At 42.2% G+C, this 247,401-nt stretch overlaps 4 protein-coding genes across 11 annotated transcripts; 2 read left to right on the forward strand and 2 right to left on the reverse strand.

Moving 5' to 3' along the window:
* Positions 1-32,223: 32,223 nt before the first annotated feature.
* On the reverse strand, positions 32,224-89,792 carry MREG (melanoregulin). Its single transcript, XM_074312900.2, has 5 exons — positions 89,304-89,792; positions 71,491-71,650; positions 35,221-35,311; positions 34,394-34,557; positions 32,224-33,851 (listed from the first exon to the last, which is right to left on the reverse strand). The coding sequence occupies exons 1-5, from the start codon at positions 89,396-89,398 to the stop codon at positions 33,717-33,719; spliced, it is 645 nt and encodes a 214-aa protein (XP_074169001.2). The 5' UTR covers positions 89,399-89,792; the 3' UTR covers positions 32,224-33,716.
* A 9,925-nt stretch (positions 89,793-99,717) lies between these two features.
* On the reverse strand, positions 99,718-121,948 carry PECR (peroxisomal trans-2-enoyl-CoA reductase). Its single transcript, XM_019727043.3, has 8 exons — positions 121,781-121,948; positions 118,467-118,600; positions 117,957-118,122; positions 112,946-113,027; positions 107,182-107,278; positions 105,242-105,352; positions 101,872-101,983; positions 99,718-100,351 (listed from the first exon to the last, which is right to left on the reverse strand). Exons 3-8 carry the CDS (start codon positions 118,042-118,044, stop codon positions 100,266-100,268), a joined length of 576 nt encoding a protein of 191 aa, XP_019582602.3. The 5' UTR covers positions 118,045-118,122; positions 118,467-118,600; positions 121,781-121,948; the 3' UTR covers positions 99,718-100,265.
* A 110-nt stretch (positions 121,949-122,058) lies between these two features.
* TMEM169 (transmembrane protein 169) lies at positions 122,059-135,336 on the forward strand. Of its 8 annotated transcripts, XM_074312921.2 has the most exons (5): positions 122,059-122,171; positions 122,640-122,766; positions 126,668-126,717; positions 130,134-130,529; positions 132,933-135,336. In XM_074312921.2, the coding sequence occupies exons 4-5, from the start codon at positions 130,259-130,261 to the stop codon at positions 133,553-133,555; spliced, it is 894 nt and encodes a 297-aa protein (XP_074169022.2). In that variant the 5' UTR covers positions 122,059-122,171; positions 122,640-122,766; positions 126,668-126,717; positions 130,134-130,258; the 3' UTR covers positions 133,556-135,336. The 8 variants fall into 8 exon arrangements, with proteins under 8 accessions (XP_074169022.2, XP_019582607.3, XP_019582603.3 ...); XM_019727048.3 differs by lacking the exon at positions 126,668-126,717; XM_019727046.3 differs by lacking the exon at positions 122,640-122,766 and having other exon boundaries at positions 122,073-122,171.
* Positions 135,337-136,381: 1,045 nt separating this feature from the next.
* XRCC5 (X-ray repair cross complementing 5) lies at positions 136,382-218,755 on the forward strand. The gene is made up of 21 exons (XM_019727052.3): positions 136,382-136,532; positions 140,221-140,334; positions 143,262-143,445; positions 144,844-144,892; positions 145,837-145,959; positions 148,876-149,067; positions 151,929-152,043; positions 153,173-153,311; positions 156,150-156,262; positions 159,414-159,476; positions 163,125-163,262; positions 164,136-164,226; positions 166,594-166,727; positions 174,303-174,499; positions 181,738-181,831; positions 183,288-183,357; positions 205,204-205,313; positions 206,981-207,077; positions 208,806-208,873; positions 217,658-217,732; positions 218,505-218,755. The coding sequence occupies exons 1-21, from the start codon at positions 136,512-136,514 to the stop codon at positions 218,517-218,519; spliced, it is 2,202 nt and encodes a 733-aa protein (XP_019582611.3). The 5' UTR covers positions 136,382-136,511; the 3' UTR covers positions 218,520-218,755.
* The last annotated feature ends 28,646 nt before the right edge of the window (positions 218,756-247,401 follow it).

The following is a 247,401-nucleotide window of genomic DNA, read 5'->3' on the forward strand; positions in this document are numbered from 1 at the left end:
TCATCAAGAGTAGGTTACCATTTATCTATTATATATCTATTTACCGTATACTTATTTTATCATTTATCTGTTTTATATCTGGCTTCTTGCCTGTGGACACCAGATAGCTTTGTGGTCCAATCTCAGCATAAAGTCATAGAAACAGCTGTCCATCAAAAAATATAATCCAAAACAATTCATATCACAACTAGGCCTCTCAAGAAAAAGCCAAACATGCGGAGTACATTCTTAATGAGCACCAAGGTGTCTTTAAAATCCCTTACTCCCAATCCTTGCCATTCTCAATATCTTCCACATACATGGGCGCTGCTTCCTGCAATCTTACTTTCTATCCTACTCTCGAAGCCAGACCAAAAACTCTCCACAATTTCCAGCCTGTCTGGCTTACCCACCATCCCTCGTCCCTTCTCCAGCTCGGTTCTCTATTATGTAGCTCAGCTTAGCCTCTCTGGCTTCACTGGTTGGTTTTTCTCTCCCCATGCCCCGAACAGGAAAGATCAGACATTGGTGCAACAAGTATGAACCCTTCTTCTTTACAAGGTAAGGAAAACGGAGAAAGAATAAATTCTCAGCGTGTCGTTTTTTCCTTGTTGCATTAAGGTCTCAGAAAAAAATAAATCACTTTTAAAAGGATGCCACTGATCCAGTCCCTTCTAAATGGAGTCTCTGAGAAAATTCTAACTGATAACCATTCTGCCTCTACCCATGAAGTGACAAGGGGTTCATTACTTCACAAAGCAATATGCATAATGTTTAACCAGCTTTCATTTGTGAAAATTCTTCCTTAGCCAGATTTTTGACAGGGTTTACGGTCTGGCCAAAGTTCCTTTGCTTAAAAATATTTCTCTCCAGAACTAGAAGAAGTGGCTCAAGATCTAAAGTTCCCAACGACTAATTAAGTAGAAACATATTCTCTAAAACAGGTAAGCCCTTCTGTCACTAACACCAGCCTCATTCTCTGAATTCATTTCTCAAACCTGCTAGCCTTGGTGATACCTTGAAATTTGGGGTTGGGAATAAAGAAGGAAAACATTCCAAAGAATGAGGCGACCCCCACCAAGGTGGAGGAGGACTGGAGCTCTGGGAAAGGACAAAGACAAGCGGTGTTAGAGACCCACTGCCCAAGCCCTCCACCCCCAGAAGAACCGGTTTTGAACCACCAGACAAAGCTTTGCTCCCATCTCACCTTTTCATGGGGTCTGCCCTGAACAACTCTGTTGAAATCTGCACCCATTCCTCATCCCTGGCCTGCACTCCACTTACGAAGCCCTGAGCTCTCACTGTTCGTCAGCACTGTGGTTCCAGACGTCCTTTTGGAGGGGAGTACTTCCTGGGGCCACATCCTCAGCACATGCTCCTGACCTGGCAAACCCACTAACTCTTCTCTTCTCTAACAAGCCCACCTGCCAGCGCCTCACCAGGTTCCAAGTGCCCCACCCATGCTATTCTCCCTGCTCTGCCTTCTGCTTCTAACTTCAACCTCTCCAGCCCTGCCCTACTGCTCACCTCTCACCTCCTTATGGGCAGCAGGCCCTTGTCCTGACCCAGCTCAGTCTGTGCACACAATCCAATACACTCTGGTGCCCCAAAGACTCTCCCCTCGAGTAGCCCTCGTCTTCTCTCACTTATCTGTAATTTCTCCTCATCAACGACACAGGTGTCCCCTGCCTCTGACAAACTTTAGCGACCTAACAATTTTACCCAGGGATGCCTTTCCTGCCTGACATGACAAAATCACACTGCTGAATCCTTTCATTCTCAGGGCTCTCAGAATGTTGTTAAATGAGTGAATGGATACATGAATGAATGGACAATTAAATGCTTTATAAGATCAGGGAGGACATGTGGCGAAACTACCGTACAGGTTTCCTTGGCGACATCCGTGTCCAACATTAACAAGTACAGCAGTGAATACGTTCTCAGGTCAATGCCCATCATGCATCTGTCCTTGGAGCTCTGTCTCACTCCAGGAACTATGGGCATTCATTGTTTTATCCAATCGGCATCCTTTCCATTTCTTCTGCTTTTCCTAGGATATTACCACTGTGACTAGGACATGGGCTGATGGTCCACTTGGGCCATCCAGGCCTCTCTCCTCTAGGGATTTGCATCTTGAGTTGAGTGACTCAAGAATGGAAATAATTGGAGCAAATTCCTCCAGAATCCTGCACCCTATACAGACTGGCCGACTGTCTAAGCGGCTTTGAGCCATAATGTGGGTTCTGGAGCCAAGTTGTCCAGGACTGAACATGGATCTACCATTTATCATCCACATGTCTTTGGATTACTTAAGGTTACTTAACTTCTCACCATCTCAGTTTCCTTTTCTGGATAAAAGTGATATGCAATGTCCATCAGGGGTCTTCTCAGGTTCAAATAAAGAGCCTGACTCAGAAGACAGCAATAGGGTTTGCATGTGGCATTAGTTTACTCAGAAACATATCAGACGTTCTTCTTCGGACAGGAGCCCTTACAATAATCCACACAGTAGAGTTCAAGTGCAAGAAGCCAACATCCGCATCAAGTGGGAATTGCTCCAACTTAAAAACCTCAGGACTCCCTCCCTGCTTTCCCCCTCCAAGAGGTAGCAGTGCTTGTAACAATTCCATAGACATAGTTTGCAGATTCCCACATAAGGACGTGCCAGTTGCGAGAGTCAGAGAAACCCAAAACGATAGCTTCCTAACACGTATTTATAGTTTGCCCTGCCTAGGAGCCATTAACCAATCAGAGGTCATTTCTACCATAAGCAAAGCTGCTTAGCATTATGAGTGACACATATCATTATATCTGGTGTCCAGAGTAACAGTTAGGCAGTGAACCAAAGGTCAGATTGTCATGTCACAGGGGAATTGGGTTTTATTAACCCTTTCACACACAGGATAATAATGGCACCCACCTTACCACATTCTGGTGAGGGTAAGATGAGCTAGTACATGCCAAGGGCTTAGCACAAGGGCAGGGACACAGTAAGCAGTCAATCAATGCTAGCTGCTGTTATTGTAGATTTCTAGACCTGCCTGTTTTCTCTCCTGTACAAGTTCTGATTATTCAGGCTTTTCTTCAATTCTTAGCTACCACTAATCCTTCCAGTAAGTTGAACATTTGATTATTTGATCCGGAGTAGCCACAGGAGAAGGATGGTGTCTGAACCAGGTCGTGTAACCTGACCTGACTCTCAGGCCCTTGCCTAAGTGCCAGATTTCCAAAACTACTACATGAGAGCCTGAAACTTCCAATGTCACCCTAGCCCAAAGTGACATGGAGCCTGAAACTGATGTGGCTTCCAGCCCAGAGCCTCAGGTGATTTTGTCAAGCATGAAAAAGAAAGAAGCCGTGTTCCTCTGCTTACCTTGCTCTGAGATCTTAGGTCTCTGTGTTTATTAGTGACTTGAGGGCAGAATGTTGTCAGAGAACAGAGGTCTCGAGAGTTGTCTCAGAGAAGGTAAGTTGTCATGGCTGCTCTTTAGGGACCAGGGAGTATAAAGTCAGGTAAAGAAGACCGGGATGCTTCTGCAGTATGGCCCTTGGCCAGAACACAGATCTCAGTCCAGGGAGGAGCGGGTTACAGTAAATCTGTCCCTAAAGGAGACACACCACAAATGACACACTCACTTCTTTCTCTCTCTCCTGCCATTCGGTAAATGGGAGTGATGGTATCAGCAGATCTGTGCCCCTCTGTTTCACTGAGGTAACTGACTGCTGTTGGAGCAGGATGACTCATCGGAAGGCTTTTCTCCTCCTGTCTCCTTTTTAGGGTCATGGTGTCTGGCTTTGTGAATTGATAATTCCTCCCCTTGTTCCAGCTTCCCCAAGTCCCTTCCTTCCAACACCCTGCATCACGTCTGGCTTCCACCTCCTGTTTCTGACACTCTGACTAAAACAAGACAGCAAGGCAGCTTTCCTTTCCTGGGGCTGGTTGGGTGATAGTAACAGGATTTCTTGCTAAAGTCAGTGTTCATGCCTGCTCTCTAGGTCTAAAGAATAGTGCCTGAAAAGCAACCTTCTTTAGAAAAAGTGAGAGGATAAATAGAGACAGAAAATCAGCAAGTGTCTTGATATAGGCCAAGTCTCCACTGCCATCTTCCCTTTCAGAAGAAAGTCAGAGAGGTGCAGCTCACCTATGCCTCTCACTGGGCTCAAACTTCTTTGTGCTGTTGTTCTTCCTGGTAGAGACTAGAACTTCCCAAGTGGCAGTCATTTTCTTCATATTGGACCCCTATCTGTACTATTAGTTGTCTATTTATTTCAAAATATTCCCATCCATTTTTTAAAGAAATTCCTAGTTACCTCTCCAAATTCAAAATACAGTCATAAATTTAACGTGTTATTATCTCCTTAACAAACACTACAAAACTCACAGTATGTCAGGCCCTCCTCCAAGTGATTTTCCAATGTGTGGGGGCAGAGCCCCAGAAAGAAGTTTCCAGGCTCTCGGCCTCACATAGACAGGTGCTGGCTCAGGTAGTAAATGGCCATCAACTGTGTTTGGATGGCCATCAGCTGTGGCTAGTTGGCCGTCAGCTGTAACCAGTGAGCCATTGGCCACTAATATAACTGCTGTGGCTACGCTAGCAGAGGAAAGATGGGGGCTAGCAAGAAGATGGCGGCTGGGCTGGCAAGCGTGGATGGCGGTTTGCAGACAGTGTGGATCCAGCCTCCAGTGAGAGTATAGTGCCGCCAGAGAGAATATAGTGGTATGACTCCCCTACCTATGGCTCCGTGGGTGTTCCTTTTTGGCCTCACCATATCCTGCGTTCTTGTATGGAGAGCGGGAGCAGAGACCCCGCAGGCCGCCCTGCACGACACATGGCACAGCGAGCAGGGTCCCCGGCACGACAAATGTTAGCTCGTTGAATCCTCACAACAAACCTATGAGTTAGGGTCTGCTGTTATCCCCATTTTACAAATTAGGAAATTGAGGCTTAGACTGACGAGGAAATCACACTGTGAGTAGTAGCATTGGGACTAGAATCCAGGTCTGATGGTTCCAGAACTTAAGTTTAACCTCAGTTAACCTAAAAACTATGGTATTCCGCCTTTTTAAACATAGATGAAAATAACCTATTAAAATGTTTTCATTTTAATTCATATACCGCCTAAAATCATCTCATGCACAAACAGTGGTACCCATCACTGTGAGAAATACACTTTCTTACCCACTGTGAGAAATACCAGCTGAGTGGAAAGAACTCTGGATTTAGGGAAGAGACTTCATTTCAATTCCTTTCCCACTACTTACGTGCTGTGTGGCCACATTTTCTGAACCACGTAAGCCTCAGTTTCCCCACCTGTTGACTGTGGGTAATAATCCCTACTTCTCTCACAGGTGGTGGTAGAGACTGAAGAATTCCTACCATCACAAGTGCTTCGAGAAATGTTATTGCCACAAGTCAACATCATCCCCTCCAATGATGAATAAATGTTTAAAATGAAGGAAACGCTGCCCCTACTTTTTCATTACAAGCAGCCCTTGCTGGTTGGAAAATCTTTCAAATAAAAAGTAGATCCTTATGTTCCTTTGTGCTATGCTATAGAGGTTGTTGCTGCTGCTGCCAATTCAAAATAAATTACTTCGTGAAGTAAAGTCTGTTTATGTTATTCCACTACCTGATGACTTCCTGTGTATAACATTCAAATGTAAGCATCTCTGCCAAAGGCCCATAAAGCCATTTCCCCCACACTTCACACTCAGCTGTGCTAAACATCTGCTTTTCTTGGCCACCTGAGTTGATGAGTTTTACTTTGCACCATGGTGAGGTCCAGGTGTCAAGCGAGGACCCAGACATTTTCATCCCTCACTGCGTCGAGAGGGGTCTGGGTTTATAGCCCCATTTCCCTACAAGAGCTGGTGGTGAGGAAACATTGCAGCTGGGCTTCATTACCCTCAATCAACGGCCATGACTTTTTTTTTTTTTTTTTTTTTGAGGTAGCAGGCAGGGCCTAAGGTTGCATTCTCGCATTTTCAGCCAGGTTGGAGCTGTGGCCATCTGGAAAGATGGATATGATTATAAACCTGAATGGGGGAACTTTGGTTTTTCTTTCTTTGGGAGCTCCTACAATCTAAAAGTCACTTGAGTCTTCACCCTGGGAGTAACATGTTTTCTAGACTGAGCTCGTGAGTGTGGACAAGGATTTGTTCTCTGTTCCTTTCGGCTCCTCTTCTTTATCGATGAGGAATAAGAATAAGCGATGTAATGCTTATGGGGTGTTTGGATGTTGTCGTGCGGGAGACCCTGCTTGCTGCGCCATTTGTCGTGCAGGGCGTCAGGCGGGGTCTCTGCTCCCGCTCCCCATACAAGAACGCAGGATATGGAGAGGCCAAAAAGGAACACCCACGGAGCCATAGGTAGGGGAGTCATACCACTATATTCTCTCTGGCGGCACTATACTCTCAATGGAGGCTGGATCCACACTGTCCGCAACCAGCCATCCTAACTGCAATCCACGCTTGCCAGCCCAGCCGCCATCTTCTTGCTAGCACCATTCTCTCTCCCTCTTCCTCTTTTCTTCTTCTCTCCTTCGTAGCCGCAGCAGTTATATTAGTGGCTAATGGCTCAATGGCTACAGCTGACGGCCAATCAGCCACAGCTGATGGCCATCTACTACCCGAGCCAGCACCCCTCCACGTGAGGCCGAGAGCCTGTAAACTACTTTCTGGGGCTCTGCCCCCACAGATGTCCTCACTGGAACAGTAATCTGTAATGAATTCGTGAAACCCTGATATCACAGAGGCCTTTGGGGGTGTCTCCTCCCTGATTCCCACAGTCCTTCATTGTTAAAGGATTTCTTTTGAAACTGGTGCCCATTTTTACCTTACAGAACACATCTCAGTATATCAGAGAATATCACCTGATCATTGTGAAAGGAGAGGCAAGAGAAATACAGAGGAAACATCTCCTAAATCCCACCTAAATCTCTGTGCCTCTGTCGGCCTAACCATAGCCTCCTACCGTGGAGAGAAAACTCTCTTCCTGAAACGATACAGGCCATATTTTGAAGACCAGAGCTCATTAAAGAAATGAGTCAATATGTTGCAGCTGCACCAATACACTGATCTCCCAGGTGCTGCCCTTCACAGCTTTTGTATTTAATAACACGTGGGCCTTCCTGGTTTGGTCACACCTCAAAGGGCGACAGTACAAATGGAGAATGGACCAAGAGAACAAGCTGGCACTCATTCCTGAAAGGAGATTTACATACAGGGTACTGTCTATCTGAACGCTTCCATATATTCGTATCCCGCCAGGAGTTTTCTAGGCCACTTCTACTGCCTGTCTGGTGAGAAAAGATCACTTTTTTTAATGGTCCTGGTTGACTATAAAAAAAAAGTATTTATTTAACTGCTTGGGATTTTCCCTTCAATCATCCCTTTATTGCAGGACTGTATCAAAAAGTGTGGGTGTGGTTTTTGTTTTGTTTTTAATTGGCTTCAAAATGTTACCTGTTCCTCCCGACATCTCCCAATGCCAGTCACTTTCCATATCGCCCACCCACCTGCTGGGCTATGGACCCACACATCTTCCTGTGCCTCCAACGTTCAGTCTCGAGATGGAGACCCACCATGATGTACTGGGGATTACTGTTCCAGGCATTGTGCCAGATGCATTCCCATGCACTATGCCACTGGATCCCCAAAGCACTGAGATAAGCGGAATGCCCCATTTCACAAGCAGGAAAACCCAGACAAGAAGAGGCCACGAACTTTGCAGTGGTCGATGCACACTTTACACCAGGGTCTTCTCCAATCCCTGCACGCTCTATATGAAATGAACGCCTTCAACTTCTCTTCCCTCTGTTCTCAGCTCTCTCGGTCGGCATCACTAATTACAGTTGACCCTTGAACAACCCAGGTTTGAACTGCGTGGGTCCACTTATCCACAAGTTTTGTTGTGTTTTTTCAATAGTCAGCCTTTCCTATTTGTGGGTTTCGCATCCACAGATTCAACTAAGCACTGGTCAAAAATAATATTTTCACATTCCCAACCACAGATTCCCAAACCGGGGATGGAAAATACCATTTTGGATCTATGGCTGGTTGAATCCAGGGATGTGAAGGGCCGACTGTAGAGTCAAAAGTTATACACAGATTTTCAATTCTGTGGGGGTCAGTGCCCCTAACTCTACTTTGTTCAAGGGTTGACTGTATTTACTCTCCTCTTTGCAACAAGTGTCCTCTCTCTTTTCTGTCCATGCTTGAAAGCGTTACTGCAGGACCCGTCTTCCTTGCATCTTGTGCTTTTTTCCTTTCCACTGACTCCCTCCTTCTCCTTTCCTCTCACAGCCAAATTCCTGAAAAGCGAACTACATTCTTCCTGTTGCTCAATTCCTATCCACTGCTCACTCCCTTGAAATTGCCCCAAAAGGGCAGTTTGGTTGTACTGATGGTCTTTTCCCTTATTTTACCATGTTCTGATTCCATCCAGACCTCAAGCATATAAGCACATGCTGATCTATATGCCAAGAGGAGATATATATCCAGAGACACATTTTTCTCTGCGAATTTTTCAAAGTACCTTACTAAATATTTTTCTAAGTCTTTTGTTTTCCTTTTAATTGTTAAACAATTCGAGCTACCTGAAAGTAAGAACTATGTCTTTTTGTTTTCAGTAGTGGGTCTTGGGACATGCGTGCAATCAAATTAAAATCAAATAAAAAATAGAACTTAAATCATTTCTACCAAATGGAACCAACTACACTAGTTCTCTAGCTATGGAAGCTCCCATAACTTCAGAGAACAGAAGAGTTATGTAGGAGACAACAATTTCTTTTTTGAAAGTGGGCTAATATTCCATAGAAGCCCCACTTTTCATAGATGGAAGAGAGATGGAAAGAAGAAATTGCTAGCTCTGTCAAATTGCTAGCTCTGTGTCAGGAGGAAGGTAAAGAAAAAAACACTTGGATGCATTGCTGCTATAAGTGTAAATTGATAACACGTTTTGTGGAGAAAGATTTATCAATATTTATCAAAATAAAAATGCATATACTCTGACCCACCAAATCTACTCTTTTAGAACTAAACCTACAGGTTTACTCATATCTATGCACAAAGAAATGTGTGTTGTAATATTCATTGCAGTATTTAAAAAATGAGGCAGCTCAATATCATATGAAATGATCTCCAAGATAAGATATGAAGAAAGCAAAATGCAGAACAATACGTATCATGCACTAATATTTATGGAGGTAGGACACACACATACATACTTGCATTTGAAAAGACTATAGACCTATAAACACCCACATACACATTCGGATTTGAAAAGCTTGTCTCTGGCAACTTATACCAGAAAATTATCTTAGCTGTTATCTTTGGGGAGAGAAATTAGGGACTGGGATGGGAAGGAAACTTACTTTCCCACTGCATTTTTATGTGCTCATTTGAAATTTTGCCTTGTGCAACTATCAAATTTAAAAAAATGTTTTTAAATGAAAAGAAATTTTTAAAAGCTTGGATTAACCTGGATTTCTTTATTCCCAATTAAGCGTAAAGGATTGCTATAATTTAAACATTTGTATTTTCCCAGTTAAAGTATGAAGAGTTGCTCTAAGATTTGGGAGACATGGGTAGGCCAACTCTGAATTGAGGTGGGATAGCCACCGGTCTAGGGTGAAAGAGGTTTTTCTGCTGCTTCCGCCTGATTTTGAGTTTCGCTGTTTTCAGAACTTTAAAGGGGTGTTTCTCTAAAGAAGGCACAAATTGTTTAATCCATACACAAGAGCCTGTCTCCTGAGTTCACATTCACACCTCTTAGGTTGTACAGTGGTCATCAGCTCTAACTGGGAGGGGTTTCGAGGGACAATCTCACCGCTCTGTGAAATAGTTTTCTGTCCTACAGGTTCTGGGTCTTGGAATGTGCGCAACAACATTCACCAGCCACAGTCCAGTCTGTTCCTTCTATGGCCTCTTCAGTCGGTAACACTAAGTCAATATTACTCCATCGTTTCAGCTATCCCGTCCAGCTCTCTATTCCAGATACTCAGTTGCAAGTTTATGGCACCACAGCAAGTCCAGACCTTCCATTTTTGACTCAGAATAGCTTTGCTATCTTCCCTCAGGATCCCCCCTAACCTGGCATCTTCTTAGCAATCAACTTCATATCCCAGGAAAGAAGGGGAAATTCCAGAGGCGGCGATCTCCAGGCCGTGTAGGAAGCACCCAGAAGACAGCCATTAACAGACATTCAGGGACTGTCGGCAGTTCTTGTCCTCGTAACAACAGCTATTGGAGAGGAAATTTTACAGCAGCCACTGTTGTCAAATGGAAATAAATTTTTAATAATACGAATAACAGCAGTGCATTGATACTTTGGCTTTTCTGCAACAGCCATCCAGGGATATCCCAGCCTTCAAGTTGTATCAGTTCAAACAAAGTTAATGTTTCCAACCCCCCCGGGTACCAGTCTAGCTCTTAATCTCTTGTACAAGCAGCAGAGGACTTGAGAAGCAATGACAGCTGAGGACCTGGCCTGTGCCAGGTAGCCTGTGAAGGAGCAAGCATGGAGGAAAGGAGTCCCTTCTCTCTGTCTCTGTTTTTCTCACAAGCCTTTCTTTCCCACTGTCCTGTAGGTGTAGTACATCCAAATACGTAATTCTCAAAAACCATAACTCACGCTTTCTCTGGGTGCCAAACAATCTTAGAATGCTAAGACACTTTCAATAATCCACTCTCGCGTCTTACTTCAGCTTCTGGCATTGATCAAGAAAAGGAGACCGCCTCATTTGCCCTCCTCACTCTTGTTCATGTGCTATCAAGACTCACTTATGGGATTAGAAAGATTTCCAAGCACACGACGTGAATTTATATCTTTACACACCTAATACACTGACTTCCTGAAGGCTCATGCAGTTGGAAAGAGAACATAATGCAAGTAAAATCTGAATTGATTTTAGCCTGATTTTTTTCCATGAAGCAGGGACTTATAAATCACGCTATGTGTCAAACTCTGCCCTTTTCCCCTGACTCAGTAATCACTCTTGGTAACTTGGGATATCTAAACTAGACATTTGTATCTACCATGGGCCCTGACTGGGTTATGTATTTAATTCAGCTGAGAATTTGGGGTGTTATGTTCTATTAATTCACAGATGACCTATTTTTAAATTAATGGTGCAGCACCAACTTCTTTTTGAGATGTTGGACTTGATAGAAATATAATACAGTAAGAAGTAATTCTCTGTTTTGGCTTAACCTTGTTATTGTCCTAACTATTCACATAAGAAAAAAAATCCTCAAATGCTCTCAGGTTTCACAGACATACTTTTGTCTGTATGTTTACTCAGAAGGAGATCAAGTCCATAGTTTCACTTCATATTTTAAATTAATAGCAAGAGGAAGATCCTAAACCAATCCAAAAACCCCAGCTCTTCTGAATTAAAGCTAAAATTATGAAAATTAGTTATAACCACAGATTATGTCTGGCTTTTAAACTATTTCTAATGCACAAACATAATTTAGCCACACTTTGTGTTAAAGAGAGTTTTAACGGCTTTAAAAGTAAGTTGTGTCCGCTGCCCTCTTTTACTTCCGACTAACTTGTTCAAGTTCTATGGCATTAAGACCTGGAGTTAACTACTATTATTCACACTGGATTTTCAAAAATTCAAGTATAAGAGAATGAAAGCTCTTGACCTATGTTTGCCTATTGGAGAAAGGGGGGAAAATGAGTAAGCAGACAGAGATTTGTGATTCAAAAGGATGGCTTGTGCTAAATTCCTCATAAAAAGGTAAATTCTCAAGGGTCACCTTTCAACCTCATGTCTGGAGTTTGACTTTGTACATTACTATTAATGGGAACCATGATTCCATGACTCAGAAATGCCAGGCCACTTCAGGAGCATTGCTTTCCCCAGCCAATATCTATGTCTCCATCTTTAAAAAGCATAGATTCCTTTCCTATTTTTACCACTCAACTTCAAATGTTCTCTTTTGGTCTGAGTTATGAAGTCAACAAAAACCAGTCAGAGCTGCCTTCAGATGTTGTATCTCTTTCCATCTTTGTGAGAATGCTCTGATGAAAGGGGAAACAGCATGTTCTCAGAACGCCATTGCTGTATAGGTTTTTTTAGCATCCTCCCCTCATAATGTCCCATTCACTTAGAAGGTTCTCCTCCCTCCCCACCCCATATCCAAGTCCTTCCCACCTTCAAATCATAGTATGGACTGTTCTAATGATACTTCTTCCCCTAATATCTAGCAGCGTCAACCCCACACGAGCACTCCAAGAATTGTGGAAGGACGACGCTATACTTTTCTGCTTTTAAAAGATCTCTAAGTTGTAACCTTTCAGGATTGTCATGTGCCCACAGGATGTAGCTCAAGGTAAGACAGAGGCTAAATAAGATAAAACTTAGGTTAATAACACGTGGTCTAAAGCTTAGTTGCAACTGTCATCTTTTGGAAGGTATATGCCCACCCCAACTACCTCTTTCTCACTCTTCCCCACCCATCTGAAATGCTACCACAGACGTTTCACCCTGGCTTCTTGAAGTTGTTTCAAGCAGAATTTATGGGTCAGTTTCTTTTCCTGAGGGTACAGTCTATTTCCCAATATAAAACATTACTATTGGACAATCAAACTTACATAGGTGTAGGAAAAATTGTAAAAGCCTTTGAAATAGAACAAAATGATTAGAAGTTGTCTTCAGTGAAAAACTAGGCATTGTCTAAATGTCATCTTCCTGGGTACTTGACTCCATGAGACCTTTTATGGACTTTGAGCTACTTTATTTACAACTCTGTAAATTGTAAATAACAGTAATGCAAATGCTTCTTGTCCAGAGATATGCAAATGAATTTTTCCCAGAAAATACCATTGATTTTCCTCCCCTGCTGTGGAATGAGCCCAGTTTTGCATATTTGTAAATCTATTGCTCTGTTATTGCTGGTTCTTTGAATTCTTTTTTGACCCAGTTGTAACATCTTACTACTTCCCTCATTAATTAATGATTTAAATAGTGTCGCTAACATGAGTTCATTTTATATCCGAGATTCATGATTATATTTTATCTTGAAAATTATCCTTTAACACAAGGAATGCAGAGGACAGTAAACACTGTTCTTTACTTTTCTTACGGAAGAATCGTTGGAGTTCACTTCTGGTAGGCATCGAAGAGCCCCTCCTCTCTGGTCTCTACCTGGTTCTCTTTCAGGTGCACCCCTAATGCCTGCTCAGTCTTTTTAGTCATTTACCCCCATGACAGGCTCTCAACCAGCCAGTTCCGTCTGAAGGGAAGAGAGAAGAATATTCTGATTCTTCTGTTTCCTCAGCATATTATAGTTATGGAAAAATAAGTGAACTTGTCTATTGCTAGTAACAGTGACTCATCAGACCATTTCTCCACTGTGTTATACTAATTCCAATTGTCAAAGATCCCCTCCAAGAAAGCAGGTGGAAAGGAAGGACCTAACACGCCATTCTGCCACTCTGTACTGCCTTCCTTTTCCTATTAAAATGGCCTGTTGCTAATTTCTCTTTCCAATGATAAGGATGGTTTCTCCTGATCCACAATCTTCTTTTATCCTGTTTCATGGCTCTCAACCAGTTCTGTGGAGCATTAATTGAGCATTTGCTACATGCTAGGCATTGTTCTATTTGCTGGAGATTCATAGAGCTCAAGGAGCTCACAGCGTTGAGATGATGGCTTCCAGGTAAATGAATAGTTAGAACACATTGTAGCCATGCAGCACTTAATAAGCCTGTACATTTTCAGAATGACTGTCATGTTGAAGATATCCAGTCTGTGCCTAAGTAACGCAACTAAAGTCTCAGTACAGCATTCAAACCTAGGGTCCTGGCCTCCTTTAGCCTTAAATTTGAACAAACCCAACCCTCTCCAGACAAAAAGAATCTATCTGAACACAAAATAGTAGAGATCAGTTATCTCAGATGGTTAGTTATCAAATTACTACTCACAACCCAGAAAATGTCAATGTTTAGTTGGCTTTCAAGATGACAATTCATGAAATATGGGGTTAAGGAAACTATTAATATCATCTTGAAGGGCTTTTAAGTGATTGGGACACTCTGCACTGAGACTCAACATCTGGTGGGGGGCAGTTCTGCTTTGGGGTGCCTTTCTAAAGTGAACGGGCAGTTTATTTCCTTGACCTCCAAGAGGCTTCCAGAGTTTGTCATGTTTTATGAGTAATTTTTAAAGCACATTTTAGACCTCCCTTCCTTTCCAACTGCTCAGGCTTCGCTAGGCTTTTCAACTTTCTATTTCATTAGAGTACAAACAACCCTACAAGCAGGCCTCCTGCTTCTTCCCTCAGGCTAGGCAGAATTATTCATACTCAGAGTCTAAAGAGGAACATCAGCATGAAGGAAAAACAGACCAAGGAGTGAAAACAAATTAGCAATCCAAACAGCCCTCTCCCTGCCTGTCAGGAGTAGGCCTTTGGTGTCTCCTCCCAGAGACTAGGGCTTTTTTGAGTCAAAGATTAAAGGATACATTTCAGGGCTCAGAGAACAGACACTCTGAAATGTATATCTACCCAAGGCAAGCAGGACAAATTCTGCATATGCAGAACGAGGGTGTGCCTTAAACCCTGCAGGAGTCTCCAAAGCCAGGTCAGCCTGACTGAATGTTTGGTATTCTGCACCCATCAGGCACAGGTCTAAAAGTGCATCTCATATTTTCCTTCATGCTCGGGTAGGAAAAAATGGAAAAAGGAGAAAAAGAAGCCCATGAAGCTCTCTGGGGGAGTGTAAAACCTTACCTTACCCAGTTATTCTCAACTGAGGGGTTTTTGCCCAACAAGGAAACATTTGGCAATGTCCAAAGATGCTTTTGATGGTCACAGCAGGGGGTGGGAGCGGCCACTGTCCTCGTGGGTAGACAACAAAGAGGATGCAGGTAATCACCCTACACAACAGCCCCCACAACAAAGAGTGACCTGGTCCATGTGTCAGTACTGAGGAGATGGAAAAGCCCTGCCTTAAAGAGGCTAAGAGGTGAACGGAGAATTTTTTTTTAAAATTTCTTCTCTCTCTTTCTATCTCTGTCTCTGTATCTCTCTCTCTCTCTGTCTCTCTCTCTCTGTCTCTCTCTCTCTGTCTCTCTCTCTCTGTCTCTCTCTCTCTCTCTCTCTCTCACACACACACACACACACACACACGCACACGCACGGTTGGCTTCATGCCTGTGAAACCTGAGCATAAGCAGATCCAAAGGGCCCCCCACTCAGAGGAGTCCCTGCACTTGACAATCCTCTACTGTTGCCATCTTGAAATTCTTAATAATTTTGAACAAGAGACCTGACATTTCATTTTACTCTGGGCCTGCAAATTGTGTAGCTAGTACTATGTGCAAACGCACGTGCACGGGAGACTCAGCCATTTACTGGAGCAGAACCATATGTTCACTGCACTCCCTTTCCAGCGCCAACATTCCACTTCATCACAACAGTGTGTACTCTTGTTCTGTTTTTAAAACCCCTTTTTGCGTTATGGCAAAGCTGAAGCTGGAAAATCGACCCCTGTCGTGGATTTCAAAGTACCTATGGATTGGCCTGTCCCCCGTCAAACTGTCTAGGAAATCCACAGAAGGCACCAAGGGCCAGGCAATGAACTGTGTGGCATAAACAGACGTTTTCTCAAGGACCCAGGAAAAAGGCGGTAGGGATGGTACAGGGTGTTTGTTTCCTGCAAGGGCAGTAGAGCTCTACTCCAATAACCCTTGAAGAGGTGACAAAAACAATCCAGGACAAGCATCTTAATACCTGGATTCAAATAAAATCAACTTTCACATCTATCCTCTTCCTGCAAGTCTATTGTGATGTCACGTTATCCATTGCTAACAAACCTATGAATATGCTTAAAATGCTCTATTAAAAGTCTCAATGAGGTAAGAGCCATCACTTTGCTTCTCATTAATCACTTTTAATCTACTTCCGTAGTCCATCAGCAACAATTTACTGAGCGATTATAAAGGGATGGAACACCCTATCCACAAACAATCTCATTCTCTTTTCCAAATGGGTTCTTCAAAATGCCCTATTTGTGGGATTATCTGTGGTGTTTATATGAACAAAAACACAAGAGCAACAACAAATTCAGTTTTTGAATACTGGGCCAATATGAGAAACCCTGCCGAAAAGGTCCAGGTTCCCTCGGTAGAGACCTACCAAATGTGTCTCTGCTGCCATCTTCTGATAAGCCATCCAGCACACACGTTTATTAGCGGCTACCACTTGGGAATCTCCCTGAGCACTTTAGAACTGCACTTGCAAAATAAATGGGCTTTGAAAAAAATATTAAAGCACCAGTCACAGTCGCTGCCACATTAGTAAACAGTTGAGGAAATCAATAACAATTTGCAAGTTTGCAGGTGATTTGACTTAAAACCGTATACACAGAGCAAAATTCAATGCCGTGGGCTGTGAGCAGGCAGCTTTGAGTGCAGTGGGACTCTTCAGGGACCTGTACAACAACCATGGAAAAGGCCGAGGGAGGGAGTCAACAGGATCTGATCAGAACATTTTGAGTTCTTTAAAGGTTTGTGTTTGTCTGCTCCTAGGACGGAGAACAGATCAAAGGCTGTGAGGCTGATTTTCCAGGTAAAGCAGAAATATGGTCAGTGTACCTTCTTAGGGATCATCTAAGACACACCTAGTTCTCTTTTCCCCTTTGTGCATGGCAACCCAGACTAGATTTGTAATAACAGTGATGATGGTGACTATGTAGATTTCACAAGGGCAAGGACTGGATTCCATTCGTTGCTGTATTCCTAGGACAAAAACAGTGGTCTCACAGTGCCCAAAAATATATACTCACCAAAGATATATTATTTCTTGGTGATATATCTTATGCCAAGTCCTTTCCAGTTCTTATCTCATTTCATCTTTATAATGTCCTATGAAGTATGTATTATTGTGCACGTATTATTGATAGAAAAAGTGATAGTAAGCAGAGTTGGTAATGGCCAGACTGAACAGAGAGAAAATCCATGTTATGTTACCAGTAGCCCCGGGAGAAGTGGCTGCATAATAATAATAAAATCAGTTATTGAGAAATTACTCTGTGTTGGCAGATGCTCAGCATTATCTTATTTACTCCTAACAACAGCTCAGTGAGAAAAATGCTACTGGATGTTGCCATTTTAAAGATAAGGGTCAGAAAGTTTAAGCCATTTGCTGGGATTCCCACCCAGGACTGCCTCACTGACTGCAGCTTCTCCTCCCCACATGCCTTGCCCCACATGCATACGTGGTGGGCTGCACGCCCGTCTTCGTCCAGAAAGTTCCCCCAGGAAAGGAACAAAAGTGTGAGCCAACTCCTACATGAAATGCCCACCAACTGACTAACTGCAAGATACTTCCTCTCAAAATAGTTAGCAGTGTGGATACAGAAAGAAAGAGACCTGAGATGATGATCTAATGATTCAGGTTGCTTGGTTTAGAGTAGAATGGAGTCTCCTCAATGCAATGACAAAGGTCAAAAGGTCAGCTAGAAGAAGAAAGCAGGAAACCATGGCAGCAACTTGGCGCTTCCACTTGGCTGTCCCATAAACACTGCAAATTTCACAAATTTAAACAAAACTTGGATAGCCACACAAAAATTTGTACACAAGTGTTCATAGCAGCATTATACATCATTGCCAAAATGAAAAAACAACCCAAGTGACTGATGAATGGGAAAATAAAATGTGATATATCCATACAATGGAATTTTATTCAACAATAAAAAAGTGAAATACTGGTACATGCTACAGTATGAATGAACTTTGAAAATATTATTCTAAGTGAAAGAAGTCAAACCCAAAAGGCTACATATTGTATGATTCCACTTATACTAAATGATCAGAATACATAAATCTCTAGTGACAGAAACTATATTAGTGGTTACCTAGAGTTTGGGATAGAGGAGCAGGGGCAGGTGTGAAGAAACGAATGACTGCTAAAGGGTACAGAGTTTCTTCTGGAGTAATGAAAATACTCTAAAATTGATTATGGTGATAGTTGCACAACTCTGTGAGTATGCTAAAATCCATTGAATTATACACTTTAAATGGGTAAATTGTACAATATATGAATTATACTTCAACAAAGCTGTCGTGAAAAAACCAATATTCTATATGTGTTTAGAAACAAAATGAATTCCTTAATTATTGAGGGGGAAAAATCTTGGTGCTCTATCAAAACTAATCCAGTCCCTTCTTCCAGTCTTCCTTATCTCAGCAAATGGTACCACACTCTTGCACAGCTAGAAAGCTATGAGTGATCCTTGATTTCTCCTTTTCCTGTACCACCTCCAAAATCAAAATCCATCAGCAACTACTGTCCATTACATCTCCAAAATATACCTCAAACTTTGCCCATTTGTCCTCATCCTCACCCCCTGTACCCTAATCCAAACCACCATCCTCTTTCACTTCTAACTGGTCTTGCTTCCACTCTTGTAATCCTCCAACCCATTCCCTATAAATTGCAAGAGTGGTTGTCTTAAAAGAATTCTGATCATGGCTCTCTCCCTGGTGCAAACTCCTTCAGTCTTTTTCCCATTGCAAAGACACAACATCCACTTTCCCTATGTCCTCAGCATTCCACCCCCTACGATGCTCTCGGGGCGCTGCTCCCTCTTCTGTCCTTCGTTTATGCCAAACATTTTATCACCTCCAGGCTTTTGCACTGCTGTTCCCTCCCACTGGAATAGTCTTCCTTCAAATATTTGCTTAATTGGCTGTCACTCGTCCTTTAGGTCTCAACTGAAATGTCCCCTCTCAGAGAAGATGCCCCTGACAGCTCTCCGAAGAGAGGTCTCATCCAGTTTCACTGTATCTCACCCCAGTGTTCATTTTTATAGTTGTTATTGCAATTTGTACTTACTTGTTTATTTGTCTACTCTTGTCTTTCCTATTAGAAACTAAGTTTAATGTTTTCTTTATAATATATTAATAATTAATATAAACATTTGTTTTTAATGAAATCCTGTAGAAATCCCTACATTGTGAGATTGAGTAGAGGGGGATCCAGCAAAAGAGACTGAACAGGAGCTACGTTCTGAAAACTTTCCCAGTTAAAAAAAATATATTAATGATCCTGGAAAAAGCAGGATTCTAGGATTCTAGTGAAACTATGGAGGACTTTACAATGATTTTTATATTTACCGAACTAAAACAATAACATGTAAAACAAATAGATTATCAGTAACATTTTATGGAACTTAAATTTATAATATTGGGTATGGTGTAATTAATTTCCGCACTTATTATCCCAGTTTGAATTCAACATTTTGTGATTTCCCTCACACATAATTCTAAAGAGATACTTGTAAATTTGTTCTGCTTTGTATGTAGAGCACATAAATTAAAGAGGCATTTTTCTTCTGAGTATGGTTCTCCATCCAAAAGTTGGATCGTTTTCTAAAACCAAATGTCTCGGAGTCGTTGAGTCACTTTTCCCAAGTTATGACTCAACGAGGCTAGTAATTCATGTATATTCTTCCAAAATTCTTACCATGGCAGAAAAAGAATACTGAGTATAATAGAATCAGTTGTTTGGAGATATCAGTGAAAAAGTTTGCTCATACTTCAATTAAATGAGAAGCAAGGAATACGTAATGGGGGAAACGGGTTCGTGGGGCAGATGTCCTGGAGAATTCAGATCTAAGACTGCCAAGTCCTTGTTTTTCATCCCTCCACCATGTTGAACTATGCTGGACTTTGCTGTCTCAAATTTCTGATTCAGGAATTCTGCAGGGAGGTCTAGAGATCTCTACAGTTGTAAGTCCAAAGGCATTCTGACATGAAGTCAAGGTTGGAAAACACTGCTTTAGGCGAGGTACTGCGAAGAGATCAGGTCACAGGGGCACAAAGATAGCCAGGATTTGGTGTTGTCCTAGAGGAAGGAGGTCTTCTCTGGGAGCAACGGTTGTGTAAGCATGTATTTCAATGCAATATGATAAATGCTCTGAGCACGTAGTCATGGAAGGATATATAGAGAGATGTCTCCAAGTCAGAGCCATAATTCTTCTGAAAGGACAGGGGGATTTTGAGTACTGAAATGGAGCAAGACTCTCGAACGTTATTTGTAATTTCTATGTTTTCAAGTAACTTTTAGTGATCTGCCTTTTGTGAGAAGTGCCCCTAACTACCCATCAACAGATCATAGAGAATCTTATATTGGTCTTAATTGGATCATGTTCCTTAAGCACTCTGTTTGCTAAAATAATAATAATAATAATAATAATAATAATAATAATAATAATAATGGCTAAAAGAACCTGAGAAGTTTTATAAAGCGGCATCTCAGCCCGCACCCTAGGTGAAGGGAAACCAGCTCGCCATGGTTGGTGTGAGGGGTTTTCTGGGGTTGATATAGGAAGGATTAGAGACTTTAATAAAAGCAAGGAGTAGTAGATAGTTTTGAAGGTGTAAGATGACTGATTATAAAGCATAAGAGTTAGCGCAGCTTGTCTGAAAATAATTTGTGTTCTCTGAATGTAGTGAGATGTCTAGGGAAATTCTTAGCAGGGTGCTTCCAGGTTGGAAATGCAAGCTGGAAAGAACCTTGTACTGTCTTTGACGTTGGCAACATCCTATTGTGTGCCAGTTTATAGCTTCCAAGCTATCGTAAATATATTTGTACATCGATTGAATTCCTTTGTAGAATAGGATGTCTAAATACACACACATTTACAACATACACAGCTATTATAAATCTAGCTATAACTAAATCTAACAATAAACTGTTCTATTTAGAAGATTCCTGCAAATGTATTTTAAAAGCTTTCAAACTGCATGTGTAGAGCTGGTCTTCAAAAGAGAATCGAGCTATTTCGATATGCACACAGATTTGGTAGAAATCAAACTGAAAAGTAGTGTCACAGAGGGGGCGGCTGGATGGCTCAGCTGCTTAGAGTACAAGCTGTGAACAACAGGGTTGCAAGTTCGACTCCCACACGGGCCAGTGAGCTGCACCCTCCAAACTAGACTGACGACCACAAACTGCCAGAGGGGAGGCCGGATGGTTCAGTTGGTTAGAGTGCGCGCTCTTAACAACAAGGTTGCTGGTTCAATTCCCACATGGAATGGTGGGCTGCACCCCTTACAGCTAAAGGTTGAAAACGGTGACTGGACTGGGAGCTGAGCTACACCCTCCACAATTAGATTGAAGGACAACAACTTGGAGTTGATGGGCCCTGGAGAAACAACACTGTTCCCTAATATACCCCAATTAAAAAATAATAATAATAATAAATGGTTAACAAAAAAAGGGAAGTAGTGTCATAGAAACACTTTTTGTAAAAAAAAAAAGAAAGAAAGAAAGAAAAATAATGGGTTTAAATCAGATGAAACCATCAATTAGCTGTATCGATTTGGGCAGTTGCTTAGTCTCTCTGATTCTCAATTTCACTCTATAAAATGAAGATGCTAAAACCTACCTAAGAAGAAGATTAAGTACATGATTATATAAAATTTGGTAATTTTTAAAGTGATGGGACAGATTCATGGAGTTCACTATGCTAATCTTTTTACTTTTCCGTTAAAACTTTTTCAAAGTAAAAAGCTTTGGGTTTTTGTTTGTTTGTTTTAAGTAAAAAAACAGTAATAGAGAGAAAACTACAGAGACAGTGAAAAAAAAAAATTGGAGGTTGTCAGGGGTTCAAGAAGAGGAAAGGCTGAACAGGTGAAGCACAGAGGAGCTTTAGGGCAGCGAAACTATTCTATATGACACTGTAATTGTGAATATATTCATTATACAAACCTACAGAATATACAACACTGTTATGTAAACTACGGGCTTTGGATAATGATGTGTCCGTGGAGGTTCCTTGATTGTAGTGAATGTACCACTCTGGTGGGGGCTGTTGATAATGGGGGAGGCTGTGCATGTGTCGGGGTAGGCAGTAACGGAAAAGCTCTGTACCTTCTGCTAAATTTTTCTGTGAACCTGAAACTCCTCTTAAAAATAGTTTGTAAAAGAAAAAGAAAAGAAAAAAAAAACCTAATGACACCAACAACTTGACCTATTGAGAAATAAAGGCAACCGTTAGGCATATATCATTATAATATTCAAATAAATGCCAAAGATGATAAAAACCTGGTATGCCTCAGAACTAGGGAAACAAGTAGGCCTGAGGGTAACTTGAGTCTTTTCCCAGGCAGAAACTCAGAGCTACAAAATGATTTTATTTACAAACCTCTCGTGGAAGTCAGTTGACCTTACTCCTTTAAGAAACATTCATGCCTCTTCACTTTCCATTTTTTGCCAATTGTCAAATGTTCTCTAGAAAAAGGCAATATCTGAAATTTATCTTTCACACACACACTCACACACACACACACACACACACACACACACACACACACACACACCTCTATATCAATCATTAAATGAGAGAAAAATTTAATAGACCTTGGTGTATATATTCTGGAAATCTTGACGCTAACAGACAGCAGAGTGAGTCAACAGTGGCATCTAGTGTTCAACTGGAGCTTTTCTGCAAAGCCCCAGCACAGAGAGGAGGGTCTTTGTGTTAAAGGTAAGATGCAAACCTGTTACATGCAACCAACCAATTGAGAGCACCGAAATGCACCCACCTGAGCGTTTGTGATGCTGCCTCCACAGATGTTCACAGGGAAAGGACACAGATTGTCCTGCCTTCCCACAGATGCAAGTGTCAATGCCCCCCAAATTCTGAAGGTTTACCAGAAAGAGACTTAATGGTCAGTGTCCCAAGGTCAATTTCCCAGGGGCAACATACCCCTAAGAGTCCCATGCTTCCTGCCTGCCCGCAAAATATTCCTAAAACTTTGGGCCTTGAAGTTTTCCCTGTAATTATCCACTTATCCACTAAGAAAACATAAATGAACATCTTCCAAACTCTTCAAACCAAAAGAGCCGCATCTTTATGATTGAAAGTCACTTATTTTTCTTGATTGTGAAATTGAAAGCATTACCTAAACAAGAAACTGACAGCTGCCTCTCACAGCTGAAATGTCTTGGGTATGGTTTAATCAGAAAACAAATAAAAAAAACTCTTCTCGGTCCCCTTCTGTCGTGCAGTGCGGCCTGCAGGGTCTCTGGTCCCGGTCCCCGCACAAGAACGCAGGCTATGGTGAGGCCAAAAACGAACACCCACAGAGCCATAGATAGGGGAGTCACGCCACTATGGTCTCACTGGCAGCATCCACCTCTCTGCAATCCGCTCTTGCTAGCTCAGCCACCATCTTCTTGCTAGCCCCCATTTTTTTTGCTAGCGTAGCCACGGCAGTTATATTAGTGGCCAATGGCTCACTGGTTACAGCTGACGGCCAACTAGCCACAGCTGATGGCCATCCAATCACAGTTGATGGCCATTTACTACCTGAGCCAGCACCTTTCCACGTGAGGCCAAGAGCCTGGAAACTCCTTTCTGGGGCTTTGTCCCCACACCTTCACTTGGTCAAAACAGGCATGAGCACTTGGTAAGCTCTAGGTGACAAATGCATGGTGTCATGCGGGAGACCCTGCTCGCTGCGCCATTTGTCGTGGAGGGCGTCAGGCGGGGTCTCTGCTCCCACTCCCCACACAAGAATGCAGGATATGGTGAGGCCGAAAAGGGACACCCACGGAGCCATTGGTAGGGGAGTCATACCACTATGGTCTCACTGGAGTCTGGGCCCACCGGACGCGTGACCTGCTGTCCCCTTTTCGCCAACCGACCGACCGACGACTCTCTTCCACTCTCTCAACTCTGTTCCTCTCTCTCGGCTCTCCTCTTCCGCTCTCCTCGGCCTTCCTCTTCCACTCTCCTTGGCCCTCCGTAGTTGCAGCAGTTATACCAGCGGCCAATTGGCTAACCGGCCACAGCCGACGGCCAATCAGCCACAGCCAATGGCCATTCACCACCAGAGCCAGCACCCCTTCACATGAGGCCGAGAGCCTGTAAACTACTCTCTGGGGCTCTGTCCCCACACATGGTCATCCCTACTTGATATTTACTGATTAGCGTTCACACTAAGTAATTTCTACAAGACAGGATTTCCTCTCAATACCACGTCTTAGCCATTCTCGGCCTCAGCGCTACTGACATTTTGGATAATTCTTTGCTGTGGGGTCTGTTGGGTGCATTGTAGCATGTTTAGCAGCACCCTTGGCCTCTGTCCACTAGATGTCAATAGCATGGGACCCCCAACCCCATTAGGAGAACCAAAAGATGTCTCCAGACATGGCCAAATGTCCCCTGGGGGACAAAATTGCCCTCCTCTCTATGAAGAGCCACTGCTTTATATGAATTAAGTATGTAATTCTTGCAAAAATCCCTATGAACTAGATCATCTTTCTTCTATTTTACAGGTGAGGAAACAAAGATTGGGTCAAGTCCCCAATTTTACACAACTGAACTCAGTTGAGAGCCCAGGAATCCACCTCCAGGGGCACACTCTCAACCACTCTGCTACACGCTCCTCTAAATGTTTATCCCACTGCTGCCCGGGATCTACAGCCCCTCAGAAGAGCTAGGAACTTCCCTGCCACTGCCACAGCCTTGTGTGGACCTGCTGCCTCTCCCAGAGGCCTGTGCAGTGAAATTTGAAAAACAAAAAAAGAAGACGAAAGTTAAATCAGATCCCTTTCAGGTCTGCCCTTGTGCGTGAAACCAGGCCATGTCCGCTTACAGGTTACTATAAAGTTTCAAGAGCAATCACAACACAAAATTTCTCTACTTTAATCTCACCTTACTAGGGAATTCCACCCTCCAACATTTAAGTTTCTTCCAAAATCTTCAGGGATCCTGATTCACTCTGGGACCACAGCTGGAGCCACCACAATCGGAATCTTAGCGGGTGGTGTGTCTGTGGATTGCTTTCCCAGCAGTAACTCATCCAAACGTCCTAACAAGCATTTCACCCATTTTGCTATAGAGGAAACTGAGGACTAAAGCAGTTAAGTAACTTGCCTGAAGTTATTCACCTAGTTAGTGACAAAGCTGACATCTCAATGTCAAAGCCTGTGCTTTTAACCACTAAGATAAACTGTCCCCTTGGCCGCCCACCGTGTCACCAGTGTTTGTGGTTCAACTGTAGCTCCCCAGGCCTGAAGCAGCAACCAACATGCTCAGACTACGGCTATTGATGTACAAAGCATCACATTGCACAGACAGCTTATTCTCAGGCCGCTGTCAATGTCACTGGTGCTAAGATGACAAGCATCTCCCAGTGTTCCCTGAGGGGCCCAGGAAACAGCTTGCTCAGTCTTTTCCTCTTCTTTTTGTGTCTCCTCACTTTAAAAGTCAGGTGTGAGCACACGATGACAACGGAGAAGGAAAAACGTCAGTGACAAACAGAGCTCAACTCAGAGTGCTTCTCCTCCATCACTGATCCTTTGTTCTTGAACAAAACTCTGCCTCTTGACTCTCTCCTCCCTCAGGATACAGGCTTTTCTCCTTCATTGTCTCAGCCAATATTTACTTAATCTCCTCCATACGCCAGCCACGCCACCAGGCACTGGGAATAGAATAATGAGTAAAGATAGATGCGGTGCCTGCCTGCTTCATGGAGCTTGCAGTTTATGGAATAGACAACCATTAATCTAATAAGCACATAAACGGATTTAAGATGATGGCTGTGTTAAGAGCCACGGAGAAAAAGGGCATGATGCTATGAGATAGCGTATATAGGAGGGAGCGGGGCCTACGCCAGTCTGCAAAGTTGGGGAACGTTTTGTTGATGAACTTGTATGGAACTGAAACATGAAGATCTGAAGAATGGATAGGAGGTAAGAGCCAAAACCAGCTAAGAGGGAGATGCCACGCAGGGCGCTGGAGGGCGTTCCGAATAAGGAGCACCCTGTGCGCAGGCCGCGAGGTGGGAGGAAGGAGCAAAGCCTGTGTACACGGCAGGAGGCCGTTGTAGCCGGCTTGCAGAATGAGTCTGAAGACACAAGCAAAGGCCCAAAACTGCAGAATCTCATGGGCATGTTTAGGATTTGGGACTTTTCCCTAAGAATATTGCTTTAAGCAGGAGGGGACATGAGCCTATTTGCACTTTTAGGAGATCACTTTGCTATGAAAGAGTAGACAGGAGAAGAAGGAAGAGACGCATGAACCTATGTGCAGAATATAAATACATGGCTGGCGGCAGCTCCTCTGAAGCAGAGGCTGCTGGTTGCCTACCCGGTAGCCTTACTCCTCCTGTTCTTGCTAACTAACTCACAGGGTTGTGCTTTTGTTCACGGTGGTTATGTGCCCAGTTAAATCTACTCACTTTCTCGGGCTCCCTTGTATTCACAGCTGGCCCAGTGAGCCAGTTCTGGACAATATTTTCTAAGTAGAATTCCTGTTTGTGACAGGCACAGCTAGCTTGCCCTTCGTTCCTTTGCCCTACACCTTCTCCTTCCCTGAACGTAGATGCTAAGTCTGGAGGTAGCAGCCGTCTTGGAGCCATGAGGATAAAAATCAAGTTGAGGATGAGAAGCAGGAAGCAAGCCACAGGCTACACAGTTGGTGCACGGACTGTCCACTCCCAGACTTCCTGTGGCATAAGACAGGTAAGACCTACGTGCAGGGTTCCTTGCTACTCACAGCTGAGTCCAATCCTTACGTCACCCACGAATCCCTCAGCCATCCTCAGACATGCCTCAATTTTAGAGTGAACGTAACATCCGGTCTTTCTCCAAATGTGCTCCAGAGATCACCTGCATCACAATCTCCTCACGTGGGAGGAGTCGGAACTGCAGATCCTCTCAGCCAGGTGGTCAAGGGTAACATCATCACCATCAGTCCTGATGATATACGCACCCTGGGTATGACGTGGTGAACATGGCCCTCACCTCGGGGGTCTTCCTCCCAGTCTAATCACAAGACAATTATCAGACAAATCCCAACTGAGGAACATTTTACAAAACACTTGCCCAGAACTCCTCAAAAACAAGGCAAGTTTGAGAAACTGTCATGGCCAAGAGGAGCCTTAGACATGACAACTAAATGTAATGTGGGATCCTGGAACAGAAAGGGGGCATTAGGTATAAACGAAGGACATTAGAATAAGTATGGACTTTAGGTAATAATAATGTATCAATATTGGTTCCCTAGAGGTGGTAAATGGATCATACACATGTAAGATGTGAATGACACAGGAAACTGGAAGTGGGGTACATGGAATTTTCTGTACTATCTTCCCGATTTTTCTGTAAGTCTAAAACTGTTCTAAAATTAAAGGTCTGTTAGAATGAATATTGCAGTCACCATGCCAGTCCTACAGAAGCATCTGTCTTAAGTAGGACCCAGATACCTACATAGCTAACAACACTCTCAAGTGTCAAAACTAGTTCAGGCCTAATCTGGGCTTCCAGCAACACTTGAAAGGCAAGACCCTTTGGGCCGCCTGCTCAGTGGCCACAAGGAAAGATGCAGACCCTTCAACAGAGAGGGCTGTTCAGGATCTAAGAGTGAATGTTCAGCCTCTAGAACAAAACAGGCAATTCCTTTGTCAGATGTATTTTATTGGCATCAAACGCCTTTGGATAAAAATTGCTAGTTTAATGTTTTGCCCCCAAATTGGATTTGAACTTTTGCAATAATGATGTTAAACATCTGGACTGAATATTTGCACTTCTGTCATGAGTAAAGTGAAATATTTGGTGTTTTTTTAACTTCTTGGCTCCCACTTTTACCACAATATCTCTTGGAGTAAAAGAGTAACAAAACCAGTATTTATAAAGATTTGTCCATGGCTCTATAGTAATTTTTCATCAGGCTTGAAAGATCAAACTAATTATTTTCTGTAATGGAATTCAGACATGAATATACAGAAATACAGCCATCCATTAGCTACATTCAGCTATATCAGGACCAAATTCTATTGCAAAATGCAGCAACACATGCAGCTCCAGAAGAAGGCAGCATGGTGAAATGGGAAAAAAATTAAACTAGAGATCCAAGGTCCAGATAGTAGGCTGCTCGCTTGTGTGACTTTGGAAAGGTAACTGGAACTCAATTTCCACATTAACAAAATGAGTGGTTTGGAATAGATGACTTGTAAGTCCCTCTGAGCTCTGGAATTTTGAGTACAGAACCTCAAAGCCAGGAGCTGGTCTTGCTCTTAATATCACAGTAGTAAGGCTTGTGTTTGTAAACTCAAAATAATTCATAACTAATAATTCGATAACTAATCATAAAATGTGAGTATAAAACTTCAGCAGTCGTAATCCTTGAGAATCGTATTCACAAAATGAATTAGAGAGACACAACTGGTATCAAAGACTATTTAAAGATGGCTTTCAATCCATTTTGCCTCTATGACGGTAGCTGCCATGTGAGACAGTGAGAGACCCAAGGATGAAAGCTGACAACTCGTACAGAAAAGAAAAACCCCATAAAGCAGACGTTTTAAACATGAAGCAGGTGTTGGTGTTTATACCTGGCTGCTGCATAGATTGTCACTGTTAAAATTTCAAAGTAGAAGTTCTCCACATAGACAAAGGGCAAAGGAAGCAAACAGACAAGTCACAAAAGAAAAAGTTGTAAACAAGCATATGAAATAATGTTCATCCTAATAAACAGATGAGGTGCCTTTTTTATTCTTTGCCAATGTTTTTCCCCAGTACGTATCCCAATGATGACAGAGATATGGTGAAACTATACCTTCATACATCACTGCTAGCGAGAGCATAAACGGGCACAAACCTTCTGGAAAACATCTGATGACGTACATAAAGTATGATTTAAATATTCATGTCCTTTGATTCTGTCATCCCACCAAGAACACAGGACAAAGCAATATGCATGAAGACGTTCATTGCAGAGGAAAATTGAAAACAACCTCTAAATGTCCAAAACTAGATGAAAGGTTGTAAAATGTGTTCCATCTACTCAATTTAATATTATGCAGCTTTGTAAAAATGATGCACTCGAGGCCACTAACTGACAGAAAATGTTTATGACCTGTGAAATGTGGTAAACTGTCCGTTCATGTATATATGTATCTTTGGCTTACACGACGGTTTTCAATTTTTCATTTAGTAACCAACATTTTAAAATTGATACAACTTATATAAAATTCATGTTTGTTTGGCTCTTGTCAAAAAATTAGAATAATTGGCCAGACAGCCCTTTTGCATAACAACAATTGATAGTTTGGAGCTGTGTAGTAATTGTTCCCTTTAGGGCAAGGAATACATAACGCCCTTTAATCCGCAGGCCCTACTCAGTGACCCTTGGAGATATTTGAGTTCATGACCCCTGGCCTAAATTTAATAATCAGGATATACTATTGTACATAAAAATTTCAAATATAGACACAAAAAAGAAATGAAATCTCCCAAAATGTTATGAATGGTTGTATTAGAGTTCTAGTATCATGGATGGTTTTCTTCTTCTATTTTAAAATGTTCTGCGTGACTTTTATGTTTTAAAAATGGGTTAGAAATGGACCTAAGTAAATGTGACCTTTCAATAGCTGTCCAGTCTTTTAGTAAACATCAGTGATTTCCAGCAATGAGAAAATAAAGGTGAAAGCCATACGTCTCCTCTCCTATAATCTTGCAACCAGGTGCTACACTACAATGAGTGAGTCTTAGACCAAATTCTTCTAAACAAATAACACTGATTTGCCAGGGATGGCTCGTGTTTCCTGTAATCTCAGAGAAGCCCCCCCCCCCGCCCCCTTTCTTTCCTCAGCACTAACAATATTGAAATAAAAATTTGGGAGAAACTTGAATGAAAGTTTCATTTTTAGGCAGACACAACAGTATTTCCACAACAAAATCGGACAACACCGTGTCAGAGCTATGAATCAGGCAAATGGGGCTCAAAGCCTTGAGCACTGCTGGGTTTAACAGGTTTTTAACACCTCCTTCCTGCAAAGATGATGGAGGCCAGACAGTCTTTCTAGCTGAGCATTTACATTGACTAGTACTCATTTCACAAATGGAAAATCATTCCTCACACCCTTCAATATCCATCTTTGGAAAGTGGATTCCTGATTAGGATACTTCAAATCCTGTATGTTTGTAAGATATATGGTGAAGTTTACTTACCCATTGCATACTACGAATGCTGAAAAAAAGGTTCAAGTAAATTGCTACTTAAAAACTACAGCTGTTGGTTTTCAAAAGATCTGGGCTTTATCTAGCTATTATGTCAGAATTTCATTTTGTATTTATAATACGGTTCTTTCTAAATTTAATCTCACCAAATACTTAGAATACAGATGCGTAGCAAAATCTGCTAAACCCCATTTGGTTAGTAAATGATCAAAAGATGAGACTAAAGATAAGACCTGGTTCCCTGACTCAGTTCTTCAATACCTGGTCTTCTAAACCCGTATCTTAAAGGACTTCCAAGTTGATCAATTGAGATGCCAAGTGTCCTTTAGTAGTGTGTCAAAACAGGATAGGGAATAATACTCTGGAAGCAAATAATAGCACTTCTGGAAACAATGTAAACAGGAAGTTCAAAGTGGCTGGTCACTTTCGCTCTGTACCTGGTAGTGATTTGGAAATTGAATATAACTCTTCTCAATGCAACTTACTCAAATATAAACATATTTTTTTGTGATATCAGTAACAGAAAGAGATCAGAGGAAATGCATAAATGCATTAATCCCATGGAAAAGAAGCCACATTTGTGCCATCTAGTTTTCACAGGGCCCAGAGTGGTGAATTAAATGGAATTATGATCAGGACCAACACTCCTTTAGGTCTTGAAGGTTAGCACTGATCTCTGCCATCTCCCGGGCATGCAATACTGATTTTGGTTTACTATCTCGGTCAGGGGTGGCGGAGTTTCAGAGGCTTAACCCACAGGCCAAGAAATGAATGAGGGCTCTGCCAAGTCCCAAATATGTTCAGCCCAGTAATTTATTCTGGAAGTAGAAAGATGATCACTGGGTGGGTCCGTGGACTCAGTGGACCTACTGTGAGTTGCTCCTGGGATGGGACTCCATTTATTACCTGCATCCCATAGGCCCCATTCTAAAAGGCACATTAGAGTGATACTCTTGTCCCTGAGTATCAATTCCAACGTGGACCGTGTGTTCCATGGCCTCAGTTTGTGTACACTCCCTTCCCCACGTTTTACAAGTAAATCGCCATAGGTGCCTTTGAGGAAGGGCTAGGGGAGTCATTGCCAAGGGTGCTGCAAAGCTCTCCTTCTTAGGGAGCCAGGCTTTCCTTCAGTCAGTAGTTTCTGTGTCTGGAAAGCAGCCAAGGTCTGGGACTTAGCAAGAGATCACAACTTGCTAGGGTGGCTGTGCCCTGCCTATCTCCTGATCATCCCTCCATCCTTGAGATCATCTGATGATACCGCTTGAGCAATACTCTTATTGGCTACCCATCTATTTTGCCCCCAGTGGTGCCATGTGCTATTAGCCATCTCCAAATCTCTGCAGGCACCCCTCAGACCTATCCACTCATTATGATAATTGTGCCCACTTTTCTTCTGACAGTGAAACTGGGCCCCTGTTCTTCTATCACTGTTGTTATCAGGGAGCCCACTTCTGGCCTACAGGGCTACCACTGAGTTTCTCAGTGATGCTGTTGCCCCCTCACCAATGCATTCCTTGTCACTTTGGCTTGTGTGTTCATCGTGCCTTCCTGGGTGCCCCCTTGAAGAAAACATAAATACTTTATTGTTTGCTGCAATAATATCCATTCATAGAAAATCAGGTGTTTGATCAGCTAATTAGAGGGTTTTTCCTGGGTGTACATTAAAATAAATGTTAATATAAAAATGTCCTTCCATCTACCACCTAAAATCACCCTGCATACATAGAAGAACCTTTGAGAAGTACTACAATAGGGAGACATTTAGAAAATAGGGAAACCCTCCCGCCACCTGCACATCTGTGGGTGCTGGTCCGACTGGGCACCTTGTGGCTTCTGAAGTGGTCACTACAGTCACCCTCGAGCCTTTCTCATGTGTCCACTGGACTTGAGCAAAGATCTACCCCTTGACTGGCTGTACAATGAGGGGAGGTCCTTAACCTCATCTGTTTCTCAGTATCTTTACCTTTTCATTTAAAGGGATTATGGGAAGAGTATCTGTTCCTTCTTATTTCTTGTAAATAGAACACATATCCAACTGAAAAGTAACTACAGAAACCTTTTAATTCCTTGAAAGGAAAGTTTCCTGGATAATTCCATGTGTTTTTATAATCAGAGAGACAACCTTAACCTTACTCATTCATTACCAAAACTAAAGACTGTGGTTGCAATTTATTCTCCATAGACGCAAACAATCTCATCTATTTTGACATCAAAAAGGCAGAAAGACAAAACAGAGATGAAAACAACATGACTTTCTAGTTTTTAAATGTATTTTATTGTTTGTTTCTTATTGTTTGTTTCACTGTGTGTATGTTTATCTTGCAAGAACCCACCGAAGTGAGGGAAAATATTTGCAGGCTATTTTTAAACAACATGAGAGAGATTAAGCACTAAATATGAAAAAATAAGACTTTTAGCTTACTTGTTCTACTAGAAAGAATTTTCCTGAAACATACCACTTAAATTGGTCTGCAACACATTAATAAGTGAAGAACATGTATCTCCTGTAACAAATAACTTAAACAGTGTATACACTACCAAAATTGCTAGTCAGGATATGGCAATTTTCAAGCCACAGTCCCCTGGGACAGACAAAAAACAAGTTACTTTTTAACCTGAAGTCAGAAGAGCAAGATCTGCAAAAGTAACAATATTGCCATTGTTCTCAGCAATCTACTGATGAGTCCTATAAATTCTGAAAGTCTTTTCAATAAAATGAACCAGGATTTCTTGGCAAGCTCCTTGCCTAAGGGGCAAGTAACTTCTGAAGCTCGATTTCTCAATCTGTGGATAGATTCAAGCTGTATTGGCAGCACTGCTCCATTTTGAAAATCATCTTCAGAATGAAAGTCCAGCAATGACCTTCTTCAATGCCTGCTGAGCTGCAAGTCTGCACTAGAGGTCCCTGGGCAGGTGCAACTCTTAACAGATAAGCCGGAAACAGATTAAAGAGAAGAGGTCAAACACTTCTGTTTACAGATGCTATCCTGGATAAAATATCAAGAGTTTTGGACTAGAAATGGACAATAAGCACAATGGAGGTAATTGGATATCACTAATGCTGAGAAGTTAAGATGCCTGAAGACAGAGCCTTTTATATGCAGCTGCAGGAAGTTCTGCTTGGGACCATTCTCTTGGGAACTTATGTCTGAGCAGCACTCCTAGACGTTTCTATTATCTAATACATGTGTATTTCTGAATAACCATAACTGACACTCAAAAATGATGCCTCTGACACCCTCTGAGGTTCTGTGGGTTCTTTCCAATTAAAGCAAGTCACATAGTGCCTGGTATTATTTTGGCATTAGCCTATATTATATAACAATTATTTAAAAATTGGTAATCCACGTGGGGCTCAATGAGAGCTCTTGCTATTAATCTTATTGTTTCATTAACTAGAATGTCCCACTCTCTCAATAGGATTAATCATTCGGGCTTTCTTACAGTACAACCAAAACCAAAACAAGGGCAATGGATGCTTGGAATCTAATCATCCATGATGAACTAGCCCATTGACCAACTCACTGATGCAAGATCATCAGGGTGTTTTAATGCAACCTGCACGTCTCACAGAGCAAAGTACTTGTACAGCCCAGATAGCCAAATCCTCAGATTTTTGCAGGATTCAGAATCATTTTTCATTAGGTCCTCTGCTTATTCACTCTCATCTGCATGCATCTGTCCAACTTTGGTTGGCTGCTGAGTTCCAGTGGAAGAATTCCAATTCTGCCTTCTAGCCTCGCTTCTAGGGACTTGGAAATGGAAGGTAGTGCAGTTCTTTCTGGCCATCTGCCAGGCATGGTCCCCCCGGCTTCTTGGGGTAGGTTTGACGGGCAATTTTAAAGAACTCTTCTGCAGCATCAAGAGCGATGAGACGGTCCTGCCAAAAAAAAAAATTAAAAATAAAAGTGTTGTCAAGATGGGAACCATGCCATGTCGATGGGAAAACCAATCTAACAACAGTAAAAACCCACCCTAGAAACAATAACAAGTAAACAGGTATTAAATTTTTCTCAGATTTCGAGACACACCTCACTCCTTTACTTACATCATCCAAGAAACATTCCACCACTCTTAAGAGTCCCCTCAAATCCTTTTTCAACCTAGGTTATATAAACCATATTTGTCACATCTCTGACCTACAAATGGTTCCAAAATCAGAACTGGCTGAAAAATACAGATTCTTGAGCCACAGCCCAAGCCTCAATAGGTCTGAGCACAATCCAGAAATCTGAATTTTAAAGCCCTCCAGGTGATTCTGATGCTGCTGGCTATGGAAACCCAGAGTCTGAGATGCCAGTACCATCTGCCACCTCCCATTGTGGTGCTGCTGGCGGTGTTAGAATGATGAGTGTATAGAACAACAGAAAAGCAAACATTTAAAGCAAAATCAGGGCAGATGAAAAAAATGCATCCGCTTACCACAACAAAGAGGTATCTCTCTGAGAGCTCCCAACTTGTTGGGAAAATAGTGGTCTCTTCAGCCAGTTTTAATAATATCTCCCGAGCTCCTCTTGTGTTTTTAGAATCACTGATGGTGCTGAGTTTCGTCACTGACAACAAAGAGTCTGCTTCCTTTTGAAATCCTAAAGTGAAAAAACAAAAAAAATGTACCTGTCATGTAAAGTAGTCACAGGAAATGATCACCCTGCAGGACAGTAAGAGACCCAAATGTTGACTCTGAACCAACACCAGAAAACGGAAGTCAAAGACACCACGTGCTGCTTCCCAGCTTGGTGTGACGGGTGGGGTCTTTTATTAAAATCATTTGACGTTTCTTCTTGTTTAATTTCCTTTGTTAACTTTTTTCCTCAGAGGTAAGCCTCACATACTGACCGACTGACGCTTGCTGCATTTATTCTGGTTTGAGAACCTCCTCCCTCTCCCCCCTCTTCACCTCCTGCCCAGAATTCCCACCTGCCTTTGCAGTTTGGGAGCCGCAAAGGGGTCACTTCCAGGTCCCTACTTCTCCAAGCCCTGATTCCAGTGCCATGTAGTACTCAATACTGAGGACAGATGGAGTAACACATGGCAAAATGTATCCTCAAGACACGGGCTGGTGATAACAGAAGCATCAGATGTTTATGCTGAAGGAGATACAAGGAGGACAGGCTGGGGAAATAATCAGCACACAGCAGCCTGACGTAGTCAATTTCTGACATTCCTTTGATAAAAACCATGGTGAAAAAGTGAAGATGAACGATCACAACGGCTTATTTTCACCATTTCATAATCACTTTCAGACTCACCTAAATCTTCTAAAATGCGCTTCCATCTATTTCTCACTTCCCTTCGAATGTGTCGTAAGGTGTAGATATCATAGTTGAGTTTTTGCCACTCCTGTAGGAAAATAAAAATTCAGTTTTATATTTACCCTTCGGCCTAAACCTTTCCCCAAACTTAAGCTGTTTAAACATGTGGTTCTCCTCTCCACTAATTTTCAAAGCATATCTAAAAGAAGAAGAGACGAGTGAGATGGGCTTGATAAGAATACATCGGCCACCATTTCTGGAGAATCTGCTGTGTAGCAGGAGATATGATACATTACATAAATTATCCTAATTAAACTCTTCACACGATCTAGTCTTTCAACTTCAGTGATCTCATCTGTAAAGCAGGGATAACAACAGTGAATGTTCCACCTAAGATTGTTATACAGATTAAGGGTATATAAAAGCACAATGCCTGCCCACAGTGAGCACCAATAAAATCCATGAATCTGTAAAGCCATTTTACAGATAAAGAAACTGAGGCCCAAAGAGGTTAACTGGCTAATCCAATATCATCCAGCTAATAGGTACCAGAATTGGTATTTGGATCCAGGTCTGACTGAAAAGTTCATGAGGAAAATTACACAAAGAATGGATGTCTTCCTTTTATCAGGATAAAGTAGACCCAGGAATCCCAAGTTTCTTGATTCCCAGCCAATGTTCCCTTTATTGTATCTCAGCGTCGCTCTCTTTCATTTAAATTCCCATGATAAGATGGATCTTTCAAGACATCAGCTGAACTATTATAAGGTTATCATTCTGAAAACTTCAATCTTATGGGTAGTAAACAAACATGTTGGCCCCAGAACAAAACTTGAATATTTCAGGAGCATTACTGAGCTCCGTTACTGAGCTAAAGCATTCCTTTAAAATGTCATGAAAATTTGTTTTTAAGGAGCTTTATCTATATACAAGAGTCATTTTATGAGGTATACTTTTTCCTCTTCACAAAAACATGAAGCACACAATGACCCTAAAGCACAGCTTAACAGAACACCACTCTAAATGTTCACCGTAAGACTCAAGTTATATGTTATTTTGACATTTTCTTTTAACTGAAAATGTTTCAATGATACCATTATTTTCCTACCAAGTTCCTTTCAAGGTTTGCCTTGCTCATTGATAATCAACTGTCATGACTGGTTAAGAGAAATCAATTTATCAGCCATTCACAAATCTTTGTAGATACCACTTTGAAAAAGAAAAGCTAGCAAAATAAAGTGTTGTAGTTTGTTTATGTTTGTTTGTTTTTTAAGGACGGTGCAGCTCACAGAGGCCCATGAGGGGATGGAACCTGCAACCTTGGTGTTATTAGCACCACACTCTAACCAACAGAGCTAACCGGCCACCCCGTGTGCGTGTGTGTGTGTGTGTGTGTGTTGTTTTTTTTTTTTTACAACTGCATTTTAGGTCTGTATCTGAGGATGTACCATCAGAAGTTCATGGATTTCAGCTATTTTCTAGAAGTCAGGAAGTGGTGAAGCTGAGAACTCTTTCATGGTCCTCTTTTTTTTTTTTTTTTTTTTAACCAAAGGCATGTACACACATGTGTACATGAGAGGGTGTGGTGATTAGGCTATAATCTGTGGCCCAAGAAGAGAGCAAAGTTAACTGAGTCATCTCAGAAATACACAATCCTGACTCATCATTAACATCATGTTAAAGTATGCGGGTTTAATGCCCCGGAGACTGTCTACGTCATGGGGAAAAAGTCAAGTATTGTCATTTTTCTTGGATGGGACTTATTGTACTAAATGGGCCATTCACCAGATAGCATCTTGTAAAAGAGCATGGGTCCTGCAGCCAGACTGCCTGGGTTTGGATCCCAGCTCCATTATTTATTAACATCTGACTCGGCACAGTCAGAACCTCACTTATCTCATGGTCTCATGAGCAATCGGGGATAATACTACTACCAACCTCATACACTTACTGAGAGGATCCAATGAGTTCATGCAAACCCTGCCAATGGAGTTTGGTGGACATTCTCCTCCAAACAGCGTAGACAGAATTAAGAAACAATCCTCCAAGATTCGGCATGGTCTCTATTCTAAGGATTGAGGATATTATACTCGGCACGATGCAGCTCTCCTATGTGAGGACCCCCCAGAAGAACAATTTGTCTGCTCTTGGCATCAGGTATTTACTTTTCCCGAACATTGCTTTATTTTTCTGGACATTGTGAATTTTGTAAGAGATTAGTTTCCATGCTTACCTAAAAATGTAGTCATTTCAGGAAAACTTTAGAGGTATTTTTGACTCATCAAAAAGTTGGACTATTTTTATGTCCTTATTCATGTTTGTTCTTTCTTATCTTCTAGTTTGTGCTATCTCACTGTATTTTCATGTACATTGCATGAAGTCCTTTTTGATAAAAAGAAGACTATAAATAAATAAAACATTTCACAGAGCAGTGCTGTGCTTATTCTCCATGACACTGACCCTACTCCTTGCTGGACTAAATGAAAAGTGATCAGACTCAATCATACCTGATTAGAGAGACCCACCTAAGAGTTGGCTTCACAAGCTCACACAACCTTCAATTTTGTAACAAACCACTAGGTGGCTTCATTAACTTGTGATTAAGGTCTCTGCAATTTTTCTTTCTGTTCCCTAAACTAAGTGGAGCCAAATCTCTATTTTTCAACTCATTTATCATGGTGTGATCCAGGATTCAGACATTTTTTTTTTTTAACCTTTCTCTTCCAGCTGTCCATCTATCAGTTATTTTGCTATTTCTAAATACCAACACAGGAATATTATACAAATTCATTCAGTGTCAGTGTCTGTGACTCTGAGAAAGTGTTTCATGGAGAAGCAACAATATGACATTTTAAAATCTGCTAAGGATAGATCCAGCCTCAATGCACTGACTGTTGCACATGATAGATAATTGTTCAGATTAGTGGACTGAAACTATGCATTGCCTATCTCTATATTATTACTGTCTTCTTTTGATAGAATAGTCACAGGTTATCATATGAAAGTATCTCGAAGCTTCGTGCAAAATTTAAAGCTCTAAAGCCAGTAGAAAGTAGGGTAGGGTTTTTACTTAAGAATTGAGTTTTGATAAAGTAAATGGTTAGAGGAGAATTTGAATTCCTCTTTAACACCTGACCCCAAAGAACAGAACCTAAATGCGACAAATGAAAAATGGTGATGTACAAACTCTTACCCACAACTACAGAAACTAATTCACCTATTCTCTGGTACTAGAGAAAAACAAGCCCTGTAATAACCTTCAATTTTTAAACTGTAACAATTTGTTTTTAGACAAACAATTTGAAAATAATAATTAAAGATTAAATAGCCTTTACCAGTGAGTTGAAACTCAAATCTACTAGACCTCAAAAGTGAACGTTTTGTTTTCTAAAATAATCTTTTGTTTTTCTTCATAATTTCTGAAATAACACATTGTGGCCAATGTGCTGCTGTGGCCAAAACTTTAACAATGAGTAAATTATCGGAGGTGTAATAAAAGAAATAGTGCAGAATTAATTTCATAAGATACCTGGGAACCAGGTCAAACTGAAAGCCATGTGATTGAAAATGAATCACACAAGAGGCATATAGCTAAATTCTTGAGGTTTTTCTCCTCTCCAGTTGTTACCCAAATCAGATTGGGGCCACTAGATAACAAGGTTGAGGCAACAACATGAAAGGCAGAACAAAACTCAATCTCCTGCAGCCATCATTAGCTAGCTCTCCTCTAGCTTCAGATCCCTTGAGCTGGCCTTGAACTTGAGTTCTGAGTTAAGCTCCTCAGATCATTTTCTCACACACAAAATTAAAACATTTTATTCTTACCTATACTACTACATTATTGTGAGGTTGTAGATTAATGGGACACTTAAATAAAAGTACTACTTATTTCTTGTTAAAACGTGATTTATAGATTTCCAGTCAAGGTGGCAGAGTAGGTAAACACTGTGCTCACCTTTTCTCAGGATCATATCAATTACAACGTAACTACAGAATAACCATCCCTGAGAATCCCTGAAGTCTAGGTGAACCAAAGCCTTACAACTACCGACATACAGAAGAAGCCACCTCGAGACTGGCAAGAGGGTAAAAGATGTAGAACGGGCTGGTTCCACATCTGCATGTGACCATTAAAAATCGGGAGGAATATCTGGGCTGCGGAGGTCCCCCCCCCACCCAGAGGAGCGAGAGGTCCCAGCCCACACCAGGCTCCCCAGCCCAGGGTTCCAGTGCTGGGGAGAGAAGTCCCCATAACTTTTGGATGTGAAAACAAACGCAGATTGTGGCTGAGTGAGACAAGGGTGGCTGCAGGCCCAGCGCTGCTCTTGGAGGGCCCGTGTACGAACTTCCTCATTGATAGACTCACTCACTCTGAGCTCTAGTGCTGGGCAACAGCTCGAAAGGCACAGGGACATACAGGGAGAAACTGAGTTCTCCGGCTTCAGAGTGAGAGCTGGAGGGGCAGCTTTCTCCTGGATGGAAGAGATGGCTGAAGCCATTGTTTCTTTGTTGAGCCCTCGCCTTCCCTGTGTGTAGGCACAGGCAGATGCCCTATCTGAGAATCCATCAAACTGGCTGTCACCTTTCGTCTGCCCTACCCTAGTGGTTCTCAGAGACCCTACCCCACCCAACTTTCGGGCACACCCCAGACGCTTCCAGTGGCTCACCCATACAACCTGTCTTAGCTCATGCTGCAGACTTTCATAAAATCTATCACAGGTTCACAAAACCCAAACAAGCAGTATACGGCTTTGGCATGTGCCGTACCTCTGGCTGAGCAGCCCTAGGCCCAGCACTAGTTACAGCTGGCCTCAGTTCACACATTGGATCTCAAGGTATCTCCAAGCCCAGTGCAGGTGCCAGCCATCTGCAGATTGCTTTGTAACTCCTGTCGGGTGGCTTCAGGCAGGGCACAGACTGCAGCTAAATGTGCCCTGCAGCAGGTCCCCTCCCAGAAGGCCCAGGACTGGCATGCCTGGTGGCCAGCTTCAGACCAAGCCAGAGCATCACCCAGCCACCTCCAAAGATGACACACTGAAAGGGCAGAGTGGGCAGGCATCAAAGCCCCACTAAAGTGAACCCTGCTCTGTAGGGTCAGCCCCTACATGACAGCTCCTCCACTATAGTCATGGCCAGTCCTCAAAATCAATCAGCCTGAGGGTCAATCCCTTCCACTGACATACAAACAGAAAGCAAGGCTCAACTACAACAGGAGGACACACAGAACCCACACAAGGGACACTGCTGGAGTACATGGCTCTGGTGACCAGGGAGACTGCGCCACTGGGTCCCACAGGACACCTACTATATAAGGCCACTCTACTAAGACTGGGAGGCATAGCAGTCCTACCTAGTACATAGAAACAAACACAGGGAGGAAGCCAAAATGGGGAGACAAAGAAATATGTCCCAAATAAAAGAAAAGAACAAAGCTCCAGAGAAAGAACTAAACAAAATGGAAATAAGCAATCTACCAGACACGGAGTTCCAAACACTGGTCAGAGATAGGAAAGAGATAGGAAACATAAAAATGGAGATAAAAAACGTAAAATAGAACCAGTCAGAAATAAAAATACAATAACTGAAATGAAGAATACATTAGAGGAAATAAACGGCAGATCAGGTGAAGCACAGGATTGAATCAGCAATTTAAAAGATAAGATAGTAGAAAACACCAAATCAGAACAGCGAACAGAAAAACAAATCCAAAAAAATAAGGATAGTTTAAGGGGCCTCTGGGACGACAGCAAGCATAACTACATTCGCATCACAGTGGTACCAGAACGAGAAGAGAAAGAGCAAGGAATTGAAAACCTATTTGAAAAAATAATGATTGAAAGCTTCCCTAATCTGATGAAGGAAATAGACATCAAAGCCCAGGAAGTGGAGAGTCCCAAACAAGATGAACACAAATAGGCCCACACCAAGACACATCATAATTAAAATGCCAAAGATTAAAGACAAAGAAAGAATATTAAAAGCAGCAAGAGAAAAGCAGTTAGTTATCTACATAAGACTATCAGCTGATTTCTCAACAGAAACTTTGCAGGCTAGAAGGGATTGGCAGGAAATATTCAAAGTGATGAAAAGCAAGGACCTACAACCAAGATTACTCTACCCAGCTTTGCTATGTAGAATCGAAGGACAGGTAAAGAGCTTCCCAGACAAGAAAAAGCTAAAGGAGTTCATCACCACCAAACCAGTATAACAAGGAATCTTAGAGGGACTTCTTTAAGACAAAGAAAAAAGAAAAGATAAAAAAATATGAATAAAATGGTAATGACTACATATCTATCAACAATTACTATAAATGTAAATGAATTAAATGCTCCAATCAAAAAATAGGGTCAGGGTGGCCAGATGGCTCAGTTGTTAGAGCACAAGCTCTAAACAACAGGGTTGCTGGTTCTATTCCCACATGGGCCAGTGAGCTACGCCCTCCACAACTAGATTGAAGACAACTACTGCTGAGCTGCCGCTGAGCTTCCGGAGGAGGGGTGGCCAGATGGCTCACTTGGTTAGAGCGTGAGCTCTCAACAAGGTTGCTGGTTCAATCATGGTGGACTGCGCCCTCTGCTACTATAGATTGAAAACGGCAACTGGACTTGAAGCTGAGCTGTGCCCTCCACAACTAGATTGAGGACGAAGACTTGAAGCTGATGGGCCCTGGAAAAACACACTGTTCCCCAATATTCCCCAATTAAAAAAAAAAAATTTGAGCTTTAAAAAAAAAATAGGGTGGCTGAATGGATAACAAGACTCCTACACCTGCTGCCTACAAGGGAGATTCACTTCATACAGAAAGGCACACACAGACTGAAAGTAAAGGGATGAAAAAAAAGATATTTCATGAAAATGGAAAAAAAAAAAGCTGAGATAGCAATACTTATACCAGAGAAAACAGACTTTAAAACAAAGGCTATAACATGAAACAAAGAAGGGCCCAGTAATCCCACTTCTGGGTACTTATCTGAAAAAAACCCAAAATGCTACTTCGAGGGGACGAAGGCATCCATATGTTCACTGCAGCATTGTTTACAATAGCCAAGATGTGGAAGCAGCCTGGGATGGATAAATGGATAAAGACTGGTGGTACATACATACAATGGAATATTGCTCAGCAATGGATGGAAATAGGTTTGTGACATCTGCAGAGGCATGAATGGACCTGGAGGGTATTGTGCTGAGTGGCGTATGTCAGACAGAGAAAGACAGATACAATGTGATTTCGCTTATATGTGGAATCTAAAGAACAAAATAAACAAACAAAACAGAAACAAACTCACAGATACAGAGAACATTTTGATAGTTGCCATCTGAGAGAAAGGTTGGGAGTGAGTGAAAAAAGGGAAGGGATTAGGAGTTCATATTGGGTGTTACACCGTAGTCAGGGGGATGTAGGGTATAGCATAAGGAATATAGTCAATAATATGGTAATAGCGATGTATAGTGCCAGGTGGGTACTAGGCTAGTCAGGAGGATCACTTCTTAAATTATACAAATGTGTAAGCACTGTGCTATACACCTGAAATTAATATAAAATAATACTGAATGTCAAAATAAATAAAGTATAAAAAATAAAAATATATTAAAAAGGTGATTTACACAATTAAGGAAATGACTTTAACAACAGGTCATGTAACCATCTTACACTCTTAGGAACAACTTCAAAAGACACCAATTTATTTTTAATTATAAAAATAATATAATCACATAGAAATAAAAATTCGTCAGGAAAACTGAAGGGTATAAAATGAAAACTGAAATTTTTCTTTCCTGTCCTTTTCTTCTTATTTCTCACTTTCGGACACTTTCTTCTTCCCCCTTCCTTCTCCTCTTCCTCCTCTGGTAACTTATACTATACTTCCAATTCCTCCCATATTAATTTTAAACTTTCTTTGTACTTTCTGCTATATACAGAGTAATTTAGCTCTTCCTCTTCTCTCTCCTCTTTCTCTCTCTCTCTCTCTCTCTCTCTCTCTCTCTCTCTCTCTCTCTCTTTTGCTCTCTCTCGCTCTCTCTGTCTCTGTCTCTCGCTCTCCCCCTCTCACTGCAAGGGAGAAAAAGTGGAGAAACAGATTATCAGTAGTATTCACAATCTATCCCTTAGAGATGGCACCTTGCTGCCCCAAACTAAAGCTGGGTTTTGGTAGCAAGGAAGAAAGAAGGGATACGGACACTTGGGGCAGCTAATATGTCTGCAACTAATATGTCTGCTACAATATTTGATGTTTGCTTCCCTAACATCTATATTCCCCTTCTCCCATCAATCTGTCAACTACACTCAGACTTACATTCTCAGCTCTAAGAGTGTATAATGATTGGTTTAAGCCAAAAAATTCAACTTTGGCTGTATATTAGAATCATCATGGAGCATTTTAAAATACCAGTACACTGGATCCACTTCCCAGACAAATGAAATCAGAATCCTTTGAAGGGGTACCAGGTTTGAAACCCAATAACTTAAGCCTATAAGCATATTCCATTGGCTCAGGGATGGGCATATAACCCAACTCAAGCCATGGAGATGCAAGAAAATCCACGGGGCTTCTGGGAGCAATCAGAAGTGGTCTCTCTTCTACTGGACATCACGATATGAGGATAGAAAATTCTAGAACTGCTCTCATCACTTACTACCCTTAGAAGAGCCACCCTAAGGAAGAAGTCAACACTGAGAGGACAATTATGAAAGCATTACAGAGAAATAGAGCCTGAGGTCATACTGGGCCTTAGGATCAAATCTCACCTGAAGTCAATCCTACTTCTGGAACTCTATTATCTAAGCCCATTCCATTTAGTTTTTGACAACTAGAGTTCTTTTTCTGGTCCTTGCATCTGAAAGATTCATGTTACAACACCTACTCATTTGGTACATAAACAAAAAGGAAAACATAATACTGCACAAAATATCAGTCTTATATTTTCTTACCTCTAACGCCTGGGGAAAATGTTCAGCATATAGACCTATTAAGCTGGGGATGGATACGGCTTACAGAGAATGCAGTATTAATGGCTCTGCCTGGGCCCAATCTTTCTGTCCCAAGAGAGCCTTAGGCAATGACACAGACATTGTATCCAGGAATTACCTTATGTTGCCTCCCCTGAATTCCGTCCATCGGAACAGAGCTTCTCACTCTCACAAGACTGTTGTTATAATATGGGAGAGAAGGTGGCTTCTATCTAATTGGCTCATTTCTTCTAAAGATCCAGGGGAAAGGGGCCTAACTATCATTGGCTTAACCACTCATAGCCCTTATTTATAAAAATATGTTGAATCCATCTGGCTGGATCTAATGATCCGTTCAAAGTTAACTCTTGACTCAATAACTTCGAGCCAAAATCTATTCACCATCTGAAACCCAAGCATTAGGATGACCTTCCTATCTTATGTCTTTCTCGAATGGTGAAAAATCATCTTCAGAGGAGGATGCTCATACATAGGCTGAAATCTGCTTCATCTTCTTCATGCCATAGCCCAAGACCATATCATCACAAACTGAACTTTAAGAAATGGTCCTTAGTATATTTGATCTGCATAAAAACCCAGCCAAGAAGGTCTTTCCCAAATTTTACATGAAGTTATGTAACTTTCCCCAGGCTCACCTGTCAGTAGCTGTCAAGCCAGAATTCAACTCTAAGTGCGTCTAATTCCAAAGCCACATACGCTTTAAAAAAAAAAAAAAAAAAAAGGAACCAGAAAAGAATGACTACTTATTTTTGCTTCCCCAACCCAGATTCTTTTTTCTTATGCATTTATTGTTTGCTTATTTAATAAGTTAGGTCATACGTTCATATAATTCACAATTCAAAAAGTAGTAAAGTCTCTGTCTCCCAGCCACCAGTCTCCTCTCTACAAGAAATAAATGTTGTCAATTTCTCATGTACCCTTCCATTTTTCCCCATGAATGCTAACACACTATATCCTGTACTTTTCATTTAATAATTTAGCGATCATTCTGTATCAGAATATAAGGTTCCAAATCCTTCTTTAGCTTGACTTTTTGACCATCTGGTATAGACAGAAACAGAACTATAATAAACATATATATTTGTTTTATAGAAAATAGTCCCCTAAGAAATTACAATATTTTCCTAAATGTGCTTGAAAACTAGAAAATGCCTTAAAACTTTTTGCTTCCTAGTCTTTCTTTCTCACACCACAATCAAAATGCACTATCTACATCCCTTTGGAAATTTCCACTTCCACTCAGCACTGACATTAAAAGAAGACACCATACAACTGTGGCTATAACAATACTACATTACAAAAATTAAACACCTAAATCAGGGAATTATAAAGTGAATAGTAGCCAAATATTTTTACTTGAAAGTGATAGTTCCTTAGTAAAATGAATTCTTTGAACATTGTAACTGTTATTTCTTTCAGCTTTCACCAATTCATATCATATTATGCTACCTTCTACTTAAAATGAAGAGAGATTCTCTAAAAGACAGAAAAGTCATACTGACTGCTTCTCCAATTTAGTTGTGTTGTATCTGGTTTATAGTGGAAAATATTGGATAAGTATGAGAAAGACATGTCATATATGGGGGTCAGGGGTACCTGGATTTTAACAAGTCTCTAACAGATTCTCCTATGTTTGCTTTTCACAGAGAAATTTGAGATGGACAATGCCGACTAGGGTAGTTTTGCAAGACTGCAGAGTACTCAAAACGGTTGCTGTCAGTCTGGAAAAAAGGTATTTGGTAATGCACAACAGGGCTCAGTGTCAGGAACTCCCCATCATTTTTATCAGTGACTGTGGAGTCAAAAGTCACAAAAGTAGGGGGACAGCAGGTTAGCTCAGTTGGTTAGAGCGTGGTGCTCTTAACAACAAAGTTGCCGGTTCGATCCCCACATGGGCCACGGTGAGCTGCGCCCTCCACAACTAAATTGAAACAACTATTTGGAGCTGAGGGGTCCTGGAAAAACACACTTAAAATACATTTTTTAAAGTTTAAAAAAATAAACAAATAAATAAAGTTGAGGTATTTCTTCTCTAAAAAAAAATGTCACAAAAGTAGGAGGGATAGTAGAGAACATCAAAATTTGAAATATACAACAAATAAGACCTAAAAAATAAAATCTACAGGTCAAAATTTATTATGAATAGATCAAAATCCGACTCTTAGGTTGAAAACAATTAACTCAGCCAAAGTACCAGATCCAGGGACCTGCTGACACAGCACTTCACGTGAAACACAGGTTAGTCTTAGTGGAAGCCACGAGAAAGAAGATCAATATTCGAAGGAACTTTCTATTCTGAATGAAGTCTTCAGATGAGGGTAAACGGGATCAAACAGATGGTGATGAAAGGAGAACTGACTCTGGGTGGTGAACACACAATGTGAGATATAGATGACGTATTATAGAAATGTACACTTGAAACCTATATAATTTTACTAACCATTGTCACCCCAAAACACTTTAATTAAAAGAAAAAAAAAGAATGAAGTCTTTGTAAGATAATGAGTCTTCCAGCACTGCAACTCTAAATTATAATTTCTATATTTTATACAGAAATATACTATATAACTGCTAGAAATAGAATTTCTATAGGCTCTTTCAACATATTTTCCTGTATCACTGAGAAAATCCAAAAAGGACTTAAAGGCACTTACATACAAAAAAGGACATAGATAGATAGATAGATAGATAGATAGATAGATAGATAGATAGATAGATAGATAGATAGATATAGACAGATGAGAATATTTACATAAGAGCCCTTACTACTTCCCAGATACTACTCCAAGCTCTTTACATGTATTTGCTCAGTTAATTCTCACAATATGACATGTTACTCTACAAGATGGATATTATTATAACATCTTAAGAATGAGGAAACGGGGGCTCAGAGAGGTGAAGTAACTTGCCCAAGGATGAACACCCCACAGTGAGAAGTTGGGATTTCAAACCCAGGCAGTCTGGTTGTAGGGTCAATGCACTAACCACTATCCAAACCACCTCTTAAAACAGGAAGATGGGGGTGGGTGAGCAAGGTGGGAAGGGAGGAAAGGAAGTAGAGCAAAAGGACGTGAAAGAGCAGTTGATTAGAGAAGAGACCAACCTGAAACCACAGCAGCTGTGTCTGAGGAGGAATTAAGAAAACACAATTGAAATCTTGGGAGAAACCAGAACTTTTCGAGGGGTACAGTAGTCCCAGACTCGAGCCAAAAATATTGCAGAACCCAAGAACACCCTCAAGGGTCGACTCACTGAATCGCCAGGCTCCAGTCCTTCATTTGGGGACTTCAGTTCTGCCCCCCACCCCACCCCAAAGCAGGTCAAAGCACCTCAACCCCCTCCCACTTTTCCTGTCCCTTTCCTCCCCCACACTCCCTTCTTTCCAGCTCCTGGCCACTTCATCTCTGAGGAGTGAGACAAAGGCAAAACCATTGCCCTCAAGACGCAGGAGTGGTGGATGGTGAGGGGTGGCAGAAGCTACAAAGGTCTCCGATTCTGAGAACCGAAGAGAAAAGGTCAATATCTTGGACTGGTTTGTGCTTGTGTGCAACAGAGGGATCTATGAAACTCCTCCATGCTTTCCTGAAACAATGCTTCAGGCTTTGGGGCCGAGAAAAGCCCCAGGTTTCTTAGACTTACCTACGTACTTCCTCTGCTCCTCCCCCTGGGTGTCCCCCCCCTCACTTCAAAAGGAAACCAGCCACCTTATCTTTCTTTCCTTGGAAAAGTCCCTGGAGAGCTCGCAGCCCTTGTCTCCCAGGTTTGCAAGATTACAGGGTTACAAGAATGCCTCCTTTAGAACCCCAGCCGAGTTCACGTGACAGACCACAGTTTCACTGGTTCACATGATGGCCTTCCTCCTCCCAGAGATAATCGGCCAGCACCTTTGAACAAACACCCACAAGCTGGACCTTCAGATGCCAAATCCAAGAGAAAAAGGATTTTCCAAGGAAGTAGCACACTCTTCTTCAGAGGGCAGCTGGTTTCACTGACGCCAGCAGCCATAAAGCCCTTCCCTTAATCCTACGCCCTCAAGCTCCACTCCATTCTCCGTCCCTCCCTTCACCGCCAAATTGCTTAAAAGAGGAGCTTCAACTTGCTGTTCTCACTTCCTCTTCATCCCCTTTCTCACCAGCCCCTGGCAATCAGCCTTTTTCAGATCCGCTACCCATGGAAAGTACTAAGGTGCTTTCCCCCACCTTCCTCCTGCCACTAGTGTCCGAATAGGGGTGTCTCATAGTCCTTTCCTAAGGCCCTCACCTTTTCTAAAGCATTAAATCCTGAAGGCCATCCCCTTCTTAACGTGCCTCTCCTGTTTCTGTGGAAAAGGGAAAAAGGAATGAGCATCTATTACAGACCTGCTCGGTACAGCAGGCAGGGACACCTCCAACACCCGGTGAGCGGCTGATGGAATCCCTGCGCTGTGGAAGGAAGGGCCGGTATCTTGCCTAGGGTTATTCAGCAGCAGGTCTGAGATTTGGGATCTGCTGCCTCCAAGTGCACCCTCCAGAGGATCTCCCTCACTCCCCTCCCTCCCTTCCCTTTGCAGGTTCCTTTTCTTCCTTTGCCTCTTCTTTTCATACCTTTCCCATGGCTCGGTCTTGGGTCTTCTCATCATCATCTCCCTGGATAATTTCCCGTCATGCCTCAACTTCTATTGTCCCGCCAACTCTCCTTCTTTTGCCCTGACCCCAAGCCCAAGCTCCAGGTTCGATTTCCCCCTTTCTGCTGGGTGTCTCCATGTGAATGGACTGCTGGCCGGGCTATTCAGCAGAGTCTGACTTGCCCACCCACCTCCACCAAGACAATATCTTCCCTCTTACGCTCCCAACTTGGTTATCTGCTGCTCACGCCTCTTCAATCCCATCTTCTGAATCCAAATCAGTCACCTCATCCTGTTGGTTCTCCCTCTGTCACAAAATGCCCTTCTTTTCTATCCCCACTGCCTCGGCCTTAATTGGCCTGAAGAGCTGCCATACTGGTCCCTCTGCTTCCAGAAGCTATGGTTTCCAATCTTCTCCCAACCAGGTATTTTCCTAAAGGTGAGACTGGGTCATTTCCCTCCCCGGAAATCTTCAGTGGTTCCGCACCACCTACTGAGGGAAATTTCAGTCCCTGCACAGGCTCCCCATGAGCTGACTTTCCAGTCTAGTTCCGACAGTGTCCTCGGCTCAGTGTGCTCCTGCCCCATGGGACCACCAGTCTATTCCCAAGTGTACCTTGAACCTGTGTGCCTTCGGGCATGTTCTCTCATGTCCTCATTCCACTGCTACCTAAATCCTATTCACTCTTCAAAGCTCAAATGGCACCACCTTGAGAAGCCTTCCCCTTTCCTACCAGTCGAAACTCACGGCTGCTTCTTTTCAAATCTCTCCGCCCCTTTATGAAAATTGCTGTAGAGTCATTGACTGTATAGGTACTGTTGTATAGGTATTTGCGACACGTCCTTCACTACGAGATTGCAGGCTCCAAATACAAGAAGCTGACCCGTTCAGGTCTTACACAGTCCCCTGTATACAAGAGGTGCTCCGAACCCAAAGGAAGGTGACGATTCCCACCAAGGCCACATGCTGTTGGTGACCAAGCGCCAATGCTGAGTCTAGGAAGCAGCACCAAATCTTATCAGAAAAAGTCATCTGGGCTCTAGTCTATGTGTATTCTGAACAAGGCAGGTTTGTATATTCAACATATTTTGATTCCCGTCTTTTTGGGCAACAGAATAAATGAAAGAAAGATGAAATGAAAGAAAACAATCCATTCACCTCTTCTATTCTGTGCCTGATCAAGCATTTGCTATTTGAGAAGTACTTTTCACACACACCTCTGTACATGGTAACAACACCAAAGCTGCACTGTGTGGCGGACCCTGTCCCAGACTCTGGATGTATTTTATTCGATTTGCCAGAAAATCTGATGAGATGGGATTATGGATCCCTTTCCAGAGACATATCAAGGGAGGCTCCAGGAGGTTAAACAACTCAGCTGAGATCTCACTGCTATTTAGTGGGGAACCTAGAATTTAAACTCAAGTCTTTCCGACTCCAAAACCCATGCTCCTCCCAGCACCCTCAGCGGCACTCAGTGAGGCCCAAATTTAGTCCACTACACTGTCTTTCCCTGTTACCCGCATGGAAACTGGGACACAAAGAGAGAAATGGAACATAACGTGCAGGGACTTTCATGCTAAAAGAGGCGTCTGGCACAGCCACGCAGGTGCAGAAGACAGACAGGCCCTCATCTTTCCCCCATCCACACACCCCTCACTGCCCGGCAGGGGACACAGGGCACTGAATGCAACCAGATCCTAGGGCAGGCTGGGGACACTGCTGGGAAGGGAGGCAAGAGTCCATTATGCAGAGGAAGCTAAGAGCGTCCTTTACACACAGCTGGTTCTGGTCGGTGTCAAGGCCACCTCCCCAGGAGGCGCATCCTCTTTCAGGGCTATAAAAGCCTATTATCTCCATCCACCAGACACGGTGTGCAAGTGGGAAAGACAGGATTATGTGTCACTGTTCCTAGACAGCTGGTCCACTCAGTGCCCTCTGCTTCCACCTTGGCCCAGACGGCACAGGATGAAATGACAGAGCAGAGAAATTCAGTGTATTAGAGGATAGATAACAGACTAGAGGAACCTCGGAGGAGGCAGTGGTAGGGAGTGGAGATCCAGGAGGGGCCAGTGCCCAGGGACCTGGCATTTAGGTCCCGGGGGGCTCCAGGACTTGAAGGGCCCCCCAACACCTCCCAACAAGGGTTGACTTTATTCCTTCAGCCCAGACCTCTCATCACTCTGGAGCACTCACTCCCAGAAAGGTCTATCTGTTGGAAACTGGGGCCTACGGAAATGAGGGGCATTTTGAGGGGCATAGCTCAAACTCTGATGTAGCTCGCTCTCTCCTAGCTTCATCAGATCCATCAATTCCGGAAGGTAAGAACAAGTCTTTGGGTTACAGATTTGCCTCTGGGTCTCCTCCCTACTGCCTGACCTTCCAGAACTATCGACTTGCCCTTTCTCTGAATCCCAGGGGAAGCTGGGCCTCAATGGGGTTAGCCTGCAGTGCTGACCACTAGGCCCTGAGTCCCCACCCCAGATGCTCTGATACATAAATGATAATAAACTGAAACTTTTCGAAGGTCTGGCAGCTTGGGCAGTTTCATTCTGCATACTACACAGAGCCTCTAACCCCAAATATCATCCTGGAGTTCTGCTTGGAGCTCTTTGGAAAGGCATATCCTTACCTGGTGGCTAATGTAGTCCCACTGCCCCTAGCAATACTCATGTGTTCTGACCTAGAACTAGAGCAAGAATTTGACCTAGAACAAATCAAATGCACATGCCAAGTCAGGCTTTTCCAGCTCTCCCAGTTTATTTTTATTCCATAGCTCTGCTGGAGTTCTGGAAACAGACTGCTTTGCAGCCAGGGGCCCCTGACCTAATTCTTTATCTGGTTTTAACCAGATTAAGCCAAGGGGATAGCTCACAGCTCCTTCTGGGGAACTGTGTCAACAAAGCCATGGACCGGGGCTGCTAGGCAATGAGATTTCAAGTCAGTTTTGTCTAATTTGGGGCGGCAGAGGGGTTCCGGCCCACATATGGCTTTAGGAGAAGGGCCAAATTCAGGATGTGATTTGGCCACTGCTGCCAGTGGGAAGAATGTGACATTGTTATTCCTAGTCAACTAGTTGGAACCGCCCCAGATTTCTGCAGCTCCAGTCACTGCAGGGAGGGACAATTAGTTGCTGTCAATGAAAGCAAGGATAAGACAACGAAATTCTCATATGTGGAGAGAAAAGGGGAACTTGACTTTCTGGCAAGGTAGAAATAACCAGTTCATTCAATGAGTTTTAAGTATGTACCGTCCCGTCGAGGAAGGCTGCTGCTGCTTCTAGATTTAATGATGGATTGTATGACTTATCATGAAGACATCTCAAAGATCTGGCTATCCCTCCACATCCAGCCCTGCGCTGGCCAATGCAGCGGCCACTGGCCTCCCAGGGCTACTGTGCACTCGGAGTGTGGCTAGTCCAAATCGAGAAGTGTTATAAATGTAAAATGCACACTGAATTTGGAATACTTAGTACCAAAAAAAAGGCAAAATATCTCATTAAGGCCATTTATATGGATTACATATTGAAATGATAACATTTTGGACATACTTGGTTAAATATTTCACTTTTTTTTTTTACTTTTTCAATGTGGCTACTAGAAAATATAAAAATATTTAATGTGGCTTGCATTTTAGTTTTTTTTTTTTGGATGGTGCTGATATAGATACTACTATAGCTAATGGTTTATTAGGTTGGTGCAAAAGTAATTGCGGTTTCTGCAATTACTTTTAACCTTTTAAACTACAATTATTTTTGCACCAACCTAATAATTTCAAAGTGTGGCAAAAGTTGCAAAGGGACGCCTCTTTAGCCAAATCTCACCAGCAAACACTCTCGTGTGGATCCTTAAGGGTTCCAGGTCTTTCCAGGTGATAGCATGATAGTGTTTATGTCAGGGTAGGGTTATATATAGGTGATTTTTTTCTTCTACACTAACCAAATTTTCCGCAATGGTCGTGTATGTCTTTTACAATCAGAACAAAAACTTTAAAATTCCTAAGAAGTATTATTTTTTAGCTTCCTTTGTTCATGTGTCTAGTGTCTAATTACCTCTAAAATAGAAAAGTCTATTTGCGGGCATGATTGTAATTTGAATTTATTTAGAAAAGTCTTTACCATTTTCTGGATAACAACACACAGACCTTAGCTCACCTGATTTCAGTGAATTCTGTTAAACTGAAAATACTGTTGATAAATTTGCAAGTTCCTGTGTGTGTCCTGGTACTTAACTGAAAATACTGTGGCTTCTGAGGGGCATTTACTCTGTTTGGATTCCAGGATCTCTGCCCGCTTCAAAGAGGAGGCTGAGCAAGGGAACAGGGAAGAAGGAGTCCCAGTAGAGCTGAGAAGGAATCCCCCAGTTTGGGGGGGTTAGGGGGGGTGGGGGGACTTTCATCAGAGCCAGTCAGAGGCACAAGGGAGAGACAGGAAAGAGAAAAATTAAGAGTTATGATTTTCTTTTATAAACGAACAACCTCCCAAATCTGAAAGTGTTCCATTTTTCTTTAAACCCAAATATTTCTTATTGTAGAGATAATCCTTTTTGTAATCACTCCACATGCAAACCTTATCACCAGGGACCCTACTTATAATTGCTCTTCCTTTATTTGAAAGCTGTCAAATTGTTTATCTCTGCCTGACACTGAATAACCCCAGTCCTTTTCATCTTCATCCCCCAGGAGGAAGGAGTTAAAGCAGCTGGCCCTGTGTGTGTGTGTGTGTGTGGTGGGGGGGAAGGGGGGGCGTAAGTCCCCAGGAAAAAGGAAAGAAGGCAGGTGACCATATCTAATTTCCTTATCAACCTAACCTCCTGGTAACTAGAGGGATGATATTTGCTAGGAGGAAGAAATCTTATCTACAGAATGCCCTTAGCAGGCTGTCTCAGGCCAAAGAATTACACACAAGGCACCCTACATCTTCAGGGGATGGTTCCCTGGAGAATGTCCCTATACTACAAAATAATGGGGAGGTATACGGTGGAGCTGTTCAAAATATAAAAGCTTTCCACTGTATGAGATAATCCAATGAACCTCACTTAGGCTCATCTAAGTGCATGTTCTGTGGGGGAAGGGGGCCCTAGGGACACATTCTCAATGTCCCCGACCTCTGCCTGCTTCATCTGAGCCTCTCGATTGCCTATGTCTTTGAAAGTATTAGTAAAGCTTGATACTGGGTAAGATCTATGATCCATGTGAACCTGCTTTGACAATCTGTGTTTTGCTTACCCCACTTCTCCCCCATCATTTGATTCCAACTTTCTAATTTTTCCATATTTTCATTGTTCACTGTAGACCGTCTCTAAATTATCTATATCCTTTTTAAGACATAGAGCTGCAAACTAAACCACTTCCCTCATCACACCAAGCACATCCCCAGCATATGACACCCCTGTGAACACAACCCAAAGAGACACTGAACCTTCCACAAGACATACAAGATGCTTGCCTATGTCACCTGTCCATGACAACAGAGTTCCTTTAACAGCTTGGAGTTATCATTTAAATTGAATCCTTGTAAAACATTTTTCCTTACAATTCCAGTATCTCACTTACTGTCCAGTTTCACTCCACCACTATCTCCAGCTGAGCCTTCCAGATGCTACCTCCCCAACTCAAGTGTTTGGGGGTTGCTCTAACAAAGCCTCAAGCATGATGTAATGGCACACAGCCTCAAGGAAAAACAATCTCTTGAACAGAAGCAGTCCTGTAATTGCCTGGTCACTCACTGGTTAACACATTGTTTATAATGTCTCCAGTTTTTACTGGCTATTATGGATACATGGATGACCCTTTGCCAAGCCAAGGCAGAATTCAGCAGCCATTTCTAGTTTTTAAGACCTTTGCCTCATCATCGGTCATCTGCCTGGTTCCTTATCAACATGGGAGGCTTTCATTAATTTAAACAAAACCCCTAACACAATTTCTGTGCATTTAAAACCCAGAATGTAAAAGGAAAACAGTAGTGTAGTACTAATCTGTGGTACATTTAACATGTTTGGGAATTACAGTGGTTTTTTTTTTATTTGTTTTTTTGACTAGTCTCACATAATAGACAATTGTAGTCATTTTTAGAAGAAAAAAACTCGTAAGTAAATGGAAAATGTTTTGTATCCATAACTGAAAAGGCTAGAAGAGTCTCTCAGTTTCTAAGAATCTCTTTTTCCAGAGGATCATCGCACAGTGGGCACAGGAAGCCCTCCTCAAAGGGATTGGTGATGTGTCTTTTTTGCCTGAAAAATTAAATCCACGCAATCATTTGAGCCAAGTCTACTGAGCACCAAACCAAAGGCAAAGCTCAGATGGCCTCAAGCCAGATAGTAAATATTTTAGGGTTTATAGGACACCAGGTCTCTGTCACAACTACTCAGCTTTGTCACTGTAGCACAAAAGCAGCCAAAGACAGTACGTAAAATATTGGGCGTGTCTGTGTCCAAGTAACACTGGATTTGCCCTGTGGGACATAGTTTGTCTAGAATGAGAAGGGAAACGTGGCATGGAGGAATCAAATCTACCTGCTTTACTCTCAGAAACGTCCCCAACCCTCGTTCCAGGCATAGTGCATGCATCTCATTCAAAGGGCACGAATGAAGTTTAGCTCATTCAGACGCAGATGGCCAGGAGTACCACACCTAATGTTTCTTGGGTTAAAAGCCCATCACTGCACCATAATTCACAGGCTTTTAAATATGGGGACTTTTGAGATATGTCCTCCATACCTCCCTGTCAGATGAAAAAGGCCCAGAGAGATGGAGTGGCCTGCCAAGACCACACAGCAAATTAGCAGTAGAGTCAGGAGACAGTAGTAGTGTTAGGCCTGAACCCTAGGAATCCGTCCTGCTGTGCCACACCCCTCCTAGTGTTCTATGAAATAAACAAACACTTGCTTTACTTTTTGACACCCATTGCCAGAGCCCCTGGTAACAGAGAGAAGTAGATGAGCTTTCAAATTTGTTTCTGCAAGGAGACTCATTTTTCCAAATGATAACCCACACAGAACCCCAACATAAAATATATGTGAAAGGGTGCCTAATCTTACTCTGCCTGGTCCCACACAAAGCTTGTGGGGCACCTCAAAGGGATCATAAGGACCCAGGAAACCAAGTAGCTGAAATGTGATCTTATTCCTCATCTGCTATCCTCTCAGTACCTCTTGTTTCTAGCACTCTCCCTCCACTACTTTTTAGTCCTGCCCCAATGCCCGGAGCCAACCACTGCAGGGCCCCTCTCTCCCAACCTTCCCCTCCATATCCTACAATCAAAACTTAGCAGTCCTGGGTCCCATTCTTTTGAAAAACTAATTGGTCCTGACCTATTCATGACGGGTAAATTAATTTTTTGCAAAGATACAATTAATTTGTCTCTGATAAGAATCAATGTATTATTGCTCCCAGATATCAAACTTGAGTTTTAAAGGGGTTTTAGTAGCTCAACACAGTGTGTCTGAAATTACGTTGGGTGGCTTTTCCAAACATGCCTACGGGGCTGCCTGAAATGGGGAAATCTGGGCTGTTACCCCTACTTCGGCCAGAGAAGTTTCAATTTTATCAGTTTCCTGGTAGGTTTCATTGGTGGGCGGGGGTAAGAGTTCCATAGATAACAGAAAAAAAGTTTAAAAACCACAGACATATGCCAAAGCGTTGACTTGTGGTCAAGATCTCCATCATGCTGCCAAAACCAGAAGCTATTTTAAGGGTGTCAAGACCTGTGAAGCATCTGAGATTTGACTCTTTTTATAAGCTAACAAGATCCCCTGCCAGTTTGCTGGGGGCTGGCGGAAAAACACAAGACTCCTGCTGGGTCAGAGACAAAGGACCCAGCAACAGCAGCTCTGAATTTTTTATGCCAGTTCTAGGAGCCCAGATTCCAACACAGTAAGAGGGAGAGGGCTGAATGATACCTGCATGTACAGTAGGCAGCATTACCGGACAGGAACCCTGAACTTAGGGAGCCTGACTCTTTTATAATGGGCAATAGGCCTGCCTGCCCTTGGTTCCAGAGGGAGAACAATGTATGTCTCCTGAGGATTTCACTGGGCAAACGTCCTTGGAAAAGACAGTCCAGAACGGAGGGCCGACAGTGCTTCTGCTCACCACGTGCCCAGAGATCAAGGAGAATTATCTCTCAATGGGCAGGAAGGGCCAGACCTGCTTAGGACTCCCAAGGAATGTGAGCATCTCACACTGGGAGGAACAGGGGCCAGAGGGAAAGAACAAATCTTGCGACGAGACAAACAAGCATTTTCCACGTGTTTAGTTTGAAAGCACACCCTGTCCCTCTTAGAACAAAATTCAGAATCCTCACCATGGCCTCCCGGGCCTTCCTGGTCTGGTTCTTGCTAGTTTTCCCAGTGTCACACAGTACAGCTCTTTCCCTTGCTCCCTCTGCTGTATGCATACTGGCCTTCTCGCTGCTCCTGGCACATATCACGTGCATTCCCACCTCAACGTCTTTACAGCTGCTGTTCCCTCTGCCTGGAATGTCTTTCACAAGGCTCACGCCCTTGCACCATTCAGATCTCCGCTCCCCGCCCTGAGTCACTTTCTGTTCCCTCTTATTGTCCTATTTTTCTTCAAAGTGCTTACCACAACCTCTATCGTCTTAATTTGCTGTCATTCTCCCCTCAAGGGTAAGCTCTCTGAGGGCAGACCCTTTGTTCATTGCTATGCCCACAGGTCTAACCTGACCAGCAAATGAAACAAATACGTTTAATCCTATCAATGACATGCCTACCACTATGGGTTGAATTGAATTGTGTGCCCCCAAATTTCATATGTTGAAGTCCTAATCCCCAGCACCTCAGAAAGTGACTTTATTGGAAGACAGGGTCTTTACAGAGGTAATCAAACTAAAGTGAGGTTATTAGGGTGGGCCCTAATCCACTATGACTGGTGTCCCCTAAGAAGGGGACATTTGCCATGAGAAGCAAGGCATCAGCTGCCATAACTGGTTAAAAACACAGTGTAGAGTCAATCGCTATCCAAGCCTGGAGGCAGGACTCAATAGAAAATCCTCACGCTGACGAACATTTGAGATCTTGCTCCTCAGCATATGTGGTCAGTTGGGCCCAAATAAATTCTTATTAAAGAAAAAAAAAAAGAAAATCATCACTCTGAAGCATTTCAGGATGTGCTCTCTCTAGCTGCTACATACCCAAAGCTGCTCTCTATTCCGCAAATGTCACTTAAAAGCAGGCAAGAGATAAATACTAGTCATGGGTTCAAATGTTAAGGTGAGGACTGAGGCGTCAGTGAATTGCTCTGTTTTCAAACACTCAGCAAGCAAAAGCCCAGGAACCTGTGAGCCTGAGCCACTTCCTCTTCATGACCAGATCTCAGCCTGTGTCTGCTGAAACATTCCCACAGAGACAAGCACAGGCAGAGGTAAAAATATTCTAGCAAGCAAACGGAAGAAAAGGATGGATGAAACTAGCAAAGGGCTGCTTGCTTCCCTTCCTGGTTGCTTTACACAGCCCTGCTCTCGACTTTCTGTGGCTGGAAGAAGAGTCCAAGGATTGAAAGCGGGAGAAACAAGAGAGGAAGAAAAGACCTTTCAAAACTAGGGCAGAGGAACAGGTGGAACAAGCGGCATGAACAGCAGCCAGTGTTTCCACATCAGCAGGGATCTGCCAGCTAGAGGGAGATCATTTCTCAAATGCTCCTGCCTTACCTAACCCTAGTCAGATGGGAGAAACATCAGGCACCCCGTTAATTGTCCACAATCTTGGGCCATTCAATGCTGCCTGCCGGCTCAGGCCAGGGTTCAGCCCTTTAAATAATTCAGCCCTAGGGCCCCACAAAATCCTTTGGGACAAGAAACGGTCTGGTTCATCCAGTGCCTTGGCCTCCACCCTCAGGGTCCTCATGCAGGACCCTGTCCCTATCCTAGGAATACTGGATCTGAAGCTCCTGGCAGTGTTTCCAAGGTCATGAGGCTGCTCCATTCCCAATTCAGGAAATACCAAAACCGCAAAAAGCAACAACAAACAAACACTGAGCTGAGCTGGTCTCTCTGCTCAGAAAACCTCTTTCTCATATTTTACCAATTATAACGAATTTGGGTTCACAAGTTCCTCCTTCAAACCATTCACCCTCTTCAGTGAATTCCTCTGGTTTTCTCCTAATACCTGCTTTTTAATTTCCAGTTGAGCTTTGCCTGTGCAGTGTAAATGGACGTTTAATTGGGTGGAAAGATGGATGAAGAAAGGTTAGGGATGAAACAGGTAGGGAGAGCTAGGCTCGGTGAGGAGCCAGCCGAAGTGGGTGCAGGTAGAGGGTAACATGAGAAGAACCCTGGAAGGGTCCTCCAAGGTTAAGAGCAGGGCCCAGCCAGGCAGAGAAGGGTTCTGCATGGGAAGGCTGCCCGTCCTGCTGGTCAGGGCACATCCTTGCGTAGCTTAGTCATACTCCACAGTCCACTTCGTCCCAGCACACCACCCATTCCCTCCAGACTTCTGCCTGGAGATGCAAAGGGGTAATGACAAGAATATGTCCTGTCGTTACTCCCCATTAGAACAAATACGGGAACCTCACTGACTTTCGACAGATAACAGTATATGCAGTATTAGACGACGGAGAGCATTTTAAAACTTATTCTTGCAGATTGCCAAGGTTGGCCTGAAAAAACAGACACCCTGGCCAGTCCTGGCTGGTCTGATGGTCTCTCTCTCTTCTTACAAGCTGTTGCCATTCCCATGTACTAGCTTTTCTCAGAGTCCCCCAAATTTTAAGTGATTACTGGGAAAGAGACGGGGAAACTGGATAGAAGATCCCAAGCCCCGAATCATGTCCTATGTTTAACAAGAAAATTAACTGCAGTGGCTTTTATTGCCACCACTTGTATTTGATTGTAAACTCACCAAGGCTGGCAAAAAAAAACAAAAAGGGAAAATTTAAAAAGTAAGCTCAAACTGACTGAAGTGCACGCAGATGTACAACTGAACAAAAAATATTTTGGCTGCGCTATGAGAGGCCAACTCCTGCTCTGCTCCTCTCTCATGACTTGCCCAATCTCTGGGCCTGGTTAACCAGCAGGAGTGCCTGGATCTTCCGGTTCTTGGTTGAAAAACGTGATTCCACAGCCAGAACTGACAACCAGCAAAATTAATGGGTGAATTTTGACTCACGTCTGTTGAAATTCTCTCCAAGTTAAGTGCTTTAACAACTAAGGCCTCAGCGACGTGGTAAAGGGGCTGGGTGTGATTTTACATCACCTAAACTGTAGTTAAACATGACAAGTGTGTCTAAGGGGCGTACCCAGTCTGTATTCATGAGCCACGTGGCCTGCCACTTGGATTGCAAAACCGTCACACGGCACAGCTCACTCCTGCACTGTAAATAACATGCTCACGTGTCAACAATCATGTATAAACAGGTCGCTGGGGACAAGGCATCGCAATCAAGAGGTGGTTTCATAACAAGAAAACTACAGTGTACTTCTTTCCAGAATACTTTGGGGATCTTAAGTCTGAGAGGGGAGAGGCAGCAGGTCTGGGCCCCCCCATCAGAATGGAGTGGGTACAACCATTTCCCCCAGGTGTTCAATCAGAACCAGAAAGCGAGCTAAGCTGTTCTTATGGACCACGCCTCATCAGCCTTCCCAAGATGCCCCAGCTGAACACATCTGCTTCATGAAATCCCAGGACACCAGCATCCAGGGCTCTCAGGGGCCTTGTGCAATTAAGAGCCATTTGCCATTATTCCAAGACGAGCAAGACCAACCAAAGGAAGGGGCGGGACAGGAATGGTTGAGAGGGTGGGGGAGGTGAAGAAGCAAACAAATACAGCTCTGTTCATTACCATATGAATTCCCAGGCAGTCGGAGGGGAAGCGAGCTCCAGAGAAAGAGCCTGATTTATCAGAAGACTCTTACAACTTTGAAAAGATAAATACCAGCTGACTGCTTCACTCACATTGTGCATCAGTCCATTTTGGCAGGATTCCTCAAAGCTTGCTCCAGCTCCTCCTAAACTAACTCTCATTCACTCTCTCCCCCACCCCTTCTCCAGCAAACGCACAGTGAAACAAAGTGGGACAGTTTAGAAAGACTCAGAGAAACCACCACCAACAGAGTGTGCTACGAAATAACGGGGAGAGAATTTTATTTTGTATGCAGTATATGTATATGAAGTAATACATGCATACGATCTAAAATTGATTTCAAACAAAAGACCATGAAGTGAAAGGAAAGAAAAACCTCCCTCTCTCCACCCACTCACTCTCTTCTAACTCCCCAGCAGTCACCAGAGCTAACAAGCTCATAGGTAACCTTCCAAAAATGTTATAGCTATATATTAGCACACATATGCTTTTATACAACTGGGATCTCTTTTACACAAATGGGATATTATATATACCCACTTAGCAACAAATCATAACTATCTTTCCAAGTCAGTACCTATAAATGCTACCTCATTATTTTTAAGCTGTATAGCATCCATTAGTATAGCTATTTATAATATATTTAACCGGTGCTTCCATTGGATATTTTTATTTCCAGATTTTAACTTTACAAAACAATAACATATCTTTGTGCGAATATCCATAGGTTGGACTGCCAACAGCAACGCTTTGGGTGAGTTGATTTCGTTTAGATTCCATACTTAGGCTACTACTCCACCTTTAAAAGAATTTCAAACTGGTGAATGGAGCTAAAATGACTGTTGAGGAAGCACAAGAGCTGTTTTGATCACAAGGGGTACGATTCTGGGGCAACCACTTCCCGTGGGCTCACTTGTGTCTCAGGCAAGAGAAAAATGTAGATCTTTACTGAATGCTGGCACAGTCCCTTCAGGCACAGAGTCCTCAAAACTCAATTGCCTTGTCGGTTTCTGTGCCCTTGGTCCCGCTTTATGTATTAAATTATAAATCAAGAAAATGAAGGAGCCTTCAATTGGAGACGTGTAGCTTCTATGGGCACAGAGATGACATCATTATTTGATTGGGAAAATACTGTCAAGAGGTCTCATGGGAGATGATGAGATAGCAGGACTTGCTGAGTCTTGGCAATGCATTAAGTTCTATTTACAATAATCTGTGTGTTTCACTCTGACTGCAGTGTCTAGAAATCCCTATCTTCTATTCTTAATCTGCTGTCTCTGTTTGGGTGTCTGCCTAGCCGCTTCATTAAACTGAGTCTTTATTTGAAACACCACCTTTGCGCTCAGCCCCAGATTTACCCACTGTTACATTATTCTGGATTTCCCCTGACTATACAATCTGCTGCCTGCCCTCCCAAATCCCTGCCCAAGACTACTGTTCACCCGGGGATGATGTTTAGAAATCTCTATATACCACCATCAAGGGGCCGGGTGTCCTAAGCAAATAACAGAAAAAACTTGATACTGGAGATGAAAGCACCAGGTGATCACATCTGGGAGACAATGGGAGTAGCATAATAGATGTAAAATACTTAGAGCAGCACCTGGTATACAGTAAGTGCTCCATAAATGTCAGCCGCCATCGTTCTCGTCTGATTCCTTTCCACCAAGCCAGCCACCTTCTATTCTGGTCACTGGCTTCCCTTACAGATTCTAGCATAGGGGAGAGACATCACTGACACCCACCCAGTGTGTGGCCCACCAAGTGGTTACATGCATTTGGGTTTATATGGCAGTCTCTTGTGAATTCGCTTAGTGTCAGTAAAATTCCCTATGATGGTTAACCGTTCTGTGTCAACTTGGCTGGGCCACAGTGCCCAGATATTTAGTCAAACATTATTCCGGGTGTTTCTGTGAAGGTGTTTGTGAATGAGGTTCATGTTTAAATTGGTACACTCCATGTAAAGCATATCACCCTCCATAATGTGTCTGGACATTAATTAATCACTTGAAGGCTTTCGTGGAACCAAGACTGACCTCAGAGCAAGAAGGAACTATGCCAGCACACTGCCTTTGGACTTGAACAGCAATTCTTTCCTGACTCTCCATCTCCAGCCTGCCAGCCTCCTCCATCAGATTTTAGATTCACCAAGCTTCCACCATTGTGTGAGCCAATTCCTGAAAATAAATATCTCTCGATAGATGATGAGAGAGAGAGAGATAGATAGATAGATAGATAGATAGATAGATAGATAGATAGATGATAGATAGATCCTGTTAGTTCTGTTTCTCTGAGAACCCTAATATACCTCCCAAGTTCAAATAGCTCTAGGTCCCCTGAGAAAATCAAGTTCAGAGATGAGCATAGCTGATTACCAGATCTTGGGCAGAAGTGACACCACCCATGGTATTGGGAGTCTGTGAGCTTTGCATGAACAGCCAACCAGCCTCCCTCAGGGACACACCCATCATGTTGACCTAAGAATATCTGTGAAACTAGAAGTGGGTCCTTACTATGGTGAAAGTAGAAATTCTAACTTAATGGCAATACAAACTATTTAGTTCTCATATGAGTTGAAAGGTGGGGTATCTAGGAAAAACAAAAAAGAATTTCCTATGTTGTTGACACTAAATTAACATCAAGACTAAAAAATATTAGCCTTTTGGGTGTTCAAAGAACTGACAACACCTTAATTTCAAATCAAACCTACCTGACTTAACATTAGATATATCAATTACTAATAAAATGTACCAATTAACACACACATCTGGCAGAATCTGAACTTTTGTTATAACAAAGTTTCAAATAAATAAGAATATATTTGAATAACCTAGATACCTTTGAAAAAACAATTACACATTGAAGTTTACTTAAGAGAGAAATAAGTTGGACATCTTTTCTATGAAGTTCTATGCCTAAAAGCTTATCTTACCACCTGATTGTTACAATTCACATTTAAAGTAAAGGACAAAGAAAATCATTCAGCTATCTGGCCTAAATCCTCAGACCCTGTAGCTTTCCGTCTCCACTCCACAGTCAAGTGCATTGAACCCTGAGTCAGAAGCCCATTTCTGTTTGAACTCTATAAAGTCACTTCACCTCTTTGTGTGTGTGTGTGTGTGTGTGTGTGTGTGTGTGTGTGTGTGTGTGTGTTTCTCTTTAACAAATAGTTCACCTACATCAACAGACTACTGTGAGAAGCCAGGTAATGCATGTAGGAGGCAACGTGACTGTACGACAGCAGGCATCTCTGATAATCTCCTCTGTTCTAGGAAAAACCAAAGCCAACACTGAGGTAGGTTATTGGAGGCTTAACTTGGTATCAATCCATAGTGTTTCAAATTTGTAAGCATTAAACTGTAATTTTAAAAAATTACAACGTTTGAAGCAGCTTTACGGTTTCAGTTTCTTCTCAGGCCCAACGGAACTATGCAAGTTCTAAAAAAATGAATGGACAGATACCGTTCCTATCAGCAAATCATCCTGCCCACATGCTTGCCAATAAATATGTACCTTCCTTCTGGAAATTTCTACCATCACAAGCACAAAAACTCAGGAAGCTCTGAGGTGCAGCAATCTGTGTGACAGTGACGTTCTAGATACGGAGAAAGTTGGCCGGCTTTCTGCCCTTCTCCCACAGGCACTGCATTTTCCTGGAGGGCCCCAACTTGTTATCCATCCTCTCTATTTCACTGACCCATCAGTACTCTCAAGGTACATTATCTACTGGTTTTCATGTATCTTTCTGGGGCCAATGAGGACAGAGTAAAAGGAAGAGGCCTGGCCATTTCACTCTAGTATATGGATGCCCAGAAAAAGAGCAGAATCCAGGTACAAAAAGCCCAGTTTTCCATCCTCTCCACTTGCCTTCCATGGCCAAGCAGCTCAGAGGGAGGCTTTGCCAGACATCAGCCTCTCCCAGGTTTACGTCCCTAGTGCTGATATTCAATGGTGGTGACTGGCCCACAGTCCCAACTGTATGGACTTTACGTAGATGCGAAAATTGATCAATTTGGATCCGTTGCTGTTTTACTGACCAATTTGGAGGTTAAGAAAGATGATCTTAATAACAAATGTTGGTGAGGATGTGGAGAAATCAGAATCCTGTGCATGGTTGGCAGGAATGTAAAATGGTGCAGCCACTGTGGAAAACGGTATGGAGTTTCCTCAAAAAATTAAACCGAAGTACTATATGATCCAGCAATTCCACTCCTGAGTATTCCACTCAAAAGAGTTGAAAGCAGACTCAAACAAACTTTTGTACACCCATCTTCATCGCAATATTACTCACATGAGCCCAAAGTGGAAAGCCACCCAAGTCCATCGATGGATGAATACATAAAAAATATGCCACTTATACACACAATGGAATATTCTTCAGCTTTAAAAGGGAAGGACACTCTGCCACATGCTACAACATGGATGAAGTCTGAGGATGTTATGCTAAGTGAAGTAAGCCAGTCACAAAATAATAAAATTGTACGATTCCACTAATAGGAAGTACCTAAATTAGTCAAATTCATAAGTAGAAATGGTGGTTACCATGGGCTGGGGGCGGGGGTAATGGGAAGTTGTTGTTTAATGGGTAAGTTTTATTTTGGGAAGATGAAAAGGTCCTGGAGATGGGTGGTGGTCACCGCTGCCCAACAATGTGACTGTACTTAATGTCACTAAACTGACACTTTAAAATGGTTAAAATGGCAGCATTTATGTTATACATATTACACCACGATTTAAAAACAGAAAGGTGATCACACATCCCAGCTTGTCTAGGGCAGTCCCAATTTATATCTTCGGCCTGGCACTCTTGGTATTAGCACTCCCCTTTCCTCTTAGTTAAGACCTTGTGGCTGTGTCGCAAACTGAACAATAAATAGTATGACAGTCCTACGGGGAAATAACTATTCAGTGTCATCAGCTAGAACATGGCAGCGGTATGACTCTCATCTCCAAATCTGTCTAATCCAAAGCCCACGTTTTTCGCCACCTCACATCCTACTGCATGAACATCTAATGATTTCCCCCAGCCCACCTCAAGTTCTCCAATATTTACTGCCTCAACTCGATTTACACAGATAGAGCTCTGATGTGCTACCTACGTAGTAAGAAACACTGATTACGTTAATACCAATATCCAGAATGTTGTCTGGTGTGGCACAATGGATGTTCATACCCAGAGCAGTGTTTGAGATGTCAAAAATGCCTAGCGCAACAGCATCTGAAGCACATTACGTGCAGTGCCCAACACAGATTGACACGAAACAAACACCAAAGCCACTCTGTGATTCAGCTGGCACAGGGTGAGTAACCGTCGACAAATCCACAGACCAGAGTGGCCACTTGAGGCAGAAAGTCAGCATCCATTTCGTAACTTTCTCTTTGACTAAAAAGAGTCCACTGAGGCTTTTTCTAAGCTCACTAGAGAGATTGGGGCAGTGTTTCCAGTCATACAGGCTTCCAAGTCATACAGACCGAACTACGATCCCCATCTCCCACTCATTTCATCCAACACCTTGTACAGACGCCTGAAAGCCTCTACTGTTATATGTCAAAAACGCCTCCTTCATACGGTTACTGTGAGGATTCACTATTTGTCTGAAAACATGCAGCACGCTGCTTACCACACAGCCTAATAATAAATATGGTTACCTAAAACAGAGGATAAGATCATTTGATTCTCAGATCCTAATAAGTAAGTGTTTTTATTCTCTCCCCGTCTAACCCAAAACAGTCATTAGCAAAGTAAAATAAAGAATGGCTGCATTCAACAGTCCAGATCATCTGGACCCCAGAGAAAAAGGCCTCGGGAGGGACCCAGAATTATCTAGAGAACTGCTTCACTTTTCCACTGTTATTTTGCTCCTTCAAGCTTGGTGTAAAACTTGCAGTCCTATCTCCTGCGGTAGCCAGTGTTTGCTCCTTTGTAGAGAAACCAGAGCAGGCCCCGTCCAGGGCGTGGAAACCCACAACAGGGTAATGCAGAGCCAAATGGCAACCTCTTGTCTCCAAGTGCTTCGGAATTATGTGGCTGGTACATGATCAATTCAACCCTCTCTCCCACTTCATCACTTCCTCCAACCGAACATTCCAGTCGGTTGTTTTACCCCTTCTTGCAGTATTAGGTATATGACAGGCTAAGTGTATAATCCAGACACTGCAAACAACCCCTGGGAAGGTCTGTTGCTATTTTAAACTTTTTATTGGAACTATTTATAATGCTCGACGACACTCTGCAAGCAGGGAGTCCTGACACTCAGGAAAGCAAACTGTACAACAGGAACAGTCTATGATTTTGCCTCCATAGTTTTAAAAAACAGTAACACTTGGCTGTTCCCCAGGGTTCAGCAGAGTATGGTTTTCACAGGCTCACTCCAGCCACACAAGCATGTGGTATTCATGTCACATTGCTCAGTGGCAGGGAAGCAGGCACTGATCATGAGAAGTACATACATTGCTGAGCATGTAATGATTTAATAATTTTAAACGTAAACACAGAATTGCTATCACTGCTATGCCAAATAAACATCACCCATTCTGAACCAAAATGGTGCTTTCATGTGTTTATGAGAATGACTTTTTAGCATTTATTTTCTTACCCAAAAATGTAAGTCTTTTTTACCAGAGTCAAAATGTTGATGTCATACATGTACAGGCTCCTAAAGGAACTATTAGTGAACCATCAAGAAGGGACACCACATAACATAGGTCAGAGAACATTAAACAAAGTAAAGAAGGGATGGAAAAGGAGCAAGATGAAACATCTTGGCGAATAAAACAGAAGCCTGGGGTAGGAGTCACAACCAGCTGCAATCACCGTGGAAAAGCATAACTTGGGAAAGGTGTATTACGTTCCAAACACGAACACTTCCTGAAACACGATCCTCAAGCAAACATAGCTCTCGTTACCCTGAGGTGAGAATGCCTTTCCTATGACTGGCATCAACTAGTCACAGAAATAGGCTTTGGACAGATAGGCTCATGCGTTTTGAAATCTACACTGGATCACAGACCATATCTGTTCCTCTTTCATAATTTCATACATGCTGCTCATGATATATTATGTCTCTGGATTCAGAAAGCCCAGATTCAAATCCTGACTCTACATTGTCAACTGTGTGGCCTAGACAAATAGCTTCAAATAGGAATAATAATAGTACCTATCTCACTGAGTTATGAAGAAGACGTAGTAAATATATGTTAAGTGATCAAACAGTGCCTGGCACTATTTTCATTATTATTAAGATCTTGGAGGATGGGCCAGCCCGGTGGCTCAGGTGGTTGGAGCACCATAGTCCTAATGCCGAGGTCAACGTGGGCTGCCACAGGGCTGCTGTGTGCTGTCACGGGCTGCTGTGCTGCTGTGTGCTGTCACGGGCTGCTGTGCTGCTGTGGGCTACCGAACGCTGCTATGAGCGGCCAGTGGCCAGCATGAGTGGTCGGCAGCGGGTGAGAGCTGCTGTGAGATGCTGTGAGCAGCCAACCGACCCTGGTGACCGACTGCCTCAGCCGGGGGGGAGCGCAAGGCTCATAATACCAGCATGGGTCAGGGAGCTGTGACCTACACAACCAGACTGAGAAACAACGGCTTGAACCAGAGTGGTGGGGGGAGGCAGAAGACGGGGGGGAAAAAAAGATCTTGGAGGTATGATTAAAATTATTGATACAAATAAATAACTAAGGTGCAGTGATATCTCATTAACTATTATCACGCTCCCTACAACAGGGTGTGTTATGTGAAGTACAACTAGTTTAATAAGAATGAACGAAAGGATAATGATTTAGTGCCATGATTTTGAGGTCGTTTACTACTGCTTAGTCAAACATAAAGTATTTTACATCATTCAAAGACAAGAGTAATAACTTTTCCACTACTTGGAGGTCTGCAAATGCATGATTTCTTCTGCTAAAAGTCTGTTTTCCATTAGTTTCCAAAGGCTTGCATAAATGAAAAGTGAATTCTATTAGATTTAAATAATGTTCCTCTTTACATTTTCTGACACTGCAAGTTCCTTTAAGCTTGTGCTTTTGCTTCATTATTCGCTCTCCTGTATGTCTTCTTTTTTGATTTTTTTTTTTCAATTCGGTGAAAACACCGCAAATTTAGCCTTACCTATTTGTAGCCCTTCCTCCACCAGCTTCAGATTCAATAAGGAAATATAAGTAGTACACACACAGTTTTGAAATTATTTTTCATTTTTCAGAGAACTCTGAATATGGTGGGTCCTGGGTCTTTCATGCTATTGCTACTCAACGAAAAAACATAACTTGCTTAAGCTTCTAAACAGAATCACGCAAAAATATCGTGGGTTCCTTGTTCCTTTAGTAGGCAGAATCTGTTTTTCTTTCAAAACTAAAATCCTGTTGTATTAAAATGTGTACCAATTCCATCCTGTATGGAAAAGAAAATAAGTAATACTAGCAGATATGGAACTTGTTCAAATTTAAAACACCCCTCACTAGCTTCCTACTTGCACCTTCTAAATTAATGGTGAATTCACTTTGCAATCACACTGGACAAAATAACAATAGTAAGTAGTAGTAATCCTAGTTGTAAATGTTCCTATAGACCAGTAGCCCATAAACATATTTTGTGGAGCTGACACATTTTTTTTAATGTGAGTTATCACTTAAAAATCTGGACACTTTATATGTAAATTTGAATTTTCAGTTTCTCTTAAAAATCAAAAGTTCTGGCACTTCCTAAACCACATTCTCCGCATGGCAAACAGTTATCTGGAGCTTGGCAGCTGCTTCCCTTAAACACAGTATGAGCATCCAGTGCCACTCAGTTCTGTACCCCAAAGTGCTTTTCCTGGGTTCCTCTCAGGAAGCACTGTGACAATTCCATCTTAAATGCACATGCTCTTTGGTCCAGCCTGAAAAAACTATGGAAAGGCATACAAGTATACACAGATATCCACTGCAGCACTGCTTCTGATAGCAAAAATCTTGAATCAACTTAACCATCAATAGGGACTGGTTAAATGATGGTAAATCCATCCAAGAGAATACAGTCGGCCCCCAAAAGTAATAAGGTAAATCTAAGCATGTTGAAATGAAAAATTGTCCAAAACATATTATTAAGTAGGAAGAAAGCTAGGTGCAGAACAGTACACAATGAATAGATCTATTAATATGCGCTTTTATATTCATTTCACATTTGGGGAAGAAATATAAGAAACCTTTTTCAACCATATGCATATATTATATATATTATACTACATATATTAATACGTATAATACAATTACATATAAAATATGTACATATTTTATATATAACATATATATGCTGTGTGTGTATATGTATATATACATATATGTTTATTTATACTTAAAAAAAGAAAGCACCATGAACAGAGATATTTAAAATTATTTCATGTATTATTATCATGACATCTATCTAATTATTTATTTGACTGTCTATGTTGGTTACAGAGTTCCTTTAAAGGTAAGCTTGATTTCATTTCTTAGGCAAGGAGAAGGAAAAAACCTTCTGGATGAACCTTAACACGGGTCCAAGAATAGCACAGAAATGACACAACAGACCACTTTGGAAGCTGTGTCTATTCAGAGAGCTTTGCAGCTCATGTTGCCTCCTCTACAGTCTTTTCAAAAGTGAAGACAAATATGGCAGAGAAGCTGGAGCTCCTCCGGAGAGAACTGCAGGGCTCAGCTCCAAATACCCCCTTCAAGCCCCTTTCACATTTGCATGGGGCCCTGGAGAGAGAGGGAGAGAGAGAGAGAGAGAGAGAGAGAGAGAGAGAGAGAGAGAGAGAGAGAGACTATGTATTATTGCCCTATTGCTGTTACTGCTTTAGGCAGAACGGAGAAAGAGGAGGAAAAAAAGAGAAGCAGTTCTGTTCTCACCAGCAGAAACCCTACTGGGTCAGCCCAGTGCAGCAGGGTAAGGATTGGCTCTTCCCTTTAATGAAAGGGAAAACAAGGTCACGTATTCCTGTCCATGTGCTCAGGAAGGACAGCCAGCGTGGCTGTTGCTGACGGGAACAGGCTTTCTGATGTGCTTCAAGTGTTACCAGTCAAGGAGGGGATTGTGCTGGGGACTTGGGACGCCAGGGATAGTGCAGACCAGGGCACTAGAGGAGTGCTATGGCCCTGAGTTAAACCCTGTGAGGGTTATCTAGCAGAAACTGACCCTATCAGAACTCCACACACACGGAAGGGCACTGAGCAACAGTTCATGTTATATTGTAATATACGTGGTACTATAATACTACCTTTGAAATAAAGGAGAAAATAAAACATGACCCCCTTTGTTGTTTTCTCTTTACTTATTAAGTCCTCTCCTTTTCATATTCTAGCATCCAATACCAATAACTTTGGATTAAGAGTCCAAGAAGAGTGGTTTCAAGCCTTATCACAAAAATCATCTCGAATATGGCAGATACGCTGCTGTCTGATCAATATGGACAATTTAAGAAGCTATAAACAGAAGAAAAGAAAAAAACTAATTCATGCCCCACTAATTCAGAATTAGTGATAATACAAAGTACCCTCCAACCTTCAGTCTGAATCTTCTAACCATGGCTTGCTAAACAACTGGAAAGGTTCGAGAGGGACTGGTTAAGCCATTTAAGATGGTAAACTACTTTCATGATCTTCCACAGCACCGCCTTGCTGTTTCTGTATTATTGAAATCTGGATCATTAAGGTAATAATGAGAAATCAGTCGTATCTGTTTACCAAGCAGGTCCACCAAGACCAGCTATAATTAGCCGCTATATGCTGTTAAAATACATGCCCTTCATTTCAAACATCTCATCCTTCATTCTTTTCTTTAATTCAGGCTTGTCTTCTCAGTCACTGCTGTATTTACTGGACATTATCACCTGCACACGGCAAGCTCTCAAAAGGTGCTTACCTCTGAATCTTTGGCCTGCTGATTACGAACGACTATCAAATTGTACAGGATTCTGTCGTCATCCGCCTCTGTATGGGACACATCGTGAGGCACACTCCACAGATTCTTTTCATCATCCCTCGCCAGAGTTGCTCCAAATGAAGAATATGGATTGCTGTCACTATGGTATAAAAAGGGGGACATAAGCATTTTAGAATATATGTAATTATATGTTATATAATTAAAGTAAAATGTGTTATGTAATACATTATATATATGTATATATATATACATATACATATATATCAAAAAGATCTGAACTGTCTTTAATAACTAAGCATACCACAACAGAACAATTAAAAAGTCACTTTAAAAACAGCGGAGAACAGACATAACCAGACACCTGGGCAGAGGTAATTTTATTACTACTTTAAACATGAAATTTAGCACTCAGTACCCTGGCAGCTAAACCCAAAAAAGGAAATTCAATGGGGAATAGAACACTCGTGTGAGTAAAAGACAAAAACAATCGCCATGAAGAGATGAACTTTTTACTGGCTCTGAATTCAAGGTAGCACGGTACATTCAGAGTGCAATGGTATGCAATAGCTACTGAATTCCTGACAACAAGAAAGTTGATAAATATGCATATCTAAATACTTCCAATGAATAATGGGGGATGTTGAGTAAGAATTTCAGCAGCCCCATTTTGTACGTTGGTTTTCTGAGTTTCCCTTTCTAAGGCAGTCCCCATGTTTGGACCTATGGAGATGGGAGACACAGCGTCACACCTAGTTCATGCTTGTGTACACAGCTTAGTTAACGTCTGTGGGACCGGACAGGTAGGGTCATGCTGAGGCTATTCCCTTCGTCTAATAATATGTATGAAGCACCAACTCCATGTTAATCACAAGGCCCAATAAAACTGTGAGCAACGCAGACATGGTCCCTGTTCTTGGACCTCACCAGAGTCTAGGGAGGGAAACACATCAATGAATTATCACATGACTGTATCATTAGAAAAGGTGGTAAGTGTTACAAAGGGGGAGTTCTGGGAGCCGTGAGAGCTCATGGGGTAGGCATCAGGTAGCACTGTGAAGAAGGGGTGCTTGAGCTTGACACGGAAAGACAAGAACAGAATTTCAGGCAAAGGAAACAACACATTCAAAGGCCCTGGGGTGGGAGGAAGCAAGGTGTCTACGCATTAGAAGAAAGGGGATATTGGCCAGAGAGTGAAAGAGAAGCTAGAGAGGTAGCTGGGGTCAGATCCACATGGCTTTGCAGGCCATGTTTTCTAACATTGTTTAGAAATGTGGTCTTCACTCCTAACAGCAAAGAAAGATGCAGAAGGGTTTTAAGCAAGACTGTGATGTGACATGAACAGTATGACTCCTTTAAAGATCTCTCTGGTAAAGTGTGGCAAATGCTTGAGAGAAGTCAAGTGGATTTGGGGATTCATTAAGACGCAACTGAGGTAACTCAGGGGAGACATGGTCGGTATCAGGATTAGAATGATGGTGTGGAGATGAAGAAAGTACTCTATTCAAAAATGTGAAGAAGATAGAAGCTCTCTGGCTTTGCACCTGGATGGTGAGTAATGCCATTCTCTTAGACAACTAGAATGCCCTATGCCCATGGGGTGGCAAATACACCTGCAGGTGTGACAAGAGGAATGGCAAATGAGAACAGACAGAAAACGCCCAGATAAACAGAAGGCACCTGGGAAGGAGACTCAGTAAATGCCACATGGGTCGAAGGCGTGAAAACTGGGGGAAAAGAGGGGATAGGATCTTAGAACCCAGGTCAGCAAGGGCATTGGACATGGTCTACCTGAATCGGGCAGGCGGCTGAGAGACTGGAGGCTGAACAGTGCTCCTTAAATTTCTCCAACTGCAGTTCAGAAGTATAGGGTCTGGGACGTGATGGGGGATCAGAGCTACGAGGAAAAGAGCAACGTACAGGGAACCAGACACAGCTCATCCATCAGTTCTCAGAAGCCTCCTGTTCTCACAAGGCTGCCTGACCCCACCAAAGCTGAAACGGAGCCCCATAGCAGGTTCTTCTTAAGAATGATGAGCCAGCGACAGGTGAGGCAAATGATGCTTTGGTGCCCTGCCCTTTTGGGCTTTAATGAGCAGGTCAAATTCATTCATTCATTCATTCAGTTGTTGATTTAACAAACACAGAACGGATGCCTATTGTAGACTGGGTGCTGGGCTGGGTGCTTTGGGGACTTGAAAATAAAATAGGACACTGTGGGGACAGAGCCAGGAGTGCAGTTTCCAGGCTCTCGCCCTCACGCGGAAAGGTTCTCACTCAGGTAGTAAATGGCCATCAACTGTGATTGGATGGCCATCAACTGTGTCTAGTTGGCCGTCAGCTGTAAGCAGTGAGCCATTGGCCACTAATATAACTGCCATGGCTATGCTAGCAGGGAAATGGGGGCTAGCGAAGAGATGGTGGCTGAGCTAGCAAGAGCGGATTGCAGCTAGCAAGTGGGGTGGATTGGTTGGTTGGCAGAGAGGTGGACAGTGGGTTGTGGACAGTGTGGCTCCGGCTTCCCGTGTCTCCAATACAGCCGCCAGCAAGACTGTAGTGGCATGACTCCCCTATCTATGGCTCCGTGGGTGTTCCTTTTTGGCCTCACCATATCCTGCGTTCTTATGTCGGGGAGCAGGACCAGAGACCCCGCATGCCACCCTGCATGACAGACACTGTCCCTGCCCTTAGACTATAATGCAATACGATAAGTGAAAAACATGTTTAATGTATAAACACAAGGTCATAGGAGCAGAGAAGAAGGTGTGACGAATTGTGTGTGATGAGAAGAAAGCTCAAGAAAGGTTTCATGGAGGTGACAACGTCTAACCCAGACCTGAGCAGTATATAGATTTTCACCAGGAAGAGAAGCAAGAGGCAAGGTATTCCTGGCAGAGGCAACAGCACAGGTGCAGCATATCGAGGCTTCAAGCGCCCTCAGGGGTGGGGGGTTCCAAGTAATCCTGCCTGGCTATAGCACACTGTGTACGGAGGGAGGGAAATGCAGGGACATGAAGAAGAAACGGCGATTTGGGGTGAGATGAGGATCGTGCCGGTGTTCAGGCTTTATTCTACACACTGTGACGAGTTACCAAGAGGATTTTGTGCTTTGTCAGCTCTGGATTTTAGAGAAATAACTGCGACAAGAAGGAACAAGAGGATGCTTAGGAGGCTGCCACAAGAGGGCAGGTGTTGTTTTCACGCCGGCCTTTGAGGTCCCAGTGTCAGGGGTCCAGGGCCACTGTAGGGGAGGAGTGGGACAGAAAATGGGTAGGACCCCCTAGCAGAGAAGGAAAGGAGCCCACAAACCAACCACAAGAACAGCTGTTCTAGTTACATCTTATTGGTTAGAGTTACATGGAAGATTTCTTTGGGGCGTAGGAAACGTGGAGTTTTATTGCTATTTAAATAAATACATATGTAACACCGAACATTTGGAAATACTGGTTCGGGTGAAAGTGAACAAGGGTGTGGGCTGAGCTAACAGAAGTGGGAATGAAAATGAGAGGGCGATTCCACCTGCATCTGAGAGGGGGTGTGGCAGCCCTGTTACTGGCAGCACATAGGCATGAGGAGAGGCGTCAAAGTTGACATGTGAGGGGGTGTTTTTAACTGGGACATCACGTTGGAAACCACAGCTAATCTGTGAGCCTGAAGGACATTCAGAGAGGAGTCAGGATATAGCTCTTAGGAGCGAGGGCAGGGCCACAGATCCAGACTTGGGAGAAATGCACATGCATTTCTGTCACCCAGGAAGCCGTGGGATCACAGGGGAAGTGAGGAAAGAGTTTGGGGGAAGAGCTGGACTGAAGGAGCAGGGGTGGAAGGGAGCCGGAGGGAGCAGGTGAGAGCCAGGAAGAGAGGATGCTGGGACAATGAGGAATGGACGCGGATGGACGTCAATCACGCAAAGGGCAATGATTCCACTTCTTTTTGTCTAAATAGACTTTGCAGCCGATGATAAACCACCACTACATAATACAGGGCTTTTCACGAGGGCTTCTACATTCCATCCCTCCTGTTACACAACCACCTGTGGTCGGAAGGGTGGGTGACCCTGTCCCACTTTGCAGAGAAGGACAAGACTCTGCAGTTGCTTGACTTCTCCCAGGCCAGGCAGCCATCTGTCATAAGACAGCACAAGTTCCTGATGGAAGGTCTCCAAGCAGCCATGTGCCGTAAGACTGGATAACCAAATGCTGTGATGGGATGCACCGACCAACGGAGTGGCTCAGATAACGACTACACATGTGAGGAGCAAACCTGTACAAACCTGGGGCTTCTCCTCCAGGCCCCGGGGGCACAGCTTTCACCAGGAGCTGTGACCACAGCTGCTGCCACCAAAAGACATGCACCTCTCGGGCAACGAAACCCCGGTACTTTCCTGAAGCCAGTCTTTTGTTTTTCCCCAAATCTGTGTCACTCGTGCAAGTCTTGTCTCTTCAACAAATTGGTAAGTTCCTCTAAGGCAGGAATTGTAGCCAATATTTTCTTGATGCCTCACATCACCCGCCAGGGTCAGGCTCAGAGTAGTTACTTTAAAAGTATTTTGTTGAATGCAGCCAACTACCCTGGGACCCCAGTCTGCTAGAGAAATTCCCAGACATAACTCATAGCTACCACTTTTTAAAAATTCCCCTAAAGCAGGAGGTTTAGAAATTAGCCACTATTTACCTGAATCATCAGTCATAACATTTGACCATGAATAATCTGGCCACTTTTTGTTTAATAACCCACTACTCTTTTGTGTGTTTTGAGAAGATTATGACCGCTGCCTCCCTGGCCAGTCCCCCTACCCGCTCACAACCAAACTCTCTCTCTCTCTCTCTCTCTCTCTTTCTCTCTCTCTCTCTCTCTCTCTCTCTCTCTTTCTCTCTCTCTCTCTCTCTCTCTCACACACAGGAAGATGCACTACTCCAGCCAATGGAAAACACTAGCCACTCTTCCTGACTCTACAAACCTGCCTGAAGCTCCATAGGCGATCACCAGCCGCCTGTGCAGAAGAGCTCAGGTCTCAGACAGGTGCCGTCTCCTGTCCTCCCACATCTAGCCCTGCCCTAATTAGGGGCTGCGTTCCCCTGGCATCCCATGAGCCTCGGACTCTGCCTAGTCACTGACACCCAGGGGACAGTATAAACAGGGAAGAAAACCGTGCATTTCCGCCTCTGGGTGAGCAAGGACTGTCCCCAGTGCTGTTTGCCAGGACCTCCTGCCTCCTCGTAAGCACGGGCCTGGCCCGCTCATCTCTGCAATGCAGCCCCCTCCTCTCAGCTCTGTTGCCTCCCTCAACCTGGACCTCATTCCCGCCAAGGTCTTCTTATTCATTCGAGTTACAAGTCAGGTTTACCTGAGGCATTGGAAAAGTGGGTTCCTATCGCTAAATCAATCATTAAATTAATAATTTAATCAAAATCCCGGTCAAGATGAAGGTGAATGAAGGTGAGAGCTCATGCGTAGGACCTCGCAGAGCCGACCTGGCTCCCCAGATCCTGGGTTCTATGCTCTGGCACGCCATGTCCCTGCTCCTTAAACCCTACACCACCACACAGCCAAGGCAGCCATCCACTAGCTCTAAAACTTTAAACCCTTAGGGTGGAGAGACCAGAACAAAGAAAAGCCTAAAGCAAAAACTGGAGAAGCAGCATGGGCCCCTCTGTGCACATGAGATGGTGGAGGACTCTGGAGCCTACAGGAAGCAATTTCAGTGCAAAGGCCCTGAGGTCTGGCAGAGACGCCCAAGAAGGAGAGAAGGAGGCGAGGAAGGGTGTGGAATCAGGAGCTTCACTTTCTCTCCCTCCCCCATATAATGATTTCTAAAATGTGCTGAAGAAAGTAAGAGAGGCTGTTTTGTCCCTGGCCACCGTCTGCTGATGATAAATATTTTATTAACCTCAGGCATTTGAGAGGTGGCTCTGAAGTTACATTGGAAGCACAAGCTGCTTTTCACTCCCAAAAGGGAAGGATGAGACAGGTCTCAGATTCCTCCCTCGCCCCCTCGCCCCCATCCCACCTGGAGGCACAAGACCAAATTGCTGGGGAGTCTTGTGTTCAGTACAGTCTAGAGCTAAAGGAAGACACAAACCCTGGACTCGCTGCCTGGCGGCTGCTCCTCAGCATGAAAGTTGCTTCCAAGAGTTTCCCTGAGTCCTCACTGCCAACAAGGACGTGTGTACAAGAGTTGAGAAAGCCCCACCAAACACCCTGCACACAAGGCCGGCTGCTGGCACCATCGGCTCAGGTGGCTTTACTGCTCTCCCCACAGACAGGCTGTGTGTCAGTGACCACTGGTTTAAGACTGACGCTCTGAAACAGTGAAGAGATAAAATCTCCAGTACACAGCAACCAAAGCAAAAAAAAAAAAAAAACCACCTCAAAAGGCTGTCTGGTGCCGCCCCCTCATCACCTAAGGCCTACTTCCTCTGATTCCCCACTAGGAACTAGCCTGCCGACTGGGGCCCTGGCTTCCAGACCTTTCCCTTCTTCCCTTTATGGAAACCTGGTGAAGGAGCAGATGAATCTAAGATCCTTACCCTCTCCTTCTTTTCGTCCCTCCCTCCCTTCCTTCTTTCCTCCTTCATTGCTTCCAAGATAGACACTGAGGCTCCCTTCTCTTACCTAGTTAATCCAATGTTTACCATTATTTAACCACAAGTTTAAACACTGTCCCATGGATTCTGGAGCTTTTCTCAGCTCAGCCGCCGAGGCTCACGGCTTCCTTTAGCAGCAGTGGCCTGGCCACCCTCAGCCTGCAAGAAAGAAGATACCAGATACCACTTTCTGGCACTGCTGTCCCCCCCCCCCCCGCCATGGCTGAAACAGAGCCTGTGTGATCAGGCACCATATGTTGCTGTAAGTGCTTTTGAGGATGGTCCTGACGGGAGCCCTGTGAAGTGGGCAGGGGAAGCATTATTAGTATTTCTTCCGCTGGGGGTCAGGAAGGTTAGACCCAGTCCTAGGTCTGCTCTCTGCTTCCACTCACTCCTGGTCACTACATCTGATCTCCCGGCTTTCAATTCCATCCACATGAGGAAGATTCCTAAACCTGTACCTGTATCCCCACCTCAGACCTCTCTCTGGAATCCCAGACTCCTATGTCTGCCTGCCTTCTTCCCACCTCCACGTGGACGTGTAACAGACAGCTCAAGGTCAGGGCGGTCGGACCCCAGCACCTGATCTTCCCACATGCAGTCTCCCCACTCAGACGACAGGACGGGAACCCCACCCTTCAGATTGCTCAAGCCCAAACCCTTCAAGTCATACTGGCTCGCTCATCCCCTAGATCTAATCCATCAGAAAACCCAAGGGGATCTACATTCAAAACATGCCCACCTCTGCCATTACCACCAGAGCCAGGGCACCTGTGTCTCGCACGAGAATTCCTGCAACCGTTGTTTTTTCACTGATCTACCTCTTTCTGCCATGACCTCCACCAATTCTATTCTTAACACAACAGTCAAAGTGACCCTTTTAATATGTATATTAGATCATGTCACCCCTCAAAAACCTTCCAGGGGCTCCCAGTTGACTTAGAGTAGAAGCCAAAGTCCTATCATGGTCCCAGGTGACACCCAATGCAACACCCCAGCCACTCTGGCCTCTCAGCTGTTCCCTGAACCCACCAGTGACACTCCCATCTCAGGTCCTCACACTGGCTGATTCTTCTACCTGTGATGTTTTCCCCCAAGTATCTACATGCCTCACTCCCTCCCTTCCTTCAAATCTTTGTTTAAACATCAGCTCCTCTGGGTGAAAGAGGTGAAGGGATTAAGAAGTACAAATTGGTAGTTACAAAATAGTCATGGGGGTGTAAAAAGTACAGCATAGGGAATATAGTCTACAATGTGGCAACACCTATGTATAGCTCCAGGTGGGCACTAGACCAATCAGGGGATCACTACATAAATGACATACATGTCTAAACACTCTGTTGTACACCTGAAACTAATATAATATTGAAAACCAAAAAGAATGAGGTCCTCAATGAGACCCACCTTGACTAATGTACTTAAAATCGTAAACACGCTCCCCTGCCCCTGCTCTGCCTTTGTGTTCTACACATTTACATGTCTTCTGATTTACTTCTTACATTTACTGTTTTGTGCCACCCCACCCCCCGCCCCAAACTAGAATAAAAGCCCCACAAGGACAGGATCTGTATCTGTTTGGCTCAGTGATGCACCTCAAGCTTGGAACAGGACCTGGCACTTAGTAGATGCTCAATAAACATTTGCTACATGAATGAACTGTTGCTTCCCCTGTTCACAGAAATGAGGCGCAATCGCTGTCTCCCGACTCACAGACAAATTCTTCACATTTGAGCTGTTTACATTGATGAAGGTGGGGCTGGCTCTCAGTCTCGTGGGAGGAAGCAGACAATAAGTACATATTTCACATCACGTAACACGCAGGCTCTGTAGGAGTCCAGGGTGAACACGGCACAGGGTGAGGGAGTAGGAATGCTGTTTTAAGGAGGGAAGAACTTTCTGGCAAAATGACTTTGACCAGAGACCTGAATAAAGTGAGGGAGTTACCCACACAGGTAAGGGGAGGAAGAACATTCTAAGCAGGGAGGGCAGAAAGTGCCAAGGCCCTGAGACAGACGTATGCTTGGTGTATCTGAGGACCCAGGAGGAGGCGAGTATGGTGGAAGGATGAACAATTTCACCTTTTGTACTGACTTTAAAATCTAAACCATGCAGAATCGCCCCAAACTGGAAAGGACCCAAAAGTCAACCAACAGTGAAAGGAGTGAGCAACATGAAATGTACTATAAAGCAGTGAGAACCACAAACTAAGCTACACACAGCAACTTGGATGGATGTCACAAAGTGGAGATCCCATTTATGTCAAGTGTCAAAGCAGGCAAAACTGAAGTACATATTTAAGGTGCCTACATAGGTGGGAAAGCTATAAAGAAAAGCAAGGAAACGTCTGTCACGATGGTCTAGATACAATCAGAGGTGGGGCATGTGGGGCTGGCCACAGCTATCTCTTGCCCTGGGTGGTGACTACAGGAGTATTCACTCCATGAATGTTGTTTATACTGTACAAATTTTTGTGCGTTTTTAGTCTCTGATATCACATGTACTATCACCCATTTTTTAAAGGCAAGGGGAAAAAAAAAATAAGTACAAAGCAATGCAGAAAACTCTTATCACATGCCAGGCAGTACAGAAGTTCATGAGATACATACTGTCTCGTCAAAAGTATTTCCTAAAAAAAAAGTACACAAGAATAGAGTGCACAGTGTATAACTGGCACAAAACGAACATGTATTTACCAGACTGAAGAGGACCTCAAACGCCAACAGAATAAACTGTTTTACCCAACATTTACACAGAATTTACTTTTCAAACCAAAGTATAGTGATAAGATCACTTTAAGATAGCTAGAGAATAAAAAGGTCTCCGGAAACCTAGATCACATGATGTGTAAGACATTTCATCATGGGAACTTCCAATTTTACCAAGACTGACTAATTCAAGTCACAAAAGGGGGAAAGGGATGCTGTGGGTTGCCTAGGAAGACACCTTTAAAAGTCACCCTTATATGAATTTTGAGTGGCTGACGTCTTGGGAAAGCACTTAGCCTGCACTCACTGCACCTGAAGCCATCCTGGGAACAGCACCCATGCCCTCTCCTCTCTCTCCCCTGTCCTTCAAGAAGGTTAAAGTGCAAGCCTCAGAATGGATTCTTCAGGAGCCAGGAGCTCCTTCCTGCAGCAGGAACCCTCTGTGCCTCTGTAGTCACTTCCTGTGAATCACTGTCCAGCCCAGGCCTGCAGGCTTTGTAAACGGCAGGCTCTGCAGGAGGGTAGGGGTGAGTTGTGTCAGCTCAGGGAACCCAGCAGCATTATCGTGGGAAAAGAGGCAGGCTATCTGAGCCCTGGTCTGAGTGAGCTCACTGACACAAACACATGAGCCAACATTTTTTTAAAGCCCTTCCAAGGGCAGAAGACCATTTGATCTGCTCAGAGGTCATGTGAGTCCACACTGTGAAATGAAAATCTCTACACATATAAAAGATGATTCTAGGGTTGGTGGTGATTCTCTTTGAAGCGTCTTAAACCCACCACCCTTCTTCCCCACTGGCACCTGGTTTCACCAGCCACAATACAGACAAGGGGTCTAGTATTTCTCAACCCCAGGCTGTGACAATTCAGGACAAGTCTCATACGGCAAACACAATTTCCAGCACACACCACATAAGCAGCTAGTTGCACACCTCCCTGCATACAGGGGGTCACTGCTGTTTCCATGGTTCTGGAAGAGAAGAGAAGAGGACTCGAGCCCAACTCAGCCACCTGTCTTCTTGTGCTACTGAAGCTCTTGTGCCTCCGTTTTCTTCCTCTGTCAAGACGGAATAGAGACCTAACTACAGTCTACCCTCATTATTCCCAGATTCTGTATCTGCAAATTCACTCACTTACTAAAATTTATCTGTTATCCTGAAATGAATACCCGTGGTACTTTTGCAGTGTTTGAAGCCCAAGCTCCCCACTAAGGTCCGATGGTGTCTTCCTGTATCAGCTTTCACACTCTAATCAAGAATCCTTTTCGTGCTCTGTTTAGTGCCCCATTTTTTGCATTTCTGTGCTTTTTTGTTGGTGATTTCGCTGTTTAGAACGGCCCCAGGCATAGTGCTGAAGTGCTAAAATATGTGTGTTAGATAAGCTTCATTCAAGGCATGAGTTATAGTGCTGTTGGCCTCCAGTGCAATGTTAACGAATCAACAATATATATTAAATAAGGAGTCTTTAAGGGGAAACACACATAAAACACAGTATGTATTGATCAGTTGGCAAATCGATGGCAGGACTCTAACTCTGCATTTTCCCCTTGGAGCAATGAATGGTTCGATATTCTTTCATTCAGTATGTTCGGTGACTAACAGAACATAATCACTGTGAGTAACAAGAATCGACTGTGCGTGGTATGGTTATGGCGAGGATTTCATTCATAGATGTAATGCACTTCGGACAGTGCCTAGCACACCATTCACACGAAGTACAACGTTACAAAGGCTCAGGAGAGATGGGGCAAGGAAGGCGTATGTCACAGCTCCGGTCTCTCACCCTCTCCTGCAACGTCAGAAACGGTATGGCTCAAACGGAACCATTTCTTTATGGATCAGGAAAATTCAATTCTAGTGCCCACACCCATAAGCCCCTGTCAATTCCTTCTCAGAACGGCCACCCCGCTTTGTGGGCATGAAACAACCATCAAGAGCACCGAGGTTGTATGTTATTTTTCCCCCATAGGAATTCCAGACACTGGAGAAAAACAAAACATGGACGTCTGTTCATTGTTCCCTGCCCGTAGATATGTGGGGAAACTGTTATCATGAATGGAAGGCGCAGGTGAGCCCTGAAAAGAGCTGGGAGCAAGACAAATTGGGAAGCTCATTACAGGGTTCACTGAGGCGGCTTAAGCGAGAGCCACAAACAAAAAACTCAACCATGATTGGTAATTCTCTCTCCCTTCTTTTGCTTTTGAACAACTGGGCAGCGGTGGTGCTTATCGGTTATTAACAGCCAATAAAGATAAGAGAGTGAGAATTCTATTTCCCTGAAGAAGATCAAAGGAACCTTTGTGAAGGACGCTTCAGAGTATGACATTTACACTGTACTCCTTTCATATTCCATTTTAGACTCTTCTGGGCTTGATGTCTGTATTGGATGTCATATGGCAGTAGACTCGGTAGTGCCAGGGGACACGGGCATCTCTGCTTAAAGGTGACTGACTGCAGCTGTGCCTCCTGAGTCATATTTTCCAGAACCACAACTCATGCTCAGGAGGATTTCTATATGGCACTAACATGCTTGTTATCACTAATGCAAGACGTCATGCTCTAAAAGTGGAAGAGAAACCAATGCTTTGAGCGCAACCATTTTCCCAAAAAGGTACCCTGCCGTGGGTTGAACAAGTGTTCCCTAAAAAGACAGGTCCAAGTCCTAACACCCGGTTCCTGGGAACGTGACTTTATTTGGAAATAGGGGCTTTGCAGATGAAATTAAGTTAAGGATCTTGAGAGGAAATCATCCTGAGTTTAAGGCAGCCCCCAAATCCAATGACTGGTGTCCTTATAAGAGATCGGAGGGATGTGTGAGACACAGAGGAGGAGAGACACATGAACGAAGACAGGGGCAAAGATTGGAGTCGTGCTTCCGCAGCAGGAACCACCGGAAGCTGGAGTCAGCAAGGAAGGGTTCTCCCTAGAGTCTTCGGAGGGAGCAGGGCCCTGCCGACACCTTGATTTCAGACTTCTGGCTTCCAGAACTGTGAGAGAATAAATTTCTACCATTTTAAGCTACCAAATTTATGGTGATTGGTTGCGGCAGTCCTAGGAAGCTAATAATATTTTAATTATTAGCGTTTCTTTTAATTAGTAACATGAAATCTTGAACCAAAAAGTCATTCACTATTCTACAGACAAATGATTCATGATCTTGCCATTCCAAAATAATCCATTTGCCTTGTTATCCTGTCCTCACTGCATATTGGGTTTTGGTTGTTGTTTTGATCACTATTTACTTTATAAATATAGTCGGTGCAGGGAAGAATGGCAGGCAGAACCCCAAACCTTATATTGATGATTGACAGACGAATCTTATATGACTCAGTCCTAAAATTGGGGTGAAGGTGAGAAACAGGGAGATCGAACAAAACCCTTGGCTTTCTTTGGGGCTGAAGCCCGGTGTTAATTAAGGTCAGCATAAATGTCCTTACTCCAGGCCCAGACCTGTTCTTAAATTGCCTGGCGTTAGAAACGACTACTCAACTATTCGCTGGTGAAGCAGCTCTGGACGGCGACAGAGCTGGACAAATGGTCATGATTCACATCTCCTGGGACTCCGGGTTCCTTCCCAGTACTGCAGACAGCCTCACTGCCCCTATATTCCATGTCAAACAGAATTTCAGCTGACACAAGCCACAGAAAGGGGGCCATCCATGTCCAGAATGGAACAACCCTTCAATGTCGCGCGTTGAAGTCTCATCTTCCCCATTTTACAGAAGAAACGAAGGTTCCAGGAAGTTAAAAGAGACTCCCCAAAATCCCACAGCTGGTTAAGAGCTGGGGCAAGGACTCAGGTCTCCTAACTCCCCTTGGGCTTAGTTTACAGGGCCAAGTTGCTTCCACATCTAGGCAGGAGAATTATACTAAGGAAGGACACAGAAGAAGGAAAGGAGAAAGGGGACAAAATGGACAGGAGCTAAGACTAGTGATCTCCATCAGCTTCTAGTGCACAAATATCGTAAGTTACTTTTGGAAAATATTTGCTAGTTTTCTGAATTTTCTACAAAATCAAAATCAAGGCTTGGACTTTGACAAACATGGGTTCAAATTCTGACTTATCCATTGTGACTCTGAATTAATTATTTAAACCCTAAGCCCTGGGTTCCCCCTTTATAAAATGGACACACTACCCATCTCATTTGGTCATAGTGACAATTAAATGACAGAATGTGTGTAAAGAAATTTCACTTATGGAATAGCCTACATGCAGTATGCACCATTTATTTAAAGTTAAGAATGCTAGGCACAGATTCAATTCACAGGTCACCTTTGGAGGTGGGAGGAGGACACAGCGATGGAGGGGTACATGGAGGGGCTTCAACGTTACTGTTAAAGTTTCCATAAGGTGGGTGCTGGGTATATGGGTGTTTGCTCTATTATTCTTCACAACGTTTTGTTTTAAATACATTTTTTAAAAATCTGCACATAGAAAGAAATTAATAAATGGACAGCTATTGTCATCATTTTTATTAACGAAAAAGTATTTATTCACTTCTTACTCCACATTGAGCACTGTGCTGGGCTCAACAGGGGATGGTAAAGTGAGTAAGACTTAGTCCCTCCAATCTAGATTAGAACCTCCAATCTGGCAGGGGTTGCACCACCCACCTATACCTGTATTAGCAGGCAGAATGTGGTAAGTGGCCTCGGGTAAAAAGAAAGAGACACCATAACTGCTTGAGGAGACTTTCTAAGGCTTCATCACAAAGGCGGCAACTGCAATGGGCCTTAAAAACTGAGTGGAACCTTAAGAAGTAGAGAAAACAAAATGATGTCTAGCTAACAATTAGCAAAAACAGCAGGAGGGAAACCAGAAGCATGATTAGACAGATCTCAGACAGAGACTAGAGAATGCAAAATCAGAGAAGCCAGGGGACGAGGAAATGTGAAAGAAGGCAGGTATTCCATGTACACTGAGAAAAGAACATCAGATTTCTCTAAGCGATGGTCAGGTATCATATATGGGACAGAAACCACATTTTATGGTGAGTAGGCAGTCACGGAGGTGGGGAGCAGGGTATAGTTGGCCACTTTTAAAGATATTTGTGCCAGACACAAAGGAAAGCAAAGGATGGTAATTGGAGGGCATGGCACAAAATCAGGGTGAATTTTTTTAGTCAGGGCAGGCCTCAGCATATTTCTAAAGAAAGGGGAGGAGAAAGAACTATTGGGACACAGAGACAAATACCAATGCAAACAGATGACGGACAGGCATTCCCTTTCACACGTACCAGGTTCCAGAAAGAGCAAAAGGAGCAAGGTCAAAAACATAAGTGGCATTGTCAGAATGGCAAACAAGTGGGACTAAGAGTTGTTTTTCCTGATCTAACAAGAGACCCTGGTGCGTTTTGGAAAATGACTGGAGATGACCATGCACACAAATGACAAATGCCATCCCCTGACCAGACCTTTTCCAGGCACTGTTACCTTGGGATATGAAATAAAACTTGGAAGCCATTGTTTTAGGATAGAGCAAAGGATTTTTAATTGGGGGGAAGAAGGAGGGGTGTCTGTACAAAACCTTTTTTTTAGTTGAAAATAATAATATGATGACATGAAGAATAAAGTTCTCAATAAAATAAAAATTAAGGCCATCTGCCCACATGATTTCACCACATCAACATTTCAAACCAGCCACTCTGGAAAACATTCTGGCAGTTCCTCAAAAAGTTAAACGTGAAATTACTACCGTGTTTCCCCGAAAATAAGACCGGGTCTTATATTAAGTTTTGCTCCAAAAGATGCTATAGGGTTTATGTTCAGGGGATGTCATCCTGAAACACCATGCTAGGGCTTATTTTCCAGTTAAGTCTTATTTTCGGGGAAACACGGTATATATGATTCAGCAATTTCACTTCTAGGTATATAATCAAAGAATCAAAAACATACGTCCGCACAAAAACTTGTACACAAATGTTCATAGCAGCATTATTTATAAGACTCAAAAAGTGGAAACTACGAAACTACCCAAATGTCCATCAATTGATGAACGGCTAAATAAAGTGTAATATATCCGACAATGGAATATTATGCCAATATAAAAAGGCGTGAAGTGCTGATAATACACACCACATGATGAAACTTCACATCATTATGCTGTAAGAAGCCAGATGCAACAGGCTCCATATTACATGATTTTATTCATACAAAATGTCCAGAACAGGCTAATCTTATAGATTAGACAGAAAGTAGATTAGAGGTTGTCTTGGGGAGGAGGCAAGGGACAGGGAGGGGAGGGAGGCAAGTAACTGCTAATGGGTATGATTTCTTTTTTGGAGTGATGAAAATGTTCTGAATTAGATAGTGGCAATAATTGCACAACTTTGGTAGTATACTAAAAGCACTGAACTTCACAATTTAAAAATTTTTTAAAGGAACCAAAAAACAACAACAAATATATATATATATATATATATATATATATATATATATATCAAACTAGACCTTGCGATGACTTGGGTAGGAAAGAACACGCAAGCATCCATACACACGCGTATTCTCACTGCTCCACACATTCATTAAGAAGCTCCTGTCCCCAAATATTGTTATATAAAACGATGCCAGAATGACTATACTACAAAAGACCAGTCCACTCATATTCACATGCTATGCAGAAGAATAACAATGATCATTAATAATAACTAAACTTTATTGACTGTTTACTATGTGTCAGACACTCTACTAAGCACTGTTCATGGATTAGCTCACTTCGTTTCTCACTGCAACCCTTTCAGGTACATACTATTATGATCCTCATTTTACAGGTGAGGAAATTAAGGCACAAATAAATTTCATAATTTGTGCCAGGTCACCCAGTCAGGATTTAACCCCAGGCAATCTGATTCATGAGCACTATGCTATTCTGCCCCAGATGACTCTGGTTCCTTAAAATCACTTGCAAAATGCAATGACTTTCAGTGTAAACCAAGACAGGAGAGGGGGTGAAGAGTTTAAAGCAACCAAAACTAATTCAAACAGCAATCCTGGACAGAAAATTAGAAAGATCCAAAGCTCGGAGGATTAACCAAGCTGAAGGCTGCATTTCATGTTACTATAAATACTGACAAATTGAGAGTGCAGCCCAAGTATGAAATTCTAGATTTGACCCACTACATTTAAGACTAGGGGTACATTACTGGGTTTCTCCCTGCCCACAGTAATCTAATAATCTAAGTGGGATTACCATCACAAGTACAAACAAAAACATTGTGTATTGTGTATATGACTGTTTCGATATATAAAACAACATGACATGTATGTTTACACACATGGGTGCTCACTAAACTGTGAGGGGCAGATGGTAAATTCTAAAAAGACCTAAGTCATAGGAGAGAGAGATAAATGAGGGCAAAGTAATCAAAGGAGACTACTTTGAGGGGGGCTTTGAGAACTAGTGTTTAGGAAGGGGCAGGAAGGTTAAAGGGCACTACTTCAGGAAAGTTTGAGGGAGTAAGAAGGTTGGATTGTTCCTAGAGCAGCAAAGATGCCTGTCTCATTAAATCAAGGAGTGTACAGTGTTTAATGTAATGAGAAGTAAGAATGGACAGGCAGGGAGGGGTTATGTAAGATCTCAAAAGTCAAGGGGAGTATTTGGACTTGATGGAGTAAGAAAAGGTAAATCGTGCTTTAAAAATAATAGTTGTGAAAGCTTTATCACATTAGTTGCACACTTCATAAGAAAGAAACACTGGCTTCAATACAGCTGCTTACCCAATCCTGAATTCTACCATGTATGTGTGTATATATATATGTATGTATATACGTATATATACACATACATGGTGGAATTCCTAACTTCATTTCAAATATTCTGTTTCTTTCGTATCTACCTGCAAGGCATGACCTGGTGAAAACTTAATTCAGCAGAGTTAAAATATAATTGCTTCAGATCGCAGCCCTGAACAAAACTGTTTAATGGTGCCTTCACAAAGCCACTTCCCACATTGCTAATGGGCTTTAAATTTCCACACACTCCATAGTTTAACCTGTAAAGAATCAATCAACATCCTAGTGAATAGGCTGCCCTTGAGAAAACACGCATTTTTCAATGTGAAAAATATTTCCTTGTGCTCAGTCACTGAAATTGTCTTCTTTTGATAATAAAATTGAATGACTTTTTTTTTTTTTCTGGATGAAACAGAAACTCACAAATGCTTACTGCACTGAAATAAACCTATCAAATACATAGTCAATCACAGTTGTATTTCGTCGGAGCCCTATGAGAACTTCTCTCCCCACTTCCCCGCCCGGCAACTGCACCCGAATTCTTGGCACTTTCCACAGGCATCACCTGGGTCTCTGGTCCCTCCGAGGATCTGTGCTTTCGGACAAAAGTCTTACCCAAGCAACAGGATACCCTGTAAGGGACCAAGGGGCTTAGTTCGTTCCTCGGTGGGATCTTCAAGTAAGCCAACTCAGACAGGCACGCAGGTATCCCCACTCCGCGGCGCCGGGCTGCGGCCAGGTAACCCCAGATCCCGGCCAGCACACGCACCCACCTGACCAGCGGCTCCTTCTCGAGCCCGGCGGGCTCCTCCAGGCACATGCACGGGCAACAGCAGCACAAGGTCCTCAGCCAGTCCCTCAGCCCCATAGAGACCGCGCTGCCCCGCCTGCGCCGGGACACTCCGAGAAAGCCGCGGCGCCGAGCGAGCGCAGCTGGGGCGCGGCCGCGGGGCCGGCGTCCAGGTGCGGGGACAGTTGCGGGCCGGGCGTCGCGGGCCGGTCCGTGCGCATCACGCCGTGGCCGGTGACGCGGCCAAGGCCGGAGGCGTCTCCACGGCCCAGGGTTTGTGGATCCGCGCGCTTTCCTCCACTTGGGTTTTGTTTGCGCCGCGTGTTTTGTTGGGGCTTTTTTTTTTTTTCTTTCTTTTAATTCCCCGGGCGCAAATTGGGGCGCATGCGTCCCGGAGGCGCTCCGCTGCTGCCCTCTAAGGAGGAAGCGGGGACTCCAGCCAGACGGCAAAAGCCGAGGGCCCGCCGCGCACTCCCGACTGAAGAAGGAAGGAGGGGGAAAGCCTTGGAGTCACAGAGCACGTCACAGAGCACGAGCTTGGGCTGATTCTATTCATACGTTTTATTGGCTTCACTCCCCGAGGGAATGAAAGGTCCTCCTTCCCACCCGCTTGTCTTCAAAGCAGAGTTTATGGCATTTTTAACAAATCAGCCCCACACGCAAAGTAAAAGTTAGCCAAAAGGGTATGGACTGACCCATCATAGAGGTGGGTTTTTTAAAGTACTACATTCACAATGATTTTTCAAAATTGTTTTCCGGCCTCCCAGTCCTTGAATAACCCCCTCAAGGAAGGCAGCCCCTATCATTACTTTCCTGCGATTTTCCAGAGCTATTTGTGTATGTATTTATGTGTATGTATGTATGTATTTATTTATGCTTGTACAACTTGTAGATATAGGTACACAAATCCCCCTCCTTTTTTCACCCAAGCAGTGGCGTTCTCCCCACATTTCTGCCCCTGGCTTGTTTCACTCATTACATCACGGAGACTGTTCCACAGCAGTACATATGTATATCTTCTTCCATCACGTTAACAGTTGCATATTATGCGGCCATGTGGATGCTATTTAAGTTAATTCCGCCCTTTTGTTATTAAAATAATGCTACAATGAACATCCTTGAACTCTGTGTTTGTACATGTATGTCTATTGAGTAAATGTTTGGCAGTTGAATTGCTGAGTAAGATGCCTTTAAAAATTTTGATGGCTCTTGCCAAATTACCCTTCAAAGAGGTAATTCCAGTTTACACTGTGACCAGCAACACATAAAAGTATCTATTTTCCTATGTCCCCAGAACCAATGCAAAGTACCATCTAATTTTCATCCAATCTGGATTACTCAACAAATACTGACCATCTGTTATGTGCCAGGCATGTGCTAGGTGCTGGGGATACAGCAGTGAACAACAACAACGTTTGCTTCTGCTCTCTTCACACAAACATTGTAGAATGTTTTGTCAAGACGGTGAAGTAGGTAAACGCTGTGCCCACCTTCTCTCATGGCCACATCAAAATTACAGCTAAACTACAAAACAACCATTATTGAGAATCGCCTGAAGTCTTGCTTAGCTGAAGCCCTACAACTGAGGACATACAAAGGAAGCCACCTCAAGACTGGTAAGAGGGGCAGAGACATGGAATGGCCTGGTCCACAACCGTGTGTAACCACTAAAAATCAGGAGAGATATTTTGGCTGTGGAGGATCCCCCTGAGGAGTGGCTTGTGGGTGCAGAAGGGTGGCTGCACTCCCAGGTGCTCCTCTGGAGGACCCCCACATGGACTTACTTGCTTACAGACTCACTCACTCTGAGCTCCAGCCCTGGGGCAGCAGCTCAGAAGATGAAAGGGACTTTCAAGGAGAAACTGAGTTGTCTGATTCTAGTGTGACGGTTGGAGGGACAGCTTTCTTCCGGACAGAGGAGTTGGTGGAAGCCATTGTTTCTTTGTTGAGCCTTCCCCCTTCCCAGTGTGCAGACATAGGCAGCCACCATACCTGAATCTCCATCAACCTAGCTAACACTGTTCATTTGCCCCATCATGGTAATTCTGAGACCCTGCCCCACCCAACTTTTGGGCACATCCAAGCCACTTGCAGTGGCTTTTTCATACAAACTGCCTACCTTGGATCATGCTGCAGTATTTCCTAAAGTCTCTCAAAGGTTCACAAAACCTAAACAAGCAGCATCTGGCTTCAGCATGTCCTGTACCTCTGGGTGGGCAGCCCTAAGCCCAGCATTAGCAATACCCAACTTAGGTTCAAGGATTGGCCTCTCAAGGCACCTCCAAGCATAGCACAGGCTGCAGCCATCTGAGGAGCTGAAGCATCACCCAAGAACGCTTCCAAGAACGACACACCCAAAGGGCAGTCTGGGCAGGCACCAGAGTCCTGCTAAAGTGAATCCTGCTCCATAGCATCAGCCCCTCCACAATTGCTCCTTCACTGTAGGAACGGCCAGCCCTCACAACCAATCAGCCTGAAGGTCAATTCCTCCCACTAACATGCAAACAGCAACCAAGGCTCAACTATAACAGGAGGACACACACAACTCACATAAAGGACACATTTAGAGCACATGGCTCTGGTAATCAGGGAGACTGCACCACTGAGCCCCACTGCACACCTACTACATAAGGCCACTCTACTAAGATTGGGAGACATAGCAGCCCTACCTAATACATAGAAACAAACCATTTTGGAGGCAGCCAAAATGGGGAGACAAAGACACATGTCCCAAACAAAAGAACAGAACAAAGTTCCAGAAAAAGAACTAAACAAAATGGAGATGAGCAATCTACCAGACACAGAGTTCCAAACACTGGTTATAAGGATGCTCATTGCTCTCAGGGAGAACTTCAACAAAGAGACAGAAAACATAAAAATGGAGATAGAAAACATAAAAAAGAACTAATCAGAAATAAAGAATACAATAACTGAAATGAAGACTACATGATAGGGAATCAATAGTAGATTAGGTGAAGCTAAGGATCGAATCAGTGATTTAGAAGATAAGATAGCAGAAAACACCTTAGCAGAACAGCAAAACGAAAAAAAAAAAATGAGTACACTTTAAGGGGCCTCTGAGACAATATCAAGCATACCAACATTCACATCATAGGAATACCAGAAGGAGAAGAAAGAGAGCAAGGAATTGAAGACCTATTTGAAGAAATAATGATGGAAAACTTCCCTAACCTGGCTAAAGAAATGGAGATTCAGGCCCAGGAAGCGCAGAGAGTCCCAAACAGGCCCACACCAAGATACATCAGAATTAAAATTGTGATAGCGTGGTACATTGTCAAATGGTTGCTGGACTTACCATGGTGATCACTTCTTTAAGTATTTAAATGTTGAATAACTATGGTGTGCACCTGAAACTATTAAAATATTGCCTATTAGCTATATTTTAATAAAAATCCTTAAAAAAACAACACAATATAAGTACAGAATTACACTCTTCACAGTTCATTACACCATGTGTTCCCTCACAGGGAAATAATTTAATGCAATTTACTCCCAACTGTTTTCCTCATGCTGACCTGTTTATTAAAGTAACTGATTTCTATTAAAAAAAAAAAAAATGTAGTCAGGGAGTTTGACAAACCAAACAAGCACATTAGTGTGTTAGAAAGTAATGGGTACTGTGAAGAGAAGTATCACAGGGAAGGGGATAAGAAGTGCCAGGGAGGTGTGTCTGTGTTTGTGAGTGTGTGAGTGTGTGTGTGTGTGTGTGTGTGTGTGTGTGTGTGTGTGTAGGGCTGGTTCGAGGGGCCTGCAGTTTTCAATGAAGTGGTCAGGGAAGGCCTCCTGATATATAAAGACTTGAAGCATGAGCAAGCTAGCCCTGATATTAGGGGAAAGAGCATTTCAGGGAGAGTGAAAACTATGTGCCAAACCCCAGAGGAAAGAGAATGAAGTATGCCTGAGAAACAGCATTGATTCCAGGGGCCCTAGAGACAAGTGGGCCAGAAGGAAGAGTAATAGCAGATGATGGAATGTGGGATCTTGTAAGACCTTGTAAGGACTCTGGATTTTGCTCCATGTGAACTGAGCAAAATTTTGGAGGCTTTTGAGTAGAGGGAATAATATGGTCTACCTAGGTGGCAATAAGATCCATCGGCTGCTATCTTGAGAAGAATCTGGGTACAGAGGGCTGTTTTAGGGAGATGCAAATGGAGGCCACTGTAATAATCCAGGGGGGAAATGACAGGGGTTTGGATTAGGGAAATAGCAGTAGAGATGGTGAGAAATGGTGGGACTCTGGATGGAATTTGAAGGTACAGCCAACAAGATTTGCTAAGGGGTTGGAAGAAGGTATATATATATATACACACAGGTATATAGAAGAAGGTATATATATGCACACACATATACACAGAAAGAAAAAAGGAGTGGCTCCAAACTTTTGAGTTTACAAATTGTGAAGGTTAAATTCCCATTGACTGAGACAGAGAAGACTGTAGGAGGAGCAGTTTTGGAGGGGTGAGGAAGAAGAGCAAGAGTTTATTTTCAGAAGTGTCAATTCTCATGGGTGGTGTATTAATTTTTAAAGTGTGTCACTACACCTAAGTTTGTCCTGTCCTGGCTCCATTCAGAGGCTGAAGGAATTAACAAGTACATATTCATTAAGAGGCTGGCTATTGAGGGATGCAGAAGAATAAGAGAAGGTCCCTGACAACTCCGACTTAGATATGGCCCCACCATGAAAAGTTAACAGGATGTGACAGAGTACCAGCTGTCACCAGGCTGCACAGGGCTATGGTATCAAGCCCAGCACCATGTTACTTAGCACTTGCAACTGTGCCAGGATGGAGGCTGAGTGTTGTGCTTGACAGCAAACTCTCTACTGGCTGCAAAATCCACTAGATAGAATGCACTATTCTGAAATGGGATCTTGAATTTGAGTCAATCCACCTGGGTTCAGGTAGGAAGTGGATAGAGGCAGCTGCCAAAACGAACTCAGCCAGCAAGAAGATGAAATGTGGGGTCTGACAGCTACTTTCAACTATTGGAGTTGGAGTTGTTGAGAATAGAGAAATCAGAGAAGGCATTGAGCTCCTGGAAATTATAGGTGCTCTGTCCCTTACTAACTTTGCTCTTAAACAGGTCACTTAATTTTTCTGAACCTCAGTTTTCTAATCTGTGAAATGGAGATGATGAGCCCAGCCTGACTGATTAGACACAGCTGAGACTCCAATGAGAATGCTTGAAAACCATAAAGCACGATAGAAATACCAGAAGTTAGCGCTACTGATTAAATCCAAATAATATGGGCCTGTTGGGTAAATGCCAGTTCCAATGCTACTTGGTTTGCATAAGACAATATGCACATGTGTACCTCAGCAGTGTGTGAGCATCTTGTATGTGGTTTGTTTCAGATGGGATATTTCTAGAAAGCCCTCAGACCACGTGTACTCAACAAACTTGATCAGGAGGTTAATGCCCTGCTACTAAGGATCATGTGGAGTGTTTGCTTGCTCTAACAATTATTGATAATTTTTTTAATTAATTTTCTCTTAAAATTTTTAAATGAGACATTCCTTTAACAAATTGAAATATTGTAAAGTTCCCTCTGACTACAATCTACAGTCCTCTCCCCTTCTTACTCTCCCTAGGGTAACCATTATTATCAGTATGGTACAAACTTTTTTTCTGGACATACATACACATATGTGCCCCTGTAATGAATATATACCGTATTTCCCCGAAAATAAGACTGGGTCTTATACCATATTTCCCCCAAAATAAGACCGGGTCTTGTATTAAATTTTGCTCCAAAAGATGCATTAAGGCATATTTTCAGGGGATGTCTTACTGTTTCATGTACAACCATCTACATTTATTCAAATACAGTCATGTCATCTTCTTCTGAAACATCATCATAGCATACTAAATGCGTCCGTCTGGCTGACGATCTTAACAGGGGGCAGGTCTTATTTTCAGGGAAACATGATAGTATCATTGTGTGTGTCATTTTTTGGGTAGTGGGTTTTGTTTTAATATAAAAGGTACCCACTAATCTATCTGCAAGCTTTGTTCACTTAATACAGTTAATACGAGTATGTCTTGGAGATCTAGTCTTATTAGTACACATAATACCACCTTGTTCTTTTTAACTAATGTGAATATTCTATTTCTTAGTTTTCTAAGGATAATTATATGTGTTTTCATAGTGCTCATCTTCCCAGAAGTTGAATACCTTCATGATTTCCCTGTTTTGTTTGTTTGTTTGTTTGTTTGTTTGTTGTAAATTGGACCTTTGATAATAACACCACCACCAACCCTTCCAGGTTCAGCTTCTAGACAGCTAAGACCACATTTTGGCAACCTCATTTCCTGTTTCAGACATCATTTTCAGGAGAGCAGTGAGCTACCCTTTTTTTTTAGAGTGATGCTGGATTGTTCCTACTGCCTGAGTTGACGCCAACACACCCAACACAGGCAGCAACATCTGACATTTACCAAGCGCCCCTGGGCACCTGACGTAGGCAGTCCCCTGGGGTGACGAGTGACTCACAGTGACCATCAGCGGTTTGTTTTCAAGGCAGAACTGCTGGTCTATATTTTCTGATTTTTCCATAGCAGGGAAAACTCCAGAGTCTGCTTTGAAAACAGCTACTATAGTTTGAAGTCCTCCTTCTGAATGAATTTACTTCTGAGAGCTGAAGAAAAAAGGCATATGCAGGGTGGGAAAAACTGGAAAATCAAAATACTTAAGCTCCAACACCACATCATCAGTGCATTCTACAGAAAAGCTATGCTTGCAGCAACATAGCCCAAGCTGGTGTCATTCCGTTATTCATTCAACAAATATTTATTGAGCCAGGTACTGGAGATACAGTGGTGAACTAGAAGGTGGGTCCCATTCATAAAGATGGGGACTTTGTTTTGTTCTTTGCAATATCCCCAGCACCTAGAATAATGCAGACCATAGTAGGGACTCACTAGATAAAAGAATATCACAACATCCAGAACAGTGCAGGCACATAGTAGGTACTTAACAAATGTGAATTAAATGTCTGGAAACAGAAAAAGAAATTGTTTAGTTAACCAAAATTTGCATAAAAACTTATGTTTAATTTCTGAAGTCTATTTATGAGCTTCCCAAACCCAGTAGAGACAGACCTAAAGAGCTCTGTCTTCTTTAGCAAAAACAGACATCTTCGGAAACAAGCCAGTACCCCAAACCAACCTTAGCATCATCACTCACACCAAAGGACACAAGATGGACAGCCAACATGCCTTCTATCTCTGGAGAAGTCACATTAGGGAATGGAATGATTGGATGTCACTAAGGTAAAAGCCAGCGAAGGGTTCCCATTGGGTTTTTTGTTTCTGCCTCTGCAGTATGCCCCACCTCTCCTGTTGGTGACAGCACTTTGTTTTTCTTTGAGGAGCAACCCCCTCCAGTCCCATGGGTTGGGTATGACAAATGTACATACTCCGTCCCTCAACCTCTAACTCCCAACCAATGAGGGGAGGGCATGTGACCAAGATGGGCCAATCAGACACCCTTCCTGAAATTTGCATCTTAAGGGCAAGGACTCAAAGATGAAAAATGAGTGGAGTTGAGACATGAATTATTTTAGGAACAGCATCTTGAAGAGAACATCCAACAGCAGATGCTATTTAGATGCCTGGAGCTTTCCTCTTCCTGTGTTTTCCAAAATCTAGTTGTTCTAGCCGTTTAGTTTTCCCATGATTTTTTTGATTACTCCATAACTTGTCAATATTTTTTTTTAACCAGGCTCGGGGTCTGTTGCTTTCAGAACTAAAACCATACAGCCCTACTGAGGGATGTTAGGAGGCAAGAAAATGGTAATTGTGACGAGAGAGAATTATGAAAAAACAGTTCTCTTTTAGGCCAGGTATAATTCAAAGACTGATTTAGTCAGGTGAGATTTTTATTTTTATTTCTCCGCTTGGCTTCTCTTCTCTGAAGAGAAATAAATAATATGCCATCTGAGAATCCTTTAGACATATCACTCTGCAGTTTCCCATAATGCAAAATACATTCTAAATTTCCAAAGTATTTTTATTTGGTGCAGTCTGCTGGTCAATTTCACTTCCATCTCTCCCTCACCTCTAATGTATAGTCTGAGAAAACCTTAATAATCAATCTTGCTCATTCTTCAGTTTCAAGCAACAACCATCTATGCTTTCCTCAAAATTTAGTACAGAGTCTTTGTTAAACAACTTATTATTTAGGAGTAAGTCTAACCTTTCAAAAGGATGCCCTTGGAGAGAATAAAAACACGAGGTAAGCTAGAAGAGGGATAAAGCATGTTAAGAGGTTCTTCAAGAAAACTTGATTCTTACAGTCCCGCCATAAGGGAATCTAACCCTGTTGCATCAACTTTATATAACACCCTTTTGTCTAGATTTTTGTGACCTTTATCCTCTGGGCATTAATCAACAACCAATTGTGAATGACAAAAACATCAGCCTAACTGGTTTAAGTATAAAAAAGAAATTTACTGTCTCAAGTAACTGAAAAATTTAAAAGTCATGCTAGCCTCAGATGTAATTGGATCCAGGCACTCAAAAGATACAATAAGAGCTGCTCTCTGCTATAGATGGAATGCTTGTGTATTCCCCAAATTCATATGTTGAAATCGAATCCCCAAGGTGATGGAATTTGAAGATGAGGCCTTTGGGCGCTGATAATGTCATGAGGATGGAGCCCTCATGAGTGGGATTAGTGCCCTTATAAAAGAGGCCCCCGAGAGCTCCCTCCGGCTTCCACCGTGAGAGAGCACAGCAAGAACACAGCTGTCTGTGAACCAGGAAGCAGGTTCTCCCCAGACACTGAATCTGCCAGAGACTTGAGCTTGGACCACCCAGCCTCCAAAACTGAAAAATAAATTTTTGTCATTTATAAGCCACCCATCTATGGTATTTCTGTGATAGTAGCCCAAAAGGACTTAAGAACTCTCTTTTCCTCTCTGGGTTCTGCGTTGGTGACACTTTTCAAGCACCTAGTAGCCCAGGATTTCACCATCTTTTCGGCTGGGATTATCAGCAGAAAGAGAACAGTTCCTTTCCAGTCAGTCAATCAATAGGCTGGGACCCGGCTTTGCTTGGCCTGAAACGGAACCAACTGCTCTTTCAGAGGGAGGGGACACACCTACTGAGCAGGCTGGAGTCTCACATCCACCCTTGCAGTACTCAAATAAGGAGGAAAGAGGGGACAGGAAAGTAAGCCAATTAGACTAAGGGTAGGAGAAAGTCCTAAAGAAAATCAGCTAGAGCCATGAAAAAAAGGAATGGATGCTGGCAAGGCAAAAACGACACATGTCCACTACACTCAGTCATGGCAGCTGCTGGTGCACTGGCTCAGACATGGTCCTGAGTGTCCTGGGAGCGCCTGCTAGCTGGAATGGACAGAAAGGGCTCCACAGAAAAGAGCCAGCCCGTGGTTCCATCGGGTCCAATGCCCAGCAACTCAGACGACAGGAGCTTTCTGCAAGAGGGACTTCAGAATCCCACTGCATCCCCTAAAAACATCCAGATACTACATTGATGAGCTCAGCAACACATACTCCGAAAACCAAAGAGAAAGAAGTTATTTCACTGGATGTGAACGAACTCTCCAGTGAGGCTGCTGGCACAGGCCGAGTTTCTCCGAGGTTGATCCTAAACACCAGCATCAAAATTCTTAAGGATGCTTATTGGAACTCCAGATTCCTAGACCCTAAGTGAGAGCTACTGAATTGTAAACTCTGGGGGCAGAGCCCCGGAATCTGCCGTTTTATCAGGTTCCCAAGCAGGGCTGGGACTAGGGTGGGGCTAATGAGGGGCTTAGCGCGCAGCATTTAAAGACATGCTCACTCCTGGGGCAGAACCTACCCTTACACAATCCTGAGAGTGAGCACGTCCTTAAATGCTACTCCCCAGGCCCCTCACCTCCCTCACCCTCATCTGGTCTTGCTCCAGAGGCTTGAGAATTCTGAGGCAGTGTTTCGGGCTGAACTGTGTCCCCTCCAAAATGTGAACATTGAAGGCCTAACTCCCAGGACCTCAGAATGTGACTGTATTTGAAGATAGGGCCTTTAAAGAGGTAATTAAGATTAAATGAGGTCATTAATGCAACATGACCGGCCTCTTCATAAGAGGAGGAGATTAGGCCACTGACACAGAGGGAAGACCAAAAGAGAAGCCAAAAAGAGAGGCCTCAGAATGAAATCAACCCTGCTGACAGCTTGGTCTCAGACTTCTAGTCTCTAGAACTATGAGAAAAGAAATTTCTGTTGCTTAAGCCACCAAGTGTGTGGTATTTGTGATGACAGCTCCAGCAAATTAATGCACACACCAAGTTTGAGAACAAAAGGAAAAACAACATGGGGAAAAGGGAATACTTTGGATAAGAAATCAAGACACAAATCAAGGACTGTAAAAAATATATTATATATAACTTTATTTTCCTTTTGAATTAAGAGAGTTCATACAAATTTGACTGCCTGAACAAAGCAAACCACATACCAATAATTATCCATAGGGCTTTATTGATCCAAAAGTACTTTCCAGGTAAAATGATTCACTGTATAACTCTGGATGCCAGAATCATAATGATGCCACAATTGAGATTTATTGCCCACCTTTACAATTAAATAGTAAAATCTTTTGGGAGATCATGATACTTGGTTATTAATTTGAAATTATTTCACTTTTCAAATATCTTTCTTAGAAATAAAAAGTATAATCATAAAGTATGTTAATTTCCATTCCTAAATTTTTTTAAAAAAACACAAGCTAAAGGTCATTGGTTGGGACTTAAAAATGCATGTATTTCAAGAATAGATTTTGCATAGTCAAAACTGATAACATTAAAAAAGCACAAGATGATTTTTCCACATAAAGTATAAGCTTCTATAAAGTATACAAGACTGAAGGCATTCTCAAGACTGAAGGCATTTGGGGACACAGGACACCGCCTTCTTTCCTTAGGTTAGAGTTTGGCTTCACACTTTAAGGAGTCTTTCATCTTTTTGACAACAGTAAGGTCCCCTGTTCCCTTGGGCCAGTTGTCATGATCTGTTAAGTAAGTGGAAAACCTCACGTCACATGCAAGTCTATTAACCTCAGAAGTCCTTCTAGTTTCCACCAATCCCTCTTGTTATTTTCCCTGGTTCACCCCTTTTCTCAAAAAGAGAAAAGCAATTACTAGGACAAATGGCATAGGTTTTGAGAAAATCCTGGATTTGAATCCCAGCTCTGCCACTTACTAGCTTTTCTGAATTTGGAGAACCTACTCCTTTTGAACCTTGGTTTTCTCATCTATTCAAGGGGATAACCGTATCTATCTTTTAAAGTTGTGAGAATTTAAATTTAAATGTGACACTCTATGCACAGTGTTTGGCATACTGTAGATATTCAATAAATATTAATTCCTTAATTATACTGATGATTTTAAAACAACATGCTTACTTTGTACCGGGCACATCTAGTTGCCTCCCCAGCATCCAATCCCTCATTTCCTCTTTCCAATAGGCTGTTTGCACCTAGGATTCCATGAAGCTCTGGGTAAGCGACCCCATTTAGACCACTGACTGATGATTGGCTGATCTAAGTCGATCAGTGCACTCCATTCCTCTGGTTATTGGTTGAGCATGGACATTTGCATAAGCTGGTCCAAAGCAGAGTGGGTCTCAGAATTTTGTTAGAAATGCTGAAAGAAAGTCATCCCCCTCCCCCACTACCGCCTCCCTCTCTGTCCAGCTGGATGTGAACAAAGAAGCATAGCTTTAGGAGCGGCAGGTAGCCATCCTGCAACCAGGAGAGTCAGTCTTAAGACAAAGCCAACATCATAGAAGTGAAAACAGAGGTAAAAGAAAAATGAGTCTTTGATGAGATCATGGAGCTGCTGAGTCAAGTCTCACCTGCTTTTCAGTTATGGGGGGGCAACAAATTCCTTTATGCCTTAAGCCAATTTGAGGTGCATCTGAAAGCATCCTATCTGACCCAGGGCTTCAAATGTGCATTATCTAATTTAATGCTCCCAACAGATTACCAAATAAATACTATAAGTGCCCCCCTTGATAGACAGGAAAACGGAGGTTTGCAGAAATTAATTTTCCCAAGATCATACAGCTAATCAGGGTATAGCCAGCTTTCCATCCGAGGCATGCTCACTCCAAGGCTGACAATCTTAAAGAAAACACTAGAACGCAAGGCTGAATGTTCCCACTCACAATTTCAGAGAGTATATTCTTAAAAAATAAATGTGGCTGCTTTCCCTAAAAACTCAAAAAATGTTTTTGTACTGATAAAAATAGTGCTAGAAATACAAAAGAAAATCATTTCACTGGAGGACGGGAGAAGCAGTCATCTAGGGTTTCTTTCCCTTAATAAAGTTCTATAGTAAAGATATTTCAGTATTTTCTGTGACTAGGAACATTTCCTTTAAAAATCATATCATGAATATAAACATTTTGCACATTTTGATGTTCTATTAAGAGAAAACCCTTATCTTTTAAGTAACTACTTAAGACATTTTGAAAATGTGAACATTAAAAGGCATAAAGTTAGTGACTACTCATTTCTTCACAGCTCACCTGGTATGTCATACATGTGACTATACAGAGATTGGCCACCATCCACATCCACTAACTGTCCGGTGATAAAGGAAGCTGCTGGACACAGCAAGAAGCATACCAAGGGGGAGACCTGGAAATGGAAGCACACACATACATACAGAAAAGTAGACACACCCCAGTTTGGGCTGCTTCCAATTTCTGCGTAAACACCTCTCCGCGCACATGACTACAATGTGAATCGTCCAGTGTGCTGCACCATAATCTGACAGCACATAGACAACTGCCTTTTTCTATTTGAGCATCATGACAATCAGACAAGAGATTAAGGTGAAGACAACGTGCTTAGTTTATGCTAAACACTGTCAAAGGATGGGGCCACCACCCAGTATTATTGTATACAGAATGAAGGAATCTTTATGTATCTCTTCCCCCCAAATGAGGGGATGCTGCATTGCTCAGCTCCTAATACAGTATTTGCCCACAGACTAGGCACCATTAAATAATATTGAACTTAATTGAAGCTATCTGCTAGGTAAAAAACATATAAATATTCAATGCTTGCTTTAACTTTTGGAGTTCAACATGGAGCTAAACTGAACTAATAAAATTCTGATAATTTAAAGACTTAACAAAGGTCATGGTTTCTTGGGTGAGAGAGTTGTAGTTTGGCTGGATTTGGAAAGGAGCTTATTGGAGTGAATCTTCCTAACTGGTTAACTTTCAGAATTGAAGGTAGTTTTCATCAATTAGTTAGGTAACAAAACAAGTTCACCTGGTATGATGATTGTCTCATATCTAGGTATGATGGTTGTCTCAAGGAAAAGGACGAGTGGTTGAGTTGCAATCTGAACTAGACACTTTTTCCATGAAATACCATATTTTTTAGTTGAAAGACTGACTAACAAAGTACAGTTATTCATACTTGAATATTGGGCATTTTTCAAAAATGAACACAGTGAGACTGGCACTTCAAAGGAAACATGTGACAGTATTTGTTGTCAATGATAACATTTGAACTTTCAAGTGAAAATTAGAATTTTGGAAAACTTGCACTTGTCACTATGAGTTTGACAATTTTCTATTACTTTAAGATTTTTATGAAGAGATGGGTGGTGATGTTAACTAGTGTAATCTTTTGGTATTTTACATCAACACTTAGAATTGTGTGTCAACGTCTAGAAGATCTGAAAAACTCAGTGAACCAATATTTTCCAAAAGACCAATGCCTGATGTTACAAAATCATCTATGGGTGAAAGACCCAGAAAAAGTGCAAGAAAAACCAATGGATTTTAATGTAACAGGGTACAAAAATTCCACTGACATGGTTCCAGGTTCCACACTGCAACTAATCTTTAAAAAATTGCTACTTGTTGACTATTAATGAAGAAATAGCTACAATAATCTGAAAAGGCTATTAAAATGCTCCTCCCTTTCTAACTGTATATCTGCATGAAGCTAGATTTTCTTCATATGCTTAACCAAAACTACATATTGCAACGGATTGAATGAAGCAGCAAATATGAACATCCAGCTGTATTCCATTAAGCCATACATTAAAGACATTTGTAAAAATGTAAAACAAATGTAAAAAATTGTTTTCTTTCATTTTTGAAAAATGTAGCGATTTTTCACCAAAAATATTACTTATTTTAACACATAATGCATATATTGCTATTATTTTAAATAAATTGATAAATATTTCTCAAATTTCACAATTTCAATTTCTAATACATTAAATATAGATATTATTCACATACACAAAAGGAGTGTTCTGTCCAAAATAAAAATTTAATCCTATAATTCCGTTGATTAAAATCCTTTAAAACTCCTCTTAGTTTTCAGAATAAATATCTAAATATCTTGCTTAAAATGGCTCATCAAATGTTTAATTTAACATTTAATAAATCATTTTCATAAAATTTAATTTGCAAATCCGTTTCAGTTCAAGAATTCCATTTCTAGAAAGTTATTCCCTCACACAAGAGTACATGACTATGTTCAAGGATGTTCACTGTAGAATTACTGCAATATCAAAAAATATAAATAGGGGGTGGCCAGTTAGCTCAGTTGGTTAGAGTGTGGTTCTAATAACACCAAGGTTGCTGGTTCGAGCCCCACATGGGCCGTGAGCTGTACCCTCCTCAAAAAAAAAAAATTATATATATATATATATTCTAAATGTGCAACAACAGGGTATATTAAATATATTATGGCACATCCATAGCAAGTTGCAGAAAACTTGCTACTTTTTCTTATTTTTGTAAGAAAAAGTCGATAAATATAGATATTTTTGTAGGTGCATAATAAATTTCTAGAAAGATATACATCAAACTGATAATAAAAGCTAGTTCTAGGAATTAGAACACATTTGCTTCAAGAGTTTTATGGTTTTCATATTTAGCACTTTAGTATATCTGAAAATTATTTTGTATGTAATATGAGATAGGGGGTCTAATTTATTTCTAGATGAACAGCCAATTGCTGCGGATTTTGCTGAATGGTCTCATCTTTCCTTACAATCTGACATGCTTCTTGTATCCTATAAACTCCCATATATACATAGTACTGATACAAGAGTCCATTCTATTGCACTTATTTTAATCTATTCCAGCACCAGATGTAAATAAGTACAGCTTTACAGTATGTTTTGATATCAGGAAGGTCAAATCCCCCCCATTATTCTCATTCAACACATTTTTGGCTGTTTTTACATAAATATTTTTCTAGACAAACTTTAGAATGAATGTGTTAAATTTCAAAAATATATTAAATTTATACATTAGTGAAACTTGATTTTAATAAAATCGATTCTCTCCATTGAGGAATTTGACATGCCTGTATTCTGGTCTTTTTTTTTTTTTCTGTTCTTCAGTAATAAATTTTTTTTCATTTAGAGCTAAGTTTACTCCAGGTGGTATTTTAGTTTTTATTACTGTGGAAAAGATATCCTTTTCTAAAATTACATTTTAAGACTGATAAGCTAACATTTAAGAAAGCTACTGATTTTTACATCCTTCAATCTGGCCACCCTATGGAAATCGTGTGTGGAACTCCAGAGAGTCATAATCGTGTGACTTACTTAGGGTCCTGTGTACCAACGTGTGTCATGTGATAAAATAACGGAGCTGAAAAGTGAAATGAAACAATAAATACAAGCTGCTCTTAAATCACACTGCACCCACTCCTGAATCAAGACTGCCGTGAGTATTCAAAGCACAACCAGGGTATTTGCCAAGGGCCAGAAAGCCCAAGGAAATGGTTGGTGGCAATGGGAGCAATCACCACCTCTGCGAGCCAACCACTCTATGTAAAGAGGACAAAATAATGTCATCAATTTCCAAAGTATAAAACAAAGTAATTCTAATAAATGTTAGAAATATATATTACCTCCTCAGGAACTCCAAGTCTTTTAGCTGGGATTCTCTGACAGCTCTTTGCAAATAATTCTTCTGCCAAATGACCATAGTTGTCAAAAGCAGTCTGGGAATAAATGACTCCCTATGTTTAAAAATAAAACAGGACCAAAACAAAGCACACAAAATTAAAATTTAATCATAAAGACATCAAGGCAATCTATCAACCGATACCCAAAATTAAGTGGTTTCAGTTTAATAGAAAAGTTCACATTTCTAATATTAATTTTTCTCAATATTGTCAAAGAAATATAGTCAACCACTATTACAAATGGATTATCTGAATGCTCATTTTGTGACCTCCACTTCCTTCAGAACCAGCCAAGCCCTAGATTTTTTTCGTAAAAGACTTGGTTTCTGAAAGCATAAATATACGAATACATCCGTGAGGCACTTAACTGGGAACAATGGGACAGGAGTCTATTTTATCTTCCACTAGGCTTCTTTGTTGTACAACACAGGACTGGACTATGATTATGTGAGACTTAGAAAATGCAGTATTTTCAGGGCTTGTCAACTACAGGGAAATCACAAATAAAACATTTGAATCCAACATAAATAAACGAAAATTGTTCCCTGGCTTTCAAGGGTTTATAAAGCCAAGAAAATGACTCAAAAACTGTAACACAGGATACAGCTATTTTAATTCGCTCAAAACTACAGGACGTTATGGGGAGGAGGAGAGGAAACAGGATGCATGGAAGTAAGATGAGGAAATTTGTCGGGATGACTTACTCCAAATGATACTGGGATGATATATGGGTTTCTAATTAAACAATCTTCTAGAAGTATAATGGTTCAGACATTAAACCTAAAAACGTCTCAGGAGGACAAATATAACTTAGTAATTGCTTATAACACAAACATACCACTAAAGTTTTCAAGAAAGGCACTTTGGGAGGCCAGTATTCCAAGGTATCAACATTAAGAATGGAACTACATTTCATTTATCCTATAAATACCTGAGTGTAACAGGGGCATGGTAATGTCAGCTATGAAGGACTGAAGAGAAATGAAGTTTCTGGCTAGGAACCTGCAATTTGTTAGAGATGAGACTTTCTACTAATATCAACAAGTCAGTTTATGCTTCGTTCCCACTGAATAGCATGGATAACAATAGCTATACATTACACAGACGGATCTATAGATGATATCCACAGATGTTATAGAATTTCAGATCAAGGGATGATTACTATCTAAGCAATGAGCAGGAAACATCACTGAGAAGTGGATTTGAGCTGAGTTTTGCAGGATGAGTGAGATGTTTCATTTACTGTCTCTCAGTACATGGCCAATATGCAATATTCAAGAAAGCTCAAGCTGTATCTTACTTCACACAAAAATGATAGTTTTTGAAGTTAATCATATTGTGATTTTTCCCCCCATCACTTACATTATGTTTCAGAGAATTTTTCTCTTGACTTTTAATTGATCTTTGACTAGGAGTTAGGAGTTCCTTCCTATAACTTTGACTTTAAGTTTCTCTCTCTCCTAATACAGAAAGGATTACTGTCATGCCAAGAAATAACAAACAAAATGATCCAGAAAAATGCATTCTTTAAAGCAGTGGTTCTCAACATTCACTGTGCATTTGAATTTCCTGGGTGGCTTTTAAAAAGACTGATGTCTGGATTATGTAGTTTGGATTCAAGATTATACATCACTATTTTTTAAACATCTGATAATTCTCTAAGATACAACCTGGATTGAGAATCATTGCCTTAATTTTTAACCTTCTTGACAATCCAATCAAAGAATATTTATAAATCAAAGGCTACTTCCTTCTGATTTTAGCTATTTTTAAAAGCCAATCTTTTGTAGTACACACATATATTAAAAATACCTCTGTTAAAAACACAAAATAAGCAGAAGAGCACAATTTGTCAACAGCTTTCAGATAGAACGTTTACGTACAGGGGCGACACAGTTGATCCGTACTCCACTGCTGGCCCATTCCAAAGCTAAGGTTTTGGTGAGGTTGTAAACACCTTCTCTGGCAGCGCCACTATGCCTTTAAAAGACAAAATATAAACATTATAACCAGAGTGACTTGTCAGAGCCCTACAACCACAAAATATCAACATTATAATCCCAATGACTTGTCAGAGCCCCACAATCACATTCCTGTCATGAGGTTGTCTTTTTGAGTCTCTGGACAATGGGAAAGAAGTAGGCCCTTCCGTAGTAAAGCCAAACCACAGCGACCTGATGGTCACACAGATCTCACATTGTGTAATCCCCCAGCTCACATCAGTGTAAGAGAACTCTTGTGAAGAACTTTTCTCTTATGGAGGAAAACAAACCAATTGGTCATTTCGAGGGTTACAAGGGTGGTTGTTTTTTAAATCAATTTTAGCTAATAAGGGATAGGAAATTCATACATCAGGCTAGAAACAGTTTCTATACAGTTTCTAGACGTACCAACATTTAAATAAATTTTAATATATTTCCAGACAAGAGGTTGAAAATAGGTAGGTCTGCATCCGTGTGGGGGTCTACAGAAGGTACAGATACGCTATGGCTTAGACTTTCTAACGACAAGATCCTCAGAACCAAGTATGTAAGATCTGAGGGTGTACCTGCTTCTCACCAGAGAGTACCTCCTTGAGCCCAACCTCCCTGAAGAAAACGCAGGTCAGTTCCAGTGTCAGCTGCGGCAGTCCTGCTGGGACCCCAGGCAGAAGCCACTGCTCCATCTCTTGGAATTACCTGAGTGACGCCATCACCGTCAAATGTGGCCACAATTCTGTTGCTTCGGCACCCAAAAGTCCTAGTGGATCTACAGGACAGATTCCCTTGCCCTGTCTGTCACCACCAGTGCTAGGAGGGGCCTTTCTGGAGCGACACTCAACTGAGAAGGATGACAGAAAGACGACCAAGCTCCTCTATACCACTAGGAGCAAGAAGCAGAGGCAGGAACTGACATGCTTATGTAGGACGTACAATGACATCCTGGCCCTTTCCTGAGAGGAGGACCTAGAGGTGTGTGCCCACTTGCACTCAGCATGACGACCAGGGCAACCGCAGGAGGTCCTGCCTCTCCAGAGAGGGCGCCACAGTTACACAGAGCCCCTGAAGAAGCCAGTGGCAGTCAATCAGAAACCAGGAACCACCCAAGACAGACAACCACTAGAACTGAGAGAGAGGTAGAAAAACAGAGACAGAAATTACTCTCTGAATTTGAGCACCTGAACCAGTTTGTAGACCATGAGCTCGAGGCAGGGGAAGGGTAGCAGAGAATGCCACCCCAAAATATGGCTATAGAAGTTTAGGACATTTCACCCCAAATAGGCCACTTTGACATGTCGATTATTTTGAGCTGTTGGTACTTGAGAAACAGCCAATGCAGGGAAAGGCTTTCCCTGAACTCCCCTTTTCTGCCAGAAGACAGATCCTCCAAAAGGAACTCCATTGTCATAAATCCTCTGCCCCAAGAGTTTCACCAACTATGAAAGATTAATTCTTGTCACAGGAGAGGAAACTAAAAGTCGACACCATTCCCAAACTTTGTCACAAACTCTCATATCTCCCATCTCTTCTTCCAAGGGCCCACTCATCTTTCCATCCACTCTCTTCTACAAGGCCTACATCTCCCCTCCCCTTTCCTTATTAAGATGGTATTTAAGTCTGATTTCTAAGCTACCCCAGGGAATTACTCATGTTCCCTGGGTATCTCCCATGTATCCCATGAATAAACTTCTGCTTGTTTTCCTCTTGTTAACCTGTCTTTTAGTTCAGGGGTCTCAGCTAAGAACTCAGAAGGTAGAGGGAAAATTCTTTTTCCTCCTCTACACAGTTCTCTCAAGGTTTGCCGGAGAAAAGGGACGTTTCGTAGAAACTCAATGCAAATATAACAGCATTTTCAGACTACATTGTCACACTCAAAGATCCACGAAAGGAGGCAGAGAAGAGTGTGATGTCAAGAGCACCGGCAACAGGTGTGAAAGCTTGAAAGCCCCAGCTCGCTATGCCTTGACGTCTTCCTCCTTCATAGTATTCAGCTCTGCAGGAAATTGAAAGAAGTGACTCTGGATCCCAAATCAGCACATCCTAAACTGCTTGTCTCTGGGATTTAAAAAAAAGTCTGTAACCTTTATGAAGAAAAAGCAGAGTTCATCTGAATCCAAAGAGATTTACAGCGTCTCCAGTCGTCCTGGGTTCTGAAGGATTGACTCTGGCTGGCACAGATGGATGAGAAACCTGAGGGGGCCATGGAGGGTTCACAAAGACTTCATTCTCACGAAGGCAAAGGGACCCTGTCAGAGGGTGGAATGGTGACGATGGAAGCTGTGGAATGACAACCATGTTGAATGAGGTACTGTTCCACTTATTTTCCTTCGACAGGAAAAGCCCAGAGGGACTGGCATTTATCTGGACTATGATCCAGATATGGGTAAGATTTCATCTTACTCTTTGAATGACAGGTCTCACATTCACTCATTTACTGATAAACTTTCTGAAGTACTGACGTGATTTACTATCAGATGTGATTTAAAACCTCTTACAATCTGTGCAAGAACAGATTATGAAAGATAAACTGCCCGTAGGGTTGTCACGTTGCTTCGTTGTCTTCGTGTAAGTTATAAACAGGAGGCAGAATCATGTGCGACTCTCAGTGAATTCAGCACTAACAAAATTTTAAAATGCTCCTACAACTTATACACATAAATGAAATCATATGGTATGTGCTCTTTTCTTCTTCTTTTAAAAAAAATATATATTTTTGGGGGGGGGTAATATTGGGGGACAGTGTGTTTTTCCAGAGCCCATCAGCTCCGAGTTGTTGTCCTCCAATCTAGTTGTGGAGTGTGCAGCTCAGCTCCAAGTCCAGTCGCTGTGTTTTTTTTCAATCTTAGTTGCAGGGGGCACAGCCCACCATCCCATGTGGGAATTGAACCGGCAACCTTGATGTTGAGCGCTCACATACTAACCAACTGAGCCATTCAGCCGCCCCTCCGGAAGCTCAGAGGCAAGTCGTTGTCTTCAATCTAGTTGGGGAGGGCGCAGCTCACTGGCCCATGTGGGAATCGAACTGGCAACCTGTTGTTCAGAGCTTGAGCTCTAACCAACTGAGCCATCCAGCCACCGTGGTATATGCTCTTTTCCATCTGGCTTCTTTCACTCACAACAATTATGAGATTCATCCATGTTGTTGCATGAATCAATAGTTCATTCCTTTTTATTTCTGACTACTATTCCATTATATAGATACATTACAAATGTTTATTCATTCATCCATTCATGGGCATTTGGGCCACAAAAAATTATCTGTCCATGGGACATGTGAGGTGCTTTTTGGCTCACCTCTTCCCCTTGTAATTGCTGACAATGACTCAAAAGATCAGCAGGTCAGTCTAAACTCCCTGCATAGACTGTAATGGAAAATAGACTAGCCTTAGATGAAATTAAGAAAAAAATGATCAAAACCCCCATAGAAAAATGTGCCGAGATAGTAATATAGTTCAACCACATACAAAAAGAAAGAAAAAAAGATATCCAGATAGTCCTTCAACAAATGAAAAGATGCTCCACTGTGAATACCACTTCTTGCCCCTCAGAGTTGTCCAGAAATTGAAATACCCATATTGGGTAAGGCTGTGGGGAACTAGCACTCTCATACATTGCAGGTAGCAGTGTAAAATGGAAAGAAATTTGGAAACCTAACGGTATGCATTTACCCTTCACTCAGCAACCCAACTTTCAGGATGTACCCTGAAGATATTCCTCAACAAATATGAAACAGATATTTACAATGTTATTCATTGCAGACTTATTTGTAATACCGTGTTTCCCCGAAAATAAGACCGGGTCTTATATTAAGTTTTGCTCCACAATACGCGTTAGGGCATATGTTCAGGGGATGTCTTCCTGAAAAATCATGCTAGGGATTATTTTCCAGTCAGGTTTTATTTTCGGGGAAACACAACAGCAAAATGTGAAAACAATACAAATTTCTTTTAAATTTGAGACAATGTACTCATATTCATTTGAAACAATGAATTTGAAAAGAAATCCAAAGTCCATAGCGGTATACCAAAAAATTTAACATGATGAAGGGATAGTTGTAGTAGAAGTCTTTTAATGGAAGAATATCAGCTAATAAATAGAGAATTCTGAAATTTAAAAAAATCAACATTTTCTCACCCTCAATGTAATAAAGATCAACAATGTTTGCTAAAATCATCATGGCAAAGAGAATATTCACAGAGTGGCAAAATATCACCCTACGGATTATAGATTACTTAATCATTACACAGGAATTAAGATCACGATTTTAATTAGTTAACAGGTGATTTCTGGGATGAGAGGGTATAGAGGATTTGACTTTCTACCTTATACAGCTTTATATATATATATAAACTAGCATGCATTGTTGTTATTACACTAAGGTAGGTCCATTTCATTAAAATCAAGATTCTATGTTGGAAAATAAAAATAAAACTTTTTTAAATTTAAAAAATGAAAGGAATCAGAACTTATAAAAGATACTAAAGAAATGAGCAAAAATAATCTTTTTAAACTAGACTTTTTAAACTGCTAAACATATGGTTTTCAAGTAGCTCCCTGGCATATTATTTTTCTACCTGGTCTACTTGGATGAACTTTTAGACTGTTACCAAAGAATCTATCGATCCAGCAGCAAGGTACATTAGTTCACTGATTTCTTTTCTTAAAAAAAAAAAAAAAAGTTTGCTTGTAAAAATTTATCAAAATCAGAATAAGAGTCAAGCATGTCAGACTTCATTATGGAGTAACAATTTAGCAGTTCTGCCTAAAATTTAGTAGGTATATTCATGATAGTCAAATCTAAATTAACATAGGTTAGTTTCATTTCCACACCTTAACAAAAAAGATGTCTCCAAACAATGATGTAACATTGGACTAGAACCCTGGATTAGGGTTCTCAGATAAAATACAGACCATTCAGCTAAATTTTCATTTTAGATCATGAAAACAAATTTACCATAAGAATGTCCCATGCAATATTTGGGACATATTTGTAATAAAAAAAAATTATTAAATGGGGCATCCTGTTTGTTTGTTTTCTTTTCTTGGTAAATATGGCAACGATAATATGAATGGGAATGTTTTAGAAGTACATTTTTAAAGTTCAAATAAAAGGAAGTGGTAAATATTGAGATCACAACTTATTAAAGGATTAATGATCTAGATTTAAGGCATTTCCCCTATCCTACTCCCCGTATTCAGAAGACAAAACCCAAAGACAATTGTTAAAATCAAAAGCAAAGGGAGACAAGCCTTGAAAGTTCCCCAGCAGGAAAAAAAAAAAAAAGTTATTCATGCAAACAAAGCTTAACTTAGCTTATTTTGCAAGGCTAACTTAACCTGGGTCATCTATTGCTATGCCCCTTGAAATTATAGGCAAACTTAAACTGTTTTCCCAGGTGTATGAGGTAACCACAGAAAAATTGAATACTGTAAACAATAACTGTGCAGAATAAATAGTCACTTCAATCTCACTATGTAAACTGCTTTATAACAATATAGTACTCCCGAGCCTCATTCCATGTTTTGGCTTAAGTGCTCCCGGTTTGCAAATTGTCTTTTTGGTATGTGCACAATAAAATTGTACTCAATACTACTTCAGTGATTTCCTGGTTTTACTGGCTATTTCTGAACCTTTGATACATAGGGAAAAATGTATTAAAATGCTTACGCAGCTCCTGGAAATCCATTTTTAGTACTCATAATGATATTGACAATAGATCCTCCATGCTCTTTCATCCAGGAGTTGTAAACTGCAGGAAAGAAACAAATGAAAATCATACTAAAGTGTCTTGACCCTATTTGATATATTTTAAATTTTAATTTTTGTTTCTTCTTACAAAAAGCCTGATTGAGGTATAATTTACATACTGTAAAATTCATCCACTTTGTGTACATTTTATTGATTTTTAATAAATATACAGAATTGTGCAACCATCATCACAATCCAGTTTTAGAACATTTCCATCACCTCAAAAAAGGCACCTTTGTGCCTATTTGCCGCCTAACCTATCCCACAGCAAACACTCATTTACTTTCTATTTATTTGCCTCTTTTGAACATTTCACATATGTAGATGAAATCCCACAATATGTGGTCTTTTATGCATGGCTTCTTAGAATGTTTGTGAGGTTTATCCATGTTGTAACACTTATCAATAGTTACTTTGTATTGCTAAATAGTATTCCATGTATGGATATGCCACATTTTATTTATTCATTCACCAGCTGATGAACATTTAGATTGTTTCCATTTTTGAGTGATTATGAACATAAGTCTTTATATAGAAACAAGTTTTTACTTCTCTTGGGTAGATACCTACGGTTGGTATACAGGGTTATATGGTAACTCGGTTTAGCTTTTTAGGAAACTGCCAAACTGTTGTCCAACGTGTCTCCACAGTTTTACATTCCTACCAGAAATGCATGAGGATTCCAGTTTCTCCACACTATTATTGTCTGACTTTTTGATTATAGCCATTCTAGTGGGTGTGAAATGGTATCTCACTGAAGTTTTGATTTGCATATCCTTAATGACAAATGAAAGGTGCTGAACATCTTCTGATATGCTTATTAGGCATTCACATATCTTCTTTGGTGAAATATCTATTAAAATCTTTTGCCAATTCTTTCATTGGGTTGTTTTCTTATTATTGAATTATATAAGTTCTTTGTATATTCTGGATATAACACCTTTTTCACATATGTGATCTGGGAATTTTTTCTCCCAGTCGTGACTTATCTTCTCATTTTCTTAATGATGTCTTTTGAAGCACAAATGTGTCTAATTTTCAGTCTAGTTTATCAATTTTACATTTTATGGATGGTATTGTTGGTGGTATATCTTAGGACTTTGCCTAACCTAAAGTCAAAAAGGTTTTCTCCTTTGTTTGCTTCTAAAAGTTTTATAATTTTATTTTGTGCATTTAGGTCCATGATCCATTTCGGACTTTTGGTTAACTTTTACTTATGGTGTGAGGTAAGGGTCATTTTGCAAGTGGATATTCAACTGTCCTAGTCCATTTGTTGAAAAAACTATCATTTCCCCATAGAATTGCGTTAGTACCTTTGACAGAAATCAATTGACCATAAATATAAGGGTTTATTTCTGGACTCTGAATTCTGTTCCTTTATCTATACATCTATCCTTATGCCTGTACCACAGTGTTTTCAAACCAAGAAGTAGCTTTGAAATCAAGAAGTATAAATCCTCCAACTTTCTTCTTTTGTAAAACTGTTTTGGATATCCTGGGTCCTTTGCATGTCCATATATATTGTAGGACCAGCTTGTCAATTTTTGCAAAAAATTGATAGGGATTGCATTGAACCTACAGATCAATTTGGGAAGAAATGCCATTTTAATAACATTGAGTCTTCCAATTCATAAGCATAGACTGTCTTTCCATTTATTTAGATCTTCTTTCATTTCTCTCAATAACGTTTTGTAGTTTTTAGCATATAAGTCTTACACTTCTTTGTTAATTTCATTCTTAAATATTTTATCATTTTTGAAGCCCAATTTGACATATAGGCATCCATTCTATTCATACAAATGAAGACAAGGCTAGAGATATACCTCAGGACTCTCTTCAACAGAAATCTAATTTTTAGAATGTAAAGACCAGAAAACAATTCAATACTATTAGAAAATTAAGCAAAAATAAATATGCTTTCCTGTGAGTTTTTACCAATTCTTAACATATGACAGTAAAAAAAAAAAAAAAAAGGAGTAAAACCACTAGAAAAGAAGACATGAAATATTAAATCTAAGATAACTTTTTCACATTGCTAAAGTTGCAATGTCTTCCAATTGGTGGCAGCTTGCAATTACAAATAGTACTGTTTTTACTTTGTCAACAATATATAAAATAATGATGCATTTCACAATTGACTATACATTGACTCAATGAAATACGGTAGTTATTTTTAGACAACATCATTGTATATCTAGAAACCCGAAATACTAATTTGACATACTATTAAATAAAGCCACAAATCATTAGATAAAGCTACAAGATCAATTTGAAAAAATAATTCGTCTATAAACCAACAATAATCCAGTTTGGTAAATTATTGGGTGGGGAAAAAGCCCATTCAAAAGAGCAATAACCATAAAAAATATCTAGGTGTAACCTTTATAAAAAATATGAGATCTCCATGACAAAAACCACGAAACTTTGCCAAAAGATAAAAGAAAAATTCATTAATGAAAAGACATGTCATCATGGAAAGACAATATTTGAACATGTTAATTATTTCCAAAGTATTAAAAAGTTTAACACAATTCCAATCAAACTCCCAAGAATTTTTGAGGGAGAAACTTGAATATCAAATTCATCTGAAAGAATAAATGGTTATAAATCGCCAAGAAATGTGTGGAAATGAAATCAAATAAAGCAGTGTGTGCCACGTCAAATATTTTAAAAATTTGTAAAATGATTTGACCCTAGCAGAAGAAAGGAGAATAAGTTTATTTAAATTACCTTAGATAATCTGCTTCTGCTTAAATACTACCATACATTTTACAGTGCAATTATCTTTGTGTTTCTCCCTTAACACTTTCCAGGGCTATTATGGCGATACTTCTTCAAGATATTTGGGATAGTCATCAGATGCCAGTCACAAGTCCAGGTTGTTGTTACCTGGGCTTCTGAGTGGCTATAAATCAGAGGTTCCCATAACCATAACCTCCCTCCTTGGATTCCACTAATGTGCTACAGCGGCTCACAGAACTCAGGAAACCAGTTTACTCACTAGATTACCAGTGTATTACAAAGAATATGAAAGGCTATGAATCAATAGCCAGATGAAGAGATACATAGGACAAAGTCCTAAGCAAAGGAGCTTGTCCTCACAGAGTTTGGGGCCCAGCACTGCGGCATGTGAAGTGTTATGGTTCATCAACCTGGAAGCTCTCTGAACCCTATCCTTTTGGGTTTTTATGGATGTTCCATTACATTGGCATGACTGATTAAAGTATTGGTCATTGGTGACTGATGCAACTTCCAGTCCCTCCCACCTCCCCAGAAATCAGGGGGCGGGACTGAAAGTTCCAACCTTCTACTATTCATAGTTGGTTCCCTGGCAACCAGCATCACCGCCATCTTTAAGGGATTTCCAAAAGTCACTTTATTAACATAAATTCAGTTGTGGTTGATAAGGGTTTATTATGAATAACCAGACACCCATTTCACCTTTATGGCTCTGAAGTGATTTCAAGAACTAAGGACAAGAGACCAAATATAACAAAAGATGCTCCCATTGCTTTCACTGCTCAGGAAATTCCAAGGGTTTGGGGAGCTGTGAGCCAGGAACCGTGGATAGAAGGTGTATTTACAAATCACAACATCACAGTCCCTCACGATTATGGAACAACCATAACATCGCTAGACTATCTACCTAGACTTTTTATGTGAAGGATAAATAAACTATTGGGGAGGAGGGAGTAACTTCCCTCTACCTTCCTAGATTCTTCCAGCTGGTCTAATAAAATCTACATGAGAACGATTAAGAAGAGAAAATAAGCAATTTGAATGATATACATGGGTATGGGAACCCCACATACATGAGCGAGTCAGAGACCCCACATATGTGAGAGGTTATGAGAAAAAGTTAACAAGAGGTATATATGGCACTCTGAGCTACGGAAGAGGTAAGGGGCCTTGGGGCTTCAGAGGGGAGGAAAGTCACTGAAGGAAAAGAAGGGTATATGCATATGATCAGCACTTAGATGTTTGCCCTGCCCTATAGACAGGGCATAAAAAGGAATCTCTGGTAATAACTCTGATTATGGCTAAAGCCCCCAATTTAGATTCTTCTAGGTAGGTAAGGAAGGGGTAGATGCTTCCCCTGAACTTGCAAGGTCTTGATTGCCTTCAGCTCAAAATAATCCACATGCCAAAGTAGCACATCTTAGGGACACTGTTCTCAACCCCTTCATTATCTTATTTAAACTGTTGTGTATTTTTTCTGGGTCTCTACACTGGCGCAGCCAATCCTGTATCACAACGAATACAGAGCTTTATATTGCTAGTTAAACTAAAATGAAGCTCGGGAATGTCTGCAAGAGCTTTGACTTAGACATACTAAGAATATAAAGCCTAACTCATGTTGGGCTAAAGATCCTTTGGGTCAGAATTATACTCATTCTACATTTTGCATCATGAAAATGTCTTGGACAGTTTGAAAGGAAACCCTTGTGTTACCCAACCTCAGGGGTTTAATGTTTCCACATTATGTGAAACATAACCTTTAATCCAAAAACTATTTGTACATCCTAATTAGTAGTTAGAAAAAACGTGGACTCTGGTATTCTCCCGAAAGACTTGACTGAATTAATTAACAGGCCCCTGTAACAGATTTAATAGATTCATTTCTTAAAAACAAAGTAAGCGGGTGAGTTTAATTTCATGAAAAACTTTGTAGCTATACCTGTGTACAGATCCTTAATCATTGTCTCATGTTAAATTCCTAGAAATAAAATCATAAGATCAAAAGATATATTTTATGAATATTGCCAAGCTACCATCCAGAAATGTAGCGATTTACATTCCTATGTTGTATGTGAGTAAATCAGTAAATGTTGACGTCATGGAGCTTCTGAGCCCCTAACAACTTCTTTTTCAGGATTCTCTATGATCATTAAACACACACCCTGACTTCTGAGGTGACTGATCAACTTGCCTGCTTTGCACATGTAGAAGGTGCCTGAGAGGTTGGTTTCAATCACAGCATGCCATCCCTTTGAAGTGATATGCTCAGCAGGAGACATGTACTGGCCTCCTCCATTGTTTACCAAGAAATTGATCTTCCCATAAATATCTAGGGTGGATTTAATCAAATTATTCACCTAAAGAAAGACATCAAAAGCAAACTGGTTAATAACCTAATCTGCTCCTTGGACCGATGGCTAGCTCTGGGATAATAGAGTTTACAATCTCTCACTGTCCATGGCAACTCTAGGTACCACAGCAACCCCAGATTATAAAGCTAAATTTGTAATTTTGCTTCCCTTCCTCTCCTTCTCCTGAGGTGACTTAATCAACCATTAGACTACTCTCTTTCACAGGGTATGCTTCTCATGAACCTCATCTGAGACAGCTACCATAGGAAAACCTGCAGCACAGTCCGATTTAGGAACGACTACTACAAATTAAAATGAATGAATAAGTGATACAGATATATTTGCATTACCTCCTCTTCTTTACGGATATTGCATTGTATGGGAGTGACTTGAGACTGGATGGTGGCAGGCAGGCTGGCCTTCAGTTCTTCGGCAGCAGATTTCAATCTATCAAATTTACGGGAGGCAATGACCACATTACAGCCTGAAGAGAAAACAGCCAAGTAAGTAATTTGCTTTCACTGGTTAGCCAAATTCCACAAATAATAATGTTTAGCACATATTGCCTGTGTTCTAGTAAAAAGAGATGAATTATGATTCCTGCTTTTGGTCAAGATGGAGGAAATAGGAACTGTTTCTTTTGGGGGGAGGGTCAGGGGTTGTAATGCAAATGCCTGACTTAACCTCTGATTGCCTCGGCATCCACTTCATAGATGGCTATCTTCAGTAAACACAGTGCCACACAGGAGAGATAAAGAGCCAGGTCACCTCCACCTACTGAGGCTCCTCTGTTCTAGAGATCTTGGTCGATTTTTCGATAACTGACCATTTGCGCTACTTGTTTTTTCGCTTCCTCTGCTTTAAATTCACACTCCTATATGTTAAACTCACCAATAAAGCGTGAGTCTGTCAAACTTTAGGCCCTCACCCTCTACCCCAATAAACGCAGAACCCCAGGCCCCATGTTCTCTCTCTACCCCTGTCCTCACTTTGTGGCCCCAAGTGTGCTATGTAATTTCCAGGTCCTGTAAGCAATAAACCCCTTTTTTTTTTCTTCAAAGTTTCCTGATGGTTATTCCTGAAGAACATCTTGAAATCATAGTAAGAACCACAAAGGCCGGTCCAACCTCAATATTGGTTATTGATGGGCTGAGACCATAACAAGCCTAGTCACCAGAGCAAGAGAAAGTACTGTCTTGCCTCACAATTCCCACTTTCATTTTAACCATCGTCCCTAACTTCTGCTATAGGCAAAGAAAGAGAGTGATTAACGCAAGCACAAAGAAAAGAGACTGACTTGAATTCAACTTGAATGACCTTAGGTATTCCCTGATGGAATCAGGACTCCCAGTCTAACAGCACCTGTCCAACAAAGAGGGCTTCAATCCTGTTCACTAGATCCTACTCTCATGAGGGCTTTTAGCATCCTCTCAGAAAAAAGAACAATCAAGATCATTTGGATATGTAAGACAACACAATGATCAGCATGTTTAAAAGCATGTCTGAAAATTCAACTTGTAATTCGCACCAAAAAATAGTTGACTTTTCCCTGGTAACAGAATTGGCTAACATTTTATTTCATTGTATTTGCCCAACTTGAGTGTCTATAATAATTTTCAGAAAGTAGCCATTAATTCTGGCATAAAAAAGAAAGGTTAGAAAGTCATAGTAAAAATTATTTGTATATTATTTTGCTGAAGGAAATCCATTTCTAATACAACTTCACTACATATGTGGGTTTTTCTAAGTATATGAAATATTTTTAGAGAGGCACTCCACCTCTTTCATTGCAATCTCAAAGGGATCCATGGCTTCCAAAAGATTAGAAGACACTGTCCTAATGTTTCATTCTATCCTAATAAAAATAGTCTGCCACTGCGCCCCGGTTCTGACACGCAGTGCTTGGGCAGTGCAAACTTACCAAATTGGAAGAAAGTTCAAATGTATGAAAACCCACAAAGGGTTGTGCAAGGTTGAACCAGAATCCAACAAATCTGTATGAAGCCTAGTCTCTGACCTTCACATAAAATGATAACTGATTCTATTTTTCTCATGGATTTTCCAGAAAGGGCACAGAGTTTGGTGTTGAGTGGAGTGGGCAATAAAGGTGATGACGCTATACCAGGGCCAGATTAAGAAATGCTAATTTTCCTTTTTTTTTCTCATTAAAAAAGACATGTATTTTCATTGTTTTCAACATACTTTTTTTTTTTTTTTTTTTTAGTTCATACTATGTGTCTGGCATTAGAAATACAGTCGTAAACAAAGGCAACTTACATGTTCACACAAAAAATTGAAAAATGAAGACAACTTAACCCCTTATAATTCAAATCATTTCCGGAAAAGGTAGTTGCTGTTAACAATGCTATAAACTTCCAGTCTTTTTCTGCATATATACTGTAGTTTTCATCAATAATCATATTAGAATGCTATATTTTTTTAGAATCCTACTTTTTTCAATTATAAGGTATGTATTTGTCTACATAGTCTTCAGTAGCAAGATGTTTAAATAGCAACATAATATTTCATTGCTATTGATTTAACTATTTTCCTTATAATGAATATTTAGTTTATTTCAAACGCTTCACTACTCAATACTATCTTTGTCTACATATCTGTGCTTGTCTCTAATTACCTCCTTAAAATAAATTACTGAGATAAGAATTACGAGGTCATGGAGCATGAATATTTTTAACATTTTGGATTCCTTTTTTTCAAATTGCCCTCTAGAAAGCTTGGAATCATTTACATCCTTGCCTGCCTTCTCTCATTCCCTCATGAATACTTTCATTTTCTTAATGTTTTAAAATTTTGTTATAAAAACCATGGCATCTTATTATTGTTTTATTTTGCATTTTATTGCCAATAAAGTTGATTATTTTCTCATATGCTTATTGCCTATTTTTAATTCTTCATGTGTTATGCTTTGTCCATATCATTAAAGCCCATTTTTCTATCAGTGTGTTAGATCTTTTCCTTATTTGTTTGTTAGAGCTCTTTATATAATACATCTGTTGTATATTGCAAATGTTTTTCTTCATGTGCCTTTAAAATACCCTTTTATTGTTTTTTAATTCAATGACAATATACATCTTCATATGGGTACATTTTATCTATTTTCCCCTTCGTGGTTTCTTTCCTTGTTTCTGTGCTTACAAAGTCCTCCTTTCACTCAAGTTACGGTAAATATTATAAGTGATGAAAGAAGATTATATGATGGGAGCCTCTAATGTGTTACAAGCTTTACCGGTTAAATGAAGTCTTCCCATGTTTCCTAAACACTCATTAGGCCATCTATAGAAGGGTAATTCCATATGGTTAATTCCATAGCATGTTTCCACAGGTCTCCTTATTCCCGGGGCACTAATACCCTGTTTCCCCGAAAATAAGACCTAGCCGGACAGTCAGCTCTAATGCATCCTGCTAGGTCATATTTTCGGGGAAATAGGGTAGTGGTTCATCACCCAACACTTCTCCACAATTTTTTGGAACTCGCCTCTCTCCCTCGCGGTTTCAATCTCGCCCACATCCACACTTCCGCAGCTCCAGACTCTCCCAGCCTCGCGTAGTGCTGCTCCGTGGCTCCCAACCCCAGGTAATGCCAGCTTGTGTCCCTACGGACCTCTAGTTCTGGGTCCCCTGGCCCAGGGGCCTGCTCACGTACCCAAATGCAGGAGTTCGCTCACAATGGCCTTTCCGATGCCCGTGCCCCCGCCCGTGACGATGGCCACTTGATTCTGTAGCAAGCCCGCGGTCAAGCAGCTCTTGCCCTTGGCTCAAGAGTTCATGGTTGTCAGCGTCTGGCTGCCTGCAGAGCAGAGCAACTTCCGTCAACATGAGTCCCGGGGATCTTCGCGGTGGGCAAGCCTCGGAGCCCACGTGGCCGCCGGGCCCCGCCCCCGGCCCCCGTCCGCCCCGCCCCCGGGCCCGTCCGCCCCGCCCCCCGGCTCCGCCCGCCGCCGCAGCTCCGCAGCCTCCAAGCGAAAGACTGCTCCCCGGCGGCGGGTTCCTGACGGTCCGCGTTCTCTGCCAGCCTCTGTCCCTGGCACGTGTAGGTGAGATTCCTCGTTCGCTCGTTTTTTTGTTTTTCTGTGTTTTTGTTTTTTTTTTTAATTTCGATGCCATGGGGGCGTTTGCAGTGGGTGACAAAAGGGAAGCAGACAAAAAGTGGGAGTGTGCTCTGTTTTGAAAAATTCAATCCTCAGTGCTATAGCTCTGACGGTTAATTACAATTAAATCTCCAGGGCATCTGGGCAAAGAGACTGCAGCGTGGGAGCCTTGCTGCGCGCGTCCGCGTCCGACGATGCTCTGGCCCTAGCTGCTGTGTGCTGCTGGCTGGGAAGGGAAGGGGCTGGCTTAGCTGGGGGACAAATGCGGCTTCCAGATCCTTGGGTCCTCCGGAAGGGACTCCAGGGATGGGCATGAGGGCGGACGAGGGTACCGTTGCCGTTATCCATAGAAGCGAGATAATAAATGATTTAGAAAATAAACCCCAGCTCATTTCCGCCTCATCTCCCTCTCAGGAATGAAGGGAAGAAGCAACCTTTACCAGATTCGAGATCTGATCCATTTCAGCCAACCTGCATAAATCGATGAGTCCAAAAAAGGATCTTTCCTTGACCGGCACATGCTTCCTGCAAGAATGCATTTGTAGGTGTCTGTTTAGAAGTTATCCTCAATGCAGGGGAGAGATCCTGCTGAGGATGGGGGACATTTCTCATCCGTGTTTGGGTGCCCAGTAACAGTGATGTATTACTCAGATTCTCCTTTTTGTTCATCTTGCGTCGTGCTGTCAAACCAGAGTGAGATCACACCAGGACTGGCTTGGTGAGACTGCCTAAGAACTTTGCAGATGGAGGGGATGGGTCAGGTGCTGTGGTCTCAACAATCCTGGCAGAATGCTATTTCTAAGTCTGTTGTCGAGTATTGTATTTTTCCGTGCTGGGCATTCAAATAATGTAAAAGCAAACAAATGCCGTCATCTTTTGGTTGGGCCCACCACCTAGTTATTCACCAAACAAATTGGAAATGGGTCTGGTTGAGAGTAGAATCAGACATTTTCTTGCCTGTTCACCCATCCCCTGTCTTTCTTTGAACTTCTTTAAGAAATATTGCCCCTCCGTCTTTGCTGCTGACAGATTCGCATCTGTACTCATTAAAAAGGGAAGAAATCTCTTCCTCTTCCCATTTGCTAGTTTATTTAGGCACCACTTACTTTTATTACTAAGTCAGTTATGTAGTTATGACCAAATTTTTAAAAATTACACCATTACCAAAGAAGTAAATTTATATAGGAAAGTTCAAAGTATCATTGCAGAAAAAATGTAATTCCTGATGCTTTGATCCCAATGACAAAATATGTTTTTCAGCAGGAAGGGAGGTATTGACTCAGTTCTGAGGGATTTCTAATTCCAAAAAAATTCCAGGTTTTCTTTCTTGGGAGGAATGAACACTTTAACTTTCTTTTAAAGATAATTTATGAAAGATAAAACTGAATGTGGTCTGTGACTGGTTGGGCCTGTGGATTCACAGAGCTCTACCAGGGCAGATCAGCGTGTGTCTGGCTGTCCCACAGCCTCTGCGTGGTGGCTAAGTGGACTGAGAGAGGTACTCTGTGGTCCTCCAGTGAAAAAGTGACTGGACTGGCTTTAAGCCAATTCTGACTGCTGAGGATGACAAGGAGCCATTCCTCAGCAGCAAGGAAATTGCAGCATGAGCAATCAGAAAAGCCATTCTTCACAGTCCAGAGAGAACCTATAATTAAGAGGAAAGATGGGGTCTCTTTGAGAGGTCTTTTGTTAAAGATAAAGAGGCAAGTCCTCTTTGCCTCTGCCTCTGACCTCAGTCAGGGTTTAAAAGTCTGCTCACCCCATAAAGCCTGGAGGAGGCACTGCAGTACTTCTGTCTCTTGGCAGCTCTTTGTTTCCAGATTTAAACTCTCCTCCGGGCAACCAGTCCATGCTGCACTGACTGCTTCTGTGGCTGAATCAAATGCTGCTCTTCCCTGCACTCTACATCATTGTCCCCTTTGTCCTGGCGAAAAAGGCATCGTCATGGCCATGATCCATCCACGCTCCCATCCTGTCATACCCCATTAGCACCAACATTCTTCATCTTCTGAGATACTCTTGCTACTCACCCATCTTCCCACCCCTCCCCCACCCTTTCTGCCTGGTGACTTCATTTCTCCCCTCTGCAAAGCAGCTGCTGGCTCAGATTGACAGGGGCCTGTGGGAGTCTCAACATCCAGAGTCACAGAATCGTGGTGCCGAAGGAATGTCAATGAGGCATGTCTTCTCACCCCAGCTTGAAGTAAGAGCAGTCCTGAGCCAGCTTACATAAATAAGACCCGTAACCAGTTCACAATGGTCAGCCGATATTTATTGAGCACCTGCCATGTGCCAGGTCCTGTTCTAGGCATGGGGGATACAGTACAGTGGACAAAACATTTAGGTGTCCCCGCCTTTGTAGAGTTTATATTCTGGCATGTATATATGTTGGGAGTAGGAGTGGCAGGCAGAAAGGGTATGTGTGCCATGAGAGGTAAGATAATAAGCAAAGAAAACATCAGATAGTGAAGATCAGATCTTACAATAAGGAGATGCTCAAGCTCCTCGCAACCAGCTACCCTCGCTGCAACTGCCGGGAGCTATTTCCTCTGCAGATAGTCAGGTCTTCCCTCGGTGATGAACCTGCCTCAGTGGAAGAGCCTATCAGAACCAGGCAGGTTGGCAAATGACGAGAGAAATGCTGCTCACGGGACCATGAAGGAACAGGCTGCAGCCTGACTGTGCTCACAGCCAATTCACAGCAACTGGCTGGAGGCTGAGAGTTTTCAGTTGCTGTTCCATCATCGTTCCAATCACTTGCCAACAGTCTGAGCCAAATTCCCTTTCATTTTTACACTGGTGAGACTGTCTCCCTGAGAGGGGCTAATGGTAATTTTCAGTGGTAAAATGATAAGCATTTTATTTCCTAATTGGCTTACCATGTTTCCCAGAAAATAAGACCTAGCTGGACAATCAGCTCTAATGCGTCTTTTGGAGCAAAAATTAATATAAGACCTGGTCTTGTTTTATCTAGGAAAAATGTCTAAGAGATACATTGTGAGTAGTACGTTTATTTCCCATTGTGGGTATTACTGGGTTCAAGGAACCGATTTTCCCAATTTCCCGACCAACTTTTCTCGGGATTTGGGAACGGGAAAGCAAAAAAAATTCTCGAGAATGGGCAGGAATTCCCGCCCAGAAACCCTAACTATAATATAAGACTGGGTCTTATATTAATTTTTGCTCCAAAAGATGCATTAGAGCTGATGGTTTGGCTAGGTCTTATTTTCAGGGGAAAAAGGTAGTACATCTAATGGTGGTAAATCAAGATGCCATTGGGAGAGTCTGGCCACTCCAGACAGGTAATATATGGCCCTTTGGGTGACAGATACACGAATTAGAAAAGAACTAAAAGAATAGCAGGACTGGAACAAGACACAGTTCACTGGAGTAGTGATGATTGAAATTGATGATTCTCCACCCTCCCAGCACAGTTCAGGTTCTTGGAAGAGGGAGATGTGTCCATATAGGAAAAGGTGCAAAAAGTCGATTGTTCTTAAACCAATGGAGCAGGCCACCCTGATTTGGAAGCTGTATAATCTGGAGGTGGCACAGGCAGCCCAGGTGTGTTTTGTTTTGGTTGGTTGTCCACTTGAGAGTTTATTTAAATTAGGACTAATTGCAACAATTAAAATCAGGAACTTTCACATGGAATTTCAGACAACCCATACCAAACGGGCTTGCATTTCTCTATGAAAGCAGTTGGCTGAACAGAGTTGGTGTGGTAAGTGGAAGAGAGGGGAGCAGTAACTTCCTAGTTCAGATGAGACCTGAGCTCTTGTTTACCATAGCCCCCACACTCCTTATTGCATCCAGATGCTAAGGTTTGGTGTCCTTGATACTTAGTAGCTCTTTTTCAGCCATACTTCATCCATGTATTTACTTGTGTCTCTGCAATGAACATAAGGTCAGAGGCTTCAAGGCTTCCTGGCTTCTTTATCCACCAAGTTCACTGTTCTGCTGAGTATCTGGATAGGTTTGGAGAAGGCACTGGAACAGGTCTGCTCCAGTGACCACCTGGGAGCAGAGAATTATGAGTAAACTCCAGCGAAATCATGGCTGATGGTGAGAGGTCTGTGAACCAGCAGTGAACCACCACTGTGGAGATGGGGGTGGGGGTTAGTGACTGAGTGACTGATTGGATAGGAACTGACCAGCAGGGACTAGTGACCAGACTTCCTGCTAATGACACAGCCCTACAATGGCACTATAGCTGGGTAGGTATACTCACTTTGTGGTGTTCTAAGTCTTTGGGTTTTTACTGAATGCCCAAGACATGTTTTCTGTTTGGTTGGTTGGTTGACTGGTTGGCTGGTTGGTTTTTTAAATAAAACTCCCTTTTGGGAGAGCACAGAATAGTCTCTAAGTCTGCCCAGGCTGCTATAACAAAAATACCATGTACTGGGTGGCTTAAATAACAAACTTTTTTTTTTTTCTCACAGTCTGCAGGCTGGAAATTCCAAGGTCAAAATGCAGGAAAATCCAGTGTCTGGTGAGAGCCTGGTTAATAGACATCTTCCTGGGTGGCATCTTTCTGTGACCTTACAGGGCATAAAGAGAAAGAAAGCTCTCTGGGGTCCCTCTCATAAGGACATTAATCTCATTAGTGAATTCTGCACCTTCATAATCTAATCCCAAAGACCCCACCTCTTACTATGATCACATTAGGGGTTAAAATTTCAACATATGAGTTTTGGAGAGTCACAAATATTCAGTCCTTAACAGTATCATATAGAATATTGAACTTTCCAGTGAGTTTCTTGTGAGGCATGAGCCAGCACCCACGTTATTCTTTGTACTGGACAGCTGAGTTTCAGAATTCCTGGCTCACTCAGGAGAATCAAAACTGCTTAAGCCACCCATTATCAGGGATGATGCCATTTTATGCTCTATCTCTGAAGCGCATATCAAGATCTGCTTATCCCCCAAAGCTGATGTGTCATAAATGAGCTTATTAAGCACAAAGGAGCTTATCAGTGTCTCTTTATTAAACTTTTCTTCGGATTCAGTCTTTGACAAAATCAGCCTAACCCTTAATTGCTACCACTGCACCCCCTCCCCCCCCAAATCATTAATACAGTCACTTAAAAATATTTCATTAGCACAAATTGGTAACTATAATATTGCCATGGGGATACGAAAGACAGATTGGGGAATATAATCAATAATGTTGTAAAGATTTTGTAGGGTATCTGATGGACACTTGTCTTATTAGGGAGACCACCTCAGGGAAGATGCCTGATCACTGCACTGTACACCTGAAGCTGAAGTTGAACAATAATGAATGTCAACTACAAATATATAGATAGATAGATAGATAGATAGATAGATAGATAGATAGATAGATAGATAGATATAGATAGATAGATATAGATATATATATATTCACAGGGTGTGGAGTACAACATAGGAATAGAATCAGTGGAATTGTAACAGCTATATATGATGTCAGAGGGGTAGTAGATTGGGGGAGGGGGTTATCACTTTGTAAGTGGTATAAATGTCTATTACATTTTGTACACCTGAAACTAATAAAATATATATATATATATATATATATATATTTTTTTTTTTTTTTTTTTTTTTTTTTTAATTGACCCCTTACTTGTTTGTCTTCTTGTACGGTACCACTTTGTAGAGCTTATAGTCCAGTAGAGGAGATAGACAATAACAAATAAAATTTAATAACAAATATTGATAAGTCTTATACAGGAAATAAGCTGTTAAAATAACAAATAAAATTTAATTACAAATATTGATAAGTCTTATACAGGAAATAAGCTGTTATGATAAAGAATTATGAAAGGCAGGGAAGGGAGATTGTTTTAGGTTTAGTGTCAGGAAGGCCTTAGAGGAGGTGGTATTTGAGCTGAGACGTGGGGGATACAAAGGCCATGGCCATGGGAGGGGGTGGGGCTTGAGCAGCATACCAGCCAAGGCAGACAGCATTTAAGAAGGCTTCACGTGGGAAAGCATTTGGTGCTCTTGAGAAACACATACGCAGCCAGCATGATTGGAGCATAGGAAGTATACATGAGGATGGTGGTATAACATAGGATGGCAGGATGAGGAGAGGCCAGCTCATGCCGGTTTTTCAGCCACATAAAAAGTTTGGATTTCATTGTTTTAACTGTAGGAAGTCACTGGAGGGTTTTAAGCAGAAAATGGCATATTTTTATTAATGTTTTCCAAATATCTTTTTAAACTGCTTAGTGGAGAATTGATTGCAAGACAGCAAGAGTAGAAGCCAGAAGATAAGGAGCATTTTTCAGAACCATGGCCTCTTAGACCAGAGTGGTTCCAGTGGAGATGGGAAAAGTGGTGAATAAATTCAAGAACTATACGGAAAGTTTCCTTCAAGAATGGCTTAAAACCAGTTATTTTAAGCATGAATTCTAGAGTCTGAGCATGTTCTTTGTAACCTGTTTTTGCCCCTAAGATGACTGAAAACCCTGAGTTAATGGTTTATTGAGGTTACACTGCACAGCATCATATCCATTGATAACCTGTGGACTGGGCATGAGGTGGAAGATGGGTGACGCCTAATTACCAGATAAAAGAGCAAAGTCCTGTCTCTTCTCTTAATTCTATAAAGTATTGCAAACTGGGGTGTTCTTTGTACCCTCTTTCTTATGGAAGCTAAAAGGAAAGAGAAATGTTCAGAACCTGTTTCTAGGGTAAAATACTATCAGCATAATACAGTGTACAAAAAGGGGGGGTAATTAAGCCTTCCTCTCTTAATGGTTCATATCTTATTTTTTTAAAGTTTTTTATAGGGGAATATTGGGGAACAGTGTGTTTCTCCAGGTCCCATCAGCTACAAGTCATTGTCCTTCAATCTTGTTGTGGAGGGTGCAGCTCAGCTCCAAGTCCAGTCTCTTTAGTTGCAGGGGGCGCAGCCCACCATCCCGTGAGGGAATTCAACTGGCAACCTGGTTGTTGAGCTCGTGCTCTAACCAACTGAGCCATCCGGCCTCCCCTCTAGAAGCTCAGCGGCAGCTCGATGTCTTCAATCTAGTTGTGGAGGGTGCAGCTAACTGGCTTATGTGGGAATCAAACTGGCAACCCTGTGGTTCAGAGCTTGCGCTCTAATCAACTGAGCCATCCGGCCGCCCTCGTATCTTATTTTTGAATAAGCATTTTCCCTTCTGTTCTGTCCTGTCAGGTGAACAAGTGCACACTAAGTGTCTGTTACTTGTCCAGTCCTGGGGGTCTTCCCACTGGCAGTGAGGAAGTGTAAGAGCGTTCCCGATTTCCAAAATTTGATAATCCTCTCCTCTCTTCCCATATGTCTGTACCTGGAGGACAAAAAGAGGAGAAAGAGTGTTAAGAGTGAAAAGTGTGCAGCCTCTCCACTGGTCTCCCAGCATGTGAGAACTTTCTGGGATCTTGGGCCAACATGAAATCAGGAGACAGGTGTTCTTTAGAGAACACTAGGATAGACGTGGTTGGGAAAGCTATGCCATGGTTAGGTGGCTCACTGAAAGTTGCATTTATCCATTTGAATATAGTGGTAACGTATGACTCGATAGCCAGAAGCCTGGAGAACTGGTCCCAGCCATCTGAATCTTCATCCATGGTGGGAGTAAGAATGGTTCTTAAACCCCATCTGTATCTGTAAGGCTTCCTCATCCAATTTCCTTATACTCGGCATGTCCCCAGCTAGGCTGATGGTTTTGCATAATATAATATGTTTGTATACATGACACAAATATTATTGCAACACATAAAAATTTTATTCACAACAATCCCTTCTTGTAAAAGTATTGCTGCAGTACTCCAAAATAAAGTGTCATGAGAAATAAAGGGAGATGAAGACTTCTGCCAAGTTGAAGATCATTTCCCAAACCCCTTTCCATATCGCCCTATCCCCTCCCTGTTGATGGCTTTGCTTTCCTATCTTTCAAGTTGAACTCATCGTTGGGACATCTTGGCATAGCTCCATCCAGGAAGAAGCTCTGCGATGTATGGACTGTAAATTTGCTCAAACAAATCGGACTCTTCACAAGGAATAGCTAGACGTGAGGGCTAGGATGGAAGAGCCGGCACCAGTGGAAGGCCAGGGCCAGCTCCCAAGCCCCTACCCGGGCTCTCTGAGGAAGGCTGTGGCTGCTGCCCTGGCTCTGGATGGGGAATCCACAATGGGTCGCAGGAAAAAGAAGAAGAAGGAGTCCCGTCCGGAATCTGTCATCATCTACCGGTCAGAGAATGAGAAAGTGGATGAGGAGCCTGGGGAATCAGAAGGTGGAGACCAGCCTAAAGAGGAGGAAGGAGACGATTTCCTAGACTATCCTGCCGATGGTGGTAAGTCTCTGGGCCCCTTGCTTTAATCAATGGGAAGGAAACCAAATGAAGATCCTCCAGAAGACAGACAGGCATTTGCTCATTGACCTATTTCTTCTTATTGATACATTTCTTCTCACACTGTTGCAGTCTTCATTCAATGAATTGGCAGTATTTATTTAGCATTTATTATGTTCTCTTCTAGGTGATATGGAGGAGATCTCCGCCCTTTTGGAGCTCCTAGTGTAATGGAAGAGACCAATTTATACTCAAAAATTAGTAATACAATTTTATACAAGCATACTGTGCTAATCATTTAATATACATAAGATAAAGAAACAATAGTTGACTTTCATAATGATTAAGAAAACGCAAATTATAAAAACAAGTTATAGTATTCCTTCACATTTAGGATGGCCAAAAATTGGGTAAAATATAACATTAATGTGAGGAAATGAAGGTATGCTCATATACCTCAAGTGGAAGTAGAATCTGCTTTACCACTTTGTAGGGAAATTTGTCCATATTGACTAAATTCAGAATTCAAAATATGCACACCCTATGTCCTAGAAATTCTCGTTATTTATCCCATGAAACTTTTGCCCACGTGCATAAGGAGACATGTATAAGAATGTTTGCTGCTGCTAATGAAGCTGTGGAGTATCTGTAGCAAGAGATGGATGAGGTAAATCTCTGTGTGGATCGACCGATCTATAAGACATATGCCCACAGTGCACAAGCAGCATCCCTGCGCTCAGAAGGTCAGGGGAAGACAGGCAGTGAAAAAGTCAGCAAATGAGAGAGAATTTCAGGTAGTGGTTAGAGTTCCCAAGACTATAAACCACGGTGATGGGAAGATGAGTAACTGGTGAAGGGTACGGGGGAGAGAAGCATGACTGTGCAAGGCCTCTCTGAGGAGGGGACCTTTAAGCTGATCCAAATGACATGAAGGAGCCAGCCATGAAAAGATCTTGGGCGGAGCTTTGACATGAGGGAGGGCAGCAAAGACCCTATGGGGGAAGCGCCATTGCCTGTTTCTGGAATGGAGTTATTTCTGTTAGGGCGTGTAGAGAACAAGGGATGGTGAGAGGAGGTCAGAAAGATAGGCAGGGGCCGAATCATTTGGGGGCCTTGCCGGTCATAGTAAACAGTTTGGGATTTGTTGTAAGAGCAAGGGGAAGTCAATGGAAGACTTTTAAGCAAAGGAGAGACATCATCTTATTTATATATTTAAACAGTCACTCTGGCTTCTCTGTAAAGAATGAATTAGGAGGGGTAAGAGTGGAAGCTGATGAGAAACTGCTGTCTCAATGCAGCCACAGTAGAACTAAGTAGAAGCCGGGACTGGGGTGATAGCAGTAGAGATAGCTGGAGAAGAGGGGCTGGATTCAGAGTGTAATCTGGACCTTGCTGATGGCTTGGAGGTAGGGAGTGAGGAAAGAGGAGTCAAGAGTGATTCCTGGGGTTTTGACAGAACAGAGAGGATAGATGGTGGCGTCATTTGCTGAGATGATGGAGACTGTGAAACCATTAGGTTCTGGGGGAACAGTATACCCTTCTATCTGGACAAAGTCCCTGCCACTATCCTGGGCCCTGCTCTTTGGGTGGCTCCATTCTATCCCTCTTTCAGCCAAGGGGCAAGCAGTCCAACGGCACAGGGAACATGCCAACTTAAAGCCTGTACTCTCCCCATCCCCTCCACTTCTAGACTACATTTTATATACCAAGAACCAGAGACTTCCCTGTTTTAGTATCTCCAACCTTACTTGTACTTACTTGTAGAGTGTCCAAAGGATGGCTGTTAGTGTGGTGGTGGTGGTATGCATGGTATATATGTGGATGTATGTACATGGTGTGGTGTGTGTGTGTGTGTGTGTGTGTGTGTGTACAGAGCTTGGATACAAAGGCTGGGACATCCATAGTCAAGTGAGGGGACCCCCCCCCCAGGGAAACAGAGAGATAGGAATGAGAAGGGAAGGGGTCTGGGCTGCCCAGAAGTAAAATATGCACATAATACAATCTTCATCCACAGTAGCTGATACTCATTAGCAATATTTTCACAACACTTGTAAACTAAAAATAAGATCACAAAGTGGTGTTTGTAGTATAGTTCTCCACACTCCTCCATATCACAGAGATTGTGACAAGATTGAGGCCCAGAAAGTAGAGCGAGAATGTGAAAAACAAGTTTAACCTGCTTCATAATTTTACCAGTGTGGATTGAGAGTTCAGTGTGGGAATAAGGATACCAGTGGTCACCCTTCTAAGGGATACCTGTTGAGTCCATCATTGAATCACTGACTTTGGTACCATGCTAGATGCTATAAAAGTAGACATTCATCATCAGCCCCAGCCTCGGGAAACAACACTGTGATGAAATACCCACTCCGTTGATCTTGACTTCACCTCTTTGATGCACTGCAGGTATGTGGAACATGCCTTTGGACAGCCGCTATGTCACATTAACGGGGACCATCACACGAGGGAAGAAAAAGGGTCAGATGGTGGACATCCATGTCACATTGACAGAGAAGGAGCTTCAGGAGCTGACCAAGCCTAAAGAGTCGTTGAAGGAAACAGCACCTGAAGGCAGAAAGGCCTGCCAGATGGCGGCGGACCAGGGGCCCCATGTGGTCCTCTGGACACTGGTCTGCCTACCTGTGGTTTTTCTCCTGTCTTTCATTGTCTCTTTTTACTATGGCACTATCACCTGGTACAACATTTTCCTCGTGTACAATGAGGAAAGGACCTTCTGGCACAAGATCTCATGTTGCCCCTGCCTCATTCTCTTCTATCCAGTACTCATCATGACCATGGCCTCTTCCCTGGGCCTCTATGCTGCTGTGGTCCAGCTCTCGTGGTCTTGGGGAGCATGGTGGCAAGCTGCCCGGGACATGGAGAAAGGCTTCTGTGGCTGGCTCTGCAGCAAGCTAGGTCTGGAGGACTGTTCTCCCTATAGTATTGTGGAGTTGCTTGAATCTGACACTATTTCAGGCAATCTCTCCAACAAGGACCCCACCCAGGAAGTAGAAACTTCCACTGTCTGATCTCCCAGCACCTTGCTTCCTTCTCTGGTTCCAGTAGTCTGTATATCATTCAATTTCAGAAGATTCTTTCTTGAAATTATCCCCTCCCCTTCACAGTTCTGGAAAATTCTAGCCCATGTTGATCTGCCCTACCATCTTAATGGTTCCAGGAGGGCAGCGAACAGAAAAGCAATTTATGTGAAAGCAGTTCATCCAATGCACAGACTTCTTCATTCCCTGCCCTAAAATGACAATTTATCTTGGATAGGGAGCTCAGCTATGTGTCAGTTCAGGAGCTTAAAGATTTTACTGTTGCCTGGAACCCAGGGAAGTATGTGATTAAATGTGACAGGGAGAATAAGGAGGCTCTGAAGAGACCAAGTCCACCAGTAGATAGGGATGGAGTGAAACATTAATGAAGAAGTGCTACCAAAGTGGAGCAGAATGTAAAGATTTGTGTGTATCACTTAGAGTTTTATTTAGCTGCATATAATTAACATCCCAAAATAGAAGTTTCTTTCTTTCTTGTATAGAAGAAATCTGAAGGCAGACCGTCAGGGGACACAATGGAGTCATCAGATCTAGACTTCTTTTATTCCCCTACCATTAGTGAGATGTGGTCCTCAACACCCCAGAGCTGACTACATCTGCAGCCATCACATCCATTTTTCTGGCAGAATAGAGGAAGGGGCAAAGAAGAGAATGTTCACCCTGGTCAAGGAAGTCCCACTCAAATACTCTTATATCTCATCAGCCAGACTTTAGTCACATGACCTCATAAACAAAAGAGGCTGGGAAATGTAGTATTTTGACTGGGCAGTTATATGCTAGGCTAAATATTGGGATTGTGTTAATTTAAAAGAAAAGGGAAGAATGTCTATTTTGGTAGGCAAGTAAAAATCTCAGTAATTATTTAAATACATTCAGATTCTAAACTGCTAATATAGATTTATTTATTTATTTATGCCTGAGTCTTACAGAGATTTTATATATAGATACTAGCTATATATACTATGTATATGTTATACATAGATATTATTATAGTAACTCATGTACCTTGCAATTAAATGCCTGTAGTGTCATGTGGTTTCAGGGTTTTTTAGAAAGGAAGAGTAAACAGTTGAGTACAACTATGTGATAGTAGCATAACTTTTATCTTAGTAGTGAAAGTGGGACTGGATGGTGGTATTTAGTCTACTCTACAGATTAGACTGTGAAGGAGGGATTGCATCTGTCAAACTATCCACCCCAACCTCAACAGGGATTGGTAGCCCTAAGCATGAAGAAGACAGAGTTGGCTCAAAACCTCACTCAGAGCCTTACTCACTCAAACCTTTCTGGAATTTAACAACAAACAATTTTGGCTGTGCTGACACACTTGTGTCTTCCTGACCACCAGGGAGAGTAAACCAGATGAATCCAGAGTAATAGGCTCTGAACTTTTTTTTTTTAAATTCATTCCTGAGGGTTATTTCCAATTTTTTAAAAAATTGAATCCTAACAGGTCAAGCAGATTTTGGGGGCTTGGGTCCTTATAAGACTAGCTGGTGCTCATTTCTTATTCATGTCACAGGAAATTGTTGAAAGAAATGCTCTCTCAGAGACCAGGGACATTTGCCTAACGTATGGTGCTGAACTCCTCCTTCAGAAGAACCCCACCCTTTGAAAAAATAACTTATTCATTTGACCAAAACAAAACTCTGCCCAACATTTTTGAAGATAATCCTGGTGCTGTTTGGTGCTTTTGCAGAGACATAAACAACTGAAATGTAAACAAAAAAATAAAATCGAATTAACATTTGTTCATTTTGTCTTTGAGTTTCTCCCCAACTGCTTTGAATGCTACAGTTTTCAGAAAGAGGGTAATTGTGCTGGCCGTCCTATCGATGTATATTGATCTTAATCTGGATCCTTATGTCTTGACTCTTTCCATGTACCACTTATTTATGGAGATTCCATTTGGGTGGTATAGAAAATAGCTGTTTCTGCACAAGGTTCAGCTTGGGCAGGCCTCTTTTAAAGGGGTAGGGGCTGAAGCCTAGGAAGTTTCCAATGAAAGGGGGTGGTGAGCATGTCGGGCACTGTGATGGATAGCGGCCACTTCTGGAACAACTCCTTAGGTTTGTCTTTTTTTAAAAAATAAATTTTATTGGGGCATGTGGGGGAACAGTGTGTTTCTCCAGGGCCCATCAGCTCCAAATTGTTGTCCTTCAATCTAGTAGTGGAGGGTGCAGCTCAGGTCCAAGTCCAATCGCCATTTTCAATCTTTAGTTGCAGGGGGCACGGCCCACCATCCCGTGTGGGAGTTGAACCCGCAACCCTGTTGTTCAGAGCTCGCGCTCTAACCAACTGAGCCATCGGACTGGCCCTAGATTTGTCTTCTGATTTAACCTCCCCTCCTCCCTTCCAAGCTAGTGACACTCCAAACGATTGGGAGATCCTTAGCAGATGCTATTTCAGCCTTGACCTCTGCACATCCCATTTCCTTTGCAAAGAATGCCTTTCCCACTTTTGAGTGCCTGAAAAACTGTTCCTTCAGGAGTTGGTTCCAAAGTCATTGCATCTGTGAAGTCTTTCATTCTCTCCCATTTTAGAAGAAACAGACTTGCAGAGAAGTGAAGTGACTTTCTGGATTCATACACTCAAGGAACTCTAACGCTACAAGTCTAACACAAAACGCTCTAGATGTTATTCTCAATGACAGAAAACGGAAGTAAATCTTTCAGAGAAGTCGTTTGTACTTATCCAGTTCTAGAGACTTGGACAGCTCAGATACAACAAGCTCCTCCGCACCACTGCGGACCGCCGGGAACCTGCGCATGCTCAGAGCGTCGGCGCACAGTTTCCCCGCCCCTTCCAGGTTCCGCGGGAAGCGGCTCTTCCTACCTCGCTCCGGCACGGAGTGCGCCGGAACTGAGTTGCGGCGCTGCAGGTTCCCGCCCGGAAGAGGCGACCAAGGCGCCTACGGATTGGCAGCATGGCGCGGTCAGGGAATAAGGTAGAGAGAGCCAGGAACTTGGACCTTGCTCCTGTCGGGGATGGAGAGGGTGGTTCTGAAGCGGGAATCATGGGATCAGGGCGGTGCGGAGGAGTGAGGAAAGAGGAGCTCGTGGGCCATGAGCTGGATCAGTAGGGCCGGCACTGAGGGATGCGCTGTGAGAAAAGCGGGATTTGTAGTTCTAAAATCTGAATTCGAGCCTCTCCTGTTCCCCATCCTCTCACTTTCTCTCCACTCCCTCCTCATCCCACCTCTACCCCGTCAGCCTTCCCTCTTTACCCCTCAATCCCAGTCCACCCTCTAACCACACCTCCTCCATTACTTCTGAGCCTGGGTTTTTAAAAATCTATTAGAATGGAAGTTAGCCATGGTAAGCACCTACCCAGACTTAGGAAACTTCAAAGAGGGTCTGTGAGTAAAATAACTTGAAATGTAGAGCATCGTATTGTTACCTCCATAATAATTAATGTTTGCATTTACTGAAAGCTTACGCTGTGTGAGGCACAGATCTAAGCGTTTTATTCCTATCTCTTTTACTCTTCACACCGAGCCTATGAAGTGAAAACTATTATCCTCAGTTTACAGGTGAAAATGAAAATGAGGCATGAAAAATGTGATTAGCCCAAGGTCACCCGGTCCCTAGGTGAAACTCGCATTTGAACCCAGGCTGTCTGGTTTCAGGGCCCTGGAGAATTTCTGGGAATCTGTGACTCTCAGTGCCCCAGGGTCATAACAGATATTACAATGAATTTTTTTAAATGATGTCTTCAATATAGGTGGAGAGTAGCATTTGTCTGGAAGGGTCACTAGAGGGAGGTATGTTCCAGCGAGTTGTTCATCCATCCATCCATCCAAAGGCTAAGGCCCTTTACTAGGCAGCTGATACACAGATAAACAAGATAGGAGTTTGAGCACCTGATCCCTCGCCCCCTCAATTCCCCGCTGATTAAAATGATTAAGAGCATACGCTGTCACTCACCTCCCTTGTACCTCCTCTTTAAAGCTGCTGTAAATTTTGCAGCTCTAATGGAGCAGCTGTTTATGGCAAGTGGCCTTGCAGCAACATTCTAACAACCCGGGTTGCTTTGGTGTATAAATGAACTGTGTTGCAATGCTGCCCACTCTCTCTTTCCTGGTTTTCTTACTGCTATCAGAAAGGAACTCGAAGTTTTACATAGACCATTCTGCTTCCATACAAGAAGTTCTATATTGTGCCCTTTTGTGCCATTTTTTGGCACCCTTTGGTGCCATTTTTTTTTTTGGATACCTGATTCCTAGCAAAAGACCTTTAGTCCTGAGTTTCCTGGTTTAAAAGTAGCTTTTATGAATGTGTATTAAAGAAACACAGCAACATATTTTGGGACTTAAATTTTTTAAAGATTTTTATGCTCAAGGCATTGAAACTATGGTATATAAGTTTTATTGTGCTCAGAGGAATTTTGTAGGTTATTACCACCTTTTCTCCAAACATGCTACCTTTATTCCAGAAATCTCTTAATGTTATTACATTATATTCAGTTCTTTATAAACTAGGGAAAAACTTAGTCTTTCTTTTCTATGTGTTGTCTGAGGTATAACCAAATTTAGAAATCATCTGTAACTTCCCTGATAGGAGCTCGTCTAGGTTTTTCAAACATTTTTAGGGTCAGGAGGTCACTGCTTTAGAATACTGCGGTTCTTTTACTGATCACTTCTAAATATTTTTTTTTCCTCCTTATATGTAGTCAAACCAATCTCCTGTAACTTCTGTCTGTTGATCCTATTGTCTCTCTCACAGACAAATCTTTTTATAATACAGCTGTCAAATATTTGGGAGGAACTATCATGTTCCCCTAAATCTTCTCATTTGGCTCAAATTTTTTCAAACTGTTCTTCACATCACATGTTCTCCACGCCTTTCTCCAACCTCATTTCATTTTCAGTTGCAATAATCTTTCTCATGAGATGTGATGCTCAGAACTGCTCAGTTTGTCAAATGTGGTCTGATCAGTGCAAAGCACAGGTGAGATTGTAAGTGTCGAATGTCAATTCTGGAAAAGACCTTAGAGCTCATCTAGTCCAACAACTGCTTCCTGCCTTCATGAATTACGAGTGAGGTGAAGTGACATTCCAAGGACTTAGAGCTAATTGGTAATAAAGATAAGACTGGATTTCAAGTCTCCAGATTGCTAATCTAGTCTTTTTTTCACCATAAGCACTTTCTTTTTCTTACTTGAATTCAATAAGCTGTTGATACAACCTAAAATATTTTGGAGGATGGAATGAGATAGGTGTGGGGAACGTAGAAGTGCTGTAGCCATGCCGTACTGGTGACTCAGAGTCCACTCTGAAATTATTGCTGTTTGTTCAGGTCTCCTCCAACTCATATTCAGTTCAATTTTGGGTGCTAAATAGAGAATTTTACATGTATCCCTTTTAGTTTATGTTTCCCCTATTTCCTTAGTCCCCCTTGCTATCTCATGACTAGGTGTCTGTATGTGGTTCCTTCTATCTGTAACTCCCTTTGTTCACATGACTGACTCCTACTCATTCTTTAAGATTCACCCAAGTATCATCTAGGAAGCCCTTTCTGCCTCTATATCCTGCCTCCAGTTTTGAGTAAACGCCCCTCTTGTGTGTTCTTTTAGTGCCCACTGCATACCTCTGTCATGGAACATTGTGCTGGTCTTATTTGTTTATGTGTCTTTATCCCTTACTAGTATAGATTTAGTGTCTTAGTCTTCATTTTTTAGTCTCCAAATTGTTGGGTGTATCATTTTAGCATATATAGGTTGTGGTAGTCACCTATTGCTACAAAAATGCTTTATAAAAAAACTACACCCCAAATCACTGGCTTACAACAAAAGCATCTATTCTTATGCTTGTGGGTCAGCAGATCAACTGCATTCATCTGATGTATTTTGAGCTTACCTGAGTTACTTAGCTCTAGCTTGCAGGTTGTTTTCAAATCTACTCTTCCCACGGATTTATTCTTGCGCTCAGGCCAAAGGAGCAGCAGCTACTTGGAGCATGCGCCTGTCCTAGCAGATACTTTCTAGCTTTTTAGAAAATATTAGGGCTATTTAAAGTTTTTCCATAGTGACAAATTTTCTTATATATAGGGTTTCCAGGCGGGAATTCCCGCCTGGAATTCTTTTCACTTTCCTGTTCCCGAATCCCAAGAAAATTTGGTCAGGAAAATTGGCTCTTTGAACCCAGTAATACCCACAGTGGGAAATAAATGTACTATTCACAATGTATCTCTTAGACATTTTTCCTATTTATCGCTAGCTTTTCCGGGTGGGAATTCCCGCCCATTCTCAGGAATTTTTTTCGCTTTCCCGTTCTGGAATCCCAAGAAAAGTTGGTTGGAAAATCAGGAAAATCAGCTCCTTGAAACCAGGTGGTTGGTAGTATTGGCTTTCACTTTATGGAAACGATTCATTGTGGAGAACAGAAAACAGTTTACGTCTCGGGAGTCGGGAATGGGAAAGTGAAAAAAGTTCCTGAGAACGGGCAGAAATTCCAGCCTGGAAACCCTACTTACATATATTCTCTAAGTAGAACACTTCCCTTCCCTTTATTGTGCATCCCTTAAATATCAGTACAGGTTCTATGGGTGAAATAAGCAAAGGGCATATATCTTTTTTCTTTTTTTTAGTGATTATTATTAACATTTCTCAAATTCTCTTTGGGACTGTGTTTCCAGGCAGCTGTTGTGCTGTGTATGGATGTGGGCTTTGCCATGAGTAACTCCTTTCCTGGTGAAGAATCCCCATTTGAATTAGCAAAGAAGGTGATGACCATGTTTGTACAGCGACAGGTGAGTTTCAGATTGAACTTGACCTTGTAACTCATTTTCACTGCTTGTTGCCTCCACTTGGTAATGCAAGATACCAGCCCCAGTGTTTTGGGGAATCTGAGTGTTCTTGTATATACTCCCATGTAATTCCAACTGCCACTAGAGCCTGATATTTTTTTCTCTCTTGTTTTTGGCCCCTCCACTGGGTATTACGTTTTTCATCAGAACCAAGAGGCAATGTAAAGTCATATTTAAAGGTACAGCCTCTAGAGCCAGCTGGCCTGGGTTTGAATCTTTGCTCTGCCAAGATCAGAACCTCGTGATCTTGAACAAGCCCTTCAAGTATGTTGTGCCTATTCCAGTTACCTTTTGCTGGTAATATACTATCCCCAAACTTAGTGTCTGAAATAACATTTTAAAGAAATCTTTTCTCATGGTTCTACGGGATAACTGAGTGACTCAGTTGTGTGTTTCTCGTTGAGGCCTCTTGTGCAGGTGCGCTCAGCTGGTGAGTGAGTCATCTGAAAGCCACAGGGCCAGATGTCCTAGATGACGCACTCCCGTGGCTGGCAGTTACGCCTTCTGGTGGCTGTGCACTCAGTTGGGACAGCCCGTCAGAACCCTTACGCGGGGTTTCTCCGTGTAGCATGGGATGCTCACAGTGTAGTAGCTGGTTCTAAGAAGGATGTCCAAAGAGACCTGCCTGTGTGGCTCTTTGTGACGTAGCAGAAAGTCATTTCCGCTGCTTTCTATTAGTCAAGCAAGTCACTAAGGCCAGCTCAGTCAGAGAGAGAAGGGGGTGAAATATACTTAGGTTGATTTCTGCCCCTTCTACCTCGTAGGACTGCTAAGTCCATGCAGTTCTGTTTCATACCTGGGCACTGCTGCTGCTGGACGTCTCTGCTGTTTCTTCTGGGTGTTGCTCTTCCCGCTGGGCACTACTACCTCCCGCCTGTCGTCCTAGGTTTTAACTGGTTCTGATGACCTGGAGTCTTTAATGTGTCAAAGAAGAAAACATCTCTAAACCCACTCTTGGTTAGAGTATTTGTATTGGTTATTTTCAAGTAGTGCTGCTGTGCCCTGTGCCCCAATGTAGTGTGCGTGTGTGTGTGTATACAGAGGGTGCCAAAAAAATGTATACACATTTTAAAAAAGGAAAACTGTATTAAAATTGTAATACTCAATATATACTGTTAACAAAAGATGAATACAAGTCACATTTGACTTCTGCAATTACAAGTCACATTTGACTTCTCCTCAAAGTGGTTACCATCAGTGTCTCGACAATTCTGATTACGGTGAACTACTGCTTGAACAACGGTGACCAAAGTGTCCACTTGTATACGTTTTTTGGCACCCCCAGTGTTCATATATGTGTGTGTGTGTGTGTGTGTGTGTGTGTGTGTGTATGCATATAAGTATTTTAAAGGAAGTGGTGCTTTCAATTTTTTCCTTTTGCTTCTGCCCCCCTTCATGGAAGGCTGGGTGACAAAGCCTGCTGCCAGTCTCACGCAGCACTCAAAATTTCCTTCCCTCTCCTGAGTGAGGTTTTTGTTGTTGAGCATGATTACCTTGACTTAAGATGGGATCTGGTCAAGGAGACAGGATTCTAGCTTACCTGCCCCACTGGGGTACTGGACATGTTTGAACACCAGCAGCTGGGACTTTTTCTCCATGTACATCTAGGGATTGTAGCTGGAGTTGTTAAGAGACTGGGGAATATGACAGACCAAACAAAAAGGAAGAATGAGCGACTTCTATCCTCTCCCCATGCAGCATTCTCCCCATTGATGTAAAAGGTTTAATAAGTAGGTGGGAACAGGATTGCCTGTTGTGTCCGATACTATTTTTGTTTGATTATGAAATGTTTCATAAAAGGCAAATGCAGAGAATAATAGAATGGGAAGCTATTTCCCCATTTTCTAGCAATATGCAATCCTAAAGTTTTGCCATATTTGCTTTTTTTTTATTATTAAATTTATTGGGGTGACAATTGTTAGTAAAATTACATAGATTTCAGGTGTACAATTGCCATATTTGTTTGATTTCTTTTTTTTTCCTTAGAAAATTACTATAAATGTGAAACCCCTTATGCATCCCTTTGCAGTCGTCTTCTTTTCTATTTTTTCCCTCCTTTCCTCAAAACTTGCAGTTATTACCATGCATGTTATATACTTTTGGACATAAGTATATTCATAAATAATATTTAGCATTGTATGAAGCTCTCAAAAGTGTATGTAATGTTATTATATGGTACATGTAATTTTGCAGCTTACTTTTTCTCAGTCTTATGTTTTTAAGATTTATTCCTGTTGATAAACATTGCACAAATTTATTCATTTTTTACTGGGTGGTAATAGTCCATTGTATAAATATTTTGCAGTGTTTTTTTGCATTCTCCTATTGATGGATAGTTCGTTTGTTTTCAGCTTTACCCTGTTGTAAACAATGCTGAAGTGAACTTGCTTGTTCGTTGTCTCCTTGTGTACATGTACAAGAACTTCTCTGTGGTATATACATACCTATAAGTGAAATTACAGGGCTGTAGGATATGAATCGGCAAATTTTTTTATGTGGAAAATTTAAACCTTGGATAGTCATTCCAGAAAGACAGATTAAAATCTTTTCAAATTGTCCCTAAGTAGTTTTCATTGAGAATTAGAGTCTGATTTGGCTAGAATTTCTTCTAGAGCAGTTACCACCCTCCCATTCATTCCCCCACCCTAAATTGTGCTGAAATGAAGGGCGGGACCCATCTATAGTCAATGAAAAAGTCTGCTTAGAACCTAAGAATTGTTATAGTTCCGAGGCCCATCTAGCCCAATGTTCTATTGTTGACAATGGCCCCAGGGACCTGCCATAGGGAGGTATGGTTGTCTTGCTCCCTGGGTAACTAATGGCTTCCTGGTGGTACTATATGGTTTTAACCTTTTGCCATTCTTCTCTAGGTGTTTGCTGAGAGCAAGGATGAAATTGCACTAGTGCTTTTCGGTACAGATGGCACTAAGAATGCCCTTGCTCACGAGGATCAGTATCAGAACATCACAGTGCACAGACACCTGATGCTCCCAGATTTTGACCTGCTGGAGGACATTGAAAGCAGAATCCAACCAGGTTCTCAACAAGCTGACTGTATCCTTTTTCAGCCAGAGAAGACTCAAGAAATTTCTTCTAATCTGGGGAATCATAATCTAGTTTGGTGTGGTTCTCTTAAGAGTCACAGCTTTGACCGTATGGACATTTGTTGCTCTGAGGTCATGGTGGTGATGTGTGTTAGGATTCAGTGGGAAATTAATCAGGTTGGATTGGATGCCTGGATTCCAGACCCCCCAGAATCTTGCCCCTTCTTTGCACTAGTGAAATCGAAAGGTTGTGAGGCATCGGAAGGGGGCGATAACAAGGAGTACATGCCTGTATTGATAATGTGCAGAGCACTGGTGGTGGTGATGGTTAGAAATGCTTAGACACAGGGAGGATATTCCTACAAGGGTATATATGTCATGCAGGGTCTCTGGTCCCACTTCCCACATAAGAACGCAGGATATGGCGAGGCCAAAAAGGAACACCCACGGAGCCATGGGTAGGGGGTTCACACCACTATAGTCTCACTGGCGGCTGGGTTGGAGACACAGGAAGCAAGAGCCACACAATCCTCAATGCTCCGTCCGCTTCTCTGCCAACCAACGTAGCCACGGCAGTTACATCAGTAGCCAATGGCTAACTGGTTGCAGCTTATGGCCAACTAGTTACAGCTGACGGCCATCTACTACCCGAGCGAGCTCCTTTCCACATGAGGCCGAGAGCCTGGAAACTGCTCTCTGGGACTCTGTCCCCACAGTATAACATTAGCATTCTCCATGCTTTCCTGGATGGAGGTTAATTTTGTGCCCCACATCAGAGTGATATTCATTCAGACTGTGAGATTTCCAGTTTCTTCTATAGGTGCCCAGATTTTAAGGGTTTACTCTTATTTTTCCAGTCAGTAGTGCCATCTCTGATCACTGGGAGGTCCTGCTGTGCTGAGAGTAACTTACAAATGCCATATAATACGACTCCATGTTTAAGAATGGACCTGATCACAAAAAAACGGGTTCTAGTTAGTGTAAAATGGCATCATAATTTTTGGTTAAATGAGTGAAATATGTTAGATTACCTTTGGTTTATTTTACTTTTCCTGGTTATGTTTCAGGATGTACACTTTGATATATAGCATATGTGTATATACCGGGGGTGTCAAAAAAAATGTATACACATGGCTTGTATTTATCTTTTATTATCGGTATACATTGAGTATTACAATTTTAATACAGTTTTTTCCTTTCTTAAAATGTGTATACATTTTTTTGGTACCCTCTGTATGTTAGTGAAATAAATTTGGGAAGAAGGGCCATTGGGCAAATACTTTTCAATAATCACACAGTCAGCCCAGTGTCCACAATTTCCAGCACTGTGGACGTCATTGGGGAAAAATTGCACGTTCTTGGGATAAAGGGAATGTTTGGTGGTATCTTCTGCCCTTAACTAGCTGAGTCCTGGACGCACTCGTCGTGTGCATGGATGTGATTCAACAAGAAACTATGTAAGTTTCTCAGCTGAGGAGAGTTGGAAATGAGTCTTTCTGCAAAAATTATATGGGTTGATGTATTCAGTGCACTGTGTGATTCATTGTTAATTAAACAGCGTGTTTATGCGGCTAAACATTTCACAGAATTCAATGGTTCAGTTCATCCTCTTTTTTTAAAAGTTTAAAAAGAGGAAAGGATATACTTGCTGGGAATTTCTCTGGGAGAAATAAATGTTTGGCTTATTTCAGGTTCCTTTCTATTTGACATGAGCTAATTACCAGGAATTAAAAAAAAATACTAAGTGGTATAATCCATATGTCATTGAAATTAGATGCATAGTAATTCTGGCCAGCTTACTAATTCATTACTTATTTAATTATCAGCCTTTAAAATGTGTGTCTCGGAAAACACACATGAATGCATCCCTTAACTGTTAGGAAAAAACTTTGCACTAAAATTTCAGGCGTAAATTTGTATTGCTATTTCTTAATCTCTCTAAATCATTTGCAAAAATCCTGCCACTAGCCCTGTGAGTGGGATCAGACCAGCGTGTTTGGAAAGTGACCCCTCGCAAGGCTGACGTTGTAGTACACTGGGAGAGTTCCCTGTTTACATCCTGCCCATGCAGATGCTGGAAAGGGGTCCTTGTTGATGAGAATGGCCACATCTTAACTGAAGTTGGAGTTAGGAAATCGGGACATAATATTTCTGCACCTTTTTTGTAATGCTTAGAAATTTCTCCTAAGATGTTAAAAGTCTGTTATAATCGGGTGATTATGTGTTTGGTAGGAACGTAACTGAGCATCAATAACACATGGACTTCTAGGGGGTAATCACATTTGTGAACTGTATTGAGATTCATCTGTGAGCCTCTTTCTGCTTAGAGAACAGGTGCACTTGACTTTGTAGGAAATAATTTAGGAGAATGATTTCTTAATGTGCTGACTCTCTCTTTTAGAGGAAAGAAGTTTGAGAAGAGGCATATTGAAGTATTCACTGACCTCAGCAGCCCATTCAGCAAAGATCAGCTGGATGCTATAATTCATAACTTGAGGAAATCCAGTATCACCCTGCAATTCTTGTAAGACCCTACGAATAATGTTTGTAAACAAATTCTGTGTCTCAGAATGCAGTGAGTGGGGCCCCTTTACAGAGCACTTGTTCTGAGGAATCTTTGCTCTGCTCGGAGTCGGAATCTGTCAGGTGACTGACCTCAGCAAATATTCACCGATTACTCTCTCTGTTCCAGGAACTTCTGATTTTTTGGTGATAAAGGGATGAAAGTCATGCTGAAACCCAGGAATTTAGCTCAGTAGCAGACTGTTCACTGTGCTTAGGCTCAAAGAATTGAGGAATTAGAGGAATCTTTTGAGGACATTCAGTTCATCTCCTGCCCACACAGAGGGCTTTACCCAAACAGTGACCAGATTGTCAGTGTCTTTTCTGAAACAGCGCTAGAGAACTGTGTCTTACAGTGGATGTTTTTAGGGTAAAGAGGAATGTCAGCTAAGAATCATTTCAAACACATGTAATGCTTATTTTTAACTCTTTTTCAGATCTACAGAATATGCACACATATATAAAATGTAATTTGCTTATGTGTATTTAGAAACGAGGTATACGAACTTGGGGTGGGGGCAATAATAGTATATTTCACAGTTTGTTGAGGAGAGAGTCCCTCCCCCAGTAACTTCATTTTCCCCTCCAGGCATTTCCTTTCTTTATCTTAGGTCCCTAACAGAAAGTTCTTTCCACTACACTAATCCTTCCTGCTGTGTCTGAAACCTATTTTTTCTTGTCCTATTTTTGGTGAAAGCAGAGTGGTAGTATAGGATGTTAAATTATTAGGCTTCTGGGGACACTTACTTTTCAGACTGAGAGCTATACTGAGAAGCCTCCAGTTCAGAGTGGTAAGCCTTTGGCTTCAAAATGCCTGCCATGGGGAATTAAGCACTTCTCTTGCATGTATGTACCTCTCAGAACTGCTGAGGGGCATCTCCTTTCTGTAGAACTGTAGAAAAATTGTTCAGAGTAACCCATCATACTGATACTTAAGATGGTACTTCAGAGAAATTAAGTGCTTTTAAAGTGACACTTCTCTCCTTATTGAGTTGAGGTTTTTCTTAGCACTTCATAAGCCCAGCTCAGCTTCTGCTCCCTGTTCATAATCTCAGAATGTCTTTACGTGGCTGAAACATACTGCACTTCATCAATGTCACTGGAAAGGGCTACTATTTTTCCGTCTGAGTAATATGGTAAAGCGTTCCCTCTTGGAAACATAGCCTTGTCTTCTACTTGCTCCTTATGTGCCCAGTTGTAGTTTTTCTTGGGTAATGTGCTTCCTTCCTGTGCCACAAACCTCCAGCATACAAAGTAGAGTTTTGGTTTTATTGTTTGGTGTATCCTGTGTTTGGTTGGTTGTTCTAGGTGAACTGAAAAAATACCAGTAGGTCAGAGAAGTACCGTGTTCAGAACAGGCCTGTTCCTTGGACCTAGTTTTCAGTTTCTACTACTGAGTAAGTTTATTTCTGGTTTAATGCAGGGTGGAAGGAACTGTTATTATAACTTGTTTTTTCAGGCTCACTTCCTGACTCTTCATTTTCATATCATTCTTCCTTTCTTCCTGGTGAATGTTAAGGAAACAGCAGTGAGCTGGTGCAAACCCTCTGTGCCACACCCTGCTCCTCGGAAGCTCTTTATCTGATGGGTGATACAGGACATGCAAATCCGTCCCACTAAGTATATGTAGAAAAAATGAAACTAGGAAGCCCTATTTTAATTATAGCAAACAAAATGACAAATCATCTTAAAAATAGCCATCCACATATGGGTGACCCACAGGTAATGTGAGTGAACTGAAAAGATTGCTGAATTCAGTTTCCGTTTCCAAGGGCAAAGTAAGGTCATACGCGACGTGGGAAGCATGTTGCCCTTACAATCAGGTGACTGAGTCTTGGCTTCATTACTTAGGAGCCGTATGTCTTAGGCCCAATTATTTTGTCTCTGTAGCTTTAGTTTCTTTTTAGAATATAAAGGTAGAAATCTCTATTCACCAAATAAGTAAGGATGAAATAAGATTGTTTACATGGTTTGTAAAGTGCCGTACAGAGTATTATCATAAAATATGGTTGGTTTATTGTTCAGTTTGTATATTGATGATTGAGTATTCCCAGGATTGGTAATCCCCATCTGGTTTTAGTTTCATTTCAGTGAAACAACTGGAGTGAAACATAAAAACAAAATGGGTTTTACTTGTTTCTAGGAATTACCAGATTTGTGTATAGTAATAATGATAACATTTTTGAGTTTTAAGTATTTTATACAAATTCTCTAATCTTTATAACTTTGAAGGATATTAATGGGCAGTTATTTATGTATTTTTGTCTGCCTAGAATATCACCCAGCCTTTTTCTAGGAAGCATTTCTTCCTAAACTTGAACCTCATGGCTTGAAGGAGGGCTGACATCTTCTAGATCTGGACCCCAGGCTACCCTTTATTCCTGGTGTTTTTGAATTTGAGATTAGAGGTTTAAACACTGAGTCTGTCTTTGGTAGTGAAGTTGGGCCATGTGAGCTTGAATGTGTTCCGAGACAATGTGGAGGAAGTCAGTCCAAGAGAGTGAAGCCAGCATAAAGACTAATGACTAAATACGAAGGGAAAGAGCGAGAGGGTCAGGTAATCTGTATGGTGTTTGAGACACTGGGTGTGGTCATCCCTAGGCCAGGTGCGACCCTGCCCTTTGCATTATTTGGTTATGTAAGCCAATGAATTTCCCTTTTTTACCAAATCAAAGAGGCTTCAATTACTTGAAACCCATAGAATATTGACTAAGGTAGATAAGTACCATTTGACAGATGAGAAATTTAAAGCTCAGGGAGGTTGGCGAACATGCCCATTTTCTCATTGCTAGTGAGTGATAGTCACAGGATTGGAACCCAGTTTCTTACTTGGCTTCAGACCTTGTCTTCTTAACTACTGCTGATCTTTCTCTGATAGTTTGCCTTTCCCAATTGGCAAGGAAGATGGAACTGGGGACGGAGGTGATGGCAACTTGCGCTCAGACCACCATGGACCTTCCTTTCCTTTGAAAGAAATTACTGAGCAGCAAAAAGAAGGTATTCGGATGGTGAAAAGGGTGATGATGGCTTTAGAAGGTGAAGATGGGCTGGATGAAATTTATTCTTTCAGGTAGGAAGTGAAAACCTTGATTACGATTTTCAATTGTACCCTTTTGAACAGAGGGCTTCCTAATGGTTTTCTTTTTCTGGGCCACTATTAAATTAGCAGTTATTCTTTAATAAATACTCTGATTTTCATTAAAGAAATGGTACACTAGCCCCTAATCTCTTTTTTTAGATTTGTGTGGCTAGCACAAGATTTCTTGTTTATTTCCAGGACTGTGTCAGTGAAGTTTGGAAATACAAAGATACCACAAAATATTTAGCAAGTAAAATGTAAAAGATGAGGTAGTAGATTTCTCCTTTATGCCAGGCTTGGGGCACATCTCTTGGGTCCTTCCTTTTCATGTACCTACAAAAAAAAAATTTCCTAATTATAAAAACTGGCAGATCTGAGATATGCAATATCCCCTTATCCTCTGATTTAGGTTTATATACTGTAATACAGTAATTAAAAAAAACAAAACAACTTTTGGTCATAGAATGATTTGGTCAGGCAAAACAAACCAAAAAAAACACCCCAAATGTAAAGAATTTACAATCTTGTTAATATTTCGTGTGGGTTTTATAAAGGCAAAATGATTTATGAAATATAAATCCTTGAAGTACCATATAACAATGAAGCAAACTGCTTTTTTCACCATCCAGTTAGAGATTGTCACCTTTTTTCATGTTATTCGTGGTTGGAATTGGACATACACTTACTTTAGAGCAAAGAACCTGAGAGGAGTTGGAAGCACTTAGAACAATATGTGTTTGAAGGGCCTGATTGGGTAAAGGTGGAAACAGTACTTTACCATGCAGTATGGCTGGTGTAGTTTCAAGTTCTCTGGCATAATCACACCTGATGTTTGCAAATTAATTCCAGTTTATCAATAAATATACAAAAATACACGCGTTTTAAGTGAAGTTCTTAGTTGAAGTAAAGGTTCAACAATTGGGATTTTTTTCAGTAGCTACATTGTATATCTGCTCTAATTTCTTTTCTCCACCGCAATTATAAAATATTTCTGGTGAACTATAATTGACAAGCAATACATTCTGATTTTCTAAACACGAGACACCCTTGAAAAATTACAGGTAAATGGGAATTTTGGAAATTGAATTGTAATTTCACAAGGGGTTGGCAAAGAAATCAAAGGAATCCTGTGAAGTGACATTTCTTGTCATAATCGTGTGTTACTACTGTAATGTGTTCAGATATATGTTCCTAAGTTATTTCTCTTTCAAATTTGGACAGTTTGTTCTAATGTGAGAATACATGTCTTAAGCTAATGTATTCACCATCCTATCATAAAGAAAAATTATAGGCCAATACAAATTACTGTTAAAAACATTAATTTTTCTGTAGCATAGCAAGGAGGGAAATTGTTGACTACGTAGTGTGCCAGCAGTTTGAAGCTACTTTGGTTTTAGGTCTGCCAGGAAGGTGTGGACCAGAACTTTGTCATCCAGTATAGTACCCATTATCCACATGTGGCTATTTAAGTTTGAATTCATTAAAATTAAAAATTTAGTCCCTCAGTCACACTATTTCCAGTGCTCAATAGCCTATTGGACAGGGCACAGTTAGAAATAGAACATTTCCATCATCGCAGAAAGTTGTGCCGGACAGCTCTGAACTAGACTTTTCCCCATCTCTGAGATCTTAGGATGATAACTTGACTTCTACATGGGGAGCTTCACATCTACTTCAAAGCTGTTGTTCCCAAATGTTACCTATTAGATGCTGGCCTTTAGAACTTCCCCTGAAATATGCGTAGAATTCAGATCTCGTGATGGTTTTAGACATGACTCATACTTGGACTGGCAGTGTCCTGAGACAGATTAGACCTGGTTCAGACCCACTCAGTCCCCAACACATCCAAAGCCAAGGTCTATCATAACTTTGGAAGTAGGGCGTCAGATAGAATATCTGCTACGCATTGTAAATTATTTCAGAAAATTGGAGTCTTTTGATGCTTCTTTGTCTGTAACTCTGGATAACGTCACATAATTCTCCTTACCTCTTTCTAGATAGGTTTTTCATCTGTATCAAGGGGATCGATCAGTCATAGTCTGGACTGTATACTTTGAATGTGTTTGGTCATTAATTCCTTTGTTTTTTGTTTTAGTGTCTACAACAGCTTTCAGATATCTCTGGTAATCTTTTCTGTTGTGTTTGATTTAGGGGCCAGATAAAAATAGAACTGATCTTGGTTTATGTTCAAATAATGTAACACTTTACATTGTGTTTGCCACCCTCCCCAAGTCTCCCTCTCCATCCCCAGTAAGAAACCTAGAGTTCTCTGTTTTACCTCAAGACTGAAATGTGGATTGCTGTTACTTTATCCCTTGGGAGGTCTTTATTTAACTCGCTCCATTATGGGCATGTACAGATGCCTTTTATTTAAGAGAATTGGAATTAAAAAAGAATTGTAGAGTTGTGAGCAGTGACGTTATAGGCTGGTGCCCACCCTGTGATATCCTAGACAGGGGTTCTTAGCGTGGTTTTCAGGGAGCTGGTGAACCTTCTATATTGTGTGCAAACTGATTTATGAGTGTGTTTTCATCATATCTTCAAAATGTTCTTGGTCCTGAAAAAAAAAAGTAAAGAACAACTGGCCGATTTGAAAGAGCGGATTGAATAAGGGAAGATAGATGTTCGTTTTCACCTGTCAGTAAAGTCATTCAACTCCTTCCTCTTTGGCCAACTCATTTGTGTCCTGGCTCTCTCCCAGCTCGTGATTGTCACATCCCTGCCTTCCCCTGCTGTTCCTCTCTGTCTGATCAACAGCAGTGCGTTTCTCATTCTAGAAAACTAAGCGCATCATCCAGCACAAGTTAACATTTTAAAATTGTTGCTTTCATTATATATTTTTCTTTATTAAGTGAGAGTCTGAGACAACTGTGTGTCTTTAAGAAAATTGAGAAATCTTCCATGGCCTGGTCCTGTCAGCTGACCATTGGTTCCAATTTGTCTATAAGGATTGTGGCTTATAAATCGGTAAGTGGTAGGTACACGTTTTTTAAAGAAATGTTACCTGGCAGACTAATATGCTTACATAAGGAACTGACAACTCATGTGTGGGCTATTTAGTACCAGGATTACTGCTTTTGTAACTGCTTTCCCTGTTTATTTCATCTCTATTTAGCTTTTATGAAAAAGGCATGCTAGGTAGGAGAGGAAGTTGTACGAATTGCCTCTAATGGAACTTGAGTCCCTCCTCTTTCTTTCTCTCCATTGATAATTGATTGTTAATCATGAGTTCCAGGCCTTTCTCTCTTTTTAAAGAAGGAAAATGGAATGCATCAAGCTGGGTCATTGTAGTATCCTCGCAGAAATATAGGATATACGCCAACAGAATTAAGAAGTTCAGAGTTTTGAAAACTCAGTTACACCTAATTCTGTTATTAAAGGTACCTAGGAAGTATGAAAAAGTATTGACTTGTTACTATGAGATTGCCTTTTGTAAAACATGTACATTTATACATAATAGCACACTTTGAAAAGTGAGTTGCTTTTGGTAATAATTTGTTGAAATTCCAGTTTGAGTACAAGTCTCTGATCCATGCTTCCACATGACCCTCCTTACCTTTTTTATTTAAATATACAAAACTAATATATAAAAACATTTAAACATACAAAGCATGTGTTTATATATTCAAATATTTTTTGTACATTCAAGGACTTAGTTCCAGTACACACTCCACACCTGTGAAATCTTTGCAGGTATATCTTTATTTTGGTTTCTGTCAAGGCCTACAATAGTGTCGCTAAGAATTGAGAGTACAGTTTCCTCCCATCTTTCTATCTTTTTTTTTCTCAAATTTTCTTACTGATTTCTGAGTACTGATAGAGTCTACTCTCCCTTTCTTTCTTGGAAAACAGAAAGTGTTTGAGTATATACAAATATTCATATTTACCTGTGGGTTACCCTGGGGGGGGATGAAATGTTGAAAGAGTTATAAAATGAACTAAAATTTCCACAATAGGCAAGAGCAAACAAAACAATGTTGAGTAATTATTTTGTGTGTTTTTTTCTGTAAAGCAGAGAATATATTATATTTTCACCTTTGTCGACTGGAATCCTAGCTTTCTATATTTTCTCTTTATTTTTTCTTTTGGAAACAAGATTCAACAGGGGACAGCTAAAAAGTCTTGGACAGTTGTGGATGCAAGAACCTTAAAAAAAGAAGACATACGAAAAGAAACCATTTATTGCTTGAATGATGATGATGAAACTGAAGTTCCAAAAGAAGATACTATTCAAGGTGTGCCAATGAGTGGGTCCGCTTTTGCCTAAACGAGATTGTCTTCAAGGTGATCAGAGGCAGGCTGAGATTTATTATTTGTTTACAGATATTTCTCAGTTCTAGAGATGTAACGCTTTGAAGGGAGTATGAGACACTGGTTTCTTTAGCTCATCTGTTGGGTCTCAGGCAGGATGGTTCCCAGGACTGCGTTTGGGTCCATCTCGCTGAGTTTTAAATGTCTCAAGTGACAGGACTAATACTTGACTTGCTTTAAAGTTTGATATTTACTAGCTAGGAAAATGCTTATGTTAGTGTGGCTGAAACAAGTTTTTCAAAATGTATTCTATTTTATTTTTGACATCCATGGTAATTATTTTCTTGAGTGCCAATTTTAGATTTTATATCCTGATGGATGTGCTCCCTTAAGGTAATTTAGGGGATAAGAAAAATGATTTGTGTTTGTTTTATTGCTTTATGTTCACTAGGATCTTTAAAGTTGTACCCATTTGACCTGTATGGTGTGTCTAGATGGCATCTCTATCCAGGGGGCTTAGAAACTAGCTGAGAGCATCTGAATGTTCAAGGGCTAAACTTATAAGGTACTAAATGATAGTGAAGATAGAAACCAGGGTCTTTATATAAATTTATTTCCAAACTGTACTTATTGCTACCCAGTATAGTTTTAGTTTGCAAGTCTTAAAATAAATGCCTTTCATCTGTGACACAGTATTTTGCAGGGTTTGTGGGTATTTGTATGTGTTGTAGAGGCAGTGGGGGGAAATGATTAAGGTGGTGGTGGTGGTGGTGGTGGTTAGAGTTTCTTTCTCCTGATGGATTATGTATAGAAAGTAATCAGTACGTACCCTACGATCTCTATTAATTTTTTAATTCAATTCAGTGGTCTAATGCAGTTAAGAACATGAATTTTTAAGTTAGACCTGGTTTAGACTCATGTCCTTATCACTTGCTAACCACTTGATCCTAGTATAATGACCCACCCATAGCAGGAAGGGTGGCATGATGAAAGACAAAAGACCAGGAAAGTAGAAGGCCTTCTCAGTGATATAAGGTCGTTGGGATGGTGCAGTGGGCATATACAGATTGGTACTGGAGGGTAGTAGCTAACAGATACCCTGTGTTTTGTTCTGTAATCTTCACAACAGCCTAATGAAGGAAGCACTCTTGTTGTTTTCATTTTATACATAAGGGAACTGAGGCCGAAACGTACTCATTAGTGTATTCAAAGTCACACAGCTGACTAGCAGAGCTTCAGCCCAGGTCTGTCGTACTAAGAAGGGCTTTGAATGACAGGCTGAAGAGTTTATCCTTAATTTTGAGAACAGCATGGAGCCAGAATGTCATTGGAACTGTGTTTTAGGAAGATTAATGTGACAGCTAGATGTAGGGTGGGTTGGAAGGAGAAGACACTACAGATAAGCGTACCAATTCTTTTGGTTGCAAACAAAGAAAGGGCTTTGGTTATCTTAGGCAAAAGGGAAATTTATTGGTGGAGCAATGGAGAGGGAAAAGTTAAAAATTGTCTGAGTTCAAAGAGCATAGACGTGTAGCTTTTCTGTCTTAATCTTTTTTGCAGTTATCCACATACTCCCTTTGCCTGTCCTCCACTCTCTGCCCTGTAATATGTAGAGTTCTCTTTCTTAGACAGAGGGACTAGTATGTGTGGGCAAAGGAATATGGTTATATGTTGTCTGTTCTACACTTCTTGCTATGTACAAAAGTTAGTTGTTGATTTGCCCTTTAAGTAGATGAACCAAAAAACACAAGACTGTTTTAATGAGAATTTTCAAGTTACCATTAAACAATTCAAGTAAGAAGATGTCTGATGCCAGAGACAAGTGAGAAAAAACATTTGGTTTAGATACCACTCTTAATCATATGCCATACATTTCCCTGTTTGTTTTTTGTGGGAAATTTTATAAAAGACATATATAAAAGTACAGTTGTTGTTTTTCTTTAATTAAATACACGACATCAACAGATTGACAGGGACAAATAAACACTGAGTCACAGACTGTGCCCTCAAACACGTTTCTTTGTCTCCTGGAGTAAAGGTGTATGTGCTTTTCCTTTCCTTTTACCCAAAGCCAGAGTCCTTAGATTTTGATGATCCTTCTCCCAACAAAACATATTAGACTATATACTGCAATAGCATGACCTTCTGTAGAGCAGAAGCCCTGGAACAGGTTTGGAGTTTGTTTTTAAGAAGCCAAGAGCCTATATTTGTATGAGTAACCCAAGTAATGAAAAAGAACAAAAATAGACAATGCAATCCCAGAAATAAAATTAATTAAATGCAGAAAAATATCCAACTTATCAACTGAATGTTTCTAAATAGAAGAGTTCTGGCTTCTTCCGTTGGGCATTTGTATATCTCCAGCATGCATTTTTGAGAACATTTTTTGTTCTGAAAATTTCCTATGGGCATTTTTTCCTCTGTGGGTCTCCAGGATTCTGAATAAATGTGTTCTTGTTATGTTTACAAATCACGATTGTGCTTTAGTCAACTGTGGTTTATTTTTGGAGGGTATCTAGTACGTTACATTTGCTACATTCTTTTTTCTAGGCTGGATAATCATTAAGGTAACTAGATTGCAGAATATGTACTTAAAAAACATAATTAGATTTTAATTGACTCTATATTGTACATGTTGTTTATTGACTCTATATGCTGCTTTCCCCCCTGGATCACAAGGGGCAGAAATTTGATTCCAGGGAGTAGTATGTGAGGCTTGATCTGGAGTGTGCCTGTATCGTTCACGTAGGCGGGTGGCTGATTTCAACTCGTAGAAAATGAGCCCTTGTGCACTTAACAGATTCTCTGCTCTTGTCCTCCAGGGTTCCGCTATGGGAGTGATATCATTCCTTTCTCTAAAGTGGATGAGGAACAAATGAAATATAAATCGGAGGGGAAGTGCTTCTCTGTTTTGGGATTTTGTAGATCTTCTCAGGTACAGCACTTACTCTACTAATTGTAAACAAAACAAGTGAGCTTTTCCTTGTTATTATTTGAGATGGTGTGATTTTGATCGGTCCTTTTATTTGTAATACATGTTTATTTCACTTTCAGTTTTCCCAAAATGTAGTCTGGGAGTTAGTGTCTCTGCCTTTGAGAAAAACCAAGATGTAGAGAAGTCAGCATGAATCAGAAGAATAGATTCAATTGAAAGTCTCATCTTAGTTTCGCTGTCAGTCGTAGCTCATAGTAGCCTTAAAGAAACAGTATCTAGTTGTTTGCTATGATATTGCTTTTCCTAAACTGTTATGTATAATGGAGTGTTTTCTAGGAAATGAAGGTCTAGCTGGGTGTTGAATGACTATAGACCTCTTAAAATATCATTGATTTATGCCAGTTGCTCTTCATCTCAATGCCTAACAAAGATGTCTAAGATGTGAAACTTGTCCTTAAGTCATATATTTTTTAGACACCAATGCAGAGATACATGAAATGACACAATGGGAAATGCAGTAATTCACTGAAGGCTGTGGGATACCATGTTCTATCCTAGAAAGGGTTACTAAAGATTCCTGGGGATCTTAGATGAAATTGTTCTTGAGGTAGGCAACCAAAAAGAATGTATAAGTATAAAATGTATCTTTTCAGGCTCTATAGGAATGAAAAGATTTTTTTTTTCAGTCTAGATTAACTCAATTGAGAATTATAATAAAAATAATTATTACCCAGTATACTGGATTTAAACTTCCTCTTGTTGCTCAAGCACATAGTCCCTGTGTAATTCAGTGTTAGAATAATTCAGTGAGGTTAAGGAGCATGATTTTTATGATATGCCCAAACTGTTACATACATTGTTAAGACTCATAAGCTGAAAATTAGGAGGATTTACTTAAAGTTGATGTGATTTTAATAGTGAGAAAAAATACTTATTGGAAGTTGAATCTAATAATTTTCTAACAAATTACACTGAATATGCTTTTCTTTAAAATTACTCACTTTGGGGAGGTATATAAACTTAAACCTTATGGTTATCAATGGCAATGCTTATGAGTCTTTTTCAGTGAAGTAGAACCTTTATTCAGACCTGTTTGTAGAAACTGGCCTATTGGGAAATGGGTCTTCCTAATTCCAGACAGGCAGAAAAGACCTATCCTATACACTTACACATCTGTAAGTAAAAGTCAGGACTCAAAAAATTTAAATCACCTGTGCCAGGGTGGTAGCAGAGCCTAGTTAGTTGAATGACAAAGCAAAAAAAGAGTGAACTGAACAAAAAATACATTTTCCGTTTTTAAAGATTTTTATTAACTTAAAATTAACGTTTAAGTCATGAAGTATTTTCTAAAGCAACTTTTTGTTTTTAGCTCTAAATTATTTGTATCTCAAGTACAGTCTCAGACAGGCACAATAAATATAATCACAATAGCTACCATCTGTTGAGTGATTATAATATTTCAGTCAATATACTAAGCATTTTATATAAATTCCTGTTTAATTCTTATTACGACCCTTTTAGGTAGGTGCCATGATACGTACTTTATACATTAGGAAATTGAGCTTCAGAGCTGTGAAGTAACTGGCCAAAGGTCACCTCGCTAGAAGGTGGTAGAGATGGGCTTTGAAGCAGGTCTCTCTGACTCCATAGCCAGTGCCATCAGTAATCTGCCTTCCAGATGGGCACCCTCATTTCTGAATAGTCTAATTTTACATACCTGCTTTCATGTATTATCTTAACAAATGTATACACACTTCATAAGAGAAAGATCTTTTCCATATCAACTAGATAAATTATAAGCATGCACCTACTAACAGACCAGTAATTATCTTTAAATTAATAAGATCACATATTTTTCTAAAGTCCCTTTAAGTGAGGGAAACTAACATTTCTGGATTGAATTGATGTGAAACTTTTCATTATATAAAATAGGTTTTTTGGTTTGGGGTATGTTTTTCCTTTTTAGAATTGTGAATTACTCTTTTAAATTTTCAAGAGTCCCTTCAATTTGTCTTCCTCCAAGCTGTCAGTATTCTGGGTATCTAATTATATGATGGATAAGAATTTAGCCAGAACTTCTCCCAAATGGCTGTCTGTCTTTTGAAAAGTCATTTAGGTGCCTTAGCTCTTTTTTAATCAATCAAGAACTATTACAGATTTTAATACCCTGTTTCCCCCAAAATAAGACCTAGCCGGGCAATCAGCTCTAATGTGCCTTTTGGAGCAAAAATTAATACAAGACCCACTATTATATATTATATTATATTATATTATATTATACTATACTATACTATACTATACTATACTATACTATACTATACTATACTATACTGGGTCTTATATTAATATTTGCTCCAAAAGGCGCATTAGAGCTGATTTTCCGGCTGGGTCTTATTTTCAGGGAAACACGGTAGGAGGGCAAATAAATCTACATAAATGTAGCAAACTAAAAATGTAGGATCATTCCCATATTTCTTCAAATAATGGTTTCAAATGAGGAATGGAAGTGGAGGTGGAGGGTGTTTGAATTATGTAGGCTTCACCCCCACACCTTTGAGACTTCATCTTCCTGAGCTGTGAAAGTGCTCATAATTTCTCAGCTTTGGAGGTGGGAGGGCACTGTCCTCCTGCAAAAGCAGTTCCCCAGATGTGCTCTGTTTTTCTGTCACTCCAGACTTATTCTCACTGTTATCTCTGCTCAGGACTCTTGTGCCCAGACTCGTCATCAGTTCATGCACATCCTTTAAGTCCTACCTTAGGTGTCACCATGTACAGAAGCCTTTCCTGACCCCACAAGTCCCAGCTAGATGCCATCCTGATGTGCCCTTGTAGCACCAAGCTGTAATTCTGTCCTGTAGCTCTGTGTGGTAGTACTGCCTTGTGCTCAATTCATATTTATCTGTCTAAGCTCCTCGGGACAATACTATATCCTGTTCGCTTTTGTGTTACAGTACACAGAACAATGTTTGACGCATACTAGGTGCTCAGATATTTATTGTGTTGAATTGAACCTCAAGTAATAAGTTGTTTCTAAGGCCTGTGAATGTTTTTCAGTAAGAACATTTTGAATAAGATTTCTTAGTAACGTGGAGCATTATGGTTTTATGTTACTTATTTTGGATCGACACCAATTTTTTTCTCACTCTTGTAGATCCACAGGAAATATTATATGGGAAATCAAGTTCTAAAGGTCTTTGCAGCAAAAGATGATGAGGTGAGTTGACAGTGGGTCTTTGAGGTAGTGCCACAGAATTGAATTGTCATTTTAAGGGAGTCGTTTCGGACATTTGTAGTTTTAAAGGACATTAATTCTTGCAACAGCAGTGGGAAAATTCACTGACCTTTATCTCTATAAATGGAGAAATGATAAATGAATTTGTCATAGCATGAGCACAAGGCCTGAGGATATAGTCCTGCAAATTGGAGATCAGGTGAGTATTAAAAGCAAAAACATTTGGCAAGTGCATTTAGTGTGGGAATCTCATGGTCAAATGTTCAGGAGGGTTGGGTCAGTTTGACCTTTTCATTTTCATAAATACTGAACATTTGGTGCTGGCTTAAGCATCCTGGAGATGAACTTCACTGGTTTACTGGGCCACTTCCGTCATTCAGAAATGTGTCTTTTCCCCCTTCCCTCTCTCTTGGCACTCTTCTCACCTCCCCAAGAGATTCTGTTTTCAGGCTGATTTCTGCCTGGGTAACCACCCATGATTATTGCATCCTACACTCAAACCTGCCCACTCAGTAAATATTTTGTGCGTAGCCTCCAAGTTAGAGCTTGTAATTTCCTTGGAGATGTGGATCTGAGCTGGAAGATTCCAATCTAGTGCCTTTTTAAGACTATTTAATCAAGTTTCCAAATTCTGGAAGTATTTTTATTTGAAATTAGTAATCTGTATGTAGAAGGCTTGTTTGGGTTGAGAGAAGGGTGATGGTTAAGTGGTCTAGTGCCGTTGTTTCCTCACTTCTGAAGATGGCTGGCTGCAGGTCCAGTGCATGATGTGCCATTATTCTATCAGAACAGCTAAAATTAGAAGAAGATGCTTGGCTTCCACTCAGTACTGAGCAGATTCATTAGAGCACAGTGGGTATATGTGAATCCTTAAATTTGAGAAGACTGGTTCGTGGATTTCTCCTGGATCAAATCCTGCTGGGGAACGTGCAGTTCTGGTATATAAGGTGTTAACACACCTTAACTTCATTTTTAACTTTTGCTGAAGTCTTACCTCCTGCTTACTGTCCCTTTACACAAAGAAAATCCTGATCACTTCATGTGTTTGCTGTGTATGCAGTGAAGACTGTCATATCACAAAGCTGTGTTGAGGCATCTGTGGTTCTTTGACTTGCCAGCTGAGTGCAGCCTTGTGACTTGCATGACTCAAATCGAGCCTCATACAGACCCTATAGATCACAGGGTCACTTTGAATTCATTCAAGAAAAAGAAATTCTTTTACTAATGGGAAAGGGCTACCTTTTGGTGTCAGTTCTTGACATCATAGTCAAAGAATAATATTAACTCGTTGGAGCTTATGAGGTAAGCAGGAGAGTAAGGAAACTATGTCACATGAGGACTTCCAGTAAAAGATTGCATGGAGAAGACTTGTGTAGGTAGGCAGGGGAGTAGGAGGGGCAGACACAATAGCCCCCTTCATACATTTAGAGGATTATCATATGAACAGAAATTAACTGTGCTTCCTACCAGAGGGTAAATAGGGACCAACTGGTGGCAGTTTTGTTCAAGATGAAAAATTACGTTGTCAACAGGTTTATCATCCAAATGGATTGGTTCCTTGTGAAGTGGTCAGATCCCCATTTCTGTAGGTTTCCAAGTAGAGTCTTTATTACCACCAGTCAGATGTGGAGGAGGGAATTCCTTCATCATGTGGATTGTTAAACTATGTGAATACTATTGTTTTTAACTCAAATATTCTGTGATTCTGTGAATAATTTCTTTTTAAAAATATGTTTTCTCTGGTCATTAGCATATAATTTTTTTGTGTGTGTAGAGAATCTACACTTTTATTTGCTGATTTGCACTGTGTGTGGAAGAGAAGGGGAGAAGAGAAAGGAAAGGAAATGGAGCATTAGTTGAGTTTCCCACAGGTGCAGTATTGTGTTGTAATGTAGCAGTCATTCAAGACCCCATCCTTCCTTACTTTCAATATCCCAAATGGCTCTAGCAAAGACATCCAAATAAAAACTTGCAAAATTGGAAGTAATCTCTTCCTCAGACTCCCATTGTACTTATCTGGTCTCTCTTTCGGGACATGTTATAATATATGCATTCTGTATTTGATGCATACCTCATGTCTACTAGTACAGAATGTATTAGCTCAGTGAGATCAGGGACTTATCTTTGTTTTCTTATAGGGCCTAAGAGAGTGCCTAGCAAAGAGTAGGCACTAAGTAAATATTCTTTGAATTGAAAAGATAGTGACTCTATTGTGAAATCTGTAGAGGATTTTCTGGCATGGTATTGAGGTCATAGGTTTTTAGTGGAGGAAATGGGAGTATACATGGATAACTTTGATAAAGGTTATCTAAAATACTGAGAAAAGTACAAAGTGGCGAGTTACGGAGGGAGAGAGAGTTGACTAAAGCAAATCTCAAATGGAGAGGGTATCAATTTACTGAGCCTTGAGAATGGGTTAGAAGCTAGAGAGCCAGAGATTTGGAGAGGGCATTGGAGCTAGATAGAAAAGATGTGAATGAAAAGCTGCAGAGGTGGGAAAGGACAAAACTTGCCCAGAAGTAATGATCGGCTCATGAGGATTGTATGGAAGGGCGTCACATGATCAGCTCTGTGAACAGAGGAGGAGGCAGTTTTGAGAGAGAACAGATGGATTTGAGAGATGGCGTGGAAGTAGAATGGGTAGAGTTTGGGGAACACTTGAAGGTAAGGGATGAGGAAGGTGGCATTATCAGAGACTTTGGGCTCTTCTTTGGTTGACTGGGACAGTGGTGTTAATGGAAGTAAGGGGTAGAGGTGGAGAATGGGGGAAAGACAGGAAGTTTCGTTTTCATTATGAACAGCTTGAGCTACCTAAGGTATAACCAGGTAAGACACCTGCCAGCTCGTCCGCAATGTAAGTCGAGATCTTAGGAGAGTTTTAAAGCTGAATATACAGATTTTTGATTCATCAACTCATGAGACCGGATAAAATAATCTCCAACTAGAGTTTTAGAGTAAGAGGAGAAGGGAAAGGTCAAGAGCAGAATTTCAAGATTAGTTGGGAGAAGAGCGAGGGGAGAAGTGGCCACAAAGTATAATAATCGGGAGAGTGGTGTCTCTGCAGCGAAAGGAGAAAGTGTGGAGAAAAGGGACGGTCATGTGCTACGGAGAGGTCACCCTCAGAGCACGGGAGCCCATGATTTAGCAGTTAGGAGTCCATGGGCGACTCCCGATGAGAATTTCAATAAGGAAGTGGGGTCACTAGTGGATTAGACTGAAGAATAAGTGTTCTCAGCAGTGAAAAAAGCAAGACAATTATTTCATGAAATTTAGAGGTGAAAGGAAGGAAAGATACTGATTGTAATTTATGGGGAGAGAGAGACAAAGAAAGATTTTGTTTAGGAAGGCTGAGACCTGAGTTTATTTAGAGGGTGAGGGTATGCATTTGGAGGAGAGGGAAGATCGAAGCGGTAAGAAAAAGAACTTAGATAATGAAGTTCCAGAAGAGGTGTAGTAAATGTGATTAAATGCAAATATGGCCTGGAAGTTGGTGTGTGTGGGAGGGGGAGAAGGCACTTAAAAAAAGATCTGAAACAGGTAGAAAGTGGATAATAATTTTAGGAGTATTTGGTCCCGTGTTGAACACTGTCCCATGTTGGCACGTGTTAACGCATGCATCTTTCTTACTAGGCAGCAGCAGTTGCCCTTTCCTCCCTGATTCATGCTTTGGATGAATTAGACATGGTGGCCATAGTTCGATATGCTTATAACAAAAACACGAATCCTCAAGTTGGCGTGGCTTTTCCTTATATCAAGGACACCTATGAGGTAAAATCCACAAGTCTTTTATTATGTTAATTCGTTTTTCCTTCAGTTTCTTTATTCTAAACTGTGCTTCTCAACTGTTAATGTGCATGGGAACTACTTGGGGGGAGCTTGTTAAAATGAAGCTTCTGAGTCTGGAAGTCTGGGATGGGGCCTGAGATTCTGCATTTCTCACAAACTCCCAAATGATGCCGATGCTGCTGGCCTGTGGACCACGCTTTCAGTTGCAATGAAAGAACATAATATACGTATGTAAAGGAGCTTTTTATTAAGGCAAATCAGTGCAGGTTAATCACGGCCTCTGTTTGCCCAATCCACTGACCTCCTCTTGGTTCTCATCCTTCTTCATGTGTCAGAACCTAGTGGGAAGAGAGAGGACCTCTATTTTCACAACCACCTTTGTTTACTGTAGATAAATGTTGAGGATGTGATTTTGTTGTGATCCTTGTGAAACTCAGTTTAGTTAGGGCTCTCCTATTTAAAATGCAGGTCTATATTCCTTCCCATTTCCTGTTTCTCAAAAAACTTACTGTGGCAGAACTGGGAGAGAGACAGCAAATGTCTTGATTTGCATGTCTACTTTCCAATCACCTTGACTCTTCTCATTCGTAGTAGTTAGTGGTCATGCATTTTGTAGGTGTTCTCTGATAGTCTTTCTCTGAGGCATTTCTTTTATGTTTAATATTCTTTGTACTGTTTGCAGTTATGTACAGCTAATAATGGAAATCAAAACATTTTACTTTCCGTGTACCAGCGTTGAGCCATCTGATTTTTGAAATAACTTTTGTTGTGACACTTTCACAGCATTTGGGACCAGTTTTATATGTTTCCATTAATTTAGTTGTTTTTACTTTTACCTCCTTTCTTTCTCATTAGTGTTTAGTGTATGTGCAGCTGCCTTTCATGGAAGACTTGCGGCAATACATGTTTCCATCCTTGAAAAATAATAAGAAATTCATTCCCACAGGTGAGTTTATTTCCATTTTGCTCACTAATTGGCTCTAACCACAGACTGTTCTTGGGAAATCACCTGTCTGCAGTCAGTGGCTGGGGCCAGGATTTCACAGGGTGGAATTAGTTAGATCCGAATTACTTCCATGCACAATGATTATAAAGGTCTTGCGTCTTTCTGGTAGTAGGGATAGGTTTTCTGTGAACTCTTCGAGCACTCTCTCTAGGTTCCCCCTCAGACTTAGGGCTTGTACCTGGGGAGAAGCTTGCTAGCAGTGGATGGACTTTCTCTAGTTGTGAGCAGAACGTTTGTCCTTTGCTGAAGTGAATTGACATGGAGTGTGAAGCCTGTGACTCGAGTGCGTCCTACATCAAATGCATTGTAATTGAAAAGTGACAGTGCTGGAAATTACCTTTTCTGCCTGCCCCTGCTTTGTAGTTTACAGTAATAGTCCAAGTCTCATTGTTCCATTTGTAGGAGTTACTAGGTTGGTGCAAAAGTAATTGCATTTTTTGCAATTATTGTTAATCTATTAAACCGCAGTTACTTTTGCACTAACCTAATACTTCAAGATCGATGAGAAAAGGCCTTTATTCAGCATTTGGCTGCAAATGTCAAGGTATTACACAGAATGATTCTCACACACACAGATCCTGTCTTCTCTAGAGCTCCCAGTTTCACACAGTTGTAAGAAAATAGAAGAGTGGGCCAAATATAGACAACATACCATAAAGAACACACCAGGATGAGCAGGTGTTTTAGTTTACAAGTTTAAATCTGTGTCAGTGTAGGACTAGGGAATTGTGAGCTGAGTCTCAGAACTGGCTTCTCTCTGTATGTTTCTTTGGTTAAACCATTTGGGAGCAGTGTGCAGTGGAAAAGCCAAGAATCAAATGGCCCCTAGGGCTTGTATGTTTACCTTCTTCTAGGAATGAGTCCCTCTGCATCACGGTGGAGCCAGGTATGCACTTCAACATACAGAAGCTGCCAGCGTGCTCTGGAGTCTAACTCTCCCTCTTGCTAATTCCAAACTTTAAATGAGTAGAACATTTAAAAGAGAACTCTGTTCAGAAATTATAGACATATGTCATTCACTCAGGATCTGAAGCATTCAATAGCTCTTGATCTGTTGATCTGTTTTCCTGGGAGTGAATGTATTTTTGTTTGCATTTTCTCCATTGGGAAATGATTCATTAAAACTATTTGGCGTAGTCTGCAAGTCAACGTTTAGGGGTGTGCAATGCCTGAGTGATCTGGCCTGATACCAGCTTGTAGTGGCAAATGGAAACCGCAGGTACCACCTCCTACTAGTGCCAGGTGGATCCTACAACAGTCAGCTTAAGGTGGCGATGGTTGTGCCAGTGCCCAAAACCTCCCCTGAAAAAGCCAAAAATGGGATCGAAGCGTCTCATGATAAACACCTGTACACTCTTTCATCTTGTAGTAGCTGTACAAAAGGGGTATTTTAGAAGGTGAAGAAGAGAAGCATAATCAACTATTTTAGGAACCGCTTCTTCTTTCCTATCTTTTGCCTACTGACTGTGAATGACCCAGAAATAGTGCTTCAGCTTTTAACAGCTGAACTGCTGTATGAGTCAGCAGAATGAAAGGTGCGCGTGGTAGTTTACGGGGAAGCCTTTGGGGGACAAAGGTTTTCATCCACATTGCTTTGAGCTATGTAATTTCTACTGACTTGGTAGGGTCTTATCAAGGAGCACTTGCTTTCCGTTAGGTGTTAGGAGAGACAAAGACCAGGAAGTCACGTTTCTGCTCTCAGCGATCTTTAGAGTGAAGTAGGGTAAGACATGTACGCAGGTCTGCATATGTGCAGACTGCCAGGAGCTCATTCTGAGTCAAGGAGAGTGTGAAGGAATCGACTCACTCTGGTCCAGTGATGTCTTCCTATTACGTTGGTATACTCTGATACAAATGATGTTAAATCCTTATAAAGTTAATGCTTCATGACCAAAGAGGATTTCCTTTTCTTTTTTAAAATGTTTTTCTCATTTAGCTATTTACTAATTTTTTGAATATTAATTCATTGAATACTGAATATTTTGAATTGCCATATACAAGTTGGGTTTTGTGTGGCTGTGGTACATTCCTCTGGAACAAATTCTTTTGCTTTTGATACGATACTCCATTGTCAAAAGTTCACTAAATGGTAGAGCTGGAAAGGACCTAAGAGACCAACTACTCTAAATAACTCTTTGCAAATGAGAAAACAGACTCAGGTAAATGATTTGCATAAGTACAGAATATTTTGGGTAGAACCAGGATGTATAACCTGCCAATATTGCTATGGATGGAAAGCATTTGTTTTAAGGGAAAATAATGTAGGTAGTCATTTTTGTTCCCTGCTCTTTGTTTATCCTGTTTCAGAGGCACAGTTGAGTGCTGTTGATGCTTTGATTGACTCCATGAGCTTGGTAAAAGAAGATGAAGAAGAGGGCAGGATTGAAGACTTGTTCCCAAACACCAAAATCCCAAACCCTCAATTTCAGCGATTATTTCAGGTGAGACAGGAGAGATTAACCCATCTGTTTGTTTTTAAATGAGCGTGAACTGAGTGAAAAGTTAGGGTAATTGGCAGTCCCAAACAAATGTTTCGGTCCTCTGAGGGCCTCAGTAACTCTGTTTAATGGAAGAATAACACTTTCTACTTCCCACTATAAAAAGAAAGATACTCTGAGCTTTTAGAAAGAAAGTAAAGCTAGATAATGCTTTTAAATTTTTTTCTGGAGAAAGACTTTTGGTTTTATTAAAAAACAAAAGGGCTTAGTAAAAAGCAGATTCTTTGATGCTTTTTCCAGGTTTTCTGCTCTATTTTATGTGAATCAGACTTGTCTTTGTTTTTTATATCCAAATGGTAGAATTTTTATGAACTGTATAGTAATCACTGTTAGGGAGGAAGTGTTCCAGTGCCACATTTGTCAAAAATTTCATAATTCAAGGTAGCATAGAGGCCATATAAAGAGGTTATAGTATAAAGTTATTATACAGTAACTAAAATACAGGAAAATATAAATTATGGATTTCTGAATCTTGGGCCAAAGGAATTGGAATGTGGATATTGGATTAAGGGAAACAGGATTGTTGACTTATATTGAGGAAGGGGAGGAATAGACCAGGGTTGAAGGGGAAGGAATGTTCCAGTCCTGGATTAAATTGTTGATAGCAGGACACAGGCTTCTCTGAACCCCTAAAAGCTGAAAAAAATCACAAACAGCTTTTTCAGGCAGAGGTTTCCCCACAGAGGATTGGAGGGCCTATTCCTGTGGAGGGTGGGGGCTGTTTGATGGAGAGACCATGGATTGTCTCTTCTGACTCACTTCTCAGAGCATCTTTAACTAACTCAAGTCCATAGTAGGGCCTATTGTAATTTTGAGCGATCTTCTACATAAGAGAAATTGCCTGCTTTTTTTTGTTTGTTTAAATCTTTTTTTTTTTTATTGGGGAATAGTGTGTACTTCCAAGGACTTTTTTCCAAGTCAAGTTGTTGTCCTTTCAATCTTAGTTGTGGAGGGTTCTGTTCAGCTTCAAGTTGTTGTTCTTTCAGTCTTAGTTGTGGAGGGCGCAGCTCAGCTCCAGGTCCAGTTGCCGTTGCTAGTTGCAGGGGGCACAGCCCACCATCCCTTGCGGGAGTCGAACTGGCAACCTTGTGGTTGAGAGGACGCACTCCAACCGTGCCATCCAGGAGCTCAGCGGCAACTCAGCTTAAGGAGCCGTGTTCAATTTTAGTTGCAGGGGGCACTGCCCACCACCATCCCTTGCGGTAGTCGAGGAATTGAACTGGCAACCTTGTGGTTGAGAGCCCACGCTCCAACCAACTGAGCCATCTGGGAGCTCAGCGGCAGCTCAGCTCAAGGTGCTGTGTTCAATCTTAGTTGCAAGGGGCGGAGCCCACCATCCCTTGCAGGACTTGAGGAATTGAACTGGCAACCTTGTGGTTGAGAGCCCACTGGCCCATGTGGGAATCGAACCGGCAGCCTTCGGAATTAGGAGCATGGAGCTCTAACCGCCTGAGCCACCGGGCCAGCCCGCCTGCTTTTTTTAATGCTTATAATTCCTTTAAGTAGTGAAAAAAAATTTTTTGTTCTAAAATTAGAAATATGAAGTTTAATATGTAAAGGTCTGACTCAGTGAATACTTTAGTATTCTAAGTGTAACCAAGTCTAAATTACTTGTATAAAATCCTTTGGTGTTTTTGACAAGTGGTCTTCAAGACCCAAAGATCTTGCCATTTGTAGGGAAGGGAAGAGCAGGCTAGTTGGTGTGGAAAGCTTGCAGAAACAGGTTGCTATTGATAGGTAGGTTGGTAAAGGAACATGCATGGTCAGGCAAGTTAGGAAAGTTTAAGAAAGTCTGTTTTATTAAGAGAAAGTCTGTCAGACAGAGCAAAGATGGCTACAGCCCAGGCTGCACACCTGTAGGAGACTTGCAGCCCCAAGGGAGGAGGTGAGGAGGGTTTTGTAGGGGTTGTGCTGACAGGGGAGTATTGTTTGAACAGAAAATGCTGACTGCGTGTAAGCCTGTCGCTGTTTTGTGGTGTTTTCTGTTATCGCAAGTGTCGTGCAGGTTGGCCTGCAGGGTCTCTGGTCTCACTCCCCACATAAGAACGCAGGACATGGTGAGGCCAAAAAGGAACACCCACGGAGCCATAGATGGGGAGTCATACCACTATATTCTCACTGGCGGCTGGGTTGGAGACACAGGAAGCAGGAGCCACACTTTCCGCAACCTGCTGTCCACTTCTCTCTGCCAACCCACCTCACTTGCTAGATGCAATCCGCCGTGCTAACTGCAATCGCGCTTGCCAGCACCATCTTCTTGCTAGCCCCCACTTGCTGCTAGCGTAGCCACAGCAGTTATATTAGTGGCCAGTGGCTCACTGGTTACAGCTGACAGCCAACTAGTCACAGCTGATGGCCATCCAATCACAGTTGATGGCCATTTACTACCTGAGCCAGCACCTTTTCACGTGAGGCCGAGAGCCTGGAAACTGCTCTCTGGGGCTCTGTCCCCACAGCAAGTTTGGCTCTGTCTGCAGGTGCAGGCCAACAGACATTTTGTCGTTTTCTTACAAACGTGGCTCTGTCTGTAAGTTCAGGTCTCTGAGACCTAACATTCAGAGATCTAACATTAAGTCAAGGTCTCTAACATTCAGAGACCTAACAACTATGGTGAAAAGTCAAACTTCTAATACATGGCAGATATGCTCACGATGGTTTCTGTTTATCTCCAGGAAGTGTTTCTTGGATTAAGGAGTAGATACAAGAACACAGGCAATGTTATCTTTCAGCGCTATAAGAACTGGAAACTTTGATTTTTACAATTTATCAACTTTGTTTTCTTTTGTGGGATAGAGTTTTTAATATGGCTTATCTGTATAAAGAAGTGTCATCGCTAGGGCATTTATAAATTGAATTCACTGTTTTTAAAACAAATATTTATTGAGCCCTGTGCTAAAGATACTAGAAGCTCGCTACTTGAAAGGACCCCTCCAGAGGAATGACGGGAGTAGAGATATAAAACCAATAGATACAACAGTGGTGGTTACAAAATACTGTGGGAATAAGAAGAATGAGAGATTCTTGTAATTTAGTGACTTAGGAATGTGTCAGTGAAGAAAAAAGGGGATTCATGATGTGACAAGGGCATGCCAGGAAAAAGAAGTAGCATATGCACAAGCCTGGAAACATGAGGAAGTGTGATATATTAACGGATCCACAAATAGTTTCATGAGGCTGGAGAATTGGCTGTATGGGAAAATGATAGGGAAAGTGGCAGAGTAGGTAAGTAGCATTTTGATTTTATCCTTTAGGCAGTGGGTAATCACAAAAGGATTTTGTCAGCAAGTGGGTGACGTGATTTTTAAAAAAGAGCTGATGGAGCATAGGGGATGGGCTTGAGACCAGTTAGGTAACCTCCAGTGGCCCGTATGAAGGCTTGAATTAAAGCAGTGACAGAGATAGTAGAGAGGAGAAAATTTAGAAGGGAGAGTAGTTGTGACTTAAGGGATTAGATGGTAGTTGATGAGAAATAAGAAGAATTGAAGTAACAAGATCCTAGCTTGGCTGACTGGAAGGATGGTGGCACCATTAATTGTGATGAGGCATATAGAATGAACAGACTGAAAAGGTAATTCATTTTTTTTTTTGGCAAGTGTTAAATTTGAGGTACCTATTGGCTATCCCAGTATAGACACTCAGGGCAAAGTTGGAAATCAGAGCCTAGAAGAGCATTCAGGACTAAATGTATAGATTTGAGAGCCCTCCTCAAATAGGTGGAAACAAAAGTGAATGAGGTCACCTGGGAGAGTATGTCGAGTGAGAAGAAGAGAGAACAAAGTCCTAAATATCAACATGTGAGTGGACAATTAGGGATAGACATAAAAAGAAATGCTTTAAAAACAACAATAACAACAAAACATTCCAGTCTCCACCCTGCAAAAAAAGTCAGAGAGATAGAAAGAACTAGGAGAAACTGGTGCCTATTGAGGCACAGGAAGACAAGAGTGTCCAGAAGAATCACAAATCAGACGTTGCACGTTGGTGAGAGAGGAGCATGGCAAAGGGCCCTTAGGGTTTGTAGTTACGTCTGAGGACTTTGAAGGCCCAGCAGCGGAGGAATTGGGGCGGAGACAGGTTCAGTGCTAGAGGAGAAACAGGAAGGGGAAGACAGAAGAGGACTGAGTAAGCTATAGGAGGACGTGGAACTCAGGAAGACTTTCTTTTTAGGTGAAATATTTATAACAGGGTAAATGAGCTGGGAGTAGGGGAAAGAGAGAGAGATTAATAATTTGTTGGCAGAAGGTTAATTTATTTCTAATTTTGGAAAGAAATGCTGAAAAGTCGATCTTTTGTCAGTGTATAGTTAAAACTGCCTTTAGATAATTGATACAGTGTTGCTAAAATCAACATACTACTAACTTAATATGTTAGCCATGTGACTTGCAGTTTTTTTCTCTAGTCTCTCAAATTGTAAAAATCACATTGAAGAATCATAATTGCTTAAAAGAGAAATAAGTAGATTGAAGTCTGACCTTCAGCTTCTGAGCCACTAAAAAGTGTCACTTTATCATAACATTTTAATAAATGAATTGGGATGTTTTGATTGAATTAATTTTATAAGTATTCCACCTGACCTTTAAGAAAATATGAGAGGTTGATGCTTTAGATCAGGGGCGTCCAAACTTTTTTCAACGTTTTTCACCAAGGGCCATATGCGGTAAAAGACACAGCCGGGCCACTCACTCGAGGTGAAGTACGTATTGCCTCACCTGGTTTATTTAAGTAAACTAAATACATTTTTGGAATTTGCTGCTGGCCAATAAAAAATGGATTGCGGGCCGCGGTTTGGACACCCCTGCTTTAGAGCATCCCTTGTAGGTCCTCTGTGTCTGACTTGTGGATGATGACACTGTTTGAAAGAATTGCTGTTCTTTAACAACAGTATGAACACTGCTAGAGTTCATACTGAAAACCTGGAATGTTTTTCAGTGGGGAGCCTGGGTAGGGTATTTGTCCATGGTTTGTTCTAGTTCTTTTCCAAAAAAAAGTCAATTGAATGTCAAATAGACACTTCCAGAATGTGAAAGGTAGTCTGTGTTGAGTGTTTGCTTACTGCTTACATCGTTAGGGCTTTCTAAGCTGTTTTAGGTATTTTAACAACCTGAGGGAGAGCGCCGTGAATTAAAAATTATGCAGAGGAAGGTGGGAGGTAGATTCACAGGGCTTGGGATCATTTTGGTTTCCCATTTTGCTTCACGTTAAACAGGCCTGATGTTATTGATGCTCCTGGGAAAGTCAAATCATTAGAAAAGAGGAAAACAGGAGTCCAACTGACTGTGCTATGGAGAAGGAAGACTTGTGGTTGGTGTATTGAAACGGAGCAGCACACAAAATTTCTAGAAGACATGAGTACTTAATTCCTACCTCAGGAGTTGCTGAATTAGTGAAATATAGACTCTCGGATGTTATTTCCTATTTAAGCCTAAGTATCTTTTATTTCTTAGAATGGAGACTTCTGGCTTATATTTCTGTACAGGGTAGGAAAACAGTCCACGGGGTGGTATAAATCGTATATCTTATGTTAGGAAACAGTATTTTGAAATTACTGGAGCCATATAGCTCTCTGGTTTTTCTTCAAAATTACTAATGTATAAGTTGTTTAAAGGTGGGAATAGTAAGAGCCCTGTTCTCCAACCTGATTGGTCGGCCTGTAAAGGAACGCACATGGTCAGGCAAGTTAAAGTTTTTATTGTAAGAGAGAAAAGTATATCGGACTGAGCAAAGACGGCTACGGTCCGGGCTGCACACCTAAATGAGACTTGCTGCCCCGAGGGAGGGGGTGAGGAGGGCTTTATAGGGGCTGTGCTGACAGGGGAGCATTGTTTGAACAGAAAATGCTGACTGCCTGTAAACCTGTCGCTGTTTTGTGGTGTTTTCTGTTATCACAAGTTTGGGTCTGTCAGCAGGTGTCGGCCAACATACATTTTGTCGTTTTCTTGCAGACATGACTCTGTCTGTAAGTCAAGGTCTCTGAGACCTAACATACAGAGACCTAACATTAAGTCAAGGTCTGTAATATTCAGAGACCTAACACAACCTACTCTTGGAATTAATTCTCTAGCAATCATAGGAAACATCAGTGAAGCGATAGTTTAATTTTTTCTCTTTCTTAATGGTATCTCGCCTTTTTGCTTGCCTTCCTATACTCCTCGTAGAGTATTTATTTTTCTGGGCAGCAACCAGTCGTGCCAGGGCCTGGCTTAGTGGACTGAAAGCAGTACGGGTGATTGAATGGAAGTGGCTTTCCACTCGTAAAGCAATGGAGAACCTGCCCTGGCCTTGACCTTGGCCCCACTCTTGGTGTTACTTCCTGACACCTCTGTCAACAGCCAAAGAGTCCTGAGAAAGCGCACTTTATTCCTTCAACCAGTATCTGTTAGGTGCACATTATGTGCCAGACACTATTTTCAGTACTTGGAATTCCACAGTGAACAAGACAAACAGGATCTCTACTTTCCAGGCGGAAGGTTAGGGAATAAACAAATAAACTGAAAAATTGATAAGGTAATTTTAGATAATAAATTCTGTGAGGAATATAAAACAAGGTTAGTTATAGAGAATAACTGCATGGTAGGAAGGGGAGGAGGGACTCTTTCATATAATGTCAGGAAAAGCCCCTCTGAGGAGATGATCACTGAGCAGAAACAGAATGATGAAAAGGGGCCAGCTCTGTTGAGATCTTGGGGCAGGCAGAAAAGGCAGAGGGAGCAGTAAGTACAGGACTCCAAAGCTGGAATGGGCTTGGATAAGAGTGAAACAGGAAGAGCCTGTGTGGCTGGGTTATGGTGAGTAAGGAGGGTGGCAGGTGACGTGCTAAGGGAGGCATGCGGGGGCTACATGATGTGTGACTTTAGGACGTGGTCAGGAGCTTGTTTTCAGCTGACTAGTTAGGGGAGACCAGTTAGAAGGTGAGGGTGGGAGCCCACGTGAGAGGTGATGGGACCTGGACAAGAGTGGTAGTCGTGGAGATGAGCAGAAACGAATGGGCTGGTGGAGAATGGCCTACACCCGCACTCCATGGAGGTTCGGGCCAGACCAGTATTCTCAGGTGTCCCAAAGATGTCTTCCTGGGACCCACTGAGCATGGGCAGCTCCCCCACACATTGTTTTCTAAGACTAAGCAAAGGAGAAAGCAGAGTGTAGTGAAGGGAGATAAAGGATTATAACCCAAAAGTTATAATCCCACATTGTCAGAGGCTCTCGGAATTGTGTGTCTTCGGGAACCTTGTGTATTCTCCAAGTAGTGAAGTATCAGCCTCTTTTTACAAGATGAGACTCCTTTCCAGGAGGGCTTCAGCGGGCAGTGCTGCCAGGCTTGGGTCTGTCTCCTAGTTGGTTTGGGCATTATGCACGTCCTGCTAACCATGGTGCTTCTGGGCCGTCTCTCTGTTCTCACTTATCTGTGGTCGGACTCAGAGCCCCCAAACGAAACATGGAGGATCCCTGATCAGAAACGTAGAATGAAGCCGTCTGTGATGTCCAGATCTGTGTTTTAAAATCCTTGTTCCTTTTCCACAGTGTCTGCTGTGCAGAGCTTTACATCCCCAGAAGCCTCTGCCCGCAATTCAGCAGCATATTTTGAATATGTTGGATCCCCCCACTGAGGTGACAGCGAGATGTCAGATTCCTCTCTCTAAAATAAAGACCCTTTTCCCTCTGACTGAAGCCATCAAGAAAAAGGATCAAGTGACTGCTCAGGACATTTTCCAAGACAAGTAAGTACTCAATGTAGTTGCATTTGACCTTGGAGTACATAAGGCTGGTGCTCGTCATGGACTGGGGCTCTGGAATTAAGGATTATACATGGGTGTGTGGAATCACAAAGGCGGGAGGAAGAAACCTGTTGATATTTGACCCTGGCGTTGAAAATACTGGTTTCTCATATTTGTCCATCGCAGGTGTAGTTTATCCTTGCTATTCACTCGGGATTTTGAGCTACCTTCTGGGTTTTTTTGAGCAAATTCTTGGTGAATTATATATGGAGTAGGCCAAACAGTTTTTAATATCTAAGACTAAATTTTACCATTTTTAAAATTGGCTTCTGGGCATGAGAGGAGGAGGTGAAATTTTTAGGTTTTAGGTTGGGAGGTTAGGTGTCAGGAAAATAGTGGTATTTTTGGAGAAAAAGTCAGGAAGAATTAAAAACCTGGCCCTTCGGTTAAGCTATTACTATTCAGTGATGTACTGGTTATACCATCAGTGAGGTATTTGTACTTTAAAGATTACAGAATGCTTTTCATATAATCTTTAAATCAAGCTTTCAGGTAGCTATTTTTTCCCCTCATCAGATTCTTTTCAAAATCTGTATCCATTTCCATTCAAAGCAAAGCAAAAACAAACCATAAGAAGTTGCATTTGGTTATCCAGAATCATTTGAGTGTATAACATTGATTTTACCAGGGTTAGGTTTGGTTATTGGTGACTTCTCCCCCCAAATCAAAATGATCTATTCATTGTTTTAGGTTCATTCTGAGATCCAGGTTTAGACAACAATTTTTTTCTTTGATTTCCTTTTTACAACTGTATCTTTATGGACGTTTGTTATTTATAAATGCCCCATTGCAAGAGTATTGAGTAATTTCTAGAAATCTTCACAGGGTTCTGTACGTTTTTACATTTAGTGAATTATCTTCAACGTTGAATACAAAGCTTTGTGCTTTCTGTGGCTCTTTAGAGGTCAATACCCTTTGTCAGAACAGGGGGGGAAAAATATCATGGGGTTGATGGATTCTATCCTGTGCATTCCTAACACATCCTGCAGTTTTATATTTCTCTTTAGGCTCCCATGCCTTCTACGTAGGAAGACTGTCCCTAAAAATCCACTTTCCTTCTACTATCCTCATCCACCTATATCCTCTGGATTGGTATTTTGAACAGTTCAATACAATTCTGAGTCCCTTTCTTCCCAGGACAGCCTGGCTTTAGTCTCGCTGCAGTCATCTGGCTATTCTTTCTGTGTATTAAAGCTCCAGTTCATGATTTTGATTATCTACTTTTGTGGGAAAGAAAGGGTCGTTTTCCCCTCTTCCAGTTGATTAAAATGTAAATTAGCTGGTTAAAAAAAACCCCACATAGACCCAGAAGGCTTTTGTTCTGTGGCTTGATCCCTGCTATGCTTATACCTTCAGCTCTAATCCTACTACTCACTCTTTTCAGGAAGCTGAGGGTGCTGGCTGTACTTTGTTCTTTGCTCCCATCATGGTTTGCGACAGCAGAGTGATCTGCCTAGAGCCTGAGAACGATCTCACTCACACACACCTACGTGTACTCCTATTCACTGCCCTTTCTTCAGAACTCTTAAAACTTCAGAAAGTTTTTAGGAACTGCAAACATGATGCATTTAACGTATATTTATTAAGTACCTCCTGTATTCAAGAAGAGTGACTCAGTCCCTTCTGCAAGGTTCTTAAAGCCCTTCATTTTTATAATGCTCCAGTCAGCTTTAGAGGTACTCTCCATAAGGAGAAAAAAGTTGCTAACAACTAGCTATGTTTGTTGTGTATATTCAGCATCCCTGTGTCAAGGGTACATGTTTCTAGTATAAGGGTGAGGGGTTAAGATTGGGGAGTGGGAAAATGTCTGTTCAGGAACTGTCAGAGGCCAAGACAAGAGCCCTGAGCTGGGGTCACTAGTTTTCATTTCAGCTTTGTCAATCTTGATCTGATTTTGCTTAAATAAATTTACCTTGATGAGAGTTTCTCCATCTAAAAACATCCTCCATCTAAAAACATCCTCATCTCAAGAGGTATTGTAACAATGAAATCACAGATATTAAATAAAGCACTTTGAACTATTTGGAGGGAAGGCAGTAGTCAAAACCCAAAGCAATAATAATGTCATTATTAATGAAAACATTGACCACTTGAGATCTACTATTCCTGCTGAACCTGTTGAATCCCTAGTGTTAGAAGTGATTTCTTCATTTCAAGAGGGTAAAAGCAGCATCTGACATTGTAGTCCAATATTAGTACTAAATATTACCCTTCTATAAAATCATTGCTTCCTTTAATGTTGCTGGACACTGTTGAAATGAAAATGTCATCTCATCTCTCGAACAGGGAACTTGCCTGAGAATTAGGACATCTGAGGTCTCATCCTGCTTGTGCAACTATCTCTTAGGTGATCTTGATTATTTCTTTTTTTTTTTTTTGTCTCTATCCAGATAGCCTAAAGTTTTCTACTTTTTCAAGTCCCCTAGGGCTCCCTGCCACTTACTTTCAGTAGCCAGTTCCATGTGAATTGGTTCCCTTGCTCTGCAGTGCGACCTTAGGTGGCAGTGGCTTATCCTCCTTAAGCCTCAATTTCCTCATGGGCAAATTGGGATAATAGGAATATCTGTCTCCTAGAGTTGTCATGAGCGTTAATTGAGTAATATATGCCGTTCACTGTCTTATCCCTAGATCCCAGCACAGTGCCTCCCACACAATATGAATACAGAGTGTGAGGAAATAAATGATTTACAAAATCCTAATCATGATCCTGGCACATTTGCGGTGACTATGATGGTGATGATGATTTTATAGAGAAAACAGAGACCAATAGGTGGGAACTCCTCAGTTTTTTGGCCCGTCTTATCTAAAAACGTATCTATTGCTTCTACCTTTACTTCTTCTTTCCTGTCTCAGTGAAAGAGGTTACCTCATGCTGTCCCAAGTTAATCCTTTCACCTATGTCCTGAGATGCCGTCTTCTGTCTCATCTGGTACCTTAGTCCACTAATAAGTTTTTCCTTCTTTCTGTATTTTCAGCTTCCCCCTCTGTACCAGCTCCTTTCCCTCCACACATAAACATTTTATTTCCTTTCCTCTACAACAAAATAATCCCCTCACTTCCTCCCTCTGATGACTGCCTGTCATCTTCTTTCCTTCCATAAGCCAGGCTGATTGGAAGAAGAGCTACACTGTTTCTTTTCCCAGCACTTGTGAGCGTGGCTTGTGCCCCCATTGCTTCCCTGGAACGGGTCTTCCAAAAGACACTAACTGCTGAGCTTACTTCAGCTTGGCAGTCCTTTTCCTTCTTGACCTCTTTGTGGCACTTGACATTGTGAATTCATTGCCTCTTTAAAACTCATGTATTTCCTTAACTTCAGCTTCTCCAGGATTTTCCATCTAAACCACTGATAGCTCCTTGTCAGAGTCCTCTCGGGGCTGCTTTTCTTTCCCCACCAACCTTGACTGTTAACGTTCTATAGGACTCTTCCTCCGAAAGAGCTGACATTGATTGGACACGGCTACCCATGTGCTGAGTGCTTTATTCACATGTATTACCTGTTTGGGTCTTCATGACCATTCTGGGAAGTAGCTTCTTTTATTAGCCCATCTCAAAGCTGAGGACACAGAGGCTTAGAGAAGATAAGAAACTTGCCCAAGATCATATATAGCTGGTTACATGTTGCAGTAAGGATTTAAATGCAGGCAATCTGACTCCAAAGCTTCTGCTCTCAGCCATGATGCCATATTGCCTGAGAAATGCATGTTCTAAGACCTTTTATTATTTCACATTACAACTCTCCAAAAACTGCTAAGTATCTGTGCATCTAACGTATTTCCATCCTATCCATTGGCAATCTTCAGTGTCTGTTCAGTATGTCCAGAAAGGACTTCATCATCTGTCTCCTTCCAAGCTCCTTTCCAACCCTCTTCGTGCTGTTATTCTCTGTTTCAGCGAATGACACCTGCTTTTCTAGAGAGCCATCATTTCTCTTTACTTTCCATATCTGATTGGTTTACCAAGTTGTATTAGATTTACCTCAAATCTACTCCTTTTGCTTCAGGTTAATATAGTAGCAAATAGCATTGATCTTGGAGTCAGATAAATTTGGATCAAACCCCAAGCATTTCCTTTTAATAGTGGTTAAAATTGGCAAGTTGCTCTGTGCCAAGTGGCGATAACAAATACCTGCCTTCCAGAGGCTGTGTAGGAGAGTGGTTGAGAGTTCAGGGTTAATTGTGGACCCCTTACTAACTGTGTGCTTTAGACAAGGTCAGGCCCTTTTGAACCTTGGCTTGCTCATTTGTAAAAGGACAGTAATAATAACTAACTCATAGGGTTGCTGTGAAGGTTAACTGAGATACTTAAAATAAGTATGTTTAGCAGAGTGACTAGCACCTGGTAAGCTTTAAAAAACAGTTAACTCTTATTAGCACTGCCCAATGCCATTACTTTTATGTGGGCCTCCATTTATCCTGCTTCACTGAGATGACCCTGATTTTGTCATTCTAGTCGTATACCTTTCCAGTCCATTCTGCATTCTGTTACCGGAATGATTTTTTAAGAAACAAATCTGATCACATCACTCCCTTGCTAAAATTCTTTAAGGCAGTGATTCTGTGTGTGTGTGTGTGTGAGAGAGAGAGAGACAGAGAGACAGAGAGAGAGAGAGAGAGAGAGAGAGAGAGAGACCAAACCTTTTGATAATCTGGGGGTTCACACATTCCTTGGTGCTGTCCTCGGACCCCTGATTAAAAACCTTTGTTTTAATGGCTTTCCATTACCTTCAGCTTAAAATCGAACTTACACAGGTGAGAAAAGGCAGATAAGTATTTTTCTGTAATCCAGTTATCTAGAGAACCACTTCCTTTCGTCACAGTTTCTAGGCTATAATACAGATATTTTCTGTCCTTATCTCTCAGTACTTACCAGCCAGTACCTCAGGCCTCAACCCAGAATAGCAGCTTGCTATCTTCTCTCAAGGATATGCTGCTTACCACAATATTTTGTTAATTGTTTATATATTTACCTTCTTTATTTGAACTTCTTAAAGGTGTTGATTGTATATTAATTTTTGTATATTTAGAGTCTACAGCCTAGCTTAATGGCTGACACATGGTATTAGGTAAATGTTTGGCTAAATAAATGAGTTACAAAATTTGTACCTATTTATGAAAGAAAATGAGAAAAGGTGAAAGAACAACAAATTATCCATGGTCCTGACGTCCAAAAGCATCAATTCTTGACATTTGTATGTGTGCTGTGACTTTGCGTGGATAGTTTCTACCTTCCAGGGCTCAGCTCCTCCATAGATAATTTGGGGAGGAGAGTCATTGTCCTTTCCCCCTTCAAATAGACAGTATGAGTTTAATATATGTAGGATTCCTAATCGTGCTGTTAATGATTCAATCTTGAGATTATTAACCATATTAAATTTTCACTACTTTCTGCTTATTCCTGGGCCTGCCTTTACCTGCCCAGTTCTGGGGAATTGGTATATATATCTTCTTATTTTTCCTTCCCTAGACTCTTACAATGGAGGATTTAAGAAATTCTTTATGTGACACAACCCTGTATTCTCATAGAACTTAGCATAGTGCTTTGTATGTTTAATGCTTCTTAATACCACTATATAAGTTAATTTGTAATTTTGGAAGAGAATACATGAGTAATTGATATACTCATTGTACTTAACATCACAGTGTTTTCTTAAGGAGCAAACTGAAGATCAGAGAGAACAGTAACTTATACGACTCTAAACTCTAGATATACTAAAATTAATACAAAATCAATACCTTCAAGAAGGTGTGAGATTCCAGGGCTAGTGAGTGGCAAAACTGAGGCTAGAATCCATGTCATGTCTTTTGTCTCCAAATCTTTATCAGCACCATGTTGTCTGTCTCTTGGGGACAACTGGCAAAGGTTGAAATGGTTCTGATTTTTTGAATGAACTCAAATTCTGATGGAATTTCATGCTTGGATTTGTGCATTTTTCCTCCATTTTTGCCATCAAGGCTTCATGCATTTATTATTCTATTTGAAGGGAAAAGGTCAGGCTGACTCAACCCTTTTAATGTTTCCTGGTCCCCATCCTCTGTCTTCTACTTTTCTTTGCTTCTCAAAGGGAAAAAAACAAGTGGTGAATGGGAAAGATGTCAAGTAATAAGACTTTTTATTCATGTTTTGTACGGCTCTAATGATTACTTCAGTCCTTTCATCTAGCTGTAAGGACATTCATTATTGAAATATCATTGAATAAGCCAGTTTATGCCTTGTTTTTCTTTGCTTTATTTTTAGGATAACCTCCTCTTTATGCTTCACTGTTTGAAGGTTGGGCTTTTTGAACAAAAGCATCACATTTAGAAATACTAGATCCTAGAAACTAATTTCCCTTCTCATTCAGCCCTTCTTGACAGCTGCTTTTGCCCCAGATTGATTATTTGGGAGAAGAATCTTCCTATCTCTATGTTCAGCAGCTTAAGGGAGATTATGGTCAGAGTGTTTGCATTTGATGTTCTTCTTCTGTGCAATTAACTTGACCTCCTCTTGACTTTAAGGCAGGCTGTTAAAGCCAGACTATTACTTGAGGCAAGATGTTTGATACACTTCCTGCGAGTCATCTTTCCCTTCCTACACAGATGCTATTGGACTCTGTTAGCATATTGCCCAAAACAAAATTAAGTTTATAAAAGAACAAATTAAATGTTTTCTTTTGAAAGTGGATTTTTATAGTTTGAGACTTCTCTAAGAGCAAGCTTTTGCATATTTAATCATGGTTTGTCTGGTAGGTTTTGGGAGCTGTAAGTGGAAGCTCTCACATACATGATGGAGAGGATGGGTTATTAGATGCAAAGGTGTTCTATATACATGGAAAAGCTAATAGCTATCAATTCGGAGACAGAAACTAGCAAATAGTATCTGAAGGGTGAATGGGTTTCTTACCGAAATGTTCATTTTCCATTTCCTATGCTTGCAGTTTCATCTTTTGAGAGGGCTTTATGATGCAACTACTAATTATAATTTCTGTGCTGCTGTGAAACAAAGCCAGGGCTGCTGCAGTGAGGCTGTCAGGAGCTGGGCTGGCAAAGGGAGGCAGCCTGTTTGTAAAGGAGGACTAAGTGCGGCTATTTATTTTCGACACTTGAAAAATAAAATTGTACTTTTCACATTAGCAGTTCTGGGACTTGTATTGTTTCTTCTGTTTTAAGCAGGGGGCGGGGGGGAACCATTTATTTCTTTTCCAGCCATGAAGAAGGACCCACCTCTAAAAAACTGAAGACTGAGGAAGAGGGAGCTCACTTCAGCCTCTCCAGCCTGGCTGAAGGCCGGGTCACCAGGGTAAGCAGAACTCCCTACTGTGCTCTCCCCGTGTCGGGAAGGTTGAGGCTCAGGGAGATTGCATCAATTTTTGTTAGTCCTTTAAAATGTCACTTGCTCTGTATATAAGCCATACAGGCTCTTCCCACACTTCTTCCTTTAAGTAATTTTCAGTGAATTACCTATAGAATTATCTTTATGTATATAGTACACAGAGCACAGCATAATACGTAGAGCATGGAACAGCTCAGTGGTAGCACTTTCTGTGGAGATTTTGTCGGCTTCATTTTGCTGCTTTCTATTTAATCAAGTTGATAGGATAAGTGGGGTTGATGATATGAGTCAATCTCCAAGTTTATAAAATTTAAGAGTAAAACTCTATTTCTTTTGTAATATACAACTTCAGAACAGGTTTCACAAGTTCCGATTTCCTCAAACCAAGTGTCCTTTAACACTCGAGATCTTTCTTTAATGGGAAGGTTTTTGGAACTTGAACATATTGCTTTATTTTAAGCGGCATTATTTTGAATCAGTGGATCTTAAAAATTGTTCCTTACTAGCTAGCCAAATATACTAGGAAAGATGATTAGCCCTGGGGCCTACTTTTTCTCTACCTCAGAAAGAAATGCTCTCAGAAAAACTGAATGTCAAGAATGAGTTGGCTTTATTTCAGTGGTTTTAGTGAAGGAAAAATAATTATTTGTTCTGACAGCTATACCAGAGTAAACTGGAAACTTGAGTACATTTTGTGCCCAAGTTTACCGGCCATAATAGAACCCCACTGTCCTCTCCCCTATGAACTGAATGATACTTACTTAGTCCCTATCAAGGCAGGACAGGAAGAATAAAGACATAGTATGATCAGGAAGGGCCATGTAGTTGGCAGAGATTTTCATCTTTGAAACTTGCCCACCTTGCACTGCAGTAAACCTTGATATATATCTGCTTTTATTTTGGGGGGACATGTTCAGTTTGGGCGTGTTTATATATTCTACCAAAACTTCAATGCCAAAGGCTCAGCAGCAGTCCCCCCCAGAAAGGGCAGTTCAGTGCATCAAGCATCGGGCTGTTGTTTCTCATGTCATCTTAGTGGGACAAATATATTTTGAACGGACCCCACACTGCAGAATCTTCCCCTTCCTAATGGGTTGGGTGTCAGGATGCACAAGCCGTCTGCCACATAAAGGCTTCAAGCTGGCCTGGCTGGTGGCTTGGTAATATTCTGACCCCTCTGGAAAGAAGTCACTTTGTATAAAGGGAGATAAGTGAAAGTGCAGACACGGGCTGTTTGGCTCCAGGAATCGGCTGGCTTATAACAGAGCCCTGGAGATGAAAATGACCACAAAGGGACCTTCACGTTGTCTGTGGTTTTATTTTATAAGAGCACACTTCCTACATTAAGCCATCTTATCTTGCCTGGGGTGCAGCCAATAACGAGAGGTGATCTGCAGGTTTATTGTCTGTGGGTGTATTCCAGGTTGGAAGTGTGAATCCTGCTGAAAACTTCCGCACTCTAGTGAGGCAGAAGACCGCCAGCTTTGAGGAAGGTGAGTGACACGCCGTCGGCTCTGCATTTCAGGGGAGATCCTTAATTAGGTTAGTAGGTTTAGGTCTAGATTAAGAAGTGTGGCCTTTTGTTACAGTGCTGCAGAGAGCGGTGTATCTTTGTGTTCTCCCATGTTAGTGAGTTCACTGAGACAACGAACGTCATGAGCATATGAGGATAAACCCAGCACAGGTCTGCCCAAAGGAAAAATAATTTGTAGGTCTCCCTGGTAATAAAACTGTAGGCCAGGACCTCGGAGCTTTTAGTTCCACGTCTCTGAAGTTCTTTGGGTTACTGTGAGTGAGCTTGGAAGAAAACTTTTTTGTGTTGTGTCTTCCTGTTTTCTGAGACTCATAATTCTTCTTCTACTCCTGAGGGTTTGAGCCCCTTTACAGTGGTCCCAGAAAGACCTGGCGGCTGCCCCAGATTTGATCCTTCTGAAATTGACCATGTCCTCACAGTTTTCTTATCAGATATCACCAAGAATCCGTTTAGGCTTGGGCTAATATTACAACAGCTTCCAGGGACGGATAGAGGGTCTTGAACTAATATTCATACACTCAGTTGTGTTCAGGTTCCTGTTCATTTACCCTTTAAAGAATGGCAACTGGTGCTTGCAGTCCTGCGGCTTCGTGTATCCAACCGTCCTCCTTGTTGCTGGCCAGGGTCAGGCCTGTGCGAGCTGCCTGTGTGTTTATGTTAATGTGTGTGCAGAACTGTCCGCTTCCAACTTCTTGGCACTTTATGGGGAGAAATGGCTCCTGCATGCCTAGAGCACGACACCTTTTTAGTTGAATTCTCTGTAGTGCCTGGCATGGGTCTAGGGCACCTTACCACTTAGAGTCTCAGAATCCTAGCACGATGCCTGGACCTGCTCTGCCGTTAACCAGCTGAGCCTGAGAGAGAGCATGGAATCTACCAGGTCCTGTGCACTCTTTTAGGCAGGGTGTGAATATTTTGCTTTCAGATCAGAGAAGAGTTTTTTTGCCCTGTTAAGAACTGCCATATTCTTAGCAGGAAAGCTTTTGAGTTTTAACACAAAACTACATCTGAATAGAAGAAGGAAATGTAAAAGTGACAGCTTTCTGGAAGGATTGGTGGAAACAGTACTTCAGAATTTCTCTTCTTCATGTATTGCATTGATCAGAGGAGATTTGCCCAGCATTGCACTATGCTGCTGTCTGTTTGGCTACATACTCTGTGTGTTGGGAAGGGGGCAGAAACATGCTGTGACAAGTCAGTGAACGCTATGGTCTAGCATGATGATTGTGTTTTGGAAGAAAGATTACGGCCATCTTAGGTTTTGCTAATATGTTGTAAGTTACTTCGGCCAAAGTCAAGGGTCCTCCCTTTGGAAGTGATTGGCCTCTATGGCTGGTGTCAGCATGGTCTCTTCAGGGCCTAAGTAAGTCCAACATCGTCACCATTATAAAGGTAGCTAGTTAGTTGGTGTCCACTATGTTCAGGTCGTTGTACTAGCACTTTGCTGTATTCTTGGTCTCAGTTACCCCGCACAGCAATCCTGCAGCACATGAGCAAGTAGAGAAATGTTAGAGCCTTAACAGCTGGTGGCAGAATGCTCTGAAAAAGAGAATTGTTTTAATTGGGAAAATACTTTGATATGTGCTTGGGTAGAGACGGCGTCTCTGTCCCCAGACTTGGTTGTTAACCAGTGCTGGGTTCAGAGCAGCGGGGAGTTACAGTGTCATAGAGGCAGATAAACCAGAGCCAGTCAGGAGAGGAGAGGATGGGATGAAGAGAAAAGGCATAGAAGGGAGAGGGAGAGGAAGTGAATGCGTTTATGGAAGGGCACAGCATTCTATAATATGTTCCCAACTCATGACTGCAAATGTTCAGTGTCAGTAAAACTGGAATGCGTGGTTTTATAGTGCTGCGTATGAGGAAACTGGTGAAGTGGCAGTGCTTTGGGTCTTGAATTACATCAGGCAGAGCGGAGAAAGCACCTGAGAGCACAGGAGGCAGAGTCTGAAGAGATCGAGAGTAAATTCCGGAGAATTTGCTCCTATCTTAGGAAAACCTAATGTTTCCCCTAGGCCATAGAATTGGGGATTTGAAGCAGTCCTGTGAAAATAACAAGGGCAGTGATCCCTAGATGGCATATAGGTTACAAAGAGGTATTATCATCTCCACTTTACAGGTGGAAAAACTGTGAAACTGGAAGAGATAAACTTCCCCAGAAATCACACAGGGGTTCAAATCTATTTCTCTTTCAAATACTAGATTTTTTTCACTCAACCTTACTGTTTCTCCTAACCCTAATGCCCTCCTTTCCTACATTTTTGTTTGTTTGTTTATTTAAATACTAATAAGGTCACGAATTTTAAACCTTGTACTTATAGACGGTACTTTTGATGAGTAGACCATCCTTTTATGTTGGATGGGACTGAGTCCTGGTATATTGCTAGTGTTGTGATGGCAAATGTCCCTCTGTACCTCCATCTAGAACTTGGTCAGTGAAACGACTGGGTCGCTTTCCAGTGACCTCACCAAAGCAGACTTTCTGCTGAGCTGTGGGAAAATGGGACTACCTGCTTCTTAGCAACTAGTTCTGTTTCATGGTCCTAACTTGGCTTCCTTTCTTATTTCAAGCTTCAGAAATTCTGTTTCTCATTACTTTTCCTGCCTCTGTTCTGCTGCCTGGGTATCTCTTTCCAAGGCCCTTTGTGAGCCAAGACTCACTTCCCCTGCAAGTGCAAAGTACTCTGCTCTTGAAGCTGCCTCCCTGGTACTGATCTTTATCTCTCCTGGAGATCTCTGCCTAGGGCAAGGGAGGGAGAAGCCCTTCTCTTTTCTCGTCACATCTACTTTTTAAAATTCACTTGCCAAAAGCATGATCTGTAATAGATAGCTGGTAAGATTGTTTTACCCCTAGGTAAAACTTGGCCCTTTCACCTTTTTTTTTTTTTTTTTTTTTTTTTAATTTATTGAGGTGACAATTGTTAGTAAAATTACATAGATTTCAGGTGTACAATTCTGTATTACATCATCTATAAATCCCATTGTGTGTTCATCACCCAGAGTCAGTTCTCCTTCCATCACCATATATTCGATCCCCCTTTGCTATAAACTGAAAGAGGGTTGTAATTTCTTCTGTCTGGTGTAATACTGTAGTCATACTGAGAGTATTGTGATCCTGTCCTCTTGACATCAGCAGTCTACAGTGGGCAGCTACACATTTTCTTCTGGTTTTTGGTATGAGGGATATTTCTTGTCCTGTGCTTATTGGCATAGAGGAGGTAATACCGAACCAGGAATGTGTTCTTTCTGGCTGTCGATGCCTCTCTAAGCTGTCTTTGATTCTCAGGTGCTCTTTTTCTGGCCCCTTTCCTCCTCCTTTCCTACCCACCCCACCAGTCTGTCACTACAGTTTCACAATAGAAAAATTCCTGACCACGTCTATGTACATAATAATCATCTCACAAATGTGAACGTGTTGGTTCCCTTACACAGTATTCATAAGTGCATGCGTGCCATCATTGTGATGTGTGTTAGCTGTAGGTGTAGGCTATTGGAAGAACCTGAGTCCAGAGTTCTCAGACACCCCTAAATCGAGGTTACCCACTTATGTGAACACCCCCCTCCGCCACCTGTTCAGCAGGGCTTCTAAGGGGGAACATATGGATTTTGAATTCCTCGTCCCTTCCCTGCTTTTGCTTAGGAAGCGTGCTAAAGTGGTCAAAAACTGGACGGCAAATTGGAGAAGGAAAAGCCACATGACTTCAATCCTCCAAATGCTTCCTACATGATTGAGATATGTCTGAATTTATAGGTTCCCACCGAGTCTGAGATACTAGTACATAAAGTAACTTAAATGTAGTTAAGATGATTTCCCACTGATTGTTGCAAATGTGTGGAAACACTGCCTCAAACTCCATCCCGCCGTCTTGGCCTCTTGTGGCTTCAGCTTCTTCATTGGTGCCTACATTTCAGTACATGGCACAGCACTACCCTGAAGTTTACATTTTAATGTAATAAAACTCATCAAGCATATAATTTAAGTGAAATCATTGAAATGAAGGCAAAAAGAAATAATAAAAAAGATATGACATAGAAACCAAAGACCATCATACAGAACCACTTTAAAAGTGTTTTCAGTTTTCAGCAATTCTCCCTAAAATGTTTCCGTTTTTGTTCAGCTTCTAACATCCTTTCAAGAGTCTGTCAATCTGGGGATCAGATTATGTCCAATTATAGGATATGGCTCTGTCATGCAGGGTCTCAGCTCCTGCTCCCTGCATAAGAACGCAGAATATGGTGAGGCCAAAAAGGAACACCCACGGAGCCATAGTTGGGGAGTCATACCACTATATTCTTGATGGTGGCTGGTTATGACACAGAAGCAAACTTCTGCCAGCACCCCAACGAGGGGTCTTCCTGCACCCCAGTCTCGCTGGTGGCCAGGCGAGACACAGGAAGTAGGAGCCACATGATCCGCAATCCGCCGTCCGCTTCTCTGCCAACCCTACTTGCTAGCCGCAATCCGCCCTTGCTAGCTTAGCCGCAGCAGTTATATTAGTGGCTAAAGGCTAACCGGTAACAGCTGATGGCCAACTAGTCACAGCTGATGGACATCTGCTACCCGAGCCAGCACCTTTCCACGTGAGGCCAAGAGCCTGGAAACTGCTCTCTGGGACTCTTTCCCTACAGGCTTTTATAAAATGTAGCCTGGCTATCTGTTAAGAAAAAAAGCCAACTGGTAGCATAAAAATAAAACCCTGTTTGCTGTAGTTATGTTCTCAGCACTAAGACTTTTCCTAAGACTGTTAGAGGAAATCTATGTGTGATACCCCACGACGTTCCTGTTTTCTCCCAGTGGTTTTCTTATCCCAGGTGGTAAAGGTGCTTGCCTTAAACTTGTGTATTTTGTCTCTTTTTATGTGAAACATGGATATTTTCCCCTCTGGCTGAAAATGTGGAACTCACATGAAGGTTTTATCCATGTCCGAACAACTAGAAAAGCAGAGTTTGTTCAAGCCTTCATTTAACACAGTGACCAGTTGGCTTGCGTAGGTGACCCGTGCTAGCAGGACAACAACAACGCAGGCGTCCACGGTTGGCTCTGATGGCAAAATGAATGGGTGCTTCAGAGAAAGGGTACGTTATCCCGCTTGCTGTTGGAGTTCACCCTTGCAGTGAGTGCTAAGGAGAGATTTGTGAGGCAGAGAGTGGTTGAAGTACTTCACCGTGGCAATTTCTCTTACTTACGGCTCTTTCTCTCTACCTCCTGTGAATTCTGCAACTCGTCCATGCATGGGAGGCCATCGTCATCCAGGGCATCTCACTCTGTTCTCTTGGAGTCGGGCTGCCTTCAAGATTGCTTCTTAAGCGCATCTGGTTGAAAAAGGAAACTTATTTCAGATTGTGCTGATGTGCGCACTGCTTTAATCAATGACTTACAGAGACTCTTTGTGGCAGGCAACAGAAGCTCTTAACCAATTAAGACGTTTAAGAAAGGATGTTTGGCTTTTGTTAAAATAGTCACTAATCAGCTGAAATGTGTGAAGCGCAGCCCAGAAACAGCTTGGAGTCCCACTTACATGCAATAAAAGTGTTTTGGTCCTCCCCTTTCAAATTGCAAGCCCAAGGCAAAAAATATGCTGACACAGAAAGAAGTGGCAAGTATAATTTGATATGGTTAATCCTGTCTGTTATACATGTCTACATAAAATTCTGAAAAATGGGGTGCTTGTTTTCTTTGGCCAGAAAAGGGAAGGGACTTTGGGTCAGATACAGAACACAGTTTAGCAGAGCTTGAGAATATTATCAGCACAGATGTTTTTGGACATCAGAGAAAAGTTAACTTTTTATTTTTATTTTATGTTTTGTGGTTCCTTATGGGCAGCTGGAGAAAAATCTTTAGTTACTAGTTACGATTAAAGGCCCTGCTGTGAATGGAATTGTCCAGGCCTTACCCGCAAATTCATATGTTAAGGCCCTAACCTGTAGTATTGGTATGTGGAGGTGCGGTCTTTCGGAGAACATTAGGTTTAAATGAGGTCGTGAGGGTGGGGTCCTCATCTTGGGATTAGTGCCCTTTGAGGAAGAGACACCAGAGTTTGAGCTCTGGCTTCCTTCTCTCCTTTCCCTTTCTCTCTCCTTTTTCTCTCTGCCATTTGAGAATACAGTAAGAAGGTGACTTTAAGCAAAGAAGAGAGCCCTCACCAAGAGTGCTAGACTCCAGAACTGTGACAAAATAAATCTCTGCTGTTACACCACCTAGTCCATGGTATTTTGTGATGGCAGCCTGAGCTGACTAATACAGGCCCATTTCCATTTCCGTTGTGAGATTAAACTGCTAAAATCCTGTGGTTTATCTCTTTCTGTCTTTCGTGGTAATGAGATGCAACCGTAACAAACTCAAGATAGTCACTGTTGGCCAAGAGAGACAGGAGCTGTATCTCAGAAGAGAACTACCTTTTGATAATTCCACTGCCCTTGGAATTTAGTAATGTTTCCTTAGGGCATTGATGATAAGATTTGCTATCTGAGCTTTAGCAGTTATTCTGAAGTAGAAACATCAAGTGTCTCCCTTCTGTCCGTGGTAAATCTCCACAGATCTCTTAGCTAAATTGCACTTATTTATTGCCAATTTTTCAGTTTATTGAAATATAATTTTCTACTAACAAATGGATTCATTCTAAGTGCAATTCATTGAACTTTTGTAAATTTATAGAGTTGTACAGTCATCATCACAATCCAGATAACGAATTTCTCCCTCACCCCCCAAAAGTTCCCAATGACCATTTGTAGTCACTTCTTTTTTCCCAGCACCACCTCAAACAACCACTTTCTATTTCCATAGATTTGCCTTTTCTGGAAATTTCACTATAAATAGAGTCACTCAATAGTCAGTCTTTTGCACCTGGCTTTTTCACTTAGCATAATGTTTTTGAAACTTTTCTGTGTAGCATGTATTGATAATTGATTTCTTTTTATTGCTGAATAATAATCAATTTTATGGATATACCCAATTTTATTCATTCACCAGTTGATGGATATTTGGATTGTTTCCAGTGTTTAGCTATTACAAATAATGCTTCTATGAACGTTTGCATACAAGTCTTTATATGTTTTCATTGTTCTCGGGTAAGAGTGGAATTGCTGAGCCATATGGAAAGTTTACATTTAACTTTTTAAGAAATAGCATTCTTTTCAAAAGTATTTTAACCATGTTACATCCCCACCAGCAGTGAATGAGGGTTCCAAATGATAACACTTGTGTTGTTGTTAGTCTTTTCAATTAAATGTGTTCTAGTGGCAATGTATTGGTATCTCATTGTGGTTTTAATTTGCAGTTCCTTAAATATTAATGATGCTGACCATTTTTCATGTCCTTCTTAGCCATATGTATATCTTCATTGCAGAAATGTCTGTTCAAATCTTTTGCCCTTTTTCTTGCCCATTTTTTGATTGGTATTATTGAAATGTAGAGAGTTTTGTATATAATCTGGGTACAAATCTTTATCAGATATATGACTGCAAATATTTTTTACAGTCTGTGATTTATCTTTTTAAAGGTGTATTTTGATGTATGAAGTTCTTAATTTTGATTATCTAATTTTTTTCTTTTATGGACTATCATTTTGTTGTTATATATAAGAAATCTTTGCCTAGCCCAAGTCACAAAGATTTTCTCCTATGTTTTCTTCTGAAAGTTTTAGGTCTATAATCCAGTTTTAGTTGATTTTTAAAAATGGGTATGTGGTAAGTACCTAGATTCATTGTTTTTCATAGGAGTAACCAATTATCCCAGCACAGTTTGTGGAAAAGACTGTCCTTTTCCCACAGAATTGCTTTGGCACCTTGTTGAAAATAGTTGATTGTAAGTGTAAGAATTTATGTCTATAATCATCAATTCTATTACATTGATCTATGTCCTTCACTAATACATTATTTTGATTGCTTTAGTTTTATAGTAAGTTTTAAAATACTGTAGTATGTCTTCCAGTTTTATTCTTTTCTAAAATTGTTTGGCTAATCTAGGTCCTTTGCATTTCCATATAAATTTTAGGGCCAACTATTTACACAAAAAGCCAACTGGGATTTTGATAGGAATTACATTGAGTATATAGGATAATTAAGGGAGAATTTCTATCTTAATACTTTTAAATCTTCTAATTTATGACCATGGAATATTTTTGCATTTATTTAGATCCTATTTACTTTCTCTCCATAGCTTTTAGTGTACAAGTCCTGCACTTTTGTTAATTTTTTGCCAAGTATTTGATTCTTTTTAATGCTATCGTGAATAGAATTTTTTAGAGTTATTTTTTGGAATGTTTGTTTCTAGTATATAGAAATACTGATTCTTGTATATTAATCTTATATCTTGCAACCTTATTAAACTTGTTTATTAGTTCTAATTGTTTTTATATACTCCTTAGGGTTTTCTACATACAGGATTATGTTGTCTGCAAATAAAGACAGTTTTACTTCTTTCTGACTTATATACTTTTAATTTCTTTTGATTGTACTGGCTGGAACATCCAGTACAATGTTGAATAGAAGTGATGAGAGTGAACATCCTTGTTCCTGATCCTGGGGAAAGCTTTTAGTCTTTCACCATTAGTTTGATGTTAGTTCTAAGTTTTTCTCACATTCCCTTTATCAGCTTGAAGAAAGCGTCCATTCCTACCGTGTTTCCCTGAAAATAAGACCTAGCCAGACAGTTAGCTCTAATGTATCTTTTGGAGCAAAAATTAATATGAGACCCGGTCTTATTTTACTATAAGTAAAATACTTATAGTAAAATAATTGTAGTAAAATAAGACCCGGTCTTATATAATATAAGACCGGGTCTTACATTAATTCTTGCTCCAAAAGACACATTAGAGCTGATTGTCCAGCTAGGTATTATTTTCGGGGAAACATGGTAGTTGGTTGAGAGTTTTTGTTATGAATGGATGTTGAGTTTTGTCAGATGCGTTTCCTACATCTATTGAGATGATCCATGTGGGTTTGATTCTTCTGTTAATATGCTATATTCATTGATTTTCAGTTGTTAAACCAGCTTTGCATGCAGAGATAAATTCCAGTCAGTTGTGGTATATAATCCTTTTTGTATATTCCTGAATTCATTTTGCTAGCATTTTGTTAGGAATTTTGTGTATATGTTCATGAGGGATACTTTTCTGTAGTTTTCTTCTGGTGTCTTTGGCTTTGATACCAGGGATATACAGGTCTCATAGAATGAGTTAGAAAGTATTATTTCTTCCTTTTTAGGATTAGTATTATTTCTTCTTTCAATATTTGGTAGAATTCACTAGTGGAGCTTCTGGACTTGGGTTCTTTGTGGGAAGCATTTAAATACTAATTCCATTATTTTACTTATAACAGATTTAGTTAGACTGTCTATTAATGCTTGAGTCAGTTATAGTAATTTGTGTTTTTATAAGAATTTGTTCATTTCCCCTAAGTTGTCTAACTTGATAGCATAATAGTGTACATATTATTTTCCTTAATAGTATTTTTAAGTTCTGTGGATTGAGTGATGTCCCCTCTTTATTGCTGATTTTAATAATTTGTATCTTACCTTTTTATTGGTCAGTCTAGGTAAAGTTTTTAATCGTGTTAAATAAAATGTAACTTAGTAAATTTGAACCTCTAATTGGCTTTATTAACTGATTTCATGAATGAGGCAGCATCTCATCTAGCACGCAGAGAGATACTCAGGGGTTATACAAAATAGAAGACCTTTATAGAAAGGAGGGTGGGATAAGGAAGTCATCAGCAAGAGAAAAATGAAAGTATATTGGAGGAAAGAAAGAGTTCAAGTGACAACAGCTTTTTGTTGGCTGAGCTGTGGTGTTTCCATTGGCTGGGCTTGTTGCTAGGCAAAAGGAAAATCTCCTCCTGCTGGAGTAGTAAAGTAGCTGTTTGGGAATGCAAGGTAGTCTCTTCTGTTGGAGTCCATAATTGACCTGGAGTGGTAGGGTGTGAGAGCTCCCTCTGTAGGTCTTCTCAACTCCCAGTTTTAGTTGAGGTTTCCTTTATTATAAATTTCACAGTAGATTTTCTTTTTTAATCTTTTTAGAAGATCCCAACTTTTAGTTTTATTGATTTTTCTCTATTGTCCTTTTTTTATTTCATTGATTGCTGCTCTAATTTTTATATTCCCTTTTGCTTGTTTTAGATTTAATTTGGTTTTCTTTTTCTAGTTTCTTAAGGTAGAAGCTTGATTATTGATATGAAACCTCATTTCTTTTCTAATAAAGCTATACATTTCCCTCTAGCCAGTTCTTTAGCTGCACACCATAAATTGTGATATTGTGATATGTTGTATTTTCATTCAATTCAGATAACTTTCTAATTTCTTTTGTGATTACTTCTTTGACCCTTGGATTATTTAGAAGTATGTTGTTTAATTTCTAAATATTGGAGATTTCCCAAATTTCTTTCTGTTATTGATTTTTAATTTCACTCTATTGTGATTAGAAAACATATTTTGAATGGCTTCAACCCTTTTAAATTTATTGAGACTTGTTTTATGGCTTAGCATATAGTCTCTTTTGACAAATGTTCCATATGCCCTTTAAAAGAATGTGTATTCTGCTGTTGTTCGGTGAAGGGCTCTGTAAATGTCAGTTGGGTCAGTTAGGATGATAGTTTGTTCAAATCTATGTCTTTGTTGATTTTCTAACTGTTCTCCATGATGTTTTGAGTTTTGAAAGTTATTCATCTTGAGACCTTGTGGGCTAGTGAGACCTTTATAATTTTTGTCTCACCTAGCTAACAAAAATCTAGAGACCCAAGTGATTTTCTACAGAGTACCAATAAAGAAAATATGGTCAGTTCAGATATTAAATGTACTTTAAGTAAAGGTCTTCAGGTATGGGAGTTAAAAAAAAAATACTAGGTACATGTATCGCAAGATTATGTTTATGTTTCAGAATCCTCTGCTTCATGGGAGGAATTCATTTACAATAGTACAGAAAAAAATTGTGTAGATTTCAGGAACTTGTTAGAGCACAAAGATGATTAGTTGTGAGTAATGAAAGCCAACTTACATTTTAGTGACAATAGGTATTTTAGTATATTAAGTCTTAGGTAATGTTTATAGATTTGGAAAATTTATAGGTTCATTATTCTTTCATTTCATTTGTTTCTTCTTTGGTGCCATTTTTCAAGGTTTATTTTGTTTGATTCATTATTTATCTAATACACATAGAAGAAGATACGTGGAATAAGTGAGGTTGGATTATCCCATAATTTAATTGTCCCCATTTTTAATTACTCCATAGATACCTGCATGCATATAGTCATGATGATGTTGGAGATGACATCTCATCCACACACACTTGCACACATCTCTTAACATAGCTTGTTACTTTTTGTCTATGTATTTCCCCTTCCATAGAGCTTTATTTTAACCATTTTCATCTCTGTAAAATTAAGTGCAGGGTGGTGATAAAAAATTCTAAACTGTCTATTTTCCTTAGTGATAACCAATACTGAATATGCAGTGTATGGGTTTAAATGGAAGGAACACAGAATGACATCGTCATTCCATAAAGGTGTAAACCAGTAAGACCTACTCCATTTATTCATCCCCTTAGCAAATGGCTAGCATCCTACTGTGTGCTAATCATTGTGGCAAGACACAGACAGTAAACAAGAAAATATATGTCAAATGGTGATAAGCCCTTGTGTCGGTTTCCTAGGGCTGCTGTAACAGAGTACCACAAACTGTCTCACAACAACAGAAGTGTATTTTCTCATAGTTTGGGAGGCTAGAAGTCCAAAATCAAGGTATCAGTAGGGTTAGTTCCCTCTGAGGACTCTGAGGGGAAATCTGTTCTAAGCCTCTCTCTTAGCTGTCGGTGACAGCTGGCAGTCCTTGGTATTCCTTGGCTTGGAGATGCATCCGTTCAGTCTTTGCCACCATCATTACATGGAATTCTCTCTCTGTGTCTGTGTCCAAATTTACCTCTTCTGTAAGGACACCAGTCACAGTGAATTAGGGCCCACCCTTATGACCTCATGTAATTTGATTACATCTGCAAGGGCCCTATTTCCAAATAAGCTCACATTTTGAGGTTCTGGAAAAGACATGAATTTGGGGGAACACTATTCAATTGTGACAGCAGTGTAGAAAACAGTAAAACAGGATAGTGGGATGCTGAATGCTGGGGTGACATGGGCTTGTGATTTTATGTAGAGGATCAAGGAATGCTCACTTTTGGGGTGTCATATAGACAGAGCATTGAGGAAAGTGAAGGAGAGAGACTGGTGGACTTCTCTGGGGAGAGGTTTGCAGGCAGAGGAAGCAGCATGTTCCTCTGAAGCAGGACTGTTCGGCTTTGTGCAGAAGCATCAGGGAGGCATCCATTTTGCTGGAGGAAAGAAGGTGATGAGATCAGAGAGGCAGCTGCGGCACGTAACACGTGGGGCCTCCCAGACCTTTTGCTTTTATCTTGAGAGAAATGGGAAACCACTGGAGAATTCTAAGTAGAGGATGGTGTGATTAATGTATGTTTTATAAGGTGCTCTGGCTGCTGTGTTGAGAATGAGTGAGGCTGAAGGAGGCAGGTAAGGGAGAAGTCTACTATAGTAATCCAAGTGACAGAGGTAGTGTTGGAGGTAGAGTGCAAAGAGTTCACATTCTTGATAGGTTTTGAAGTAGAATTGGCAGGTTTTGCTGATGATTCGAATGTAGGGTGTGAGAGAAAGAAACAAGTCACGGATGACTCCCAAGCTTTTTGGCCTAACAACTGGAAGGAATTGCTATTTACTCAGAAGAAAAAGACGTAGTGAGTTGGTTCTACAGGAAAACGGTCTGGGTTATAAATAGAAATCTAGGAGAAGTCACCATACAGATGTGCTATAAAGGTATGAGACTGGATGACATCCTTGACTGGGGAAGACTTGTGCGGTCAAGGGCACAGATGGAAGGGGTAACTTAGATAGATGCGCAGATAGTTCATCCAAAGCAGTAAGACAGAAGTAAGAGAGTGGGGTACAGATGCAGGTGGGTGACCAGTTTGAAGAAGAATTCATGGAGGAGGTTGGTATAACCCGAGCCATAAAAGGCTGGCTAGGAGAGGGCCCAAAGAAGCCTGTCCCAAGTAAGGCAACAGCTTAAGTGATGGGGTGTCCTGGTGCTGTGGGTGCTAATAGGACTTTCCCCAGAAATAAGAGATTTTTGTTGCTGTTCTTGTTTAGTCTCTTGAGTTTATTATTGATGAGCATTTGTGACCACGTAGTACCTGGTTCTAATTTCTCTTCTAATTTCTAATCATTTTCTGGATGTAGCTCTTCCTTTCCATCCTAACTACCCTTATTCTAATTCAGGCTTTCTTTGCTTCACCATTGGACAGTCATGGCGTTCTCTATTAATTATCCTGAGTTCTTCTCGTTCAGCTCATCCTGTATGATGGTACAGATTTAGCTTCTTACAGCACAGATTTCATTATAGGTCAGCCCTTCTTAACTTTTCCCCGTCTTTGTAATTAGTGCACCATTCCAGGCTTTCGACAATCTAGTCCCACCCTGCCATTCCAGACCCATTTTCTACAGGTCCGCTTGGTGATCGCTGTACTCAAACTAAGCTGTATTCCTGCTAATACCCTTGTGACAGTGCTTTCCTGCCTCTGTATGTTTGCTCATGATATTCCTTCCACAGAGCATGTCCATTCTTTTTTCTCACCCGCAAATCCCATTCTAAAGAGATGCATGTGATTTTAGAGCCAGTATGTCCTGGGATACCAGTGCCCACTAGTTTTTATTATAGTATGATTCATCACCAAAGATGCTACTGCCACTCTACCGTCAGTGAGACAAATAACCTCCATCTGTTATGTTCTCTGGGTACTTCCAGCTATTAGTAATTTCTTTTTTTGTTTCCATTGTTGACTTGAACACAGCAGTGCTTAGGAATAATAACAATTTGAATTTTTGAATTACAGCAGAATTCTCAGGTTCTTTAGATCAATTCACAAATGTTAGCCCCATCAAAGAATTAGAGAAAAGTAATATGTCTATATTTTGAGCTCTACAATATTACACAATATTCTTCACAAAATCAGAAAAAAATAGAGGGGAGGAATAAAAGAAGGCTCTGAGGGGTCCTCAAGGAAAGGTACCATATAAACACAGGGTGTCATTATTTGTCAATTTTTAGAAAGGTTTACCACGTGAAATACGGGTGTTTTAAAATTTCTGGTACTTGATTTTTCCTTTAAAGAATGACTCAAATTTTTGAGGCATCATAAAACATCATTCTGTGCTGCCTCCGGCTCCTCCATCGTCCACAAAAGCACGTTCAACCTGTAGCCTCTTGCTTCTCTCCTTGGTGAGGCATCTAACTCAGCACTCACTGTGTCTCTTCAACTAATACATGAATTGCACTTCCATTCAATTACCAACTCTTAATTGGATCCCATTGCCAGATTGGTCTCCTGTTCCAGAGTGTTTCCTCTTTGCGGCACAGTTACTATGGCTACTTGGTTCCTTCTGCTCACTTCCTGCATTCGTTTGATGACATCCACTCAGGTACTGAAGCTAGACAGATACTGTAAAATTGTTACAGGACCAGACACTGTCATTTTGCATTCTGCTTCCTTCCTACTGCCCATCTAGAATGGGATCAAGTCAGGTGGGAAGGTTCTTAATTTTTCTATATCACTTTTATTTTACTGAGCTTCACCACGTTTTAGAATTCTAGGACCTTAGAAAATTGTGGACACTCTCTCCCCCTCTCTACTCCCTGCCTCCACCCCCAGCACATACTTCCAAGCATAGGGCATATACGTTATATGAACAAGCCAAAGAAATCACTTTATCATTTGATGAGGTCTTCCTTTAGTTTCTTTCTTATGTTACCACCACGTCCGAATTTTGTACTTTAAGTGCATTCATTCTGGAATTGGGGAAATTAGTTACACTAAATTAGAGTGGATGTTCTTTGGTCTTTAGTTAACCTCTCTATGCCCTGTAAATATTAATTGATAACCTTAAGTTTTTGGGGGACATGTTCAGTGGATCTTTATCATTAAATGGAATGTTTTTAACACGTTGCATACGGATCACGAGAATCTTCACGAGGGATTTAAACCCCGCCGTACGCAACGTGTTAAAGATTAAAGACCTTAGAATGCCATGGAACACACCCATTATCCAGGAAACTTAAAATTTTTCAGCTGACTCGGGAACAGATCTCTGATCTTGACACCCAAATAATTTAAGATGAGAAATATTATTCATCCAGAATGAAAAAGACTTGTAATGTTCTCTTACATAAATTGAGCTGACAACCAATGAGCTAACTGGATGCCATTTTTCTAGTTTCTCAATTGCTTGCACTATCACCTTTTTTCAAGAGTGAGCTAAGACCAGGAGACCTTCAATATCATTCTTCCTATGGCTACAAAGTAGGACTCACAGTTAGCGCCAATAAAAACAAAAATAAAACAGAGAGAGAGCTCATAGTCTGCAGGAATAGATTCCGACAATAAAGACTTTGCATTTACTCTGCTCCTTGTGCCTGGGGTTTTAATTTAACACATCAATGAAAAGGCTGCATTAAATGGGGGGGAAACACTCAGCAGGACTTACTTTTATTAGTGCAATTTGTAAGAAATTACTGCATTTAATGAGAAAATCGTTAAGCATGAAAAAATGGGCTGTTATTGAACTTGTGGAGTTTAAATGGTGAGGTTAAAGTTTTTTAGTTATTGGTAAGAAAAATAATAGTAGTAATAATAATAATAATAATAATAAACTAGGGCTATAGCTGTACGGTTGAGGTGGTCAGCACTTTATATACCTTAGTTCAATTTCCTGCCACTGGTCATGCATAATATTGTCTGTGCTGTTCTCTACAGGGTATCCACTGACTTCCTAAAAGGGAGGCAGTCTGCTAGGTGAGGAAGTCTGGGACAGAGTCTAGTGTAACAGTTTCTAATAGGAGGCAGGACAGGGGAGGCGCAAAGAGCAGGGCAGAGCTGTCCTGTTTATATTTCACAGGCCAGCTGCTTCCAAATAAAACATTGCAATATCCTTTTCAGGTTCATAAAGCTTATACTTTTTTCCCAGTTCTCAGTTTCTTTTGTTGGCCACCCAGTGATTTGTTTTTCCCCAGTAAAACTGTTTCATTAAAGACTGCATAACTATCAACGATACCAGGCCAAGAAGCACCAACATTCAGGGTAAATTCTTCCTGGGGTCTTAGATCCTAACTCTTTTGGAAGTGGAAGCAGAAAGGGTGTTTAAGAAGTAAATCAGCATATCTTTGTCACTTAGAGGAAAAATATTCAGGATACCTTCTTTTTGTACTTCGATTGTCAGAAGTACATTTGGCTTCTGCAAGGACATGCCGGCCATGGGAAGAGTTCCATCACTTCCGGTTCCTCTGGTTTATATCACCATGGTCGCTGTGTGTCATCAGGTTAAACCTGAAGGAAAGGGACCTGGGTGGAGCTCTGGAGATGTTTCAAGTAGAAGTGAAAATCATATTTTTTACATAATTGTGTTTTTGTAGAAGTACAGCTTTTTTTAAAAAAAATGGGAAAAGCTTTAAATATGCTTGTGAACCTTTTCAATAACTTTTAATTGAATTTCATTGTATCCTACTTCACTGGAAAGAAAAAAACTACGTTTTATCTTCCCTTATTATTTAAAGACTATCTTGTTAATTTCTACCTCCTGGAATTACCCGGTGCATCAAATGGGGCACCCACCTCCGTGGGTTTATAATCACACATTGTGCTGGTGGCCCTTAGATGCGCTCCTCAGCCTCTCCTGATGCACTGGATCTGGGGGAGGGGTGGGGACAGAGCTGGCTCCTACAGGGTACATTTCCCAGGCTGCCAAGTCTACTGGTTTCCTACCAGGTTTAGCCAGTGGGAGACCCTGCTGGGAAGTAAGGAGGGAGGAAAAAGCCAGGGTATTTCTCTTTGTCCCTTAATTCGCTGGGCAGCGTCTCCAGTCCTCCCCGGTTTCCACTCCCATAGGGCCAGGCCCCTGAGCTCTACGTACACCCCCCTCTCCTCTCCTCTCCCTTCCCTTCTCTCTCCTCCCTCTCCCTTCCCCTCTTTCTGTTTTCCACACACTCTGGGGTTGCTGAGGGCTCCTTGCTAGTCCTCATTTCTGGGTTACAGCACCATTCTCAGTGGGCGTGACATCTCTTCACCACCTGTGACACTTGCCTGCATTACATTTTCTGGGTTCCATATTCAGTGATTCCTGTTCTTCTGGCTGGGCCCTGACTGACATACACACAACGGCCAATGTACATCCTGTCATGAGGAGACATCGGAAGCCTGTTTGTGATCCGTCTCTGTGTCAGTTGCCTATATTACTAATAAAAACAGACTCATTTTCTTACCAGGCAGATGTTTAAGTTTCTGGCTTAAAACTGCGATTGTAATTTATATGTAGATTTAATTAGTGGTAGAGTGGACGACTTACTTAGCGTTTTATTTGCTGATAGATACTATTCCTTTTTCATTGTCTTAATGACTGACCTGAGCATATATTTATTTAAGTGCTTGATTTTTATTATCAGTTTTTAATTTTGTTTTATAAAGATGCCATTGTCATTAGCTGTGTAAATCTGTTCTTCTTAACATTTAAAAATGATTTAACTGCTGACATCTGCAACATGTGCCCATCTTCAATAAGCAAAATTCACGTGAGGCATTGAGATAATGACAAGAATTAAGTTGGGAAACATCCTGAATGATGCCTGAGTTCAGCAAAATCATTTGAGATGGCTTTGCAGTCTTTTACATACAGTGTGTGGCAGATGAGTGAACCTACTGCTTTTGGCTCTGTCCAATGGAGGGAAGAAACCCACAATAAATGACTTCCTTTCTCTTTGTTAGAAACATCTTTGCAGAGAACAGAGGTGGAAAGGAAATGTAAAGTCAGAGACAGAAGCACGTGGCCCAGGAGTTTTGGCCGTGTGATGGTGCAGCAAGAAGGGAGTTGATTCATTTTGTGGGGCTTTCGATCGCACTCAATGTGTTCCCTAGAGGGGGAGAACATACGTTTCAGATTAAAGAAGAAAAATGCCATTTTCCTCTTACATAACACTTCTGAATGTGGATAACATTTTAATATAACACTACAGTATTATTGTTTGGAGACTAATTTTGTGTATCAACAGTCTGTACCCATGTAAGATGCTGGCTTAATACATAACGCTCATATTTAAAACCTCAAAATCCAGACCATTTTTGAAATCCAGAACAGACGTTTTGATTTTGAAGACTCCTTGAGATAAATGATGGCCCTTGCCTAACTTAGTATCCTAAGATAGATGGTCTTTCCAGTGGCCTTTTTTATATAGCTGCTAATGAGTATTATTGAGCCTTTGACTAATTCTGAAAAGCATTTTGGTGAATTATTATTTGGGCTGTGATTTACTGTCAGTATGAAGACTGACAGGCCATTCCGTAGCCCTATAATTGACACAGAAACAGAGAAAAGCACCCCAATGACCAGCATTTCCTTTATGTGGGCCAGGAAGAAAGGGGAGGCAAAAGCATCATCTAGCCAAAAAATATATATATTATTTTTGTCAGCCATTTCTGCATTTTACTTTGATTAAAAGTGTCAGGGAAATAGGAAGTGTCACCGAACTTGGGAAGGGAAGTCTCCTGTCCACATCCCATTCTGATACTCAGTATATTAACGTGTCATCCATCACAGTTATTTGCTAGTGTTAAATGGTTCATTACAGTCAGTGAACCACAAAGTAGTCTAGGTAGAGGGACAGAATTCAGAATCGTGGACCAAATGCACAGACCGTGTAACTGATTATTCCTAGAAGGGCAAAATCAATCTGGTTCTTTGTATTTATTGGATTTGTTGGAAGTTTGGATGTTTATCTAGCAGTGTTCCTGAACCTTCTGGAGGAAAGGATGGGACAATGTGACATGTAAATAAGAAAACTAAATCCAGATGGGCCCACAAATACATAAAGACTTCATTCTTAAATAGAAACTGGATATTGACACTCCTACTTTTCTTTGAACCCCTTCCTTCCATATCGTTACTGCCAATGGATTGTTGGCTTTTGCATTTGCTTTATGTTAGTGCCTTGACTATTTTTCTCTGTAAGATGGCAACTGTGTGTTTGTTTGTGTATATGTGTGTGTTCCATCTCACTTCAAGATAAAATGGGTCAGAAAGCTGTGTTTTAGCAAAGCAGTTCAGTACCTGTGTAGTTGTTACCTGGGCTCCTGAGTCTAAGGACTCCCTAAGCTTCCATCCCTAATGCCTTGTCCTCTTTTTTTAACACTGTTCCGTGCAGTCTTTATGTCATAATAACACGTAATACTTTATGACACAGCAGACAACTCTCCTCTTCAGATCATCTCTTCTCGTAGTATCTGTGATACCATATCCTTCTGGTTTTCATCCGTCTCCCTGACCATCCCGTCTTAGCCTCCTTCAGCAGCTCTTTCCTCTGTCCAGTTTCTAAATGTTGAGGTCTCTTAAAGATTTGGTCTTGAACCCTTTTTTCCCCACACTTTCTAGGGAACCAAGCTGTATCCCTCCTCAGGACTCACACACACTGTTCTTTCTTCTTGGTGCTCCCTCCCCTCCCACTTCTTCATATCTAATCCTTCCTTCTCCTTTTTTCCTGGACTCATTTCCATGGACTCCATACACTGGACCATTTGCTTTTCTTCTTAACATACCCTGTGCTTTCCCACCTCTCTTCTTCCTGCTTTCGCCCATTGTGTTTTCCGCTGTGTGATGACCAAATTCTATTTTTCATTGCCCAGGTGGAAAGCCATGTTAATTCAAGAAGCTTTCTTATAACCACAGATTTTTAAAATTCAGATCAGTTGCTGTATTTCCATAACGCTATTAACAGTCTTCACATTTACTTCCTATTATTATTTTTTATGTATGTGTTATATCCTCTATTACACTGTGAACTCCTCATAGGCAAGGGTCTTATCTTCAACTTAAATGAATCTTCCACAGAACATACCATAGTGTATTATACATAGCACTTACACAATAAATACATACCAGGTTAAATTAATGAAAATGATCGCTGAATCAAGCATACAGGAATATTTTACATTATAGCATTCCAAGATTCCTCATTCTCATTCAAAAGAAATGAGAAACTTGGGATCTCTGGGATTACTGCCATTGGCCTGTAAAAGCTCTTGTTTGTGCCCAGATATATAACTCTAAATAAACTTTATATCAAACTCTGAAAAACGAGGCGACTGTAAGTGGTATAGGAAATACCAAACATTTCTGTTACTTCTCCTTTTCAAGCTGAAAAAAGGAGATAGCTTCCGTTGCTTTGAATTTCTGTTGATGGTTTTCTGCTCTGCCTACTAATCAGGGTTGTATTATTTACCTTTTAAAAGGACTCGTCCAAACATTCTTCCTCTCCTTTGAATTGCTGTTGGATATTAATTTACTGCTGCAGGATACATTGGTAAAGATTTCTGAAATTGCAGGGAAGTGTTTCTTTAATCCCTCAAGTTTGTGAAGCACTTTATTATAATGGAGATCATAATCTCCTAGTTGGTAGGAGAGATGAAATGGTTACTGAGGACATTTTCTCTTGCTGCAAAATTATATTAGAAAATACTTGGTCCAGTTTTACAATCCTTTCCACAGGCTGCAAGATCCTTAGGAAATAAGATGGTGGCGCGGAGTCTGATGTCTTTCGTCAGGCATTGAGCAGTGCTCAGGTCACTGTGATTCACTTAGTGGCCTCTCTATAGGCGAGCCTTGAAAATAGTTTTCGTAAAAGGAAAGAAAATCGTTTTCATTAGTATTGTGCACACACACACATACACACACGCACACGACTGTTAGGCTGCTCAGCTGCGGCCATGGTTCTGGCAAACAGACCGTCGTAGGATTTCTTGACCATGCAGCATAAAAGCCGAGCTGCCAACTAGTGAGTGGTTTCAGGGGACAAGCGAGAGCGAGTGAAACTCTACGTTGTGAAGGTGCCTCTCTCCTTGGTTTGTTCTTCTACACAGGTCACAAGGCTCAGTTTTGTTCTGCTCCGCAACTTAAGTTCCCTGATGACTTGATGTTCCTGTTTTCCTCTGCTTTTCTTCCTAATGAAGTATTGTTTGTTTGTTTGTTTGTTTGTTTGTGACGCGGCTCAAGTTGCAGTCCACCTTGGAAATGACAGTGTTATTAATGTACTTCCTTTTTCTGTAGCATTTTTTATATTGCTGGCTGGCAGTTATTGTTTATTAAGTATTAATGGCTTGGAGAGTGCTGAGCAGCAGAGAGAATATTTGGGTTCAGCCGAAGGCAGACAATATGTAGCAATGACTTCCCATTCTAAAGGGATATTAAATTAAAACAAGGCTGCTCTTTTCTAATTTGATTAGTGGAACATGGGGTGTCCCCGGCTCATTGTTTTTCACTGTCTTGCACTGTCTGACACTTACCCTGTGTGGAACTCGGGGAAGGACTAGAGGATCTATTTTTCTATGACTTTATCAGGAAGGACAGTTGTGAATGACCCAAATGGCCCCTAAAGTCTGGGGGGAAGAGAAACAACAATTTGAAAAACCCAACAACTTAGTGTTTGAAATCCCAGATGGAACATCTAGTTATAATTTTAAGCATTTTAGAAATTAAATTGTATTTAGTGAAAAGTATGTTAGCACTATCCAGACTTTTCACATACTGACTTTTGGAATCAGCATTTTGCATCTCATTAAGCCCCTACCCCTGCGAAAAGAAGTTTGGCTTTTGTGCATACTGACCACAAGGCTCTCAAACCGTAATATAGGTACTTTCAGGCACACAGAAGCATACATTCTCTCTAACAAGCATCACTCAAATACCTAAAGAAAAATAAATTTGTTGTCTTGTATTCTAGCGAGTCACCAGCTAATAAATCACATTGAACAGTTTTTGGATACTAATGAAACACCGTATTTTATGAAAAGCATGGACTGCATCAAAGCCTTCCGGGAAGAAGCTATTCAGGTAATGCTCTCCTAGCCTGTCTCCTCTTCCGAAACAGATGGCCACCATCACAGGAGAGACAGACAGCATCCCACCGATAAGCCTGGGCTTTGGAAATAACCGTTCTCGCTATAAATTGCAGTGTGTGCCAAGAGAAGTAGAAACGACTAACTCATTTTAGTATCAGTGTCATTTCTGAAGGGGAATAAAGATGGGTGGGTGAATGGAAAGTTTTATTGCTGGAAATTTGCTTTTTATTATACTACAGCCCTGGCTGTCTGGTTCCTACTGGGGAACGAAGGAAATTTTCATTGTAACCTCGGTGGTCCAGTCATTATTGTAAAGATGGGCTATTTTAAGGAAATGATGGAAAATATATATTGGTATAATTATTGAGAAGGATTTTATGAAGACAGGAGTAGGGATCTGCATGCTGGGGGAAAAATAATACTGAAAATTAATTACCACCTCTACCCGACCTTTTGTTTTTGTTGGTGTGTTTTAGTAGAAGTTTTTTTAAAAAAAAAAAACACTTCTAAAAATCTTCCAAATTATTTCTAGGCTTCTATACAGAGACTCTAGGCAAGAGTAAACAAGTTTAAATTAGAAAGTATATTTTTAAAGTAGGCACAGTTGTAGGATATGTCAGTTCTTATGTGGTGCTTATTAAATATTTGCTGAATGAATGAGCAAATTCTTGAATAGTTTAGATACTTACAAAGAATGACAAGAAAATGAGAAAATGGTTAAAATTAGAATGGAATAAGAGATTCAGTAGTGGATGACCCAAGTGTCCTACAGATATTAATAAAAGACCAAATTTTGGCAAAGTGGAGTCAGGATAAGACAAGGGTGACTCAGTTAGGGGGAAGAAGATTTGGTTAGATCGAAATAGGTAGTGAAAACGTTGCTTTTTAAGTAACTGCTTCTCCCCCCACCCCGCCCCCCGCCCCCCCCCCAGCTAGATGGACTATCTGATAACACTTCTGTGCTCTGTTCCCACAACATGTCCTTAAAAGTATTAGGTGATTATATTTCTTTAAAAATAAAGGGGGGGGGGACAAAAAAGAGATGGGGTAAGATGAAAAGAACTTTAGAGAGGTATCACTTACTGTAGAGACCTTTTCAACTGTAAAAATTTTTTTAAAAAATGTTTTATGGAAGAGCTGGAAAAATCTAATACTGACTGTTTATTTGCTCCTATTAAGGAATTGTTAATTTTATGAGTACGGTTTTTTAAAAAAGAATATGTATTTTAGATATTGCATATAAAAATATTTGTAGATGCAGTAATATGGTGGAAATTTGCTTCCAAACAACCGGAAGGCGGTGGGGAAGGTAGGGGCACAAAGGAGACAAATGTGGCCGAGCTGGTAATTGTCGAAGCTGCACGATGGGTGCACGAGCGCCAGTGAGTTCTTCTCCTTCTGTTTGAATGTGTCTCTACTGGGAGTTAAAGAACAAAGTACCAGGCCACCAGAAGTTCTGTACCTGCCACAGATGGAAGGATTTCAGATCGCCAGCAAACAAACTGAAATTTGCAATGTCAGTTCCCCATTTGCCAAAGACCATTTTATATGTGTTATAAATATGATGGATCCAGTACCTGCAGAACTTTGGCCTGGGGGTGACTGTGTTATTGTACTTGCTCTGACGTCTGCCTCCTCTACCCCCGTGTGCCATCACAGTGTTCAGAAGAGCAGCGCTTCAACGATTTCCTGAAAGCCCTTCGAGAACAAGTGGAAAATAAACAATTAAATCATTTCTGGGAAATTGTCTTTCAAGGTAAGCTGTCGCTTTCTCCAAATATTTATGCTGTTTTTTTCTAAATGTAAATGTAAATTACATTGTGTGATGACTCTCCATGTGGATTTGGGAAATGCTCAGGACTCAGTGAACTAAAATTCTTGCTTAATAAGCATAAATACAAAGTGATAAATAATAAGTAAACATGTAAGTCCCATCTTACCCTGTGTAGCATAACCTGTTTCCAAGATTGCGCCTTTCTATTTGTTGAAAGAAGTTGTGGGGGAAAAATTACCCCCTCTCTCAGAGTCGTAGACACTTTCAGTCCTGCTGGGTCCACAGCATTTTCATTGACCTCACCCGTACTTCGCTCTCCTGCTACCTTTCATTACCTGGATTTGGGCTTTTCCTGTAAGCAGACCAACATCTTCAGGCATCAAAGTCACTCAGCTCCTCACTTGTTCACAGAGACCAGTGCAAATCAAACCTAGAAAGAAGGGAACATACACTCTTTCAGCTTGAGGCTGATGTTTGATTTCCTTCATTGCTCTTTGCCCATTTTTCAAAACCTGACGGTTTTCTTTTAGAACCCTACTACAAGGTATTACCTACTAAAAATAGACATTATAAAAACAATGATGTTGAAAAGTATGAAACTTTGCACTTGAAGTAGAGCCCCCAAATTAATTTCAACCTGTTTTTCTGTGCAAATTCTGTATAAAGGAGTTACATACCTATCTGTCCAGCTTCCAAAGCGCAGCTTTTCGTCACACAGGCAACCATTTCCCTGACAGTTAATTTTTCAGCCCTTGAACTTCGACACTGGGGAACAAAAGCAATTAGAATGGGTGGTGAGTGGGGCTTACTCGGTTCATGCATATGTCTCTGCTGCTGACCCAGTAGATGAAAGGGTTGGTTCTGGTATTTATTGAAGGCCTCCAGCATGTTGTTTGCTGAAAATAAACGTACAGGACATGCACAAGACAGATGTTTTCTGAGAGTTCCATCAATTGCAAGATGCACACAACTTGTGCCATTTCTAGGTACAAATGGATGTTAAATGCATGTGCTTTTCTGACAGTGTTTCACGCATCAGCCATTTGAGGCAGGAGAAAATCTTAGGAAGAAGAGAAGACTAAAGGGTAGATTTTCTATCCTTGATTTGCACTCACTGATCTAAAATTTGTGTTAAATGATAATAGACATGGCCATTGTAAGAGCATGTTTCCTCCCGACCTTAGCCTACTCGCCAGGCCATCAACAGCCAGTGATACTGCTAGACGTCATTCAGTTATCATTTATTTACTGAGCTGCTGCGGTGTGCTATACATTGAGGGGAATACAAAGGTGAATAAAACCTTGCCCTGCCCTAGAGAAAAGTGTAGAGTCATGTTAAGAGAGAGAACATTTATACAAATACTTATACAAGATAACACATGATACCATTTCAAAGGCATAATAAAGTGACCTGAGACTTCTGAAGGAAAGATTATTTCTATCTGGATTTAAGCTAGGAAGACTTCGTGGAGCAGGTAGCATTTGAGATGTGGCCTTTATTTTACACAAGCAAAAATAGGAGGCAGGATAATGTAAGATGGAAGGAACAGTGTGAGTTAAGTGCCTTTATGGTCTTGTATTTCTTATAGAGAAGAGCACCCTTACAGTTTTAAAAATCGCCAGGGCAAAATGGGAACAGATATGGTGGAAAGGAAGGTGGGATTGGGGTTGATTCTGTACTTGGATTTTACTCTGTGAATTATTTTTTAGATGGAATTACTCTGATCACCCAAGATGAAGCCTCTGGAAGCTCTGTCACAGCTGAGGAAGCCCAAAAGGTATTGACAACTGTCTTTAGACATATGATCACAGTGGATATTATTTTCTTGATGCCCATTCTTACTTGAAGAAGTTCAATTTTAAGGGTAACTAAATTTAGTGTACCCGTTATTACTCAGCCAACAGTCAAATTGCTTCGGCTGCAGCATCCTGATGGGAGAAGTGGTACTGTCACTCAGTTTTCCATAGACCGAGGTAATGTTTCTAGAACTTACCTGTGATCCCAGCTTCAGTATCTCCAGAGCTGCTAAAGTCCAAGCTTAGCCTGGACCCTAGTAAAGGCTGCTAAATCCATCTAGCTCAGAGATCCCCACCCTGGCTACACACTGGTCACCAGGGGAGCTTTTTTTAAAAAATACTGATGACCAGGCCCCTCCCCCAAGACACTATTCCACAGAGGTGGGTCTAGGCATGGTTTTGCCTTTTTAAAGCCCCTTGGGTGATTGTGATGGGCAGCGAGATAGAGAAATGCCAGTATTCTGGCATAAGCCCATCCAGGTGTGTTCAGTAAGTAAAAGATCCCATGTATCCAGACCCCATGTGCTTCGTCTCGACACAAGTAGTTGGGCCACAGTCTCACAGCTTGGTGTATCAGTACCATAGCTGATTCAGCTCTGAGTCAAATATATGTGGCCATTTAGCTCAGTAATCCTTCATTATATCTCAGGTTTTTGAAGATATTTTAATCAAATTAAATTGAATAGCTTAAAAGTATATAGTTCATAATATTCAGCTTCAGTTACAGTCTCTGATTGATCCAGTGCTAGTACAGCACCTGGCAGCTGCCACTTATGTACTAAGTCTGCTGTGTGCTGGGCCCTGGGTGGCATATAAGACAGCAGCCCTGCCCTCTGGAAACTCACACCACCAGCTACGAGGTAGCAGAGGAGGAATGAGACAAAAAATAACCGTACACACACTGAGGGAGAAGCGGCCCGCAGGACAGGATGCCTGTAGGGAACGGCAGGAACAAGGCCGCCAATGTTCATCTCATGGCTACAGTTAGGCCAAATTAAAAATGCCCTGAAGTTTTATAAAGTCACTTGGCAGAAAATGTTATTTGGAAGAGTAGTCAGTCAGAATACACAAGAATTCTTCTTAAGCACTTTGCTTGGCAGGAAAAAAAAAAATCACTTTGTTAAAGAACATCTGTGGCCCTTGCTTTCAGGAAGTAACATCCTGGAATTTTAGAAGCACGTTCTAAGAGGCTGGTTATTGTCTCAGAAGGGGTTCCACGCTGTCCCCCCTCTCTGCCATACGAAAGGGACTATATCTAAACTTACATCATGGAAGAACTTTCTGCAGCAGGGCTGGCTGACTTAACCTATATTTCGCAAAGAATGAAAAAATCCACACATTTCTAGAATACACTGGGGGGAAATGGCTCTCCTTAAGATGTACAAGTGTAAAGTTATGATTTAATTTTCATTTTAAATGGACATCCCTGGTTAATTAAATCATCAACATTTGAAGAATTCAATAACTTGTAAATATCTTGAAAGAGTTTAAATGTACTCTAAGGATTCTTCTTTAACTCTCTAATAATAGTCAAGTTTCCTTAATTGCTGATTTAAGAAGAGACCAAACTTGACACTTGTTTTGAAGGCAATGTAAACGAATATTTTAGTACACGGTCAAAAGTGATCACGCTCCCCTAACGTGGCCGAGGGATAGAGCTGCAGCATGTCTTTCCTGTTAAGACCCCCAGCAGGCAGCTTCCATGAGCCAGGATCTCAGTAACCTCCCCATTATCATCTGTAAACGCATTCTCCCTTCTACGCTTCTTTCTAAAAATCAACAGGTGCCATTTAAAAACATTTTTAATACAAAGGCTGTGAAAAACAAAATGAAGGGTTCATGTGATACCGAAGCCAACACAAAAGCATACTTGTGCCAGGGACACAGTGTGTGCCACAGGGGAATCAGAACAGCCCCTCCTGTGTTTACTGGGTTTTCTCCGTATTCAAAGATGGTGGCATTTTTCAAACTGTCTTAAATCACAGCCAATTGAAATGAGTTCTGCTGAAACTAGAATCATGGAAGGACATCGCCCATATGTAGTCATGAACTGAAATTCCTCTCTGTAGCTTAGTTATCAGACTTAAAAGTCCTAATAGGTGGGCTCTGTGCCCTTGAAGTCCATACAAGATACCGCATGTCAACATAGAACAAACCTCAGACAATTTGCAAGAAACACATTATCCCTTCTTCGATTTCTTTGCTCTCTAATACTCTGGATTCACTCAGCTGTGACACCTTTGGTTAAATGTACTGCTATAAGGAAAAGTACGTTTCTTTAGATAATGCTCCCCTCTTCCTCCAAAAATGGTAGTATGTACTCAACTCTCACCTTGATAATAGATGTTATTTTAACGCAATACTGACTAAAATTATTTGCCTTGACTAATTTTACTTGTTTAGCAAAAACTGATGGATAAACCTTCACCCTATTAATGGTTAATTTTGTGTGTCACCTTAGCTAGCTGTGGTGTCCAGTTCTTGTGTTGGTAGTTTTGTTGGTCTCGAAGTTGCTGTGAAGGTATTTTGTAGATGTGATTAACACAGTCAGTTGACTTTAAATGAAGATCACCCTCAATAATGTTGATAGGTAAAGGAGTTCTGCCTGAGTCTCCAGGCTTCTGGCCTGCCCTCCACATTTCCGATCTGCCAGCCCCCACAACTGCCTCTGGAGAGCCCTGAGTGATCCAGTTCAAGGGGGAAGTACTGTCCTACCGGTGTAAAAGTAACGAATGGAAAGCACTTAAGTGACATACTCTCGAGTACGGACGTACTTACAGTACTGATTATGGGAGAGAGGGTGCAGACAGCGTGGCACCCTTTCTGAGACAATAACCAGCATCTTAGAGCATGCTTCTAAAATCCCAGGGCGTTACTGCTGAAAGCAAGGACCATAGCTGTTTTTTAACAAAATGCTTTTTTTTCCGCCAAAGTGCTTAAGAAAATTCTTGTGTATTCTTACTACTCTCCCAAACAACATTTTCTGCCAAATGACTTTATAGAACTTCAGGGCATTTTTAATTTGGCCTAACTGTAGCCATGAGATGAACATTTGTGGCCTTGTTCCTGCCGTTCCCTTACGGGCATCCTGTCCTGCGGGCCGCCTCAGATCAAGCTCTCCCTCAGTGTGTGTACAGTTATTTTTTGTCTCATTCCTCCTCTGCTACCTCGTAGCTGGTGGTGTGAGTTTCCAGAGGGCAGGGCTGCTGTCTTATATGCCACCCAGGGCCCAGCACACAGTATTTGACTCACAGTTGAATCAGCTTGAGGACTGAGGTATAACGAAGGATTACTGAGCTAAAGAGCCTCGTGTGCTGCCACCGCTCATTTCATTTTGAAGCCTCAACATAAATATTACTTCCTTTACATTAATTTTTATTATCATTATAATCTGTCAGTTCTTTCACTAAACTTTGTCCATTTCTGGTTGTTATTATTAGACATGCCCTTAACATTTGACGTTTGGTAAAGTCTTTGTAGCCCTTGCGTGCCCTTCACCCATCAGTTCACTCTCAAGGCACGAGGTAGGCAGAGGTGTGGCTGTTCATCCTGACAGTCCAGGCGCATCTGGGAAGTGTTTTGGCCCAGGCCACACTCGGGAGGAGACCTGGACTATGAATGGAGAGGCTGGTTCTCCACTTGAAGTTTACCTTCTTTATCAAAAACCCTTTTTCTTATTTTAAGTTTCTTCTTGCTAATCTGTGTTAGGGTTAGAACACCATTCTCAACCAGGAGATCTTGGAGACACTTGGCAATCTCGAGACATTTTTGGTGGTTACAGCAGGGGGTGTGCTACTGACTCGTAGTGGGTAGAGGCCAGAGATATTTCGAAGCATCCTACAGTGCACGGGAAGCCCCACAACAAAGACTTATCTGGCCTCAAATGTTGATGAAGCCCTGCATTAGAAGCATCTAAACAATCAGTCTTAACAAAGGCAAAGGACACTGGCTTACGTTGAACAGAATTTTATTCAGCTAGTAAGAATGCTAATGATCTCCTCGCTGAGTTTTTATTTTTAAAACTGAAAGCTCACAAGGAACCCTGACACGTAAAACAGAGAAAGGTGGTGCTGCTCAGTTGGTGGGCAGTGGGATGGCACTCAGGGAGTAGCCCTGCCCAGAGGACTTGGAACTCTCAGGACCTCAAGGAACAGAACCTGAAAAATACTGATATAGTGCAAACTCCATATTTTATAGATGAGAAACTTAGGGCCTTGAGAAGTAAAATGACCTATCTGAGCTGTCACAGTAAGCACTGGCCAGGAAACCAATTGTAGGACGACCTCCAGTCCTCCATTCTGTTGACCCCATGTTAAGAACACGGAGGGGAAAGAGGATTTGTCACGTGGATGTATTGTTTCTCATGGGATTCCAAGAGGCTGAACTGTGCCTAAGTAATCATTTGGTACAAGCTTTATGGGGGAAAAGTCATCTTGTTAGCACTTCTTTTCCTTGTAGCTACCTAAGTTAGCTTTCTTCATTGTTGTTGACACTGATTTTCCACCTTAGCATCATGGATGCTCAGAGCTTAGCAATCTGGGCATTTTACAGATGCTCTCTATAGAGAGCTGAAGTTGACTTGCTCGGTATCTCGCAGCAAGTTCTTGGCAGCAGAACTGACTAGCATCCAGACCCCTGGACTCCTACTGGCCATCTTCCCACCACACCACGGCACCACCTCTCCATGCCTCCGCCGTGGAATGCCACTCGCCACACCTACGTAGACATGCTCACACTCCCTCTTTCAAAAGTACACCCCGTTTTGTGTATGTGAGTGTGTAAGAGATCTCCAATGTCCCATGAAGGATTATAAGATCAGAATTTAAGAATCGTTTCTTGAGAACAGTTGTCTCAAGCTTGGGGCCCCTGTTGGACCCCATATTTTCCTTTGCTGTTTTTCTACTTTCCTTTTCTGGTTTAAATCTCTGGTATAGTTGTTCTACATGAGTACAGGAAAAGCAATAATGAAAATGTCACAGTGTTCCCTTACGTTTGTTTAGAGCTTGATATTTTTAAGATATAATTTTTAAATTTTTATTGAGGTGCAGCCTACATACAGTAAATACACAAATCTTAAATTTGCAACCTGATGAATTCTTACACATTTGTACATCTGGGTGCCCACCACCCAGATCAAAATAGAGAATATTTCCGTCACCCCAAAAGGCTCCCTGGTTCCTTCCTAGGCATAATTCCCCTGCCTCCGAGGTAACCTCTGTTCTGATATCTCACTTGAGAATAGTTTCGCCTGCTCTTAATCTTACAATGGGAATCATGCCTTTTATGATTCACCCGTTTTGTTGAGAGTTGTTCGTTCTTTATTACAGCTGTGTACTATTCCCTTTTATGGTTATACCACAATTGACTCATCCATTCTTCTGATGATGGACATTTGATTATTTCCAGACTTTGGCAATTATGAATAAAAATGTTATGGATAGTCTTGCACATACCATTTGGTACACATACATTGGGTATATTCTTAGGAATTAGAACATAAAACCTACAGTACCAGAAAGCATTTTTGCATACTTCATTTCACATGAGACTCACTACAACCCCATGAGTTAGATAGGGTAAGTAGTAGCATTCCCGTTTTATTTTTGAGGAAAATTAGTTAAGGAAGGGTTAAGTGGCTTGCCCAGGGTTGCTGAGGAACTGACAGCTAAGGCAATGGTTCTGTTCTAACAGGCTAGGCTGCAGGATCTCTCTGCCCTACTCTATTGCCTTTGTAACAGGAAATAAAGTACAGGTGGCATTAACGAAGCTTGAGTGTGTCATTTTAGACAAAATACACGCAAGTGGACTTTTATTCTTCCTGATGCTTTTATACAGCTGGATTATGGGTGATTTTTTTTTGGAATCACCTGATAGTGTTGGAATAAGCCCACGGGAAGCCATGTGTTTTAATTTGGGGAATGGTAAGGGTGTGAGCACAAGCTGATTGTTAGGTTCTAGTTTTATGGAGGGGTAGAAATGGCAATTTCTATACAGAGGTTATTGATCCATTTCTTGGCTTGTGGCCAGGATTGAAAAATAATAGTCTACCCATTCCCTACAGATCTCCAAGTAAGAAGGCTCTTTCTTGTAGCCCCAAGTAAATGATGGTGTTCTGAGGAAGGAGGAGTGCGTCACACAAGTGTCCTTTCTATTTATTCTTTAATTCTTCAGCATGTTGCAGAGGTCACACACACACACACACACACACACACACACACACACACACACGATGAGAGTTGATTTCTGCCCCTTCCTGATGCTTCCAGAGAATCTGTTGGTTTTACAAAGAAAGCAGCCAGTCACTGACTTCTCTGCTGTGTCTCTGGCTTCTCTGTCACTGCACAGCCTGGAAACTGCAGTTTAAAACTCTGATGGTGAGGAGTGATCTGTGCAAGAGCTCAGCCTTGCCTGGGGCTTCAGCAGGATATGAGATGGCAGCCCAGCGTTTAGCCATCACTAGCTTACCCAGAAATGCCGAGCAGATCTATCAGGAAAATCAGTTGCAGATGTTCACACTTGACGGAAGTGACACTTTGTTTGCTGCTGCTCCTCTCTTCCTAGGGATTTGGCCTAGTCCCGGAGATGTGCCATTTGTGTTTAATTACATACACCGTGGTCATACTGTGTAGACAGTCCTAACTTAATTTATTTTGTAATTGTAGTGTGAAAGGGGCGGGAAAGGGAAGTGGAACTTTTAGGGCTGTGTGCCAAACAACTAGAAAGCCAAGGGGTTTTCTAGATTTATCAATCAGTGCCTACCACGTACCAAGTTATTCAGGGGTGATCACAGATGTAGTAGACTATCCAACCCTTCAGGCCACAGAGTTTGTCTGTGTTCAGAAGGTGCTGGTCACTTGTGGCCCCACAGAGGCTTATGGCAGACATGGTTCTACTTTTTATTCTCTTCACCCCAGTTGGATGTCTTATCCTTTAGCCGTATATTCCTGACATAGGGAGAATCATGTGGGGATTAATGACAATGAGAAAAGGAACAAAATAAAAATGATTTTTAATGATGTTAGTAATTAGGAGAATCATAACGATCAATTTGGAAATCTAGGATAGGTTTAATCTTTAGACATAAACCGTATGCAAATACATATGTGGGTTCCTTACTCGTTTACCTGTATTTGGCCCTCAGCTATCTTTATTAATAACCAACCAGAATAAATAGATTAATGACAAAGAAGCTGCGCCCCCTTTGTGTCCCAGGCTGTACAGCACTGCTCACATCGTCTCTTACTCCACTGATTGCCATGCTGCACACAACAGACGGCTGTGGAAGGACCCCACATGCCCTTAGAAAAAGATGAATCCCTTCATCTCTCAGTCAAACTTGAGGATAATGAATGGTGAGGTGGCTGTGACTGAGGGGGAAAAGTTCAGAAGAGAGGCTGCGTCCAAAACAAACCGTCCTGGCCACGTCCACGGTGCCGTTCTAAGTGTGCGTGTGAGCTCTTACACACGAGGAGTGGGAGGGCGTGCGGCACGTGCTTCCTAAGACTTGCGCACAGCCGATATTCAGAGGGTGACTGATCTGTTAGAGACAGATTTTAGTCTAGAAGTTTTAGGTTTTAGAGGCCGTTGTGCCATAAAAATAACAGGAATGTGTAGGGAAAGCAATTCTTGTGTTTTTTTCATGTTGAGAAAGTGAGAAAAGTGTAACTACACTTTCCCTCTTGGGTGGAGACAGCGGCAGGAGAGCAGAAGTGGGCCGGCAGGTACGCTCGCCGCATGACGCGCGTGCTCCGTGCACACTGGCCCTGAGCAGTTCTGGCAGCGAGAGGCAGCCCCACCTTCCACGACCCCTCTTAAAAACACTCACTCCTACGGGCTCATCTCTGTGACCATTTTCAGTACTTGTGCTACCAGAAGATCACTCCGGTGTTAGGATAGATAAGTGGTTGATAAAACTGAGCTCTGAGATGCAGTTACCACGTGTCATGGAGAAAAAGGGTCCCCGCTGCTGTCTCTTGGAGGGACAGGATGGACAGCAGGTGTTCAAATGATTTTCAAGGGTACTCACTACGCTTTTAAAATCGAGTTTGTTTTCATTCCTAGATGTTGCACACTTCAGCTCAGGCCCTTGCTTCGCTTTCTATCTGCCTCTTAGAAGCTCCGGGTCTAGACCACTGCTGCTGAGCAGAAGCGTGCATGAGACTTTTTCTCATCCACCTTCCTGTTTTCAGTTTCTAACACAAGTTGAAGGATTTCCAGAAAAGGAATTGGACCGCTTCCCAAGCTCCTCCTTTTTGTTTGTTTCACATCATTTACAAGAAGTTTTTCCTTTTACATTTTTGTCCACAAGGGGTTGAAGAATCGCTGATTGTATAAGTTCAGACCCTTGATTCTTATGCTCCCTTCAGAAGAGACCAAGACATACTGGTTTGGAGAGTTTGGTTCTTTTCTTAACCCCAGTGAGCTCACATATCTCCTGTGGAAGCGCAAAGGGGAATCTCAGGTGTTCTCAGTGCCTGACGTAGGACCCTCCACTCTGTCACGGCCTCTGCGAGCCATTTCACTTCCTCTTCCCCAGAACTTTCTCCGTGACTGTTTAGGTGGACTATTCAACCTCAAAATTAGTCTTTTCATCCAGGCCCAAGTGAGGGAGCAGACGTCGAGCTGATGTTTCTTTTGAGCCATTTGTAGTGAGATTTTGCTAAGCAAATTTCTTAGGTTTGCCCATGACAATGCTAGCAGTCTGTTCCTTCATCAAAAGAGAGGGAAATGTCATTTTGGTATCATGACCGACTCTATATTCACAGTTTCTGGCCCCCAAAGAAAAGCCAAGTGAAGACGCAGCAGCTGCACTTGAAGAAGGCGGTGACGTGGATGATTTAGTAAGTGCTTTTAACGGATGCCAGGTGTTCTAACGACCCAAGCCTCTGAGCTGTAAATGTAGCACGAAGGCTGCTTATTGTAGACTTGTTTCTTATTTGTGTATCAATCTCCAGCACACCAGAAGCTCCCTTCACTATTATTTATTGCCATTATAAATCTAATCAGATAGGTGATTTTATAATGGAAATCCCTGTCCTCAGTGGTTTTACTTATGTTATTCATTCAGTTTAATCCTCTTCTTCAGAGGACTACAGAGCTGGGGCTGCTATTCCTGTAGTAGCACAGCAGAATGTTATAATTTACTGCAATTGCTCTCAGCCAAATAAGCAATACGACATGTGATTTGTGTGGGTTGACAAAAACAGCCTGTAAAAAGCCTAATTATTAAATGTTCTCAGTTAACTTAATGTAAACAAAATAGGATGACAGGCATTCGGGGGTTTTAGACCTGGTCACACAGTGTCTGGATGCCTGGGAGGCTGCGTAGACGTGTGGGCGTTTATATCCATCGTTCATGTGTGGAAACATTCTGTCTTTAAGCCTCAGGTGATAGCTGCCCAGTAAAAAGTGTCAGCCTTTCGTGGAGAAGTTCTTAGTACTGTAATGAGATGCTTGGTATTTAACTCCCAGCATAGTTAGCAGTGGATCAGTGTGCAAGTCCACGCATGCCACCAGTGACGAGAGCCGTTATCGTTAAACTCTTTCTCACCAGAGAAGCCGCAGTCTGAAGTTGGCCTGGTTCGTTTCTAAATATACTGTTCCTGTTTACAGCTGGACTTGATATAGGTCCTGGATGTGTGGGGATCTGCGAGCTTTACCATCACTGTCGTGCTGAGAGTTCTGCACAGAACAACGTGGAGGATGCCATTCAAGGCGGCCGGAAGGAAGCTCTGGAGTTGGTCCCTGCAGGTTACCTGGAAGTGAATCACCTGATTCTCTATGTAGTAAATATATACATATGAGTATATAAGGGCTATTTAGACCCCATACACGTTTATAAAGAGATACTGTTTTCTGATTGATACATTTCTCTTGTGGTCTTACTGATCTCCGTATATAATACATGTGCTTTGAAGCTTCCTCCTGGAAAATGGACTTCCTCCTGACGGGGCGCTTTAGTGAGGATTGCAGCCCTCAGGAAGTTATCTCACCCAGAACTATGGCCTGGTCATGGGTGCGTTTCCAGTCCTCCCCAGGAGGTGTATAGTCCGTTGTCTGTTCGTCTCACAGCGATCACAGTTTACCCTGATCAAACAATGGCATTTGTTTCCTAGCAACAGAAAGCTGGGTTTGGAAAATCATGGGTAAGTTCTGACCCATTTCTCTTTCTATTGAAGCCTTTTAGTCACACATTACTTTGGCTATATATTTGGTGCTATTCCTTTAGCAGGGTGGGAAGGGGACCACAGTTTTCTTGCATACCCATTTTCAGCAGTGAGTTACAGTGTTCTCGTGAAGAAAAGATGCTCTTTTGGTCCAAACTCTGACATATCAGTAAAACCTAAAAAAAAAAAAAGAAAAAACTGAGAAATTCGCCACCAGTGGTTAGGATTTTATTAATATCATTTCATTACTGTACTTGGAGTTTTCACCGAGAGAAAGTTTTGGATTGTGTTAAAACACTTCGTTTCCCATCTCCACCTGAGCCTCCTTTCCTTTCTCTCTGGATGATGTTTCCTTTCCTAAAATAAGAAAATAGCAAAACCCTTATTTTGTTTTTCCTGACCTCATTTCTCCCCCGAGTTCTGACCCCTCCTTCCTTGGTGTCACAGCCTTTGTGGTACCCAGTCTCCCATATGTGTCCTCAGCACCTCCACAAATGGCCATTGACTCACTTCATTTTACAAACATAACATCCAAGGGATACATGACGTGCTCCTCCTGTGGACCGTTGTTCATTACTAATCGTCTGCAGAGGAATTCTTCCGTGCTCTGCTGAGATGAAAGCCCCTCTGCACTGCCTGAAAACGGATCTGCACGCAGAACAGCGTTCAGCCCTGAGGGGAGAGAGGAGCGGTGTACTGGGCCCCTAGGACACCCCTCAGTGCTGTGCACACGTGAGTCAGTCTCGACGTCCAGGTGCCCATTTACAGCAACCCCAATGCAGGGTGCCAGGTCTCACTGTCCAGTTCGATAGTTGAAGCCCAGTGATTTTTGTGACTCAGATAAATAAAACGGAGACATTTCATAGAATCAAGAGGGAAAACTGTGTTCCTAAAATTCTACATTATTCTCTTCCGTTCCTCCTGGCAGTATGAATCGGTCAGTGAGTATGGCCTCAGAAGCGTCCCTGTCTTAGGCAGTTTGGGGAATTTCCTTTTGAAAACAATCCTTCTGTCAAACCAAGAAAAGTTGGAATCAAGTTAATCCTTTAGATCTTCTGATACTTTTTGACTTATGTTGTATGTAGTGGGTTATTTTTGCTTCCCCAGTCCTGCTTTTACCTAAATTACCTGAATACCTGCAGGAAGAAATGAGTTTAGTAGGCTAGGGAGAGAAAGGACTAAATTAGCCATGTAATTTCTAAATCTGTTTCATGTAGGCAGTATGCATGTGCTGTGTAGACTTGGTCAGAGCACAGTGTTCTCAGTAGGGGCCTCCTGTGTGTTTTTCTAATTTTATTAAATGCATTGGGTGACATTGATTAATAAGATTATATAGGTTTTAAGTACAGTTCTATAATACATCACCTATCTAGTGCGTTGTGTGTTCACCACCGAGTCAAGTCTCCCTCGGTCACCGTATATATGACCCCCTTTACCCTCTTATGCCTCCTCCCTGCACCACCCTTTCCCTGTGGTAACCACCATCCTGTTGTATCTATGAGTTTTTGTTTGTTTGTCTTGTTTGTTCGTTTGTTGCTTTCAGTTTTATATCCTACATATGAGTGAAGTCATGTGGTTCTTGACTTTTTCCATCTTAAGGACATCATGGGTTGTTTTTTTAAAAAAAATAGTTTCAGGTGTACAAAACAATGTAATAATTAGACATTTACACCCCTCACAAAGAGATAACCCCCTTTCCCCAATCTACGACCCCTTTGACATTGTATATAGCTGTTAAAATTCCACTGACTCTATTCCCTATGCTGTACTCCACATCCTGTGACATATAGATATAGATATATATGTCAACTATAATTTAATATATATACACATATATATATATACACATATATATAAAATTATAGTTGACGTTCATTATTATTCAGCCTCAGGTGTACATTGCGGTCAGGAATCTGCACCGCCCATGAAGTGGTCTCCCTAATAAGACTAAACAGTTTGGGGAATGTAATCAATAATGTTGTAAAGATTTTGTAGCGTATCCGATGGACACCAGTCTTATAAGGGCATCATGTTTTGATTGACCACACGGAGGTTCTGTTGGCCTGCGATTTGCAGATCTATAGAACTAGGTGTGCTGCCCAGGGGGGCCGTGGGAGAGCAGCAGGGAGTACATTGTCATCAGTCAGGTTCTCCTAGTCGTCCTCAGAGCCCATTAGTCCCACAAGTAATGGCCTTGTATGTGTGTGAATTGGAAATCACTGTCAACACTGTCGTCTTCTGTGTCACTACGTTTATTGACGTACAGAGGAGGGAGAGATAGAGGGGCATTCGTGCCCCAGTCACAACCCTAACGCCCCCTCTAGGCTATGTGCTGCCCCCCTTGGTAAGAACCACTATTTTAAATGTTGGAGTTTAATCCTTTGCCAGTTAATTTACATAGAAAATTTAGAATCTTGGAAAATTCTTCAGCAAGCCATGTTGGGACAGGCAGTTTTTCAGCTAGTCCAGGATAGTTTGTTTTGAAAATAAATAGACACGTATATACTTCTGTTTTGAATACATACAGTGCTAGTGACTGGCTTTACAGTTAATTTTGATTCAGGCAACATATAATCTGTTGGTCCACTATCTCACCTTGGCCTCATTTTGTACTGTCTGCGTTCCCCCGGGTAGTCTAGGTTCAGAACACAGGCTGATAGCTCATTTGGAGTAGATGCCAGGAGGGGACTCAGTGTGGGTAGAGAGACAACACTAGGGCAGCCCAGGTCCTGGATTCGAATTCTGCCTCTGCTGCTTGCTGTGTGGCCTCTGTCAAAGATGCTAAACCTGCCTCCTAGGCTTACTAAGAAAGAGCGTGCCCATGACCATACTTTGTAAACTGTAAAGTGCTTTACACAAGGAAAGCATTATGGTATTATGATATGAAAACTCAAAGTAGAAGGCATGGGCAGAACTTTTTAATAGGTCTGCCTCCTGTCTCTGTTTCCATCGTATTTCTTTTAGAACGTTGAGCATTCCAGTGGTAGTTTTCATCATTATCTATTGCTATTGGACTTAGATTTTCTTACCTAGTTATTACATGAAAATTAGTCTGTGTGATCAAGATAGGGAGTTAGGACTGAAGGCAGGTTTCAATAGTTTTGATAGGTGACCATGCATTCCAGTTTACTTGGGAATTGTTGTCCTGGCATAATTAGTACCACCCTCTTTCACTCTCACAAGTGTCCTCCGGATATGGCCTATAGATTATGGTCCCCATAGGTTTTGACCATGTTATGTTAGTATCAAAACCAGGGCCCAAAGAATGGCCATATTCTGCCCTGCCCACCACCCCTCCTGTTAACTGCCTGCTGGAGTTTAAATACACGAGGAGCAAAGGCAAAATGGAAATCAGCGTAGGAACAGCTAGGTGTGGCTCTTGGCTTGGGTTTGTAGTCTGCCTCCTACATCCATCCACATCTCGCCACCAGCTGGCTGCCGTGCTTGAAATCGAGCAAGACCATCTTGTCGGTCCTGCTCAGAAAGAGTAGGCCCCAGCTTTCTTGCCTGGCTGCAGCGTGGAGCAGAAAGTAGAAATGCATTTGAAGTTTATCACACATATAGCTTATTAGCGGTTGACCCCTAATACCTATGGCCCAGGCACCAGTCACATTTGTAAGTCCCCCTTCCTGTAGTGAGCAGGGGAATATTAGGAGGGTGGTGAGGAGAGAGGGCTTCCGCACGCGCACGCGCACGCACACACTTTCACCCCCACGTAGGTCAGTCCACCTAATCTGGAGTTGACAGTCCCTGCTTAGATAGTATGGGCTTTCTGTGGTCATCTTGGAGAGGAAGGAAATGCCCCTTTTCTCCACCTGAACATAATTCCGCACTGACTCCTTTCTGCTGTTTAGAGGTGTGATGGCGTAATGCTTCAAAGCATCACATGGATACTAGATACTCTTAGGTTTATTAAATTCTAATGTCACTAGCAATTAACAACTATGTGGCCTTAGTCCCTTAACCTCTGTACGCAACAGAATAAAAATGAAATTGCTCACATTTTACCCGTGAGCAAGATGGCCTGGAAGATCTCAGTCAATCTTTTGGGCAGAAATTTGTTGCATGTCTAACCCTAGCACCAAGGAAGCTTGGGAAAGTGAGAGGATCTATATTACTTCAGCCATCCTAGTGGAGAATGTGCAGGAAGAAGGGGAAAGGAATGAATATTGGGTTAGCCAGTCGACACTCTGTCACCCAGTTCCTTCACTTACTAGCTGTGTAAATGCAGACAAGTTGCCTTTCCCTTCTAATCTTCCATTTTGCTGTTGGTGGGTTTATTTGAGATTTAAAATCTGTCAATTGAAGTAACACTCTCTGCAGAGTAAGCCCATGGCAGTAAACTTCAGTACCTCCAACCCCCCCCACCCCACCCCACCCCCATTCACCGACCCCCCTGCCACCTGTGCCATAGCCAGAGGTTCTGTACAAACCTCCGTATGGAGCCAGGACGGTTCCCACCACCTGCCATAACACTGAGGCCTCCTGCATCTCCTTACCCAGGGCCTGCCTGGGACAGCATGCCGTGACCCTCATAGACGTTGCTTTCCCAACACCAGGACGTATGTGAGTGCTTTGAGGAAGTGCAGCTGTCTCACCCACCATGAGTGCAGGCCCTGTGCTGGCCCCGCTGGGCAGCTCTGGGAACTGGGGGGGTGGGGGAGGCAGCGAGGAAGGAATACAGACATGGACTTTCAATTCCATCATGTAGGGCTTCAGTCATCTGCAGACTGTGCCATTGGGTGATTCCACAACTTTTTTTCCATGCTGCTTCTCCTGCTACAAGCCTGCGTTCTCATTTCCATCAGATATTCTAAGGCAGCTGAAAATCAGACTGTCACCCTTTCACATCTTGCCTCTACCATTGTCCTGGCTGTGTGACCATGGCCAAGTTTCTCATCCATTGTTGGCCTTGGTTTCTGCAACTGTCAAACAGGGCTTATGTTGATAGTACCTAACTTCCAGAGTTGTTAGGATGTAAAAGGATGACCCACATAAAATGCTTGACACATAATAAGTGCACAGTAAATATGTCCCATTGTTATCAATCTTTCCAGTTTTGTATTTCTTCCTCCTCTGCACCAGCATCTATGTGGCTTTAACATGCCCTGCTCTGCCTTCTACAAATGGACACCAGTAGCCCAACGTGGATTAGCTAATCGGTGACAGCTCCATCCCTGCCGTTAACCTGCTCTGTGCTCCAGGTGCATCACTCCTACAGGCCGTCTTGGTTTCTCCTACAAAGTGGACAGCTGCCTTTTGGGGGGTGTTGGAGATGAGGGATGGGAATCTAAGAAAGCTCAAAGCATCTTGAGTTCTAGGTGGGCAGAGACGTATTTGCACGCATTGCACATTCACGTGTGTGTGTTTCACGTCTGGGAACTTCAGCAGGCTGGTCACACAGCAATGTGTGGCTTCACCTGGCTCCTTTGTTTAAAGATGTTTCTCCCCTTTTTCCAGCCCCTTGGGCCCTGGGTCCTCCAGCAGCACCAGAGTTAGATGCCTTTTATGGGCTACTTTGATTAGTATCCTAAGAGGTTTAGTCACCGTTCATAAATTGCCATGTGCCGTGTGTGTGTGTGTGTGTGTGTGTGTGTGTGTGTGTGTGTGATGGTAGAGAGGCAGAAACAATCCCTTGACTTTACCAGCATGATATATTTGCGTACACCGATTCAAACCCTCTAACACGTACACTCACTCATTACACATACAAGGCCTAATCCTGTGCCCAGCGTGTACACATCTCAGCACACGTTCCCATGCGTGGCTGCTGTATTCATTTCTGAGGGCATCTTTTCATAAGAAACTAGTCATTGGATTAAGAGCCCACCTTTCTCCAGTAGGACCTCATCTTAAGTAATTACAGCAGGAATGACCCTTTTTCCAAATAAGGTCACATTCTGAGGTACTGGGGGTTGGACTTCAATACAGCTTTTGTGGGGGACACAATTCAACCCATAACAGCCACCAAGATTGGTTATTATGTCTGCAGAGAATAAAACTGTGGAGTTAGAAGAAAGCAATGTGGTACAGAAAGGAGGTGGGTTGAGTTAGACACACGTGGAGACATGGAGCAGGCCTTTGGTGGGGGATGTGTTTTTGTGTCTGTCAGATACCTAGGACATCACCTGAAATATGGAAGGGACTTGATTTCAGTCCCATTCTTTCCATAAATGTGATAAAATGTGTGTGTGTGAGAGAGAGGGAGAGATCTCACTCAATGGGGAGATAATGAACATTTGTGCATCTTGTGTGAGCGGAGAGGGTCAGACTGCTGAATTGTGAAGAGAGAATCTGTGTCTGCATTGATTGAGAATGTAGATATAAAAGTGTTCCATACAAGTGAGCTGTTACTATTGCTGTAATATGTCTTTGTGTCCTTTTCTTCGTGAATTCTTCTGAGGAAAGAGACCACGTGGCTGATGTCTGATCCCAGGCATGTGGCCCTGTCCTCTGTTTGCCCGTGGGACCCAGGAGTCGAATCCAACACCTGGCTGGCTGAAAGGGGGGCCTCTCTTGATATTCCAGGGCCCCACGAGCAGTTCCACGTGCCCAGCCTTTCCCTGACAATGTGTCCCAGGTTCGTTGTCTATAAAACTAATCTCATAAACATGCGTGGAGCCCCTGCTGTGTCCAGAACACTGATGGGCCCTTCAGATTGGAGAGGAAGAACATTGCCTGTCCTCCAGAAGTTCACGAACAGCCAGAATCCACGAGGTGAGAAAGGCTAGAAAAGGGACCCCAGAAGAGCTTCAGAGGCACCGAACAAGAGGTTGGTTTCAGTCTTGGTAACCGGGGACACTTCCTAGACTTGGCATTTAAGACAGACCATGAATGGAACAAGAATTTAATAATAGAGAGGAGAGAGCGTTCAAAGAGAGGGCAGCAGAGTTCAGGCCAGGTCCAGGAAAGGGTAAGTGGTTTGGTTTTGCTGGAGGGTGAGTGCATGATGGGAAATGGTGATCAGTTAGACTGCAAAAATAGGTCAGGGCAATTAGCATGGGGAAAAACTGTTTTTGAGAAGAGAAATTCAGATGGGCAGCAAGGTTATTTGGAGCAGTATGCAGAGAGGGTGGAGAGATTGCAGGGAGAACCATTTGGAAGCTGTTGGAATCATCTAAGAGAGGGAATGCGGGTCCAAACCAGGGCAACCATCAAAGGACTGGAGTGGAGGGATGGCCCAGAGCCGGACCCCCTGACAGCCATTCCGTGGTGGGAAATCTCTCTCCCACCCGTCTTGGGTCCTGAGATTCCTGGGAAACCAAGGCCCAAAGTCAAGGGCCTGTGCTCATCGGCCCAGGAGTCAGGCTGGATTCGCTTGGGCCCCAGCCTCTTCCCACTCCTCTCAGCAAGCTGCTGGGCCGCTCGCTGCCCCACCTTGACACCCATCCCTCTCCCTCCTGCTTTGGCCATGTCTCTCATCTTTCCCCCTTTACAGGAAGTGCTTGTAGTCTGCCACATGTTTTCTGCAGCCCCCCGCAAAGTTCTTGTCTGTGTTACCTCTGCCTGTGTCCTGTGGAGCAGGAAGCCCCGTGGAGCAGAATAACCACAGGGCTGCACATATGCTGGCCCCGCCTTCTCACTTCCTGCAACTCGGTCCTGGCTGGGTTCCTGTCCCCTGGAGCCCCCACTTTGTGAGAAGTGGGCTGAGAATCACAGGGGCCACTCATTGGGAGGCTGCAGGCAGGCCTGCATCCCTGCTCCTGGTGCAGCGGTTCCCAGACTTTGCTCTTCGTGGAATCACCCACGGAGCTCTAAAAACTCCTGCCGCCCAGGTCGCAGCCCTGGTGACTGAATCAGAACACAGGAGCCAGGCATCCGTAGTGGTTATAGATCCCCTGCTAATTCCATGTGCGGCCAAGTTTGGTCACCAAGTTTGGGCAACACCTTGTGTTTCCCTCCTATTCTGGGCAATATTTACCTCTGAATCTGCCTGGGGGGACGCGGGCAGAAAAGATGTCCAGATGCTCCTTCAGGCATTCGGTCTCTGCCTCTCAGGCTGGGTGGGACAGAGTGGGCATTCTTTGTCTTCTTTCCTCCTCACCTGTCCTCTACTTCTCCTACCGAATTAAATCCTAGTCAGTGAGGCAAGAGTGTTCACTGCAGAGAATGAAACAATCACCCCCAAGCAAAGCAGAGGGTGGAGTGTGCACGTCTGGTCCCTGCCTCGTGTGTGCTGTTCTTACTTCTTTAGGGTCATTATAAAGGGCACTTGAGTCCCCTCCAAAACCAGCCTCTGCTTCAGTAAAGACTTTTTTTATGGACATTTCCTCAAATGGAAGCCTGTGTAGAAGCTTGATGCTGATGACAGATAGAGGTAGGGCTTTTCTGATGGAGAAGAGTTAGGGGGCGTGTAGCCTGGCGGGGTACCTCAGGCTCGTCCACCAGGCGGTCTGACAGCCTCTGAGGTGAGGGCAGCTCACCTGACCGGGAGAGGAGGCCCCTGGGGCCGGGGCTAGCTCCACGGGCTGCAGTCTCTTACTCCCATGTCCTGCTTGGTAAATTCAGAGTGGGGGCAAACAAGGGAACTCCCCGCTCCATTCACACGCCCTTGAACCAGGGCAGCCTCTTCTCCAGTATTTTCCTTATTGGGAGGACACGTAAGATGTCGTTTGGTCCTAGGGCTCCATGACTTTAAAACAATTCAAATTGGACTACATGAAGCCTTCGAGGACGATTCAAGCCTTCCTCCTCCGTTTTCACTTACTTCTTCCACATGTATTTATGGAGTACTTACCATGTGCTGGGACCCTGTTGTAGGTACATCGTAAAACAGACAAACAGCCAAGACTGAGCACATCCAGCCTTCTCAGGGAGCCACCGGGGCTTTGAAACGAAGGGATAGGAGTCTCCCCTGTTAAAATTCAAAACTCTTATCACATGAAATTTTCCTGATTGCCACCATGTTCCCATACAATAAGAAGTCTAGAGAGAATCTCCAAATGGACATGTAAAAGAAGTGGGCAGAAACATGGAGACTTTTCCTTACGTTCCCACAGTGAATCGGGAGAGAAGGGAGAACTTGAGCCAGCTGTTGGTGCTGTTGGTGTGCGTCAGCGTCCCACAAGGACGACCCCGATTTCCTCTCCACCCTCCTCTCAGCTATATTCGCTCAATACGCACTCAGCCTGACAGCCCACTCCCATCTCTCGTCTCCAGGTCATCTCTCCTTTCCCTTCATGGTACCAAAAAGCACAAACACCAATTGGAAGCAACCAAGTATACATATGGGTTAACTCAAGATCAGACTTGATTCCAGGACATCATTCCTGAGAGTAGGAGAGTCTCACATGACGTGCCACCCAGAGGAGGGACCTGCACCCCACTTTCTTCCTGGTGATACGGTGAAATGATGCCAACTCTGGTAAGGGGTAGTGCTGAGAATATAGAAAAAGGGGGGCTGATCGAATGTGTTAGTGTTTAAGTTCATTCCTAGGAGGTCCAAAGGACCCAGAGCAGCCTCCCTGTGTTCATTGGTTCCTGTTCTGAAAGTGCATCCCTCACTTCTATAGCACAAGGCTTTGGTCTTTGTTAAAACGAAGTTGCTCCTAACATATAATTTAAACTGTTACCACCAGAGTGAGTTTCAGGGGTCATAGAAGAGCATGGGGCTGAGAGGTGGAGGAAGAAGTGACACACAAACAGCCACAGAATTTCTGTAGACCAAAGACCAAACAGTTTTTCTAGGTTGTGAGGACACAAAGGGGTTCCTACTATGGCTTCATTCAAGTGAGAAGCCCACCTTGGATCTCATACTGATATCCTAGGACCCGTGGGCTGCAGGAAAAAGGACAAATGTGCTGCCTCTGTCTTCCCAGAGGTGGTGGGAGCTCCTCCTCAGAGTCTGAGAGTCCTTTCCCTCTGGGTTCTGACAGACAAGCCTGCCCCATCACAGACAGTTGGGGACCAAAGGAGCAGCCTTATGAGCAGGAAAGCACCCACATCCCACCAAATGCACGGCTTCTGGTACCACAGGCTGAAGAGCCCCGAACACTTCCATTGCAGCCTCACTTCACACACAGCTGGCAGAACAGAAACAGTGATGAGCACATCTCCGCATGCAGAGGGAAAGTGGGGGTTTCACTGTGCTCAGCAAAGGGCAAGAAAGGAGAATGAAACCCTCTGTAACCCCAACACTCTCCAGTCCGGGGAGGAAAGGTAAAACCCTCTTGTAAGGAAACGTTCCCATGCCCCACGTGGAGAATGTGAGGCTATGGCTCCAACCCCCCACCTCCACTTAGAGTAGGCTTCCCAGGAAGGGGACCCAGCAGGGAACGTAAAGGAGAAGATGGCAATGGGACCGACCCACGGAGACCCTGCTCTCTCTTTCTAGTGTCGATCTCTCTAGGATTCATCAGAAATGATCGGCTGGAAGATGCTCCGATTAATTGCTTTCCTGCCCTGAGATGGCACCTCCATCGCCAGTCAAAGTTTTAATTAATCTTGCCAGCAGATGGGCTGTCATGGGCCCCAGCAGCTGAAGTAATGAACTCATTTATTATCCGGCTCAGTCAGTGGGATGCCGTCTTGGCTTCTGGGAAGAGAGGCTCCCGAGGCCAGAGTCCAGGAAACGTGCAGTTTGGGGAAAATCTCTGGAAATGCTTTGGTTTCAGACCATCCACAGTCCTGAAGGAGAGCGGGAAGGTGTGCAGTACGGAAGGTGACGGTGACTCACGCCCGAGGAAGAGGCCTGGATAGCACGGTGCTTTAGATGGCGCTAGAGGTTGGCGTGGCTCTCTGCTACGCCCTGCACACACCTGACTCAGGAAGTCAGGGTGACCCGAGGAAGCCACGTATTCTTAAGCAGGGGCATGACAGGAAGCTTTGACACACCTGTTCTCAGAGGTCCGAGGTCATGCCCTCTGGGTGAGTTGCTGGAGTTTATGCCCTGGGTTGTCTCATTCATTCTCCCCAGTGCCAACACCATGTTATAAGTGACAAGAATTTAATGTTGAATTAATGGAAGAATGAATAAATAAATACCTAAGTTCGGAAGGCCCAGCATAGAAGCCACTGCTAAGGAAAAATAAAAAAGCTTTGACTGGGCTAATTTAGGTCTGAGGTTCTAAGCAGCGTCTGATATAGGAGCTGGGTCTTATCGTAGATGTAGTGCTCGCTTGGGGGATTACAGTGTATCGTGACAGGACTAAGAGCAGGTCACAAGCATGGCCACTCGAGTGTGAAACCAGGGGAGGCTCACAGCGTCACGGCCAGAAGGGACAGAAGAGGACCTGGTTTGTCCCCTCCTTGGCTGAGGAGGCTGAGGACCAGCAGAGTAGAGAGCTTGCCGAAGGTTACTCGGCTTGTCGGGCTGGAACCCAGGCCTCCTGACTCCTACCCCCTGTGCGTTCAGTGTCTCCAGGGTACCCGAAACCCCTCCCACAGCCTTACCTGAGTCACTCAAAGCGCCTGCCCTGTGTCTAGTTGACCTGGGTCCCCTACTGTGTTTATCCCGCCCTTTGGGTTGGCAATTGTGTTCTGTCTACAGAGCAGTCTCCCTCCTTTCTATTACAGTTTGTGTGCTGCAGCCTGACCTCTGAGGGTGTGACTGGGGAGCCGGGCCACCCACCCTACGTGTGTTCACACGTGGGAGCAGGCCTGGGCCCCCTCATCTGTGGAAAAGGTCTGTGTGTCTGCTGTACTCGGGTACACGTCTCCCTTTTTGTTGAGCAGAAAACAGTGAACAGGGACTGCTTGGTTGGGCCTGTTTTCTTGGATCACACCACCATGACTATTTACTGGCGTGGAAAGTGATGAAGTGCCCTTAGTTCTTACTATGAAATCAGAAACTCTCAAAAAGTAGTCTTTCCCCGAGTTGGCAGTCCGTGGTGATGGTACGAAAAGAAAACAGTAGCAGTGTTTCTATGCCTGGTATGTGCCCATCAGATTAAATGGTACAGTGGGGTGACCTGCTATAAGCTTAATTTGTATTTTTGTAAGGATGATAGCAATCCCTTACACTAGTTGTGCCAGCTACTGATGCAAGGCAGAGGGACACCAAGTAACGTTTCCAAGTTCCCGTAAGGAGTGAGGGGTGAGAGCCAGATTTAGATTTAGGAAGTCTGGCTTCCGAATCTGTGCCCGTAGCCACTTTGCCACATGGTCTCCTCAGGGAGGCACGGTTGATGTTTCCCCAACTCCTAGTCAAAGAGAAATGGATCACTGGGGTTTTTGAGGCTGGCCCCCTCAGAAGCACGTTCACACACTGACACTGTGTCATTGGAGAACAGAATGAATGCTTAGTGTGTCCAAGGCTCGTCAGAACTGGAAGAGGTTTAGAGGTTGCAGGCTCTGCAGGAATGGGTACCAGAATCTCCTGTGGCGTAGGGCCTTTGGAGAGGAGAATGACTGTGGGGGTGGGGGTGGGGGCTTTGGAGAGGAGAATGACAGGGGGGGACTTTGGAGAGGAGAATGACTGTGGGGGTGGGGGTGGGGGCTTTGGAGAGGAGAATGACTGTGTGGGGGCTGAAGGACTGGATCCTGAGAGCTGGGCAGGTGTTGCAAGGGCTGGGTAAGGAACGAGTAGATAAAGCAGTAACGCTGCCGGCCTTAGGAGACACACATCCCTTCTCGGTGTGTGGCCTGTCTCATAGAGACACGAACACCAAGATAGGGCTCCACAATTAAAAGCAGCAGTAAACATGGTGACAAATGAAAACTTTGATTTTCAGTGCCAGGGACCAGTAGGGAGTGGTGAGCACATGGCCCCTCTAAAAGGGACAGGGGCTACTTAGTGGTGGCCACGTGGGAATATGGACAGAGTGTTGTCTTCTTTTTTTTTTTTTTTTTTTTTTTTGAGACAAACTGTAGATTTTTATGTGAAATACCCTGATTTTTTTAATGTGGGTTCAAAAGTTTGAAATTTTAAGTTAACTTGTTCCTAAACTGTGACTTGAGGAATCCTCCGTGAGGGTGGGGTCCTGTGGTGTTACCTAAGGTCAACTTCATTGCCACCCAACGGCTCTCGGCTCTCACGGGGAGAGGTGCAGCGCTCCATGTGGCCCTAGATGGCACACAGGGACCCCAAAAGGGTGACTGCTGATTAGCTTATGGGTGGCTTTAATCTAAATCGAAGGATTCAAAGGGATGTGACCATTCTTGGTGTCCTAAGTGAGACAGAGGAAGCAATTCATTTCACTTACAATGGTTAGCCCCCTCAACAGCCCTGAGAGCTGAGACTCAACCGCACGTTAACCAATTCAGATGGGCTGACTAGCTTACAGGGACACAGTCCTTGGGACAATAAACGCGTGCCCAGGTACATGGAGTCAGCCCTGGTACATGGCTCCCCACACAGCCGCCCTGTGGTTTGGAGCAACTTCAAGTTTCTGGGCCTCCCTTTCCACAGTTCTGTAAAACAAGTGTGAATGAAGCAATACCTGTTGGCTGTGTTGTAGGATGGAATTGTGTAACGTGTGCGCGATGCCTCTCTCCTAATGAGAACTCAATAAGTGTTAGTCGTCACTACTGTTTCCAAGTTCAGGTTGTCAGATGTCACAGCCCACGTAGCCCTTATTGGACATGTGCCAACACTGTCAAATGTGTACTAGATTTCAAAGTCTTAGGGTGAAAAGAAGAACACAAAGTATCTCATTAGGGCTTTATATATTGATTACATGAGAACACAGAATATCTCAGTGCTTTATATATTGATTACACATCTAAATGGTAATACCTTGGATATATTGGGTTAACTAAAACATCATTAAAATTCATTTTACCTGCTCCGCACCTTTTTGAATGTGGCTACTAGAAAGTTTTAAATTACCTATGGGGCTCCCATTCAATTTCTACTGGGCAGCACTGGTCTGGAACCTAGAATAATGCCTGACACATAGTGGGCCCTCAGGAAACGTATGTTGAATGAATGAATGATTTTCATAGGTTTCTCAGGCCTTTGTCTTCTCCCTTGAGCCATATGCCCTCTCTCTCTGGCTCCCCCACCCCTACAATGAGTGACCACCAGAGACTCTCAGTGATCATTCACCGTTAGACAACCCTTCTGCTCCCACACCCCAAGTCACAGGGGACAGGCCCCCAGAGATGGAGGACCTCGAGAAGGACATCAGTCAGTAAATGACAAAGCCGAATGTGGAACCAGAATGTCTGTGCCAGAGTGTGGACTCTTAAACACTACCTTGTTTTGCCAGTGAAGCCCTAGATTTTTATAAACATGTCCTCATAGAAGCAGGCGGAAATTCTCAGGGTAAGGCAGATAAGTGGTCACATGGCTACTAGCGCAAAATGAGCTCTCAGGAGACTGTCCTATCCCTCCCTCTGAAATTTTAACCCCCAAATTAAGGTCAAGCCTAGGCCCAACCACCCACCTACCCCTCTATGAAGCATTGATGTTGCGGCTCTTGAAAGCAAATCAACAGTCCTCTCATCTGGGGCATTCTGTTATGTTTTTAAGTAAAAGCACCTTGGGATGTCCTTGTAATAGTGATAATAGTATTGAAAAAAGCCAAAAGAGTTGGCAATCGCTTTTTGAAAGTCTCTGAAATCATTAATATTATTGATCCAGAGAGGCTGCCCATTGGCACTTGCTCAGTTGTTTCTCTCAGTTCCACTAATACACACACCACCACGACCATCACCACCACCACCAAAGTACAGAGTCCAGGCCCAGGAAACCACGGGCTCATCAGTAAAAGATTTTGGAACAATTCACTTAGAGTCAATTAAATCCAAATGTGATACAGTTACATAATGTCACAAATACTTACAAGGAGGAGGACCGAGAAAAGCAAGTGGCAGAACCAAGTGAGAAAGACCAGGGTACATGAGAGTGGTGAAAATATAAGGGCAATGTAAGATAGGGTTTTTTGTTTTGTGTTTGTTTGTTTGTTTGTTTGTTTGTTTGTTTTGGTGTTGACCAAGAGTGGCCATCTAGAAATGGCCAAGAGTCTCTCTGTCCGATTTCTTCACAGGCTGTCAGAGCACTTTACAGGTCACACTCATTGTATCCAAACCCTGATAAGGCATGTGGGTGAGCTGAAGCTGGCCTTTCCACTGAGAGGACAGGAACAAGTGCTGGCCTGAGAACCCACAGCGTGGCTAGAGCAGAACTAAGAGCCAGGCCTTGCAAGTCCCAGACACCCAACAGGCCGTTCCCTAGATGCTTGGAGGCCGAAAAGGAGGATCGAGGCTTTATTCTCACTTTTGAGAATCTGAGAGTCTATTGAAGAAGACAGAATAGAAATGTCTAATGTTCAGGGGAACTTGGATGCAAACAAGTCAACAACTAGCCACAACTCGACAGGGCTGTAGACGTAACAGAGACTGCCGGAAACATTGGTACTAGCAGCAAATAGACCTGAATTTTAGAAGCGGAAGAGGATGACCGTGGACTAGAAAGGAAGGATGGAGCCTTCGATTCGGTGGTAGACCCTTGAGACCTGGGCACAGTGAGAGCGGGTGGATAAGCCGATTGTCCATCCTTGCTGGGGACCAAATAGACACTTGGATGAGGAAAGTCCTCGCAGTTGCTTTTTAGACTTAGTCTTCATGCAAGATGATAACAGAGAGCCTGGGGAGAAGGAAGTAGTTTGGACCGGAAATCATCCTTTTGGTCATGGCTGTCATTGGTGGCCTTGCCATCTTGCTTAATCAGCAGTTTTTCAATAACACTGAGTTTACTGTTTGTTCTCAAGGCTCCCACTGTGATGTTTTCCCAGAGCTGGGAGGGCTGAGCTGTGGGAACTAGGTTTGTCCGGCTCCCTCAAAACGCCTGCCTGCTGAGAGCTCCAGGTGTCTCCCTGTCATCGTGATGAAGTGACAGAGAGCACAAAAGTGGGGCAAGTGGAAGAACGAATTGAAATAAAGGAAATGAAGCAACCTGTGAAAAACCAGCAAACAAGACTACATCAGCAGTGAAAGTCAATGAGGCAACCACCATCTGGTCCTGAAAATGAATGGAGCAGGAAAGGACAGCCTTGCCTCCGGGGGATTCATGCTGCCACTGGGCACCGAGTCGCTTCATGCCTGCCCGAGACTCCCCCAGGTTGGGGGCAAGTGTTTCTGGAGAGCAGGATGTTGGGAGAGACTTGTTTTCCCCTTGATAATGTCAGGGCACAGTTTCACCTCATGGGAACTCATCAGCAGGAAGGAGTTATAGTAGCTGCTTCATTTCTACCTCCACACACAGCAGAATTCAGGGGTTTGAAAATAGTGGAGCTGTCCCCGAGAGGCACAGCTGGTCTGCATCTGACTGGTGGCATTCACTCATTCAGTCCTGTATTCATCCATCCTTCCATCCATTCATCCCTCTCTCCCTCTCATTTCTACCACCATTGCTTTAGTCCATTGCTCGGGCCTCCTGTAGGGCCGGCCTGCCTCCCTCTGAGCCTCCTCCACGTGGCCACCAGAGCCTTTTTCTAAGCCTAAATCTGCTCTGATCCCCCTGCTGCTCAGATGCATACCCGCCCCCCATGATGGAACCGCTCCTACCAGGTGACCTCGTCTCTTGCTGCATCATCCCCTCCCCACCCCCCAGCCTACGCTCCATGCATGCCTGACTATTTGTAGGGTAGATGTGGAGGAAAATTTGCCTTTATTGGTTGATGTGAGCTTTTGTCTATTAGCTTTTGTCTGCTCCTGCATGTGAGGTGATTTCTGTGCTGTGATCAAGGGGTGAGTAAATTCCCCCTTTGGTCTCATCCTCCCGAGCAGGGAAGATATGAGATGATGTTTGTTGTTCCGTGTTGTGAGGTGATGGTTAGCTTAGGGTTAAAGAAACTCTTGATCACGGGTTGAGAGAATTCCCTCTTTGTTCTGTCTGTTTCGCCCACATCAGCAAATGAAGTGAAGAAGTAGCTAAGTTATATCAGGACAACGTGACAGGCATGTTGCCAGGCTTTGGAAGAACTTGGGCTGATGGTCCCAGCAAAAACAGTAGATATTGCTTATCCAGATGAATTGGCCCTTTGGCCAGATGGGCAACATTCATAACCATAACTTCCGGACCCTCCTGGAACTGGCCATTCCCAGAGGGGGAGGCAGGAACACAAAACTTGGTTCTGGGGAGCATCTAAAGAGATACATAAGATAGACCTCAGTTGGCAGTGTAATTATTATTATTATTTCATCATTTGGTCATTTGTGATTGGTGATTTCTCATCATTCTGACATTTTGAAGATGTCCAGCAACATGCAGCTTACAACACCAGGGGATGATGCCCTGACCTCCAGCCGCGAACCTGGTGACGGCTGGCTGGTTCCCTGCCTCTCCAGTGTTGTTCCCCACAGTTAGCCTTCTTGAGAACTTGTCAGCATCTAGAAAACTCGTATGTAGCTTGTAGCTTACAACATCAGAAAACGCCTTGACTTCTAACAACAACAACAATAGCAACAACAACAACAAAGGCAACAACAAAAGTATTCTTGGGAACTAGCAAGCAGCGGTGTGGGAGTCGCCTGAGTTTCTCTCAGCTACAGACCTGGCAAGGTTTTGATTTATGACTTTTCCAGTGCTGTTCGCCACCCTGGTTTGGTGAGCGTGTGGCATCTACTGTAATAGTTACTATCCTATAGAGCTTATTACTGCTTTTGGATACTCCTTACTGATGTTATTTGTGTATTTAGCCAAGTGATTTTTGATCGATAGTAAACATAGGTTGGGATCTCTTAAACTTATATGTATGTATACTCCTTTGACATGACATTGTGATCAATGTATGTAGTTTAGTCTTAACCACCTTTACTTTCTGACATTAACATATTCTATTAATTGCCTTTGTCTTTTGCTACTGCATATTGCTAAGTAAATTAATTAGATAATAAATTAATTAGCCCCATTCTAGCATGTGTTCCCCTCCATTTTCTCTCCCCTCCTTCCCCCCGCCCCCCGCTTGTCATTACACTATTACAAGCCACTAATAAGCCGCCACATTGTTTCTTACTTTCGTGTCTTTGCTTAAGTAGGTCCCTCATCCTGGACCATCTCCTTTTTGTCTTCTCCCACGTTCCCTCGCCTATGCCTGCTGATATTACTTAAATATAAACACCAAGTGTGGCAGCTTTGAAAATAATGCCGCTTGTATCTCGTGCTGTGGGGAGCATAGCTGACAATGTCCCCAGCTGCTACCCGGCCGGATCTGCCACCATGTTCATGTTGAGGCCGTGATTCCTGTGGGCTGCTCCCAGCCAATGACCGTGCACGCTGGGGCACTAACGCAGCCCCGTCCAACACGATGTGAGATGCCTCCAGGGGAAAACTGTGGTCCAAGGACTCCTCATTGGTCTGGCCAAAGCTGTCCTGGAGCTGCCCTGCAGCTGGGACTCTTCTGCCCCCATCCTCCTTTTCCCACAGGGGTCAGGCCTGCAGTGTGGTGTGAGGGCTCTCGCTGCCTTCTCTGCCCCCATCGCCAATACATTTCTTGCATGTCTACCCCTCTCTGCATCTGCTTTTCCATGGACCTGAACTAATGTGCCAAGTTAGCATGACCTCTTTCTTGAGGACTCTCCTAACCTCCCTTTCACACCCTCAGCTCTACCTTATATGTACTTTTCATGATTACACCAATAACTCTTTACTGTAATGACCTGTTTATATGGCTGCCTCCATCTCCCAGACTGTAGACTCCATGAGGCCAATGAGTTCACTGCCCTTCTTGTCTTGTTCACATCACTGCCTAGTTATATTCAGGGGCATCATAAGTGTTTATGAAATGAAAAAATGATTGATCTATTTATCCATTTCTCAGTCCCCATCATCCTAGACCAAGTGTTAGGTGTGGAGGACAGAGAAAGCAATGAACACGACTCCCTGCCCTGAAGGTCCTGTAAGGCTGGTTGGTGGGACTAGCATGCGGGGGACTATTTTATAAACGAGGGTGGAAAAGCTGCTATCAACGTGGTACAAGCAAAACGAAATAAGGTCTCAGAGGAAGGCATGACTGATTCTCAGTGGGTGGTGGGAGATGGAGGTGGCATCAGGAGAGGCTTCCTAGAGAAAGAAGCGTTTGGATTGGGCCATGTGGGCTCTGTAGGATTTATACACAGACAGTATGAGGGGTGGGGCCTTCCCAGCCGGAGAGTCTGCATAAACAAGGGCACAGAACGAAGGGAGACGTGATGAGGGCTATTTTGTTCATTTCATCATGAACATTTTCCAGTATACACAGGAAAGATAGTGCCTCGTTTGTTTTACCTTTTATTGTTGCTGCTGAAGATGCCTTTGTTTGTTTGTTGACTCTGCCTGATTGCCTAGTGTCTCCATCTGCCTCCGAGCCCAGGAAGCAGCCCTCGCCTTGTTTGTTTGGAGTTTCTCCACAGTGTCAGTCTCCTTGACTGACTTTCCAGAGTCACATCTGGCAGCCTCTGAGGCCAGGGTTGCACCTGGGAGGCATTTGGCTGGACAGGCAGGAGCCTTCAGTGACCGTCTCCCGCTGACAAGCCCCAGGGCAGAGCACTGCCTGGCTCCGATGACCAGAGCCCAGTGGCTCCTGAGCCTGGCGTGGGCATTGAGAGGGGACGTGGCATCATACACCCTGTCTGCCATCATCTGCTGTTGGAAGGCATCGACTGGCAGCTGCTTGAGAACCCTGGCCTAGGGAGGACTTAGAAAGTGGGAGAAGACGAGTCAGAGAGAGAAGGAGGAAGAACCCATGGCCTGCAGCCTGGAGGGTGCTGGCTCTGCTGCCCAGCTTTGCCCGCAGCTTGGTTTAGGCACATGCAGAGCTGAGCTGGCAGGCGGCATTTTCAAAGGCGCCCGGCTGCACATGCTGTCAGCACCTCAGCCTGGCAGGCTCTTATCTCTAGTGTGTGCTGGCAGCAAAAACTCAGGGTTTCTGGGAGCTCCAGTGGCTGCCCTAGAGAACCTCTGGTCTGGAGGCCACTGCCAAGTGAAGGTGGGGGGAGGCCACGTCCTCCCTACAACTCGAGACCTTGCTCCCTGCCCTTGCCCTCCATTAGGTCAGCAAAAAATCTCTCCATTGTGAATTGGCTTGTTCTCAAACTTTTCTTATCACAGAACCATAGGAACACAGAAACTCAGAGGACCCCAGGCGTCCTCTACACCCCTGCAGGACAGCCCCTCCTCCAAATCCAAGTTCTCAGGAAAGGTGAACCAGAAAATCCTCCAAGTACAAGGTACCTATTTTCTAAAAAGAGTATCATCGTTTTCAAAGGTTACTCAATATTCCACTCTATCTACGTATCATATTTTTTTAATTACATAAATATTACATGAATTCATTCTTATTATTAAAATGCAAACAACATAAACAGATGTTTCCACTGCACATTCATTGCCCAACCTCACCCTCTCCCAGAAATAAATAGCTCTAATCAGTGTGGTGGTATCCTCCCATATTCCTGTGGAATATGGCATTTAAAAATGAAATGTGGGCGGGGTTCTGCTTTGGTTCTTCCGCACGTATGTGATCACTGTGCGTATTGTTCTACAGGTTCTATTATTCAGTTAACAGCACGACTTTGGGACCTTCCCTGTCAGTCCTTCCAGGCCTCTGACATTCTCTCTGATGCACGTGGTATCCCATGGTTTCAGAATCTCATACTTCATCACTCCCAGGTTGACAGACATTTTTAGGCTTTTTTCCAGTTTGTTTCAATATTACAATACTGCTCTGATCCTCACTTTGCATCTCTTTGAAAAGGTAGCATCTGCTACTATCTCTCTAGGAGAATGCCAAAGAAACAGACTCCCTGGGTTGCAGGGTAGATGCATTTTTAATCGAATAGAACACTACAAAAATGGCCCTCAAAAACAGCACACTAATCTCCCTGCCTACCCACTGGGTGGGGCAGACGCCCTTGGCTGGCTTACCCAGCATCCCTTCTCACCTCCTATTCCCTTGCTGTATTCCACAGCAGGCGAGGAAAAAGATAAATAATCACTTCCCCAGCCCCTCCTGCAGCTAAGAGTGGTGAGGTGACACATTTCTGGCTAAAGAAATGATACACTTGGAAGCACCTAGGAGTAGGAACATGGTTCTGAGAAAGCTTTTGCTTTTCCCAATATAAAGGAAGGATGTGATGGGGCCACCCCCTCTCCTTTCTTTCCTGCTTTAAGCTATAGTAGCCCACTTGAGATGATGAGATTACAGCCCCAGGTCACAAATCATGCTAAGGTGCCAGAGCAGAAAGACAGAAAGAGATGGGTTGCTGGTGGCATCACTGAACCGCTGGACCGATGCCAGCAGCCACCCACTCTAGGCATCTTATTACAGAAGAAAAATAAACCCTCAGTTGTTTAAGCTCCTGCTACTTGGGGAGCTGTGACTTACAGCTGAATGAAAAACTAAATGAGACAGAGTATTGATGCAAGATACCCATTTTTGCTTTGATTTAACATTGCTTTTCATACACTATGGTAATGGTACAACTTTCCTATTACTCTGTGGAACAATAAAATGATAATAGCAATAATTTATTCACTGAGTACTTTATGTGCGTTATCTAATATCACAAAGATCCTGAGAGGCAAATTCATTGTCTTTCTTTTAAAGATGAAGAAACCAGAGACCAGTGAAGCTAAATTACTTGCCCACGTTCACAAAGGATTCTGACTTAGTTCTAGGTGCTTCCGTAGGTCCCCATTCTGAAAGTCAGGAGCCCGGGGTCGTTTACTTAATCCAACGAGAACAACAGTGGTAGCAATAAGGGTGCTACTTGCTGTGTGGGGGGCCCAGGCCATTTACATGGCAATGCCAAGGATAATGGAAGCTCCTGTGGCTTTGGCCTTGGCCCTTGGGTCAAGGTCTTGCTCTCAGCTTTGCCTCCTATCTTCTGCTCTAAATCCTGGTACGCTGGCTCTGTCTTTTGACCTCCTAACGATCTTGCCTATCCCTAAGCCCTTACATCAAAGTTCTGACTATAAGTCTGTCTGCTTTTCACGTTAGGTCCTTTCACTGTCTCTCCTGATGCAACCTAAGAAATGTTTTAAAAGATACTGGTTAAAAGAACGTCTTTACGCGTACATCTGTGCATATTATCTTTCTATGTAATGGTTTGATAACCTTGAACAGATTCATGAAGGTAATTAAGGAAGAATAATAGTTGCAAATTCTGTCACTATGCAAACTTGGGCCCCTGACTATTAGGAAAGGGAGACAACCCATTCCGATTCCTTTGCGCCCCCGCCAACCAACATGCGATGGGTGTAACTCAAAGCTTTGTTATGGTAAATATGGAAATCTTTGTATTCCTATTTTTTTATTTTTTTATTTATTTTTTTGGTTGCAAGTGACACAAATCCAGTTCAGACCAATGTAAACAAAAATGAAATTTATTGGCAAATGTCCTAGGAAAGCTTGTGGAGGAACTGGCTCAGTCATGGATCCAGGAGAGTCAAGATTGTCTCTACCGCTCTTTGCATGTCTCTGATAGATCTTGTTCTGAAGATAAGTGATTTCCTTATGGTAAAAAGTGGGATGTTCCATTTTCCCAGACCTCCACACTCCTAGCAACTGTTGTGGAGGGAAACAGTGTTTCCCACTGGCTCTGATGGGAAAATCCCTCGGAGGACTTAGATTGGCTTCGGTCACATGCCCATTCCCCGAGCACAGAGAAATAAGATAGTTTGGTCATCAGAGCCTGGGTCACAGTCCCACTACTGTGGCTGGAGTGGGTTTAGGGGTTCAGCCCTACCAAAACCACGTGCTGTGGGTTTCCTATGGGAAAGAGAGTTTCCGTGTGCTGGCGAGACAAAAGCACCAGGTGTGCACCAAACTGATGTGAGGAGTTGTGGACGGCATGAGATAAGCCTCCGCCTTGAAGCTTTTGAGGGAGGGGCGAGGGCTTCCAATAATGTCACCAGGATTCACTAGACAGGTGTAGGCTCTCAGCACGCCCAGGGTGGAGGCAGCTCCAGAATTTCTACATCTCTTCGTTGACAAGATAAGCAGCCTGTGTTGGTGGGTGCACAGGGTCCCGCTGTCAACAAGTCACCCTTGGAAAAGCCACTGGCTGGGACAGAAGAGGCGATATCCCAAATGAGACCTCTAGACAAAGAGGCTGCTCAAACCAGGTGACATGACAGAGCTCAGACCTCTGCTGCCTGTCTCCACAGGCTGCCCGGGGGTGGAGCTGCTCCTGGGAAATCCACAGGGCTCTCAGCCAGCAGGCCTTGAGGCAGTGTCACTTTTTAGGGAATGTGTTTGTCCTTCACTCTCTGAGTTTCTGTGTCTGTGTGGCTGATGCCCATACACAGCTGTGACCCCCTGGCTGAAAGAATGTAACACAACCCTCCACGGCTCCGTGATGATTGAAATGAGTTACTGCTCTTGCTTAAGAATTACCTCCTCTTAGAAATGCTAATTCCCCAGGAGAGAGAATATTGTTATGAGATAATAGAAAACATCTTTTGGTCTCTGCCCCTGGTTTTTAGCACAGAGCTCCTAAAACCCTTGTAATTTCCCAAGTGATGGGAGTATCTCTTGTCCTAATATTTGGTCTTTGGTCAGGTGTGGTCCCTGACACAGGGCTCCTAAAACCATTGTAAATTCCTAATGATAAACGCACCAGGAGCATCATTTGTTCTAAGGAGGCAGCTCTGGATGGGCTCCTGGGTGGTTCCTGGATGGGGACCTTTCACCAGAAAGACCAAGTCGTGATTAGAAGCGTGGAATTTTCAGCCCCATCCCTCATGAGTGAGGAGATTGGCTAGAAACAGTGTTCATAATTGATCATGCCTACGTGAGGAAGCCTCCACAAAATCCCAGTAGTACCCAGTTCCGAGAGCTTCCAGGTTGGCGAATACATCCACAGCAAGAGCGTGTCATCCCCCAATTCCACAGGGACAGAAGCCCCTGCACTGGGGACCCTCCCAGGCCTTGCTCTATGTATCTCTTCATCTGAATCTTCATTTGTATCCTTTATCATATCCTTTAATAAAGTGGTAACCATAAGTAAGTGTTTCCCTGCGTTCTGTGAGCCACGCAAGCAAATAAATTGAAACCAGGAAGGGGTGTCATTGGAACCTCCGACCTATAGCCAGTTGGTCAGAAGCACAGGTGTCAATCTTACAGGACTGAGCCCTTATCCTGTGGGATCTAACGCTATCTCCAGGTCAATAGTGTTAGAATTGAGTTAAATCGTAGGACACCCAACTGGTGTCCCAGAGAATTGCTTGTTGTGAGGAAAAACTTCCACACATTTGGTGACTAGAAGTGTCAGAAGTGACGTGTTTTGTGTGATCAGTAAAGGAGACACACAGGAAAGAGAGACACTGGGGAAGAACTGGGTTTCAGTTGTTGACTTTCTATCTATAGTTAGTAAGAAAGCGTAAGCTTGTCAGACTCTTTCGTGGGAATAGCTTTTGGTGAGAAATGCTGAGCCCGTTACCAGAGCCTAGTAAGCAGACAGTGGGATCCTTGCAGGCAGTTACATCTGATTTATATTTGAGATGCCCGCATGGTGAGAACCTTCCACATAGCAGTTTCTCACTACAGGTTTTTACATGAATAATCTTCAAGTTACCTCCGAATTTCCAGGAAAGCTATATTCTACAGAACTGTCGGTGGTAATATTTTGGGTGGGAGGGAGAATCAAGGAGGGAGAATCATGTCCAACCTTTGGGCTTCACCTAGAGTCCAAATAAAGAACTGCTGGAAGTCAAAGTGGAAACCCTGAGTTCAGGAGAGTCTGCAAATTGGAGTGGGAAGCAACTGGAATACATTTGGGGATCTGAATTATTAAAAATCCTGGTGAGGGCATCCACCTTCCTGTAGGATGAGGGATAGAGAGGTTCGAGCCGCCCTTAGCTGACTTTGGGGAGTGGGTGCCCCAAGCTGGGTTACATCCGTTGGTGTAGGGCTCATTCACTTTCCTCCAGTGCCTCTCGAATCAGGATAAAACTTTCACATGCACTTCCACATTTCTGAGCAGCAGTGTGATGTGATGGTGAACACCAGACGACTGCGGTGTAAATTCTAGCACTGCTACGTGTGGCTACGTGACCTCGAGCAAGGTGCTTACCCTCTCTGTGCCTCCGTTTCCTCACCTGGGAAATGGGAATAATAGTGGTTCCCAACTTTGTGGGGTTCTTTGGGGGAATTAAATGAGTTAATATACATAAAACATGAGATGGGGCTTCACATATGGAAAGTACTATATGCTTAGCTATTTCAATGTCCCCAAAGTGGGGTCAGGACAGTGTTATTGGACAAAGTCCCTGAGCAACCACTTTCTTGTTTAACAGATGCAGAAGCAGCTTCTCCCCTCGGGCAGAGAGGGCTCCCCAGGACCGTGGACAGCCTAGAGGTGTTCCAGCCGTGCTGCCGATGGCGTGAGTGCTGCGCCTTTCCTTGCTGGCTGGGCCTCAGATGGACAGCAGAGCCCCAGACTCAGACTCCCAAGGGCACTGAGATTGCTCCGTTTTCAGGACTTTCCCTCCAAAATTAAGAGGGCACGAGCACAGGGTGAGTCGGCTTCTCTTTTCTTCCCCAAAACCTCCTCCACCGTGTCTCCTCCTCTTCCCTAAACTCCTACTGAGCGTTGGGGTCAGAAGTGAGTGTGATGCTGAGGTGTTTGGTACATGGTCATGGACCCCCATTTAAAGAGGAGGGACTCGTCCCAGTGCCAGTGGCCGGAGCCAGGGGACAGTGAGGGCTTCAGTTCTCATCAAGTCAGGGCTTGGGCAAGAAGAAAACTTTTGCCTGGTGGATTCTTGTTCCCATGATGGGCTGCGTGAGGAGTCGAGAGGCTGCGCTGGAACGAGCAAGAGGCGGCATGTGGAGAGACCTTTGGTGGGACAAGTGGCTGGATAGCCAACCAGCCGGCTACCAGCCAATACAGCCCAGACTCCAGACTCGGATCTGGGGTGAAGCCAGTCCTAGGTCCTCACCACTTAGTGTCCCCCAATGGTCCATGGCACCCCAAAGATGTCCCAGTTTCCACACTCCATGCTGCCAATAATGGTAGATGGACCTATGTGGGGACGAGGCTTGCATCACTGCTAGAGGATGAGCCCCTTAGAGGTGAAAAATCGTCCTTGACCGCTTACTACTAATAAGAAAAGGTCATGAGGAATAGCGCGTACTGCATCTTGTCCTCTCCCCCATCTCACCTCCGTAATATGATGAATTCTGCTTATAAAGCACGTCCTTACTCTTAGGAAACGGTTATTGTTGTAACCAGACCATGCCCGCCCCATCCTCTGTTATATGTTTTGTATCTCACGGACAAAACAAAGAAATAGCAGTGAGTTATCTCATGGACCCTAAACAATTCTCTGATTTTGGTGGTTCTGTGCTGTACGATGGTGACAGATTTGATTGCCCTGATAAATAGGAACAAGGCCTCGGAATTATGGGGTCCTCCTAAATTTTGTGGGCTATGACTAGAACCCCTGACCTGTCACTCTGCACCACTCACTTGGAACCAAGGCCAAAAGTCTAGTCCCGAAAAATAATTTTTTGCTTTTTTTTTTTTTTTTCTAGAAGGAGGAGACTCTGTGAACCCTTATGGAACCTCTCCCTTTGTCCAAAAAATGTGGTTGAATTATGTCGTGTCTGTTAAGAATTCCCCAATGTCCAGATATAGCCAACTTTGTATTATGCAGGGCTTTCACTCAGCCTGTATAATACATTCAGGATATTAACTGGACAACAGCAAAAATCAATTGTTAGGTAAACTCAGGGTATTTTTGTTTTGTTTTGTTTTGTTTTTGGTAGAGGACAAATAGTTTTAATTATAGTTTTAATTATTTAACCCCAAATTTTCCACATTTTTTTCTATGGGCCTCTACCATAATGACTTCCCTGCATTGGCCTGACCCAGATTTTCCTTCAGCTGGTGCCAATTGTCCTGCAGGTGTGGAGTGGAGTGGAATGAAGTGATTCCAAGCAAAGCCCTGCAGCCCAGGCTGGATTCCTAGCTGCTGGCTATGGGCTAGTCACTTAACCTCTGACCTCAGTGTCCACGTGTGTAAAATGAAGGTAATAATGGTAGCTTCATCAGCAGTTGGAATACGAAGTGTGCTGATACATGTAGAGTGTTTAATTTGGTGCCTGGCACATAGCAAGCGCTTTAGGTGTTAGCTAGTATCTTGTCTCATGCATGGGCCATACTTGCAGAGGATGTACAAGTGGGTCTCTGGGCTGCCTGGACATTTGCCTGGTGGCATGAAGCGTGACTTGCACAACTGGAAGTGGAAAATGGTCCCTGGACAAGGTGCCGTTCTACCTCACTCCCCAGAGATGCATGTAAAACATAAACACCCAGTTCATTCATGTTGGGGCCCATAAACTCCATTCTCCAAGGCACAGGGAATCTGCCATCCTGTTGGGTGGAAACGTCACAAGCTGACTTTCCTTTTCTAGTCTATGGTTGATCTTGAGAGCTGGAGTGTAAGTTGAAAGGAGAGGGGGCATGTCTCCTGTTTGCTGAAGGAAGTCCCATCCTCTTCCAAGAGTGCCTTATTCATTCAAAACTCCTTACTGAGCACCTACAGTATGCCAGGCACTGTTGTATGTCCCAGATGTAGCAATAAATAAGACAGACAAGGTCTTTGCTCTCTTAGAGCCTCCATCATCAAGACCCGACAGACTCCAGCAGTCTGTTAGGTTCTTCACTGATTGCCTCTTCTTCGGTAGCATATTCTGAATGATGACCCTCCATGACCACGTGATTCTGAGGTGCCCTTACATCACCGCAGATGACATGGTGACGAGGGTAGAGGTGGTGATCTGCACATTTTGTTGCATCCTACCACTTTTTTTGGAAAATAGTCCATGTAACACATCTGTATTTTCCATAAATATTTCATTAAACTGAATGGCCTGTCTGACGCCACACAGAAAAATACACACCTTTACAGGAAATATTGATATGATTTTGTTGGGTTTCACATGTCTGTGTGTTTTGCTTGTATGCCTCCTTTGGTCTCTTACCACCTATTATGTCTTTTCTTACCTGCTGGGCCATGGGCTTCCTCAGGGGAGGCGCACCTCCCGCCGATGACACTGGCTGACCGATGGCCGGCCCCTAGGAAGGAGGGCACACCAGTCTGAAGGGAGGAGAGGTCCTGTCTGCTTCCTCAGGATACGTCCAAGCTTTCTCTTGGGACGGTGCCCTGGAGGCTGTTGTCTGATATTCAAAGGAAAACTGTCAGGGGAATGAGGTCCTAACACCCCCCTTTCCTGTGGTTCTCTCAGCTTCTGTGAAATGATCTGTGGGGGTGGAAGCTCTCTAGATTTCCTGCCAGAACTCTGGCCTCTGCTTCTAGGTTTCCTGGGCAGAAACGGGAAAGTTTGCGAGATGTTCTCTTTGACTTAAAGGAATTTATCAGCAAGGGAGCCAAAAAGAGGCCAGGAGTCACAGTGCTTCCCGGCAGGTAAAACACACACACACACACACACACACACACACACAGCAGGTAT

Source organism: Rhinolophus sinicus, chromosome 17 (genome assembly GCF_057876585.1).
Source record: "Rhinolophus sinicus isolate RSI-liver-muscle chromosome 17, RSI-T2T, whole genome shotgun sequence".
Classification (NCBI taxonomy): Eukaryota; Metazoa; Chordata; class Mammalia; order Chiroptera; family Rhinolophidae; genus Rhinolophus; species Rhinolophus sinicus.

Bases quoted from the DNA above. Each gene is read 5' to 3' on its own strand.
- PECR (XM_019727043.3), bottom strand. From the start codon at position 118,044: ATGTCTCCTGCTGAGCATATCACTTCAAAGGGATGGCATGCTGTGATT. The intron at 113,028-117,956 runs GCAAGTTGATCA...TCTTTCCTGCAG, and splicing joins CTTCTACATGTGCAAAGCAG to TTTACAACTCCTGGATGAAA. The intron at 100,352-101,871 runs GTGAGCTGTGAA...CTTACTTAACAG, and splicing joins TCACATGTATGACATACCAG to ATCATGACAACTGGCCCAAG.
- MREG (XM_074312900.2), bottom strand. From the start codon at position 89,398: ATGGGGCTGAGGGACTGGCTGAGGACCTTGTGCTGCTGTTGCCCGTGC. The intron at 71,651-89,303 runs GTGGGTGCGTGT...TTTATACCATAG, and splicing joins GAGAAGGAGCCGCTGGTCAG to TGACAGCAATCCATATTCTT. The intron at 33,852-34,393 runs GTAAGCGGATGC...TTTTTTTGGCAG, and splicing joins AGAGATACCTCTTTGTTGTG to GACCGTCTCATCGCTCTTGA.
- TMEM169 (XM_074312921.2), top strand. From the start codon at position 130,259: ATGGAAGAGCCGGCACCAGTGGAAGGCCAGGGCCAGCTCCCAAGCCCC. The intron at 130,530-132,932 runs GTAAGTCTCTGG...GATGCACTGCAG, and splicing joins AGACTATCCTGCCGATGGTG to GTATGTGGAACATGCCTTTG.
- XRCC5 (XM_019727052.3), top strand. From the start codon at position 136,512: ATGGCGCGGTCAGGGAATAAG. The intron at 136,533-140,220 runs GTAGAGAGAGCC...CTGTGTTTCCAG, and splicing joins TGGCGCGGTCAGGGAATAAG to GCAGCTGTTGTGCTGTGTAT. The intron at 166,728-174,302 runs GTGAGACAGGAG...CCTTTTCCACAG, and splicing joins AATTTCAGCGATTATTTCAG to TGTCTGCTGTGCAGAGCTTT.